Source organism: Balaenoptera borealis (genome assembly GCF_965194805.1).
Source record: "Balaenoptera borealis genome assembly, chromosome: 11".
NCBI lineage: Eukaryota > Metazoa > Chordata > Mammalia > Artiodactyla > Balaenopteridae > Balaenoptera > Balaenoptera borealis.
In genome coordinates, this window is record NC_138868.1 from 54,901,161 (window position 1) to 55,189,518 (window position 288,358).

Sequence of the window (288,358 nt, forward strand, 5' to 3'; positions counted from 1 at the left end):
GAAGAAAAGGAGACTGGGGAGAGGGTTTCCCCTGCCAGGCACTCTGGGGGAGCCCCAAGAATAGAGTAGGCCCAGCTGGGAGGGGAGAGCAGAGGGGGCTGGGCAGGGCCAGTTGTGCAGGGTGTTCACTGCACAAGGGCAGCCCACTGAGGGCATGAATGGGTGGTGAAATCCTGGCATGGGGCTGTATCTGCTCAAACAGGAGCCTTTTTTCTAACTTTCATAAAGGTACCATAGAGCCTTACTGGGGCCCTTGGGCCATAGGAGAGCAAAGGGGGCCTTGGAGCAAATTCAGGAGTTGAGAATCCAGGAGCCTAGTAGGGCCTATCACTATCTATCTCTTGCTCTTTCAAAACACCACCTAGTTTTCCCCTGGGCAACGAGGGAAATGAGGCTTCACTGGCTTGCTGAGGACCCAGCCTGAGGAAATGGGGCAGGCTGATTCTGGAATCTCCAGCTGATTCAGGCACAGTGTGTCCTCATGGCAGACCTGTGTGGCTTGGCCAGGAGAGGGGAGGTATGGCAGGGTGACCCCGAGTTCTGCTGCTGCTATACCGGGCACTGTCGGGCAGTTTCCAGAAGACCCATCTGAAAAGTGAGGCATCAAATGAGATGGTGGCCACACTTGAGCTGGCCTCCAGGAGGCTGTGAGGCCCGGCAGGGGAAGGCCTGCTGGGGGCTGAGCTCAGCATCCATCACGGCCGGGCCATGTGGGGTCACTCTGTGGCAGTGGCACATCACTGTCCCCTCTGCAGCTCAGTGTCCTCGTCTACACAGAGATAGTGTCTGAGGCCTGCCCTGAGGTATCTTCTAACTCTCAGACCTGAATCCCTTACCTGTGCACATGCCTTTCTCCCCCATCACCTCACCTGATTTCATTTCCGTCTGAATTAGGCAGTTGGCATTAGACCTATTTGACTAGGGGAAAAACAGGCTCCATCATGGAGGCCCAAGATCCCACAGTGGGCAAGTGATGAAGCCAGAATTGGCTCCTGGAGCCTGAGGTCATCGTCTCCCTGCCCTGGGGTGCCTGGTGGCTGCTGTGAGCTGGGACGGACACCCTCCTGCCCACAGGAGGGGGTGTGGTCGGGAAGCTCAGTCAGGCCAGGGGGCAAGAGATCCCTCAACACGAACGGGGGTGCTTTCTCCCGTGACTTCCGGAGAGCCCCTACCTCTCCAGCCCTCCCTCTCTCCCAGCCACCCATCTTCTCCACACCCCAGACTCCAGAGGCCCGGTCTGGGTGCCGGAGTGATGGCTACCATTTGGGAGCACAGACCTCGCCAAACCCACCGCTCAGCACCATACACACATCAACTCATTTGAGTCTCTCAACAGCTCTGCAAGGTACAGGAGTTTTATTCCCAGTTTACAGATGAGGAAACAGAAACCCAAAGAGGATAAATCACTGCCTCAAGTCACAGCTAGCAAATGCCGGCCCTAGGAGCAGAGTCTGTTCCTAACAGCTCTATCGTCCTGCGTTCTGGCCAACATGGCCTATCGTTCGGGCTCGGAGTCTGACTCTCGGAGCGGATGGGCCAGCCCTGGCCCTGCAGGGCTCGCCCAGCACAGAGCCAGCACCCGCTGCCTTCTGGAGCCACGGGGTCGTGGCCGTCAGGAGGCCCGACCCGCCGGCTTTACGTCTGGGGTGTTTTCTGGAGCTCTAAAAACAGAAAGAGAAGCTCCTGCCAGACCTGGCACGAGGCCTTAGCCTGGAGGGGCCACAGCGCCCAGGCTGTCCCTGGGGACCCTGGGGTTTCGGGCCTCCTGTCCTGTCCCAGGGGACTCCATCTGCACACTCGGAGCTATATCCCTCTGGTTCCTGGGGAGCAGCTTTGCACGAATGGACACGAATAGCTCCAATGAGGGAGAGTTTCTAGTTTGGTCCTCCCCCAGTCCTCCCTGCTCCAGCCCTGTTTCACACCCCACATCAGGGCATCCCCGAGTGCAACCCCACTGCCAGAAGGGGAAACTGAAGCTCTGCAGGGGGCCCTGACTGGCGCAAAGCTGTACAGCCTGGGGACCCTGCTCTATTCCCCTTCTCTGCCAAGCCCTCCTGCCCCAGCTCAGCACGATGGGGCCCAGCCTGGTTTTAGCGCCTGGATTATTACGGGCCTTCCACTTCTCCCGGACAAAGTTCCAGCTCCTCGGCCTGGCAGGTCAGGTCCAGACAGAAGAAACAGTGTCTGCAAAAGCCTAGAGGTGTGAGCAGGGGGAGCTGGGTGTTGTATGTTAATCAGACCCCATGGGTCAGACCCGGAGAACTGTGTGAACTTCGGCTCTGAAGCCAAAATCAACAGAGGTGCAGTGGACACCCCTGGGCAACCTCCCTGCCACCTTTCCTGCCCTGACGCCCACCATCACCTGGGGCCTTCTCAGCCTATCAATCAAGAGCCTAACCGGGTAACCAAGACTGAGCCCTGAACTTTCTCTCACTTCTCACCCACCAAGGAAAGATGCACGGCCTCTGAGGGGGCATCTACTTCAGCCTCTGAGGACCCCCAGGACACACGACACACTGCTCTGAAGGTGCTGCTCTGTGGCGAGTTGGGGTACCAGGGGCTTTGCATCTCGGAGGCCTCAGTGCTACAGAGTCAGTGGGAGGCAGGTGGGGAAAAAAGGTGGAAAGAAGTGAGAAAATTTATTCGTTCAAGAAGTTTTTTACTGATTGCTTACTACACACCTCGTACAGAGTGAACGAGTACAGAATGAATGAGTGAGAAAATCAGTGGGTGGGCGTGCATGCTGGCAGCTGGCCCTTGGTGAACCTGGGGGCGGGGGGACGGGGCTGCCAGGTGGGGCTGAGGACCTGGCAGGAGACCCTGGGTGGGCATATCAGTGAGTGGTCCTGGCTCGATCACAAGGGCGTCCACTGGCATTCTCTCTCAGAGGCCAGGCAGGGGGTCTGGGCCCTGACAGGCCACTCGCCCCATAAAAGCCCTGATTTACGCTGCAGCCGCCTGCTGGCCGTGATGTCGCCTGCGCCTTGTTTATTTGTGAGAGCCAGGTTAGGGTCTGGCTCCTCTGTCCTTCCCGGCTCCATGTGTTCTAACCCCACATGGTGAGGAAGACGGATGCCTTGGAATTATTTTGCATGAAATGGCTGTGGAAAACTATTTGGCCGGCATTTGATTTCACCTCTTGTTACAGCATAATTTGTTATCCTGAAACATGAGCAGCTGGAGGCCTGGAAGAGCAGATGTTCCTGGGGAAGGTGAGGGCTCCCCAGGCAGGGGTGGTAGTGACACGGGGCAGCGGCAGAGCACAGCTTCTGCCACGCAGGCCTGTGCCCCTTATGACTGTGGGAAGCTCACAGAGGCCTTTCTGGGGCTTGCTTTCCCCCATCTGTAAAATGGGGATGAGGACACCTCTCTCTCAGAGGTGTTGTGAGGACTCGATGAAACAATTCACAGAAAGCACTTAGCATAGTGCGTGACCCACAGTAAGATTCAATAAATGTTTGCTATTATTCCTGGAAGAGATGAATGTCTAAGACAGGCTTTTTTTTTTTTTTTTTCCAAGAGAGGCTTTTAAAGCGTGAGTAGAAGTGAACCTGGTGAAAAGATGTGTTTTCTGGCACAGCATGAGAAAAGACATGGAAGGGAAAACGGGAACAATTATTTGATGTGGCTGAAACAGAAAGAAGGAGGCAGGCAGCAGTGGGAGAGGGCGCCTCGGGCTGGGAGGAAAGCTGGGTAAAGTCCACAGAGTTAGCTGAAAGGCCCCCCATATGTGTTTCTTAGGACCACCATAAGCAAGCACCACAACTGGGGGGCTTAAAACAAGAGCAATTTATTCTCTCACGGTTCTGGAGGATAGAAGTCCAAATCCAAGTTTGGGCAGGCCCATGCTCTCTCTGCAGGTTCTAGAGAAGAAGACTTCCTCGCCTCTTTCTAGCATCTGGTGGTGGCCAGCAAGCCTTGGCATGTCCTGGTTTGCAGCTGCATTACTCCAATCTCTGCCCCTGTTGTCACATGGCATTCTACCCCACGCCTGTGTTTGTGTCTCCTCTTCTTCTTATAAGGACAACAGTCATACTGGATTTAGGGCCCACTCTTTGGAAGACCCTAGGCCTCCACTCTGCAGCCTTAAAAGCAGAGTCATCCAGACTTGACTTCTATCTGTGCCAGGGCAGAGTCCCAGAGAGGACAAAGACCTCCCCCAAGGTCGCACATGGGCCCACAGCAGATGGGGGGCTGGACCTCAAGCCTCCTGCCTCCCAACCCATGCTCTCCCATCACCCCAGCTGCACAGGTGCTCCCTGCTCTGGACCAAGAATTTCAAGGGTTATAGGAGATAAGGATGGGAGTGGGAGGTGGTATTGAGTTTGGAGCCCTCTGGAAGGGTGGGGAGCATCAGGTGAAGAGGGTACATCTGGGTGGAAAGGCAAAGTGAGGGGCTTAGGGCAGTGGGGACAGGTGTGTGTGTGTGTGTGTGTGTGTGTGTGTGTGTGTGTGTGTGTGTAGAATACATGGCCCTGAAGGGACAGTGGCACCAAGAGAAAAAGGAGGGCTTTATTTGTGGGGAAGACTGATAATGCCCCTCTGGAGAGAGGAGGTCTCAGAACTGTGGACAAAGCTGAGGGTGGGTGCTGCTGCCCTGAACTCAGAGACAAGGTCTAGTTGGATTAAGAGGTTCTCCCAGTTTTACGTTGCAATAAATCAGCTGTTCTGTGAAGACTTTCAGGTGCCCTTAGGCCAAAAGGGTTATTCACTCTAAGGACACGCTGTCCCGTGCAACCCCTGTCAGGAGTGAGGGCCAGCCTTGGTCCCGTGAGGACTAGGAAAGCAGCCAGGGGCTGAGGAGGCAGAGCCAGGGTGCTTCTTATCACTGCCTCTCTCTGCAGATGCTTTCCTGGACTCATGGGGGAGGACACACCCCCCGCAGTCCTCCCTTCATCTGTCCCTCAATATGGGCCACACCAGGAGACTGACTGAGGGCCAGAGCTGACTCTGAACACCAAACCCCCAGTTCAGCAAGGGAACATGTGATTGGGCCAGCCTGGGTCACGTGCTCACGCTCACCCAGTCAGGAGCCAGGATCCCAGGTGAGTAAACACGGCTGCCAGGGCCCCACCCTTGGTGTGACCCTCAGAGGAGTTCTCAGTGGGCTCAGCTCACCCCAGACGGTGCCTGCCTGCCAGCAAAAACCAAAGATTATTCAAATTCAAAGGAGAAAAGTTCACAATGATACAAAAGGCGTATACATGCCACATTAAAAACAACCTAGGCACAGAGGAAATACAAAGTAGGATAAAGAAAAAGCGACAGACACACTCCAAAGCTCTACCATGAGGACGCGGGAGCCACAGCTGAGGCCTCGCCAGGCTAGCATTCCGTCTGAAAAGAGCAGAGAGCAGAAGCCCTGGCTGCCTGGCATAGGGAAGACCACCCACCCACCAGCCCGCCCCATCCACCACTGTACCCCCTGGCAATCTGATCACCTCTCTGAGCCTCCACTTTCTCATCTGCCAAATGGGGGTGCTAATCAGCCTTACCTCTCGGGGCAGTGGTTGGGACTAACCTGAGGATGCATTTTAAGAAGGGGCTGGCCCAGGGTCTAACAAATGATAGGCACTCAGCATTTGCCAGTTCTCTCCATTTCTTTCCTCCTACACCAGGGTCCCACAGACTTTAAATAAAGGACCTGCCCCCCACCGCTGAAGATTAGCCTGAGGTGCTTCTTGTCTCCCTCATGAGTGTTAGGGCCTGGTTTACCTTCAGCTACTATTTATTTCCCTTGGAAGCCAGAAGCACGTCCAAATGTGAGCACAGACTGCTGGCCAAGAGTCCCCAGCTGAGCATTACCAGTGCTCTAGGAGGTGCTAAGGGCCTTAATAAGGCCAGCTACCATCCCTTTAATGTGCCCATGGCCTTCATGTTGCTACTCTGGAAAGGTTGGGGCTGGCCTGGTCCCTCGCCCACCTCATTCTCTGGCGGCTGCTGGGAGACAGCAAGCCCTCTGTGGAGGTTTGTCAGGCAGACAAAAATCCAGGCCTGGAGCTGCTCTCCTGCACTGGCTGGCTGCTGGCTCACGGGATAGAAATTCCATCTGCCTGGGTCTCCAGGGGAGGGCTGTTCAGCACAGGCCTGGGAATCGGAAGCCCCTTGGGGAGCCTGGAGCCCTGAGTTCACCGTCTGACCCCTCCCTCCCTGTCCTAGCCTAGCCTGGGGCAGCTTGGGACCCCCAGTTCCTCCTGGAATCTCTATTTGGGTTTGGTTTGGGGTTGGAGTTTGTTTCCAACTTGTTTCCAAGTTGTTTCAGGGCAACTTGATCCCAACCCAGCCCCCAACCCCTACCCCCATCCCTGCCCCTCTGGAGGGAGCTTGACTTCGAGACATGCTGACAGGGCTGGCTCCTCCAGACCTCCCACCAAGGGCACGGGTTCAGTTGACTTTGATGTCCTGAAAGGAGGCCTCCCAGCCTCAACCCCCTCTCCCCCAATAGTAAATAAGTCAGAGGCTGTGAAACCAAATGCCACCTGGTGGAGTAAAACAGAAAAAGAAAAACAGCCGTAGGGAGACAGAATAGGTGGGGTAGAGACACCTCTGGACCAATTCCTTACTGTGTGACCTAGAGGAATACAGTCAACCTCTCTGAGAGGCGGCTGAAATGACCACATGAATACCTGTGAGAAGGCACATGTGACAGATGACCAGGTGACCAGCACAGTCCCTTCCAAGGCCCAGTCAATTACTATTCTTTGTCTTTAATGTGTATGGATGCCTTTGGCCCACACTATGCTTTGGTTAAAAAGTGAACGCATTTTAGTACTGCTCTCAAGGAAACTGCAGGCCTGGGGTCTAAGTCCTAGATGAGTAAACTGAGCCTCAGAGAGGAAAGGCACACTCAGAAGGGGAGTTGGCAGGGGGACGGGCTGGGCACTCCACCAAGTGTGTTACTGCCTGTCCTCTACCAATGAGGAAACAGAGGCTCAGGCAATTACACGAATGTCCCAGATTTATTGTCAGGGAGGGTGTGCAGGGTGGGGATGGAGACGCAAGAAAGGCTTAACCAGAAGTCTTATCTGTCCTCTTCCCTGGCGGGCCTGAGATCAACGTCCTCAGAGTGGCTCGTGGCCTCAGCCCAGCTTTGTCCCCGGGCACCTGGTTTTCCTGCCCTTACCTCTGAATCATGTCAGGTCACCAGAGCTTCTCAGAGAGCCCTGCACTGTTCAAGCCCCTGAATGCCTCACATTCGGAGAAGGCTAGAACATGATAAGCCACAAGCTACCCACCAGTTGACTGTTCACCTAAGATTATTATGCCCTTGCTGCCATGAAACTGGAGGTCAGAAAGGCTGAGTGCCTTGTCCAGAATCACATGTTAGGGCATCATCAGAGTTGGGGTCAGACTCAGGTCTGCCTGTCACCAGAGCCTTCCTCCCAACACTGAGACGTCAGGGTCTTGTGTAGGGCAGGAGCCCCAGCTGCGAGGGCCACAGCCTTCCCTGCTTCTACTGCTGTGTGACCCTGTACAGAGAGTTTTCATGGTGTCTAAAACCACAAACATTTATTTCTCACAGTTCTGGAGGCTGGGAAGTTCAAGATCAAGACACTGGCGGACTTGGTGTCTGGTGAGGGTGCTCTTCCTGGTTTGCAGATGGACAGCTACTTCCTGTGTCCTCACACAGTAGACAGAAATCATCTCTCTCGTGTCTCTTCTTGTAAGGGCACTAATCCCATCGAGGAGGCTCCACCCTCATCACCTCATCACCTCCCAAAGGCCCCACCTCCAAAAACCATCACCCTGGGGATTAGGGCTTCAATACATGAACTTTGAGGGGACGCAAACATTCAGTCCGTGGCACATGGATACCACAGGCAGTGGACTCTTGCGTCCAACCTGATGTTTTTGGCAGCACCTTGATGGGGATTCTAGGATTCCATATGCAAAGATTTCATGTGGTAAAAGGAATCTCTGGCTTTAATGTAATATAACACTAAGATATCATTAGTGTGGCTTTCTGATTCAACAGTTCTTGAATTCTAGCATTACATTAGTCTAAGCTTCCATTATCCTGTGATTCTAAGATTCTACAATTCTATGTTCCCCTGAAAGCTTAGGCTCTGAGGAATAGGAAAATCCAGCTGGTGGTACCAGGGTGGGTAAAGAGGCAGCTTTTCCATCCTATGGACTTTTCTAACAACGATGAGCAATGTGCTGTTTGGTTTTCATTGCATTCAAAGGAAAGCTTGGCCAAGCCACATCAGACTGTGAGTTCACCCACCCTGGGCAGGACAGCCCATGGAGCCAGAGGGGAAGGAGGAGGAAGGGAGGAAAGAGAGGGGGAGAAGGGGAGGACAGGGGGAGAAGGGGAGGACAGGGGGAGAGGGAAGAGGCAGCATCAACCTACCAGGCTGGAGGTGGCCAGTGCTCTATCCCCTTCAGTGAGGGTCTGAGTTGTGTGTGGCGCTGTGCTGGACACCAGAACCCTGTGTCACTCTTCTCTGGTCCTCACGCACCAAGCTGGGAGTGGCCTGCCAAGAGCAGGGACAGATAAGCAGACAAGAACAGATGAGAACAGGAGCAGGGGGTGAGAAGGCAGTCAGGGAGGGCTTCCAAGAGGAGGTAATATCTGCATCAGGAGTCGAAGGCAGTAGATCAGTAAGGGAAGGGTGCCCAAGAGTCTGGGGAGTGACAGCTGGTTCCATGTGGCTGGAGCCTAAAAGGAGAAGGCAGGAAGTAGTGAGAGCTGGGGTTGTAGAGTCACCAGGGGTCAGTCCATGCAGGGCCTTGACTGCCATAATAACCTTGGACTCCACTCTGAGGGCAGTAGGGAATCAGGACATTTTTTGTGGGTGGAATGCGGTCACTGGGCACCCTGAGAATGTCACAGCTGAGGGGCCTAAGATCATGGGGTCCAAACTTAACTGTACCTTCAGTTAGGAGGTGAGGACCAGAGAGCAGAATGGCTCACAGTCACCCAGCGCATCAGCCCCTTATGGTCTCACCCATGTTGCCAGGTTCTTTCCCCCATCCAGCTCTCCTGGCATCAGAGGATCTCACAGACTTTGAGCCTGTGGCTCTCCACACCCAGCTGCCCATTACGCTTTGGGTCGTGGAAACCACCCTGCAAGCTCAGCACAGCTACCAAAGCCTCCTTAGGACAGGATGGAGCCAAACCTGGGTTTTCTGGCATATTCCACCTGCCGGAAGGGGTGGCTTTACCTGTCCTCAGTCCCTTGCCAGATGTCATGCTGCTGGAGGAGGTCACCCCAGACCCCTTGGCTACCTAGGAAGACCCTTGGGATGAATCGAGTGACCAGCAATGGGAGAATGGCACTTCAGCCAGCATATGTGACCGAGCCCAGTGGAGTCCCGCTGTTTTCCACCCCTTAGCCTGAATGTCCTTAATAAGGGATAGAACCCAAGAGACAATACACTTGGCCAAACTTCAGGCAGCCAGTGGTCTTAGCACTGGATACTCTGGCCAACAAATGGTCCCATCTTCACATTTATTATAAACTCTTGGGCCATTATCTAAAAATTGTCCACTTCAAGATAGAGAACTCTGGGAATCTCTTGCCTCACAGAAACTCACAATATAAATCAAAATCACACAGATCTCAATACAAGACCTTGTCAGGCCTCTCCTTATTCCCTTCCAAGTTACAGACTTACTGGTAATAACCAAGATACATGTTTCCACTTCTCAAAATACACAATTCTGGGCCCTTGGAAGAGACGTGTAAGAGAACTTTCACATCCCTGAAAGGTCCCAGATAGCTAGTTTAACTGAGAGGCATAATGGCCTCCTCAGACAGATTCTTTTAAAATTCCAATTCAGCAAATAAACTCCTAAATGAGTCTTTGTCTTGCCCCAGGCCTTAACATATCTTTATAAATTTTCAATCTTGTCCCCATCCCAGCTGGAAGCCAAACCAAGGGTGCATACTCCCCTGGGACCCTCTAACCATAGATTGTCCCACAGGCCTGGCAGCTACTCATCTGATATGGGACTCCTGTAAACCTAAACTTCCACCAAAAACAAAAACCTGTCAGGTGCAGCTGTACATCATTCTGGTGACTGTGGTCTTCTTGCTATCAGTCTGGGAGTGTTCATTGATTTATAATCTAGAGGCCCAAACCCTCCAAATAAGTCATGGTTTCAACCAAACATGGCAATGTTGAGGCCCACATCAGCTAGCAGGTCCCCACTTGGAAAGGATACCCCAGTCCCACATCCCAGATGACATTGCCCTGGCCCAGAAGCTCACTGCTGGAGATGACATTGCCTCAGAAACTCAATCACCTCTAAAAATTAAAATCCTGCAGGTAATGACTGTGACATCCTGCCACCCATATACTGCTTCTAACCTGACTCTGTCTGTCCATTCTGGGTTGGTCCGCATTGGCTTCTGATCTCTGTACTGGCCATACCCTCTCTAGGCAGCTTCTGGCCACCCAATGGGGCTCTCAGTCTTCTGCAAATGCTTTGTGTCTGTCTAGATGCCACACAGCTGGGCCTCCCAGAGCCCACCTCTCTGACTCCCAGACCTGGGTCACCAGACCTGCTGGGGCCCAAAGCAGTTGTGGCCACAGAATCGTTTGGCCAGGTCTGTTCTCCATGGGAAGTGGTGCTCTTGCCTGCAAGAAGATGGGGCTGAGCTTATAAGACAGGACTTCACCCAGGTCTGAAGGAACTGCTCATCTGTCCCAGACCATCTGCCTTCCTGGAAACCACTGAACTTGACCCAACCATATAGCAATGTTGTAAAGGCCCTAGTGTCTGATAGTGGGTAATCCTGTCCCAGCCAACCTGCTCTTCCAGAGGACTTACTGGGGACAAAGTCAGACCCTGGGGAAGCAGCTCTCAGGTAGAATTTTAGGCCTGGATAGGCCAGAGGAGGTGATACTTTTAGGTTACAGAGTCACCAATGCCCCTGAAATCACATAATAGCAAAATGTCAGTCATGGGCAGAACTTCAAAGCACATCTCCACCCATGATCTCATTGAAATCTTCCAACACTTTTTAACAAGGGCAAGAATGAATTTTCTCATCTCATGGAACCCTTGATGCAGGGAATTGTAGTGACTTGTGCAGCATCTTGCAACAAATATAGACTGGAGCTGGACAGTGAAAAACCATGGGCTGTGGGCAGACAGATCCTGGTCAAAATCATAGGCCAGGGTGACTTTGAACTGGTCACTTCACCTCTCTGGATCTCAGTCTCTTCATTCATGATATGAGGCTAATAATCCCTATTTCACAGGACTGTTGGGGGATCAAATCAGCATATGTCTGTAAAATACCTGGTTCATTTGCTGGTGGCTCACCTTGTAACTGGTGTCATTCTTAGAACTCAGCTCCCTCACGGCACCCATACTTGCTACTCTGGGAGCCAGCCAGAGGGGATGGGCACTGAAAGAGCCCTGTGTCTCTCCAGCTCCACTGATGGGCCCCTAGCAGCCTACCAGTGATGTCGTGATGTCAGATGCCCTCCTCTCAAACGCAGAGTGGCTGGGCCCCAGGACTGGGTTCTGTGCCCAGTGTGAAGCAGTATCCTCTAAGGACTGACTTGATATCTCCACGGTTGGATATAAGATTCCCGTGCCAGGTGACACCATACTCCAGCTTAAAGTACCTTCAGAATGTGGCACAGGTTCCTCCCAGGGGTCCCTGGGTATGGGTCCTGGATCTGCTGTGGGATCCAGGACAAGCTGTTAAAACTCTCTGAGCCCCAGTTACCTTGTCATTAACATAGGAAATATAAAACCTAGCTTGAAGGTGGTTGTGAGACTGAAATGCAAGAAGACATGGACAGCAATTAGCTCAGCACCTGGAACGTGGTAAGTGCGAACTTTGATGATGGGCGCTCAGTAAAGTTTCATTGACTGGATGAGCATCCTTCCCTCTTCCCATTTTACAGAAGAGGAAAACAGAGGTCTGGATGAGGGAAATGACTGGCTCACTCTGGTGGCTAGTATCTAGAGTGCTCAGAAGTCAAAGGTCTGGCCACTTCCTTCCCAGTCTTTATTACTTCTAAGAAGGCCCTTTCTGATTGGATTTGGGGAAAACCTTTGGTGTCTCTGCCCATCTGGCAAATCCCAGAGTGGCTGGATCCACCCACATAGCTGCAAGTGGACAGGCCTGGGGAAGGGGAAAGGAAACACGAATCCTGGTCTCTCTCCAGCTCGTCCCCAAGTCTGGACTTTCCGGAAGCCACACCCTGTCCCCAAGTCCCTCTGGAAGCCTTGGCAGCCTTATCTGCAAAGGGGAGGAGAAGGGGTTCTGAAGTCAGCCAGGGCATGTCAGAGGGAAGAGAAAAGCAGGTCAGAGAGGGACAGAGAACACCCCACGTGACCCCAGCCATGCTCACAAGCACTTGCTGTCCTCCCAGACTGCGGACAGCCAGCGAGAACTGGCTCCCAGCCCTGACTCTGTCTTGAATTTGACGGTGACCTTGGGTGAAAAACCATTTCTCCTTCCTAGGCCTTGGTTTCCCCATCTATGAAATGGAAAGTTGAAATTGAGCAGGGGGTCCTCAGCCCACTAGTAGGAAGCAGAGTTTCCAGAACGAGGCCGGTGACCTCCCTGCTCACAGGCCCCACACCCACCCTCAAGGGTCCAAGGATTTGGCTGTGGTATTTCATTTATCATCCTTGCGGTTTGCAGGTACCATGGCTGGCAGGCTGATTGCTCAACAGGCTTATTACACTCCTCTGTGACTAATAGATTCTTTTTCTGTTTGTGTTTTAAAGCCATAGCAATAATATTGGCTCTCAGGGACACCGCTGAAATCACCATTATTCAGCCCGACCCTACCTACACGATAAACAGACCAGCAGAAACATCCCTTCTAGAAAAAGAGAGCCTCTGTTTCTCTCACGGTGGGAGCAGTTTCTTTGAGAAGCTGGTATATGTCAGGGTGGAGGGTGAATTTATGAAGTGTTGAGAATCATAGGATTAGGTCAGTTCTCTGGTCCCTTCCAGCTCTGACCTACACATTGGACCTCATCAAAGGGAGGAGCTGAACAGATACCATCTTCCCTTTGAAAGTTTGAGTGTGGGGTTAAGAGCCTGGCTGGGAGTCAGCACGGCTTGTGGTCCTGGGTCCACCAACTGCTGGCTGGGTGACCTTGGGCAAGTCCTGTCCCCTCTCTGAGCTGGTCTTCTTATCTGAAAAATGGGGGAAAAACGATGACCTCTCATGGGAGGTGGAGAGGGCAGAATACCAGGAAGTCATGAGTGAGAAGCACTTAGCACAGGGCTTGGCGTACAGTAGGAGCTCACAAGCTGGGCATTGTTACCATTAAATGTGGAGCCCTGAGTAGCGGGCTGGAGCGCAACAGGATGGGGGAAGGTTAGGGCCAACCCCAGGGGGGACTTCATGAAGGGTCCAAACCCCCAGGAAGGCAAGTCAAGGGCTGGTCACTGTCAAGGTCACCTGGCCTCTCCTTTTCCGACCAGTTCTATCTGTCAAAACTGCAATGAACAAAATAGCCCAGCACAACACAGCGGCCCCAGCGTCTGTCATGCCAAATTGCTGAATTTGTCAGAGGGAGGAAGCACGGGCTGCCTATGGTCTGGCTCCTGCCTCCCTGGAGCGGGTGGGGAGAGAAGAACCTTCTATGGTTGTCTGACACCCCCTCAAGTCCTCCTCACAAGTATTCAAAGCTCCCCGGCTTTTTCAGGAGCCTGCTTCTCACTTGCCGGGGCAGGAGGTCCTTACTGACAACCATCCACAGGCCCGTTTCCCTCCGTCTGTGGGTCTCCATCCCATGGGGCCCAATGTCCCCTTTATTATGTTGAAACAGTATCATGAAATGGTCTTCACTGATAACATAGCCTGCCTCCACACACAATGAAAAAGCCAGCGTAACCAGTGGTGGGCTGATGAATGTTTAACAAGCAAATCTCTGAAGGAAAAGAATAAAATGATTTATACGGGCATACCTTGTTTTATTGCGCTTCACAAATATTGCGTTTTTTGCAAATTGAAGGTTTGTGGCAGCCCGGCGTGGAGCAAATCTCTTGGCGCCATTTTTCCAACAGCGTTTGCTCACTTCACGTCTCTGCGTCACATTTTGGTAATTCTCGCGATATTTCAAATCCTCCACCAGCAAAAAGATTACGACTCCCTGAAGGTTCAGATGTTGGTTAGCATTTTTTAGCAATAAAAGTATTTTTAATTAAGGTACGTACATTGTTTTTGTAGACATAGTGCTATTGCACACTTAGACTACAGTATAGTGTAAACATAACTTTTATATGCACAGGGAAACCAAAAAATTCGTGTGACTTGCTTTATTGCGATATTTGCTTTATTGTGGTGGTCTGGAACCGAACCCACAACGTCTCCAAGGTAGGCCTGTATCTTTTGCCAATTTCCATGGTGTGAATACTTCCACAATGGCTGATTTCAGACTACCAGCATGATGACACTGAATGCAGAGTTAGAAAGAAACACACACCCCATCTGCTCTTGTGTGACTTGGCTCCAGCACACCACTGAATAAAAGTGAAATGAAATAAATGGAAAGTAATTTATAATAAAAATACATATTTCACTAATTTTCTTGGCCAGGGCTGGCTACTCTAAGAAGACATAACAGAAGGATCTAACTGTGGGCTCACTGTGATTGAAACTGCTGTGCCTACAGACGTGCCAGGTCACTCAAACATCATGAGAAGTAATGCCATCAGTGATGTAATTTTTCCGAAATGGTGAATGGTGAACCAGTCTTAACAATGTTTTGAACAAAGGACAGTCTTCCCTCTATTTACAAGGTAATTGTATTTCTGGAAAATTCAGGGTGTATTAGAATCATGCAAAAAATACTTTGTGCTTATACATAGAATAGAGGTAGGTTTGAGGCACAGGTGATTACAAACAGGATTTTCATTCACACAAATGTCCCACAAGACTTTCCAATGTCCTCATTTGCAAAATGTCAGTGGAGATCCCCAATCACTGTGACATCGAAAAATCACTCCACAGATTTCCAGTACAGTCCCTTGGTTTCGTACTTGGCATCTGTTGAGATCCAGTGTCCCAAACACATACCCCTTCACCCCAGCAGGCCACTCTCCAAGAGCCCTACCACACTAGTTTTGTTAATTTGATCACGTACTATCTTCCAAATTGTTACTAGAGTTTATCCATCCATCCACCCATCCATCCATCCATCCATCCATCTCCTCAGTGCCAGGCCCAGTACTGAGACATAAGGATCCAGGATGAGGCCAACCTGACCCCTAACCTCAGGGATCTTCCAGGTAAGCGGGGAGACAGACACACAGAGAGACATCACAGAAAATGACAGCATGGTGTGCCAAACGAGATGACAGAGGTGAGTGTCTTTGGTGAGTGTAGTTTACAGGCAAGAGCACTAGCTTTGGTCTTAACACCTGAGTATGAACCCTACCTGGGCAGGTACTCACTGTGTGACCTCAGCAGAGTGATCACAGTCTCTGGGCTTCAGTTTTTTTATTTTTTATTTTTTACTTTTTATTTTTTAATTAATTTATTAATTTATTTATTTTTGGCTGTGTTGGGTCTTCGTTTCTGTGCGAGGGCTTTCTCTAGTTGTGGCAAGCGGGGGCCACTCTTCATCGCGGTGCGCGGGCCTCTCACTGTCGCGGTCTCTCTTGCTGCGGAGCACAGGCTCCAGACGCACAGGCTCAGTAGTTGTGGCTCACGGGCCCAGTTGCTCCGCGGCATGTGGGATCTTCCCAGACCAGGGCTCGAACCCGTGTCCCCTGCAACGGCAGGCAGATTCTCAACCACTGCGCCACCAGGGAAGCTCAGTTTTTTGTTTTTTTAAAAATAAATTTATTTATTTATTTTTGGCTGTGTTGGGTCTTCATTTCTGTGTGCAGGCTTTCTCTAGTTGCGGCGAGCAGGGGCTACTCTTCATCGCGGTGTGCGGGCTTCTCATTGTCGTGGCGTCTCTTGTTGTGGAGCACAGGCTTCAGTTTTTTTCCGCTATAAATTGGGGAGGTAAAAAGTCTGATTTCCCCTTCTCCCACCTCAGGGCTGCTGTGCAGATCAACTGGGATAAAGCTCATGATGGGCCCACATGCCCTGGCAGGGGCCTCACAGAATCAGAAATGACCAGTCACTGGTCTTTCCTAGTGGACCTGTGTAGCTGGCTGCCAGCCCCTGAGGTAAGGAGGCTGTTCTGTGGAGACCAGATTGTGTGGATTTCTGCTGATGGGATAGTTAGGAGGTAGTCCTGGGCTTCCCAGACCAAGAGTCACAGTGACATTAACTTCCAGGGTTGGCCCAGTGCCCTCACTGTGCCCTTGTCTGACAGGGCTGGGTAGCTGGGTGAGGGCCCACCACTCTGGGCCAGCCCTGATGTCCACTGACCACGTGGAAATCAAGAGAAGCCAGACAGTCCTAATGCCAGGGACACCTCACGCCCCGCCCCCAGTCAGTGGGGAAGGCAAACACCTCACTGGGTCATTGGCCCCTCCCCATCTTTTTGGCTTGTCTATGTCCCTCCCCAGCGACCTCCATGTTGTCGGTGGCTAACGGCCACTTCTCAGTCCCTGTCATCCACAACATCCCGGCTGCCTCTGGGCCTGTGACCTTCCTCCTCCTTGGTCCCTGTGACAGACCCCACACTTTCCTGAGGCCGGGGTGCCTCCCTTAGGAGCCGGGCTCCCGGCTCTGGCCCAGCTCTCCTCTGCTGCATGACACCACCTGGGGGAGAAGGAAATTGCCCCGCTTCTCTGTCTTCCCCCAGCTCCGTGGCCCGCAAAATAGCAAACAGCTGCTGTGACCATGGGCTGCCCAGACCCCAGGGGCCCGGGGGGAAGCTGGCCAAGGGGAACTTGGAGAGAAAGCTCTTAATAACATACCTTCCCCAAGCTGCTTCCAAAGAAACTTCTCCTCACAAATCATTCCATAAACACTTAGCAGGCTCTCAGGAAAGCGTGCACGGCTCTCACCCGGCTATTAGGAGGCTCCTCACAAGTAAATTGAGACCAGGCAGCAGCGGCCTGTGCCAAATCCCCCTTCCTGCCCTCTTCCCACACGGCCCCCCTCCACCACCAGGGGCCCTTCAGCTCCAAGGGCCGGGGTCTCCTCCGTTGCTGCTCTGGCCTCTCTTCAGGCTCCGGCCCCCTCTCCCTGCTGGGCAGAGGGTGCCCTGTTTCCCTGGAAACCAGCCCCCTACCAACCCCAGCTGCTGGGTTTCCAAGGGGCTGGTGTGTAAGCCTAAACCCCACTAAGACTTCTGAGGGCCACACCAGCAGGCCAGGCCTGGACAGACTGGGCCGGCCCGCTCCCCACTATGTCCCAGCCATCCTCAGCCGAGGCTGCTGGTGCCTCTCAGGCTGGGGCTCCTCAGTAGGGAAATAGCTCTGGGTTCATCCAAGTCACGAGCTGGAAAATCCCTCCCATCCAGCAACTCCCCTCCAGGGAGAGTGTTGTGCAACTCAGCTGGCCAATATCCAGCGCTCGGCTAATATCCCACACGGATCGGGAATCACTTGATTGTTTGTTAAGTTGATGCATTTGCTCACAGGTTAGCAGCTTGCTTGTGTAATGACTGCCATTAGGGTCTCTGAGAACAATAGCAGGGGCTGGCACCTCGTATCGTCCTCCATTTTCCAGCATTGGCTCTGAAAAACGCTTCAGGACTGACTGCCCCTTTTTCTAGGTTTGCCCAATATCATTTTGGAGAACAAAAAGTTCTATTGCAAACAAAAATCATCAGTGAAATAAATAAAACGTTCGGATGAAAATAAACATGTAGATTTGTGGGCACTGAAATTAGCATTAGATGGGCTTTGAGAGACAGGCCCCAGTCACAGATCTTGGGTCAAGCTCAGCCCCCCACTTAAAGGAAGGCTGATCTTGAGCAAGCCTCTGTAAACCTCAGTTTATTCAACTCTAAAATGGGGATAAATCCTACCTACTTCAGAGAGCTGCCAGGAGAAGCTCACCTCACTCCACCATCCCTTTACGAGTGGTCGGTGGTTCCTCCCGGGGAGCTCAGAGTCTGGGGGCCTTGCCCATGACCCTGGGTACTGCTGTCTGTTCACTCTGAGAGTTCAATCACCGGTCATTCATTCAGTCTCTCTTTCAGCAAATATTTAGGGAGCTCTTTTATACAAAAGGCACTAAGCAAGACGCTGACCAAGGCAGACACAGGCCCACCCTGTGAGGAACAAGCAGAACAGGAGAGACAAACACAAAAGGATAAGTAATGAATCACAATTGTGGTAAGAGTTACAATGTCCCTGAGTCAAAGGACTGAATATTTCCTTACGCAGGGTAAGAATCAGACAAACCCAAAGCTGTAGGGAAACAGAAATCCAGGCCCTAAAGGCACCAGGGAGAGGAATCAGTCTGCGGGTCTGTTGTCTGCACGGGGAGAAAGAATGGAAGGAGGAATGGGTTCAGACATGTAATAACAATATTAATGATGATGTTGAGGATAATAATAATAATAGCTACCATCCTTAGGGTACCTACTCTGGCAAGCTTCGTGCTTTACTCTCATTATTGCGAATCCTCATTGCACTCTGTAACTTGCAGATGGGACACCAAAGTTCAGGAAGGTGAAGTGAGTTGCCCAATGTCACATATTTTAGAAGCAGAAGGGCCAAAATGCAAGTCCAGGGCTGTCAACTTTGAGGTAGGATGATAACAGAGCCCTTCCCAGATCTGAAACAGCGGGGTCACCTCTGGAACCTGAGCAAAGTGGCATCACTCCACAGTGTGTGATCTAGGGGAGTCAAGACAGACCCTCCTGCCTCTTCCAAACCCCATCTTCTCAGACATCAGGGGCCTAATTTCCACCCGTGGTGCCCTGCCTCAACCTCTGCGCCTGTCCTTAGTGGGCCCTAGGTCGCCCGTCACTCTCCACCACACCTGCCCCTCCCACCTCCAGGCTTTTTCTCATGTGTTACTTTCCCCCCTAAAATATCCTTCCCAACTTCTTCTATTGGAATCGTACCCATTCTTCAAGGGCCAGTTCAAATTCCACTTTTTCTGACTCTTCACCTTCTGGGAAGGGGAGAAAAAGCATAAGTTTTCATCTTAGGAAATCTGTCTTTGGCATGTAAATAATGTGCAACCATGAACAAATCAAATCAAATCAGGCTCAGTTTTCTTACCTATAAAATAGGGTGCATAATCTTTATGTTATGAGCTTAGCGTGATTATTACATAGACTCATGGATATAAAAGTTCTTTGTAAATGGGAGAGTACTGTAAGGATATTATTTATAATCACAATCCCATTGCCATATAACAGTCCCATTGCCCAAAAATTGGCTTAAGCAAAAATTAAAGAAAAAAAAACGTCTTGACCCATGTCACCAAAAAATCCAAGGGTATCAGAATTTCAGGCATGGCTTTTTCCAAGGGATCAAATTCTGTCCCCAAGACCTGCTTGCCCCATCTCTAGATTCTCCTGGTTTCCATGCTGGCTTCATTCTTAGGCTCTATGTGGAGAAAAGATAACTGTGGAGTTATCTTCCAGGTTCAGATCCAGCTGTAAAAAAAGAGTACTCCTTTCTCAGTAGTCCCAGCAAGTATTCCAATATTTCACCTTTTTGGTTCTGAGGTCACGTGTCCACCCCTGAACAAGACCTTGTGGTCAGGAACGTGTGGTGCTCTGATCGGTCAGGCCTGAGTCTCTAGAGTTGAAGGGTGGAGGAGAGTGGATGAGAGGAATGATTACCCTAAAGCAAAATCAGAGTGTTGTTACCAGAATAAAAGGGGAAAGGATGTTGCTGGCAAAAAGAATAACTGCCCCTCACAGTTCACCGCTTTGCTGGACTAACATCCACACACGCCCTTATTCATGTACAAAATACCTTCCCATCTCCTCCTCTCCCCCAAATGGAAGACAAATCAAAGACTCACATACTTACTGAGTTCCAAATCTCCAGGTGACTTACATTCTTTTACTTCAGAATTACATGTGTTCTCAAGGTCCTGTAAACTGGGGCCTGAATGATAATCTCCCCAACATGCCATTACTCCACAATGGCCAAGAGAGAATAGAGTAACTGCAATCACAACTCCTATTTGAAAGAGGAAAGAAAGGAAACAGCACACAGGGCCACTAGTCCACAGCATCAATCAGTTCCTGATGAGCAGGAATAGCATAGTCTCCCTGTCCTGATGGAGCAAACAGTTACTTGGACGGAGCAATAGGCAGAATAATGGTCCCCAAAGGGGTCCACATCCTAACCCTCTGAACCTGTGAATATGTTATATTACATGACAAAGGGAACTAAGATTGTAGATGGAATTAGGGTTGTGAATCAGCTGATCTTAAATAGGGAGGTTATCCTGGATTACCCAGATGAGCCCACTGTAATTGCAAAAGTCCCTGAAAGTGGAAGAGGGAGGCAGAAGAAGAGTCAATGTCAGGGCAATGGGACGTGAGGAAACGCAATCAGCCACTGCTGGCTTTGAAGAGAGAAGGTACCATGAGCCAAGGAATGCAGGCAGTTTCTAGAAGCTGGAGAGTGGATTCTCCCCAGAGCCCCCAGAAAGGAATGCAGCCTTGAAGACAACTTGCTTTTAGCTCAGTGAGACCTGTTTTGGATGTCTGGCCTACACCATTGTAAGATCAATTTGTGTTGTTCTAAGCCACTAAATTTGTGCTATTTTGTTACGGGAACCATAGAAAATGAATACAGATAGCAAAACAACAAAGCCCACTCCCCCAGTACTTCTCTGGATCCTATTTTTATGCCTCTGGCTGGGCATTTAACAGATACCGCCACTTTCGCTCCCCTAGCCATCTTGGGAGATGGGTGTGACCATCCTTACATCACAGTTGAGGAAGCTGAGACTCTGGTAACAGCCCACTTGTCCAGAATCAACCAACTAATAGAAGAGGGAGCCAAAATTCAAACTCTCGTCTGTCTGGCCTTGAGCCTGGCCGGGTCTCCATAAAACTTCTTTGTCCAGTGGGCCTCTCATCTCCGCCTGAACCCTCCAGTGATGGGGGCTCACGCCCTGCACAGCCGCCTTCCTGCCCCAGGCCTCCCGGCTCCTTCTTGGCTTCACTCCCTGCCTGGTCCTGATGTACGAGACAGCCCAGTGGATGGCGGCTAGAATGTCAGACTCCGGGCCAGCCAGTGGGCAATAAATCCAGGACGGAGTTGCCTGGATAGCGGGACTGAGGCTGAGCTTTCCCATCGCCGGGGGAGCAAGTTCTTTTTATCAAAATCTAGATTTCTGCTCTCCTCTCTCATCTCCAGCCTTGAGCTCCCCTCAGCTGCAGGGAGAAGGGCCTGGAATGCACCGCTTTGTATCAAATGGAGGAAAAGTGGAGCTCTGTCTTGCAGGATTTATTCTTCTCTCTGTTGTCACCGTCACTCTGTTCTGACCCAAGAATGTCCCAGGAGTGGCTGAGGTGAGGAAGGGCAGATCTGGTTCCTCCAGTTTCTCCCTGACAAATGTGAAATGGGTCGGGGGCCGCAGGGGAGGTAAACAGATTCCTAAAAGCGCCTTGTGTGTAATTTGGGACTGAAAGTTCATGCAGAGATAGAACTCCATGTGTGCATCCCCAGGGCCTGGCCCAGCTGACTGCCAGCCAAACCCAGCCTCTCATACCCCAACACACACAACCCATGCAGAGGCCAGGCGCAGACCCCCACTGACTGAGTGGAAACACTCAAGGGCTCCCTGCTTCAGACCACAGAACCTAAACACAGACTCCAAAAGATCAGATGAGACCCAGGGAGCTTCTAATTTAATTCCTTCATTGGCCCAGAGAAGGGAGGTGATCTTCCTAAAGTCACATAGCAAAGCCAGGGCTCGTGCCTCATCAAGCTCAGTTTCTCCAGGGGTAAAGTGCAGGCCTGTGGTGAACTCAGATGAGGCAGAAATTGCTAAGTGTCTGAATGGGAGAGGAAAATAATAACAGCCCACCATGGACTGAGCACACTCTGTGTACCAGGCACCATGCTAAATGCCTGGCAAGCTTCATCTCATTTTGTCTTTGTAACATTCTATGGAGCTATTGTTTCCCCATTTTGCAGATGAAGAAACTGAGACTCAACAAGGAAACCTTCTAGGGGGATAAAAATCTGTATCTTAATTCAGGTGGTGGTTACACAGGTATATACATCTGGAGATGTACACTTAAAATCGGTGTACTTTATTCTCTGTCAATGACACTTCCATTTAAAAGTGCTGTGATGAAAAAAGAATAAACTGAGGCTCAGAGAGGTTAAGCGACTTTCTCAAGATCATTCAGCTGGCAGGTAGCAAAGCTGGGTGGGCCTTGAACTGGATCTGTCTGACCACAGAGGCCACGGTCACTACCCTTGCCATATTGTTGTGTCACATATCTGCCTCACAGTGGCTCTTCCCATCCCTCAAGTCTGCAGCCCTGTTCCAATTTGCTGAACCCAGACTCAAGAGAGTGACTGGGAGGCCTGGGAGGCTCTGAAGAGAGGTCTGAGTCTGGACAAAGGGCAAGGGCAGGGCTGCTGCTGCCCCATGTAGTGGTGCCTCAGTGCAAATTAGGACAATCTTCTCTTTCCCCCCGACAGTGCAGCCTCACACCAGGGTGCAGGAGCATGGTATGGACTGTAGCCCCCAGCCCCTCAGTTCTCTGTGCAGTGCACAACCTGAACAATTGTACATGGCCCTGGCGGCGTGCCTCGCGCTCTGGGCTTTGGCCTGGGGAGACTGACCTTCCTGACCCACTGCACTCTCTCACCTAGCCATTTCTGATGTCCCCCCATCAGTCTGGGGCTTGAGGGCCCTCTTTTTTGAGTTCAGGCCCTAACAAAGGTCCTCAGCTGCAAGGCACGTGGGGGGAGGGGTGGTGGCAGCACAGGGGTGTCACTCAGTCACTTGGCAAATGCTTGGCAAGGGTCCTTTCTGTACTAGGCTCTGGACAGAGATGATCAGACCCAGTCCCTACCTCAGAGCAGTCCCGCGCAAGTGCAGGAGATGCAGGAAGAGATAGTGACGAAAGGAGAGCTGGCACCTTCACACATGTATGAAAGGTGTCTTTTCCTCAAAGCAGAAAAGCATATTAATAAATATACAAATCCCTGGGGCTTCCCTGGTGGCGCAGTGGTTAAGAATCCTCCTGTCAATGCAGGAGACAAAGGCTTGATCCCTGGTCTGGGAAGATCCCACATGCCGCGGAGCAACTAAGCCCATGCGCCACAACTACTGAGCCTGCGTTCTAGAGCCCATGAGCCACAACTACTGAAGCCTGCATGCCTAGAGCCCGTGCTCCACAACAAGAGAAGCCACCACAATGAGAAGCCCGAGCACCACAACAAAGAGTAGCCCCCGCTCGCCACAACCAGAGAAAGCCCGTGCACAGCAACGAAGACCCAACGCAGCCAGAAAAGAAATGAATAAATAAATAAATATTTTTAAAAAATTTTTTAATTAAAAAAAAAGAGAAATATACAAATCCCAGACTACAGTAATGCAAAGGATGGCCCGCAGAGTGGTACAGAGCCAGCCTGCCTAGCTGTATAGCCCCCCTGCACCCCATACCTCCAAGCCAAAATCTGACCTGAGGTCTGTCTGACTCCAAAGCTGTGCTTGCCCAACAGCATGTCCCCAGCTTCTCTCCCTGCAGCACACACGCTTTCCTGCACTTGCTTCTCCCTGACCTAGGCTGGTAGCTTCCTGACCAGGCCCCTGTACCTCCACTGCGCGGGCAGGGGCTGGATGAGGGATCCCCAAGGCCCCCGCCTGCCTGGGATGGTCTGGGTTCTCTGCGTGGGAGAGTGTGCAGACCTGGCCCTCAAGCCAGGGTAATGGTCCTTGAAGCACCCGAGAGCATTCCTCTTCAATGTGACGTGACCACAGGGGTCACTAGGAAAGGGCAGGAGAAATGGGTCATGAGAGAGCGAGCGAACATAACGGGAGCCCCTCCCATCCACACAGGCTGTGCAAAGCCTATTTCCACACCTTGGTTCACTGAACCTGCAAAAGAGTGGGTGAGGCAACAGAGGCTCAGAGAGCTCAAGTAACATGCTCAAGGTCACACAGCCATGCTGCAGCCCAGCTGAGCCAGGAACGCCAGCCTGCCTCTCTGTTCCAGGCCTCCTTCACCACCCATGGCCCCTCTCTGGCTCGCACGGGTGGGCTCAGGGATGCAGGGGACTGAGCCTGGGGCCTGGGCCTCACCAAGCGCACTGAGGCATTGGAGCTGCCGATGATGACAGAGCTACAGTCTGCTGCGAGGAGGTCACGGTCTGTAGATGTCACGGTCTGTTGGCTTTGCGAGCAGGATGAACTGGTGAGGCCCACCTGGGGCTAGGCAGGCCTGGGCCAGGGGCCCTTACCCCAGGTCAGCTGGGGAGCTCTGGGCAGAGCCAGGGGAGACAGCAGCACCGCCTAGGCCCTCCTGCTTCCCCGCTCCTGTTGGGGGAGGGGGTGGCCGCAAATAACCCATCAAAGCCTCCTTTGCTGGGGCAGCTGGATGGGTGGTAGGCTGGGCAGGGGATGGGTGGAGGTGGACTGGAGAGGACCAGGGGGACCTCAGGCCCAGGGCAGCTTTCCCCAGCACGCTTGGAGGGCCAGCAGGCAAGCTCCGAGTGGGTTCCAACTAGTGAGAACAGAATAGCTAAGCCTGGGGGCTCTCTAGCCACATTTCTGGGTTCAAATCCCAGCCACCTCTGTGGGACCTTGGGCAAGCCACTTCACCTGTCTGTGTCTCAGCTGATATACAATATCTTGAGAGCTGATATCAATGTTTACCTCACAAAGTTGTTAAGACGATTAACTCCTAACCCTCACAACCTGCAAGTCAGGGCCAGGGCTGCTACTTCCCTTTCAGAAACAAAAGTATGGCAAAGTCTTCCTCTCTGGGTATGGACTGACAAGGATTACAGTGTGTTGGGGCCAGATAAATGTAGGTTCCCAGCCCACTTCCACTTAATGCTGTGTGACTTTGGGTAAGACACTCAACCTCTCTGTGTGTCCATTTCCTTGTCTGTAAAATGAGAATAATATCCCCTTGCTCACGGAGAAATGACACATGGGAGAGCTCTCAAACCAGAGTTGGTGCTCAGAAGACAATGGTTGCTTTCCCTCCTCTTGGTGATTCAGTCCAACCACCTTGATGTCCCCTAAAATGAGCTAGGCCCAGGTGTAGGCTGCGTACCCATATAGACCAGCCTCAGTCCCTGCTTTCCCGGAGCTCGAAGGACCCTGGGGAGGCCAAGGCTGTGGCCAAAATGTGGGGATGAATGAAGGCTTCCTGCTGGAGGTGGAGGTGACTGGATGTTTATTCATAATTGTTGAAGCTGGGTGATCAGTACATAGAAGTTCATTATCCTATTCTATCTAATTGTGTGTATGTTTTAAATTTTTCCATAATTAAAGTTTGTAAAGCTTTTTCATTAATCACCTAAAATTATCTCAAGTACCACCAGCTATACGTAACAGTCTTTAAGAAAAACTAGACAATCTCTCTTCCCCAGTTCACTGCTGTTATCCTTGAATCCAGGGGTTATCAATCCATGATCCGTGAGCCAAATCCTAGCTTGCTGCCTGTTTTTGTAAATAAAGTTTTATTGGAACACAGCCAGCCCATTCATTTGCGTTTTGCCTGTGGCTGCTTTTGCCCTAAAGGCAGAGTTGAGTAGTTGCAACAGAGGCCCTAAAGGACCCGGGCTGTAAAACCTAAAATGTTTACCATCTTCCCTTTAGAGAAAAGTTTGCCAACCCCTGTTCTAATCTCCCACCCATCCTCCATTATTCACAGACAACTCTGCTATCAGGAATGTAATCGTGCTCTCCAGCCCTGGGGTGATCCTGGGTGATTTCCAGGACCATGGAGATGACGATCCACCCCTGGCCCCTCGGTCCTTCCCACTGTTGTCTCCACTCCCTTTCTCCACCCCCTCCAGCCTTCATTCCCACAGTCTTACCTCAGACCTTGCCACCGCCCACTATGGCTCCACCTTCAAAGCACAGATTTAAACCCCAACTCTCCAACACCTTCCTCCCCTTTTGTCTGTGCGGTCAGTCCCCTAGTCAATGGTTCTCTGACCTCACAGGGACTTTCCATCAGTTGATCTCTCTACTTCCTCCCAGTCCATAAGCTTTCTTCTTTCTTTGCTTTCCTCCTGATCCACAGTCCATCATTTCAATAACACCCTTGCTAATACCCCAACCCTGTTCCCTTTTCTCTTTGCACCAAATCTAAAATGAATCCAATGGTGGATGAACCCAACTATCCCCTTTTTAATGCCTAGACCCAAGCAACTGTTGAAGAAAGAAACCACACAGGGGCCGAAATTGTTTTCACTAGTTTCATACCACACTCCGAACAGTCAACAATGACTCAAACTCCAAACGCATTGACCTAGTTAACTCATTTCCCCTCTATCCACAGTGCCTATTTCAAGCCTTCTCCAGTCTCTGGTGATGGGATTTTTAACAGGCTGAGATGGGGTGCAAAGGGCATTGCAAGTGAAGGGAGCAGCAAGAGCAAGGACCAGGAGGGGCCCGGAAGACATGGAGCTGGGTGTGGCCAGAGTGAGGATGCAGAGGGAGGCCAGGCCCAGGAGACAGCTGCGTCCTATAGATTTAGAAAAATGCTGTGGGCACTGGGGAGCCACAGAAGGCTCTGGAGCAGGCAGTGGTCAGGTGGGAGACGGGCTTCAGCAGGGGCAGGGGTGGGGAATCAGGGAAGAGGTGTGGGGGGAAGGGGTGCTCATCCACCTCCCGCTCTGCATTCATCTGACAGGTTGCAACTTCCTTCTGAGGAGAGAGTAAGCTTCCAGGCACCCCCAGTGCAGAACTGCTGCCCATCCCCAGGGAGGCCCCTCCCATCTGCAGCACACAGCTTCCATGTCCCTCAGTCAGGGAGCACCAGTGGCAGTGTCCTCTGGAGGGAGAGCCTGGCCCAGCGGCTGGGCGTCCTAAAACAGATCATCAAACCTAAGAGTTTTATAAAGCAGGAATGATGACATTTTCACGTACCAGCTTTTCTGTGGGGTAGAGTAGGCATTCCAGAGCACCTACTGTGTGCTGCGCCCCATCTCATAGACTGACCCACGGCCATTAGAGGTAAACATGAGCACGCCCACGTTACAGATCAGGAAACTGAAGCTCAGCAGGACGGGGGACCTATGTCCAATCCCACAGTCCATGATGGTGCCAGACCTGGAGGCCACGTGTTAGGCTCCCTTGCAGGGCTTTCCCTACAACCAGCTGCCCCGTGGGACTCACCAACTGTGAGGATTCAATACCCTGAGGCAGGAATTCACATCCATCGCCTTGCATGCCTTCCATGGAGGGAGGTCAGCCTCCCAGGGCCCCTTCCCACTGTGAGCTGGCTCCATCCAGGAGAATGTCATTTATCACGTGGAGCTGTGATATGACATGCTAGGGAGTCCCAGTTCATCCAGAGAGAGAGAGAGCTGGCAAGGGCGGCCTCCCACCCTCACCTCCAAGCCTGCCCTTCTCCAGGTGGGCACCCCTGCCGTCTCAGCCACATTTCGCAGGATACACTTGAGGACCTATCCAACATTTTGCCTCCTCTGAACAAGCTCCAGTCTGTCCGCGGAGCCCAGAGGGGGCAGTTTTCCAGAGCAGGACATCCCCTCCTGTGGTCCTGGTCCCTACGCCTCTCGGTGATGGAGCCAGAGGATACTGGCATCCTTTGCAGCCTCACACTGTTGGCTCGTGGCCACCCTCCCCTCTGCCCCCATCCTGGGTGGCCCGCAGATGTGCTGAGCCACAGGCGGCAAATATTTGCTGACCAAGGGAATGCATTGTCACTGAAGCCACTCAGCAGGTGTCTGCGTGCGTAGGAGGTGAAACAGGGAGCAGTGGCTGGGGAAGGAATTGCCCAAAAACTCACACCTGTGGGGAGGCCCAGACAGTATGTGACCCACCTCCAACCCCAGTCAAGTTCAAAGACTGAGGGAGAAGACCGGGCCAGATGAGACCCTTAAACAACAGGGTACGAGTGAAGGTGTCATCGAAGGCCAGGATGACAGCTCCACAGCTGCGTCTGAGCAGGGAAGAGCTAGGCATGAGAAGACAGCTCCAGATCAGAGGGAAGGGCACCAGCAGCCCCTGGGAAAGCCTGGATATCCAGAGACCCCAAGGGTGCTGAGCACAAGGGGCCGGAGGGAACAGGACACATCAGTGTCCACCTGGGGAAGGGCTGTGGCTGTGCTGTGTGCTGGAGAAAGGGTCCCATAGAATCCCCATTCCACCCCGCAAATCTGTTCAGCCTCAGCCAGGACACTACCCCTCTCCAACATTCTCCTCCCCTACAAGGTCATCGGACCAGAGGTGATGATGGATATGCAGGGGTGTTCAGTAGAGAGGAACTCACCCCTGTCTCTAAATCAGGCCCAGCCTTCATCTCTGGGGCTGCACCTGAGTGAAGCTGGCCTGTTTACTACTTGTTTAAAAATATTCATAACATAAGTAGCTACATCTAGTAAGCATCTAGTAAGTGCCAGCCACTTGTTAAGTGCTTGACAAGCCCTCACACTGGATGCTCAAGGCAAGGTCACGAAGTAGGTGCTGCTATTACCATCCCTTTAGAGACAAGGATCCCGAGACTGGGAGCTGGTGGGACTTGCCGCGGTGCAAAGCCAGCCTGTGACAAGGGACTCTGGGGCCTGCGGGCCATGCTGCAGGACCCTGTCCATCCTGTAGCAGTTGGCCCCTTGCAGCTTGCCACCCGGGTCACTCGTCTGGCCCAGAACTACCTACTACCTTAGAACAATTCAGAAGTGGTGTCCTGGGTTTCCCACTGGTCCTGTGGGCAGAGACTCTGTCCACTCCCCCCGCTCTCCCACTCTCAACAGGGAGAGACTGGGCAGCCTCGCGTCCCTGTAGAGAGATGAGGGCCCGGGTGTGGGAGGCCATGGCTGGGGAGGCGTCCGCAGAGCAGCCAAGAGTCCAAGACTCAGAGAGGAACTCCCACAGCTTGCTGCACGTCCAGGGATGGGTGAGGACCTGGCCTCCTGCCCGCAGCTAGCTTCCAGCCGCGCCCAGGGAAGGAGAGGCAGGAAGGAGGGCCAGCCAGGTCTTCAGCAGTGGGACCGAGGCCCCGGCATGGAGCCTCCCCTGCTCAGCGTCTGGGCTGGGTGCAGAGGAAAGGGTGCCAGGCGCGGGTCTCGGGCCCTGGGACCTGTGAGGTGGCCTTGGCAAGCCCCGTACCCTCTCAGAGCCTCAGTTTCTGCCCGCTGACGCTTTGAGCGGCAGAAGTGTCCAGAGAGACAATGTGTGTGAATGCCCTTGGTGGGATGGGGGGGTGCCCTCTCTGTTTTCTTACTGTCATTGTTGTTGATACGTAACCTCAGGGCACTCTTGAGTCTGTCCCGGCAGGGCTCAGATGGGGGCAGAGGTATGCTCTGCTCAGATAAGAGGTCCCCTGGCTCCCTGACCGGATGGCAGGGGCACCACCGTGTGATTATAGGGGCCATCAGAACAGTCAGGTGAGCCAGGAAAATAATAACATGGCCTGCTCCGTCCTGCCGCCAGAGATCGCAGCTGGGAAAGAGCACGGTGGGACTGCGTGGCATGGCGGGAGTGGGGTGTGCCAGTGGGGGCCACTTGCCCTTGTGCCTGCCTGTTCCACATGTGGATATCCATGGGGAAAGCCCCAGCCCAGGGCTGGTCTCAGCTAATTGTGCCTCCAGCCTTCCCCCAGGGTGGGCACCAATGCATCAGAGGGGGCTGGGCTGAGCTGGGCTGGACTAGGAAGACCCCTGTCTCTAGAGGGACCTTGGAGGTCCCCGGCCCTCTCTGGACATTAGGGTTCCCACCTGTAGATGAAGGATTTCTTTCTGACTACTTCTCCAAGATGGGTGATCCTGACAGAGGCTGAGGGTTGAGGTTTGCAGGGCCCTGTGCTGGGAACAGGCTGAGGTGGAGAGTTAGGGCCGCCCGTTCAGGCCTCTGCAGATCACTCCAGCCCCACGTCTGTGGCCTGTTCCTTTACGTCCCTCCTCTGGACTTTGCCACGTCGTCCCCCCAGAGTCCCTGTCTCCCTGCACCTGCCTCACCCCCTCCAGAGTGTGCAGACCTCACCCCCACGCAACAGAAAGGGCTCCTCAAGGGCAGGTCTCTGGCAGGTGCCTGGCACAGGGGAGGTACTGGGAGCTGTTTGCTGAAGGACCAACTCCAGGCAGAGAGAACAGCACGGGAAGTGCTCAGAGCTGGAGGAGACCTGGCCCACTTGGGCCCCAGCACGTCCCTGGTACGGCTCAGGGACCGAGATGGGCTGGGCACAGAAGTGGGAGAAGAAGGGGCTAGAGTGGGCATTTGGAGTAGACTGAGAGGGCCTTGAATGCTGGGCTGAGACCTGGTGTCGGGGAGGCCGCTGCACAGGACACATTTGTTCTAGGAAGCAGCCCTGTGTCCACAGCGCAGAGGGCACAGCACAGAGCCAGGAAACGAGGCAGAGACCAGGGGCAGTGGGCCTGGAGAGTGTGGCGGGCGTGGGAGAGATTCTAGAGCCTTGACAGAATGGTAGGATGGTCACAGAAGAGGTGCCCACCCCGCTGGATGGGGGCCTTGCTGGGCCCTGGGGTCTCCCAGCACAGGGCAGAGGCAGGAGTGGTGCTGGGGTTCAGTAGCTGCAGTGCCTGGAGCCCGATGCAGCCCTGGGGTGGGGGGCGGGGCTTAGTCTAGGGCAGTCCACCTGGGGCGGCCTGGGGCAGGGGCAGTCACCAGCTACCCCAAGACAACTTGGCCGGTTTGGGGTTGGGGTGCCCTGGGCTGAGGGCTTCTGCCTCAGCTGGAGGCTGACACAGCCCCTGTCCCATCCCTCTCTGACACCCAGAGCCTCCTGCCCACCAGCGCCTCCTCCCCTGATCTCCCCGGAACTCATCTCCGTGCTTCAAGGCTGGGATCAATGATATTTCTTCCAGGCAGCCTCCCTTGAGCCTTCCCTACTCTGGGTTCCCAGGATTCCTGGGCTTCCAGCTCTGTCATGCTGTGTTGGCAACATCTGAGTGTTTTTTGAAATTAATTAATTAATCATTTTAATCATTCATTATTAAATTAATTACTAATTTTAATAAATAATTAATTATTTATTTTTGGCTGTGTTGGGTCTTCGTTGCTGTGCAGGGGCTTTCTCTAATTGTGGCGAGCGGGGGCTACTCTTTGCTGTGGTGCGCGGGCTTCTCATTGAGGTGGCTTCTCTTGTGGCGGAGCACGAGCCCTGGAGCACGTGGGCTCAGTAGCTGTGGCGCACGGGCTTAGTTGGTCCGCGGCATGTGGGATCTTCCCGGACCAGGGCTTAAATCCATGTCCCCTGCATTGGCAGGTGGATTCTTAACCACTGCGCCACCAGGGAAGTCCAACATCTGAGTCTTTGTCCTTTGCCCTGTGCTCCCAGGATCACCCTGAAGTCTGGGACTCCTGGGTGTGACTGAATCAGGGGTGTGTGTCCCCAGGATACTGAGTGACTGTGGGTAATTCGTGCGTCTCTGAGCCTTAGTTTCTCAGTCTGTAAAGTAGTGTGATGATCATCATCAGGCCCATCCCACAGGCTGCCAAGGGCCTGGGGAGACTATGTAGCTGAGAGCATCTCTGGGTGTTCTAAGTATCCTGCCCAAGGAGCCATGTCATCACCAAGCCTCCCCTGGGGTGCAGGTGCTACATGTGCCTGGCACCCATTGGGACCGGAAGAAGGGAGGCTGCTCCCTGTCTGGTCTGTGGTTTCATCTGAGCCACCCGCACCCTGAGGGCTCTGCCCAGCTCATGCCCAGCCCTGCCCCTCCCTGCCCTGCCCTGTCTGTCCCAGAAGCTGCCCCCCACCCAGGCCCCCATTGTTCTCGGAGCCCTTCCATCTGGGATCCTGCTCCCAGTCTGGAGCTCTGGAGAAAACGCTCATTCCAAGGATTCCATAGCCCCTACCTCTGCCCTCAGCCTCCTTCAAAGAGGCCACTGGAACTGGGGTCCTCTTGACAGAGGTGCCAGGCCGCATGCCCCCCCCACGCCCCTCAGGCTTTACCAGCTCAGCTGCTTCTGAAGTTCTTCCAGGGGTGCTGAGGGGCCCGTGCCGTGGAGGGTGCAGCTAGGGAAGCCTGGCTGGGATGGTTGAGCTCAACCCAGGCCCAGAGCTCGGGCAGCCGCAGTGAAGCCACTGCCCTCTTGGGAACTCAGTTTCCCTGAGATTTACAGAAAGAAAGCCTGTCAGAGACAGCAGGGTGCGGTGGTCCCAAGCTTGGGCTTCGCAGTCAGATGCCTCCGGGCCCTGATCCTGGCTCTGACCTGTGCAGGTGGTAAGGCCTCTGTAGGCCTCAGTTTTCTCCTTCATCAAATGGGGATGGTACCAGCACCTACCTCACGGGTGGCTGTGTGGTTTAGATGAGCTATGTAGACACCCCACCCAGCTCAGGGCCTGGTCCGGTGAGCGAAAAGGGGAACAGTCATCCCTAAGGGGCCTTCCAAAAGTACCCCTCACCCGTGTCACCTCCTGCCACTCTTTGCTCCCCATCACAGACCGTCCATGCGGTCCTGCCCTGTGCCTTTCCCCACGCTGTCCCCATGCCTAGCATCCTTTTCCCCTCCACAGCATTTGTCTCCCCAGAGACTTGCTGGCCCTGCCCATCCCACCCTGACCTCTCCCACGTCGACCTCCCCATCTCTTCAGTGAGTCCCCACCATGGACCTAGCACAGTACACACCACCCCACCCACTGCCCCCCAGGACACATACCCCCTCCAGCACACCTCCTTGACCGGAATCCTGGCTGACAGAGACATTCTCTGCTTTACGATTCAGCCCTCCTGCTGAGCTCCTCTCCTGGAGCTGCCCTCAGGTTCCTCCCTGCTGGGAAGGAAGGGGTGTTGGGAGGTCTGTTGGGAAGACAGGCACGTGACACCCTCTGAAACACAATGATCTGAGCATGTGGGAGGCCAGGAGCTGCCCGGAGGAGGGACCTTAACTCTGTCGGGGAAGGGGATGATCAAAGAAGGCTTCTCAGAGGAGGTGGTGCTGAGCTGGATTTTGAGTGGTGAGTACGACTCTTCAGGCAGACAAGGGGTGAGGGGTCCTGCCTCACGGTGGGCAAACACAAGCAACGCCCCAAAGCCTGAAGCCACAGGAAGGGCTGAGGTGCACACGGTGGAAGGGCTGGGAGAAGGGGGAGGTCTGGGGAGGCAGTGGAGGCTGGATCGAAACGGGGGGCATGGGACAGGCTCAGGCACTGGGGAGCGGCTGGACAGATGTGATTGGCTGCTGGCAGCAGATGGGTTGGAAGGGGTGAGACTGGAGGCCCGAGGAGGGGCAGGCGCCCAGCCCAAGTCCCACTATGGAGGGAATAATGGAGCTTAAATAAGGGAGGAAATAAGAAGAATTCATGGGAGCTTCTCAGGCTCATGGCTGAGCTTCTCCTATACTCTCCTGGCACTTCTCCTCCTGGGCAATCTCATCCCCACCCCTCACCTGGACCTGCAAAATCCTCCTCACTTGTCCCTCTGCCCCTGCAGGATGCTCTACCCAGGAGTCCAGGTGAATTTTTTTAAGTCTCTTTTCCAAGCCTCAGTGTCCCATCCAGGCTGGCGAAGCCTTGGGGCAGGGCTGGGGCCTGCTCACTGACCGGTCACCCTCGTGCCCAGCTGGGCACTGGCTGCGAAGATGCACAGTCACGGAGACCCTCCAGTGATTCCGACGCTGCCTAGGATGGCGCCTCGCCTCTGGTCCCTCTCCCCAGGCTCTGCTCTCCAGCTGCGCTGGCCTTGAACTTGCTCTGCTTGCTCCTTCTCGTTCAGCCTCCACAGGCTTTCCCTCCACCTGGGCCGCCCTCGCCTCACCCCGCTGACTAGTCACTGCTCATCAGGTCTTAGCTTTAAAGACCATCCTTTCCCCAGAACAGCCCTTCCTGACCCTCAGGGTGCCTTCCATCCTTCCTCCCGTCTCTCCCTGCAGAGTCATCTCCGTAGTGGCCATTTGTGAGGTTAGATGATGGCTCCCCGCCAGGGCGTAAGTCCCACCGGGGCAGAGGGCAGTACAGCTTGGGCCACAGAGCGAGTTAGGCAGAGCGGGGAGCTGAGCCTCACACTCCTAGGCCCTTGCTCAGGGATGTTTCCAGAGCCCCTCTCAGCCTCCACGGGCTGGACGGGGCAGGGCCCTCCTGGTGGGCCTCACAAAGAGACTCGGGCAGAGGCGGGACTGAACCCAGGCCAGCCCAGGGCCATACCGCCACCCTCCTGCCCCTCACCTGCCCCTAGTTCTCCCTGAGGCCTGAGGGTTTCCACCCACACTGCCTGGAGGGCCACATCCCCACCTTCTGCTGTGACATCCTCCTATTCCCACCAAGACCCAACTCAGATGGTACCCTCTCCCTGAAGCTGAAGCTGTTGCTGACCTCCAGGCAGGGTTGGCCACCCCTGCCTCAGGACACCCCTGTGTCGTTCATTAGCTGTCTACCAGTCAGTCTCTCCTCCCCGAATGAGGTCTGGAGCCTCTTGAAGGCAGGGCCTGAGGCTGCCTCTGTCTCCGAGTTCCCCACTCCCAGCTAGGGGGTCTCAGTTGGGTTTGGTGTTGACTGTGGTTGGATGGGGGAAGCAGGACGGATGAGTGGGGTGACAGAAGGAACACACCCATCTCCAAATGGCCTCCAGCCGGTGAGTGGGCCTCACCCTGCCCTTGCTGGCCTGATTTGTGGGGGTCCCTGAGGTGGTGAAAGGAGCCTGGGCCCCCTTCCCCTTCCTGCTTGGCCCACATGCACCTCTTGGAGGCTCTGAGACAGAGAACCCCCTCGGAGGAGGCATCTCTCAACAGCGTCAGGAAAGGGACACGGTCAGCTCAGTCAGCCCATTTGTCACCCCACTGGTCGACACCTGCCTGGCTCTGGCCTCCCCCCGTGGCCTGTTTCCCTTGGAGCCATTTCCCAGAGCTGTCTGCTCCCCATGAACAAAACCCACTCGTTTCCTTCTGAAAATACAAACCACTTCCTGGCTTCGCAGAGAACTGCCCGGGTGAAATGGGCCATGGTCTCAGAATAGTGTGTGTGCCTCTCTCCACCGGCCAGCTGGTCAGGGATGTGTCCCCCTTCTCTCCCCTCCCCATCCCCCCCTCCCATCCCCCATCCCGGCTCATATACACCCCCACAGGCATACACACTCAGCCCATCACCAGCCTCGACCCCAGGCCTCCCAAGTGTCCAGCCCTGCACAGAGGACTGGGACCGGTGCAGAGTGTTCTTTTATTCAGTAGACTCTCACCAAGCATCTTTTCCATGCCAGGGCCTGGGCTGGGCACCGGGGTGTCAGGTGGGCATGCCCTGGCCCTGCCCTAAGACTTTGTCAGTCTGGATGGGAACACTGAGGTATGGAGAAAAGCCAGATCCTGTAACCCCACATCGGGGTTTGCATCCTGACTTGGCCACTCACACGGCTGTGTGGCCAGGACAAATCCTGGGACCTTGTCGCTGAGTGCCGATGGCACAGGGCTGGGCTGTGTGGAGGAGCAGAGGCGGTGAGCAGATGCCGCCAGGTGTCCTCAGGCGGGCTTGTCCCCTGTACAACCTACGCAGTCCTTAGTTAATGAGCAGGCTACAAGGCGACAAATACTCGGGGCTGAGGGAACAATTCGCTCCAGGAAGTACTGAAGAGTTTCCCAAGTGGGTGAGGTTGCCCAGAACCCCCGGAGGTGGGAGCCTGGAGTCCGCGTCTCACTCCCTCCAGGAGGCCCGCAGCCCAGGCCTCCCATTGGACAGAAGGGAGCTCTGAGGTCCAGAGAGGAGCGGGAACTTGTCTCAGTAGATTGTGGTTCAGGGCGGCTGGGGCAGGAGGGGCACTGAACCCAGGTTCACCGTAGGTGTCCCCACAATGCCAGGTGAGGCGGAAGAGGAGAAAGGAGGGGGAGATCTGCAGAGGAATCGGTGGCAGGGTGGCCGCACCGGCATGGAGTCCAGGGGGCTGATGAAAAGTCTAACAACCCCTGGACATCCCGCAGGCCCTGCAGACCCAACCCCTCCAACACCTCACCACCCACCCTCAGCCCCGCTCTCCCCGGGTTCTCTCTCTCTCGGCAGGGTGATCCTACCCTCCCGAAGCCCAGCCAGAGTTCGGCCATTCCCCAAATATCCTCCCTCTCCCTCCCTCCCCACAGTGAGTCTGTCCACGAGGCCTGGTGGCTCCACCTCTTGAAAACCTCTCCATGGTGAAGGTGGGAGCACCCGTAACTCTCACTCGCTGCTGGAGGAGCAGGAACTGGCACAAGCACTTTGGAAAAGTGTTGCCATTCAGGATGAATATTGTGAGTTACGGCTCCTGTGAGCCAGCACTGGGGATGGACCCAGTGATGTGCTGGTAAATGTTGACCAGCCAGCTCTTTTTAAAAAGCCCCAATTTGTAGCATTTGCTAATTCCTATGGTGTAAATATTTCCCCACGGTCCGTTTGGAACTATGTACCAAGGTGATGTCACCGAATGCAGAGTTGGGAAGAGAAGCACATAATGGGCCCTAGTGCTGGCTCCACTAGATACATCCCACACAGAGGACTAGAATATTCACACAGCACTACTCCTAATAGCCCCAAACTGACGCTACCACATGCCCACCTGCAGTAGAAACAGTAAATAAACTGTGGTCTGTTCACACAATGGAATATCATGCAGCCACACAAGGGGACAAGCCACTGGGGCTACGTGCAGCCTCGTGGGTGACCGCCACTTGTTTGGTGTTGAACAAGAGCAGCTGGACACAAATGGGTACACACTGCGCTAAGAAGTTCCAACACAGACAAAATAAACCTGCAGTGACAGAGGGCAGGATATCGGTCACCCTGGAAGGAGGTCCTGCCGGGACAGGGCACAGGGCGCTGTCCTGTTTCTGGACCTGCTTGGTGGTTACTCAGGTGTGTTCACTTTTGATAATTTGCTGAGCCCTGTATTTATGATTTGTGCACTTTCCTGTATCATGTTATACTTCAGTAACGAGTTTTCGTGAAAACAACACCACCACCCAGCCCCCTCAGCTTCCCCAGACCACCCACGCTCTAGCTCCACCAAACTTTTTTTTCCTCATAGCATATCAATGGACACAGCTTTTATCCATTTTTTTCCTTTTTTTATATTGAGATATAATTGGCATACGACAGTATATTAGTTTCAGGTGTACATAATGATTCACTGTTTGTATATATTGTGAAATGATCACCACAATAAGTCTAGTTAACATCTGTCACCATATACTGTTAGAAAATTTTTTTTCTTGTGATCAGAACTTTTAAGATCTACTCTCTTAGCCACTTTCAAATATACAATAAAGAATTTTTAACTATAGTAGCACCAAACTTCTTAACATTCATTCAAGAGATAGTCACTGAGTGCTTACCATGTGCCAGGCCCTCTTCCCCAACCGTGCTGTGCCCTCTTCCCCAACCGTGCTGTACCCTCTAAAAGGACTGTCATTTTGCACATGCTGTTCCCTCTGCCATAAGGGCCTTCTCATAGCTCAGCTGCCTGAGAACTCATCTTCAAAATTTTGGCCAGGCTTCATCTCCCCATCCTCCCACGGAACTCCCTGACCCCAGGTTGTGTTAAGGGCCCCTCCTCGGGGCTTCCACAGCCCCTGAGCTTCCTGTTGTCCCAGCACTGAGCACCCCGGTTTGTCATTGTCATTGCCTGTGTCCACACCTGTCTCCCCACCAGACTGTGACCTCATCCTGGACAAAGGCCAGGTCTGACTCATCTCGGGGTCCCCAGCCCCACCTCAGGGCCTGGAGTGGAGCTGGCATCAGGAAAGGTGTGTGGAGGGACTTCCCTGGCAGTTCAGTGGTTAAGACTCTGAGCTTCCACTGCAGGGGGCCTGGGTTTGATCCCTAGTCGGGGAACTAAGGTCCCACATGCTGCATGGTGTGACCAAAAAAAAAAAAAAAAAAACTGTGTGGAGTGAGTGGAGGAATCGGGTGATAAATGAGCCAAGGGAGCAGAGTCCTGGAGTTTTCTAGGCGGTTCTGATTTCACAGTTTCTTTCCAGTTGTCACCATAAGAACTCAGCTATTGGCAGATCATGTGTCTCTACTGATGTTTTGGAAAGCACCGTCCCCATCTCCGGTTGGGCGCAGGGCCTGGGGTCGTGGGGTACACAGTGGGCTGTGTGGTTTGAGTTAAGGTTTGAGCTCTGGCTCTGCCTCAGTGGGTCCCTGTTCCCTCCACTCCCCAAAACTTCAGTCCCCGATCTGTGATTGGAGACCGGAAAGTGTCTGAGGGTCCTTGTCAGGCAGCCATTTCTGCCCTTGCCATGTCTTCTCCAAGCTGCCCTTGGGCCTCACGCTCCAGCGCCTGTGGCTGTGGGAGGTGAGACCGACAGCAGCAGAGGTGGAACCCCCGGCGCATTAATGGGGCTTGTGTTTACCCAGGCTGGGCCCATAAAATGTCTCAAGCGGAACTGAGCTTGGCTTGGAGCAATCTGGCATTGTCCGTTCCAGCTCTTGAACCTTGGAATGGACCACCTGGGTGGACATCTCATTCCCTAGACACCTTGAAAAACTCCAGAGGGAAGGCTGGCAAGGCCTTGGAGCAGAGGAGTGGACAAGGTTGGGTTTGCAGGACCTGGGGACCTGAGAGGTCAACTTGTCCAGCCCCCAGTCCCATGCAAGGATCGCCTGCAGGCTGCATTATGGCCTAAGGGGAGAAGGACCTGTCCTGAGTGCTGTCTCTCAGCAGAACCCTGCACTAGTGCCCAGGAGGCACGGCTCTCTGACACGCCACCTCTGCCCAGTCTGTGGCTTCTTTCCGTACTGAGTTGCTGAGTTCCTGAGGGTAGGAACTTGAGTCTCCTCATCCCTCTGTCTCCAGCCTGGCCCTTTTCTAAGTTCCTCCTCTGTGCCCTGCCCTGTGCTGAGCTCTTTGGACCAAGGAAGCATCAGACTCAGTCTTTCCTTTGGGTCATTTATGTCTAGGAGGAAAAGCACCTGGGTACCCAATGCATCAGAGGATAAGTCAGGAGTTCATCCCTCCAACCATCCACCCACACACCATCCATCCATCAACCCACCCACCATCCATCCCTCCATCTACCCATCCATCCATCCATCCAACCATCTCTTGACAATAGTCCCATCAGCTTCTGGGGAGCAAAGCTATAAGCACAGGCTTTGGGGTCACGTGGTTCTGAGTTCAGATCTGTCCCCCATTGTATGATCTCTCTGGGCCTCAGTTTCCTCATCATTAAAAAACCTGCCTCACAGGGTAGTTATGAGATTCCCTGAGACAAGACAGGCAAAGTGATGAGAACAGTGCCTGCACTGAGGCAGACTTACCTGGAAGGTAATGAAATCTGCGTTTAGGGGCCCTTTGCTTACACTTGTCTCTTCTCTGGAAGATACTCTCGAAATGTGTTCTCATGGTCATATATTTTTATAAAATTGTGAGAAGTATTTTAGCCACAAACGGTTGATAGCACTTTTTCTCCCTGAATCCCCCTCCGTCTTCCTTTCCTGTTGAGTGGTGTTGAGTGGCTGAGGCATTTAGGGATCTGGCTAATGGGAGGTTGAGTTGAGGATATACTTACTGTACTTGGGGATTAGTGGTGTATTTGTATATGCTTTGCAGTCACTTACGGGTGTAGTTATTGTTAGCCGTCCTAGTATAGGAACAGCTTCCAGCATGAAGAACCCTGCTGTGCACTGTGCAGACTCATTCAGCGTTGGAACTGCAACCGGCCCTGGAAGCATGTGGATGGTGGGAGAGAAACAAGGTGTGACATGAATGCACCTGGAGGTTAGTCTGTGGAATATTCTTTCAAGCATCAGTTGTGCCAAACTGTAGGCAAAGAATTTGGGCCTTATCAAAATAGAAACTCTCTCCTGTCAGTAATGGCACTGTGGCCTGAATAATTAGAAATTATAAATGCATCTTTTTTTTCTTGCTGGGAATCATGTGGAATAGAACTGACTAGAAGTTCTGTGTTTGTAGGGCACCATCTGTAGCAGTATACAACCAGCAAGTACCTTTGTGTCTAAAGTTGCTTATTTTATGTATCCCAACTGTTATTATGAGGAGGCAAAGAAAGAGTACGTAGTCCAAAATTACAAGAAAAATGTGTTATGAAGGTATTTCTGACACTTAATTTTTAAAAAAGATTGTATTACTTTTCTGAATTTGTTGGTGTTTGTGGTATTCAGCCACTTTAAAAAATTTGTAATTAATTGTGACTTCTTTTCTCATTCTGATTATTTACTTTTGTACTTGGTTTTGTATTTCTTTTGGTATTTTCTTCTTAAAGAGGGCTCCCCAAATCGTATACGTTTTAGGTTCCTGAAAACTGGATCAGGCCCTGCCTAGCACATAGTAAGTGCTCACTAGTGCTGGAAATTTCTGACTTGGTCCTCTTGCTCTAGCCAGGAGGCCAGTCAAGGTCTTCCCCCTCCTCCCACCATTGAACCCAACGCCCCCTACCCATGTTGCAATTATAAACAGATACATGGCAGCAGATATCAGGGCAGATGCAATGTCAATGCTGGCACAGCCAGCCAATGTCCCTATCACACATCTGTCTCTCCCACCAGAAGGGAGGCTCCCAGGCAAAGACGTGTGTGACTCCTTTGGGTCCCCAGTGCCCAGCACAAGCCTGGCAAGGATGAGGTCCTCGAGCCCACAGGAGGGATCTGTCTCGGGCTCAGTGTCCGCCACAGCTGGGTGCCCCTAGCTTCCTTCACTTTTCACCTGATGGATAGAGAAGAATGTAGCTTGGTGGTGTTAAACTGAGCCCTCGGGACCCTCAGAGGGGCCCCAGGAGCAGCCAAGAGGATGGAGGGAAGGCTGAGGGGTTAGGGTTCTAAGACCCCCTCACCTTCCTTCAACCAGAGCACCTTCCCTTTTGTTGGATGTATTGGCTGGGCTTCTACACAAGCGTTCATCTGGAAAATGTGTTGCAATGTGAGAAACAGGATGGAAAAGCACTGGTGTGCCCCGCCCCTCCTGTGCACCGTAGGAAGCACAGAGCTGTGCTCCAGGCTCATGCTTGGTAAGTAGAGAGACGCTCCCAGCAGGCATTTTGTGAGTTGACCTCACCCCTTGCATCCTTGTATTTTTTTCTTCCCTTTTGGTCCCTTGTTCCTTTAAAAACTGGTTAAATTCTGTATGTCTGCAGTCCACCTCCTTTTGAAATGAGGTGGGCTAGAAATAAATTCACCTAAAGGTTTAACAAAAGTGTGTTGAATGAAGGATCCTCCAAACACATGTCCTCTTGCCCAGCCCAGCCCTCTTCACAATTCTCGTTCCCTCCCTTCCTCCCTCATGGGATAATTATCAGCTCCCTGTCTGCTTTCCCCACTGGATGATGAGCAGGGGCCGTGTGTACCCATCTAGCACTCTCCCCAGACAGGGCAAGTTCTCACTACATGATTATGGAAAGAAGGAGGGGAGGGAGGAAAGGATGGCCTATGTCACAACCCGTCGCGCAGGGTGTGTGTCAGAGCACGCTCGGGCTCTGGATTGACACACACCCAGGTTCGAATCTTGCCTCCACAGCCTGCCAACTATGAAACTATGGGCAGGGACTTCCCTGGTGGTCCAGCGGTTAAGACTCCACGCTCCCAATGCAGGGGGTCTGGGTTCAATCCCTGGTCAGAGAACTAGATCCCACATACTGTAAAAAAATCCCGCAGGTGGCAACAAAGATCCCGTGTACGGCAACTAAGACCCAGTGCAACCAAATAAGTAAATATTAAAAAAAAAAAAAAAAAGAAAAGAAACTATGGGCAAATAACTTTCCCTCTCTGAGCCTCGTCTCTAAAACAGGAATAATACGTGCTCAGGAAAGGGCTGGAGAATGAACTGAACTGACTTGGAAAGGGAGGGGGCCTCTGCACGCAGAGCCTGTCCTAAGCTGGGCCTCCCCTCTCCCACGAGTTCCTCAGCCCCGGGGGCTCCAAGTCCAGTGGGGCAGAACCTTTTAATTGGGACAGGCCGGGAGGGTGAGCGGAGGCAATCAAGCCTGCCCAGGCTTGGCAGACAGCCTGGTCCCCCGAAGCTTGCCCATGCGGCTGCCAGCATCCAACAACAGGGCATTCCAAGGCCTGTCTGCCACTGGCCACGCAGCCTGCGTGGAGTCCTTGAGGCTTGGTGTACATGGTTAGGAGCCCAATGTGACAGGATGGACACAGAGTGGGTACCAAGCCAATGCCAGGTGAGTTGAATAGTTACATTCTATGGGCACATAGATACATCTGGCCCTAAATGGGAAAAGTGAAATAATACAATACCAGCCATTTATTGAGTGCCTACAATAATGAGACATATTTATATTACTTAACACTCTCTCTGAGTACTATTCCCATTTTACAGATGGAGAAACTGAGGCCCAGGGAGGTTAAAATTTGCTCAAGGTCACAGAGAAGGCATGTACTGTGGTCAGGGTTCGAGCCTCACCATGTACTCCTAAAGTGTGCGCTGTTGCCCTGCCAGGGCCACCCAGCTCTCAGTGCACATCCATGTGAACCAAACCCTCCTCTGCCCAACCTGGTGTTGGGGCTGGAGGTTCAAGATAAACCTGCAGGGCTCTGCCAGGGTAGGTTAGCCTCAACACAGACAATGCTAAGAGGAGGTAGCCACTCCCAGAGAAGGAGCTGGAAGAATCTGAACTGGGGGCATTAGAGGGCTAGAGGTGGCCTTTGTGCCGAGCTTCGAGGGCCGGGGAGAGAGGATGACCCCTCAAGACCATCTGCTTTGGATCACCCGTTATACAGAAGAGACACATACATGCCCCACAGAGGGATGCAGGGAGCAGGAGCAGAGCAGCACCTGTAACCCAGGCCCTCACATCCCGCCTAGCGCCCTGGCCTGTGCTTCGCCTGCAGCTTCCTCTGGGCCTTTGATAACTGTTCAGAGGTGCAGCCAGGGGGCAAGAAGGTGGGGCAGAGAGAGAACTGACCGTTGACACTGGGGGCAGCCTCAAGAGGGCCCAGTCGGGGTGCTCATATCCCAGAGGGGCCGACTGGGCAGAGGGGATGGCAGACACAGGCGCTACCCACACTAGGCTCATAAGTATTTGCTGAAGGACTTACCTGGTGGTCCAGTGGCTAAGATTCCATGTTCCCAAAGCAGGGGGCCCAGGTTCGATCCCTGGCCAGGGAACTAGATCCCACGTGCCACAACTAAAGATCCCGCAACGAAGATCGAAGATCCCGCGTGTGGCACCTAAGACCAGGCACAGCCAAATAAATACATAAATATTGGGAAAAAAAGTATTTGCTGAATAAATGAACGAATGAATGAGTGAGTGGGGTCCCAGTGGGCAAAGTGAGGGCCAACAGATAGGCGGCACAGAGAGGTAAACGTCTGAACCAGTGTCTGCAAGGACCTATCTCCCAGAAGAGCGGTCCCACATGAGGGCGCAGCCCCGGGAGGAGTGAGCTCCCCATCAGGGGAGGGCGGGAAAGTTACTCTGTGAAGGGCCCGTGGTCAGGACTGCTAGAGCCAGGGTTCTGGCTCCTGAGGAATTGGTGTCTCTGTTTCTGAGATTCTTTCCACCTTGCTGCTGGGGACAAGAGCCAGTTCCCATGAGGAGGAGGAAAGTGCTGGCAGGCTGGAGACCCAGCCGGCTGAAAGGTGACCCCTCTGAAGGTCCGGAAGAGGCGGGGGCCTGCTGAGAGCTTGAGGCCTCCACGCCAGACAGCCTCCTTGTCTGAACGGCCCAGCCAGCCTGCCACCAGCTCACTGTGTGGCTTCCTGTAAGTCTCGACCCCTCAGGGCCCTCACCTGCCGTGTAGGCTCTCAGGGCTGTTCTGAGGCCAAAACAATTCCTATTTCCCTCCACACACTTTGCAACGTAAAAACATGTTTACATTATTCCATTTATATACAGTGGGGAAAAAAACCCACAACTCAGCTTTGGGTACAGTTTCTTAGGTACAAGAATCTCCCACTATAGCTGGGGGTGGGGTGGGAAGTGGCCCCCAGAATAGGCCCGTTCTCATCCTCATCTTCCCAGAGCCACCTCATTATTCAAGTCCCTTCACCTCTCTGAACCTCAGTTTCATCTTCTGTGAAATGAGACTATAAACTATTTTACAAAATCAAAACAAACCACAAAAAGTTCTTAAGAAAGGGATGGGGACTTCCTTGGTAGCGCAGTGGTTAAGAATCCGCCTGCCAGTGCAGGGGACACGGGTTCGATCCCTGTTCCAGCAAGATTCCCACATGCTGCGGAGCAACTAAGCCCGTGCGCCACAACTACTGAGCTTGCGCTCTAGAGCCCGCGAGCCACAGCTACTGAGCCCGGTGCCACAGCTACTGAAGCCCGTGCACCTAGAGCCCGTGCTGTACAAGAGAAGCCACCACAATGAGAAGCCCGCAGACCGCAACGAAGACTAGCCCCCGCTCGCCGCAACTAGAGAAAGCCCGTGTGCAGCAACAAAGACCCAACTCAGCCAAAGATAAAATAAATAAATTTATTTTTTTTAAAAAAGGAAAGGGATGCTCTGGGGACTTTGAGGGCTGACAAGTTGCCTGGAAGATGCCCACCCTGGGCCTGGCTGCCGTGGACACGCCCTGTGCCCCCGGGTTAGGCACCAGCATGGGGAGCAGCTCCACCAAGTGCCGCTTCTGAAGCTGTTCGCTTCTCTCACTTTGGCCCTGGGCCGGGAAGACAGGGAAACTCTGAGAGCCTCAGACTCCATGTGTTTTATGGGCCCTGAGAACACAGCAGCCCCATAAAGTCACTTCAGATGGCTTACAAGACCCAAGACCATCCAGGATCGCCTGACCCAGGGAAACCTGAGCTCACCAGGGAGCGACTGGGCCCCAAAACCAAAGGATGAGCCTCCGGGGCCAATGGGACTGGACCACCAAGATAAATCTTCTGCCTGCCTCGCTGCCCCTGTGGCCTGACGGACTTGGGGAATGGCTCTCAAACCAGGCAGACCCGACTGAGAAGGTGCTGCAAGACTGCTCACCTGTGTGCTGGGTGAGCTGGCCTTTGTCCCCAAAGGATGGCCTTTGTGCCCAAACCCAGGCTGAGCCTGTGTGGCTCTCGGAGATCTATAATAGAGAGGGAGCCGGAGAGGCTCAGGCTCTACAGTCAGCCCCGGGTTTGATCCTGCTTCTGCCATTAGCCCTGTGACCTTAAGGCACCAGCAAGCCAGCTCCCAATTTTCTCACCCCTTCAGTGAGAATAACAAGAGAGGCTATTTCTACCTCACGTGGTGTTGTGGGAGTCAAACAAGGTGCCCAACTGGGGCTATTATTTGGTCCCGGCTTTGCCCTCCAGGTAAGATGGTGCCAACCACTGACTCAACGGATGGGCACGTCCTGTCCTCACCATGGTTGCTTCTCTCTGCAACTAACCCCACTCCCGCTGACGGTCTTCTTTTTCCTGGATTGCCAAGATCTTCCAACAGAAACCTTGGCCCCAGTGTCCTCTACCCACACCCAGTAGCCCCCCTCAAACTCTCTAGCCTGATTTTCAGGGTCGTCCTCCACCCAGCCCATGTAGACCTATCATTGCCCTTCGGTTCCCCCAACCAGAAGGACCCAACGTGCTTCACTCACACAGGTAATGTTACTACTACTACTAATATTAATAATAATAATAACTAGCATTTATGGAGTGCTCACTCCCTGTATATTACATGTGACATATCATTGAGTTACCTGAACCAACGCAATTAATCCTCACAACCACCTTATGTGGTAAGTACCCAAATCATCCCATATTACAGATGAGGACACTGAGGCACAGAGAGAAGTAACTTGCCCAAAGGTCACACAACTAAGAGGGAGCAGAGCTGGGTTTTGAGCTTGTGAAATCTGGCCCCAGGGCCCCAGAATGACCATTCTTGGCTCATGCTATTGTGTTCCTTCACGAGACTGGAGGGCACAGAGAACATGGGGATGAGGGGTGATGTCTGGCCTGGGCATTCTGGAGCTGCCCCATCGCCTGCAAAGTTATTCTCACCACAAAGGCATCAAGGTGAGGGTGGTGTTTCCCAGGACGTGCTCTCTGGACCACCTACCTGCATCGAGCCTCCCAGGTGCTTATGAAAATGCAGAATCCTTTGCCCCACTCCTGATCTGAATCAGAGTTTTGGAGGGTTGAGCTTGAAGGCCAAAAAAAACCCCACTAGACTAGAAAGTTCTGCCCAGGGAATTCCCTGGCAGTCCAGTGGTTAGGACTCGGCGCTTTCACTGCCGTGGTCCCGGTTCAATCCCTGGTGAGGGAACTAAGATCCCACAAGCCGTGTGGCACTGCCCCCCCAAAAAAAAAGTTCTGCCCAGACACTGGAATCCATTCAAATCCTGAATCAAGGGCCCCTGGGCAAGTCATTGATTTTCTCTGAAACTCCATTTTCTCATCTGTATTAGGGAATGAGAAAATTGACCCCAGGGATGGCTGTGAGATTCAATGAAATAATGGATGTATAACTGGCATGTGGAACAGGCTAAACTCTGCGGTGTGCAAGTGAAAAAAACTTAACTTTTCACCACTGTCTCTCAAACCTGCCCTGTGGGCTCTCCCTCTCCAGCCCTAACTGGGATCTAGGGTGGACCCCAGCCTTCCTGCTCTAGGTTAGGTATAAAGTGACAGTCTCATTCCCAGGTGGTAACGGATGCACCCAGTCTGACCTCAGTATGTCACTCTCACAGCTGATTCAAAATTCCTCCTCCCCCTACTCAGGCCCATTTCCAGATTTAGCTGCTGGGAGAGGGAAGGGGCTTGGGGGCTTCTTCTATTTCCTCACCTCCCTCCACTCCTCTGTGTCGTCCACTGCTCTCAGAATTAGGTCTGGATGTGGGGGACAGTGTGGAGGGGGGAGTGGGAGGGTAGACACAAAATGATGACAGTAGGGCTGGCCTAAGGCTGCCAGGACCTGGCTTGGGGGCTCCTCTTGCAGTGGCAATGCCCCAAACCCAGCTTTATCTCTTTGGGGTGTATTGTGGACTTTTCAATGACCACCCCCCCCCTTGCTAAGAAAAATTTACTGACATGGGTAATGACCCCTCTTCCAGCTGATGTCTCCCACTCTCCCCTCAATCCCAGGCAGATACCTTCGGTTTGGGTCACATGACCCTGGCAGGCAGCAGACCCTCAACTGGACCTTGCGTCATGATTTGTGTCCCGCTCCATTCCAGAGCGCCCACTTGGGCCCACAGGAATCTTGTGTCTTTGTCTGCAAACCCTAGCAGGGCGTGCTTGACCCTGCAGCCCCCTGTCCTCTCTCTCCAGCCTCAAGGCTTCAGACGGTGTTTCAGGTGAGAATCAGACACACAGCCCTCTACCCCCAAACTCCATGACCTACACGAGGAGGGGACAGTCCTTGCACACCAAGTTTGTCCTTCCAACCCCTACTTGGGCTGGAAGTGAGTGCCAGACACAGAACTGGTTTGGGGCCATTCCTTTTTCTTGTCCTGCACAGATGCTTTCAAATGTGGGGTGCTGAGGATCTGTAGTATGCAATTTGGGGCCTCAGCACCTAATTCAAAGAAGGTGTCCATAAAGAATTCCAGGCCCTTCTCCTCCTGAAACAAGGGGAGCTGGGGTTTCAAGGAAGGAAGCAGAAGAGCAAAAAGCAGGGCTACACAAAGCATCAGGCAGAGCAGAGGCTCCATAGGCTCCCAGAGATGCACGTAAAACCAAGGATTGGGAGGGATTCGTTTTTAATTAAAAAGGAATCGAGGCCCAGATATAAAGTATCATGACACTAACGGTCCAGGAAATCTGGAACCTTAAATCACAGCAATTTCTCCCCAGAGGGCAGGCCTGGGATCCCAGGATTAGATAGGGGGCTTGGCGTGTGCCAAGGCAGGAAATGCTGAAGGTGAGTGCAGATTCCTCCCTGCTAAAGCATTCAGATAGACAGCGGGTGAGAGCTCAGAGGCCTCTGGGTCCAGTTTGGCACCATCACTTCGAAGATGGGGAAACTGAGGCCCAGAGAGTGGTAGGTCCTGCCGAGGGTCACACAGAGAATGGGAGCAAAGCCAGAACCAGAACCCGAGCTGGAGGCCCTGTCCCTGTACAAGCATTGTGATCACACCCCAGGACGGATGCTTTCCCTGCCAGGGTCTTCCAGTGGGGCCTGGGGTTTGGGAATCTGCCGGGGTCACTGAGCCCAGAGATTTTTAGAATTTCTGCATGGCTCTTGGGTGGTGGTGGTGAATGGGGTTAACCTGGAAGCCTCACAAATAGGGTGAGCAAGCTGTCACCCCCAGGTCAGGGGCCACCTGCACTTACATCATCCAATGTGGTCCTCACCACCTGCCTGAATCGCCTTGCATCAGGGACTCACTGAGTGACTCTAGGAAACCTTGCCAGCCTCCCTCTATCCGGCCTTGGTTTCACCATCTGTATGATGAGGAGGTTGAACTGGACCCTCTGTAGAGGCCCCTCAGTGCTGACAAGCTGTGAGTCCATAAGTCTTTTAAGCCTGCTGTTCCATCCCCCAAAGAGGGGTATTGTGAAGACAGCAACCAGCAGGGTGGGGTGATCATGAATGGGGAGACAGGAAGCATTTTGAGCTCCCAAGGAAAGCCTGCAACACAGCCCCCAGCTGCAGGGATCCTTCTGCACCCCCTAATTCTCTGGATTTCCCTCCTGAGGGCTGGCCTGAGCCAAAAGTCAGACACTTCATTCATTCATCCCGCAAGGATTTATCACTTCCCTGGAATGCTCTGTGCTTCTACAAATCTTGAGATGTCTGAGAGCATCTAGCCAAAGTGGGTGGGTCTTCCTGCTGCACCTGAGTAAAAGGCAGGCTGCCAAATAACCACTGACTTCTTTGGCCATATCAATAGAGATGGTGCCAAATCCAAGGAGGTGATTTTCTCAGTCTACTCCGTACTGACAAGATTCCTAGAGAGTGATGACCAGTGTGGGAGTAGAACTTTGTGACCAGAGGAGGTGACCAGGGAGGTGAGAGTTCTGGAACCTGGAGAAAAGCAAACTCAGGGGACAAAGGTACTAGTCCCACACCTCTACGAGGATGTTGGGGAGAGATGGCCGTATGTGTTTGGTGGCATTACAGACCTGAGAACTAGATGACTTCAGAGATTTCTGGTTCAAGCTCTCTTCCCATAGCCTCCCTGACTGATGATAAACTGATAAACCCTAATGCAGGGCACACACCTCCTGTGACACGGAGTTTAATCCCCACCTGGCAGCTGCTTCCATGGTAAGAAGACTCTGGAGGATAGAAAGCTCTGCTTATTGGTGGTGTCCCCTCTGGTTACCTCTGCGCTGACCTCTGCCAGACCCCGGGTGGGGTGCTTTACCTACCTTCTTTTATTTAATTCCCACAGCCCCGAGAAGTTAGAATTATATCCCTTTCTCTACAAACTCCTAGGCTCAGACAAATCAAACAACCCTGTAAGTCTCACAGCTAGTAAGAGCAGAGCTGGGATCTGATCTTGGGTCTCTCTGGTTCCAGAGCCATTTACACCAGAAAGCAGTCACCTCTTTCCTGATTCAGCCGCACAGAACTTTGCGTCCCTGTCCAAACCCATGATGTTCTTTCATGAGTCACTGTCTTTGCCTTGTGTTCCTTCTGCCAGGAATGCCCTCCCTCCACATCCATTTGAAAACTTCTGTTCTCAGGGTTATGTCTTTCTTCATCTCTGTTTTACACACACATCATCATCATCATCATCATCATCATCTAGTATGTTTTAAGACATATAGTAGGCACTCCATGTGTATCTAATCAATACACAAACGCACCAATAATTCCAGCCCTCGGGACTTCTCTGGTGGCGCAGTGGTTAAGAATCCACCCGCCAATGCAGGGGACACGGGTTTGAGCCCTGGTCCGGGAAGATCCCACATGCCGCGGAGCAACTAAGCCGGTGAGCCACAATTACTGAGCCTGCGCTCTAGAGCCGGTGAGCCGCAGCTACTGAGCCTGCGTGCCACAACTACTGAGCCCGCGTGCCACAACTACTGAAGCCCGCGCGCCTAGAGCCCGTGTTCCACAACAAGAGAAGCCACTGCAATGAGAAGCCTGCGCACCGCAACGAAGAGTAGTCCCCGCTCGCCGCAACTAGAGAAAGCCCACACGCAGCAATGAAGACCCAACGCAGCCAAAAATAAATAAATACATAAATAAATTTATTAAAAAAATAATAACAATAATAGTGAAAAAATAATAATAATTCCAGTCCTCAACAAAACTCTCATCCGCTGTAAAAAGTCCTCCTTGCCTCCTGCCTCCAGCTGAGCCAGCTAGTTCTGGGCTCCCTCAGCCCCAGTCCCTGTCCCCCCGCCTCCCCTCGACACACTAACAGGCCCCTGGCATTTCTCTAGACCCCAGCATTGGCAGAGGAGGGACTCAGAAAGGAATGCGCAATACAATGGAACGCGAGATCCCTAATAATAATACAGATGACCTTATCTAACCTCCTACTGGTACAGAAAAGGAACCTGAGGCCCGGAGAAGGCAGAGTGGGGAAGGTGGGATTCCAGGCTCTGAGTCCCCGTCCATTGGCTGTCCTGATCGGAGAAACGTGGAGAGGAGGCCTGTAGAGGCAGAGGGCCGGAGGTGGCCCCAGGCATCCCCACACATCAGCCCAGCCCGCAGCTCAGCTAGCCAGGCCTGCCCCTGAGGCCATAGAGGGGTGAGCCGAGGGTCAGGGGAGTTACTCAGGCTCTGGCCTCCCCCCAGATGCCTTTCATTTTCCGGGCCAAGGGCCTGCTCCCGCTGGCTGGAGGAAAGACCCCCGCCATGGGGGCTGAGCGTGGGGCTGAGGTTCAAAGGCTGCCTGCGGCAGGCGCCGGCCCTCAGCTTCCCCTGCAAATTCACAACCCCCAAAAGGCGCAGCATTTTTGGACGGGAGTTGGGTGGGGAGGGTGAGTTTTTCTGTGGTTGGCCCCATGGCCCTACAGAGTCAAGAACTTGTTGGAAAGCCTGAGGGAGATAAAGAGCTTTGTCCATGCTGGGCCTGGGGGGTGGGGTTGGCCCCAGGGACCCCATGTGGAGGAGTTGCAAAGCAGGCTTATCGCCTGAGCCCCCATCTGACCAGGCCATTTCCTGCCTGGCATGGACTCCCACATTTCTTAGGTGACGTTCAAGCTCCTTTATCTGGATTCAAAAAACAGTGGGTCGGGCTGAAGGAGAGAGGAAGTTGACTCCTTACCCCCGGACTCTTTGGTGGGCTCTCTGGGGCTCAGAGCCCTGCAGGCCTGGCCAAAGCTCCCAGTCCTGCAGATGGCAGCCAGGACCCCAAAGTGGAGTGTCCCTGGCAGAAGCGGTGCCAGGGCTCGAGCACACCGAGTGATTTGAGAAACATCTGTGGAAAGAGCCCTGCCTCCCCAGGAGAAGACAGGAAGTAGGGCCAGTTCCTGGGAAATCCCTCATGCTGCCTGTGGGCTGGGACTCAGCCCCGAGGACCCACCTCTGCCACGCTCAGCTGCAAGGCAACAGCACTGGCCTCTACTTGGTGCAGTAAGACCTACACCGGAAACTGCTGCAATCCCCGATCACCAGATACAGGACACTGAGTCCCACTTTTTGCAGAATGGGAAACCGAAAGGGGAAGGAAGTCACTTGTCTCAGGCCAGTGGCTGAGCTGAGTCATGAATGAGGCACTTGGTTCTTCACCCCATGTGGCCCGTGCAGCTGAGTGATCTCCTGGTGCTTGGACTAGAACCGTGACACGAGTCACAGCATTAGCGCTGCAGGAGGGAGTCAAGACTATCTAACCTTCCTCCACGCTACCTCTGTGCCAGGCCTTTCCTGGCCCTGGGGCCACGGGGGTGATCAGATCTGCCCCTGCCTTCCATTTCCTGGAGAGACAGATCACCACATCCAGGGTGTTGGGAAAGGATCAGGCGCTCTCTAGGGAAAGTGGGGGGAAAAGACATCCTGGACCAGGAAACCACAAGTACAAAGGCCCATGGAGGTGGAAGCGGGGGTTTTGGGAAAGCTCGCCAGCCAGAGAACCACAGGTGGATTCAGGGCATCTACAGTGTCTGGTGGGGTGGAAGGAAGAGGGTCAGGGGCTGGATCGGGAGGGCTCTGTGAGCCTGTAGAGGAGGTGGGCTTCATCCTGAGCCCAAAGGGGTTCAAATACGACCTTCACACAGCAAGTTGCTGACAGAGCCCAGACTGAGGCCCAGGTGCCCAGCCCTCTCTTGCACCCACCCACTTACCACAGAGAGCCACATGCCCCCTTGCCTGGGCTAGTGAGGACAGAGGCCTGGCCATGGGTGAGGACCTCCCCAAGTGACCCCTTCAAGGTTTCCCCCTTAGACCTTGGGAACTGGGCCTTAGCCAGACCTGCCAGTCCTTACCTTCTCTAACCAGGAATTCGCTTCCTGAAGCCTTTGTTTAATAAGGGTCATTCTCTCCCGACCTGCACATCAGACTGAGAACAAAAACAAAACCACAATCCTGGCCTCTCCCTCTGCAGCTCCAGCACTGCTTTCCCACCAAGGAGGGAGCAGCCCTCATACCCATCTGCCCGTTGCCTTCCAGATCTCCCAGCGTGGGCTGGGCCCAGGGACGGAGGTGCGGTGGCTCAGGCCTGCCCCTCCACCGAGGGAGGGGCCCAGAGCATAGAGTCCATATAAATTAATTTAATTGGGCCCTATTATCACTTTGTTCCAAGCCTGAAAGTCTAATCTAGCGTTGAAGTTATTCATTGAGTGTGAATGTTCTGGAGCCAAGACTTCCCTCTGTTCTCGGAACAAAACTCTCCATGCTTGGCCCAGGCTCTGGGCCACTGCAGCCTGGCTCAGCAGAGGGGCTGTGTGGGGAGCAGGGCGGGCAGGGGAGGCCTTAAAATAGCTCTTTGCTTTGGCTGCATCCCCTGACTTTCCCAGAACGAGGCCCCCGTCCACACCTCCAACACACACACATTCAGCCACACAGGCACACATTGGGGTGACACTTGGGCCCTTGCAGATCCCAAAGATGGCTGAAGAGGTCCCAGGGGACCTGGGTGAACCCCCCCCCCCCCCAATGACTACAAGAGCTTGGACAAGTCTTTCTCTCCCCTCTGTGCCTTAGTTTCCCATCCTACCAAATTTCCTGACTTCTCACTTTAGCAGCTGTGTGACCTTAGGCAAGTTATTAAACCCCTCTGAGACTCAGCTTCCTCATCTGTGAAATCCAATAATGCTTATCTCGTTGGGTTATTAGGGGGATTAAATGAGTTAACATATGTAAAATGATTAGAACTCTGCCTGACATACTGTAAGCGCTCCATCAATGTTCTCCCATTATAGTTGTGAGACTCCGATGGGATGGGGCCAGGGAGCCCTTTGTGCTATTGTAATTGCTGAGGCCAAGGTACGCATCATAGTTATAATTTCAGAAAAGTAGGAGGGAGCTGGATGGTGCAGTTCCCACGAAAGTTTTATCCCAGGAGCAGGGCACCCCGAGAGCTGAGAGAATGCGAGTTGCCCAGCTCAGTGTTGTTATGATTAGATTTACATAATTTATGGTGCAATTATTCATACCCTGATGCCAAGCTCATTAAGCAATCAGGCACCATGAACAGGGTGAGCCCCAATCTAAAGGAGAGACATGGCCTTGGGGGCCCCTGGGGGCCCTGGTCTGAGGGCAGAAGCAGCATACTCATGCATGAATGCAAGTGCGCACACCACACACTCACAGGGGGCCCAAGCCCTGCAAAGGAACCTCCCAGGAAGAGGCAAGGGACACAGGCCCTAAAGGGGGTGGGGTGGCTGAGGATTTACGGGTCTGCCTGCTCCTTCCCTTAAGCACCCTGAAATACCAACCAACCTTTGTAGGGTCCCCCTGTGCTCCAGGCCCTGGGCCAGCGCTAACCCCTGAGCCACACGGCATCCAGAAAGCAGAGTTTATTAGCACTGCTCCTAGTATTAATACTGATTTAACAGATGGGGAAAGTAATGGTTGGCAGGTCCAACCAAAATCTCTCCCCAGCAAAAATAAAGTCAAACCAAAGGTTCCTGCCCACTGATATTTGTTCCCTAATTCAGGGATATACAAGATGGGAGTTGTGTTTTGGGGCAGTAACTAGTAAAAGAGAGACCCTTGGGCTGGGAGTTAGGTAATCTGAGTAAGTCCCTTCACGTCTCTGTACCTCAATCTCCCCATCAGAGCAATGGGAGTGATAATCTCTCTCCCACTGGGCCCTTGTGTGGATTGGATGAGACCACTGATTACAAACCTCCACGTGGGGCTCAGCACACATTAAGTACATGCAAGATAAAGCAGCATGTGAGCACAGCCCCAGAGCTGCCAAGTTAGGACAACACTCAAGTCGTCCTGACAAGTTCCAGCCTCTGGTAAGAAGAGGTTTCTTGATAATAAATCCCTGCTCCCTACATCTAGCCCTAGAAGGAGAATCTCCACCCAGGGCTGGGACGTGGGAAATCAGGCCCCTAGCCTCCTTACCCAGGATGGAACTTTCCTTGTTCTGTAGCTAATGGCCCTGCTGGTGGGGGGAGGGGGTCTACTCCCCCTTAGTCTCTTCCCCCAACACCCAGGGCTCAGCAGAAGCAGAAGAAAGTTCAGACAAGATTCATCTAGGGCTCTGTGGCTGAGGCAGCTTTAACCTGTCTCACCTCAACACACCTCCAGGCATGGACTCAAGATGGCCTGGCCAGGCCTGGCCTTTTGGGGCTTCCTCTCCACCCTCCCAGAGGGCTGCCAGGGCTCCAGGAAAGTGGCGGTGGTTCAAGTCAGGGACTCCCTCCTGGCTCCCACTCCTACTCTCCATTCTGAATTCTCTTCCTCCTGTCCGGGTTCCTACTGTCCACCATTTATTCACTGGATACCGCTGTGCAAGTCACTGCGGCTCTCCAAGCCTCGGTTTCTTCATCTTTAAAATGGGCTAATAAATCTCACAGAGTTGTGAGAACTACCTGCAGTGTATACAGAGCTCAGGTAAAGCACTTGACAAATACTTCTAGATGGCTGGTGAGTTGGGTGTTTTGTTTGTTTTGCTTTGTTGTTTATCCTGTCTAACCCATGATCCTGGGAATGTCAGGGCCCAGCTCTGGCTCACCTGTCTTTCCGCTAAAACATATACTTACCTCACCTGCTGGCTCTCAGCCAGTACCCAGGCTGTGCCTCTGAAGGTATGGGGGACCAGGGATGGCACCAAGGGCTGAGTGAGGACAGTTCTGAGGCTGTGAAACACCAGCAGGAGGCGCGAGATCTCTCCCGCCCTCTTGTGTCCCCCAGAGGTGGCTTCTGCCATGTCCCTCTAACCACAAAGTGAGGCCACCTGGCAGAGGGATCAACCACTCACTGCCCCTGCACTGGATCATTTAATTATGTGAAGTACCCCTCAGACCCGCCAGTGCTCCGCTGCCTCCACGGCTCCCCAAGGGTAAAGCAGGTGCCAAGGGCAGAAAGGAAGGCTGGGCACAGCTGGTCGTGGACCCATAGAACATGGCTTTAGCCTACGAGCAATGGGATCCTGGAAGAGTTTTCAGCAGAGAGAGACATGGTCAGGTGTGCACTTTGGAGAGATATCCCACTGCCACATGGAGGATGGGTGAGAGAGACCAGTCGGGTAAATAAGACTTGAGTGATGAGGGTTCAATGAGGGTGGTGATGATGGAGATGGAGAAAACTGGAAAGAGCAGAAATGTATTTGGAAGTAGTATCCTCAGAGTTTACAGCTTGCTTGTTTGCGTGTCAGAGGCGAGTGAGAGGGAGAGAGGAGCCTGGAAAGATGCTGAGATTTGAGGGGTCATTAACTCACCTGGGGAAACTGGCAGAGAAAGAGGTGGAGGTCATGATGCTCAAGTGTTCCGATGTGAGGAGCCTGGAGGCATCCAAGGGGTAAAGTTCAGGCATCTGTGAAATATAAAAATCTGGATCTGGGAATAAAGTCCAGGCTGCGGAGACAGACGTGGGGGCAGCTGGGAGATGGACTGTGAGTCTCTGAGGGCAGAGACCCTGTGGGGATCTGCTCTGCAGTCACAGTGTAGCCGAGGCCCGGGACAGCGACCCTGCTGGGTAAATATTTGCTGGATGGATGGATGGATGGATGGATGGACAGAAGGATGGATGGATGCATGGTAGGATGGATGGCAGGACAGACTAAAGGATAGATGTGTTCCCCCTGGAGAACTTTGGGATCTCTCAGGCTGCGATGCCCACAGCCCAGCCCAGGCCTGAAAAGTGGCCAGTACGCAGGATACTACTGTAGCCACCACTTTCTCTATGAGGCTGACGGAGAGAGAGGGGAGAAGGGAGAGGAACAGGGCATAGTCAGAGCCCCATTTGTACAGGCAAGTTGCTGAGGCCCAGAGATAGGAAGAGCCAGGCCTGGCTCCCGGTCTAGAGTTTTTTTCCACAAGCAGCCTCTCCATTTCTACAGTCACCTTCAGGAATACTGGGCAACAGTAATCTTCCTGAAACAGATAAAGAAATGAGGCCCAGAGGAAATCACTCACTTGCCCAAATTCACACCTTCAGGCAGAACTGGGTATTGAAGTAAAGCAGTTTGGAGTTTAAGACTTGATTTCAGGGCTTCCCTGGTGGTGCAGTGGTTGAGAGTCTGCCTGCCAGTGCAGGGGACACGGGTTCGAGCCCTGGTCTGGGAAGATCCCACATGCCGTGGAGCAACTAGGCCCGTGAGCCACAGCTACTGAGCCTGCGCGTCTGGAGCCTGTGCTCCGCAACAAGAGAGGCCGCGATAGTGAGAGGCCCGCGCACCGCGATGAAGAGTGGCCCCCGCTTGCCGCAACTGGACAAAGCCCTCGCACAGAAACGAAGACCCAACACAGCCAAAAATAAATAAATAAATAAATATTAAAAAAAAAAAAAAAGACTTGATTTCAGATTCCCAGCTGGGCCGCTGGTCACTCAGTGCTAAGGGCCAGTCTGGCCCCTCCCTCTGCAGGTCCCACCTTCCTCACAGAGAGGCTGGCCCCCAGGTTGCTGGGAGGGGCACAGGCCTGGTGACCTGCAGAGCACTGCAGACACCGTCTGATTTCAGGACCTGTCCCCAGCAAGCCCTGGCTGCTGTCAATGGGTCCGCTGGCCAAGCAGGCTTGCTCAGGGCAGAGAGATCAGAGCTGATGTGGAGCATTTCTGAGATGAGGCGAGGTGAAGCAGCTAAAGCAACTTGATGGGTCCTTCCCGCACCCTGCCTCATGGAGCTCAGGGCTGAGGGGACAAGGAGGGGGCAGGGAGTAGGGGGCAGCTTCACGCTGAGCATGCACCTGTGCACGCAGCCCTGCCCTCACTCCCAGTTTCTGAGGGGTGGCTGGAGGGTCCCATCATCCCAGTGGGCAGATGGGAGATTTGAAACCGGAGTGGAACAGGGCTCTGCCCAACGTCACCCGGCAGCTGGTGGTAGAACTGAGGCCCAAGGCTTGCCAACTGGGGAGACTTTCGCTGCCTGTTTCTTTTATCCATTCATTCTTTCGTTCATTCATTCATTTATTCACTCATTCAACAACCTTCCTTCCTGGCTGTATCATGGGAGCTGCAGACTCAGAGAGGAATCAGTCAAGGCCTGCCCTCAGGGAACTCCCAGTCTGATGGGCAAACAACCACATAACTAGTCAATGACAACATGGAACTTTTGTGACAACAATTCACAAGGCTGGGGAGCAGAGAGCAAAGCCCAGTCCAGGCTTGGGTACAAAGAGGTTTTCTGGAGTAGGTCGAGACTATGGGAGAGGAGGGGCCCCCAGGGGTATATTCCCAGCTGCGTGAGGAGCACAGAGGTAGAAGAGCCACACGAAAGGGCAAGATACAGGAGCCTGCAGAGGGGAAATCCCACTGTTAATTCAGTCCCCACCCAAATCCTGGTTCTCAGACTTGCTTTGCTTACCCCTCAATGGTGGAGGGCACGAGAGAAGAAATGACACCCCAGCCAGATGTGAGGGACAAAGGTGGTTCTGCTCTCAGGGTCCCAAGGGGCAGCCCCCTCCCTGGGTGGGGACTGAACACCATTAAGGGCAGGTCCTCTCATCCAGCCCCCCATCCCTGAGAGCTAGTTCATTCACTCACTCCTTCCCTCAACAAATACTTCTTGAGCCCCTACTACGTGCTAGCTGAAATATATGTTTATTCTCACTAGTTACAATCATTTTAAGAAACAGCAATAATGGTCTTTCCCTACACAGGAATGGGGACAGCTTCTGATTCTGTAAGGATTTGGAGAGATTTAATTCAAGTCCTGGTTCCCCTGCTTAGTGGCTTGGAAATTTGGGGTCTCAGCTGGTCATTGGGAGTGGTGACACCCATACCACATAGAGTGGCTGCAAGGACTGCCAGAGAAGGCATTCACACCAAGCACGAGCAGGAGCTCGGTAAATGCTTGTCCCCTCTCCCCTGACCATCAGGGCGAGCACCTTCAGTGTGCCCTTCCCTGGGAAGGGAGAGGATGTTTCAGGGATGAGGCAGGGCCTGAGGAAGAGCCAGGAGGCCAGGAGCAGAGGCTCTGGGGTGTGCTGAGACTCGCCTGATTTCCTCACTTGGGGTGGGATGATGCTTTTCCCCTCAAGTCCCCCAAGGGGAGCTGGTGGCATCATCCCAGTGGCTGATCAGACTTTCCCCCCCAGGAAACCAGCAGGGATTCTCTCTGCAGCCCACAGCTGGGGAGCAGTGACCAGAAACCCTGTCATTCAGAACTGGATAGCTGGAAGAGGTGTCCCACCCTGAGATTGATGACCCAGGGGAAGAGTTGCCTTCTAGAAGTGGCGGGGCCCCTTGGCTGAGCCTGGGAGAAGACCTGAGTGGGACCCCATGGGAGGCCCCGGGAGCAAACCTCCCAGAGAGCGGATGACCTCACCAAGCTGAGCGATGCCATCAGGTGGGCATGTGTCAGCCTGAGCTAGGCAGACACCCCTCTCCTCACCAGCAACTGCTCACAATGCCCTGCCCCAAACACATCCGCAAGCAGCCTGGCTGCAGCTAGAGGGGGTAGGGGTAGCCTCAAGAAGTTCTCCAGCACCATCTGGAGTGGATTTAGGCCAGGAAGGCATTCTGAACTCTATCTCCTAGAGAGTAAGGATTAAGTCCGGCCACAGGGGCTGCACCAAATGACGCCCAGAAGGTTCCCCCAAAGGATCTGAGCACAAGTCTTAGAAGAACAGGAGGGAATGTGCTTAGAGCCATCACCAAATCAGACTGGGAATCAGGAGACCTGGGTTCTGGGCCTGCCTTGTGGGACTGGGCAGGCGCAGTCCCTCTCTACACCTCAGTTTCTCCTTCAGACAGCACAGGGTCCAGGCTTAGACACCGAGGGCCCTTCTATCTCTGACTTCTGCGTGGCTTCAAGACTGGGCACCAGACACAGGGGCCCCTTGGTGGACTCCAGGCTAGAATTTTCCTTACTGGTACCTAGACCAAGCCAAGGTCGCACAGCAAGCTGAGGACACTCCCATCATTGATACCGCGACCCAGAAGCCTGAGACACTCTGTGGGCCCCTCCTTTTTCCCATCCCCAGCCCTGGGATTCTCTGCAGCAAATATTTGCAGCTCGTTACTACGTCCTGCCCGCCCTGCCTGCCTGTCTTCTGTGGGCAGCCTTACCTCCGGCTTCCTGGCATCTGGCCTGCTCACCACAGGGCTCCTTGGAAAGTCTTGGTATTTTGGCCTGGCCTGATCTCAGACCATGAGCTGCCTGCCCAGCGGGGCCTGCCCCTCCCTGGATCACCAGGTCAGCCTCTTCCCCGGCCTTGGCCGCTGCTCTCTGCCTCACAGCCGCCACGTGAACACGTCTGGTACTCAGGCCCCAGGTCCTTGCCTGATTCAGAACGGCAGGGGGCTCCCCAAGCGCCAAGACAGGAAGGGAGCTCACTTTTGAGGACCGTCCACCCCAGGCACCCTGAGTGGCCGCCTGATAGCCCCACACTAGCCTTACTCAGACCGTTGGGTACTTGTGGCTCCCGCTACCCTTCAGCTGTGGCCCGAGGCCTTGCCCTGCCCGCAGCCTGCTGAGCCCTGTTCCACTCCCTCACTTACTCACTGCCTGACCTTCTGCACTTCTGTTTCCTGTTCTGCAAAATCGGGATAATAACTGCAGCCTCTGACCCATCCGGCTTGTAGTGTGGACAGAGAGGCTGTGAATGTGCAAAAGCGCCTAGCATGGCGCCTGGCTCGCGGCGCGCACTGACCTGGTAATGCTCCTCCCAGAGCGTTCCTATCGGTCAGTTGGTCACCCAGAGAGGCTGCACTGAACTCCAGCTGGGGGTCCCCGCACGGAGGCCCTCTGGGTCACCCAGCAGAGGAGCCGGGCACAGGGGCGCCCAGTCACACGGTGCAGTCACAGCCACGGGAGCCCAGGAGGGGTACCTAAACCTCCACGTCTCAGAAGCCCCACGAGTCATGGGTGATGAGTAGGAGTTTGACAGTAGGACAGGGAAAGGAGGATCAGCATGAGGGGCCCAGAGCAGATGAGGCCTATGAGAGGGGCGTGGGCCTTGTTCCCAGGGCCTGACTGCTGGGCTCAGGAGCCCCCGGGGTTGCTGGGGCAGGGAAGGGTTTCAGCAGGGCGGGCGAAGGCTGGATCTGTGTGTGAGAAAAATCCTTGGATGGGTGCGGGCTGTGTGGGGTGGGGAGGGGCTCAGGCAGGCATGGAAGAGACCACCGTGCAGGGACCTGTGAGGAGAATGGGACAGTGGTCCAGGCAAGGCAGATGGTCAAGGACTGAGTGGAAAGGAGGCAGTGGGGATGGCAAGGCGGAGGCAAACTGGCGAGAGACGCATGAAGAGGAAGGGACAGGAATACTTCCCGCGGCTGGCACACAGGAACAACCCCGGAGCTACTAACCCACTCAGGGGCTCAAGCAAGCCCCTCCCTCTCTGGACCTTAGTTACCCTACCTGTGAAATGGACCAGAGGAGCCCTGGAGGCCCTCCCTGCTCACAGGTCCTGTGGTTCTGTAAAGCAAAGCAAGTGGCCCTCTTTACTCTTGGAGGAGGGGGAGCAAAGCCCAGCTCCACCCCACCCTTTCTTGGGGCCTCATCAGCAGAGATAGGGTCCAAGCAGGGCTAGGGGTCTCACCACCTAGGTGTGGAGCAGGTAGCACCGCCCATGAGGCTGGATGCACAGGGATGCAGCGCCACCTACTGTTCATGTGGGAAGAGGCCACCAGTCCCAGGAGCCTGGCTCTGCCCTAAACAAGTCCCAGGGGATTGAAGCATAGGCAGGGGTTCCTAATGGGCCCTCTGCCCAGTTCCCCTTCCCCCAGGCCTCTCCAGGTGGCTTACCAAACACAGAATGTTCCCTTCTCTAATGGATTTTGACCACATCATTCTCTTGCTCAGAAACATTTCATGGCTCCCCATTGCCCTGGGGTTCCGTGCACACTCAGCCTAACATTCAAGGCCCTTCCCATTCCCGCCCCTCCTGACTACTACAGCCTCATTTCCTAAACAGCAAAACACTCACCAGCCCCCTAAACACTTCATATTTTCCCCTTCCCCATGGCTTTGCATATGCTCTTGCCTTTGCTTAAAATATACTTCTCTGACTTCTTGGCTTAGAAAACTCGTGCATAGCTATCAAAGACCACTGCAGATGTCACCTCCTCGGTGAAGCCTTCCTTAACACGCCTTTTCATGCCAAGTTTACCACTGAGCCCCAAGCCTGCCCCACAGCCGAGATTCAAGCCTGTCTTCCTCTGGGTAACCCCTGCCAGTCCCTGGGCTGCCCTTTATCTCTGCATAAGCCAAGGATGTTTCTGTGTACATCTTTTGGTCTTCCCAGGCTCTGAGCTCCTTGAGGAAAGAGAGTGTGGGTGTGACCCATTGCTTCCCAGCATAGGGTCTGGTGTTCAATTAAGTAGCATTTATTAATCATCTACTCAGTGCCATTGGACTAGATGCTTTCCCATGCCTTATCCCATTACAGTGACTCAGTTCACCTGTGTTGAACACAGAAGCCCTTTACCACCTTGTTCCTGCCAGTAGCCTGCTGCATGACCATCGTGGCTCACTTAATTTTCATTTGGGCAAAGAAAAGGGTGTGATAACACCACTGCTATGTCTCCTTCAGCTGGGACCTACCCAAATCCCATGGCTTTGCTCACATATGTCTCATCCTGCTGTTCCCAAGATGCCTACCTCCCATGCCCTGATACCTGCTGCAGCTGCTCCAAGCCAGGCCCTTGCCAGTTTGTCCTCTTGGAACTGCAGCTCTGGGCTTGTGTTCCAGGTGCCTTGGCCTCCCAAGGAAACCCAGGCACAATCCCACTAGACCCCAAGCCCTGCTGGAGGACCAGCCCCCGCTCTGGTCTCTAGAGGTCTGTAAGAGGGGGATACTTTTGCTTCCCCATTAGGATGGCTGTAGGGGGAAGCCAGATTCACAGGCTGGAGGCAGGAGGTCATGGCAGCCTGGGAATGAGCACCACTAATCCCTCAGTGCTCAGGGCTTTCTGGGAGCTATGGAACTCCACTGGAAACTGGATGACCGAGGGGCAGCAGTGGGGACTCCAGGGGCCATCTTATCCACTCCCTGTTGTCCAAGATGGGTAAGGGGGCCCTGACTTGCCTGAAGTCACATGGGAAGTCCAAAGCAGGGCCTCGTGCCTTCCAATCCCAGCCTTAAAATCTTTCTATTACCCCACTCTGTCACTTCTATCCAAAGGCTCCAGAAAAGAAGTTTCAGGAGATACTCTAGAGACCTTTGTTTGGTTTTCCAGGCTGACCAACTTTAGTGGAAAGAAAAGCTCGCTCACTGAGCACACACCATATGCCTGGCACATAGAATCCTTCAAGGGAGGGATTATTACCCCACTGTATGGATGAGGAAAGCAAGGCTCAGAGAGAATAAATGACTTTCCCAGGTTACAGAGCAGGACTGCTAGGATTCTAATGTGATCTTAACCACTACGCTGAGCTCCCTTGAAGGCTGATGCACACAAATTAATTCTAGAACAATGCAAGACGGCATTTAACCAAACACAAGTTTTGACGTTCTGAAATCCATAAAGGAGCAGGGAAGGCTTCCTGGAGGTGGAGGGGTCAGTCAATGAGGCCTTGGATCCAAGCTGGATGGATAGAGAAGGAGGGACACATTGTGGGAGGAGGAACCCTCCTCCCCCTTGCTTCCTACTTGGGAAAGGCTGGGCCACCCACCCATCATCTCATCCAGTCTATCACTGAGTCCTAACCATAACACTCAGAATTCTCCATCCCCTTTTTTCCATTCCCACTGTAGCTACTTTGGCCAGGCACCATGACCTCTGTCTACAGATTCCTCACTCATGCCCTGCAACCCCTCTATTCCACCTCCCACACCAAGCCAGAGTGGTCTTTCTTAAAAGCAAGTTATCTGGTCGAAGCACAGGTCCTGCTTAGAATCCTACAGTGCTTGCCCCACACTGTTTACAAGGCCCTGCTTGGATTGGTCCCTGCCACTCTCTCCAGCCCTGCCTTGTGACGTTTCACCTTGAACTCAATACTTCATTAACACAAAATACCTGTAATTTCCGCAATTGCCACCTTCTTGGTCTTTGCATATTCTGTTCCCTCTGTCCATCGCATGCATTCATCTTTCAGAGCTTTTCTTAAATATCCCCAGGAGGCCTGTCGAGTGCAGAGCCCTCCTGCAGATTTCCATGGTGCGTCTATTTGCCTCCGCTGCCCAGGTCCCGCACGTGGGCAGCACCTGCGAGCGGGGGCGCGGGAGCTAATCCGCTGCCCAGTCCCGGGTCGCCCATGCGCCCCTCAGGCTTCGCGGGCCGGAGAGGCGCTGACTCGAGTCCGGGCTTCTCCTCTCATGGTTCGCGCGGGGGAAGGCGGGCCAGGGCCAGAAGGGGAGCTGGAAAGTCCGTTTCCGCCCCCTCCGGACCCAGGGAATATTTATGGGCTGCTGGAGGGGTGGACGGAGGGAGGCGGGGGCCTCGGCTGCCGGGGAGCGCCGTGCCCTCGGGTCCCGGCGGGGGGCCGGCGCGTGCGGAATGGGGACCCCGAGCGCCCAACGTCAGGGCGCGTCAGTAGCCGATTAGAGGCGACCGCAGCCTGGAGGCAAAGAGCCCCCAGCTGCTTCCTTCCACTTGGGGCGGGGCGAGGTGGATGAAGGCGGGAAGGAGCCTGGGGAGGGAGGCAGGTGTGGAGCGTGCCTGTGCTACTGGGGCGGGCAGCCCGCGGCACGTCGGCCCTCGGAGCCTCGCGTGACTCACCCACTTCGAAGGCGGGAAACTGAGGTGGTCCCTAGACAGAGCCAAGAAGGGCAGTGCTGACTCCAGGGTCCCCGCTCTGCCCACTGCGCTGTTCAGCATCACTGTGGGCCCAGGGCGGTTCACTCTTAGGTGAGAACAAGAATCACAGGGACAGTTGTTAAAATGCGGATTCCAGGGCCCCATCTCCTACTGATTAGGTAGGTCTAGGGTGGGACCCAATAACCGGCTTTTAAAAACAGGCGGGCCATACACACACATTGTGAAACAATGGTGAAGAGATATTTCGGAGTAGGAAGGCTCCCCTCAACTGATGGCCAGGATGAAGCAAGAGTGAACAGGGTGGCAGAAGCAGGGAACCTGGAATTGGAAGGGATGGATTTGAATCCCGAAACCAACATTTTCTGCTGGGTTACCAGGAGCTGGTGATTAACCTCTCTGTGCCTTCATTTTCCTCTTGCCGAAAATAGAAATAACATTCAGCCCACAGAGTTCTGTAATATCAAAGAGATCTGTGTAAAAATGCTTTGCACACTGAACCACCACCATCATGATTATTCGCTGTCACTGCCAGTCCTCTAGGCAAGGAGAAAAGCCAGCCTGAGGTGGTGGTGGTGATGAGCTCAGATGCCACCTCCTGTGTAAAGCCCACCCTGATTCAGTCACTTGGGATGAAGCCCTCCTTCCTCTGGACTGCACACCACTCAACTTCTTTATCCCTGTTCGGTACTCCTTTTCTGTGCCTGGGGCTGACTTTGCAGTACATGTGCCATTTTTTTTTTCCACCAGAATGTGAGCCCCTCCTTTGGGGAGCCCCTGAGTTAGGGATAATGTCAGAGGGCCTGGGTAGTGGAGACAGGAGTTCAGTCCTGTCACTCATTAGTCATGGGATCTTGATCTATGGATCCACCTCTCTGAGCCTCTATAGCTATAAAGTATAAAGGTTTAAGTGGAATAATGTCTGTAAGGTTCTGTAATGTCTATCACTCAGTAAGTCCAACTTGGGTAAAACAAGATACAAGCTTGCGAGACTGAGAAAGGCATCACAAAGAGTGGCTTTTGACCTGGGCTTTTAAAGCCAGGAAAGATCTTTTTTTTTTAAGCCGGGAAAGATCTTAACAGGTAAAGAACTGGTGGGGAAGCCCCTGCAGGCCCTCTTCCATATTCTGGTTACACTCTATTTACTTCTGTAAATTGGAAGCAGAGAATTCCTGCTTTGAAATATGTTGCTGTTCATTTAGAAATTGAAATGGGATAAAGATAACAAGTTGAACACACACTGTGGTCTTTCCTGAAACCAACTAAAACAACAGTAAAGGGATTTATCAAAATATTGGAAACCAGACAGAGCCAACAAAGAATGGTAACTGACTGAATCCTAAACAGGCAATAAAGAAAGTTGAAGAGCAGCCCAGTTTACACTGCGAAACCCCCATATGGTTTAGGAATTGGCTGTCCCAGGTACTTCTGGAAATTGGGTGGGTAGGGAGGCTTAAAAACAGGAAAATTGTTTGAAAATATATTTAAGAAGCAATCAGACTCCAGATACCCTCCCCACCTGGTCGAATACTGAAGGTCTATTCTCAGGAGAGGTTAACAGAGGATCTCTATTCTGGGGGCACTCTGACAACAGGAATAAAGTGAACACTTTGTACTCAATATTGAGGCCTCTAGCCTTCTTTCTCCATTCGGCTACCCAGACTCTGGCTGCCAGGAGAGTACCCTCCAGGCAGGAGATTGGAAGAGGTTTTCTCTTGACCAGCTCAACAAAAAAAGACATGGAATGGCCCAACAGATCCCGGTACACAGCCCCAGTCATGATCATCATGTATCAAGTCTTTTAGTGTCCCATTTTTAAATATAAGAAGACAGCAAAGGATGAATAAACATTTGAGGGAAGCCTCTAATAAGAAAGAGGTTAAGGGACTTCCCAGGTGGTGCAGGGGTTAAGAATCCGCCTGCCAATGTAGTGGACACAGGTTCGAGCCCTGGTCCGGGAGGATCCCACATGCCACGGAGCAACTAAGCCCATGTGCCACAACGACTGAGACTGTGCTCTAGAGCCCACGAGCCACAACTGCTGAAGCCCTCATGCCTAGAGCCTGTACTCTGCAACAAGAGAAGCCACCGCAGTGAGAGGCCCACGCACCGCAGCAAAGAGGGGCCCCCGCTCACCGCAACTAGAGAAAGCCCGCGTGCAGCAATGAAGACCCAATGCAGCCAAAAATAAATAAATAAATAAATAAATTTATAAAAAAAGAATGAGGTTAAAACAAACATCGGGGTGGGGGGGAAAGGAACGTGAAAGATAGGGACTATGCAAAAAGCAGAAGACTTAAAAGAGAAGACTGTCATTAATGTCCTAAGAGATAAGATATTGCATCCATGAACAAGAATGGGATGCTACAGGAAAGAAAAAAAAAAGGAGAAGAACTCTTGGGAAACTTCAATAGCAGAAAATGAAAAACTAAAAAAAAACAAAGTGGTTGGAATATAAATTTGAGAAAATAGAGCAAAAAGGCTAAGAGATGGAAAACAGAAAAGACACGATAGTTTGCGGGCTAGTCAAGGGAACTCAACATCTGAATAACAGGAATTTTAGAAAGATGGATTAGAGAAAATGTCCTAGAATTGAAATACATCAGTTTCAGATTGAAATGCCCCGTTGAGGATTTAGCACAATTGATGAAAGTAGATTGACACCAAGACATCAAAATTACAGAACCCTGAGAACAAAAACATCACAAAAGCTTCCAGATAGAAGAAGAAATAAGCAGGCTTCAAACAAAGGCTTAAGAATCACACTGACATTGGATTTCTCAATAGTAAGGTGGGAACTAGGAGACAATGTGCCTTCAAAATTCTGAGGGAAATTATTTCCATCCCAGCCAAATAATCATCAAGGGTGCAGATAAAGGCATATTTAGTCATGTAAGGTCTCTTTGCACATTTTCTCAGGAAGCTACTGGAGAATGTGCTTCAACAGAAGTGAGTGAGTAAACCAAGAAAGAGGAGGACATGGCATCGAAGGAAGAGAAGATGCCACAAAGCAGGAGGCAGAGGAATCCCCAGGCCAATGGTAGTGAGGTAGAAAGTAACTAATCCTGACTGGAGCAGGTTGAAAGACTCCAGAAGATGAAATTGGTAGACTATCCAAAGAATTCAAGCATATTGAGAGGAGATTACATAACTGTAATTGTTATGCAGGAAAGGAAAAGTAATCAGCGCATATTACACGGTTCACTTGTCAACAGCATTTATATTGCCTAATAATGCAAACAGTGAATACTGTTCCAACCACACTTGTGATGTAATTATACTGGGAGGATGACAGGGAACACAAAATGGACATGTGGGTGTGGAGAGAGCAAGGAGAAAGGTGGTGGGTGGGTGGGAGAAAGGTACTTAAAACTAAAAAGAAATCAAGAAGTAGCATTATGAGGAAATAATTCAGAACTGAAAGCAATTGCCTCTGCAGAGTGAGAAGTGGTCTGTCTGTGTGTGTGTATGTGTTGAATGGGGGACTACTATTTTCCATTACAAGCCTTATAGACTTTCTAAACTATGTGCATGTACAACTAAAGTTTTTAAAAATTGAGTGAGTTACAAAAAGCCCCTAAGCCAAGGTCACTAGTGGCAGGAGGGCAGTCATTTTCAGCAGAAGACTTAGCCTAACACTGACCAACTCTGAAATGCTAGCAGGAGAGGAACATTCTGGGGGACTCTGGGGAGCTAAGCTGAGGAGGTGGAATGCAATTCAACTGTCGAGGGCAAATTCAAATACCACGCCTTCCTGAAGCCTCCTGTGGCCCCTGCAACCTCATGGATTCTTCCTTCTCCCTCATCCCTTATCCCATTGTCATTACCGTGATCACTGCCTGGCTTCAACGGTAGATATTTTGTCTGTCCCACCAGGCTATGAACTCCCTAAGGACAGTGACTTCAGCCAAGTGACACAGAGAAGCTGCTCAATACATACTTGCTGTGTGCATGAATGGTCAGCACCTAGTGAGGCCTGGGGACATACTTATTGAACAGAATAATAATTAATTGAACAGAAAGGATCTTCTTCCTTAGAATCACTTTCACCTGTGTTTTTAGTACAAAGCAAGTCCTTGATAAATGTGCTCAGTGGAGCGAATATGGCCTCCTGGACTCCCAGCCTGCTGTATGATTTTAACAAATTTCTTAACCTTTCAGAAAGATGCCAGGATTTCCCCATATATCAATCAAGAGAAAAAAAGAGGTAGAGAATGATTTTCTGGGTCTGGGGAGAGAGGAGGGGGCGATGATGGTGCACAAAAGAGCCCCTGCGGATTCTTAGGTGTCCAGGAGGGCGGGTGGGTGGAAGGGAAGAGTTATAGCTAATGAAAAGCAGCTAGAGAGAGGCCCGGATGGGAGGAATGATTCATCCCCGGCATCTCCTGCCCAAAGCCACTCCTCCTCACTGTCCCCTGGCCCTGGCTTCCAGCAGCCAGCGGTGCTGAGTCCCGCATCTGGAGGGACATTTGTCCAGATCCTCCCTATCCCCCAGGACTGGGCGGTGGAATCCCAGGCCAGGCCTGCTGCCCTCTGGTTGGTGCATCTCCGAAGATGCCAGTTCTAGGGACTCAGGTAGAACCACAGAGTGCTCACACTGCACGGGACATGAGATCATCTAGCCAAATTTTAAGTCTTACAGATGAGTAAATTTTACATAAAGAGGGGGGAGACCAGCGTAAAGTTGCCAAGATTTTATTTTGCTCAGTAAAGAAAATTAAAAAGAAGAATTACCACAACGTTCTGTTTCTTCATCTGGGTGGTGGTTACAGAGTTTGTTCACTTAGTGGAAATGCATCAGGCTGGACACTTGTGCGCATGACTACTCTATATGTTAGAATTTGTAAAAAGTTTACTCAAAGGGCTATCATGGGGACTTCCCTGGTGGTCCAGTGTCTAACAATCCACCTTCCAATGCAGGGGACGCGGGTTCGATCCACGGTTGGGGAAGTAAGATCCCACATGCCACAGGGCAACTAAGCCCACGTGCCACAACTACAGAGCCTGCGTGCCACGACTAGAAAGAAGCCTGTGCACCGCAATGAAGACCTGACGCAGCCATAAATAAATAAATAAATATTAACCAAAACAATAAATAAAAATAAAAAGAATATCATGTACTATCACACCATTATTCATCTTAAAAGACATTTTAATGCTATAAAATGGGAAAGGCATAATCTCAATAAAGGACAGTCAGTCCTTCTAAAAAGGGGCAGTGGTAAATTTACAATAGCATAGTTTGCATGTATGACAGTAAAACAAATTCCAGGGGAGAAACAAAGCTTTATATTACAGTATTACTCATACATCAGTTTTGTCAATTTAGGAGTCTATATCTAGCTTGTTCTTAAGCTTTATCACAGTTCTTGAGAAAAACCCTGTTTCATTTTGGTTATCTTGCGGGAAATGGAAGCCACACCCAATGTAGTTCCACTCAATTTGGAATGTTCCACCAGAGCAGAGAGAGGCTGAGGACCAAGACGGCAACCAGCCCCTCCTCCCCCTACTGCTTGAGGGGGCAGGTGGCCAGGTTGTGGGACTCAGAGCCAGCGGGCACCCTGATCACCCGGCACAGAGTAGTAAGACGTTTACCTGAAAGGGATGCTGCAGACCGAGGAGACTTTTGTTAGAGACCCTGGCCCATCAGTGCATCTGCAGGCTTTTGGAAACCAGCCTTCTATCAGACTCCTTTAGGTGAACACTGAGGCCCAGAGAGAGGAGGTGGTTTACCCAAAGTCACACGGAAAATTAGTGACGAGTTGAGGCTAGAACCTGGGTCTCTGGCCTGTCAGCTCCATATTCTCCCCACCCCTCTCGGCTCTGGGGCTCCCAGTAGTCTCCTTTCCTGACCCTGAAAGAGGCTCACAGGTCCTGCCATGTTGCCATAAACTCTTCAGGGTTCCAGCTCTGGTGGCCAGAGATAGGCTGGTGCTGGGCTGCAGAGGATCGAGTTACCTGCTTGGAGTGGGTCCCCCCCAGGAGCCAGCCGCTCTCCAGCTTGGCAGGAGGACAATTTGGCGAGGCTGGGCTCATGGAAGATGCCAGAGCTTCTACAATGGAGGGCTTCAGCGATCCAACACCTCCTTTGGGGCTACTGTCACCAAATCCAAGCTGACACCCTGGCTCTGGGCAGAGGATGGTGGGGGTGGGTAGGGGGGTGGGGGGCTGGTTGTTCAGAAGGCTCTGCCAGGCAGGGGAGGGAAGGGGGTGGGAGGGCTTGGCCTCTGCAAGACGGCTTCTTTCCCTCCTCCTCAAGGGCTTTGCTTAGGCCATGCCTTTTTCCTGCTTCTGTTTCGTCTTAGACACGCCTGCCTCCACAAAGCCTCTTTGACTGGGGACCTGAGATCTGGTCTACATTTTGGGCCTTCATCGCCTAATCTGTGAAATGGACAGTTGTGAGCGTGGGAATATCTCTAAAGGTCCTATCAGCACAGACATTGAGCCTCTCAGGTCAGCTCTGTGGTGGGTGCGCTCCCAGATGAGGACATGGACCCTTGGCAGCCCAGATGGCTGATTCCTACCCTGAGCGGAGGAGTAGCTACCCTTAATTTTTCTACCTTATGTCAGAGTGCCTCAAAGCAGGAAGAAAATCCAGTTAACCATATGTTCCAGGCACCTGGAAGGTCTCAATAAATATTTGTTGAATGTATGAAAGAATATTAAGGTCTAGCTTAAGGTTATTTTTAAGAAAGTTTATTTTTAAGAAAGAAAGGTACTTAAAAAAAGAGAATCAAAGACCTAGTCCAGCTGTGCTCATCTGACGAAGAGGAAATAGTCCTGATGAAGGCCCTTTCTTGTTAAAGGTCACAGAGGGAATACATGGGGCCAGGCAGGTGTCCTGAGCCCAGCTCTTTGAGTGCCGCTCTTCTGATGGGTGAGAGCCCATCGAGGGTCAGGGCTGAATGAACAGCCCCACTACTCCACCCTCAAATCTGTAGCTTCCAGGGACACTCCCAGTCTTCAGTGGGCACCCTGAGCTTCTTGAAAATTCCCTGTCATTCCTTGGGCTAGCTTGCTCCACTCCACACCACCTTCTTTTGAATTTCCCCCAAGTTCCCCATCCTCTGCTGTAAGCTGTGTGACCTTGAGCAAGTTGCTCAGCTTCTCTGAGCTTGCATTATTAAACTGAGAGAAATATTACTGATCCTGAAGGGTTGCTGTGAGGTTCACAAGCTCTAGCAGAGAGAGTGCATGATGAAGTCAACATTTATGGGACACCCCCCCTTACTCTTTGCCAGACACATGTGAGACACAGGATCATTTCTTGCACAAAGCAGGGTAGGGGTTAAGCGGAAATTAGATTCATAGGCAGGGCCGACCTGAGTTAGAATTCTGGCCCTACCACTGACTCACTATGTGACCCTGGCAAGTCACGTAGCCTTTCTAGGACTCTCTTTTCTCATCTGTAAAATGGAGATAATAATACCTACCTTGCTGGGTAGTTGAGAGGATTAAATATGAACACTATAAACACCCAGTGTTTGGCATATGGTAGGTGCTCAGTGAAGGGCAGCCTTCATGCACTTCTTTCTCCATGAAGTGCTCACTGGGCCAGTGCTGTACCCCTACCCTTCCCCCACGCCCCGCACACACCTGCCTCCCAGGTCCTCAGGTAAGCACTGGCCCTTGTGTTTAGTAAGTCCTCAGTTCAAGGCTGTGGAATCCTACTTGGGTCTAATAAGGAGCACCAAAATAAAGGGAAATGAGGAGGCCCCAAGATGCGGAGCTTGGAGTGAGGGTGCTGTGCTTGGCTGGCAGCCAGCAGGCCTGGCCCTGAGCCCCCGGCAATCACCTTTCTAAATCATATCCTTCCCTCCAAGCAAGCAAGCAAGCAAGCCGGCCCTGGTGGAGGCCCTGGCCAAGCACAGCAGAACCTTTGTGAGCTCTTGGCTTTCCCCACAGCTCCCCGCCTCATCCTGTCATCACCTGCAAGGAGCCCTGGGGCGGGGCTCCTGGCAGGCGAGCAGAGCAGTTCCCAGGCTCCCTGGCCCCCATCACCTCCAGCAATCTCTAACTGCCTGAGCCTGGCATTCAAGGCTCGAGGGTCTGGTCTCAGCCCCCTCTCCAGTCACATCTCCCTTCAGGGCCCCTCCTCCCCTCCCAGGCTGCCACCTGGTCTTTGATTCTCTGGAGAGGTGTGCACAGGGCCAGGGCTGTGGAGAGGCAGGAAGAGGCCTTCACTCCAGGAGAGGTCAGCATTGTCTCCCCATCCTCTGCGGCTCTTAGAACAACACACTTCATCGCCACCCTGGCCAGTCCTAACCACTCAGACCTCAGTTTAAGTCTCCACTGGCTGGATGGCTTCAGGCCCGAGAGTCTCTTTCTTCCCTCGTACAGAGAGAGGAAATCCCTGCCTAGAGCAGGGCCTAGTGGAGCAGCTTTCTGTCCACTCAGGGGCTCGAGGAGACCCCTTAGACTCTATCCTTGCCCCCCCACCCACCCAGGAATGGCTGTGCCAGGTGCCTCATCACCACCCAAGGACAGCTTGGGCTCCAGGAACCTGACTCTGAAACCTCCATCTCTCTGAGGTTTAGCCTTGTATGAGTCACTGCTCAGAACTCTCCCCCTGCAGCCTGGACCCTGGGTAGTCCCTCCTCATTCATCAGGTCCAGCTGCGGAGGTGCCCCTGTGACATTCTCGCTGAACACTGCCCTACTGCCCATCACTGCCGCCATGGCAGAGCCTCTGCCTATCTCCTTCACCACTGGATTCCCAGGGCCTAGAAGAAGGTAGGGGCTCAAAAACAAGAACAGCCTGCCTGGCCCAGGACCTCCACCCCCTTTGCTGTCAGCACCCAAGCCCACCTTCACGTCACTGATAAGTAAGCATTTCAACATGAAAAAAAAATCATAAAGTCAGACAAATGACAAATGGAGAAAACACACACAAGACAGAATGCTAATTCCCTTAATATTTTATAAAGTGATAGGAAAAATACCTTTGTTCATATTTTGTATCCAATTGGAAAAAAGCAAAACCTACAAAAAAGAGAAAAGTAAACATTTATACCTGTGAAAAGATGCTTAACCTCACTCAAAACAAAAGAAAAATCAACTAAAAATAACAGTGAAATGTACTTTTTGAGCTATGGCCCTCAGATTGGCTTAGATCAAATAGGATGCTATTTATGAGATCTACTTGCATGTGTTTGCAATAATGGATAAGGATATTCGTTACAGTATTTTTTTAGAACAATAATGGACCAGACAGTAACCATTTTAGGCTTGAGGACCATACGGGCTCATTGCTACAAGAACAGGCAGTGGGCCAGATTTAGTCAGCAGGCCACAGTTTGCCAACCCCTGGTTCAGATTAATAAAAGGTTAGAAATGATCTCCATGTCCATCAGTAGAAGAATGGCTAAACACACATGACATATCCCTAGGATGGAACATGCCTGCAGAAGAAATGTGCTCATCAGTTGTCTCCAACTACATTTTGAAAGGAACACATCCTGTGTAACCTAGAATCCCCTAGGAAAATACAGAAGGGCCACAAATAACTTCCTCTGGAAGGAGGAAACTGGGAGTCCAAGGGAGCAAGTGTGGGAGGAAAGCTTTGCAAAGCATACCCCATTGCTCAGTTTGAAATGTATTCATACTGTAAACACACATTAACTTAAAAACAGAATTAGTCCCCTAGTCCCCCAAACAAAAATGTTCCCTGAAACAAACGGATCTGTGGTGAAATTAGTTTGGTCCATACAGGGTTAAGCAAAGTTAAAGTGTCTTTGTGCAGGACTTGGGGCAGGGGGGTGTGGGGTGTGTGGCCTTTAATATGCTGCTGTGCCTTGTGACTCCCAAGGAAGACACTATATGTGGCACTTCCCACGCTTATTGTGGTACCATGTTTCCACAGAGTATCTCTGGGGTCTACTATTCTGTGACTAGATGCTGGGAATCCCCATCTCTAAGAGCAAGCACAAATGCCTTCACCCTCACTATATTCTCTCCCTCCCTCCCTCCTTCCCTCCCCCTCTCTCCCTCTCCCTCTCTCTCTCTCTCTCACACACACACACACGCGTGCGCACACACACACAAGGTACCAGAGAACTTCCTTAAGGGCATTCCTCAGGTGACTGATCTCATGAGATGCTCTGTGGTCACATATTCTTGGGAAACGCTGTTCTGCCAATGCGGATGATAAATTATTGCTTACACTTCTCACAGATTTTACAGCTTCTCTGCCTTTGCTCACACCATCCCTTCCATCTGGACTGCTCTTTGTTTTAACCCACTTCTTCCTGCCAAAGTTCCAGCTCATCTGTCGAGGCTTGGGTCTCATGCTTTCTGCACCATGATGAAGACTTCTTGGATCCTGGCAAAATCGTTGAGATGCCTGACAAGTGTCCCAGACCCTTGTTGAAAGAAAGAAAGAAATTACTGAGTGCAATAGAGGAATGCCTGAGGGAGGGAGGAGAAAGGGACAGAGGGCTGGATGGGTGCAGGGTTAGGTTGTTGTGTGTGATTGTGATTGGGTTAATGAGTGGGGAGGCAGTAGCTTGTTATACCTGTGTCCACAAATCTGTTCATCATGGATGGCGCCGGCAGAACTTCAGCTCTGTAGATCTGACTGATTGCCCCAAAGCAGCTTGTTGGCCTGCTCTTGGGCAGTCCCAGGAAGAGGGGAGAGGTCCCTCTCTCCCAAGCCTCTCCCCTGGGCCCTCATCCCTATCCAAAGCCCCACCAAGAAAAATGCCCACCTTTGGATGTGGATCTGGGGATGTCTTGCCACATTATGTGTTCCTGCCCTTGTCTGCATGGGCACTCCCTAGGAGGTGGGCATCCCCTGAGTTGTTTTGACCAGAGAACCTATGGGGGTCTGTAGAAACTGAGCTTTCCTCACTCCCCACCCGACTCTGCAGCCCACTAGACACCCCAACACTGTGCCTCTAGGGGGCCCTATGAGAGTAGACCTGCACAGGGATCCAAAATGGAGAGGCCAATTCTACCTGTTTAAGCAAGCTTCCTCATAAGCAATTTCCTCTGGAACCTTCAGCAAACTGCCTAACCTCTTTGAACCCTATTTTCCCCTCACTCCACAATGGGCATGTCTACCTCATTGACTACTTATGAATACTAAGTTAAACAAAGTAGATGAAAGCATCTGGCACCTAGTAGGGTTTTTGCAGCAGTTTCTCTCTCCCTTTATCCCCAGTGTGGATTCTGAGCTGCTAGAGAGACTGCTTCTTAGTTTTCCATTGTGTGGTGTCAGGACACTGAATGAAGGATAAATTGGGATGGATGGGAGAAGGCAGCTGTGGCCCAGTCTGTGCCACGTACAGGTAGGCAAATTTCAAAAGCAGCCTCAGCCCCAGGGAAGGCTTCCCTGAGCCTTTCCCTTCAAGGGCTGCTTTGATCATTCGGCTTGTGACCAGCTGGTTTTCTCGTCAGTCTCCCCTCTCACCCCCACCCACCTTCCGCAGATGTAGATTCCCCTCAGATCAGGTGCTGGGGATGACTCACCTCTAGGTCCCCAAGCCCCCCTCAGAGCAGGCTCACCAGATGGAGTAGTGGAAAAGGCTAGTCTCTTCAGCTGTCACTGAAGGTCCCTTAAAGAACAGTTTTACTTGCTGCCGAGAGGGCGCCAAGAGAGAGCAGGCACTGGGAGCCCAGGCAAGGAGAAGGGATGAGGTGGTGAGAGGCAGGGATGGACAGAGCTGGATGAGGCACAAGCTACTTTGTGATTTGCCCTTGGGCATTCATTCATTCAACACAATGAACAAATATTAAGTGCCTAGTGTTCGCCAGGCTCTTTGCATATTCTGGCTTGTGATACTGCAGGGTGTTGGTCAAGAGTGATGTGGATCTGGCTCTATGCGTTCTTGGGCAAGTTGCTTAACGTCTCTGAGCCTCAGTGATAGCATCAGCAATAAGGTCAATGTTTCACAAGGTTGTTCTGAAAATTATATGTTTATTTATGTAAATTGCTTGACACAATTCCTGCTAGATTACTGTTCACAGATATAATTGTTAAAGATAATAATAATCCTGACTCAATCCTGTGTGGGTAGAGCCAGGGCTCCAACAAGCCTTGGAGTCCAGGCCAGCAATCCAGTTCCTTCATCTGAGAGCTGAAAAAACTGGGACCAGAGAAGACAGAGGAGGAACAGGAACAGATCCCTGGCCAGGGGCTTTCAGGGCACTCTTTCCATCTGAGCTGTTGTTTTTCCCTAAGTTTAGAGCCTGCAGAGCAGGCATGTATGCCGATTCGCCAAGTACTCCTCTGGGGAAAGTGGTATGTAAAGCTGGGGCGCAGTTTGCACATAACAGTGCAATAAAGGCGACTTCCGGGATTCACAGCTGAGGATGTACTTAAGATGCAATCCACTGCTGGGCCTGCAATATTCTGCTCTGAGCACCTCCTCTCTCTGGCTGTCCCTTCTGCTGAGTTACAGCCTGGCCCAGGAGAGTTTATTACTTCAGCCCCAGAACATTCTCTTACTGGAGTTTGAGGCAATAATAATGATACAAGTGTATTTGTAAGATTTTCCAGATTCCATCGTGCTGTCATATCCTTAATTTCATCTGACCTCCACAACATTTTTTAACAGATGGAGAAACTGAGGCACAAGGAGTTAAGTAAATTATCTGAGGTCCTGGTACCAGTCAAGGTATTTTCACAAACTCTAGCGTTTATTCGATTACTTAAAATAAAAGCGGAAACTCACTAGGTGCCTCATGGAAGCCAGTCTCCATTCAAAATGCTCTACCAACATTAAGTCCCAGTAACCCTCACAAGCACCCTCTGTGGCAGAAACTTACTATTCTTTCCCAGATGACAGAGGTCAAGTAACTGACCCAAGGATACACAGCTCTAGCAGGTGGCAGAGCTAGGGTTCAAATCCAGATAGTTGGGCTCCATCATCCCCATTCTTAATCTCTATGTCAGGGTTTCTTAGCCTTGTGCTATGGACATTTGGGGCCAGAAAAGCCTTTGTTCTGGGGGCCTATTCTGTGCGATGTAGGATGTTTAGCATTATGTCTAGGCTCTACACACTACATGCCAGTAGCTTCCGCACCACCACTGCCACCATAGTTGTGACAACCAAAAATGCCTCCAAACATTGCCAAATGTCACTTGGTGGGTAAAATCGCCTCTGGTTGAAAACTACTGCTCTGTTACGCTATTCTAAAATGATAATATGTATAGTTTTTGTTTTTTTAATATAGCAACCTCTGATTTCAGACAAAATATGTTCTGTAGACCTCTTTCCAAAACGAATCAACATTCAGATTCAAACAACCTTAACTGCTCACCTCCAATGCCCAGGCAATTTATAGACCATGTAAAAAATGAATTGATGCTTAGGAAAATCAAGCAACTTGCCCAGAATAAAAAAGCTCGTTATGTGGCAGAACAAGAACACGAACATCAGTCTCAAGGTCCACATGACAAACTTTTCTGGTAGTATTCATTCTAAAGTGACATATTCTGTATTTTCTCAATTCTAAGATACGCTTTCTCCCCACAATTTAATAGTTTTGAAATTGAGATGCAACTAAAACCAATATTTGTTTACATAGAAAATTTTTTATTCTCCCCAAAGCTGCTATTTAATTAAAATTGTGTCTCATAACTAATAGCCTCTTAGAATTGAGAATTGAGGGCAGGAGCTGTGAATGTGGGAGATGCTGATGGAGTCAGATGGGAAGGAAAGACAGAGTAGTAGCCCTTCCTGTACTGGGATGTTGCCTGGTCCTCTGCGCCAGCCGTTCCACCAAAACTCTGCCTCCTTCCCTGCTGACCCCTATCCAGCCTTTGTAACCTAGCTCATACCACACTCCTTCAAGAAGTTTTTCCAGGTCCTTTGGCATGAAGCTCACCCTTTCTAATTTCACCTAGAGGCTTTTTTTTCTTTCAGAGCATTTCAGGGACATGATAGAACATATAGCTGACTAAACACTTTCTCTTTAATCATGGGTGATATTAGCATCCTTGCTTTACAGATGAGAAGACTGCGGCCCAGAGAGGAGCAGCAACTTGCCTAGCCTCTCTCTCAAGGGCAGGGAAGAGAAGTGAGTCTCCAGGCTCTTCATATCAGTACCCAGGCTTGTTCTGGGATAGTTAACCATAACCAGCTGGTTAGCAGTCAGGTTAGCAGAGACTTTCCTTTGGAGAAAGTATTATTCCACGCTGTGGTGAGGTTTGACCATGACTGCACAATAAACGCTGTGGTATCTGTGCTCAGAGTGGAAGTGGTTTGCCTAAGGCCCCACAACTCCCAAGTAGCAGCCCTCAGACTGGGTCTCCTCACACCAAACCTCTGCTCTTTCCCCTGTTCCTTACTACTGGCTTGTCCAACCTTCTCTCACTCCGATGCTTCCAGCTCCTGGGCAGGCCTGCATCCACTCTCACGAGCAGGAAAAGGACAGCAGCTCTTCCAGGCCTCCCTCAGAGAACGAGCACCCACATCCCTGCTCTCATGATGTCACAGGGGTTGTGGTCTGGCCCCTCCAGCATTGCCCACCAATGATCTAACTCTTCTAGAGCTGGCTGGATTCGAATCCTGCATCCAGCACAGTGACGAGCACAGGACCCTGCCCAAGCCCCAGACTCCAAACCAGAGAGCAATAGGGCTGCAGGAAGTCCCCGTGATGGTGCATTTTCACAAGTCAGTTGGGGACGACCCTGCCAATCCTACAGGTTGTTATGAAGACTGAAATGACAATGTCTGTGAAGACCCTTTATGCACTTTCAAGTGCTGTGGCAGGGTTGGGGCTGGCTGTGCAGTGTATGCAAGGACACAGGCTCTGGCTTTAGACAGACATGGACTGTGCGACTGTGGGCAAATAATTTCTTTCAAATTCAGTTCTCTCATGGGGATAATACATCAACCTCATCAAAATATGAGTCTTAAATGAGAATATACGCATAAAGCATCTCACACAGTGCCTGGCATACAGGAGGCACTCAATAAATATTAAATTCCTCCCTAAGTATAAGCATCATTACATGAAGCACAGCAGAAATCAATACTTTAATTCTATTATTTAAGCACACTGACAAATCTCATGCTATGGGTAGGGACGCTAACCCCAAATGAGCACTGAGATCACCAATGACTTTAAAGCACCAGCAACCACCCTTGTGTTTAGTCATCTGTCTTCCAGGGGGACTACAAAGCTGGAAAAGGAACTGCAGTCCAGAGGAAAACGCCACTATGTAACGGAGGTAAATTAACAATGTACATCTCCCTCTCCACGCTGTTTCAGGTCTGCTCCCCTTCCCTATAAAAAGGCTGGAGCTGAGACACAAGAAGGTTCTGAAGAGGGCAATGAAAATTATATGGGTTGTGGTTTGAGAAGGGAAGGAAGAGAAGAAAAAAACAAGGCAGAAATTACTTGACATGGAAAGGAAGGGGTAAGACAGGTGATAAATAGGGTATTATATGGCAGGGGAGGGTGGTGAGTCACATGCCAAGGTTGCTATTGTGGCAGGGCCTGGGGGGACCAAAGGGATCATGTCTCAAGACCTGGAACACTTTGGAAGAAAGATTATACAAATCACAGACATTACTAATTATGATTAACAGTGACCAATGTGGGGTTTGCTTTTTTAGTTCAACCATGTTCTCTCATTTTCTAAACATGCTCAGAAACTGCAGGCCAGACTTCACCACACACCTCACCTTTGAAAGGCTCCATTCCTATGGCCAGTTCACACAGACAAGGGGTTGAGGTTCAGCATTTCTTGGAGGATTCCCCTGACCAGAGGGTGATGGCCAACTCCTGAGTGGGAATTTCAAGGGTTTTCATGGATTGGCCCCTAGCTGCCTTTACATCTTTATCTCCGGTTGCTTTCCCCTTCCCTCAATCTTCCAGCCACTCTGAATTTCCCATTGGTCATAGAACACATCATTTGTCCATTCATTCAACAAATATGGAGCACCAGCTACCTGCCAGGCACTATTAAAGGCAATGGGATACAACCACAGCAAACACTACAAGGTCCCAGCCCTTGTAGAACTTATATACTAGTGCAGGAAGTCAACTTATTTCTAGAAAAGGTAAGCTAGTTTCAAAAGCATCATCAGAGAAAGCTGCTCTGTGGAGATAATGTTTAAGCAAAGATCTGAATGACGTGAAAAATGAGCTAGGAACTAATTGGGCTAACAGCTGTCATGGCACAGCAAGTGTAAAGGTCATGAACAAGCTTCTCTGAATGTGCCTGGTGAGTGGGAGCAACAAAAAAGACCGTAGTAGCTGGGCAGAGTGAACAAGAATCAGACTAGGAGATGTGGCCAGGGGTAGGCATGGACTAGATTGCGTAGGGCCTTAGGGTCATGGTCGGAGTTTGGATTCTGGCCTAAGACCACTGGAAGGGTCTGAGAAAAGGAGGTTCATGATAACTCTGCCTGTTACATGGAAAACAGACTTGGAGAAAAAGACAAAGTGAGAGGTGATAGTGGTTTGAACTGAGGTGGTAACAGCAGAGGTGGTGAGAAGTAACTGGGCACAGGTGATGGGGATGCACTTGCAATAGACACTTGAGCTGGGCCTTGAAGAATCAGCAGCCTAACAACTTGCCACCAGGGCCAGTGACTTATCTTTGCAGCCAAAACACTTGGAATAATGCTTGGCATGATGTGTGTTAAATGGAACTGGAAAAGTAGCAACAAATCTTTTGGAAGAAAAATATTTTCATGTAACTGATCTTGAGTTTTCCATTTCAGAATGCTATACAATCCTTCTGAAAATGAGAAAAATAAATACATTGTAGAAAATAAGGAAAAATTTTAATCCCCACCACCTAGAGACAAACATTAGTATTGTGGTGTACTTCCTCCCACCCCAGTCTTTTCACACAGATTTTTTTCAAAAGGTGAGGATTTCCACTCTGAGGGGCAGCCTGCTCTACCAGCAACAGTTGGTCGGGTTGACTGCCACTCCACAGCTGAATGGCCTTTTACAAGTCACTTTCAGATCCATAAAATGAGGATAGTAACACCTACTGCCTCAGGTTACTGTGAGCCTAAATAAAATGATTCATACAATGTACCTAATATGATGCTTGGAACATAGTAAGTGCTCAGTATATAGTAGCTGCTATTAATAAAAGGAAGTCCAAATCCCACAAGGCACAATTATAAGGAAAGCTTTCAACATCTCATTTTTTAGGAAAAAGGCTTTGAAAACCCACACTCTAACCACATGTACCCTTCCAAAGAAAAATAATCATACCAAGAATAGGAATTTGCCAAATAAGATGTAGCAATACCAAATATTTTTAAAACCAAAATTTTACAGTATGCAAAACAGCAGTGTGCCAAGAACTAACCCCAGACCCTGGCCTGTTTAATAAACCTCTCTCCTATAAAGCTGACATACTTATGGGATTACTGTTTACATTAATAAGTTTGAAGGGTGGACACTGCTCACCTGCCAAGAAATGATTCTTTCAGGCTTTCCATCTTCAGTTTCGTCTGTGTGGTAGGACAGAGCACAGCACTGTTGGGACACTTCTGTTCTCCCCTGGCCTCTGCCACCACCGAGTGGTGTGATCCTGAGCAAGCTGTCCTGTCTAGTCCTCTGTAAAATGAAGCGTCATCTGTATAACTCTACTGCTCTAAACTCTACCATGCAGATTTTAATTTAATATGTATAATACTGGTTTAAGGAAGAAGTATCACATCTTAATTGGGTATATTGAAAGCCTTAAATAGCAGGTGATGACTGGAGACACGAGCAGGTCTCACACTTTTCTAAGATCTAGCTAGGGCATCACCTCCTCTAGTCACTCAGGGCCCTCCCTTCACACCGTGGGTTTTCCGCCAGCTAGGGTGACCATACGTCCTGGTTTGTTCCAGACAGTCCTGCTTTATCTGTTGTTCTGGCGTAACTAATAATCATACCCTTACACTATCAAAAGTGTCCCGGTTGGGATGATCAGTGATAGGATTCCCCTACCCTTAGCCCTGCTCCTGGCAGCTCCTGGCTTGCATGTCTGGCTCCGCCATGTGACTGAGCTCACTGAGGGTGTGGGCTCAGTCTTACCTTTGCATCCATGGCATGGGATTCATCTCATTCATCTTTGTATCCATGACCCTAGCCTCATGCCTGAGGCTAAATTTAGATTAAGCACCACAGGCATTCAATACAATATTTGAAATAAGAATGAAAAGCAAATATGAGACAAGGAATTAGATTTGCAATTCTTTACATCACGTTACAATCATGGTTCCACCTTTCACTAGCTGTGTGGCCTTCTGTTAGGTTTTCACCTGAAGAAAATACGGATAATATTACCTTTTTCATAGGGTGGAAAAGTTTAAATGAGATAATTCAGGTAAAGTGCTTGAGCACAGCGCTGGAATACAGCGAGCACTCTCCCTACCAGCAGCTGCTACCAGACAATGATGAACACTCCCCCTGCTGCTGCAACTCTGCTCTAAGAAACGTAAACCAACACCTAACAAGCATCCAGTAGGCACTCAGTAAGCGTGCACTGAACGAATACTTGGTCTTATGCTAGACCAAGCTGGCAGCAGACCAGATTCTTGGACTACAAAATGCATTAATCAAAATTACAATTTAGTGGGACTTCCCTGGCGGTCCAGTGGTTCAGACTCCGTGCTTTCACTGCAGGGGGCACGGGTTTATTCCCTGGTGGGGGAACTAAGATCCCACATGCCGCCGCCAAAAAAAAAAAAAAAAAAAAAAAAAAAATTACAACTTAGAAGTCAAAAGGTTTGACTCTTCTAAGTCCAGTTTAAATAATAAAAGAAAACCGCACCTCATATCCACAAGAACAGAACATACAACACAGCAGCACTATCTGGCCATATCCTAGACATGTTAATTAACAGCATTTAAACTTCATCCTTGTTATAACTATGACCTCTTTTAAAAGTTATTTTTCTACAAGCATGCCAACTTGGATATTTTGGTCCATCTCTTCTCTTTTTGAACTGTCAGCCTCTCAAGTTTTATGTGATTAATGTATATAGAGAAAATTAGAAAAGGCTTCAGATTGAGTCAACAGTAGTTTTCTTTATCCCTCAATTACAATATCCTCTTTGCAGTATATCCTTGTTGAACATTTGGAATGAATTAAGACTTTAAACTTCCAGATGTTTAAACTACTACTGTAAATTCAAACTCATTAAAAAGGGCAGATTTACTACCTCTACTTAATTTTGAAGTCTGTTGTTCACCCTGTCCGAATAATTTATGAAACCAAATACAGTGGCAGGTAGTGTATTCTATTTATATAGTATTCATGGTGAGAAATAAGGGGCATTTTAAAAGGTCTGGAAATTAACTGCCATTTTAGCCAACCTATAGATCACACTTGTTTCTAAGCTAGTAATTGTTTCCTGAAACTGATCTAGTAGAGATTTTTATGCTAATCTGTACTAAAAATTACTTTGCTTTTTCTGGCCACAAAAAGCTGGCTACAGAGGAGCATTTGATTACAGCAAGGAAGACAGCTGCATCCACTCTAGTGCAGTAAATGGACCTGGAGCTACAGCCCTTTGTGGTAGTGTCTTGGCAGCCAAACAAAGGTGGCAGCATTTCTACACCTAGTTTGCAAAGTCTCAGAAGTTTCAGGCTTCAGTTTTTTTGTTTTGCAAGGAACCCACATTGACTATAATGAGCACATTTTAGAGATGCTGTGCTGAAAGTTGGCAATGGATAAAGCAAGAACATAAAAGAAGCCTATTCCTAAAGCAAATATTTCTCTTACAAACCTTAAGAATGAAGTGGCTTTCATAATCAGTTTTAAGATTTAAGGATTGGATTGAAGTACCTGGCTCTGGCACTTAATAGCTATAATTCTGGGCAATTCATTTACTTCTGTGAGCTTGAACTTCTCAACTGAAAAATGGGGATAATTCTTGCCTGAATTTTTCTTAGAACTTGAATGATACAATCAAGGTAATTTGTAAGCTCTAGAGTATCATATAAATATTAATAAACACTGCAAGTACAATTTTCCTATGTTTTATGAATTATTCACTTTAAATAGCACTTAAAAAGTGGCTGTCCCTAATATGAAACAAAAACCAGATCCAACGAAGTTACTGCAGAGGAACTGGCCACAAGAGGAGGGGGCAGTGGGGGGGGGTCTCTTTCAACTACTATTTACTTCAAGGGGCCATTGTTAAGAATTAAATAAAAATTACATAAAATTATTAATAACGCATTTGTTCTCATCAATTTACAGGTAACAAATCCTATGTTAGGCTTCAGCTTTTTTTCCCCCAAAACGAGAGTGGATATGTCAAAAGCAAAAATTCCTCCAATTAGGGCTTCCCTGGTGGCGCAGTGGTTGAGAGTCTGCCTGCTAATGCAGGGGACACAGGTTCGAGCCCTGGTCTGGGAAGATCCCACATGCTGCGGAGCAGCTAGGCCTGTGAGCCACAACTACTGAGCCTGCGCGTCTGGAGCCTGTGCCCCGCAACAAGAGAGGCCGCAATAGTGAGAGGCCCGCGCACTGCGATGAAGAGTGGCCCCCGCTTGCCACAACTAGAGAGGGCCCTAGCACGGAAACGAAGACCCAACATATCAATCAATCAATCAATCAATCAATAAATCTTTAAAAAAAAAAAAATTCCTCCAATTATATATATTAAATCTTGAATGTATTTCCTAGTTATCTTTTGAAAACTGTTTAGATATGATACAGAAAAATTTTAATAGTTATTTATTTGGCTGTGCCGGGTCTTAGTTGCAGCCTGCGGGGTCTTCATTGCCATGTGTGGGATCTTTAGTTTCGGCAAGTGGAATCTAATTCCCCGACCAGGGATCAAACCTGGGCCCCCTGCATTGGGAGCGCAGACTCTTAACCACTGGACCACTAGGGAAGTCCCCACAATTTTTTTTTAAATCGCACAAGGATTTTATAGATACCCTAATGTGTTATTTTCTTTTCTTTTAATTTCAATAATCTGATCCACTTAACTATAAGGTATGTGTGTTTGTGTGTGTGTGGTTATAAATAAGTACAATTGTAGTCCTATGGGCCAACCCTAGGCTGTAAGCTCTGTAAGAAAGTGCATGTTATTGCCAGCACTTAACCCAGAAGCCTGGCACACAGTAAGCATTCAACTAATACTTGAGGAATAAACAGTCACTACATCAACCTCTTTCTAACTATCTAATCTTGCAAAAATGATAATCAGTTTCATCTATGGGGAGACTACCATTGACTCAATCTATCTTCAAAGACCAGAGTTTGTGAAGATGCTTCTTAACAAATTAGGGTTTTCAAGCTTTCAATAAATTCTCAAATTAACTTTGAGAACATACAGATTATAAAAACAAGTGGTGGGCACCTTTAAAGCTTAACCAATGCTTGCAGCATGAATGTTTTGGATAAATTAGTATAGTAGACTGAAAACAGGCCCTATTTTATAGCTCCGCCCATCAAGACAAGGAGTCTATTATCCTTACCCCTTCTGGGCCAGCCTCGTGACTTGCTTTGACCAAAAGATGTGGTGAAAGTGACGTTCTGTGAGTTCTTGAGCCCAGGCTTTGAAGCTATTGCCTTTGCCTTCTTGGTACTCTGAGACCACCATGCCATAAGCCCAAGATAAAAGACCACATGACAGGCCCAGCTGTCCCATCTAGGCCCCCAGCCAATCTACCAACTGAATGCAGAGTCCAGATGAGACCAGCAAAAGAACCACTCAACTAAACCACAAAACTGTAAACTTTTTTTTTAAGCCACTAAGTTTTGAGACACCAGTAAGTAGTAATAGATAACTGATAATAAATTATCTAACCCTCATAGCACAAGCTTAAGTGTGGTTTTATAGTTGAGGAAATATACCCAGATTATATAATCTGCCAAGGTCACACCACTATTAAGTGTCCTAAGAACTGTATGCAGCTATTAAAAGGCCAGCTCTGTGTCTCCTTTTCTGTCATCCTGCCATCATGAACCGGATCAGTTCTTTCTGTCAAGGACAGAGGCACCTCTTAGAGCTCTGGATATAAGATAAACTCTGTTATCTTTTTTATAGCCTGCATGGGAAATGTGTCCTGATTTGACACATCTGCCGGTTTTGTCCACACCAGGGAAATGCACTGTTATCAGTAAGACCCAGCACTCTGCAAATATACCCCCATCCTGTTTTCTGAAACTCAAATAACACTAACTTATCCCAACATAAAATAATGCAATGACATCTTTGCAATATTCATTCATTTACATTTTAGCCAGCAACAATTATGCAAACACTAACAATTTATATCAGGGGTCATACAGCATATAATACTTAAAAAGTTAGATAAATCTTACATTTAATAATTTCACAATTAAAATGGCTTTTTTTATTCCCCCAAGTAGTAAACCATATACCAAAAGAAAAAAAAAAAAAAAAAAGACCTTATCTTCAATTGTGAAGGTGATAAATACTTTTGAAAAGAGAATTTACCACAAGAATCTGTTTTGTCCCCATCAAAAACAATGTACCTGAACTTTAAACAAAATTCACATTTTATTTAGGTTGAAATAAACTATACAAAATTGATTTTCTTCACCAAAAATAACAGCAATATTTTCTGTATTATTCCTAGATAAACCACAAAACACTTATTTTTGTAGGTTTTCTAGGTTTTGCTTGTAAATCAAGATGAGGCAGTAGATATAGTCATGGAAAAAGACAGAAGAAAACAGACTAATCAGTTGTCAGTATCCATGGTCTCTGATCCTGTCTTGACCATGAAACAGAAGTGTTCAACATATACCTGTCAAAAAGCTTATGAAGATGTAGGCTCAATAGAGGAATGTAAACAGCAACAATCAGATGTGGAACAACAATGGCAGGCTCTTCCATTCAAACTTTAACTATAACTTGTTCCTTCAACTGCATTTGATAAAGGCAAAATCTACACTGAAATCCTTGTTTGGCGAGCTCACGTTTCTCTTACAGCCTGATCATTTTAACGGTCCCTTACAGATTTTTAACAGCATACTTAAAACTCCTACTATTCAAAGGTCAGTCATGAGCTTCATTGTAATGTTTTATAAAATGTATTCCTTCCTCCCATACCTCCTCAAAATTTATTTCTTCAAAGAACTGATAACTAAGTACCTGACAATTGGATCCACAGTGACAAATGTTATATCTAAAATGACTTAATACAATTCAAACTAATACAATTTCAAAGTGCCATTAGCAGAGATCACACAGAGTGTAACATGGTACTTTCAATGCTATCTTCTGGTCTCCAAAGCATGGGACAGTTAGGTCTCCAAAGCATGGGACTTCAAACGGGCCATATAAACAGGCAGATTATCAATGACTAATGTACTCAATGGGAGGCCTACAGGTCAAGATATTCAGTGATTAAGTGGCCTACGTACACCTTACAACTTTTCTGTAAGATATTTTCAAATTTCTTACAGATTTTTTCAAATATCAAATATAAGAGAAAGCCTATTTTAAAAGTCTCTTAGGTATTTTCAATGGTTTCTGAATTATCTGTAGGAAGCTCTGACTTACTTGTATAGAGTTTGATATATGTATCCACCATTAAATCCAAATCATGTTTTATATCAAAATTTATGTTAAGCAAAGCCAAGTTACTTGACCTTTGGTCTGTCAAAGTGTTCCTCAGGTATGCTTTGAGACGCTTTCGTCCATTTTCATAGCGTTCATTCTCAACCTTCATCACAGGAAGAATACACAGGACCTTCAGCAATGCATAAACATTAGGGAAAAACTTGATGTCTGGCAGATGAAGGGCTTCATAAATAGTGGATGGAAGTTCTATATCTTTCCCTCTGTGTTTCCACTTGATTCTCCAACAATGCAGCTCAGCAGAGAGTGTGTCAGGATTAGGTAAATCACTTCTGTACATGTCAGCATGATGTTCCTCTGATGTATTGAATTTAAGCTGTCCCATGACAGAGGGTACCAGAGATAAGCATTTAAGAGCTTTGAGGTGTTGTTCTGAGAATATATCTTTCAGTTCCTGAATAATGTGTTCCACTGCTGGAACACTTAGAGTTTCTTTATAGTAACTCTCAGAGGTTAGCTGAGATTCCAGGTTACTGTGCTGAGCTCTGCGAAATTTCCCTGGGAGTTTCATCTGAATATCAAGTTTGGCTGCCAAATTTGTGGCTTCCTCAAACCAAAATTCATGATAAACTTCAATATTTTCCATCACTTCATTTAGTGAATGCAGCACTGCAGTCAAACTACTGGCTGCAAAGAAGACATCAGAAGTTTGCCCCTGAAGATTTTTCCCAAAGGCTCTTGTAAAAGATAGAACATTTTTAAGAACAACAATGGTAACGATGAAGTCAAAATCTGTTACTGCACTACAGAGTACAAATGCTCGGCCAGCTATACAGTTATTCCATCTAACATTTGTGTCACTATTTATACCATCTAAACATAAAACAAGTGCTTGTAGGAGGTCCACTAAGATTTCAAAAGCATCATGCCTGCCTGTCCACTGAGAATGGCAAATTTCCTTCAGTTCTTTGCCCCTTTCGTCATTGTTCTGAAATAGGACAGAAATTACATTGTCAAGCTCTAAAAGCAGTTGTGGTGATCGATGGAAAAAAGAACAAACTTCCTCAATTGTTCCTAACGCAACAGATACTCCAATAACAGGCACTGATTTTGCCAACCACATATTTAAGGCACAGGAAGAGCAGAGTGTGTAGATCGCTTGGGGATATTTCTCTAAAAGTCTAGAAGCAACAACTTTCATTTTGGAAGAAAATCCACTGGACACAATGTAAGCCTGGCCACGACAGTACTCCATGTTTAATCCCCACTTCTCAGTTATCGTAGTGTGAAATTTCACAGCCAAAATTTCTGCATCAGCTTCATAAGGCAGGAAGCCCACAAATTCCTCTCTCAGGTTGTGAGCTTCGTCAACAAACCTCACCAACACAGGCAGGTGCTCTTCCCCTGCTATGTCCACCACATCGTCAGTGACGATGGAAAAGAAGTGAGAGTCTCTCACTTCCCTGAGGGTTTCTTCCCGAATGCAGCTCTCACAGATCTCTAGCATCTGTTTCTGCTGTGTTTTTGAACAGAACAATGTGTTAACTGCTGTTGTCTCAAAGCGCTTTCTCAGAACCTCTTCACCAGAATTGATCCGGCACTCCAGCAGTGCTTGAAAGTTATCAGGAGTAAACAGACCTTCTGGGATTTCATCAGCTTCATGTCCATCCAGAGGTATGTTCTGTTTTCCCATAAGAATCAAAATTTCAAATAAAGATTTTAAGTATTCTTTATTTTCCTTCTCTTCAAGGGTTAAAGGTAAAATGTCTCCATCCTGCTCTTCACCCCCTTCTTCTGCACTGGGGTTCTGAGCATTGCTGTTGTTTATTTCCTTATGTTTTGGTTCCTGTTCAGAAGTTTCATCAACTGGAAAACAAAGAATTAATTTTATAAACAGGCTCATAAGGAATCATACTAACAAAAAAATTACATTTTTGATTGGTTGCATATTTAAAATCCACAAATTCATTCATTCAACACTCATGGGGTACCTACTGGACCACAGACTAGGATACACAGGTTAAAATAAGATACACTCTAGTGGAGGAGACAAACACTGTGAATGGATATATTTTAATCCTGTATGTCAATGCTATCATGAGAGGAACAATTTCTTATAAACTTAATAAGGCACATCACATATACAGAGTAATAAAAGATAGTCCATGTCCTCACAAAACGGAAGGGGAAGAGAACTAATATTTACTGAGGCACTGCGTTGGCATTTTATACGTAGCTCACTGCTCCCTGTACAGGCACGTGATATCAACCCCATTTGACAAATGAGGACAGTAAATAATTGCCCAAGGTCACAGATGGAGGTGAAATTTAAATCCAAGCTTCTCTAGCTCCAAGGTACATGCTGACATTGTTTCTATCAAACCATTAATCTATACTTTTATATGGGAGATGAGACAATACAATATAAAGCATATTCGTGCAATTTTTAGGGCTATATTAGAATATTAGAAATCTTAGCCTAATCTCTTCATATTTGGATGGGAAAACTGCAGCCCTGAGGTTAATAAGGGTCCTGACCATAGTCATACACACAACCCTGAAAGTCCTGGCCCCTGTGGTCCCTTTAGGTTCATTTTTTAACCATCATGGGTTATTAGACGCTCCAACAACAAAATGAGTGTGTAGTTCCCCCAATCTGGCACCCTGTTTCAAGGCACTGCACAGACTATCTTTCCCTCCTTTCTTTGCCTGAGTCCATGTCTCATCATCTATAAAGGGGGAAAATAATAGTACTTTCCTCAGGGCTACTATGAGAATTACATGAATTAATATAAGTAAAGCACTTATAATAATGACTTGGCACACAGTAAGCACTCAATAAAAAAGTTATGTTAATAATAATAGCAGTAGTAGGAGGAGACAGGAAAGGAAGAGTAATAGTAATAACTGACAAGAACAGAAAAACCTTCCAGTCCTCATTCTTTAGTGACACAGCTCAGGCATCAGTACCTGGAGAACAGCTATTGTGACTCCTACTCTCTGTAAGCCCAAGTGTCTCAACAGCATTTATTCCTTAAATATTTACCAAGAACTTAGTATGCACCACACATTGGGTGGACAGAGATTCTGCTCCTTTCTTTCCCTACACTAGGACACTCTGCCTGTGTGCCTGCCATCCTGACCACACTGGGAGCACCTAGTGGAGAGAGAGAAGGCCAAGTGCATGCCATAGTGGCACTCAATAAAGACAAACTAAGACTTTATCTCACAGACAATTCCAGACCACAGGACAATGCCTACCACACTCTTACATCATTCTCACAGTAGGTTTTTGGACATAAAACATATTTATTTGTCCTTACCAGGTCTAGGCCTTTTAAAAAGGCATTCAGAAGTTGAGTCATTAACACTATCACTTACTTTTTTTCTGTTTCAGTGTCCTGATTTCATCTTCACTCTAAATGACAAGAAAAAAAGAAAAAAATATCTTTGAGAAAACTGAACTCTAGTATTATCATCACAGACTCACAAGTAAAAAGCATATTATGAGTCAAATTTAATTCTTTCTTTCTTTTTTTTTTTTGGCATGCAGGATCTTAGTTCCCTAACCAGGGATCAAACCCGTGCCCCCTGCAGTGGAAGCGCAGGGTCTTAACCACTGGACCACCAGGGAAGTCCCAAATTTAGTTCTTTCAAGAGCATGAATTCTTCATAAAGAAAACATTCTTCAAACAGACAGATGACAGGAAAACTGGAACAATAATTTGTTAATGACTCCAAGTTTATAATAAAATACTAGAGGGTAAAGAATACATCATTTAACTTACTTTTATACCTATATCATCATAATTTAGGGTTATAAGTGTGTATTGGCTAATATTGATAAAAGGCATGAAAGTATATGATGGCATTTGAGGTCAAATCCAAGGGGCCATAAACCATGCCCCCCGCCCAATCTAACCCCAGGGATTGCCATGTAAAAGGGAGTTGCTGGATCCCCGAACCTAACACAAAAGCTATGAGAAATCTCTGGGAAGCAGAAAGTGACAGGGCCAATATGGAAGAGAAATGGATACATACAGCATAGAGAGCCAAGTGGCATATACAAGGTTAGACTGAGGAAGAACTTTTCAATTATGTCCTTTTCTCTCCCTCTAACCCACTAGAATTCTTAGATCATAACCCATCCCATTACTATTGTGGGGCATGAAAGCAGCAGTACCAGTGACAGCTGGAGACGTCACGGTGCCTGCTGGGTAGCACGGGACATGATATTGATAACAAGAATGTCAGCAGGTTAGCCAATCTGGAACATTCCCTCCTTATCCTATGGGCTGTGGAGTTACAAGGATGGCATATCTGGAAGAGTGTGCCTGCTGTAAGATATCTGAGGTTCCTTGAGGAGCAGAGCAGGGAAATGGTAGCTACAGGATGGGAGGTGGTTGAGCTCTTCACCCCTGGTTCATATGACTAAGAAAAAAGCTGAGGTGGAAGACTGTTGTTGTGTAGTATCAGCATTCAACTATAGGAAGTCTCAGAAAAAAACAAATAAATAGAGGAGAAGAAATGCATGAAGAAATAAAAACTGAAGATTTCTCAGAACTTTAAGATGCACGTCTGGATAAGAAAAAAACCTCCCATCTAGATACAGTTTAGCGAAATTTGAAATATCAAATGTAAAGAAAAATGCTGAAGGCTGTGAAGGAGAAAAACGCAATCACCTAAAAAGGAACAAGAATCAGGCTGGCATCAGACTTCAAATACCAATAATGGATGCAAAAAAACTAGAAAGAATATCACATAGACTATACATACCCTCTATGCATCAGTTAACAACATTTGGGGGAAAAAGTTTTAAAAAATAAACCCATGTCTAGAAACTAAGAACAAAAATAATCTTATACTAAAGAAATAGGGGAAATTACAAAACACTCACAGATGAACAATAAAAGCGCTACATGTCTAAAATTGTAGGATACAGCTAAAATATACTTAGACATTTATAGCTTTGAATACACATAAATGAGTTTAAACATTCAAGAAGTTAAAAAAGAGCCAAAAAGTAAATCCTTCAAATCAAGAAGAAACCAATAAAACAGCTCACAAGTACGGCAATCAGTGATAAAACTCACTACTGTTTCTTCGAAAAGACTACTAAAGTAATTTTAGGAGCAGAGAAAGGCAAGCGTCCTAAAATCCTAGATGAATTTCATAAACTTTTGGAAACATATAGAACACAAGAAGAAAGAGAAACTAATAAACAGAAATGGTAATCAAAATATTCCCTCATTCACCCAAAGCTCTCTGATGGTTTTACCAAGTTCAACCTAACTTTCAAGAGCAGACAATAGCTACCTTATACAAGTTTTTCTGGAAAAATTAGGAGAGGGAAAAAAGAAAAGCTATCTAACTTATTTTATGAGGCTAAGAGAACCTTGATATCATAACTGGATAAAAGGAATACATGAAAAGAAATTATAGGCTAACACTTATAAATGCAAAACTGTAGATAAAATACTGACCAACTGAATCGAACAGTGTATGAAAATGAAGGGAGATATACTGCAATCAATTAGGGTTCATCACAGGAATGCAAAGATGGTTCAACAACAGAAAATCCAACAATGTTATTCACAGCATTAAAGAACGAAAAAAAATGAGAACTCAACAGATGCAATGAAAGTATTGATAAGTTCAACAAGTTATGATAAAAACTGTGAATGTGAGAACTAGAAGGAAATGAAGGGAATTTCTTTAACTTGATAAAAATTATCTAACAATACCAACAAAAATATCATACTTAATGGAACAAGGCAAGTGTACCAGCCGTGACATTACTGGGACTACTGAATACAGTACTAGAGATAATCTTGACTAAACAATAAGACAGGCTACAGAAAAAATTAAAATTGGAAGAACTGAAAGAAGAGGCAAATTTGTCCTTATTTGTAGATGATACAGTCAACTACATAGAAAACTCAGGAGACTATTAGAATTAATAAAAAGGGATCTTCAAAATTGGTGGAAACGATCTCTCAACCAGAAGTACATTATCTATATCAACAAAAACCATAAGGTATTTAGGAAGTAATTAATCTAAGGTAATTGGGAGATTGGGATTGACATATATACACTAATATGTATAAAACAGATAACTAATAAGAACCTGCTGTATAAAAAATAAATAAAATTAAATTAAAAAAAATTAATCTAAGGAAGGATGTACACGTTCTCTTCTAAAGAACTGCAACAAAAACCCTGAAATTTTTTCAAATTTTTTACTTTTTGCACTCCTGAAAGTGTTTTAATAGTCTTTTCAAAGAACCAGTAGTTTTGTCAATGATTGCTACTACTTGATAGCTATTCTATTGGGCTTTTTCTTCTGTTTATGGATAGGACTAATTAACATTGGAAAAATATTAATTCAAAGTACTTACAATGAAAATCTCAACAGAATTTCTAGAACATGACAAAGGATTCTCAAATTCACATGGACAAATAAAGGTCTACAAATAGCTAAGACAATTTTGAAAGAGAAGAATTAAGAAATCACCCTTTTTGAAAATAAGATATAATATAAAGCGATGGTAATTTTAAAAAGTGTGGTATAGCTGTAAACAAACAAATCTTCCAATGGAACATAACAGAGTTCCCAGAAACAGCCTTGCATATATGTAAACTTGGTATATGACAGAGGTGGCATCTTACACCAGACGGATTAACAGACCATGTTGGGAAAACTTGATCTCTATAAAGAGAAAAATAAAATTAGATCTCTACTGGACACCACACATACAAATTTAAATGGATCACAGATCTAAATATGAAAGGTAAACAGAGAAGAAAATGAGGAAAATTGGACAGTTGTTATCTTAAAAAAGCACATAGTCAGTGGACTGAAATGACATATTAAGTGCACTAGCATGGATACAAAAGGGAGGGGAGGAAAGGAAATGGTAAGAATGGAAGAAGGAAAGAAAATAAACAAACAACGGGCTTCCTGGTGGCAATGATGACAGAAAGCAATGGTCTGAGGAGTCTGAGTAATTTAATTCTGTTCATTTGAGGTCAACAAAAAACACGTAGGTTTCAAGGATATCAAAGGTTTATAAAAACATGCACAAAGATGCCACATACAGAGATTTAAAAGCTTTTTGTAAACCCTGTCAGTACTTAATAGTGATAGAATCCTTATTTCTAGTAAAACTACCCATGTCTTAACTTTCACTTATCCCTTTGTGCTGAATTCTGGAAATATACCTCAGCCCCACTTTCTTTACTACAAAAGAAAAGGTGGTTTTTTTTTTTTCTTCTTCCCTGGAAGAGAATGAGTTAGGAGCCTGTAATTAACAGCATACTTTGGCTCAAGTCAACGAGTATCAACTGGCTAAAGTTGAAGAAGATTTTCCAATGTAAATACTAAAACAAACTAATCATCTTATGTCCACACTACTTCAACAATAACCATAGCATTAATTTCCCATAATGCTACCTCTGAAGTAGAAAGTAACTTGGTTCAATTTTTACATGAATGCATCTGTATTTGATTTCATAATATTATAGAGGATAGGAAATCTGGAAGCACACTGACATACCAATTCTTTTATTCGTTTTCTGTGTCTACTGTGTGGATTATTCAAATGGCTGGTAAGATCAAATATTGTTGGTATTGCATTATCTCGAAGAACTGTCCTATAAGGGCTCTGAAAAAGAAAAATGTGTTAATTCAGAGACGGTCCTTAAGAATGTATCACACATAAATAAAATTCTAGTGTTAATGATTTCCCCAGTACTCCTTCAACTCCAATTCTAAAGTGTAGAGACTTGTAGAATGGATGATGTCAGTCCAGATCAGCTTATTATTTCTAACACTTTTTGCATTTGCCCTTCTGGCCATCTTACTACTATAAATGAAGGAACTGAATTGATGGTAGGCATAAAAAATAAAATGTATTTGCATTTAACATATATTTTTCTAATTCAATCTCCCAGCTACTTTTCTGTTCTTCCATGAGCCCACAAAACACAGCAGGCACAAAAGTTTCTCAAATAATCTATCCGCCTGTATGTTTTATAATAATTCTTCCTTCCTTTACCTGCTGTTCACTCCACTTTTGCTACTATTACTGAGAAGCATCAAGGCACCATGAAATAATATTGGACTAGGACCCAGGAGACCTAGGGGCTAGTCCAAATTCTACCAGTGACTCACTCTCAGACCCTGACTAAATCCTTTCCCTTTCTGGACTCAGTTTCCTCTTCTGAATAAAACTCAGGTACTGAATTAGATCAGTATTTCCCAAAATGAAGTTATTCACATACTAATGATCATAATGCTTGCCATTTCAGTTACACAACCATCTATACTTTTTCATAATCCACTCACTTTTTTAGTTAACATTATCTTAAGCAATAAAAACTATACAATAATGATTTGATGAGCTAGTTATATTTTTAACACATATTACAAAACTTCTAAAATAAAAATTGGTTCATGTGCCATCTGAAATCACTCATATACCACAAGTGATATACATAATCACACTTTTGCAAACACTGAACTAGGTATTTCTAAATTCCCTTCTAATTCTAACGTTCTTATCATTGAAGGATGACCATTCTCCATCTTAATTCCTCTTAGCCTAATCCAACCTGGCTAGAAGATGGATGCATACTTAGACGGTGACAGTCTTCCACAGCCAGACCAGAGGAGGTCAGGTAGGGACAAGAAGTTTATTGAGAGGTAGAGTAACAGATGAATAACTGCTACTACATTTCCCTAGCTAGTCCAAAGAAACAGTGCCTTTAATTTCTTCCCAAATTTGCACTGATAAAAACAAAATACACTTCAGTTTAAAAAGCTTTTGTGGGAGCAGTGATTGTTTCAAAGATGACTAATAAAGCGTATTCAAAGTATATGCCAAACAAAAATAACAATTCTTATGTTTTTGCACCCAAGGAAAGAAGGTTAGGAAAATATGATGGAAAAATATATAATTAAAGGGAACACACTATCTTAGGTTTCATCTGAAGAGTTGTTAAACACATTTGGGAAGAATTTCTATTTACAGTCAATATTTTCTAGTTCAATCCCCAAGCCTCATAGAAAACACAAAGAAGATAATCTATTTCTTAAGGATGTTCAGCTTCTAGTGTTGGGCCAAATATCCTGAGTCTACTACGGAGTTTGAATCAGGGATTGATTTTGGACACAATCAGTGAAGAGAACAAAAACTATACTATACCCTAAGTGTCTCATCTTTCCTACTTGGCAAACATCTCAAAAAGCAAAGATATCCACATACACAGTAAATTCTTGATATTTTACCAATTAAATAAAGAGAGGAGGGATAAAACATTGTAAAGACTTTAAAAATTCAAATAAAATTAATTTGCTACCAAGGAAAGATATTATAGACCAGAAAACAATATATGAATAAAAAACATGCAATTTTTTACATCTATTTATAAGTACACATGCCAATAAGGGTTATATTCAATTCATGTGCATGATAATTTTTATTCAGTATCAAGATTTAATCTTTAACTGCTGAATTAAGGTTTAAGCATAAAGTAATGATCTTACTCTAGCATCAAAGATAGTATCTGGCTTTCGTTGAACTAGCCACAAATGTTTACTGATGAGATCTTAAATGTCAAACTAATGAAGTCAAAACTCTTAAAACATCTGGGTATAAGTATTAGATAATCCAGATTTAACAGCAATATCTTCTACATGTGTAGAAAGAAAATGTCTCACATTTGCATTAATTGATCCAAGATTAAAGAATTATGTGGAAATTTAAAAAGCGAAAATAGTTCTGTTCTATGCTCTATGAACAAAAATATGAGTGAACTATATTTTATATTTCTCACATTAGTCTTATTGGAATTAACTAATTAAGAGACCATATTTATTAATAAAATAAAAATGTAAAAATGCATACGGCTTGCGTATTTAAAATAATTTGGGATATTTTTACTTAATGTCAAGAACATAAAGTTTGCCTTTTAAACATATGAAATCTCTTATTTTGATCATTATTACCCTCTTAACAAAGCAAGGCAAAAATATCCCTCAAATATTTGTGATTAAACTGTTGAACCGGAATTGGCTCACCTCCCAATGACTTCACAAGTATCTGCTTCAATTAATTTTGAGAAATAAAATAACCCAATCATTCTTTAGTTTTCTGATGCCTCTGCAAAATGTATCTGAAAAAAATATCAAAATAAATTGCTGCATAACAATATATAGTGTACCTTCAAATCAAGTTTATGTCTATCCCAATAACTGAGATGATACATGTTTTAATACCTAAACAAGAATATATTATTTGTTTAACAAAACTGTCTTCCTAACTAGTTTTTAAGTGTTTCAAGTCTGCTTCATTTCAATCAAATCTGTCCTATTTGTGCCTTTTATGAATCATAGCAATAACAGAATCACAGAGGGTTAAAAGTCTTAGACCTCAGGAATTATCTGATCTAATTTCTTCATTAGAAATTGGGGCTCAGAGAGGGGAAGTGACTTGGCCAAAATCACAGTTAACAGTAGCAAGGCTGAGAGAGTCAGGTTTTGATATGAAATTGCAAATTACTGACGGAAATGTTTTCTCACATTAATGGCATGATTTGCTTCCTGTTGTATCCAGCAAATAAAAATTAGGGTTGGTTCTAACAGTACGTACAAAACTTTGAAAACAAAGAGCTCTATTCCTTGATGAAGATTTCACTCATAAAAAAGCTCTAGAAAAGCTGATCCAAATAAAAATGCCAACTTTACTTTAAATATACACATTTATAATCATCTAAAATTTTCTGAAGGCTACAAAAGAAGTTTAAAAGTGGCTACCTCTGGTGAGTAGGAATGGGGCATCAGAAACAGAAGGGTTAAAAAAAAAACAGGTTTTTAAGAACAAAATTGATACTATTAAGCTCCAAATTTGTCTTCATCTTAAAAAATAAAAAAGTGGCAGGGTGTAAGGATACTCTCCAACATTAATATATAAAGATTTACATTCCAACCAAATAGTGAGTAAGTGAGAGAATACAAAACAAAAAAAAACAAGCCCTCTGGTTACTTACAGTTCTACAGATCATAGAAGTCTCAAAGTGTTTGGCACACAATCGATAATGTTTATTTAGTTGATCAGGTGTTTTATCTTCTAAGTCTGCTCTCCTACAATTCTCCACCCACTTCTGGCATCTATAAAAGTAAAACCAAAATACAATAATGGAATATGAGCTCAACACTTAAATTTCAGCATTCAGTTTTAAGGTAAATATCTATTATGGACAATGGATTCCTGCTCCCCTATAACCAAAGAACATAACATAATTTGGAGAAGCTGATTAATAACAAAATGAGAGCTGGAAGAAACCTTAGAAATCATTTAGTACATTCAATTAAAGACAAGGTTAAGAAGTAACTCACTCAGAGTCATGTACAAAATCAGCAGCAAAACTAGAACTTAAACCTGAATCTTTCAACTCCCAGGACATCCTAGCATCAGAGAAGACTCAATCATCAGCAGTACAAGCAAAAAACTGCACAACCGTGCTCGCTTCGGCAGCACATATACTAAAATTGGAACGATACAGAGAAGATTAGCATGGCCCCTGCGCAAGGATGACACGCAAATTCGTGAAGCGTTCCATAATTTTTAGATGTTTAAAAAAAAAACAAACAAAAAAAAAAAACTGCACAACCATGAGGCCAATGGCTTAACATTCCCCTCAGGATTTCAACTTAAACAAGCATATGAAAAGACACTGTCATTGTAGAAAATTATTAAGTATTTGTTCCATAAATAACTAGAGTTGATTATGGAAGCATGACGGCTGTATTCATTTGCTTTATTATAAACATGATTGTATACAATGATGTACAAACTAGATTGCAAGCTCCATGAATGCAGGGATTGTGTCTACACAATCTAGTACACAGACAATGTTAAAGATAGTGAATGAGACAAAAGTCCATGTCCTCTTGATGCTTAAATATCTGCAAAAAACCATCATCATCATCATCATCTTCTTCTTCTTCATCATCATGCTTATTCTTCATCATCATCATCAGCATCATCATCACAATGCTTATTAAGCACTTATTAAGAGCCAGACACTATTCTAAATTGTTTCCAAAGGGGAAAGAAATGTTTTATGTACCTAAAAGGGCAAAAATAAGCTCTACTGGTAGAAATTTCAGGAAAACAAAATTGAATATAAGTTGATTAAAGAAAACAAAGGGAGTACTATTATTATTATTCCCCTTGTGCAGATGAAGAAACAAAGGCACAGAAATGTTAAGTAATTTGTTAAAGGTTACAACTAGATCTTTCCTTCATTCTTCAAGCTTCTAAGAATAAAAGTCCGCCATCAATATACAGTGTCACAAACTTGAAAACATATTTATTTTATAATTACATCACAGTATATTTTCTTATGTCTTAACATTACAAATTCACCCCTAAACACACACAACACTCTGATACTTAATTCGCTCCACTCTCAATATGTAAAACCATGGTGAAATGTTGATTACCTAACCTAAACTAAAACCACACCTAAATTGTTCAGCATCTCATTTGACCAAGAAGTAATACTATACACAGTAATGATGCCTAAGATGTCCATATTTTAATCAAAGTTTTACACAGCTGTACAATATGATTATAAATATTTCATGTTTCAACATCTAAATTATTTGATATAAAAACTCTCACCATAAAATAATTTGTCATATTGCTAGAGTTAAGTTTGTTTTTTAATTCTTAAATCTCTGAAGACCTTCCACACAGAACACTACTGTCTGTATTATTTCTGAACTAAGTTGAAATAGCTTTCTGGTAAAAAGAACACTCAGATTCAATCAAGAAAGGTTGAGCATCACTTTGTTATAAAGCAGAAACTAACACACCATTGTAAAGCAATTATACTCCAATAAAGATACTTAAAAAAAAAGAGAAAGGTTGAGCAGAGAGGCCAATTAACTACACCTACGTGTCCATATCAAATACCTAGAAATAAACCTAGTGAAAGATGTGTAAGACCTCTAACAGAAAAAATTTTTTAAATAGCTTAAATAAATGGAGGGATATACAAGTTCATGGATTGGTACACTGAATCCTGAAGATCCTGGACTTCCCTGGTGGCGCAGTGGTTAAGAATCCACCTGCCAATGCAGGGGACACGGGCTCGATCCCTGGTCCAGGAAGATCCCACATGTCGTGGAGCAACTAAGCCTGTGCACCACAACTACTGAGCCCTCATGCTACAACTACTGAAGCCCACACACCTAGAGCCCGTGTTCCACAAGAGAAGTCACCAATGAGAAGCCGGCGCACCGCAACGAAGAGTAGCCCCCACTTGCCGCAACTACAGAAAGCCCGCATGCAGCAATGAAGACCCAAAGCAGCCAAAAAAAAAAAAAAAAAGTATCAATTCTCCTCAAAATGATTTACTGATTTAATACGATCACAACAAGTTCTTTTGTGCATGTCTCTCTGTGTGTGTGAGAGTCAAAGAGAGAGAGACAGAGAGAGATAGAGAGAAATGACAAAGATCATTCTAAAACTTTACACAGAAATTCAAAGGACCAAGCATAGTCAAGACAATCTTGGGGGGAAAAAAGTTGAAAGACTTATACTACCAGACAGTAAGACTTATTATAAAGGTTATTAAGACAGTGTGGTATTGGCACAAGGATAAAACAATGGGACAAAATCGAGAGCTGTGGATGCTTAAGACAAAGGTAACATTGCACAGCAGTGAAGTCAAATTTTTTCAACAGTGCTGAATGGGATATCCATATGAAAAAAAATGAATCTTGACCTGTATTTTTACACCATTTACAAAAAAATTAATTCCAAGTGAATTGTAGATCTAAATATGAAAGAAAGGTAAAACAAAGTTTCTAAAAGATAACACAGTAGACCACCTTCATCACCTTGGCACAAAGATCTCTTAAAAAGGCAACAGAAAACATAAACTCTAGAGGAAAAGATGAATACGTTAGGCTACTTTAGAGTTAACTTTTCTTCATTAAAAGAAGTCACTTAAGAGTGAAACGGCAACCCACAAAATGGAATAAGGTATCTGCAATACATAGATCCAACAACGAACTCATATCCAAAATATATATGAAAAACTCCTACAAATAAATCAAGCAACCCAATATAAAAATGGGCAAGAGACTTGAACAGGCAATTAACAATAAAAGCTGGCCAATACACATGAAAAAAATGCTCAGTAAAAAAAAAAAATAATAATAGGACTTCCCTGGTGGAGTGGTGGTTAAGAATCCGCCTGCCAATGCAGGAGACACAGGTTCAAGCCCTGGTCAGGGAAGATCCCACATGCTGCGGAGCAACTAAGTCCATGCGCCACAACTACTGAGCCTGCGCTCTAGAGCCTGCGAGCCACAACTACTGAACCCACGTGCCACAACTACTGAAGCCCGTGTGCCTAGAGCCCATGCTCCGCAACAAGAGAAGCCACCGCAATGAGAAGCCCCTGCTCGCCGCAACTAAAGAAAGCCCGCATGCAGCAATGAAGACCCAACACAGCCAAAAATAAAATATAAATAAATTTTTAAAAAATAATAAACAATTTTTTAAAAAGCTCAATCTCATTAGTCATGAGGAAAATACTAATTAAAACTGTAAATATTACTACATACTCATATGAATGACTATGATATAAAAGAAATAATACCAAATGTTGATGAGAAGGTGAAACAACTTGGCCGATCAAGGGTGGAAAGGATAAACTGTGGTATACTATTATATATAGACTACTATGGCAATGGGAATGAATGAACTAGCTAGATCTCACAAACATAATGTTGAGCACAATAAGCCAGGAGTACATACTATGTGATTCCTTTCATATTAAGTTCAAGAGTAGGCAAAACTCATCTATGGTGATTGTGTAGAAAAAGAGTTAACACAGCAGGCCTGAGACTGCTATCCTCAGAAAGGCTTGTTTTTAAGGCTGGTCTTTTGGCTGATGTCTGGGAACTTGGCTGGTAAACAGTTTCCTACACTGACATAAAACTTCTTCTAACTGATAAGGTGACTTATGGTGCCTAGACTGTGCAAACAGTATGACTTTTAATGAGCACCTGCCTTCCTTCTGGGAGTCTGGAATTTTAGCATATGCTAAGCAGAGTGTGTCTAAATGACCAGACCTCAATAAAAACTTTGGGCACTGGGTCTCTAATGGGCTTCTCTGGGCAGAAACATGGCACACATGTTGCATTTTCATTGGTGGGGAAAGTGGGATCTGAGTGACCCCTCGTGGGAGGGAGAGAGCATAAGGAAGTCTATACATGGATCCTTCCATACTCTACCTGTGTCTTTTTCCTCTCATGATCCAGATGTGTGTTCTTACTACATTGCTGTAATAAATCTTAGCTGTGAGTACAATTAAACACTGAGTTCCATGAGTCCTGGTAAATCTCTGGATATGGGGGTGGCTTGGAGACTCCCAAAACGGTAATGATAGTGAGAACAGTGGATACATTTGGGGAGAGGTAATGACTAGGAGTGGGCACAAAGGAGGCTTCTGAGGTGCTGGTTAATGTTCTATATCTCAAATGTGACCTGGGTATATTCATTTTGTAAAAATTCATCAAGTTTTAGACTACCATTTTTGCACTTTTTCCTATGTATGTCATATACCAATAAAACAGCTCCCCATCACTCTTCCCCTTCTCCTCAATAACCAACTAATCTAATGTGTGTGAAGTCAAACAGTGTCTACTACGGGGGAGAGTAGGATAATGACTGAAAGGGCCACAGGGGAGAGGAAGTTTGGGATGTTAGTAATATTCCATTTTTTTAAAATCTGGGTAAAAGTTTCATGGACATGTTACTCTGAAAATCTAACAAGCCATACACTTATGATTTGTGATCTTCTGTATATATATGTTTTACATCAATAAGTTATAAAAATTACATAAAACCACAAGCCTTTTTTACATGCATACATGTATTTGTTTTGTTTTGTTTTTTTAGTAGTAGTTATGAGACTTGTGGCTAGATCTTGGGTTTTTTTTTTTCATACATGTATTTGTGTATGTGTTAAGATGTATACACACACTTATACAGTTATCTCTCAATTATTTTTTTTAACCAATGTCTTCCCTGTCCTAGCTCTCCCTGTCGCTGTTCTGTGCCCTGTACTTCAGATTCTGCAGCCTTTTTTTTTTCCCTTGGCAGAGTGGAATGACTCCCCAAATCCATCTACTTCCAAACTAGTCTTACCTTTCTCTCACCCCTTCTCCAAGTGTAAAATGTTTTAAAAAGCCAATTTGAGAATATCTTTCCCTGCTTAAGATCCTTTAGTGACTTCCCGTTACCCTTAGGATAAAGAACCAACTCCTCACATGTCTTATAAGATTCTGCACAACCTAGATCTTGTCGACCTTTCCCTCTTCATATCGCACCCACCATTGCACTCTGCCCCCTCACATGCCTTACTTCAGTTTCATGAATGCATTGTGATCCCTTTTATCCTAGAGCTGTTCCCCATGCTGTTTATTCAACCTAGAATCCTCTTCATTGCCTTTTTTCATTTCCTTTGCACAGGAAAGCCTTTGCAAACATCAGCCGTCAGATCTAGCTCAAACGTCTCTTATTGAGGAAAACTTTTCAGATTTGAAGAGTATGTACCCACACACACACACCCAGATAGGTAAAACTCCTCTACCTCTCTGTACAGTAGTCTCCCCCTTATCCGTGGGGGATATATTCCAAGACCCTCAGGGGACGCCTGAAACCACGTATAGTACTGAACCCTATATATACTGTTTTTCCAATACTAAATGGTGGGTAGTGTATACAGTGTGGATGTGCTGGACGAAGGGATGATTCACATTCTGGGCAGGACAGAGTAGGATGGTGCAAGATTTCGTCATGGCTACCCGGGACAGCTAAAAGTTATGAATTTCATCCTGCCAAATCCAATGGTCACTTTCTCTCCTCAACTTAATCACTCTTTCAGTACTATTCAACCATCATTAACCACTCCTTTTTAAGTTTTGTTTGTAATTTTTTCCTTCAATGGTCTTCAACTTATACAGAATTTCCAAACCATATTCCAAGGAACACTAGTCAAAGAATTGTTCCAAAAAAAAAAAAAGAAGGTTTCACGGTCAAATAAGTTTGGATAATATTACATACTTTATCCTACATTTGGGGTTTTAGATATTCCTGTAGGACCTTGAATAAGTTAGCTAACCTCTCTGTGTCTGCTTTGCTCATCTGAAAGTGTTCCCAGTGAATTTAAGCTTCTTGCCTCCTCGCAAAAGAATGTGGAGATGATGTGATAGGTAAGTAGATTTACTGGACTTCCATGGTGGTGCAGTGGTTAAGAACCCGCCTGCCAATGCAGGGGACACGGGTTCGAGCCCTGGTCTGGGAAGATCCCACATGCCGCGAAGCAACTAAGTCCATGCGCCACAACTACTGAGCTTGTGCTTTACAGCCCTGCGAGCCACAACTACTGAAGCCCGCGTGCCTAGAGCCCATGCTCCACAACAAGAGAAGTCACTGCAATGAGAAGCCCACGCACCACAACAAAGAGTAGCCCCCGCTCGCCGCAACTAGAGAAAAGCCTGTTTGCAACAACAAAAGACCCAATGCAGCCAAAAATAAATAACTAAATAAATTTTTTAAAAGAAGTGGATTTATTTAGAGAGAAACACACTCTACAGTGTGGGCCATCTCAGGAAGCGAGAGGCCTTGGGAAACACACTCCACAGACAGAGTGTGGGCCATCTCAGAAGGCAAGAGAGCCTCAAAATATGGCATGGTTAGTTTTTATGGGCTGGGTAATTTCAGAGGCTAATAAGTGGGAGGATTATTCCAACTATTTGGGGGGGTGGGGAGGGGGCTGGGATTTCCAGAAATTGGGCCACCTCCCACTTTTTGGCCTTTTATGGTTGGCCTCAGAACTGTCATGGCGCTGGTGGGTGTGTCATTTAGCTAATGTATTACAATGAGCATATAATGAGGCTCAAGGTCTACTGGAAGTCGAATCCTCTGCCATCTTGGATCTAGTTGGTTCTAACCAGTTTTTGTCATGTCCTATGGCTAGCTGGTTCTAACCAGTTTTTGTCATGTCCTATGGTTATGTCATTCTTTTAAAGGTTGTGCTCTGCCCCTTTCCCTCCTGTTTCAAACTATCTCAAAATTTATTGCAAGGGTTAATTGAAATAGTGTACATAAAACACATAGAATAGTGCCTGGCACACAGAATAAAGTATTCTCTAAGTATTATTGTTATTATTACAACTCACAGCATTGTTTGGAGGATTAAATGAGAGCATATGAAAGTACTTTAAGACTGTACCTTACAGAAGTGATTCTCAAACTTTGTAGTCTCAGGATCCCTTTACCTCTTAAATTATTAACTATCTAAAAAACTTTTGTTTATGTGCATTTTATCTAACAATGTTCATGATTACAGAAACTAAAACTTAGAAATTTAAAAAATATTAATTCATTAAAAATAGCAATCCCATTACATGTTAACATAGATAACATTTTTAAAAAATAACTATTTTTCCAAAACAAAAAACATTTAGTGAAAAGAATGGCACTGTTCACCATCTTTGCAAATCTCTTTAATGTCTAACTTAACAGAAGATACCTAGGTTCTCACATCTGCTTTTGTATTTAATCTGCTGCCATATGTTGTTCTGGTTGACTTCAACCAAAGACAATGACTCCTCAATGACATGCAGTTTAAAAGGTTATTACAATATTCCTCTGTTTCCCATATAATTGTGGATGTTCTTTGATAGGGCACTGGAAGTCCACAAGCGGTGGTTTCTTAAAGATTAGCTGCAATGTGGAATCTGAAACCAGACGAATGAGCCTTTTCACACTGTTTCATTAAAATCCATTAGTCTAACTTGCACTTTGAATAGAACTTTTATCCATGCATGTCTTTGTAAAATCATGAATTTATCAGTTTGAGTTAGGCAGACCATCGGAATGGTAACACATTTCATTATACAATATATTAAAAGTCACATTTATCAATATCACCACAGATTGCATCAGAAAAGTCTAAATATTAGAGAGCTGTCAAGCTCAAAGTGATGAATATAAATTTTCCAAAATTCTAATTTTTCCTTGAATGCTTGGCTGTCAGTTGCTTTCCTTGAAGTGGCAGGCTTATTTTGTTCATTTCCAAGAAAATCTCTACCAAACACCTGCATCTGAATAATCATACTTAGAAAATTTTATAGAACACAAAATATAATTTATCTGAGCAGTGATTTCATGTTACGTAGCCCCTAAAAAACTCTACTGTACACTCCTGAGAGAATGAGCATGAAAAAAGCAAATAATATCAGTGTTATTATGAAGTAGTTTTTACCTGTAGACTCCTTGAAAGGGTCTTGGAGACCCTCACAAGTGCCTGGGAAACCACCGTTTTACATTTTACATCTTAGAGTACATCAACTCTCAATTAACTTTGATTAAATTACCAGAGAAACTTGGAAAAGACCTCACTACCTCAGGGATGAGTCAGTACTAACTGCCTGAGGAGGAAGAAGAGCCCTTCAGCTGCCCAACTCTCTCTAATAATAAGAGCAATTCATTAGCTCTACCTTTACCTGGTCTGGGGATGAGTTCCACTGTGACCCGCCCCCAGGTTCCTGCCAAGCTTGGGCATTAGTCAAGCCATCCTGGGGCAATCATGATTTAGGCATTTTTTTTTAAAACTTTAACTTTAGGTAATCTATCTCCCTGCCACTGCCCTAAGGTGAGTTGATTCTATTATTTTATATTTTTTAAAAAGTACATTAATGCCACTTTTTCTAAACCAATATGAGATATTAGGGTATGAAATTCCACATAGTGCCGTTTATTGATTACACTCTTGACTTTTAAGTTACCTCTAAATAGCTGTTTCTAAAAGTGTGCAAGGCATTTATAAATATGATGAAATGGGAAATGTACTATTTAATAGCATTAAATATACTTATCTTTATTGTTAGTTAACAATGTGAGTTAACTTTTGAATAATAGGTAGGGCGGCAATGTCACCTTTCATCAACCCTCCCTACAACCCATTTACAGAAAAAAAAAAAAAACTAGTTATAATCACTAACCCTAAGAATACTGTTATTAATTCAATAAACAACTCTGGAAACTACTGTACTCCTTTATTATAATTAACTCTGGGCACAGTGGAAAAAAACTGTCAAATTCAGTAGAATTTGAAATCCTATAGTATTGACCTTTGGTTCAGAAAAAAGTTAAGACCTTTAATACATTGTTAAGTAAAATAAGCCAGACACAAAAGGACTATTATTGTATGATGCCACTCATAGTATGAGTAAAAAGTACCTAAAACAGACAAATTCATGGAGACTGAAAAGTTGACTGGGATATGAGGAGTTATTGCTTAATGGTTAGTTTTTGCTCAGGGTAATGAAAAAGCTGTGGAAATAGATAGTGGTGATGATTGCAGAACATAGTGAATGTAACTAATGCCACTGAATTATACACTCAAAAATGGTTTTTAAAAAATGGTTAAAATGGCAAATTTTATGTTATACTACTGCCATTTTATATAAGGGACTTGAGCATCCATGGATTTTGGTATCCACGGGGGGGGGGGGGGGGACCTGGAATTAATCCCCTGCAGATACCAAGGGACGACAGTATATTTTTATCAAAAAATTTAAAAATTAATAATGGTAACATACCAAAAGCCACTGAATTGAACACTTTAAATGGGTGAATTGTATGGTATGTGAATATCTCAATAAAGATTTTTTTTAAATAAATTTACTTATTTTATTTATTTATTTTAGGCTGCATTGATTTATTTTAGGCTGCATTATTTATTTTAGGCTGCATTGCTGGGCACGGGCTTTCTCTAGTTGCAGAGTCGGGGCTACTCTTCGTTGCGGTGCACGGGCTTCTCATTGTGGTGGCTTCTCTTGTTGCGGAGCATGGGCTCTAGGTGTGGGCTTCAGTAGTTGTGGCTCGCGGGCTCAGTAGTTGTGGCTCACGGGATTAGTTGCTTCGCGGCATGTGGGATCTTCCCTGACCAGGGCTCGAACCCGTGTCCCCTGCATTGGCAGGCGGATTCTTAACCACTGTGCCACCAGGGAAGCCCAATAAAGATTTTTTTTAAAAAAATTAAGAGAAGTTCATAATTTGGTCTTGAAATACTCAAGGGGCTCTTACATAAAAAGGGCACCGGGGACCTCCTTGGCGGTCCAGTGGTTAAGACTCCACACTTCCACTCTAGGGGGCACGGGTTTGATCCCTAGTTGGGGAACTAAGATCCCGCATGCTGCACGGCGAGGCCAAAAATAAATAAAATAAAATAAAATAATAAAATTTAAAAATAAAATAAAACAGGGAACAGCTTTGTTCATTGTCACCCTAAGAACAAAACTAGGACCCCCCAAGCATAAATTATAGCGAGGCACATTTCCACTCAATAAAAGGAAGAAACAATAGCCAATGCTGTCCAGAATCCTCAAGTATCCCCTCACAAAGCAGAGAAACTGGCACTGGAGGTGTTTTAGCAAAGGCTCACCTGTCAGAAATGCACAGGATCCCTAGAGGGTCCATAAAAAATTTGATATGAAATTGTGTCGATCTCTTTTCTCAACGGTCCTTACATTAGATTCCCAAAGGGAACAGAGACCCAAAAAAGGTTTAAAAGCCACTATTCTTGAGGGAATTCTGACACTTCAAAGGATACTGCACTAGATCTAAAAACTCCTTCCAAATCTGAGACTGTAAGCCCCTAAAGGACATACTCCCTGACTAAGAAGTATAATGAAAAGAGTATTCACTATCTATGAACATGAACAACCTGTGGTCCAGAATTGACTAGTGGTGCCCTCATTATGCAAGTGAAATATACTCCCAATTTGGCTCAAAGGAAGATAATGCTGAATGGAGTGAGGCTCAGTCAGATTAAGATGCTCCTCTTCTCTGCTCCCACAGAACCCAACAGCTATTCCTCCTCACTCTCTTGAGCTAGTTCCTCATCTCCCTGAACTTTAAACACTAGGAACACCCCAGGGCTCAATCCTCATACCTACTCTGCTTTATTTACCTGGTTCCACGGTTTTAAATACCCTCTATAAATTGAGAACACCCATATTTACAATCTCCAGTCTGGAAGTCTCTAAATTCCTGACTTGTATATCTTTTTATGGTTTTAGCTCTTAAATATTTAGATCATTGATCTAAATATGGACCATTTTGAGTTCACTGATGTATATAGTATGAAGACATCTATTCTTGAATGTCTATCAGGCCTCTCAAACTTCACATGTCCTAAACCAAACTTTTAACATTCCTCCATCAAATCTGCTCCTCCCTGTCTTCCACAGCTCAATAAAGGCTCAGATTAAAAATCTTAGAGTCATTCTTGACTTCAGTTTTTCTCTTACAACCTACATCTACACCATTAACAAATCCTGTTGGTTTCACCTTCCAAAATATATCTCAAATGCAACTACTTACCACCTCCTCCTCTATTAACCTGGATTATCGCAATTGCCTTTAACTGGCCTTTCTGTTCTCACCTCTGCCTCCCTACTATGTATTTAACAAGTACCCAATGATCCTGTTTAAAGTATATGGTCTCTCCCCTCTAAACCCTTCCACGACTTCCTATTTCACTCAGTATAAATACCATAGTGCTTTCCACTGCTTACAATGGCCTACACAATTTGCCCCTACCACATACACACACACACATTTTTCTGGTCTCATCCTTTCTTCTCCCTCCTTCCTTAAACCAGCTTTAGCAGTCCAACCAGACTTCTGGTTGTACCTCTAACAAGCATGCCCTGCCTGTGCATTTACTGTTTCCAGAGACTGAAATGCTCTTCCCCTAGATACCTCCATGGCTGACCCCCTTACCTACTTCTGGTCTTTGCTCAAATACACCCTCTTAGTGAAACCTTCTCTGATAATCCTATTTAAAATAGCAATCGTGCCTCCCCTGCTACTCCTATTCCCCTACCCTACCCCCCGTCAAACACCTGCTTTTTCTCCATAGTATTTATCACCATCTGACACAAGGTATATTTATTTATTTCCCCCCACTAGAACGTAAACTCCATGAGAGCAAGGACTTCGATTTATTCATCTGTACCCTCCCAGTGCTCAGAATAATGCCTAGTACCTAGTAGGCCTTCCATAGATATTTGCAGAACTAATAAACAGCATACTATATTATAATCGCCTGCTTACACATCTGCCTCCTTAATGGACTGTAAGCTTTCTGCAGGCAGCAACGCTACCTCGTTCACTGTGAATTTCCGGTACCTCTAATGTTAGTGCCCTAGCACACAGTAGGTGTTGATCTGAAATGAATGAATCAACAAGGGATGCCAAGGAAAAAATCCTCAGCCTTTCAAACACAGCCCCTACTCTACCACTCTCTAAATACAAGTCAGAGCGTGTGGGTTACCTCAGAGAAGAGGTTTCAATACCAACTCCCATGCCCTCTCGCGTACCCCGCCCCCGCCCCCCCCCCGGTTATCCCCACATTAACCAAGTGAGATAATGAGTAACGGTCAGAGCCAAAATCCGAACCATGAACAAGTCCGAAGAAGGGAATAGTTGTGACCTGACTTGAGATCAAAGGTGGCCGGACTCCAAAAAGAAACACTGTCCCGGGGGTAGAAGGGCCCCGGGGACCACAACCATAGAATCCAAGTCCCTCTTTTGACAGCTGGGGAAACTAAAGCCCAGAGAGGACAGAGACTTGTCCGAGGTCACAGGAGCTAATCAGGGCGAGAACCCCCCTTACCCCGCCCGCGCCGCCCCAGTTGCCTCTAATTTCGGGTGGAGCCCTACGCGCCGAGCCCCCGCGGGCGCACGTGCTCCAAGGCCCTCGAGTGCCAGCCAGCCCACGGCTAGAGGCCCGCTCCCCACCTCGGGGCCGGGCTGGGGTCGACAATTGTGCTCCCCCCATGCCCCTCTTAGCCCCGGCGCCTGCCCGGGGCCAGCGGTTGGCAGCGTGCATCGCGGAGGAGGGCCCGGGCTGCCAGCTCCGCGCCCACCGCTCACCTGGCTGGATCCCGCGGGAACCTGAAAAAGGCCAGGTCCGACTGCGTGCTCTTCCGCGTGCAGTTGGGGGCCGCGCAGAAGTTCGGCATCGTCGTCTGCCCGCCGGCCGGCCCAGCCCTCCCCTCCCCGCCTCCTCAGGGCAGCCCGCCCGCCCGTCGGGGCCGGGGAGGGGAGCCAGGCCGGCCGGCCGGCTCGTTAGGGCCGGCGCGCCGGGGGGAGGGGCGGGCGGGAGAGAAGCCGCGAGGGGCAGGAGGGGCGCCGCGGTCCGAGGCCGGGCTGGGGATGCGGCTCCACAGTGCTGTGAGCGGCCGGGAGGATTTACCGCCGCCGCCGCCGCTGGTGCACCTCCCGCCCGCCCGGGACGCTGCCGCCTCCTTCCCACAATGCACCCTGGCGCCCGGGGGTGCCCTCTCTTCCCTCAGCCTTCCTCCCCCGCCCCCTCCTTTCCGCCGACTTCTCCGCGGGCGGGCACGCGCAAGGAAGCGCGCCTGCTCGGGCGTGGCGAGGCGGAGGCGGAGGCGGGGCCTGGCCCAGGCTGCCGCAGTGCGCCTGCGCACGGCCTACCCCGAGAGTGGAGGGAATGGCGCGTGCGGGCGTGTCTCCCCGGACTCTAGAACGTCGGATCCCGGGGCAGGTCCGGTAGGTTTGGCGTGCGCGGGTTTCTGCAGATCTGGGGCGAGCTTGCACGTTACATCACCGGTGCATCGCTTCTTGCTTGCTTAAATTAACACCACATAGGCTTTTATTGCGGAAATCGCCATAGACTCTTAAGGGCCGCGGAACGGGACGGCCTTCGTAACTGGTTTGCACACCCCCAGCAGATCTCCGTGCCGCGGAGTTGGACGCAGACGTGGGTTGTAGGAGCTTTCATTTTCCCCAGCTTTACAGCTACTCTTTGGCCCCGTTAGCTTCTAGATTGGAAGCCGAGGGGCTGAAACTCAGAAAAGCAATTACTCTCCCCTGATGAGGCAAGAATAGCGACATGATTCCACCTGCAGCCCTATAGAGATTGGTCCCTCTGTCTTCCCCTCACAGTCGTGGCCTTTTAACGTTCCTGTGTTATTTGAGTGCCAAAATGAGTGACCGATATCTAGAACAAAGGATTAGTATCAAATTCTGCGTGAAATTGAACAAGTCTGCAAGTGAAACCCACCATCTTTTAAAAGAAGCTTATGGGAATGAAGTCATGTCAAGGGCCAGAGTTTTCGACTGGCACAAAAGGTTTAAAGAAGGGCGGGAAGACATTCGAGATGATGCCCGAAGTGGTCGTCCAGTCACCCACCGGACGGATGAAAATATCCAGAAGGTCAAGGACTTGGTTTGTTCGAATAGGCAGTTAACTGTGAGGATGATGGCTGAAGAGTTAAATTTAGATAAAGAAACCGTTAGGCTCATTCTGAAAGAAAACTTGAATATGAGGAAGGTATCTGCAAAAGTTATATCGGGTATTTTGAAGGATGAGCCTCAACCTCGAAAACTTGACTTTCGGTCTGATCATTCAAAGGAAACTAGGAAAAATAGCTCATGTGTGAGGGAAAAAGTAACAAGTTCTGAACCATGGAGTCATCTCCAGGGCGAAGCTGGTGGGGAAATGCCTCTGCCTGTATCCCATCCCAAAATCCATCCTTCCAGCTAGCTGCTGCAGACTTCATCTTCAGCGAGCCTTCCCAGCAGGGCGGCTCAGGCACCGTGGTGAAAGGAATCTGGGGTAGCTGAACCCAAACTAGAAAGCTGCCTCACGGTGGTTAGGCACCTTCATTTGCTGCTCATCTATTTTCAGCTTCTTTAGGACTCCTCTCTACATGTCATGGCCCTGCTACTTACTCTTTGCTGGACTCTTGGGCCATCTTCCTTGCTGTTCTCCACAACTTTGAAGAACTGTTGGCTGTTGACTTCTGGTACTTGCTTGTGCTTGATTTTTCTTTTTTCTTTTTTTTTTTTCCTTAAGTTTTTTCTTCACTGTCCAGACCTTAGCTTGTTGTGGCTGTCCTCTTCCTTTGTTCTCAGTATTCTGCCTCAGGGGATCATACAAATGAAAAGTGGGAGCAGGACCTCTTGGAGTCTCTCTCTCTGTGCCCAGGGAGGCATACTCTGCTGGGAGGACCCCAAAAGAAGGCCTACAGTTCCAGCCTGCTTCACAGTCAGGGCCTGAGGTATGGTACAGAAGGCAGTGGCATACTGACATACTGAGCAATGCTAAGGGCCGATCCCTCCCAAATGACTCAGTGGGAGCCCCTCAGAACTCAGGGGTTGGCCACCCATCCTGACCTTCTCACAGACCTACCCCTCACAGAAGTCCTGGGTTTGTTTCATTCTAGTCTTGTGCTTTGGAACCCCGCCCCCCCTCATTTGGGTGTATCCCCTCTGATGGAGGAGGAGGATCTGGTCCTGGAAAATAGAAACCAGGGCACTCAGGTCCAGGCTGTGATATGTGAGGAGGAAGACAAGGTGACACTCTAGACCTTGAATTAAGGGAGTCTGCTGCCTACGTGCTGATTCCCACACAGCAGCCTGTTTTTAGTAACTAATATCAAACTTGTCAGGTGTTTTTTTTGAGCACCTGCAGTGTTTGGAACGCTGCTGAGCACTGACAGTGTGACATTATGAAATAAGATCACCAAGGGCTGGGTGGACTCCATGGATAAGGTGGTTCCTGGGCTGGATCCGTAAGGAAGGATGAGACAAGGAGGCTAGGAAATTAGAGCCTGCTTCCCAGGCAGGTGGAACAGCATGAGGCTCCGAACCTCCATCAGTAGGAAAATGAGGGCACTGTTGGCTGAAATAGCAAAGTCCAAAGAGGAAGATAATGGTGTTATACAGAAGATAAATAATTTGGGATGATTTGCTTCCTCCCTCCGCCCCCAACTCTATGCTAGTAGTTTATAAATTGCTTCCCCCGAGTCTGTGGATAGGTTTATAATAGCCTACTTATTTGATTATCTAATTTTCTCATCAAACCCTCAAAAAAGCAGTCCTTCCTAGTTTAGACTCCTTTATCTCTTTCTGGCTCTCTGCCAGGGTTTATGGAATGGAACTTTTCCCAATTGGGTTCCAAGTAATACCACATAGACTGGAAACATCTCAGAACGCCTGGTGGAGGAGTGTGTGTGTGTGTGTGTGTGTGTGTGTGTGTTGGGTGGGGGAAATGATTAGCAACAGCATTTCACAGGATTGGCCAATGTCTATGTTTTAACCCAAGGATTTTTACATTCCTATTATTTAACTGGTAAGTTAGTAAACAGTATTGGTTGATAGTAGAGGCCCAACATTTATTCAACACAGCTGTTTTTAGTTCTTTTCACTATCACCTTCAAAAAATAACATGTTTCCCACTAATACCTGTCAGCTTTGAGGCACTCTGAAACTTAGACCTTATCTCACAAATAAAAGATATTGTTCAGGAAAGTTCTCAAACCAAGCAACAGCTCACAAACGTCTGCCTACTTAGCAATTTCTAAACATTCCATCTCAGGATCATTACATCTTCCTGCATCGGATAAGGCCCTGGGCTCCCCATGAGGCCTTTGCAACAGGGACAATGCACTTCTGGAAGAAAGCCGCCACAGCTGGCAACTTGGTGACTGAACCAATATTAATCCTTGCTCAGCCCAGGGGGTAATTGTTGCAGAATTGTATGCCCCTATGCCCAGGCCAGGTTCCCACAACAGTACCTACAGGCATTATTTCCAATCTGTGATAACACAGAGGTCCTGAGAGAACTTATTTCTAGATTTATTCCCGTCCTGTAAACAGGGCTGGAGTGACCCTGCCAAAGATGCTGGACCAAGACCATGTTGGAGAGTAGGGTACTGGAAGCCATGTTGTCCCAGACAGGGTTTGGACACAAAGCAACCAGAAGCAGGTAATCAGGAGGGTGAATTCAAATTGTTACAAGTAGCTGTAATGAAAAGGACTTAACTTATTACCTTAGATCATGTCCTGGGCGGTAGTCAGGTTGAACTGCACTACCTGAACCCACTGCCCATTTGCAAGGCTTCTCAGAAAATATTCAATAAGATGATAATAAACCCTAGGAAGCCTCAAGTTTGGAGGGAAGTAAAAATATTCATGCAGAGCAAACCATTCACACATGGCTGCTCAGAATCTCTACACACCAGTTTAGAGCATAATCTCAAAAGAGTGTCCTCAGACAAGAGAGTTCTCATGTAACAGTACCCCTTATGTGTCTACCCGCCAAATCTGTTTTATTTCTGACATGAATTTTGCCCGGCCTGCACCTTGCTGCCTAGGCCTCTTGAGATTTTTGATCCTGTAATCTCAGGGTTCCACCCATCATGCCCTAGGCCCTTGTCCTTGACTTTTCTCAGATACCGCTCAGTTTATTCTCCAGTTTGCTCTTGCTCTTCTGTTTCCCTGGGCTTTGTTTTCTGGTTCTGGACCACACCCTCCAATAGCTGCTTTTGGCCACTTTGGTGTGCTGTCCTTGAATTCCCCTTTTGGTCATGGTTTTCCACTCAACTGCAACTTTTCTCTCTTCTGATTTTTATATCCCTCTTCCACGTCCCCACTTCAGCCCTATAGTCTTTTGTTTTTTTTGTTTTTTGGGGGTTTTTTTGGCAGTGCCACGCAGCTTGTGGGATCTTAGTTCCCCAACTAGGGACTGAACCCGGGCCTTCAGCAGTGAGAGCACAGAGCCCTAACCACTGGACCGCCAGGGAATTCCCAGCCCTATAGTCTTGAGTAAAGAAATTGCTCCATCCCTGGCCCCAGATTGCCTTCATATATAAGGGGCACACTGGGAAGGAACAAAAAAGCTCCCTCTCACCCTTAGCCACCAGGGGTTCCACTCCCCAGAGGCAACAGTATTACCAGTTTCTTGAGGCAATTTGGTTACCTCTAGTACTCAGGAGTTATGAAAGTTTTTCAGAGATATAATATGCAAATCGCACTCTCCCAGCAACTCTTATTTTCCCTGGCAGGAGAAGCTCCATCTAACCATAAGAGATGAAGCCTGGCTCTCTGTAGGATGTCAGGAAGAGAGCTGGCCATCTGCAAACCTTGACCATAATTCTCAAGCTAAACACACAGTCAAGGAATCTCTCTGGGTTTCAGGCTGACCTTCCCCTTCCCCACTCTGGTTCAAAATCCACATGGAATGGTATACACTACAGCTGGAAGTCTGGGAGGAATAAACACTTTCCAGGGCAGATCATTCCATCCTTGAGTTTATCCAGTCCGTTCTCCACCCATCATCCCACCTTCCACCTGTCCCACTGGTAATGATCAAAAACAGAAAGAATAAAATATTCACCAATCTTTGATTTCGAAAAACGTGGGTAGTTCTGCAGTCTTCTGAATTCTGCCCCTGGCTCTGAGTTCTCACTGAAATGTTATTGTTTGGGAAGAATGTGTACCTGGGGCCTGCTTTCCAGAGTCTTCCCTTCAGATCCATTTCTTAGAGTTCAGACTTTGGAGGTGCCCGGATAAATCTGGATGCTAAATGACTTGAGGATATCTAGTACAGGAAGGGGGTATTATTGGGAACTGTCACTGTATCACATGTACTGATCAGCCAGCCTGCCATTTACAGACCTCATTGCCAGCAAGTCTCACTAGGCTCCTTGGGATTGGTCACCAGGGTCCTATGTGGCTCAATAAGAGTCATCTTTGCTGCTGGGATTGTATATGTAACCCTGCATTCTCCAACTCCTTCTTAGTTGGATCAGACCCCTCAGATTCTGCCAGGCTTTTACATCCTATTTGAGGCAGCACGCATATTTATCTTCTCTAGTCTCTGTCTTATCAGATCCTTGCAAATACTGTCCCAGTTGCATCACCCTTCTCCCAGTATTAATATCCAGAAACAAAAAATCTGTAGTGGGAAACTTTAGTACTTCTTAGGTCCCACTTGGATTTAGTGAAGAGGTCAGCAAACTTCTTCTGTAAAGGAAATGTCTTAGGCTGTGTGGGCCATACAGTGGCTAGTGTAATTTCTCAACATTTTAATGCAAAACCAGACATAGCTAATATGGAAACAGATCAGCATGGCTATGTCCTAATAAGACTTCATTTATGGATACGGGGATTTAAATTTCATATAGTTTTCGCATGTCACAAAATATTTTTTTCAAACCACTGAGAATATTTTAAAAATTCTTAGCTTGCAGTTCATAGAAAAACAGATGGTGGGCCAGATTTGGTCCATGGACCATAGTTTTCTGACCCCTCGTCTGATGTATATAAAATGTGTATATAAAAATGACAGGTGATTGATCCATTGGTAACATTGTTAATGCCAAACTGATCTGGCAATGTCTGACAATTTACTACTATAGAAATTGTGGAATATTGAAGGTAGTCTTTATGGTGCCAGGAGCGTGAACTAGAGCTGAATGATTGACTGTATTACCTTGACCATATTTTGATTCACAAAATAAGTTTTGTGCTGTTCTCGGCTAAAAATTATAATACACAAACTACTACCTATATTTTGCCCTTGTAATATTTCCAGAAAAAATTGGCAATACTGAAAATGGTGCCAAGTTATAACCAGTGATAACAGAATGAACTGAAGGTAATTCCAAAATTGCCTTGACCATGAACAGCATTTGGATAAGTTTGTTATCACCTATGAAAGTGACTACTATGGAGGTGACAAAACTCATTGCATTATATTTTTTTGCATGCTTGTAAAAAAATTATATATATATATATTGGCAACTGGTACCAAGCTATGTTCTTTTAGATATGTTTACTTGTTTTTCTCCTAAAGAGTGCCATATTGTGTCACCTTCATTTAAACTGATTTTCCAAAGTTGAAATAGAATCTCAGGATTGAAAAGACCTTTGCAAGGGTGTTTAATCCAGCCAGTCATGTTTCCTTTGAATCCAGGAGTGGCTAAATCCTACAGCTGCTGAAAAACTGCATCTGAAAGGAGATTCTGTGTTAATTCAGCAAATTTTTATCGAGTGGCTCTATGTGCCAGGCAGTGTCCTATGTGCTGGGGTACAGCAACAGACAAAGCAGACACAAGCCTTAGATTTGACAGTCTGAAATCTAATTATATTGCTGTTCACTCTTGCAAAACTTCTGTTCCATGTGCTCACACTAACTCATTGTTAATTGCATACCTGGAAAAAGGTTTGACCTTTGCCACAGGCCTCTCTGCTGTGGTCATGATGCCTCTCCAGCTGCATTAATAATTTAAGGACTATATGTTCCACTTAAATTTTATTATCCTTTAGACCAATCTATATTGGTAGAAAAACACGCTGGCAATGTTGGAAGTGTAAATTGGCAACAGCTTTCTGAAAAGCAATTTGGCAGTATGTATCAGGAGCCTTAAAAATGTTTATAACTTCTGATCCTCTAATTTTACTTCTGGGAATCTGTCCTAAAGAAATAGTCTGAAATGTGGGCAAAGTTTATGTTTTAACAATCCAGAAGTCCAACAGTAGAAAATTGGTTAAGTAAATTACACTATGACGATACTATAGACTAGTATGCAGTCATTATAATTAATGTTTGTAAAGTGTTAAAACAGCATGGCAAAATACTTATAAGTGAAAAGAGTGACATACAAAATTATATACATAAATCCAAAAATATTTTTCTAAACTATTAATACTTTTATTATCAGAATAAAACAATAGCACCAAAAGTTGGCAATGGAGAGAATGGGGCCAAACCATTAGTTTGGTCCAGGAACAATTAACTGGCTGGGTCCACATGGAGACTGTATGATACTATTGTATTGGTAGCAGGAGTGGGACAGAAGGGAAACGGGCCTTCCCCAAAGGAGAAGGGGATCAGAATCCCTACAAAAATCCCAAGTGATATGAGAAGACACCACAAATGGCATGTTCCTGTTATGTGGTCCTAGGGAGGTAAAGGAGCACATATGGATCAAGTATATTCTGACAAATGGAAAGGATTTGAAGTACTCTCCTGGGTAAAATTAACCTTATTCTTGCATTCTCTCATACAAAATGAATATTCTTGAGATGGATTTTATTACAACTGATTCTCTGAAGAATCCTTGAGCTTCCCATATAATTTCTTTAGGATAGGAATGGCTTTCGATGTGCGGAGTCTACCTCCTCCCATGCTGGGACACTCAACACGGATGTACATGGGAGTATTTGATATTCCACACTGAGAATACCACATGAATATCAATAGTCATCTTAATGATGTAACTTAGGAAACTTGAAGGTTTGCAAATGTTTTTGTTGGTGTCCAGAATTACTGTGCTTTTATTTATATCTGAAGAGTAATCATTCACAGGATTTTCAGGTATGAAATGATGTAGATAATTCCTGTCCATCCATAGATGAAATTGTTGTTCTGTTGGGGAAATGCGTCTTTCATTGTTACTTTAGCAAAATGTTTATCATTAAAATGCCAAATATAGCTCCTTGGTGAAATTTCAGATTTTCAAATGAGTACCCAAAGTAAATACATGTTTTATAGGCATCTAGGTTACAGATTTGTCAAGCTGGAAAAGTTCTTCAAGGTCTAAGTCTCTTGGTCTATAGAAACAAAGGAGTGAGACTGGGGTTTTAGTCCTGCTCCTTAACAAGCCATGGGACTTTGGGCAGTTCATTTGCACCACTGGAGCACTTCAGGTTACTCATCCATAAAAGGAGAATAATAAAACCTGTCTCATGGAGATGTTCACTTTGTTCATTCAACAAATATTTATTGATTGTTTATATGTATCTGACCCTGTTCTAGACACTGAGGATACAGCAGTGAACAAGACCAAAAAAATGTTCCTTCTTATGAGCTTACATTTAAGTGGGGGAGACAGACAAGAAATAAGATAAATGAGTGAAAATATAGTATGTTAGATAGTGATTGTTAGATGTGAGGCTTACATTAAAATAATGTATATGGGGTGCCCAGCACAATATCTGGCATGTAGTAAGTACTCAATAGAGAGTAATTTCCTTTGCTTCTTCAGTCTTCCTAACAGTTCCTGATTAGTCTACAGCATGGTAGTAATCAGTGAAAGGCCTGACCCATTGCCTTCTACCTCTTGCGAGTTAATATGGCCTAAACCTATTTTGCTTAAGAAGACAAAAGAATGCTTACAGATGTGTTTTATACTTCCTGTATGGCAGATTAATCAAGGTGGTGCCTAAACACTGTTGATAAATGACCTTTTCTGAAGCCAGTTGGCAGGGGTCATTGCTTGGAGCTAGATGGCATTTGTCCACAAAGACAAATGCATTGTTTCTTCGCTGTTTAAGCAAAATGGACTAGGAAACTGTACTGGCTGTTTCTCTTAAAGAAAAGATGTGTGACCTTTGTTCTGTTCCAAACATCGGAGAACTGGAAAAAATTTACATTATTTATGGGAAACCAGGGCATTGACTAAAAGCCTGGAAAAAGAGGGTTTAATACTTGTGGTTTCTATATATTTTTGCCCATTGTAGAAAATTTGGGAAGTTCAGAAATGTTTAAAGAAGCAGCCAAAAGTTCACCCCTAGGATTCAGTTATTTCACCAGACCCATCTCTCTGCCTCAGCTTTCTCCTTCAGAAGCATCCAGTGAATAGTCATTTACTGAATTCCTTCTTTAGGCCTGGGCCTGTACTAGGCACAGAGGGTGCAGCCCTTGCCCTTAGGCAGTACCGGCCTTGTGGGGGTAGGGAAAGGGCCAGAGGCGGAGAGACCACTGAGAATGGGCTCCTATCTTAGACTGTCAGTCTCTCCCAGAGGACAGCTCTAAGGAACAAGCTTTTGTAAAGAATTTGGAACAAAAGTTGTTATCATCACAGTTAGGGTGATTGTGGGAATGAGAAAGTGGAGTATAAAGAGGCAAAACACACAAAGCATTGGTAACTGGCCTGCTGGCCTTGCCATCCCCAGCTCCTCTTATGTAAAAGGTCCCTCAGTTCTGTCCTGCAGTATCACCTTTCAGAAGAAACTAGACATTAGGCTGTGGGCCAGTACCCCTGTATCTTGCTTTAAGAATCTAATAAGTGAAAATTCAGAATTACAACCCAGATTAGATGAGGAAATTGGCCCAGGAAGATTGAGTGAATTTTCTTGAATCACACATCTAGTTGGTGGCAGAGCCAGGATAATAACGAAGGACCTTGAATTTCTCTCAGTCCAGTGAGGTTTTTTCCACTACTCCATTGGTAATAATTTCCTTTACTAAAGTATACATTCTTAAGATAACTTTAAAATAATGGTCACCCTTGCATTTGATAAATATGATTTACCAACAGCTGATTTACATGCAGTTTGGGGGGAACATATTTATGACAGAGAAGGTGGTGCAAAGGTTTTTCCAAGTTTTCCTGGGGTGTCCAGGCCCCCTGGTCCTTCTCCTGGACTGTGTATTCACAAGTAAATGTTGGCATTCTGTCATTCATTTTTTCCAGATGTTCTTCCCAAGTAGTGTGTTATGTTTTGTGTTTTTAATATTTCTCATAGGGACTTCCGTGGTGGCACAGTGGTTAAGAATCCGCCTGCCAATGCAGGGGACACGGGTTCGAGCCCTGGTCCAGGAAGATCCCACATGCCATGGAGCAACTAAGCCCGTGCGGCACAACTACTGAGCCTGCGTGCTGCAACTACTGAAGCCAGTGCGCCTAGAGGCCGTGCTCTGTAACAAGAGAAGCCACCGCAATGAGAAGCCCACGCACCAAAACAAAGAGTAGCCCCCCCGCTCGCCACAACTAGAGAAAGCCCGTGCACAGCAACAAAGACCCAATGCAGCCAAAATAAATAAATAAATAAATTTATTAAAAAAAAAATTCTCATATACATTTTTAAAAATCTGGGCACATAAATCCTAATAAAGTTCTCAACTATCTCTTCTATCCTGTCTCAAATTTCCAGGTGTGTTTATATTTATGACACAGTGTCTGAAGGCATGAACGATATCACATCGTTAGGGCTTATATTCCTAAACCCTAGACTTGCGTTTCTAGGTGTTCTGAAAATTCTTTACACTTCACTTGTAAATGCCACTATACTATGCCATGACATTTCCAGAGTAACATATATTTCAAACAGGAAAACAGAGGAAGCCCAAAGAAAAGGGAAGTAGGTTTCAAATATAAATACAAAAAAAAAAATCATTAAAAAATAGTAGAACACATAAGATGGGGAGGAGTATAAATTCTAGTTTCACGTCCCCTGAGAACAGAATGTCCTGCAGACCCACTTTAGGGACTGGCAGTTTCCACTAGCAACAAAGTGGCCCAATCTTGGAATCACACTTCCTTTGACTCTCACATCCAGTCAAGTCCAGTCATTCCCCTAACATGTCTTAGCGTCACCTACTGCAGCCAGACAGGGTGGTCACCCACCTCTCACGTCACTGTCCTGAAGTCCATCCTCTGTGCTGCTGCACACGTGCTATTTAGTTTGGAGTTTGCTGAAAACCAGAGGCTTTTTGATGCCAGCTTTTTGAGCCTGCTCAAGTCACACCCGCTGTCTCGAATCCATCCTTGCTGCCATCCACCTGGAAAACTACTCAGCACTCAAGCCTCAGCCTTACCATTGCTGTTCTCTACCCCTCCCTCACTTCTGTAGGGCAAACCGGTCCCCACAGTGTACAATGCTCATTCTTAAGTGAAGGAAACCCTAACACTTAATTGAACTTAATTGTCTGCAGAATGTTTTTCCTCCCCTACCAACCTAGGAACTCAAAAGCCAAGACCACATCTGATTTCTCTGTATTACCTGCATCCAGAATAAAGCTTGCCTGGAGCTGTTCAATAAATGTTTGATAGATAAATGAAAGAATAGACTTATGGAAATTGCTTCTTTAAATTTCTGTTTAAACTCACCATTTTATCCATTTTAAAGTGTACATTTCAGTGGCATTTAGCACATTCACAGTGTTGTGCAATCATCACTGGCTATCTAGTTCCAGAACACTCCAAAAGGAAACGTTGTATCCATTGAACAGTCACTCCCCATTCACACCCTTTCCCCTAGCCCCTGGCAACCACTAATCAACTTCCTGTCTCTGTGGATTGGCCTATTCTGGACATTTCAAATAAATGGAATCATGCAGTATGTGACCTCTGTGTCTGGCTTCTTTCACTTAGCATAATGTTTTCAAGATTCATCCATGTTGTAGCATGCATCAGAACTTCATTACGTTTTAGGGCTGAGTAATAGGCTGTTGTATTGATATACCACTTCTTGTTTATCTGTTGATGTTTAAATGTCTGATGGATACTTAGGTTGTTTCCACCTTTTGACTCTTATGAGTGGTGCTGCTATGAACACGTGTGTACAAGTTTTTGTTTAAACACCTGTTTTTTTGGTTTTTTCCTAATAAATTGATTTATTTATTTTTAACTGCCTTGGGTCTTCATTGCTACATGCGGGCTTTCTCTAGTTGCAACAAGTGGGGGCTACTCTTCATTGCGGTGCACGGGCTTCTCATTGCCGTGGCTTCTTTTGTTGTGGAGCACGGGCTCTAGGCGCGGGCTCAGTAGTTGTGGCGCATGGGCTTAGTTGCTCTGCAACATGTGGGATCTTCCTGGACCAGGGCTTGAACCCGTGTCCCCTGCATTGGCAGGTGGACTCATAACCACTGCGCCACCAGAGAAGTCCCTAAACATCTGTTTTTAATTTTCCTGAGTACATATCTAGGAATGGAATTGCTGGGTAATGTGGTATTATATGTTTAACTTATTGAGGAACCACCAGACTATTTTCCACAACTACACCATTTTACATTCCCACCAACAGTGTACGAGGTGAGGGATTCAATTTTTCCACATTCTCTCCAACACTTTTCATTTCTTACTATATCCATCCTAATGAGTGTGAAGTGGTATCTCGTGGTTTTGATTCACATGTCCCTAATAACTAATGATGCTGAGCATCTTTTCATGTATTTTTTGGACCTTGTGTGTATCTTCTTTGGAGAAATGTCAATTCAAGTCTTTTGCCCATTCTATTTGGGTCACTTGTCTTTTTTAATTTATTATTTTATTTATTTTTGTCTGTGTCGGTTCTTTGTTGCTGTGCGTGGGCTTTCTCTAGTTGCGGCGAGCTGGGCTACTCTTGAATGCAGTGCCTAGTCTTCTCATTGCGGTGGCTTCTCTTGTTGTGGAGCACAGGCTCTAGGTGCGCCAGCTTCAGTAGTTGTGGCATGTGGGCTCACTAGTTGTGGCTCATGGGCTCTAGAGCACAGGCTCAGTAGTTGTGGCACACGGGCTTAGTTGCTCCATGGCATGTGGGATCTTCCCGGACCAGGGCTCAAACCTGTGTCCCCTGCGTTGGCAGGCAGATTCTTAACCACTGCGCCACCAGGGAAGTCCTGGGTCATTTGTCTTTTTGTTGTTGAGTTGTAAGAGTTCTTTATATATTCTGGATACTAAACCCTGATCAGATACATCCTTTGCAAATATTTTCTGCCATTTTGTGGATTGTATTTTTACTTTTTCTTTAAAAAAAAAATACTTTTTAGTTTTATTTTTTGGCTAACCTGCACGGCTTGTGGGATCTTAGTTCCCCAACCAGGGATCAAACCAGTGCTCCCTGCAGTGGAAGTGCAGAGTCATAACAACTGGACTGCCAGGGAATTCCCATGGATTGTTTTTTTACTTTCTTGATAGTGTCCTTTGATGCACAAAAGTTTTTTATTTTGATGAAGTCTGATTTTTCTATTTTTTCCCTTGGTTGCTTGTGCTAAGAAACCATTGCAAAAAACAAAGTCATGGAGATTTCCCCCTATGTTCTCTCCCAAGAGTTTTATAGTTTTAGCTCTTATATTTAGGTCTTCGATCCATTTTGAGTTTGTTGTTGTATATAGTGTGAGGTAAGTGCCCACCTTCATTCTTTTGCATGTGGATAGCCAGCTGTCCTTGCACCATTTGTTGAAGACTATTCTTTCCCCATTTTCACATTTGTTTTTGAAAGATATTTTCAAATTATAAGTTAACAATTCTTTTTTTTTTTTTTCTTTCTGTATCTTAAAGATTTTGCTTCACTATCTTCTGGATTACATTGTTTTTGATGAAAAGTCTGCTGTAATTCTTATCTTTGTTCCCCTGTATGTACTGTTTCCTCTCATGCTGCTCTTAAGACTTTTTCTTTGTCACTGACGTTAGCAATTTTATTAAGATATGACCTGGTATAGTTTTCTTCTTGTTTCTTTTGCTTGGGGTTCACTGGGATTCTTGAATTTGTGGTCCTAAAGTTTTCATCATTTTTGGAAAATTTATGGCTGTTATTTCTTCAAAAGAATTTTTTTGCCTCTACTTCCTTTAAGGTCTTCAATTACATGTATGTTAGGCCACTTGAAGTTGTTCCTTAACTCAATGATGCTCTATTCAATGTTTTTGGTCTTTTTTTCCTCTTATTGTGTCTTTTTTTTAAATTAATTAATTAATTAATTAATTATCTTTGGCTGTGTTGGGTCTTCATTGCTGCTCCCGGGCTTTCTCTAGTTGCAGTGAGTGGAGGCTACTCTTCATTGCGGTGCGCGGGCTTCTCATTGCAGTGGCTTCTCGTTGCAGAGCACGGGCTCTAGGCAAGTGGGCTTCAGTAGTTGTGGCACGCGGGCTCTAGAGCGCAGACTCAGTAGTTGTGGCCTACAGGCTCAGTTGCTCCGCGGTATGTGGGATCTTCCTGGACCAGGGATGGAACCCGTGTCACCTGCATTGGCAGGCAGATTCTTAACCACTGCTCCACCAGGGAAGTCCATCTTGTTGTGTCTTTTTGTGTAGTTTTTATTGCTGTGTCTCCAAATTACTAATCCTTTCTTCTGAAATATCTAATCTATTTTTATCCCATTTTATGTATTTTTTATCTCAAACATTGTAGTTTCTATCCCTAGAACTTTGATTTGGGTTTTTTAAAGTAGCTTTTGAATTTTGGAATAATTTTAGATTCATAGAAAATTTTCAAAGTATTCCATATGCTTCTCATCCAGTTTCAGTTTCTTCTAATGTTATTTTCTTACATTACCATAGTACACTTATCAAAACTGATATCAACATTGGTACATTAATAGTAACTAAACTTCACATTTTATTCAGATTTCAACAGTTTTCCATTAATGTCTTTTTTTCTGTTCCAGGAACCAGTTAAAGATATCACATTTCACTTAGTTGTTATGTCTCCTGTTCTCTTCTGACCCATTACAGTTTCTAACTCTTTTCTTGTTTTTAATGACTTTGAAAGTTTTGAAGAGTACTGGTCATGTATTTTATAGAATATCCTTAATTTGGGTTTGTCTGATGTTTTCCTCATGATTAGACTGGGGTTATGGGTTTGGGGAAAGAATAACATAGAGGTGAAGGGTCCTTATTACATCAAATTAGAGGGCACATGATATCCACACAACATCATTGGTGATGTTATCTTTAAACACTTGGTTAAGGTAGTTTTGCTAGATTTTCCTACTGTAAAGTGACTATTCTTCCCTTTCCATACTCTGTTCTTTAGAAGCAAATCACTAAGTTCAGGCCACACTCAAGGAGAGGGGAGTGATTAAGTTCTACCTCCTATGGAGGGGAGTATCTGCATATATTATTCAGAATTCTCCTATATGGAATAGTTGTCTTTTCTCCCCAATTTATTTGTTAATATCAGTTTGGACTCATGTATATTTATTTAATATTTTGGATTATAATCCAATACTATGTTATTTATTTTATTGGTCAAATTGTTCCAGCTTTGGCCATTGGATGCCCTTTCAGGTTGATTTCTGTGTCTCTTTGACATGCTCCATCCTTTCGTTTTCTGAACACTTCCTTACTTTCTACTATTACATTATGCTCTAGGATCATCTTGTGTTTTCCCTGTTCCAGATCTGCAATCAACCATTTCTCTAAAGAACGCTGGTTCCTTTTATTGGAGAATGGTATTTAGAAACCAGGACATGGACACTGGCTGTGTTTGTTACTACTGGCATTTGGGTCTTTTTTTTTCAAATTTTTGGCTGTGCCATGTGGTATGCAGGATCTTAGTTCCCCAACCAGGGATAGAACCCATGCCCCCTACAGTGGAAGCACGGAGTCTTAACCACTGGACTGCCAGGGAAGTCCCTGGGTCTTTTTTATATTGCCCATGTCTGTATTTAACAAGCTCACTCTTTTCTCTAGCTTCTTGATCATGTGGAATATAGTTACAACTATTTTAATGTCCTTATCTTTCCATTCTACCTATCTTGGTCAGTTTAAATTGACTGATTTTTTCCCCCTCATCATGGTTCCTTCTATGTGGGCCCTCTGGCTTTTTGGAAAGAGCTTTTAAGCTTTGTTAGTTGGGACTAGAGTACTAAATTAGCCTAGGGCTAATTTTGCCCCACTATTGTTGCAAAGCCGATCTGATGCCTTGTGAAATATGCCTTGCCACTCTGAATGCTGGGAACAGGAACTGGACCTGTGTGATCTCCAAGAATTGTTCCTTCTAATTCTTTTGGATGGTTCTTTTTCTGGCTTCAGGTAGTTTCCTCACATGCATGCTGAAGACTCAAGGGGGACCCTCAGCAGATAGCCACAGCTTCCTTTTTGTGCACCTTTCTTCTTTTTGGCATTCTTCCCTGTGAACTCACCACCTTGACCAGCCCGGATTACTCACTCCATCTCCTGAACTCAGGGAAACTACTGGGCTCTGCCTCGGTTTACTGTCTTGGTACCATGGCCTGGAAATCCTCTCCAGGAGGTAAGCAGGGACAATCATAGGGCTTACTTCACTTATTTCCTGTCTCTTAGGAATCACTATCTTTAGTTGTCTGTTATCCAATGTCTTAAAAACTGTTGTTTCATACATTTTGTCCAGAGGTAAGTCCAAACCCTATTACTACATCTGGGCCAGAAGCAACAGTATAAGCATAGAAAATTAATAGAGCTAGGGGTTATGATTAGAACACAGGCATGCATATCATAAAACTTAAAGAGGTAATATCATATAGTGGTTAAGAGTATGGACTCTGGAAAAAAGACTGCCTGGATTCAAATTCTAGCTTTCCATCTTGCTAGCTATAAACCCTTGGCCAGTTATGTAATCTTTCTGGGCCTCAATTTCCTCATCTTTAAATTTTTATTTATTTATTTATTTATTTATTTTTATTTATGGCTGTGTTGGGTCTTTGTTTCTGTGCGAGGGCTTTCTCTAGTTGTGGCAAGCCGGGGCCACTCTTCATCGCAGTGCGCGGGCCTCTCACTATCGCGGCCTCTCTTGTTGCGGAGCACAGGCTCCAGACACGCAGGCTCAGTAAATGTGGCTCACGGGCCCAGCCGCTCCACGGCATGTGGGATCTTCCCAGACCAGGGCTCGAACCCGTGTCCCCTGCATTTCCTCATCTTTAAATGGGGATCATAATGGTCCTATCTCATTGGAATGAGATGAGGATTAAATAGATTAACATGTAAAGCATTTGGAACAGTGCTTGGTTCAGAGCAAGCATTCAATAAATATTGGCTATTACTATTCTGAATACAGTAGTCTCCCCCTCTTATTCACAGGGGATACATTCCAAGACCCCCACTGGATGCTTGAAACCATGGATAATACTAAACCCTGTATGTACTGTTTACCTATACATACACACTTATGATAAAGTTTAATAAATTAGGCACAGTAAGAGATTAACAACAATAACCAATAACAAAACAACAATTATAATGATATACTATAATAAAAATTATGTGCATGTGTTCTCTCTCAAAATATCCTGTTGTACTATACTCACCCCACTTCTTGTGATGATGTGAGATGATAAAATCTCTATGTGATGAGATGAAGTGAGGTGAATAAAGTTGACATTGTGATGTATTGTTAGGCTACTGTTGACTTTCTGATGTATTGATGAGGATCATCTGCTCCAGTGATACTGGATTACTGAGATGATCATTGAGATCATGACAATGTTGATGGTTGGATGTCAGGAGTGGACGACATTAATGGTTGGGGATCCTGGGTGGAATAGAGCAGGCGGCACAAGATTTCATCAAGCTACTCAGAATAGTGTGCAATTTAAAACTTATGAGTTGTTGGACTTCCCTGGTGGCAGAGTGGTTAAGAATCCGCCTGCCAATGCAGGGGACACGGGTTCGAGCCCAGGTCTGGGAAGATCCCACTTGCTGCAGAGCAACTAAATCCGTGCGCCACAACTACTGAGCCCGCGTGCTGCAACTACTGAAGCCCGAGTGCCTGGAGCCTGAGCTCCGCAACAAGAGAAGCCACTGCAGTGAGAAGCCTGCGCACCGCAACGAAAAGTAGCCCCTGCTCGCCGCAACTAGAGAAAGCCTGCACGCAGCAACAAAGACCCAACCCAGCCAAAAATAAATAAATAAATAAAATATTAAATTACTTTAAAAAAAACCTTATGAATTGTTTATTTCTAGAATTTTCCATTGAATATTTTCTGACCATAGTTGACCACAGGTATCTAAAACTGTAGAAAGCAAAACAGCAGATAAGGGGGGACTATGTACTTGTTAAAAGTAGCCAGCAAATTTGGTTGTGAGTTCTCTAGTGACCCTAGCAAAGTGGAAATATTGGTTACATGATTTAGTGTCCATAAAATATATACGAACTCTTGTATAAGCGAAGTACAGATTTCAGAATGTTTCCTCGCAATATTTCCTCATAAAGAGGATAATTTGTGTGCCTGGAATAATATACCAGCCAGAGGGAGTTTCCCAGGATTTTGTCTTTACCATCCCTCCAAATAGCTGATAGCTTCACACCAGAGCTCAGTTCAGTAAAAGTGACTCCACTGGGACTGAAATATTGTAGTACCTTTGGTCTGGCTTAATCCAACAATAAAATGTATAGTGTTAACATAAAACTACTGAACCACATGTCATTTGGGCAGTTCTCCATAAATATAGGGGGTCAATTAGGAACCAATTACAATGGTTCAGGCAAGACAACTAAAGCCTGAGCCAAAGAACTAACTCCAGGATGGAAGTGTACTGGCAGGGAACAAGCCCACTGCACAGTGAGAATCCACAAGGCTTGGCAATTTACTCAGTGTATAGCTACAGGGAGGAGGAACTTTCAAGGCCCAGGAATGGATGTATGGAAAGATGGAAAGAAAAAATGATCTTTGCGTTGTTCAAATTTTCTATAGCCTTACAAATAGTTTGTCTTCTTCCTCTATCAGCTACTGAGGAAGATGTGTCAAAATCTCCTACTATGTGGATTTGTCCATTTCTCCTTTTAATTCTGTCTTATATATTTGGAGGCAATGTTTCCAGTTGGTACAAATATGTGCTGGTCATTATATCTTCCTGATGAACTGTCTGTTTTATCATTAAGGCATTTGACTCTATCCCTAATAATGCTTTTTGGCCTAAAATCTATTACTGTTGCATTATTTCATTTTGTATTTGCCTAATATATTTCCCCCATCCTTTTAACATTTCTGTGTCATTATCTTTTGAATGCATTCTTGTAACCAACATACAGCTGGATTTTTAAAAATCCAATCTGAGAATCTTTGTCTTTTCTTAAGCATGTTTACATTTCTTCTTCTTATGACATATTGTGGATATTTTCCCCCTTTGTTTTGTCCTTTGCCATGTGTTTTATTTGCTTTATTCTCTTACCCTGCCCTCTTTTACTTTGGTTGTTTTCTTTACTCCCTTTTTTGTCTCACTAGTGGTTTGGAAGTTATACATTCTAATTATATTCCTTCAGTGGATGTTCTTATGTTATCAATGTGCATACTCAACCTAACATTGTTAAGTTAATCACTATCTTTAGCACACTGTGAAAATTTCAGGAACTTTAGAGTTCTTTAATTCTGTTCTCCACCCCCTCTATCTTCCACTTAATTTGGATTTTAGTATTTTAGTTCCAACTGACTTTTAACCACTCACCCCCCCCATTAGATGTTTTAACAGCCATAATTTATTTAGATTTACAAACATGCATACCAATTTCTCTGCCTACCTTTCTTAAGTCCTTTCTTTTTATTGAAATATTTGTGTACAATAAAATTCATCATTTTAAAGATACAATTCAATAGTTTTTAGCATATTCACAAAATTGTGCAACCATCACCACTATCTAATTTTAGAACATTTTCATCATCCCCAAAAGAAATCTCCCCATTCCTCCTATCCCTAGCCCCTGGCAACCATTAATCTACTTTCTGTCTCTATGGATTTACCTATTCTGGGTATTTCATATAAATGGAATCATGTAATATATGGCTTTTTGTGTCTGGCTTCTTTCACTTAGCACAATGTTTTCAATGTTCATCCATGTTGGAACATGTATCAGTCCTTCATCCCTTCTTATGCCTGAATAATATTCCATTTTATGGATAAACCATATTTTATTTATCTATTCATTAGTTGGTGGACATTTGAGTTAGTTCCACTTTTTGGTATTATACATAATGCTGCTACGTACATTTGTGTACAAGTATTTTTGTGGACATATGTTTTCAGTTCTCTTGGATATATACCTAGCAGTGTAAACCATTATTTCTTATGTTCAGTGGTGTGCTGATAGATGTTTAACAACCAGTTCTCATGTAGTAGGAGTAAGGGAGCCCTGACTTGTAGCATTTGTTGAGCTCTGAGGTGCAAATACTCAAGTTACCAATGTGACATCACTGAAATATAGAGAAGGAAAAAGATGCACAGCAGCACACCGTTCTATAGTATTTCTACCATATAGATGTAGGAGATAATAACCTCAAGTGCATAGATAATAGAAAAATTATAGTAAAATAATTAAGAAGTGATGCATTGTGAGGATTTTTTACCTTTATTTTAAAAGTAATTCATTTAATTGCAAGTTTGTATAATTTAATTTTTGTGACTCTAGCACCTCACTTGCATCCCCCTCCTTACATCTAACTTATTTTTCTAGACTGAATTTTCTTCTTCTTTTTTTAAAATTAATTAATTAATTAATTAAAAAAAATTTTTTTGGCTGAGTTGGGTCTTCACTGCTGTGCACGGACTTTCTCTCGTTGCGGTGAGCAGGGGCTACTCTTCGTTGCGGTGCGATTGTGGTGGCTTCTCTTGTTGCGGAGCATGGGCTCTAGGCGCGTGGGCTTCAGTAGTTGTGGCACACAGGCTCAGTAGTTGTGGCTCACGGGCTCTAGAGCGCAGCCTCAGTAGTTGTGGCGCACGGGCTTAGTTGCTCCGTGGCATGTGGGATCTTCCTGGACCAGGGCTCAAACCTGTGTCCCCTGCATTGGCAGGTGGATTCTTAACCACTGCGCCACCAGGGAAGTCCCCACAGTCTCTTTTTTTTTTTTTTTAATTTATAGTTGAATAGAAAAGAGGTTTAATTTTTTTATATCTTTACTGGAGTATAATTGCTTTATGATGTTGTGTTAGTTTCTGCTGTATAACAAAGTGAATCAGCTATATGTATACATATATCCACATATCCCCTCCCTCTTGACACTCCCTCCCACCCATAGTCTCTTTTAAATGGTTCTATTTTAACCCTTCTTCTCTCCAGTTTGTTGTGTTGGTTGACTCTCCATTTTGCTCACTTCTTTCCTCGTGGTTTGATACTTTTCAGGAGCAGCTTCATCAGGGATTGTTTTTTCTAGTGGATTCTGCAAGCCCTGGATTGGTAAACATCCCTGCAGAGCTATTTTGAATTCACTTCAGCCTAAACCTAAGAATTTTAATAGGTCTTACTTCAGCCCTAACCTAAGAATTTTAAGGTCTGGACCAATTTTTCTGTTAATTTATCTCACTAGCTGTCTGCACATACAGGTAGAGTAAATTTAAACCTCCATATGCATTTGGCACTGATTGGGATTTCTGTTTCTCTTGAGTGCCATTTCTTCCCTTCCCAAGGCCTCTTCAGACATCAAGGTTCCTTGAACTTCTCTAACCTTGGGTAGAGTTTTTCCAGTCTCCTTTTCATGGAAGGGGACAGAGCTTCCAATGTCAGAGCTGTATGCAAGGGGCTCAGTTCCAGCTTTCTCACCTGCCCAGGACCGGAGCCCCATCTCCTACTCCTTAGTGTTCGGTGGAACCCTGGCCTGCAGATCTCAGGATCTATAGCTAAGTGTGAAATCCTTGTGGCAGCTAAGGCACATCACCTATGACCAGTTCTGGCTTTGAGTTTTTCATTTCTTTTTCATTTTTGATATCTGGGGATTTCTCTTTATATTTTTCAAGTTTTGCAATAAAAATATGACGTCTGTTATAGTTCATCCAGCATCTCTACGTGTCTGTAGCGGGGGGTGGGATGGGAAACCCATCTATATTAGGATAGTTGATCATGTTTCTGGAAATTCCCAGATCAGAAGGAATCATTCTGTGAGAAAGACATTTATTGTCTTCATTTTTTAGATAAGAAAATGGAAACTCAGAATGGTTGTCCAAATTGCCAAAGCCATAAAACTTTAAATAGGGAAATGGGTTTTGTGTCCAGTCTGTTTGCAAAATCCCATGCAAGATATCTAGGCATCTTAAAGTTGACTTGGTACCTCTGGCTTCTCTCCATTATTAGCCTTTATGGATAATTCACCCCTGGCATTTTGCTGAAGCAAATACTCTGGAAAAGATTCTTCCTGCTTCTTAGCTAAGGCTGTTTTGAAGAGAAGGGGAGGGAGTAAAACGTAGGTCATGGAAGCTGGGCTGTCCTGAGCCTGAGAGCCCCTGGCTCTCAGAAGCATTTGCCTGGGAGGAAGTGAAAGCCAACAGGCATTTCTGCCCCATCCAGAAGCACCCCCAAGCTCACTCGTGCAGTGGGCAGTGAAGGGGACATAGCAAGGGTCCTGCACATTGTCTTTGGTTTGCCTCTGGAAGAAGGAAGAAGCCCAAGTGATGGCAGAGACTGGCACATTCTGAGGCTTTTCACTTTGCTCCTTAGACTAGAGCGCCTCTTGCCCTGTGCATTCTGCACGGAGCCTGGCCCTGAGTGGGCGCCCTACAAAGGTGATGTGGATCAATGACTCTAACTGAGGAAAAAGAAGCCACATCAAGTATTTACAGTAGAGGGACCTTAATGAGGAGGACTGGTTACACAGGTGATAGGATAGGGGACAGAGAGGCATCCCAGAGCTTATCAAGGAAACCACTGCTACCCATAAGGCAAAGGGGCAGAGGGAGGAGGCAGTGTCACCAGGGACCAAGAACCAGGAGATGGAAGCCAGGAGCCACATGATCAGAAGCTGGAGCCCTAGCAGTGGAAGCAGGAGCCATGGAAAATGTGTAGCTGGAAATACCACCTCAGGCAGATGTTATGGGGGGGTGAGGGGGGTGGGACATCCCTCTGCCTCCCCTCCCCCACCACAACCTACCCCCAGTCTCCTGCTAGTACTTCCCTTGGGCCAAAGTCAGATGTCTTAGAGCTTGGATTCACAGCCTGAATGGATCAACCTCCCTATGCTACAGAGCACGGCAGAGCAGAAGAAGGCTGAGGGGTGAGTCTGAGAAAAACAGGCCCAGGACTGGCATGGAAGGAAAGAAGGAAAGAAAAAAGGAAGAAAAGAAGACAAGCCTATGTGTAACATATAAGCATTCTAAAATACTTCTTAAATATCCTTTTGCAATTAAAAAGGATCTATAGGATAAAAAGTTCCCTTCCTTAGAGTTGTGAGGATCAAATGACAAAATGGATGTGAAAACCTTTTGAACATTGCCAACTACTGCATAAATATGAGACGATCATCATTTATATCATTAGTTGTGGGCTTCCCTGGTGGCGCAGTGGTTGAGAGTCTGCCTGCCAATGCAGGGGACACGGGTTCGAGCCCTGGTCTGGAAGGATCCCACATGCCACGGAGCAACTAAGCCCGTGAGCCACAGTTACTGAGCCTGGGCATCTGGAGCCTGTGCTCCGCAACAAGAGAGGCTGCCATAGTGAGAGGTCTGCGCACCGCGATGAAGAGTGGCCCCCGCTTGCCGCAACTAGAGAAAGCCCTCGCACAGAAACGAAGACCCAACACAACCATAAACAAACAAAAAAAATAAAATAAAATAAATATATCATTAGTTGTTTGGATGGAGGAAGTATATTTGAATATGAGTATAAATGGAAACACTTTATAGAGCATCTATTATGTGTGGACACTATTTATGCACGTGTATTAGAATATTATTAGCTGCAATAATATACAATAATATACAAGCAATAACTAACCGTGACTTAAACAAATAGGTAATTACTTTCTGACATAACAGAGGTGCTCCTTTGGTCTTTCCATCGATTACAAAATGTCTGCGATGCCCAACCTTCACCTCCAAGTTCAAAGCAGGAAGGGGTGGGGATGGGAACAGTTCCGACTTCGCAGTCCTGTTTCATCAGGAAAGCAAAAGCTCTCTCAGTAACTCCCAGGAGAGTTCTATCTAAATCTCATTGGCCAGAACTGGGCCATATGCGATCACCCCTAACTACGAGAGAGCTGTGGTGGGAGGGAGCAAGGGAGAAATGGCTTCTGGGTGACCAAACAGCAGGCTGTGCCACATGCATATAGAGCACAGTACTTGGGCACAAAGTAAGTGCTCAATACATGTTAGCTATTTTCTGTGCGTGAGTGTGTGTGTGTGTATGTGTGTATCTATGTCTGTATGGTTCTATGCAGTCCCCATTTCTCCTAACAATCCTGTGTAGTAAAATCATCTACAAATGAGGCCTAACACATGGCTGGTGAAAGGCAGAGCCAGGCTTCAGACCCAGCTCTTTCTGACTGCAGTCCGAACGCTCTTTCCATTGCCTCGCCATGGCCCACCCTCCCCCTAAACTGGCCCCTAAGATCTTGGTGTTGGAGTCACATCAGGCTCAAGTGGGCTTGATGAAGAGAGAAAGTGGGATAGGACCAGCTCTGAAATGAATTGACACCTGTATCTGGAGCTATACACGGAGTAACGATGAAGTCATGAGAAGAGGTCCCATAATTACACGTGCTAGACTTGTGCCTTCACTTGCATGTAGCCACTTAGGCATGATCATGCTGGGAGGCCTGGCACTTGTTCTGATGATGCCACTACTGCCCAAAAACTCCTGTGGGACTACCCTTCACAAGTCACAAAAAACCTCAATGTCATGACTGTAAAATTACACAACGTTTCTGACCCAAACCCAGCTGCAGCTCCTCATCTCATTTACCATGAGTTCCAAATGGCTTTTGACTATTGCCAAAAATAAAAAATCATTCCCCAAAGACAGAATTGTATTGCAACTGAGATGCAAAAGAACGGGTTGTCTGCTCTTCAGGCAATTTTCAAATCAAAATTATAGGGAAAAGCAGCAGAAGAACTGTTCAAATAAATATACCCTCCTAGGTTGATATCTTGGAAGAAGACAACTCTAAGTGTGGTTGAATAATTTTTGGTGTGTTTAAGAAAAAATTACTCACCTTGAGTGGCATTGTGAAAAGAACACGGTGCTTGGTAAAGATTCCCAATGGGATAATACTAAATGTAGGTCAGGGCGTTGTGAGATAGGCACGCTCATGCATTGGTGGAATTGTAGATTGGTTCTCAGAGCAATTTGGCAGTGAGCATCAAGAACCTTTGAAGAGTTTTAACCAGCTGACCTAGACATTCCATTTCTAGGAATCTTTCTTAGGGAAATAGCCAAAGATGCAGACAAAGATTTATGTATACAGCTATTTATTTTATTTGTAAAACAGTAAAAAGAAGTAACTGGTCCAAATGTCCCACAATGAGGAAATTGTCAGGTATATTGTGGTATACTCATTAAATGAAAATAATGCAGCCATTTAAAATGATGTTTTTGAAGAACTGTCAATGACGTGTTTATGTTCACAATGGAATAGATGCTAAAGCCAGACTATAAAACCACATGCATTATATAGTCCATTTTTACTTTCTATATGCTAAAAAAAGGCTCAAGATATACTCAAAATGGTACCAGTGGTTTTATCTGGGTGATGAAATTGTAAATGATTTAAAATTTTCTTCATTATACTTTTATATATACAATTTTTTATCATTATATCTATAAATATTACTTTCATAAGTAGAAAATATGTATGATGAAAATTACTTTTTAAGAAAAAAAGAAATGTGTTTTACTAGGAGAGAAGAGATCTGTCCCCAAGGAGCCAATGGTTTGATGAAGGAAATGAGACACATACGCAAATAAATTCGTTACAAGGTAATAAGGGCTATAATGGAGGGAAGGATTAGCTCTACCTGGAGTTGAAGTTGGGTGAAAAGAGGTAACATTTGTGCAGGGTCTTGAAGGATGAACAGGAGTTCTCTAGGGCTTTGTAAATTGTTAAGCACTCTATAAGTGTAAGTTGGTTTTTGGCCTTTATTAGGACTGGCAAAGCTTACCTCATATAAAGCTCTCTTTCTTGTCTCTTTCCCATGCTCCCTGAGGCCCAGGAGCCCTGGGACAGGAAGCAGCGGCAGTTAAACAGTCACACATCAGTGCTCCAGCAAGTGAACTGAGGTGCATCCAACTAAGGAGCATATCCAGGACCAGAGGACATAAAATTACCTGGGAGCAGGGCCAGGAAGGTGCTGGTGGGTCAACAAGTTCCCCCTTGTTTGCCATCCTGTGGAAAGGCTGCCTTTGCTTGGGGCCTCCACCCTGAGTTATAGGGCCATCTCCACCTGGGGGATGGTAAAAACTGAGAACAAGCATCACATATCAGTCCATGATTTACATTGGCAGGAAATGGTGTGTCAGATGTCCTTATAGCCTCCAGACAGAGTGGAGTAGAAAGGAGGAGTGTGAGCGAGGAGACCCGGAAGGTTGGCAAGAGATGATTTGTTTGGGAGAAAGTCTTAGAAGCTCAAGGTTGGAAGAGATTTAAAAGTTATCTTACTTAGTCCTCCTGATCCCCTCCCAACATCCCCATCGCATTGTCATCCTTCTTGGCCTTCAGCGAGCAGCTCAGAGGCCACCTCTTCTGTTATCTCCCACCTCAATTCCTCCAGCCTATGCTTTAGGTATTCCTTGTTGTTCAATTTTATGAGAAAAAAAATCAGTGCCCACTGTGCACCAGGCAGTGTGCTTATGGTTCTTTGATTGCAGTAGGCCCTCCTGTGCCTCCTGTTGTTTATTTATTTATTCAGGCAACAAACATGTATTGAACACCTACACTATGCTAGGCAATGTTCTAGACATTGTGATAGAGTGGAGAGAAAGACAGCCAAGATCTTGTGTTCTCTTGGACCTGTCATTCTAGTCGGGGAGACATAAAATAAACAAAGGAATAAATAAGAAAATACCAGGTTATAAATGTCAAGAAGTCCCCTTTGGGGAAATTTAGGGGAAGAACTTTCCATACAAAGAATGCAGCTAGTTCCAAAATCTCAGGGGATAACCGTTGCTTGTTCTAGAAACAAAAAGAACACTGTGGTATTGCGCATGGAATACCCTTTTGTGCTTTATCTGCAAACAAAAATCTTCTCATTTTTTAGAACTTAGCTCAAGCATCGCCTCTTCAGGCAAATCTATCCTATTTATTTTCCCTGGTTAAAAGTGACCACTGTCTCCTTTCCTCCCCACTGGCTCAGAGCAGACTTCTGTCAGCACACATGTAACGACTTGCCATTCTTACCATACTATAGCATTGCTACTCCCTAGTGGATCTCAGTCTTGTCAGTGGCAGAGCTTCCTGTCTAAATCCCTTATGCCCATCACAGAGCCTGGCACAGAGTCTGTAATTGGTAAATATTTGTTCCTTGAATACATGAACTCTCACATAGCACTTTCTCAGAACCTCCCTGGTGCCGCTTATTCAGGATTAGCAACCCTTTATTGATCGGTGCCAGGTCCTGCACTGTGTTCTTTCAACTCTGCTACCTCTTATAAGCCTCATGGCAGCCAGGTGCAGTGTTATTATCCTATCCTGTAGTTAAAACTCAGAGGATCAGAGTGACTTCCATGGTGACTCAGAAATAAGAATCAGGGCTGAGATTTGAACCCAAGTCCTCTTGATGGCAAATCTCAATGCTTCATTTTCTGTGATGTACCCATCATGCATTAGTTCATTTGCGTACCCGTCCTCTCCTTTCTCCTAGATAACCTTTTCCCTTTGGGAAGGATCTGTACTCGACACCATTCCATTCTGTATTCTCCATGACACCAGAACAGTGCTATGTATTTAGGACACACTCAACACAAATCTCTAAGGATGGAAAAGAAAGAATGAATGTGTAAATGAATACTTCATCCAAAGCGGATCAGCGTCTGATATCAGGTCATAGGATGGTGATGCGCTGGAGGAAGAGATGTTTCTGAGGGGAGGGACCTTCCCAGATACCTCTGCGCCCATCTGGGAAAGCTGAGGGTGCCGTCTCCATGCTACAGCACTCATTCCTTAGAAATCACACCTTTCACTCAGTTGTACATCTCAGCAGGAAGCCAGGGGCACCAAGGGGAACATGCATGGCTTCCAATGAGTTGGGAAAATGAGGTTAGGTTTCGATTCAGATAGTTAATTTTTGTTTTCTGGGTCTGCACGGTCAATAAATTTTCAACGAGCAGTGATTCTGTTCCTCATCTTTCATTGCTTTATGGGACTTCAGGGAATGAAAGCATAACATCCTGCTTTCCCATAAGTTCTCTGGCCGCTACCCTGGCACCAATTAAAGACATGTCCATGCAATTAATCAAAACCAATTTGGAAGCTCTCTGGCACTGCTCCTCTGATGTGCTGCCTGCTCCACATACAGTAGTTCCTCAGCTGCAGCGATGGAGCCAGGAACATAGGAGCTTTTGATGAACTGGTTGTGCCAGCCCCAAGTGTTAACTATGTCATCTGACATGACTAATGAGGCTCCCAAATTGATCTGCGTGAGCGGAGCAGTCCTGCTCTCTGGAGGAGGCTCGGTTTCCAAAGCCAGCCTGGGAAGAGGCTGCGACGTGCAGGGTACACACTCCATCATGTCAGCTGGAGTCCTGGAGGCCTCTAGTGTTGGAGCTGAGAGTCACCCACGGGGAGGGTGATGGAAACTGTGGGCCAGGCTCTGTGCTGGGCGCTGGTGGGGATGTGACCCGACTTAAACTTCTATCTCAGCCTCCTCATTTTATAGACATGGAAGCCAAGAGCCAGCAAAAGTGAGGTGCCTGCCAGAGGCCTGAGCTGTGGGGAGAGAAATAAAGGAGAAGGCATGGATCCTACCTTTGAGGAGCTAAACCCCTAGATGAGCAAATAAACATGTGTAAGGATAACAACTGGGGTCTGATGCAGGTACACCTCCTCAAGGGTTAAACTGTGGGTTTCCTTCCTTCATTCTGCAAACATTTATCAAGAGGAAGAGAGTCTGCGTCTTTGTCGCCTCTGCAATCCCAAGAGTGTGTGATTTGAAGTCAACAGGTCTGGGTCTGAGTCCCAGCTCTCCTTTGAGTTGATGTAATCTTGAGCAAATCACTTCATTTTTCTGAGCCTTGGGTTCCTCAGCTGTAACATTGGGACAAGCCAGATATTGCCTACCCAGCCTACATCCTACAGTCCTTGTGAGACCCAGCAGAGTTAATGGGTGTAAAAGTATAAGAGTCCCTGCACACGTTAGTTATTATTCATATTACTACCCTCTCCAAGGACCCCTGGCTGAAATCTCTGCAATATGGATCCACAGATAGCTTTAACTCTCTTCCTCTTCTAGCCCCTTTCAAAATGCACTGGAAAGAAAGGGATATGAAACCAATTGGTCATCTGCCTACAATCTCAACAGCTTTCCCAGAGAATTCATGACACAGGAAGACAAAGAACTCAGTCGTTGTAATTTAATGTCATTCCACACTTTGATTGAGCACCTACCATATACCAGGCGTTGGCCACGCTGTGTGGGGAATCAGAGTTGGATAAGACATGCTCCTTGGCCACACTGAGAAGCTCGCCATTCAGTGGGAGAAACAGACATGGACACAAATAACTATAACATACTGCAGAAAAATACAATTGCCATAGGAAAGATACAAATCAAGTTCTGTGTGAGTCAGAGGAGGGAATGATTCATTCCCCAAAAGGAGACTGGGAAAAGTTTCATCAAGGACGTGGTATTAAAGGATGAGCAGGGTTTAGCTCTGTCAGGAAGCACCAGAAAGGGTGCTCTAGACTGAAGGAACAGCGTGGGCAAGTGCATGGAATCCTGAAAGGAATGGTGATCTAGAGGACAGAGTAAAACTGAGCGAGATAGGAAGTGTGAGCATGAACAAAAGAAGACTCGCTGGGCCCCAGCTCTGAAACCCAGGCATGGATGTTGCTATTTCACTGTTCTCTTTGCTGGCTGAGGTTACCTTGGCCTCTGTCCCTCAATCAGAGAGAATCCTGTACTGGCTCTTCCTCCAGCAAGGCCAAACCCAAGCCCCAGGTGGGAGAGCCAACAACAAAAATGAATGGGGAACAGCAACGACCATCAGATACAAAGTGGCCTGGACTGGGAAGCTCTGGTCACAACCATACATCCCCGGCCCATGTGAGAGGGCCACATAGATGCAGCCATGACACCAACATCTGAAGCATGATGGCAAGGACCTGAGGCCTCTTGGCATGGGTCACACACTACATTTCTCTCCTTTCCTCCTTTGTTCAGAAGAAGCCAACTTCTTCTTTATGTGTGCTGCTGTCAGAATGGTTTTGGAAGGCCAGGAGCTGCAGCTGGGCTCAAGGCATGGCCATGGGCCACCCCAGGGACTCATATTTTCTCCATGTTTCCATTTTTCATTGTAAATTGGTTTTTTTAAAAAATTTATTTATTTTTGGCTGTGTTGGGTCTTCGTTTCTGTGCGAGGGCTTTCTCTAGTTGCGGCAAGCGGGGGCCACTCTTCATCGTGGTGCGCGGGCCTCTCACTATCGCGGCCTCTCTTGTTGCGGAGCACAGGCTCCAGACGCGCAGGCTCAGTAGTTGTGGCTCACGGGCCTAGTTGCTCCGCGGCATGTGGGATCTTCCCAGACCAGGGCTCGAACCCGTGTCTCCTGCATTGGCAGGCAGATTCTCAACCACTGCACCACCAGGGAAGCCCCGTAAATTGGTTTTATATTGTGCAAATAATACAGTGATAAGAAAGAAACCTCAAAAATAGGAGAAAGAGATAACCCACTCACACATTATCTGTTTCCATTTCTTTTTGCCCCTTCCTGCTGTTGACTGTGAGCACAATTTTGGGGGGCAGCTTTGATCACTGATACAATTACATACTCTTATTGCTCAGCTTTGTGAGCAATAAGAATATGTCATCATACAGCTTTTTCCATTTTGCTACTTACTGCCCATCTCTGGTGTCCACACAGTCTTGGCCCTGTTACCCCAAGACTGAAGAAAGATGCCAGGGCCATGTAAAAAGGGATGCCCCGTAGATAACGTGGTGGTTGTTGACACTTGCCATCATGGTGCAGAGGAAAGCACTGACTGCTCTGCCATCACATAGACTTGGGTTGGAATCTACTTCGAAGCTAGATAGCCCTGGGCAGATCGCTCCATTCCTTTGAGCCTCAGGTCCTTGTCTGTAAAATCGGGTTGGTATTAGTACCACCCTCATAAGATTGCTATTGCTGTGAGGATTAAATGAGATACCAAAAGGCAAATGCCCCATAACGGTGGCTGCCCTGCCTGTGCCCTTGCTGGGACTGGCCTTGGGTCCACTCTGCTTCCACCCTTCTTCTCCTGCCCACATTGGACCTTCTCCTCTCCCCTGAGCCCAGCAGGCCTCCTGGGTGAGTTCACCTAAATTCTGACAAGCACTCCAGTCTGTGTATTTATTATTCATTGGATGAATGTGCCATCTTGTACTTAGGTATTCACCTCTGATGAAAATGTTGGTTGTTTTCCAATTTTTTACTGTTTTCAATACTGATGTAATAAATATCTTAATGTATATTGCTTACTCCATCCTTTAAAAAAAGTATTCCTTAAGAACAATCCCCAGGAATAGGATCACTAGAACAGAGGTTAGAAACATTTGAACAGCTTCTGATGTATATTTCCAAGTTGATTTTCCAGAAGGTTTGTACCTGTTATTCCGCCACCAGCTCGAGAGAGAGGACCACTTGGACTACATTACAGGCTCTTGGATTCTGGCCACAGACTCTCATTCCTGCTTATTTTTCACCATTTTCTTCCCCAACATCTTTCTTTCTTTCTCGCCTCCCACACTGCAGCCACACAGGACAACTCAATATCTTCCCTCCAAAATAATGCTTCCATGTTTTTGTGCCTTTGTACTTCCTATTGTTTCCCATCACCCTTGCCTGAGAATATCCTTCCCTTAACATACCCTCTCACCACAGAGCTCATCTTTTGTGGAACTGGGAACTTCTATACTATCTTTAAGACCCAGTTCAAATATCCCTTCTTTGTGAACTACTGCCAATCCTCCTAAGCAGAGTTAGTCACTCTTGCCTCATGTGGTGATTGGAGGGACCCTTGGCATCCAAGTGCTCACCAAGAAACCGTCATCCTCTAATCTCAGCTTACACGCCCAAATCTGTGTGAGTCTCCTCCCTCTCCCCCTCTCTCACTCTTTGCACCAGGCAATTACCAAGTTGTGCTAATTCATATCCTAATTATAATTTTGCATCCACTTATCTCTCTCATTGCCATAACCATTGACCATCACCTCTCATCAGGATTCCTGGAATAGTCTCCTAAAAGAAAAAAAAAGTAATATGTACATGGTTCAAAGTCAAATTTTCTTTAAAGCTTATAATAGAAAACACTAGATTCTTGTCTCATCTCTCCCCACACCAAGCCCTTCTCCTCAGAGACAACTAGACACTTTCAACTCTTCCGGCTGTTTCTTTTGGTATTTACTTCTGTTTTCCAAATAATATAGCTCTACTGTTATTTCTTGATTTTTAAGTTCAGACATTATATATTGACGTTGAACAATGGAAGATTTCTCTAACACCACTTCCCTGCCTATCTTCCAATATAATTATATCATAATTTTGGGTTACATCATTCTGTGGTATTTACATATTATGACCAGGAGTACCATTAAAAATATTTGCCATCTGAGATGCCAGCATTCCCTCCAGGACTGCTGTCTCTCAGGGGTGAGGTCTGAGCCTGCTGGGGGAAGGCGGAACATTCAGGAATGGGGGTTGATATGTGGGAGGTGGGGCAGGCTGGCCACTGGCTGGTAGCTGGGTGTCTCTGGATGGTTCCTACGCAGGGCTCCCTGGGCCCCGGTACGTGTAACAAGCAGTGCTGAGTTAAGCTGTCTGGGGAAACCAAAGGCAGTGCCCAGGAGGGGCTGTAGGCTGCTGACTGACACAGACACTTGACGGATCCAAAGAGATGCTGGCCTTTCCAGCAGGGTCTGGAGCCCCAGGCTGTGCCAGGTATTGTCTCTGTAGTTGTGGATCCTGAGAAGGTTCAAGGAGTTTTAAGATGGGGGGCAAGGGCAGCTGGAGCAGTGGCAGTGGGGTACTCAGGGAGCTTGGGGTAGCTACTATTGATATTTACTAACCAGTATAGAAAAATGTCAAAACGTTTACAACTTACAAAGTCTAATATAACTTATACAGTTCTGTTGACCCTGATTACGACTATGTAAATATTATTCATAGTCAAGCTGTGCAGGGCTGTGTGATAGCATTTCCAGTTTTGCTAAGATTTTTCCTGGAGTTTTTCCAAAAGTTAATAACTGCCTTGTTTTCTTTTGCTTAGTTTCAATATACCCATCACTAATAAATCTTCTCCCAAACTCTTTGGTAGAACAATATGATTACCAAATCCATCAAGTAATTTCTCACTTTCAGCTATATCCCAGGCACTGTGCTAGGCACTGGGAACTCAACTGTGAACGAGAAAGACATGGTCCCTGCTTTCACTGAGTTTAAGTCCAGCAAGGGATCAGATATAAGTAATTACAGTAATTTTAAGTGTCACAATGGGAGAAGTATGGGTTCCTCTTAGAACACATAGCAGAAATACCTCACCCGGCTAGAGAGACAGGAAAGATTTCAGACCTTAAGAATGGATGGAAACTATTCATTTAGACAGTATATATTTACTGAGGGCCTCTTACATGGCAGCCACTGTTCTAAATGCTGAGAACACAGTACCAAACAAGACAGACAAAGCCCCTGCCTTCCTGTAGCTTACATTCTAGTGAGAGGAGACACAATAAACACAGAAGATAATATTCAATTGAAACAAGGACTATAAAATAAACAGGATGACTTGATGGCTGGGGCAGGAGGTAGGGGAGCTGAGGCTGGTTTAGACAGATTGGCAAGGTCATGGAAAGTCTCTCTGAGGAGGTGACACCTGACCTAATATCTGAAGGATGAGAATAGCCAGCTATGTGAAGAGCAAGGGAGAGCGTGTTCCAGGCAGAAGGAACAGTATATGCAAGATCTGAGGAGGTGCAATATCATAAGGTTTCAGGGCAGAACTGAAAGTAGTGCCATGTAGTTGGAACATAAAGGGCAGGGGGCAGTTGCTAGAGATAAGGGAATGGATGTGAGCTACAGGGTGGGATTCCTGGCGGCTCCTAATAATATTATTATTATTGATAAAACCCCTACTCTGCAGTTATTTGTCTGTTTGCTGTAAGATACATTTCCCCCCATCCTTTGCTCTCTTTAGTATTACAAGAAGTATAGGAACTCACAAATTACATTTTTTAAGCCTCCCTTGCCAGATGGAAGGTATTGGCAGGAGACTGAAAGGCATGAGGAAGGAAGAAGGCATCGTTTTGTCCCGCTTTTTGGTGGTGCCCCCAGCAGTGACACCCCTAATAGATCAGTTACCTACTGTGGGCTGGCTTCTCCCAGGGTGGCGGCACCTTCTTCATGTCCCTTTTTCTCTTCTAACCCTCCTAAGCCCTTTCTTCCTTGGTCTACTCCCATATGCTCAACAATTTCCTGTTTTAAATCTCTTTCTGCTTGAAATGATCTGGAGCAGTGCTGTCCCATAGAATGTTCTGTGATGATAGAAATGTCCTAATTGCGCTGACCAATACAGTATCGACTAGGCATATGTAGCTACTTGAAATGTGGCTAGTGTGACTGAGGAACTGACTTTTTAATTACTTTTAATTTTAATAATTTAAATGTAAATAGCCACATGAGGTTAATGCCTACAGTACTGGACAGCACAGACCTAGAAGGATTTGCTTTTCTGACTGGAAAAACACTGGCTGATACAGTAGTTGATATGGAAAGTGGTTGGGAAACTGACCCTCAAAGATGGGACTCTGGGATTGTTATATGACCTGATTGGGCTTGAATTCAGCTATGAGGTCTTTGCCAGTGGAAAATGGGATACTGGTCAGGGAAGAACCCCAACCTCATGGAAGATGGCAGGCAGTAACAAGACTCCAAGTTGGCTTGCTACACTTCAGAGGTCCCCAAAGTAGACAAGTTCAGTGGATCAGAGAAAGACAGTGTATTTCACAGCACTGCAAAGAGCAGGAACAACAGCATGGTACAGCTGGTTTCCTTGCCCCCAAGTCCCATGGGGCAATGCAGTGGGCCCAGATGGCAGCTACACATGCAATGGGGTTGCACTGTCACTGAGGAGCCCCGGACAAGGACTCAGAACCTTTTACAACAAGCAACCAACAAGCCAGTCTCCTTCCCCAAGGGAGTGAGTGAATAGTTGTACAACAGTCATGCTGTGGTCACCTTGGTCTACTTAATTGCCTTTGAGACTAGTTACAGAAATGACCCAGGGTCCAAGCATGGTTAGGCCTTGCAGTTTGGCACACTCAACAAGGGTGTACAGCGGGCTTCCCTGGTGGTGCAGTGGTTAAGAATCTGCCTGCCAATGCAGGGCTCACAGGTTTGAGCCCTGGTCTGGGAAGATCCCACATGCCGCGGAGCAACTAAGCCCGTGCGCCACAACTACTGAGGCTGCACTCTAGAGCCCGTGAGCCACAGCTACTGAGCCAGCAGGCCTAGAGCCCGTGCTCCACAACAAGAGAAGCCAGTGCAATGAGAAGCCCGCGCACCAGAACGAAGAGTAGCCCTCACTCGCTATAACTAGAGAAAGCCCGCATGCAGCAACGAAGACCCATCGAAGACCCAATGCAGCCAAAAATAAATAAATAAAAAACAAGGATGTACAGGGACCCTTGGGGCCCCTGGTTGGACTGCCTCTTCCAGTAATTAGTAATCCATGACATGTAACAGCAAGAGTTACTTAAACTATCGCCTGTGAAATTTTAAAAAAAAATGAAAAAAAGCTATCACCTGTGAATACCTGGGATGAAATGCCTATTCAAGGCCAGTCTTTGGGAGACCAAATTTCTGCTGAAATGACTATTATGGTGGGAATTGTGACTACAAGGATTTTGAGACAGGTTGGCTGCTTCTGACGGCACCAGAAGGCTTATTGGAAGAAAATCACAAGCTCAGAGTTCTAAACTCTCAGTTCTAGGCACATTAAGAGAAATGGAGAGCTTCTACTATGGCTCTAAAATAATTTTTTTTTAATTAATTTATTTATTTATGGCTGTGTTGGGTCTTTCGTTTCTGTGCGAGGGCTTTCTCTAGTTGCTGCAAGTGGGGGCCACTCTTCATCGCGGTGCGCGGGCCTCTCACTGTCGCGGCCTCTCGTTGCGGAGCACAGGCTCCAGACGCGCAGGCTCAGTAGTTGTGGCTCACGGGCCCAGTTGCTCCGCGGCATGTGGGATCCTCCCAGACCAGGGCTCGAACCCGTGTCCCCTGCATTAGCAGGCGGATTCTCAACCACTGCACCACCAGGGAAGCCCTAAAATAATTTTTTTACCTATTACAGCTTCAGGACTAATGTAATTGAAAATCAGACTCAAACTTTGATCCTGTGGCTGCCCAATTATAATGTTAGTGGAAGTCACAGGTTCCCCGGGTTTCTTTGATGAAAGTTAGGGCATGAATGAGAAGGAATGGAATCCTGAGACATGGGATGGAGACATTTGGTTTGATTCAGACAAATAGGAGAATCTAAAATGCCTAAATCCTTCTGAGATCCAGAAAAATAAAAAAGCTTATGGGTCTCTTTTCTATCTATCTAATTTCTTGGGTAAGTATGAGAATGTGACCAATTTTTTTATAAAATCAATCCTTACATATAGATATGTGTGTGTGTGGGGGTGTGTCATGAGAGAGAAAGAGAGGGAGAGCAGAGAGAGAGCACACGTGTGTATAAAGGCATCTGTATCCCCCTAAGACCATTTAGGATCCCTGTGTTTGAAGATGGAATGTACAAACTCAAAGCTCTTTCCAAGTCAGAAGAATCTAGGTCTCCTCTCCTCAAACCACTTTCACTCCAGCCCTGCCTGTTAGCATAATAGAGGCAGGCAAGGTCCATGTGGAAACACAAAATTCCCAATCATAAATCTATCAGACTTAGAAGCATTCACAGCCTCTTGCCAAGTCTGATTTCAATCCTTCTCTTGAGGGCCTACATTTTCCCTCTCCCATTTGTTCTACGCTTTTATTTTTTGTTTATTGAAATGCTCCACTTGCTGGAAGGCTCCCAAGGAAGTAAGTCATCATGCTATTTTTTTGCGGTTGGGATTCTGGGGGAGAAGAGGGAGGGAAGGTGAACGTGGTGCTATGTCGGGCTCCACACAACACCCATGGCAACTTCATTGGAAACTGCAGAGCTCCCCTTCACTGATAAGACTTCAGTGCAGTGATAACACTTCAACGCGCTACTTATCAGAGGGTAGAGCAATGAATAAGTTGGGGAACCCTGCCCTCAACTAATGGTCTTACAATCTCGTGGTAAAGATTGAGAAGAAAAAGACAGTTACAAGTTATCAATCCAGGGAGATCAGTGCAATGATAGAAGTAAGTGCAAGGTGCTTCAGGATCATTTGAGTTGTGGGTAGAAGGTGGAGAAAGAGGGGGTGCTTTCCTGAACCTCAGCCTGAAGGCTGAGGAGGGGTTTTCCAGGCAAGCCTGAGAGTGGGGTTGGCATTGATCGTGGCAGAGGAAGTAGCATGTGCAAAGGCTTGGAGAGGAGAGACAGTGTGTCTGTTCAGGGATGGCAGGTCATCACAGGAGACCAGCGACCAGAATTTGAAGGGAAAGTGATGAAAGATGAGGCTGCGCAGGTGAGCAGGGACACCTGTTCTGAAGGAGTTTTAGGTGTATGAGTGACACGGTCAGCTTTCTCTGTCAGAAATGTCATTCTGGAGAATGGCATGGGGGCAGAGAGACCAGTTAAGAGGCTGCTGCATTACTCCAGGCCGCATTACTCAGAGAGATGTTGGAGGCTTGAAACTGGGTGGTGGTAGTGGGAAGAGAGAAGCATGTAACGACTTCAGGGTTATTTAAAAGGTAGAATTGACAGACATTAGTAACCTATTAGACATGAAGAGTGAAAGAGAGGGAAGGGTGGAGGGTAAGCCCAGGTTTATGGCCTGGCTAACTGGAGGTACTCATAAGTGTGAACCAATGGAAGGTTCAAGCAAGTGCTCTCAGAACTCAGAGGCTAAAGAGACTGCTATGGGGAAGGATGTGGAATGTGTGGTTAGTGAGGGTCACTGCCTTCAAATGAGCAGGGTAAGATGGAAAGATGAGTCAGTGGAAGAGTATGGGGCTTTGGCATCAGAGATACATGGGTTCAAATCCCTGCTCTGCCATTAACTTGCTTTGAGATCCAGACTAAGTCTTATTCTCTGAGGCGCAGTATCATCATGTGTAAAAATTAGGCCAAGGCTAATTTCTACCTCTACTGGGAAAATTTAGTTTGTAAAATTATAAGCATTGGACTTGGGTTAGTTATCACTGTCTTCAAGTGCATATGTACACGAATTCACCTTCTGTAATCAATCAGCAAATAGTTATTGAGTACTTACAAGAACACAAGAACACAGGCACCATTTATTAAGCTTCACCCAATTTGACAAGCATTATGTATAGCTACCATCTAATTTAATCTTTACCATAACTCTAATGGATATTACATTATCATCCCCATTCTACAGATGAGGAAAATGATACTCACAGAGAAATAGAGTTCTGCCTAAGGTCACACTGCTAGTAAGTGATAGAGCTGGGATGGGAATCTGGATCTGACAAAGCTGTAGTCCTAGGTGCCGTGGAGAAGATGATTCTTGCCCATCAAGCTCCCCTCCTAAGCTGAGGACTCAAGGCCAAGAACTGAGATCTACTCTTGGTGGTAGATGGGCTGTTAGTCTTAGGCCATCAAACCCTTGAGTAGGGGAGGCCTCCAGTGCCCTCTAGGGGCAAGGGTGCCAGCACAGTGGGTCACTTAGCAGAATCATTGTCTTACGGGGTCTCCTGACACAAAGGCATAGATAACTGTTCCCGAAGGATTAGGGCTGGCAAATTAACATACACAATTACAACTAGAGAACATTAAATTTGAACTGCTTCTAGTGCTCTAGTGAGATCAATCCCAGGAGCCTTTGTTGGAGATGTCAGCCTGCTGCCCAAGTCTTCTGGCAATAATTATGTACCACTACAATAAATAGCTACATTTACTAAGAACCTAAGACTTTACATATGCCATCTCATTTAATTTTATAACCATCCAACAAACTAGAAACTTGGCACTTTAGGAGATATGTGACTTGAATAAGTTTGCACAGCTAATAAGAGTAAATAACAACAATAGCTAACGTATATTTAATGCTTACCATGTGTCAGATTCCATGTGGTAACAGACACGTTGGTTGTCTACATAACAACCATCCCACTCCTTCTCTGCTCACAGAATCCTAGTTTTGTCCAGATATCCATCCCTAAGGAAAGGGGACTCTATCTCCAGTATGACTGGCCAAGCCAATCACGGTGATTCTATCCCTGTTGTCAGTGATTGGATTAAAGGCAGGCTTGTGACCCAGCTCCAGCCAAAGATGTGAGAGGGGGCATCGGTGAGGAAGTAGCATATATAGACTTCGAGGAGAGAGACAGTGTATTCTGTGATAACACCAGAGAAAGGTTTTCTTACTCTTAAAAAAAAAACACAAAAGAGATGATCCTCTTCTACTTTTGCATATTGTAGTGTCAGGATGTGATGTCTGGAACTGTGGCAGTCATCTTATGTTCATGAGGAAGGCCAGCCTAGGAAAGCCTACAAGCTGAGGTTGGAAGAGCATAAAGACGGAACAAATCTGAGTCCTTGAAGAATAAACCAATCCTGGAACTTCCCTACTTCTAGACTTCTTGTTTTGTGAGATAATAAATTTTCCTAATTGTTTCAGCAATTTTGAGTTTTTATTTGTTACTTGCAGCTGAAGACGTTCTAGCTGATACACATGGACTTTATCATTTGTCACCAAAACTCAATGAGGCTGTTGTTATTGTCCCTATTTTACGTATTAGAAAATGAAGGCTCAGAGAAGTTGGGTAATTTGTCCTTAGTCACAGAGATAGAAAATGGTAGAATAGTATCTGAACCTAGCTCTGCCTAACTCCAGAGCCAGAGTTCTTAACCACATCATACTACGCAAGACAATGAAAACCCAACCTGGTCTGGCTGGCTCCAAAGACCAGGATTGTTCCTCCACATTTCATTGCTTCCCAGTTTCTGGGATGAAATTCTCAGAAACTTGAATCCATGATGTGTGGTGCTTAAGATATGATGGTGCCCATTAGGAAGAGGAGGGACAGCCACAGGATGCAAGGCAGGATGGTTGCAATTGAAAGGGACCCAGACACATGGATTGGTTTGGTCTGAGTCCCCCGTTACCAGCAGACTGGGCCTTTCCTGCCACTGTGGCTTGAGAACATCTGTTGTAAGGGATAGCCTGGCCTCCAATAAGACACAACTGGACTAACTCTAATGCTTTTGTATATAAAATTTCTCTCTTGCCCCAGGTTTAGTTCTACCTGGATGGACCTAACCACTTTCCAAGTCCCCCGACAGGAAATTACCTTGCATCATCCCCTGGCAGTGAAGCCGGGATGTCACAAAGAGATTCTTATCATCAAATGCAGGATTAGACAAAATAACAGCTAAGGTCCATTCCTTTGCTGAAGAGTCTAGGATTACCTGAGAGGTGCCAAGAAGCCTAGAAAAACATTTGGGGTCATCCTGAGAAAGTTCCAGCATGCCAGGGCAGATGACTTGGTTTGAATTTGGTAGGAAATGAGGAGCCAATGAAGGCTTTTGATCAGAAACATAACATCCTCATGGGAATACCCTAGTGGTCCAGTGGTTAGGACTCCGTGCCCTCATTGCCGAGGGCGAGGGTTCGATCCCTGGTCGGGGAACTAAGATTCCGCAAGCCGCGTTGCATGGCCAAACAAACAAACAAACAAAACCACACACAAGCATGCTCAGCATTAGGCTTTAGTGTATGTTAATTCAGCAGGTACAAGCAGAATTGATGTGGGAAAAGATGGGGAATCGGGGAGATCAATTTGAAGATTTAAGGGATCCCTTCTCCCTTACCACCTAATGAAGGCATTCCTTTCCTACTAGCAGAGCCCAAGTGTCTTGCATACCACAGAAAGGCAGCTTCAATGGCCTGGGAAGAAACTCACACTTCGCTCTGAGGGTTCCCGCCCAGCTCAAGGCTCACACACGTCACGGTGCACTCAGCAGAGGCGCTGACAGAGCCGGAGGACCAGGATCAGTTACACAGGGAGAGGAGGTAAGACTGCCAGAGCCAAGCTGCAGAGAATTATCACTGAAGACAGGAGGCCTCAAAGGAGCTCAAGGCAGCCTCTCAGCCAGCTGTGAGGCGCTCAGAGGAGGAGTTCCAGGCTCTGGGAAAGCTGGAGGCCTTAGGTAGTACTTGGAAGTGCACGGCTGTCAGTCCCAGGATGTGAGGACTAGGGGGGTTTCTGAAGGATCCAGTAACCCTCTTACTGAGAAGCTGGGCCAGTTCTGCATGATTACTGAGAGCAGTTTGGTCTTCTGGCCCTGGATCTGGAAGCAGGGGTTTCACAGCATTTTCTCCACGCTGTCACCAGCTGCAGAGAACCCCTGCCATTAGCTGCCTCTGGGCCATGGACAAGCCCTTTTCTGAGCCCTCTCAATTTCTTCCTACTTGATTCATCACCTACTTGAGGCTCTGAAAGTCAGTGCTGGCTTCTCTTCGACAGGCTCTGGCCAGACATACACATGTCTCCTACACCCTCTTTAAGACTAGCACTCCTGGCACATTCCTTCTTGATGGCCTGTGAACATTGCAAAGTTTTATGAAAAGTAAGGCAGCCCCATGAAGTCATCACTCCTTATGTAGCAAACCCTGCAGGTAACATAAATGAGTGAGGGACCTGGGTTTAAGAGAAAGTTGCAGTTCCCCAACAGATACACATTTCTTCATGTCCACAAAGAAACATGCTATTCCTCATTTTTTTTTTTTTTTTTGATTGCCTGGCCCTTGTAATCTAACCTCCATTTCCCCACTTTTCACAGAGACATGGGTACTAAGAAATATTTCTTCCCTTAAAGAAAAACAAGAGTGCAAGTGTGATGATAAAGGGTGTGGTGGAGACTTGCAAGTTATATAACACCCCTGGCATCTAAGAAGGACAAACAATACTCAGCTAACGTGAGAATGAGAGCCTGGTGTGGACAGATCTTCTGATTTTTCAACAGAAGCTGGAAATCCAGGATTTTATGTGAAATCTCCGCATTTTAAAACATTGGCTCATTTGCCTCCACTTTCCAACTGTGCTTCCAAGCCCTTCCCACCACACCAACCCGCCTGCAGCCCCCCCCAGAACTTGATCTCTCCTGTCTTCACACCTCTGCAATGCTGGTCTCAGTCTGCAATGCATGTCCTCCCTTTTCTCTGCCTGGGAATTTCTTAAGCAATTTCTTAAGACCCAGATCAAACTATACTTCCTTCTGACAGCTACCCTTCTCCTTGTAAGATTAGGTGCTTTAGGTGCTCTTCATTCTCTCTCTGCTCCCACAGTACCCTGCACATACTTCAACCAGACCTCTTACTACACTGTCCTGGAATTGCTGGTTTCCTTGTCTTTTGTTCGCCAGCCTGAGAACTCCTTGAAGGCAGGAACTTTTATAGTCTTTGACCTGAGAATTTAGGGTTAGGAGGGTGAGAAATATGCCAAGAAAGTAGAAATAGTTTAATCAGAGGAGAAAACAAGATAGAGAGCCAAAGCCCTGAACATTTCAAGTAAAAGTCCAAGAGGTGATTGTAGGTAGTAAAGAGAAGACAAGCCCAGGAGCCAGGAATCGGGATGATTAAAACAGGCTGGGAAGTGGAATGGTTTAAGATAGAAGCTATGGATGAAGTAAGGGTATCTGGAGCCTGTTTTTAGTGTGCTGAGAGCATGATAGGGACAGAGAAGGGTACACTTCCTTAATGTCTTTGTGCTGGACTCCATTATTAGCTTGATAGTCTGATGAGTTTCTCTTCTCCATTTCAAGGATTCATTCTCAGCAAGCATCTGTTGAACATCTATTCTGTACCAGGTTCTGTTAGGTACCATAACTATAGAGCAGAATCAGATATGATCCCCGTGCTTGAGCTTGTGGTCTGGTGGAGGAAGTGGATGCATAAATAGATAATGACAAGAAAATGAAGTAAATGCTACAGCAGAGAGAAGCAGAGAGCTATGGTAGCACAGAGCAAGGGCTCCTGATCCATTAAGGTCCAGAAATGTAATTTACCTGAGAACATACAGCTAGGGAGGATTAGAATTCAGGTCCTGTTAGACTTAAAAGGACACTCTTTTTCCATTGTAGAAAATTGGGAAAAGACAGAAATGACTTTGTGATGGTGGAGGCAGTTTATGTGTGTCAGCTTGCTTAAGCTGCAACTGTATGATTCTAGGTTAAACTTGGTTTAAAAAGAATAGTTGCTTGAGATTTGGGAAGCAGAAGTGAATCAGCAGCCATTGCTCTCTGAAGTCATGGGTCTGACAGCAGACATGGAGGTGCCAGCAGGTTCCAGCTTGTCTTCACTCTCCTCCACTCCACATCCAGCTCTTCCCACTGCTGACTCTGCTGGCCCATCATAGCTCCAAGCCCACCACCAGACACTTGGCTGTGCACCCACAGACTTCCCCCTTAGACTTCTCTATCAGCTCCCCCATCACAGCCCCATTCTGCAGCTGGGTGTGCTTGGTTTCTTCTGGTTGGTGACTTCACTGATCTCCGCCCCCCTCCACTTTCAGAACTACACTGCCCCAGCTCCTCCCACAACTGTACAAGTTCCAATTCCTGTAATAAACCCCTTATCCCATAATTCATAAGAGTTCTGCTTCCTTAGGTGAACACTGACTGAAATACTGTGTTTTTCCCAAGGATGAAAATAATTGAGTGAATAGAAGAACAGACTAAGGTTAAAAGTCTATCTTCACCATTATCTCCATAAATCCAATGCCCCTGCACTTAGCAGTTCAGTAAATATTTGTTGAATTGGACTGAATTTTTAGGTTGCTTCCAGTTCATTGGTACAGATATCACTGCAAAGAATAGCTTCTGGGGAAGAGATTTTTAAATTTGTTTTTTGCTTTTGCTTCTGTTTAATTCTTTTCCTAGGATCAGTGCAAAGGTATGGAGTCCTTTATGGCTCAGGCTCTGAAGTTTTGACCCAGGACAGTATCTGATGTGTTGACTGTATGTGTTCATCTCCTGTGTTACAACAGATTTTCCTCTGGCTTCAATTTTCCTCTTTCTCCCTCACCTTCTACTCCTTGCGAAAAAGAAGAAAACCTCACTCTTGTGCATTTTCTCCAAAGAAAATATTTCACACTCTAATCAGATCAGCAAAAAAAAAAACCCATATATTGAGTTACCCTTATGGGAATGCTCCTCTGGCCGGGCTGAGTTGGAAGTGAGAGAAACAAAGACATCTGGAAGTGGAGGCTCTGCTCACTCAGGCTGGATGGACAGCAATCAACTCTGAACCACTTAATTGCAGGGGAATTTCCTCCTTGCTACTTAGACCATTCAACGCTGGTTGAGAGAAGACATGTTACATGCTCACTTTGCCTCCTGGAAAGCTGGGTTATATGTTTCAATTAGATAACCATTTATGAAATGTCTGTCCTAAGCTAGTCCCTAATGTAGTTGCTGGAGATACTGCCCTTGAGGCATTTTCAGCCAAAGTGGGAGGGAAACACAATGAGTTACAGCACAAGTCAGTTTATACTAAGTGCTAGAAAACAGGCATAAACAAAGCACTACAGAACAGAGGAGGGAGCAGTTATTCTTGATGAGGGAGTCGGGGTTGGGGAGGGGGAAGAAGTCTAATGGAAACCTAAAGAATGTATAGGCAGAGGGACCTAACATTTTTAAAGAACTGAGCTGGGTTTCAGAGAGCTAACAGTTACTGATAATCTATCCTGTGCTGGTCACTGACCCAGGCGCTGTACATACGTTATCACATTAAATCTTCCCCAAAGCTCATCTGGAGGAAACAGAGGCACAAGGACGTGAGGTAACTTGTTCAAGAACTTGAATGAGGTAGAACTGGATTCAAACCCAAATCTTTCTGACTTCCAAGAACATGCCCTGCTCCTATCTGTGCTTGGAGAATTATTTTCAAAAGACATTTTGAGACGGACTATAAAGAATAAGAAGGATTTTGATAGGCTTCAAAAGGCAAGGGGGTGGATGAAGGGACAGGGTAAAAGCATTCCAGGCAGAGGAAGAATGGAAGGAGAACAGCCCCAGGGCAGAGCATGAAGGTGTAAGGCCTGCCTGGGGAAACTAAGGCAGTCTGGGTGACTGTGGGAAGACACTGCCACATGCCCACACCACTGTCCTTTTGGGTTCAACACACCATTCAGTAATTCAGTCAACAGTGCTGGGGATTCAGAAGTCAAAAACCTCAGTCCTTGCTCTCAAGGAGTCTCCTATCTAATGAGAGTCTGGTGAGATAACTGCTATCAGCACTGATTGCCTTGTACACTTCAGCTCAGGGTGCGTATGTGTGTGTGTGTGTGTGTGTATGTGTGTGTGTGCACGCGTGCGCACATGAGCACACTCACACAAGCGTTATTTGGACCATTTCCTTCCCACAATCGTTTCTCAACACATATATTTCCCAGGCTCTCCATAAACAAGTGTTGCTTTATTATCTCTGCCTTTAGCAAGGCTGGGATTTGAACTGCTGGCCTTGATGCGGTAAGTTTTTTTTTTTTTTTTTCATGTGCTAAGTTTAAAGCCCATAGCATCTCAGTAAGTGCCCTTTCACCCATGAGAGACCTGACCTGGTCTTCCACTAGCTTACCTAGAAAATAATGATCAGTCCTAGGGTTACAGGAAAAAAACCTTCACTGGAACTGACAAGAAAGCAGACACTTTCTACCATTTCTCTGAAGACTTCACAAGTGCTCAACACTTTTTGAAAGAGACTATGGCTCCAAGGCTTTCATTCTGCTGGCTGCAGCAGAGTTTTAAAAAATGCATTTCATCTCTGGCAAATCACAGCAAATGTCATAAACAGCTGGAAACTCTCTGAGGTGAAGACAAGTTGAATATTATGTTTGGATTTATAGCCCCCTCCCCCATGATAGCTGATTTCCATTTCCGACAGGGTTATTATTTCCATCTTCATGAAATATCTTGGATCTCACCTTGGATAATCACTGATTATAATCAGCTCCTCACCTGAGGCACCTTAGCACTTGGGTGAACCTGAATTTTTTTTTCAAAAATGAACTAGGGAAAACTTAATGTGTGAGATTATGTCTTTATTTCCATTTTCATTTGCAATTCCCTTTAGCTTTCTAATGATCAAGTCATTAATCAGTGTCAAATCACCATCCAGAGCACAGACAGTATTTCTGCCACTTGGGTTCCAACGAGGATTAAATGGCAATAACTTGTGTTATTAGGTCTGGTGCTCTCTTGTGAGGTACTGTGGTAATTATTTAGGGTACGGACAAGATCTCAGTGGCCACCTAAGGCTTTTAGCCAAGAGTGTACATCACAATCTTCTGAAATTTGATAGAGCACCCCAAGTTGTTCTGACAGGTACTCCCAGTTGAGGACCACTAAGAATCCAACATCCCTCATTTCACTTCTATGTGTCCTTTTATGCTTCCATGCCTTTGCTTCTATTTTCTCTGCCGTGACACCCTTGATACCCTCTCCTTACTTCTCTGCCTGGTAAAATCCTGTTACTTTGTGAGGCCCAGCTCAAATGCTACCTCTGCTAAGAAGCCTTCTGTGATGGAAACAATCCTTTTCTCCCTGATCCCATAGCACTCCTTAAATGCCTCTGTGAACGTTCTGTGTTACCACGTTCTCCTATGGTATATAGAGCTAACTGCATGTGTCTAACTTCCCCACTCAACTGTGAGCTCCAGGAGGATAATTGTTGTATCTTATTCATCTTCATAATTTCATGGCCTGACATTCATTGAATGAATAAGTTGATACCCAAAAGAAGTAAACATTGGCCCATTAAATTTAGCCAGATCTAGGCTTCCTTTGCATTTATTCACTAAGTTGTTTACAAAGAAAGATGTGCAAGGATGTGAAAGGGAAGGACCTAAGGGGCCATGATGTTAGTTTTTAATATTCTTTTAAGAACATCACTTTCCCAACGAACACGGTAACTGCTTTAATTTGAATTAGTAATGGAAGGCTAGATATCAACTTGAACTTGAGGATGGGTTTTCAGAAAAGCAGACAATCTCACCAAAATCCAAATCTTAATTGATTGGTTCAATCTACCTCTCTGGGTCTCAGACACCTCTCCTGTAAAATGGGGGGGTTAAACTGAATATCTCTGAGGTTTCTTCTAACTCTGAGGATCTATGACCTTAACCACAATCACTAGCCAACTGATGTAGCAGTTTGTTTATTCTGGCTCTACTCCATACTTAAGAGAAAGAAATATTCTTGGTAAGACACTAAGGAGTTTTACAAAATACATTAAATCATAACAATAATATAAATACTAAAAGAAGACTTGGAAATACAGTGAAGGGAAAAGGATCATCCATGGTTCTACCACTCTAGTATGCTATTGCTTTGGCATGTTTTTCTTCCATTATTACTATTATTTTTTTGATGTTTACATATACATGCTTTTACCATGTACACAAGCATATTCCTTGATGTTAATTATTTGTAATTTTCATCTTAAATGACTACATACTGAAACAGATGTGGGGTATGTAAATACTCTCCTATTGTAAGATAATTGTCAATTTTTTTAGATAGCATTGAAATTAAAATCTTTGTATATGTAAGTGTTCCCATATTTTGGATTATTCCCACAAATGGGAATCCCATATCTAAGGGTAGGAACATTTTTATGACTCTTATCACATTGCCATCGTTTACTTTAGTAAGCATCTCTGATTTTGCTGTGTGGCATTCTTTTATTTTCCTCTGATTATAGTACCCTAACTTTCCTAAGGGAAACCAAGCCCACACTCACACCCACTCCCTGTGCTTTGGGAATAACTGACTTTACCCACACCCTTCCTCCTTTCCCAGAGAGTAACATGTGGTTCAGGCCTGGCAAATCAGGGCATTACATTCCCCTGGCCACAGTTCAGGGATTGGCATGTGACTCAGATGGAGTCAACAGCAACAGAGCAAGACGAGTTTTGTTAAGACTGCTGGAAGAAATGACATGTGCTCTTTTCTTCTGAGCCTATAAGCAGGGGGATCATATAAGCTGGAACTGCTGGGAGCCAACACATGTAGCCTGAGAATGAAGCTAACACAGTAGAAGACAGAGCTGAGGGATGGAGAGATACTAAGACTGGCCCTGTTAGAATCCTGGATTCAGTAATGCCTGAAGCCAGAACTACCCCAGCACTTACTTTTAAGTGAACCAAAAATTTCCATTGTTCCTTAAATCATTTTACTCACTCACTCATTCACCCATCCATATATTTTCATCTATCATTTGTCTCTCACATACACACACACACACGCGGCCCCTAACTGGCACAGATAGGTTTTTTTCAATCCTTTTAACTTAACGGCTTTTTAAAATTATTAATTAATTATTTTTTAGAGGAGTTTTATGTTCACAGCAAAATTGAGTGGAAAATTCTCATTTGCCTCCTATCCTCCCTCACTATCAACATCCCACACCAGAGTGGTACATTTGTTACAATCGATGAACCTACACATCGATTATGATATGATAATGACACATAATTATCACCCAAAGTCCACAGTTTACATTAGGGTTCACTCGTTGTGTAGTACATTCCACAGGTTTTGACAAATGTGTAATGGCTTGTATCTACCACTGTAGTGCCCTTTTACTTTTTATTGAGGTATAATCTACAGAAAGGACACAATTTACATGTGCACTTGGTAAACATGTACAGCTTACATGTACAGCTTGGTAAACTTTTACATGTGCATATCTATTTATATAATCCCTACCCAGATCAAGATATAGAACATTTATAGCACCCTGGTACATTCCTACAAGTTCCATTCAAGTAGTTGCTCCGCTAAAGGTATTTATTCTTCAGACTTCTATAACTACAGATTATATTTTACTGCTTTTGAACTTTATATAAATGGAATTTCACAGTATGACTGCAACCTCCTAGTCTCTGAACAACCCAGGTCTGCGGTCATAATGGGAAGACACTTTGGGTTTTGCGGGGAAGGAATGAGTGTGTTTTGCATGTGAGAGGGATATGAATTGTTGTGGACAGAGGACATTTTCCAAATATGGCCACAGCAACATTTCTGGTCCCACAGAAATGGTACAGAGTTCTTTCAGAACTCTACCACTCTTCTATCTAGCAATGGAATCTATTTCCCTTCCCCTTGAACCCGGGTGGGCTTGACTGTTCCAATCAAGAGTATGGCAGAAATAATGCTATGACTTCCATAGCTTGATTATAAAAATGATATAGTTTCCTCTTGTTTCCTTCTCTCCAGTCACTCACCCTTGGAATCTGGCCACATGCTGTAAGGAAGCCTAGGCCACATGGAGATGCCACATACAGATGTTCCCGCTGATAATCCCAGCAAAGATTCCAGGCAACAGCCAACATCAATTGCTAATCATATGCATGAATGAGCACTCAGATGATTCCAGCTCTTAGTCTTCAAGTTGCCCAGAGGAGCAGAGATGAGCTGTCTCCACTAAACCCTACCCAAACTGGAGATTCGAGAGCAAAATAAATCGTTTAAGCCACAGCAATGGTTTGTTATGCAACCATAGGTAACTAGGACTCTGTAGTATCTGTGTGTTCTTGGGAAGTCTTCTGGTGATATCAGACTTTGGATAATTTCTCCTCTCTAGGCCTTGGTTTCCTCAGCTGTAAAATGGAACAATAATTACTACATCATGGGAATGTTGTGAGGTTTAAATGAGATAATACACACAAGGTGCTCTTTTTATAATGGGACTTAAACAAATGCTACCTAATATTATTTCAACTTACTTCTGTCAAGTTGTTCTAGATTTACTGCTTTGTACAAATTCCCTTTCATGGTATGTGTCATATACACACAAACATAAAACCTGCTTTTGTATATACACACCCAGGCACATCACAATACCGCAGTTTCTACATTGCTCTCTTGGAACACTTGTTCTGGGGGACGCCAGCTACCATTTCATAAGGATGCTCAAGCAGCCTTATAAGGAGATCCATATAGTGAGAAACAGACCTCTTGCCTCACTAACTTGCCAACCATGTGAGTGACCTACCTGGAAGTTGATCCTCTAGCCCTAGTCAGCCTTCAGATGACTGCAACCTTTTAGAGATCCCAAGCCAGAAACACCCTCCTAAGCCACTCTTGATTCCCATAGAAACTGCAAAAACTGTATGAAATTAAAAAAAAAAAATTATTGTTTTAAGTCACTAAGCTTTGGGATAACGTATTATGCACTAATAGTTAACTAATAGACCAATCATCATGAGGAGGGATGCAGGGAAGAAACTGATTCAAGGTTGAGGGCTGTTTCAGGGTCAATGTGGAAGGACAGAGATGGCTGAATGGACTTGAAAGTGTTGATGAGACTGAGTTTGAAATAAATCATCATGGAGTCCAGGGTAGAAAGGGAAGAAAGCAAAACCAGATGAGGGAACAGATTTGGAACTGGGAGACTGTAAACTGCAGATTTCACTGAAGCTGAAGAGCAGGTTTGGTGAGGGTAAAGGAGTAAGAATCTGCAAAAAAAGAAGTTTTGTTTTGAATGTGGAATACCTTGCTTACTGATTCAGAGGTGGAATGGGACTTCCCTGGTGGCACAGTGGTTAAGAATCCACCTGCCAATGCAGGGGACATGGGTTCGAGCCCTGGTCCGGGAAGATCCCACATGCTGTGGAGCAACTAAGCCCCTGTGCCACAACTACTGAGCCTGCCCTCTAGGGCCTGCAAGCCACAACTACTGAAGCCCATGCGCCTAGAGCCCGTGCTCTGCAACAAGAGGAGCTACTGCAATGAGAAGCCCAAGCACCACAACCAAGTGTAGCCCCTGCTCACCACAACTAGAGAAAGCCCACACACAGCAGTGAAGACGCAACGCAGCAAAAATAAATAAATTTATTAAAAAAAAAAAATCTTCTCCTTAAGATCCTTTCATCCCTAGAGTGATGGAATGAGGGTGAAATGGAGTTTGAATGGCTTAATGGTGAAAGCCTTAAAACAGGGGTAGTTGACCTTAATACAGATGTAGTGACAAGTTAGGAGAATGCCAGCCTTTATTTCTGGTTCAGGATATTGAAGATGGGGGGAGAAGGAAGAACTCCATTTGAAAGGGCTTCAAGGGAAGCAGTAAACTTAAGGAAAACATTAGATTTCAGACTAGATTAAAAGGTGACAGCAGTGCTCTAGGAAAAGCTTAGATGTGTAAGGATGTTTCTTTGAATTAGCATGGGTTTGCTTACAAAAAAGCTAAAACTTTATTCTGTTAGCATCTGGGAGCCTCCCAAGTTTTATGCAGGGGACTGACAAGTGCTTTGAAGTTCAGAAAATGCACCCTGACAGTAGTGGCAGTATGGTAGATGTACTGGCAAGGAGTATAGAGAGGTTCCTCTGGAGAAAAAGTGTTGGTATAAAGGTCCATCTCACACAGGTGAGGAGGCCTCATCATCAGCCTACTAAAACAACGGGGTCAGCTACCTAGGAAGTAGAGACTATAGAATTGAATGGACAGTGGGGGAGAGTAAGGGATGCAGTGGACAAGGCAGTGGCCAGATCTTTTACCTTTTTGAACCTGTTCTAGATTGTTCCAAGCACTTCTAATCCTCTATTGAGCCTGGATATGTAATTGCCAGTTATCTCCAGTTTACTTTCCTTCTTTCTTTTCTGTCCCCCAAATCCACTTATTTTGATCTATTTGATATTCTACTTGTATATTTTTAAAAAATTTTGGTCTTGCTATTCTCTTTTAGTACACCTCTGGCTATACCAGTATGGTAATAAAACTTTCTGATGGTAAGAATCTACGGGCAGTGTGATACAGTGGAAAGAGCAGCAGCCTGTAAGTCAAAAGGGCTGCTTTCCAGTCCCAGTCCTGCCATGAAATTCTTGTATGACTTTGGTTAACTCATTTCTTCTTTGGACCTCAGTTTTTTTTAATTCAGAAAATGAATCTCTAAGGTCTTATCCATTTCAATTTGCCTACCTGTACAATACCATAGGAGCTATTTTCAGATATTTTCATGATAATGGTGAAATCCACCTTCTCCAACAGAGTACTACAAAATTAGAATGGTGGATGGTAGGCATCTTGAAGTTTGTTCCAAGAAACCTGCTTAATCTGCTTTGTGAATAGAGGAATAAAGTTTGAGATAGGTATTGTATTCCAATGCATTTTCTCAGACCAGAGGTAGAGGAGAGTGGTTCTTATTTACCATACATTTCCTGGAGTCAAAGTGCCTTCATTCGAATTCATGGCTCTGCTACTTACTAGCTTGTTTCACTGGGCAAACTACTTGAAATCTCTGTGCCTTAGTTTCTTCATCCATAAAATGGGGGTAATAATATATCTCATAAAGCTATTGTGGAGATTAAACACGTTTATTAGGTATGTAACAGCATCTGGAACAGAGAAAGCCGTCGATAAGTATTAGCTATTATTCTTATGTGCTAGGCACAAGAGTGTACAGACTCTTGTGCCTCCTTAAAGAGCTCACTGCCTGGTCAGAAATATTTTCAAACAAATGACCATAACTCAGTGTTCTGAGTTCTGTAGCAAGATGTATAATAAGTGGCGTAGGAGCAGAGGCAAGAATGCCTGTCTCATCCTAGAGAGAAAGGCAGGGGCAGGACAATATTCTTGAGGGTAAAGTTTGAGTCTGATTCTTAAAGAAGAGAATTCAATGTTGGGAACATTTGGGAATATGGAGCAGTAACCGACAGCATGGGGAAGGCAGTTTCTTGCTGCAAAAGACAAATACGGTTCCAAGGAAAGGGAGGATGTGTGGTAGATCAGAGGTAGTAGTTGATGCCAGAGCATCAGCAGTTGAGAGCTTGTTAGAAATATAGGCTCTTAGGTGCTACCCAGACCTACTCAACTAAAATTTGTATTTTAACAAGATACTCAGGTGATTCTTTGAACATTGAAATTTAAGAACCACTAGTCCAGAGCAGACACTGGAGCCAAGCTGCTTACATTTAAATCCTGGCTTTACCATTTACTTATTATCATTATTATTATTATTATTATTATTATTATTATTTGGTCGTGCCACTGCAGCATGGGGGATCTTGGTTTCTCGACCAGGGATGGAACCCATGCCCCCTGCAGCGGAAGCGAGGAGTCTTAACCACTGGACCACCAGGGAAGTCCCACCATTTACTTATTATTATTATTATTTTTTAAAAATCTTCATCCTTCCTGTTTTTAAATTTATTTATTTATTTATTTACTTATGGCTGTGTTGGGTCTTCGTTTCTGTGCGAGGGCTTTCTCTAGTTGCGACAAGCGGGGGCCACTCTTCATCGCGGTGCGCGGGCCTCTCACTATCGCGGCCTCTCTTGTTGCGGAGCACAGGCTTCAGACGCGCAGGCTCAGTAATTGTGGCTCACGGGCCCAGTTGCTCCGCGGCATGTGGGATCTTCCCAGACCAGGGCTCGAACCCGGATCCCCTGCATTGGCAGGCAGATTCTCAACCACTGTGCCACCAGGGAAGCCCCTACTTATTTTTTTAAACATCTTTACTGGAGTATAACCGCCATTTACTTATAATGTGTAACTTTAGGGAAGCTATTTCACCTCCTTCCTATGCCTCAGTTTCCTCATTTGTAATTAGATAATCGTTTCTACCTCATAAAGTTGTTTTAAGGATGGAATAAGTATTTTAAATGCTTAGAACAGTACTTGGCACCTACCAAGCCCAAGGATAAGAGGAAGGACTATAAGATATTCGGGGGACTGCAAGAAGAGAATTCACCCAAATCTATAGGATTTGGGTGAATTCCAGTCAAAGATCTGGAGTTATAAAGCCCAACTCCCTTCAATTGGGTGAGTTCTTGAATATCTGTGTTTTTCTCACTCCTAGTAGGGGGTAATCTTAATTATACCTGCCTCACTAAGATGCTCAAATCAAAAAATATACGTTCAACTACAAAATCTTCTATTAGATTTCATTTATCATCTTTCCAAGAGTTCTTAAGCATCTGGCCAGAAAGCAGGTGGTACCTCAACTCAGTAGGAAACAGATGGAAAAGAATGCATTGGAAGATCAGGGAGGGAGTGGTGGGAAAGCCTAGAGACTATTTGTCCCATTTCCTGCCTTTCTGAAGGGGCAGACTTGGGTTTCAACAATAACAATTTTCCTGGGCCTCAGAGAGGAGTTTTAGCTAATGGGCAAATAGTACACAAATGCCGTTATTTATTTTCTCTTCCTAACCTAACCTACAATGGAGATTCAAGGACATGAACAGTCTCACACGTTTGTATAGTGGTCCAAAATTTACAAATAACTTTTCTCTACTTTGTGTATCACAACATTCCCATAGGGTAATATTAACCTAACATTTTATAAGAAAACTTTGTTAATATCATAAAGCACATTAAAAACTCCTTTCCATTTGAGTATTTTTACCAGATCCGATGTCTCCCAAAGTACAAAATTTAAAAGGGAGATCAATCACAAAACTTGATTGGATCTTCAACAGTAGCAGGTACTGGCTTCGATCTTATGGCCGCGATTATTTGTATATTGGGCCCCTTTTCTCATCCGTAAAACAGGGGCAACAATACCCTCTTCACACAACTGTTCTGTGATTAAACACGAACAAAGGCTGAAGGGTGAACCTACCACGTCGCAGGGCCTCAAATAAACCCCTTCTCCTTCTTGCCTTTGATAGATACAGCACTATCATTCCCACTTCACACGCGGAGAAACCCAAAGTCGAGAACGCTCGGGTTCCTCTTCTCTACTTGCAACTCCGCAACCCCCAGATCGGGTACGCGCAACTGCGATGTCCACTGTGTCAGGTGTCGTAGCGTGTATTCTCTCTCCTCGAGCTGCGTCTGGCGGGGCTGGAGGCCGCTGATAATTGCTCCCAAGACTCTTAAGGAATCCGATCCTAATCCTCAACGGCGCTTCAGGGACGAACCTGCTTTCCCACCGTCCCTAACCCCCCCTAGAATAAAGGTCGCGGGGAACCCTCAGCTCCAGGTACCAACGCCATCTTGACCACTACGTGTGACGCCGCACGTAGCGGAGAGCGCAGCCCATTGGCTGGGAGACGGCATGCGGAGGCGAGGCGCGCGAAGCCGGAGAGGAGGGTGTGGAGGACAAGCCAAGGAAACTACAATCCCAGCCTTCCTTGCGCGTGCACACCAAGAGCGAAAGAGGAGGGAGTTTGGGTTCGGACCACAACTCCCAGCACTCCTCGCGATGTCGCTCCTTTCCTTTCAAAACGTGCAGAAAAAGAGGGACAGAAGAATGGAGGCCTTCTGGTGTCCGTTCTCCGAAAGGCGGGAAAGGCGAACTACACCTCCCGACTGGCAGCGCGCGGCTGCGCCTGCGCCCTGATACCTGTCGCCATCTTGCCCCTTCTGAGGCACAGCAAACAAACCCAATTCCTGGTGTCCCCTAGTCTTGGCGGAGGAGCCTTTTAGATGAGCCCAGAAAGGCCGGGCAGGTGGGTGACTCTTAGACAGGGTTCTGGGAAGAACTGGCAGGATAGCCAGTCTGGAAGAGCGCCGGGCCAAGCATTCGGAGCCCGGCTTGGGGCGCCCAACCCCATCCTCCGTTGTCTCCTAACGGGATCGTGGGGCTCCCGAGGTGGGCTGAGGGGGACTCTGGCAGGCCTGGTGCTGGGATTGCTGGAGTCCAGCTCTGGGGGCCTCCCGGTGAGTCTTGGTCGTCTGCCTGGCTGTCCGAGCGTCTACTCTTTCTCTCCGTTGTCCTCTCCGCTGAGGAGGGAGTGAGGCGCTGATGCCTGCCGGGGCCCCTGACTCCGGCTACCGGTCCTGAGAGGGCTTGGGTCGCGAGCTTGACATTGGGGTGAGCGCTGAGCGGCACCGGTGAGGAGGGTGGGCGGGTTGCTCTTGTTGTGGTGCTGCGAGAGAGTGCGTGTTTGGGGAGGGGGCGGGGCGGGCTTGCCTCCTTGACACTTGAGTGGGGGAAGGATTAGACAGGATTCCGGTTCTCGGAGCGGGCTCCGGCAACCTCTACCCAGGTTTCCAGTGCGATGCGGCCCCGCAATGGGGTCCGCTGGCGGGGACGCGTCGGGATGCTGTGACGTGGTGGTTGATTCCGGCGGTCGCCGGCCGCCTCCAAGATCCTGTCGGGAGGCGGGGACTGGCTTATGGAGGGAGCTGATTCCTTTGGCTCTGCCCCTTCTTCTTCCTCCCCACCCCTTTTCTTTATGTCATTCTGCCGGCTGGGGCGCGCACTCCAGTTCTCCTTGCTCTGGGTTGGTTCTTAGATGAGAGGACTATGGGAAGTAGGGGGAGGGGGTTCAACTTAAGGCGTGGAGTTGCAGTTAGCAGCCCCAGCTCTTGGAACGGGAGATAGCAGTTATTACGGGTCGATGCCTGACTCCTAGACGAGACACTGAGCTCGCTCATTCATACATTCACTCACTCGCTCATTCATTCATATTACTTGCTCATCTCAGTCATTCATCTGTTTATTTAACAGATATTTACAGCAGATCTGCTGTGTGCTAAGCAGGTATAGTGCAAGGGCCCAGCGCTGTTATCTTTTTCTCTAGACCAGGGAATTCCCAGTACCAAGTTCCTGACATCTAAACTTTTGGTTAATGTTTTTTTGAGGACTGCTGGGTGTAAATTCATGTTTCATTGTTAAGACTCGAGGAGAACGTACTATATTAAGTTCCATTAACCCACTTAACATCCTAGGAACTTTACGTATTTTATTTCATGTAGCTCATAGTGAGAAAGCCGGCAGAAGTCAAGTGACTTGCCCAAGGTTACACAGGTAGTGGCACCTATTTATGAAATAATGTGTCGGCCACTAGGATAAGAACGTCACATACACTGTTATTTAATCCTCATAACAAACTGAGTGATAAAATCTCTGTTTCACAGATGTGTAAAATTTATGTTCCTATAGGCCAATTTACCCAGGATCACACAGCCAGTAAGTTGAAAGATTGAATTAGAACCTATATGTGTCCAACGCCTATGCTCTTTCCACTATGATAGGCTGGAATAGTAAGCTCGCACATGGTTAAATTCTTCATTTGTCAGAAGTTGGAAAGCATGGAGGTGAAATAGGGTTGTGAGATACTCTTACTGGTTTTGCTTCTTAGCGTGTGGATCTCCACGTGAGTGGGCTTTTGAATGTACTTTCGTAATTTGAGTTTTTGGTTTTTGTTTTGGTAGGGAAGACAAGCTCTTTGGGGCTACCAAAAAGAAGCAGCAATGCCTGTTGTGTGGCCAACACTTTTGGATCTCAGCAGGGATGAATGCAAAAGGATTCTTCGAAAATTGGGTATGATTTTCATTTTTGATGTTTCATGCCTCCCTATGATCCTTTTCCCTTTCTGTTTGGGTCATGGCTGTTTGCATGGATATCATATTTCATGATGGTTAGAAATTCTTTAGAGGTATAGTTCTTGTCTTACTCTGTTATTTCCCTCGTGCTTTATATAGTGCTTTGTACACAGTAGATGCATGAATCATATTAATAATAATAGCAGCTAAAAGTTCTTCAGGGCTACTGGGCTATTCTGAGTCCTTTACATTCAGCATCTCATTTAATCCTCATTCAAACCAAAAAGATAGGTATGTTTCTTCTTTTGTCCCCATTTTACAGATGACAGACCTGAAGCTTAGAACCCGAAGTAATGCTGATAGTAAGTCATGGGGTCAGAATTTCAACCCAGGGAATAGGATTCCAGTCTCATGTTAACATACTTTTAACCTTCATGAATGTATGTGTGAATTACATACTGTTTCTGAATTCTAAGTTAATGTAAGCTATGCTGACTTTTCCAAATTACATTTTACTTTCAGTAATAAAACACCATTTATGCCTGTAATGAATTATTTAGTGCTTCTTTTCCTTTAGAGCAGCCTTTCTCAACTAGCATTTAGGGAGAGAATTAAGCCCTAATACTAAGTTATCCATTGTATGTAATGATGTATGTATTATCCTTGGGAAAATTGAGAAAAAAAGAGTTGCTCAAATCATTTTCTGTATTCTGTGGTTCACATGAGAATCCTTGGTTGAGAAATGCAGCCTTAGACTGTAAGGTCCAAGAAGGAACCTTTTTGTCTTATTTACCACTATAGTCTCAGGCCAGCACATAGTAGGGACTCAGTAAATGAAAAAGTAATTTGAAAAAGAACATTAGATGTTTTGGCAGTGGATAGGAATTATTTAGATATCTGTGACTTTGAAGGGGAAAGTGTGGACCTTGAATTCAGATAGACCTGGGGTCTTGGTCCTGTTACTAATGACCGACATGATCCAAGGACAAGTTGTTTAATCTCCCTAAATCTATTGACACTTTTGTAAATGAAGGACAATAATATCTGCCTCATAAGTTTATGTGGATTAAGTGTATATAAAAAGGGCCTATCACAGTGCCTGACATCTGAGTATATAGCGTTTTAAAGCAGCTGCTTTCAGACATTATTTATTTGCAGGTGAATCTTTTCTTCAAAGGAAATCTTTGTTGGGAATTCCTATGCATAAATCTGAATCATAGCTAATCTGGCCCTGCCTGCTAATAACCTTTGCCCTTTTTGTTTCCCCTTAGGCCACTATGAGGATTTCTATATTTTAAACTACTTCTTAGCATTGTATTTTAGCACCTCTAGAGAGGTTTTTTGTTTTGTTTTGGGGTGGGTTGGGTTTTTTGGGGTCAATTATTCCTTTTTTTTTTAACCTTATATCCAAACTTTTAGTACTAACTCAAGGGTGATTTTCTAGACACTTATATGCAATTGCTCTAACTTGCTAGCTACCAGTTATAAAGTTGGATTTTTATTTATTTCATAGCTGAAATAATTGCAGATCACAACTGAAGTTGATTGCATTAGAGTTTCTGGGCTTTGGGGACCTTGAATCAAGAGATTATGTTTGAATATAAAAATTGTAACCTTTAAGTCTAAATTTATCCTTAATTTTAGTCAGAGTTGTGTGGGTAATATTGCTGAAGAGCTGCTTCTATACAAAAGAAAACAGCCTTCCTAGAGGGTAACGTCATCTTCAATGGCCCTCCTTTTGGGAGGTGAGCCTTGAGAGTGATTTGCGGAAAGACTTCCTCCCCACCCTGTTGGCTCATTATCATAACAGTGAAACCTTTGAATTGCTTTCAAACACTAGCTCTAGGTCCAAAGTTTAGAGAAGGTACTGTATTTAAAAATTAGCTTAAAATATTTTAAGAATTAGCTTTAAAAAAATTCTTTTTAAAAATGTTATAAATTATTTTAACACCAGATGCTAAACATTACATTTTACTTAAATGTAGAGAAATTGGGATAGAGAATTTCTTTGACACACTGAACATACCAGTGATAGATAAATGCTTCCTTCCTTCTATCCTGCTGCTCCCCTGCCCTATTTTTTTATGACCATTCCTGAACTATAACTCTTACATGAGGCTTTATGAACTACAGTATAACTGAATGGCTGGTTTGTTTAAATGGAACGGGTTGAGGGCTTTATAAAAATAGTTTGGCAAATCTTTTGTTTTCTGTGTTTTTTCCTGTGTTATTTCGTTATACTTATGCGTCATTAGAGTTAACACTGTAATAGAATGGTACCAAATATAATACCAGAAATTCAACTGAGTTTGATATTTGTCAGAATCTTAGGATTCTCATCAAATGAAATCCACAAATGTGAATGAGGCTGGGAAGCTAGTAAAAGTTCTTTGCAATGAGTGAGTTTCTCATTGAATGAAGGGGGGAGGTATGCCTTGGATTGTGTAGCTATGAGAACTGTGTTCTGAGTTACAGTTTTGTGTGAGGTTGCCACCTCTTACTTTTGTGCATGACTTTTTAGTTGGACTTGGAATGAGACTTGAGATGTCAAGAATCTTTGTCTTTCTTTAGTTAATTTCACTTTTTTTGAAATATCGTAAAATAGTGAAATTTTGATCACCATAAATTCCACAGGCCAAAAGTAAAGTTTTTCCTCAAACCACTTCCTCTCTCTGACCTCTCCATTTCTTTTTATGGTATTGCCATTCTACTAACTATCTTGGAAACTGGAAAACCTGATTCTTTTCCTTCTGCCATTCCTTCCACACTTAATCAGTCACTGAGTTCTATCAAAAACTTTTTAGACTGGAAATGGTGGCTTTTCTTAGTCTGGCCCCAAACAGTTTTTGCATTTTTATCCTTGTTGGATTTTAATCACCTTGAGGATAAGGACTTTGTTTTGTTCATATAAAGATTCTCCATGGTACCTTGTAGTAGTAGTGTTCAATTAGTAGTTTGGTTTAAATTAGCGACTAACCAAGTACGGACATATTTTTACTTTCCCTAGTGTAAAACTCTCAAAATAGTCACTGACTATTACTGGAAGTTTAATATCTCTGTGAAACATTATATGCTCTTTTACTCTCTCTGTTCCTTTTGCACATTTGCATTTCCCCCACTGCCTGCCTAGAGCACAGTTCTCTTTCTGATTAAAGCTTATGCTTCCAGACTAGATGATGTGTTTTTCTTCTGTGCCTTCACCACTGTATTGTAAACTGTATCAGAATTGTCTGATGACTTGTTTCACTGTAGCTTTATTCTAGAGTTAACTTCTTAAGGGCAGGATTTAGCATACTATCTGGTATATATAATGGGACTCAATACTGATTTGTTGAATAAAATATTCCATAAATGGGGCATAAACATTTAGATATAGTGGTTTCTTAGTTATCCCCAGTGTCTTTCTGAACTCTACTTTAGGTCCTGATAAAAGCTGAAATATATGTTTCCTGGAACAAAGTATTTCCTTCGCTACTCCAGAGAAGCAGAGTTTGTCCTTCCAGAGAGACCACATGAAACATCTACATAATATCCAGCCTAGATTGAACATGCAAGATGTTTACACATGGGATAATTCAGTTGGACCAGACATTTCTATTTAATATGGTCAGCTCACTCTTCTATATAAAGTCTTTTCTTTTGATAGAACTGTGAATAATATGAACTGAATGAGGCTACTGTTTTATTGTTGGTGTAGTACCTTGGATGCAGGTATGCATGCCTTAATTATTTGGCTAATATTCAGTATCTGTTGTATGTAAGGCATTGGCAAATACTGGTAGCAACTTGAATTGAGTAAGAAGATAACTGTAGTCTGGACACTTATTTCCCATCATTTTGTTTTGCTCAGGTATACTTGTCTCATAGTGTTAATGGTTTGAAACAACTATTTTATTATTTCTCATGATTCTGTGGGTTACTTGTCTTGCCTGAGCTCTCTCATGTGGCTCTATTCAGCTGGTAGCTTAGCTGGTTAATTGGGCTCAGCTGAGGTGGCTGGGCCTCTCTCTCCATGTGACCTTTCATCCTGGGCTTCTTCATAGCTTGGTGATCTCAAACTTCCAAGAGAGCAAGGTCCTGTGTCCAAGGCTGTTATTTGCATCATGTATACTGATGTTCCATTGGCCAAAGCAAGTCACATGCCAAGCCCAGAGTCAGTGTGGGAGGGACTATTGGAAGGTAGTATACGAGGAAGTACACTGAGAGGCAGGCATGGTTCATTGGGAGCCATTGAGGGCTTTTGGGTTTTATATTTTAACCACTACTAGGGACTGACAGTTTCATTAAATAACAGTTGTTGCTGTGGAAAGTTAGTGAAATGAAACTGTCTGGCATTAGGGTTCAGTGTATTATGTCCTGATTGCTATAAGAGCAATTCATGTGTGCTAATCTGCCTTAGTCATTTTGCTGGTGGTTTTTATAGATGCAGAGGATCATAGAAATGGAAGGTACCTTCAAAGTGTCTTCTAGATAAAGAAACTGAGGATCAGAGATGAGAAAGGACTTGTCCAAGGTCACACAACTAGTGTCAGTGCTGGAGCCAGAATCTGGTCATTTGACTCTTGATCCAGTAGTTTTTCACTTGCACACCCTTCACAGATAGAATATAGGTCAAATTCTTAGGCAAGCCTAAGGAATTATTTCAAAGTTTGGCCAGTAAAGGTACCTATCAATAATGCTAAAAACTTCTCTTATCAGCCTTATTATATCACTTGGAACCTGTTCCCAGGTGTTGGTAGCATCTGAGTTGAATGTTCTTCAGGATGATGCGTAAGACGAAATATTTACCATTAGATTTTTCTACCTAAACTTTTTATATACATGACTTCTGTGAGGCAATAAAAAAGAAAATAAGATTACAAAAGCCACATTTTAACCTATGGTTTTAGATAAAATTTTTGAGAGGACATTAATGAAATATTCGCATATTGATTTTTAGGTTTCCTGCCCTGAAGTTTCACTCTATGTAGCCATAGTACTTAAATATTGATGGCCTATCTTGATAAAATAATTTTCTTCTTCTAGAATTGGAGGCATATGCTGGAGTTATCAGTGCACTTCGGGCACAGGGAGATCTCACCAAGGAAAAGAAAGATCTTCTTGGAGAACTCTCAAAAGTTCTTAGGTAAATTATCATAAAAGTTTGTGAGAGATGAGTCTAGAAATTTCATTTTGAGGTGTTTCAATACTTTTCACTCTTAAGCTGAAGACAGAGGTGTTCAAATTGTTGGTGTTTAGAGATCCCATCCCAGTTGTGTGCTTTGTTATGGAAAATTATGTAATTTACCATTTATTCTGTAATCTAATCAGAAAAGGTTTAAGGCAGGTTATCTTAGGTTTGGACCTCTTGGAAAAGGGAGGTATTTTTGACCTGGGTGAAGGAAAGAAGAGCTGGCAGCGACTGGATAGGAAGATCTGGAGTGGCCCAGTGGCATTTGTTAGGGGGTAGAAGGAGACACTAGGAAGTTGTTGTCTTAATTTATAGAAATGGGTGGTGATTATATAGTCATAGCCTTAGGGATAGTTTATCCCTTCAGCTTCCCATTAGAGTTAAAAAAATTCATTAAAAAATTCTGGTGAAAGGGATTCTTTGATACTTTGCCTTGACCCATTCTTAACATCTTGAGCTTTCTCAGAAAATTCAGTTCTGTTTTAACTGAAGTTTCCTTTCTATATTTAAGACCATTTTGTCCTATTCTTTTTTTAAGTGAAAATAGGGAAGAGATTTTTTTTCCTGCATTTAATTAACATTAAAATAGGGATGTTATTAAGCCAAATCGTCAGTCTTATTGCCTCCATACTTAACAATTTGTATTTTTTGTTTGTTTGTTGTATATATTGCCTCATAAATTCTGCTTTCCAGCCCCTTAAATATTTTAGTCTGTGTTATAGATTTAACTTAGCAATAAAGATTACACTTTTAAGAGTTCTATTCATTTTATTAAGTATTTATGAATGGAATGGGTATAGCCTTTTTTCAGTTGTTTAGATTTAACTTTACATGTATTTAATCAGGATCAACATAAGTACATTTTTACTATAGTGGTAACATGATACAATGTAGAAGACACACAGCTCAAGTGTTGAGTAATGAAGGAGTAATATCCTGGTGTCAAGTTTCATAGCATATAGCTACAGGAAACATTATCTTGCCACTTTCATTTCTTTATTATATTCACTAAACATAAAATTATAGACTCTTAAGCTTTAGAAAGAACTTTAGAAGACTTTCTTCCAAGTGCCAAAATCCTCTTCTCAGTAACCATGATTAGGGGTCATTCAGTGGCTGTTTACATTTAGATAACACGAACCTCTGCTAATCTTGAACATGGTCTGATATTTCTGTGTTTTGGACGTAATGACTTGATATCAAGCTGAATTTGTCTTCCTGTGATTTCTAATTTGTAACTAATTCTCTCTGCAGTTACACAGAATCAGTCTGAATCCTTTTCTATGACTTTAATTAAAGCATTTGAAAATATATATTAGGCCCCTGTCTATATCTTTTTACAAATCAATTTTGCCCCCCCCCCAAGCAAAATGTTGACTTAAACATTAATAAAAGTATAGAAAAGAGCTGCCTGCTTGGCAGAGTTCTATAATGGCTATTTTTTTTCATAGCATCTCAACAGAGCGCCACCGTGCTGAAGTTCGGAGAGCAGTAAACGATGAACGGTTAACAACAATTGCACATAAGTAAGCCATTAGTCATACCACCCCTGATTTTTCATGACATAGTATACCGTAGTTTTGAAAGTCTTCCTATTGTGTAGCATTCCTGAGTCTTTTATCTTGATAGTAATATCTCTGTACTCAGGGATCCTGACCATAGCTGTGTTAACTATTTATTCAGTTGGTTATGTTTTTGCATTTGGTTAGGCAAGCTTTAAGTACTCAGGTCAAATCCTGTTGCAATGTAATCTCTGTATAACTAAAGGCCTCCACAGTTTAGCAGATGATTCCTTTACTTGAAGCAAAGTTCAATAAGAAAGTAGTGTGCTCCCCAATTTTGACAGCCCCTTAGAGTTACTTTGTAATAGTATTTGATATGTATATTGCTTTATAAATAGGCATTATAAATTTTTTGATGACTAATATTTCATGTATTTTGAGATTCAGCAAAAAGATTGTAAAATATATGTTCTGCTTTTAAGAAATATGACTACAGTATACCTTAAATTACTTTGAAAAGCCAACAAAATAAAATTGTAAAGGATTCTTATCAAACTGTTTTCAGATCATTGTAACTATTTGATAGGTGGGGTGGAGGGTGGTGTAAGACACAGATTGAGCATTAACAGAGTATGTATGGAGACAGTGCCTCTTGAAAAATAGAAAAGAACAGAAATTATCCTTTAAATGTTAATGCAAGATGGTAGGAACATTTTATAAAATAAGGTATGTTATAGAATATTCATCTGTTTTTTATTTTTATGTTTTAATGTGAAATAAAACTAAAGGAAAAAATTCAGTACATTTCCATAATGTAATAAATAGTGCTTTTAACCCAATTGGCAGTATTGTATTGACCCCGAAGATCCATTAGCTTCATGTTGTGCTTTAATGTTACTGATTTTACTTGACTGATAAAATGGGGTGCTACCTTTTTAACTGTGTAGTTTGAAAGTTAAGCTGTTTGAATTTGGAGATTTTTCAGTGGTTGGTATGTATGCACTGTAGAAATTTGAAAATTTTCCTCTAGCATCATTAAGTATTTACTTGTTAGGCCAACATGGCTAAAACATTCACATATTGTGTTCCTTCTTTAAATTGCTCTAAACTTTTAAATTTGGATACTCTAAAAATAGTAACTGAGCCTAGATTCTAATTTGAGAACTTATAATAGGAAACTTATGTGCTAGGTAATAAAGTAGTAAATAATAGTTTGCATTCAGAGGCACTTAAAGACAAAATTACTACCTTAAAAGCATTGGAACAATATTGTGGGGCAATTAGTTGTAAGTTGATGCATCAGTTTCATACTTAAAGATAACATTTATTTAGTCTCCTTTTCCTTTTTTCCCCTTTAAAGAATGAATTTATCCTTATATTTGGGTGAAAGACCAAGTTACAGGTATGCAAATAGGTTATTATTATTTCAGGCTTTTTCTTGTATTTATTTCAAAATTGAAGCTCTCAATTATTCAGGGGCACATATTCCATTTATGAATTAACCATGCCCCTTGCTTTTACTTCTCTTCCCCTCCTCCCCTTCCTAATACTGCCCACCCTTTAGCTATTTTGCTGCTTGAAAGTACCTCTAGTCAGAGGGTGGGAAGGGAGAGGAGGTGAAAATTTTAATTACTCATTTTACCACTTGTTAGTTGTCCTGGGAGAGGTTTGATGGAAGAATTTACAAGTATTTGCCAAAGTATTTTTGGATAATAGGTCAGTTTCTTTGATCTGTTTGACCTCTCCCTTTCCCTCCTCTCTTTCTTAGCATGGATAATTGAGAGTTGGCTTCTATCTACCTGTTTCCTCTTTTTTTCTCTCCTTTCTGATTTCTTTAACACATGAATTTAATTTTTTGAAAACCGTTTACTTCAGTGTATAATTTTAAGCTACTTAGGTCTTTCCATACTCCTGTTTTAATATTTTATATTGTGGCTTTAGTTTGACCAGACGTCGTATTTACTTGTTGAGCCCAAGGGTCAATGAGTGGGGAATGGTGAGGAAGACATAGATCCCTCATTCTGTCCGTCTCCTCTGCCCTCCTTCCCTCAGAAGTAGTAACAGAACCTAGTTCTAAAGATTATCTATAGGAGGGCTTCAAACTCTGAGCTTGAAAAAAAGTAACTTGAGCCAAGGAGGAATGCATCTGAACTGACTGCATTCCCTTTCTCCTCTTCCTTCCCTCCCCCACTCAAAACAGCAGCTTAGGCCAGAAGGAATGTGGTTGAAAGGTAAAGAGAAAGCCAAGAAGACTGAGCACAAAGGAGATGGAAACAAAAGGAGTGGAGTGTCTGGGATCAAAGAAAAGCCTTGCTTGAACCATAACACGTGTTTATTATTTGGCACGAGACCATTTATTAAGTTTGGTACTCTAATTCAGTTTTGAAACATGTCAGAATATTATAGTATTAAAGCCTGGAATGTCAAGGGGCTTCACAGTTTTTAATTGAGGCCACTCTTGCCAGCATTGTATCTAAATAAAGTGGCTATCCAGAATTACTGTTCTCTTAACTCCTTCTCCATCAGCCAGACATTCATGGGATACTGTTTGAGTTTCTATGTGAGGATGAGGATTTCATGCTGGTGCGCTGCATACCAAAGGATGAGAGGGCCAAGGTAGTTCCACTAGTATCTTGTTAGACTTCTCAGAAAAGGGGCTGGAGCCAGGTTTCTACCCTCCCTTGCTATATTTAGTATAAATAGAGAGGAGTTGTTTGAAACTTAGGAATCTCAGGAAAGCCCTGGAATAAGATGTTTACAGAAACCTGTAAAATTCTATCTAGATGATTTGTGCAGCTAATGCATATTTACACCCCCATTACTAAGCAAAATAGGAATTTTGATCTAATTCTAACATGATGTTTAATTTTTCATTCACTTAAAAAAAGTTTGAGCATGTTTGCGTGAGTAGAAATTTGGAAGATTTATAGATCTTTCTAAAAGTTGCAGTTGTATGTTTTGCACTGCAAATTCTGTCTTTTCAATAGCATATATATTCATGTATTTTAAATTATTAATCTTCCATAATTTCTGCCACCATTTAAACAATGTACCAGGTAAGTGTAGACATCACTTTATTTGTATGGTAAACTCTCACCAAGCAAATTTATTAGTGATATTCTAATAAAATGATAGCAAAATAGGAGTAAGCCAAGAAAATGCTGAATAGCTTTTAGAATTTTTTCCTTTGACAATTAGCAATAGGTCTATTTCTGTCTCTCTTTCTTGTTTGTACCATTTTCTGTTTCAGAACTAGCATCAATTTGAAGATTATGTGATAACAAATTTGTGAGGGTTATTGGGGTCTTAAGAATCCCTCTTTCCCATGTCTTAGGTAGGACTATGTTATACCATGAAGGAATTTGCAGATTTTCCCACTGTAACTCAATTGAATTCATCAACTCCTAGAAATTCCTTTCTTGACTTGAGTATAAATTCTTCTCAAGTTGTAAAGTAATTTATTTGTTCCATTCAGTGAAAGTTGCTAGTGATTAGACAGCAGTGCCCACTTAGTATAAATCAAAGGCAAAAGTTAGACAAAACACATTTGAAAATTTTTATACCTTCCACTTGTGATGTGGCAGTTAATTTCAGTAGCATGATGTATGCTTGCTTGTTGAAGGAGACATTTAGTAGCTCTGTGACCATAAGCAAGTTATTTAACCTTTTGTTAATTCAGTTTTCCCATCTTAAAAATGGAGATAATAGTATTACCAATTTCATAAGATTGAAAGAATTGTATGAGTTAATGCATGTAAAATGTTTAGAACAATGCCTCACATATATTAAGTGCTAATTGATGTTAATTATCATCATTACCATCATCATCATTATTCCACTATCCACTAACAAGGGCTTTTGTGTACTCTATCTAAATTTGAAGAATCAGTGGACCTACAGAATCTTAAACTCTAGGTTGGGTTGTAGAATCTTTAGTTTTGACAAAGATGCAGAAATATTTCTGACTTAGTGAAGAGGTTGGTTGGTTGATTGGTTGATTCTGGGTGAATTTTAAACCTCGACACTAATCATTAGTCAGGAAAAATGATACCACTACCTTTTGTGGAGCCAAGCCAAGGGAAGTGAACAACTGTCTTTTCATATTTCAACCTCTGTTTGGATTCCTAGGATAAAATTTGCTCAAGAAATTGAGTAAAACTGATAATAATGTCTGCTTAGGGGTAGAGTTCAATTGCCTCAAACATTCCTTAGAGTGAAGAATGGTATAAATAAGTAAAATTAAAGTAGTGGCAGGTTTCTTGCAGTGTCCTCAGATCTAGTATACTTTTTTTAACAGGAAGGATAATAATATAACACATTGTCAGTGACACATGCAGTGATATATACAGCTCCCTTCTATCCCCCAGTACCTAGTCTCCCTCGTTTACTGCCTCAGTTTCCCTTGTTTGAAAGCCTTAGAACCTCTGGCCATGCAGGCAGTTAGGATAATTTTGCAAAAGTTCAATGAATTCCATCCTTAATTATTCAGGAAAATCTGATTTTTGAAATTATGAGTACTTTTTACCTTTTTAGCTTAATTATAACATTAAGTTCTAAAAGTTAGTAGAAATACTAGTTTTCATTAGCAATACCAGATTTAAACTAATGAAAATAATGTTGATATTTATTTAAAAGGCATGGGACAGTTTTTCATAGTTTCAATTTTGTTCATTATAAGATTCAGATTATGGAATAAAATGTGTAAAAATCTAAGTGTGTGTGAAATTCCTTGAATTCTGATTATTATTCATAATTTTGATCTTGCTTGCTTAAAATAAAGCCTCTCCTGTTCACTCAGGGCACTTTTTATAATTTAAAAAGTTATATTTGAGTGTATATATTTGCTTCATTTTTAGCAATTGAGAACTCTTGTAGCAGTGTTTTCTTTTTTGTTTAGTATGTCTGGACCTAATAGCTCTTCAGAATGGTCCATTGAAGGTCGTCGATTGGTACCCCTGATGCCTCGGCTGGTTCCCCAAACTGCCTTCACTGTAACAGCTAATGCTGTTGCCAATGCAGCTATCCAGCACAATGCATCTCTTCCAGTGCCTGCAGAAACAGGAAGCAAGGAAGGTGAGTAGAGAAATAGTTCTGTGTGTAGAAATGACTTTTCTCAGATTCTTCAAGAAAAGTTGTCTTATTTTTCATCTGTTTTTGTCCAGTGTTTAAAAGTTGTGAAACATAGTGAGCAACTCTTGTTCTGAAACGAGAAACTGCCAAGTTTTTAGTCTCAACCAAAATTAAATATCCCTTTTGTTCAAAGTGTGAATTATATTAATCACAAAATTGCAAAAAGCCTTCTTGGAATGAATTTTTGATATGAGCGTGTCTTGTTAGAAGTGGATAAAAGGCCTTAACAGGTGACATGGAAAATTAATAAGATGATAGAAGTCATTTATCTGCTGAAGAAAGATGCTCAACTGATACTTTAGAAAATAAAGCTCTGTTTTTGTCTTCTGGAATCAGTGGTATACGCTGCTTCTCTGTTCCAGTCAATGTGCTGAATCTGTTAGGGGTTACGTGGCCGATGGGGATGGCTTTCTTATTGTTATTTAATCTAATAATTGATACATGCTTTAAAAATCCTTGGAGTTTCCTGAGGTCACCAAGAGTAATATTAAATTTGAGAGCGCATGTTTGGGTTGACTTCGGTAGCTTAGTTTGGTGTTACATGAAAATGACCCTGAAAATAATGCAGTTGTCAGATTGCTTTGCAGAATTGTCTTTTCTTGACTAGCAATGGGTTGTGGAGCAGAATGAGACATTCCTTTCATACATGCCAGACTCTGTTTTACATGGAAGGAAGCTATATTTAGGGAGAGACAGTTATCAGTGTGCAAACTTGGCCTCCATTGAGTTCCTGTTTTCTTTGTTGCAGGAGAGCTATCTTTCTTCTCTTCCCACTTTTATCTTTTCTATTTACCACCTCTCTGGTTCACTGGAAAGAATATAGAATTTTCAATAGTCTAATCTATGTTTGAATCCTAGTTTGCCATTTCTTTGCTTTGTGACCTCCAGCAAGTCTTTTTAGCTTCTGTGAGCCTTGGGTTCCTCATCTTTAAAATGAGGATATGGTGTTGTGAGAATTAGTGATAATATATGGAAAGGATTTAGCATAATGTATGGTACTCAGTAAACAGTGCCTATGAGCTATTCCTGCTTGTTGTTGTTGTTATTCAAGAAACTGAAATATGATGTTGTCATTACCTTAGTTATTATTGCACTGCTTAGATGGCAAGTGACTAGTGAGTTGTTTATGATAAAAGAAACTTACCTTGTTTCTCTCCGGGAGCCAAGTTGGAAATTGCTATGGTTAGGGAAAAATTATCCATCACTCCATCACTGATACTGCTATTAGTATTAAAAAAAAATACAAGTATATGCTTTTTGTCCAACTCCTGCCATGAAGGAAAAATGATTTTCATTTTTCTCAGTTTTAAACTTGGTTTCTTTGTAACTGTGCTCTTCTCCATTGTCAGTGTCACCTGTAGACAGCTGCTAAATACTTGGGGAAAACCTAGTTAAGTGATGATTTTCAGGAAAGCTTATTAATACATTTTAACCTAGTACTGCCATTTATCTTCTGATTATATAAAAATGTTAAAATTGACCTGCAGAAAAAAAAATAATTTTACTGTATGCATGGACAGTTTTGGTGAAAGTTAACAGCAGACTTTTTTATCGTTCCTTCAGTAGTGGTTTGCTATTCCTACACAAGTACCACGTCAACCCCAACCTCTACCCCTGTTCCAAGTGGCAGCATAGCAACGGTTAAGTCTCCAAGACCTGCCAGCCCTGCCTCCAATGTAGTTGTCTTGCCAAGTGGAAGTACTGTTTATGTCAAAAGTAAGTGATACTCTCAGTGTTATCAGGGCCATCTTGACTAAAAGCTGCAGCATAGGCTCTGATTAGATCTGCCTTCCTGATTTAATTCATTGGTCCACTGGCTATTAGCAGTGGTTAGTTTTTGAAGGTTGTAAAGAATTCCTTTCTTTACATGTGACTAGGTATATATTGCTTTTTAATCAGTTCTGGGGGTTGAGAAATTACTTTTTTTTTGTTTTCTGTGGGGAATCTGCCTTGAACAGTGCTATACTCTAAGATTCACTTGTTTTGATTTTCATGGAATAGAAATGTGAATAGAAACGAAAGGAATGTGCTTATGTCATTTATTTAGTGTTTACTCCTATAATGTAATCTTTGTAGTGTTTTAAAATATTATTTATGTACCATATCATTCAACTGTTAAATTCAGTGAAGCATTCTAGAGAGTCCTTTCATATTTCTAGTTGACTGTAATTTTTTGAAGTTTATTTGCAGTTTTTAACCCCTTTGATTCTACGCTGTGAAGCAGTTTAATGTCCAGTTCATTTTTTGTTTTTAATGTCTGTTATGTCGGTATTGATTTGCTTTTGGTATTGACTGGAGATCATTAATATTTGACTTTCATTTTTCTCAGTATAGTTATAAACTTGATTTCTTTGTAGCTTTTAGAGGTGGACTTAGCTGTTTTAGACAAATAATTTTAGGTCATTGTCAGTCTTGTTTAGGGTTTAAAAATTGAGGGTATAAGGAGTTATGTTTTATTACCAATTCCATGAGTCATGCTGTATGCTTTTTTAAATGTCTGCTTTAAATTTTCTATGTATACTGCAAGGTTTTATGTTTCTCACTTGATTTTTTTAAAAAGTACAGAAACAGTTGAGGCTTTAGTGCATTAAGAAAAAACTAAGAATCTGGGAGTATTAAGTTTATATCAGATTTCTGTGGATTTAGCCAAGATGATCTTTTAAAATAACCGTAGAGGTCTATTTTTTAATTGTTTTTTTAAACGTTGAAAGTGAATCCCAAACATGAAGAAACCATTTCACACAATATATAGTTTGAAGTAACAGGAAGTTTATTGTTTCATTCTCAGAAGTCACACAGGCAACATTAGTTTGAGATATAATCATTCATTCACCTAACTTCATATGTGCAAGACACTATACCAGGGAAAGAAACCGATAAGACTTAGTCGTTGTCCTTTGGGAGCCCCTTAATAACAGGAGATGTGCAGACTGACAGCCACATTACCATGGGGTAAGTGATACAGAAGAGAATGTACAAAGTGCTTTCTAAGCTCAGACGAGACATGAATTCACTTTGCTTAGAGGAGTAAGGGAAAGCTTCACCAAGGAGATGGCTTGCAGGATGATGATTGCTGGATGATGAAGAGGTCATTGAATGTATGTGGTGTTCCCCAAAGAACAATAGTATATAGAGACTCCAGATGGACAGAATATGTGATAAGGTGGCTTTGGGGAATGGTGAGCAGTTCACTGTGCCAGGATTAAAAGGTGGGTGGAATAGGGTATTGTGTTCTTAGAAAGATATGAGACCTTGAATGATAAAGTAATGATTTTTGTGCCTCATCTTGTAGAGAGATAAAAACTACTAAAGGATTTGAGGCAGGGCATTGGCTTTATTAGATGTGTGAGATTTTTATAGCTGGTAGTAGCATGAAGGGTAGAATGGAAGTGGAGAGATTAGAAGCATGTACACCTTTTAGGAGGTTGTCGCTAAAATACAGGCAGGCGATAAGAAGGCCTGACATGGCCATAGGGTTAAAGAAAAAAGGGAAGCCATTCAGAGACAGCTTCCCTGAGGGAGGATTGATAGAACTTACTGTCTGATTGGGCATGAGGCAAAGGGAGAGGTCAAGGATGACTGATAACGCAATGATTTAAAAATAAAGTATAAAATACAAGGTTATATTGCTATAAATGTAGCAATATTGTCACTGCCTTACAGGTGTTAGCTGTTCAGATGAAGATGAAAAACCCAGAAAACGAAGGCGAACAAACTCTTCTAGCTCCTCCCCCGTTGTCCTAAAGGAAGTTCCAAAGGCTGTTGTTCCGGTCTCAAAGACGATCACTGTACCTGTGAGTGGCAGTCCTAAGATGAGCAACATCATGCAGAGCATTGCCAACTCCTTACCACCCCACATGTCTCCTGTGAAAATAACCTTCACCAAACCATCAACACAGACAACAAACACAACAACACAGAAGGTACGTGGTGGAGGGAGTCTGTCTGCCAATTGCTGTTTTTATCTCTTTCAGTCAATATTATTCAGATTTAACAAACATGCACTGAGTGCTTACTATGTGCTTGGCATTATGGTGGGAATGTTCACATCTCTTTCTTTAATTCTGCACATAAAGCTTTGGGTTAGGTATTATTATTTCACTTTTTGTATATATTTTTGTATATGAGGCTCAGAGATGCCAAATGACTTGCCTAATATGACACAGCTAGCAGATCTTCTAAGACTTTCATTATATTTTACTATTGTGATTCCATTTGGGAAAAAAATTAAAATATAAAGGATTCTTTCAGCCTGTATTTGGATAACTTTACCTTTAGGAACTTAGTTCTTATATTGCCAGAGTAATGAAGTTGTCAGAGTTAGGTGTTTCATAGACAAAAGGAAGGATATGATTAAGTGAATAATTGTTATCATCTTTTTTAATTCTTAAATGCTATCATTAATTCACTTCTAAACTCTTCTCTCAGTATGTTCAAATCATCAGTATTCTGTCAATTTTGTTATTAGAACCCTCTACTTGCCACACTGATCTGGATGCTGATGGTACCCTAGGCTTGTTACATACCTCTGTGTCTGAGATCTACCTTCACTATCATTCTGATCTTCTTCTTTCTTCGTTTATTTACTGATTTGCTGGAGCATATCCTCCAGTAGCTTCTTGGTATATAGGTGGGATGGAAAGTAAAGTTTTTGAGACCTTGCATGGTAGACTGAAAATTTCTTAATTCTACCCTCCTACTGTCTTGATGTAAGTTTAACTAGTTAAGTATTCTAGGTGGGAGGTCATTTTCCTTGAGAATTTTGAGGATATTGCTTCATGGGCTGTTGGCTTCCAGTATTGCCTTTGAGAAGCCCAGTAATGCCATTCTAATTCCAGATCCTCTTTTTCTCTTGGAAAAAGTCAGAGTTCTGAAACTTCCAGGTAATTTTCCTTGGTGTGGGTCTTTATTTTATCCATTGGGTTACACACTCTGTGGCCCCTGTTATTCTAGACACTCATATCCTTCCATTCTGGGAAATTTCTTGAATTATTTCTTTGATTTTTCTCTGTCCTCGCTTTTTGGATCACCTGTTATTCTGGATGTTGAATGCCTAGATTGATCCTTTAATTTTTCAGTCTTTCTCACCACCAGTTTCCATTTGTTTGCTTTTTCTACTGTAGTATAGTAGTTAAAAGCCTGGATTTTAGAACTAGACTTCCTGAATTTGAATCCCATTTTATGCTACTTACTAGCTATGTGACTTTGGGAAAACTAAACTCTAGACCTAAGTTTTTCTCTTGTAAAATAGGGAAAATAATATATCTATTTTATAGGGTTTTGGGGTGTAAATAAATCAGATAATAAATACAAACCAGTAGAACAGAGCCTAGCACATAGTAAATGCTCTGTAAGTATTATTTTCTTTATCTTTTAACTTTATCCTTCATTACTTCTCTGGAATTTTTCATTTTTGCTATCCTATTTTAAATTTCTAGTAACTCTGTCTGGTTTTCTGAAAGTTTCTTTCTTTATTTTTCTTTTAAATAGCATCCTGCTCTTTCATAGTCACTATGTTCTCTTTTCTGATGATATTCATGATAATTTTTTTTGATGTTTTCTCTCTTACCTGTAAATTTCTTTTATCTATTCATTTTGATCTCTTCCATTTCAGTTTCCTTAAATGCTGGCTGTGGAAACGGACACTAAAAGCTGACAGAAGTCTCTGTGTGTAGGGTGGGACATGCTGGCTGGTGACTTTCATTGTAGGTTGACCTAGCTGGGCTGTTTTGTTGATGAACACCCACTACCCCTTTACCTCACCAGTTGTCATTCATTAGGGCTTTTATATGGACTGGACAGTTTCCTCAGAGAAGAATCTTCCAGTCTTTTGCCTGCAGTAGTAAGCCTGTCTGCTAATATTTTGGGAGTAAAGGGAGGGAGTGGGCTGGATAGTCTCATCATTCAGTATATAGACTTTACCTAACCTCTCTGTTTTCAGCATAGCACCTACCTGCCTCAGCCTGGTATCATCAAATTCCCTTGGATTCAATCTCTCCCTCACGAGAATAAGTTTCAAGTCTTCCTTGAGGATAAGGGAGGATAGCTGGGGATCTTAATGCTGCTTAAACAGATTTTCAACTAATTTACATCTCTTTAGTCCCACTTTTATCCCCACTTCAGAAGTATCTGGTGTTCTCAAATTACTGAGTCTTTCTGCGGTTCTCTGAAAGCTGTCTTGTTTTTTCTTCTGTTTGCTGTCTTAGGTTTCCACTTTCTTGAGTAGGGTTGATCAGTTACTACTTGTCTGTTTGTTTTCCACTTTCCAGAAGTTGATAACTATTGTCTCCTTTCCATTTTGACCTTATGGGTTTATGTGCCTCTTCTAAAAAATCCCTTCATACTGTTTTAGAGGGATTTTGGGGAAGGAGTAGAGGTGAATTCTTGTTTTCAATAGACGGTCTTTCTTACTTTTAAGTCTTCAGGTCCATGATAATTTTCATTTAAAGAACCTCCTTGAGTTTCTTGGAAATATGTCATTATATAATATATAAAAAATTATAATTTTCTAAACAAACTAGAAATGACAGTGAGTTGATCTGTGTAATGTAATTCTAGCTTCAGTCTTAGGATGAGGCATTATAGTTTAGTGTTAAATAAGAATTTTTGTAGTCAAAGAGGCCTGGGTTAGAACCCCAGGTCTTCCACTTCCAGTATGACCTGAGATAAATTAGTCTTTCTAAACCTGTTTTCTAAACCTTTACCCATCTGTGAGATGAGAATAATGCCAATTTTATAAGGCTACCGTGAGGATTAAATGGGATTGGGTATTTTAAAGTACAGCATAATGTATGTACTCAGAAAATGTTAGGTCCCTTCCCTTGCAGGTATTTTATGGAAAGCAGTGTTACCTAACATTATTAACTTTCCAGTCTTCTTTGGTAGACCTATATAAAAATATTTTAATAGGAGGGGTAAACCTATAAGTGAAGTCAGTGAACTTTAAAAAAAAAAATTAATTGCAGTGTTGAGAATGCGCTGTTCCAAATAATGAATTTATCAGTTCACTGAAGCTTACCCCTTAATATATAGAAATTGACTATTTTTGGTGATTTCTTAAATGTTACACTGAACATAATTTTTGTATTTAATGACTCCAGGGTAATCTTTCTGAATATCAATTTTTATATATTATTATAATATTGCTTTCTGGGCAAGCTGTATATTAGGTGTCTTCAGCCTGCTCTACTCTAAGAATTTTTAAATCTACTTTTGTAATTTTTTACTACCTTCTTTGCTGGATCTATTTTATCAGTAATTCTTCTCTCTTCTCCCCCTTCTCATCTGCTCTTTTAATTTGATATTTGAGAAATATTGTAGCAAAGTTATAGCTAAAAGAGCACCCATCTCAAATCCATGTCCTTTTATTTCCTTATTCTGTTTTGCTTATAACTAGTTGACATTATATTTATTTATTTCCTATTTCTCCCATAGAGTATAAGTTACTGAAGGTAGAGACTTTGTCTTATTCATCCCTATTCCATAGTGTTTAGAACAGTGCCTGACATGCAATAGGTGTTGACTAATATTTGTTGAATGAATGAATGAATAAATGAATAAGTATATCTGGTTCCAGTACTGGCTCTCCACCTCTCTTGAGCTTCAGCTTCCTTATAAGACAAAGATAATAATAGTGCTTACTAGATAATTAAATGAGATGATTCATGGAAAGTGCTTAACATAGTGCATATGATGAGTGTTCAGTAAATGTCACCTAACAGTATTAACTTTCCAATCTTCTTAGTAGACCTATATAAAAATACTTGTAGTAGATGGGGGCTCACCTGTAAGTGAAATTGGTGAACTTTTTTTTTTTGATTCACTGACGCTACCATATTTTAATTTTTTCTTTTCTTCTGAATTGTCAATTGAGAGTGGATAGTTGAGATTGTCAGACTTGTAATGCTCATAAGAGGACATATTTATCTCCAAAGTCATACATCAGTCATACTATGAGATTCCAGGCTCAGAACCTTAGATTTGTCCTACTATGTTTAAAAAATAAACATTTAAAACAAATTAAGTTAAAAATAAGACTCATTCATTCCACAAATATTTGCTAAGTATCTATTATGTTCTAGATGTAAAACTGTACTCTTACTTCATGTGTACTCAGTGCCATTACTTTTGTTATTTCTTGGACAAGCTGAGTGTGGGTAGGACTAATAGATATTCTTTGGGATTTTTCGTATGTTTTTTGTTTTCCTTTTTCTGGATAATTGGATTTTTTTTTGAAATCTCTGTAAGGCTGTTGCCATTATTGCATTCACCTTGGATTTCTCACAAATCATATGGAAGTCAACTTAGGACATTACTTTAGTTAAAGTTACTTTTACATTAAGTATAATTATTTATGAATTTGTGGACTTGATTCAAATTCAAATAGGTCATATATTTTCAGGGTAGACAAATTTCCACCTGTGTTAATGTGGTGCCTTCATTTTGAGTATAACGTTGGTACAACACTTATATAAACAAAGCAACAGAATATAGCTTTATGCTTTCACATGCTTGATTGATATTTTTCATTTTATCCTTAGGGTGCAAGTCCCAGCACTCTTAAGGAGTTTTTGTGAGTGCTAGAAGGTCAGTAATTTGAATTATGGCCTGAATAAACACTGTTTGGTTCACTTGGTTTCAAAATCCCTTTGTTTCCCTTGTTGTAACATGTAACTAAAGTGCAAGTAAATTTTCTTCAAGGTGGATCTCTAATTTTGGATAACCCCTTTTCAGATCAGAAATTAGCTTGTAGACTGAAATCTCAAAATATGTTTTATCATTTGTACCTGTAACCTAAAACATGCTCTAAAAGACTCTAGATTTATTTTGCTGAAGTTATTGTCTTAATGTTAGAAGTCTACATGCATACTCTAGTTCTAAAATTGCAAATGTTTGACCCAAGTGTGAATGCTTCCCCTTCCCTACCCATGACAGAGATTGTTTATTAACTGTGGCATACTTTCCTGCCAAGCCTTGGTGAATCCTCATCTGTGTCACAGAGTCCTTATAAAAACTGTACTCTAGGAAGGCACTACTATTAGTTCAGAATTGGCAAATATGAAACCTAATTGCTATTACTACTCTTAATTGGCTTGGCTGTGCTAGTAACTGTGAGCTCTTTGGATTCTCAAGGGTATCAGTATTTGGGAAAAAGATATAAAATTTTTTAATGAAACAAAAATAGAGTACATTAAAATAAATTTCCAGTTTGATTTGATCTATAACACCTTTACTGATATCCTTCTAACATTTATTAAGTAGTAATAACAAGATACTAATAAGTACCATTTGTGAACTGCCAAATATTGACCACCTGCTATGTGCCTAGCACTATGTTAGATGCTTCACATCATTATCTCATTTAATCCTTATAATGATTTGCAAGGTAGGTATTATTATCCCTATTTTATAGATGAAAATTGGAACCCAGAGATTTTAACATGTCCAGGGCCCTGCCATTTGTTAGTGGCAGAGGCAGGATTCAGCTCAGGTTCATTTAACTCTTAACTTCTGGTCTTTTTGCCATATTAGTCTACTTCTCGGTTTATATGATGGCTGATGGTTGTGTTTGTAATAGCGCTATATATGTGTTTACTGATTGAGTCTATGTAGAAGTATGCTTGTCAACTCTATAGAGGTGTTTGCTGGTCAAGACTTGTATGTCTCTCTTGACTCCTCAGATAATCAACAAACTCCTTAAAGTTATGGACACATACTTAGAATTCTCTAACACTGAAATATATAATAATAATGATATAATCAAAGCTTCTTTGAGATGTCAGTACTGAGTACAGACATACTCAGTAAGTTTGACTGACTGATTTAATTTCAGAACTTCTTTAGGACTGATACAAAAATGAAAAAGAATTTCTCCCTTAAATTCTTTGGATTCTTCAAAACAATTTTCTCTCCTAGGTAGGTAAAAGTAATTTTGGTGAAAGAGGAAAAAGACACTCTGTGTTTGGGGTATCATTAAACTACCATTATACTTGCCCAGAATAAAACTGATATTACAGATTTATAAGTAATTTTTGTGTTCTCAGCTGTAAAATGGGGATAATAATAGTATCTCTGTCATAGGATTGTTGGGAGATTTAAATAGGCCAATGTGTATTAGCTCTAGGAGCTAATCTTCTTTCCGTTCTTTTCCTCAACCCTGCCATTTCCATACATCAAGTCCTGTTGACTCTACCTCTTAAAATAATCTGAATCTGATCACTTCTCTTTATTTTGACTACTAACACCCCAGTCCAAGCAGCCTCTACCGTTTCTTGCCTAGTGAACTGCAGTGGCTTCTTTACTAGTTTCACTGCTTCTACTCTTACCTCTTACCACATAGCAGCTAGAATGATCTTTTAAAATATAAATCAAGTTTTGTTGTTTCTTTACTTAAAATCCTCTCATGGCTTCCCATTATACTTAGTGTAAAACTTAGATTCTTTACTCTGGTTTACAAATTTGATCTGGACTCTGCTGACTTTTGCAACCCCTCCTTACCCTATATGCTTTTGCTACACTGGTTCTCTTTTCTGTTTTTAAATACAGCAAGCTAATTCCTACCTTAGGTCCTTTGCTCCATCCTGTTCTCTCTGTCTGAAATGCTTTGTCCCGTATCATCTACATTTTTCTAGTCATACTGGCTAACCTTGAAGTCTCTTTCCTGCCGCTTTTTTCCTCCATTCTGTGTATCTATGAGCAAATCCTGTTGGTTTTACCTTTAAATATATTCAGAATCTGTTCACTTTTCATCAGTTCTACCACAAACATTTTGGTCATTGCAAGAGCCTCCTAATTTGTCTGCCTGTTTCTACTGTCTCTGCCCTGCTGTACTTTTCACCTAGCAGTTCGAGTAATGCTTTTTAAAAAGTACTTTATTTTTTAGAACAGTTTTGGATTTATAGGAAGATTGAAAAGATAGTACAGAGAGTTCTCATATACCCTGTATTCAGTGTCCCCTATTCTTAACAATTTATATTAGTATGGTACATTTGTTACAATTAATGAGCCAATACTGATGCATTAATATTAACTAAAGTCCATGGTTTATTCAGATTTGTTTAGTTTCTACCTATTGTCTTTCTCTGTTCCAGGATACCACATTATATTTTCTCGTCATGTCTCCTTAGGCTCCTCTTGGCTGTGAAAGTTTCTCAAACTTCCTTGTGTTTGATGACCTTGACAGTTTTGAGGATTACTAGTCAAGTATTTTGTAGGATGCCCCACTACTGCAATTTATCTCATGTTTTTCTCATGATTAGACTAAGGTTATGGGTTTTTGGAAGGAAGACCACAGAGATAAAGTGCCATTTTCGTCATAACATATCAAGGGTATATGCTATCAACAAGATCTTACATCATCTAGTCCCCCATTACTTTCCTAAATCTGTCTCCTACTGCTCTCTACCTTATAAATTTCAATCCCATTCATTAGGGTCCTTGAGATTTCTTGAACATACCAAGCTTGCTTCTGCCTCAGGGGCTTTGTATTTGCTACTCCCTCTTCCATTGGATGCTCTTCCTCTAGGTAGCAACATGGATCAACCCCTACTTCTAGTTTCTGCTTAGTTGTCACCTTATCAGAGAGATCTTCATTGAACGTTTTATAAAAAATCATACACCACTTCCATTTTCTTTTATTTCCTACCCTGCTTTATTGTCTCTTCCATTTATCTCTACATGACATATATTTACTTTTTTATTTGTTTATTGTTTTTCTCCCCTTACTGGAATGTAGCTCCATGAAAATAAAAACTTTGTCTGTTTTGTTCATTCCACTATCCTCAGCCTCTGGAACCATGCCTGGCACATAGTAGATGCTCAACAAATATTTATAAACGAATGACTATCCAAATTATTTTCTAGAAAAATTGTGCCAATTTATACTCCCTAAGCAGTATATTGAAATGCTTACTTTGCTGGATCTTATACAGCATTGAATATTGTCTTTTAAAATGTTTGGTTGGTAAAAATTGTTTCTTTTAAATACATTTTGATGATTACTAGTAAAGGAGAGCTTTTGTATATTTTTAGTTGTAAATTTCTTTTTCTTGAATTGCTTCATCATGTTTCATAAGCTATTTTTAAATTGTATATAACTGTGAGTCTAGATACATTAGTAGTATGGTAGGTACATGAAAATAACTTATTTTATCTTCCTTAGGTTATTATAGTGACCACATCACCAAGTTCAACCTTCGTGCCCAACATTCTCTCCAAATCCCATAACTATGCAGCAGTCACTAAGCTTGTACCAACATCAGTCATTGCTTCCACAACCCAGAAGCCACCAGTGGTTATAACTGCTTCACAGTCCTCTCTGGTCAGTAGTAGCAGCAGTGGCAGCAGCAGTTCTACACCATCACCTATTCCTAATACAGTTGCAGTAACAGCTGTGGTTTCTTCCACACCATCTGTGGTCATGTCAACAGTAGCACAAGGTAAGTGGTAATTCATCAGGTAATTCTGTCCCTGTGTTTATGGGAATTTCTTTCTTTTTAAATATTTTAATTTTATTGGAGTATAGTTGATTTACAGTGTTGTGTTAGTTTCAGATATAGAGCAAAGTGATTCAGTTATACATATGCATATATTTATTCATTTTTAGATTCTTTTCTCATATAGGTTATCACAGAATATCACAGAGTTCCCTGTGCTATACAGTAGGTCCGTGTTGGTTATCTATCTTACATGTAGTAGTGTGTGTATGTTCATCCCAAACTCCTGATTTATCCCTCCCCGCAACGTTTCCCTTTTGGTAACCATAAGTTTGTTTTCGATATCTGTAAGTCTCTTTCTGTTTTGTAAATAAGTTCATTTGTATTTTTTTTTAAAAATCACATTCCACATATGAGTGATATCATATATTTGTCTTTCTCTGCCTGACTTACTTCACTCAGTATAAAAATCTCTAGATCCATCCATGTTGCTGCAAATGGCATTATTTCATTCTTCTTTATGGCTGAGTAATATTCCATTGTATATGTGTGCCACATCTTCCTTATCCATTCCTCTGTTGACGAATTTAGGTAGCATTTAGGTTGCTTCCATGTCTTGGCTATTGTAAACAGTGCTGCAATGAACATTGGGGCGTGGAAAGTTTGAAGAAGACTTTGTGGGTGTGTTTGTATGCTTTGGGTGTGAAGGTACCATCTGTTATATCAGAGATTACCACTTTCCCTCCCCTAGTTTGAGAATGTCAAGATAGTGGGTTACTCAGTTTCCTTATATTAATATCCTTACTCTGAGATTTTTTTTTTCAAATGCACAGTACCTAGTCACCTAGGCAATTATGTAGGTTAAATCTTGTCACCACAAATTTCAAAGGCATATACAAATATCTGTAATATAATGAAATTTTTAAGTGAGAAACTTGAAATTATTTTACTATAGGTTTTTTCAGAAGAAACATTAAGTATACAACCTACAACCTCTTCAAAGTAAGTTACCCAATGATAAGAAGTAAGGGGAAGAGGATGATTTCAAGGACATGCCATTCACCTTTTCTTCAGGCTTCTAAATTTTTCTGTATGGGAGGATGATAGAAAGTATTGAGAGGAACTGAGGCTGAACTGAAGGACAATTGCTGCTTAATAGCAGAGGAAAGGAAATGTGGAAACCTCAGTTCTACGTTAGCTTAAATCACTTGAGCTCTCTTCCATATCTTTGTGTTCCTCTCATATAAAGAGCAGATAGCACACTGTCAGAATTTTCTTTTTATAGTGTTGGTAAGTCTTAAGATGGGAATCAGAGGGAGCCATTTATTATACAGAATTCATAGCCATGGTTGTAGTCTTTCAAAGGGAGCACAGAAGCAATATAGAACAGTATTTAGTATTCGTTTTCATTGAATTTTACTTGCACAATATATAGCTTAAGATAGGCTGAGACTTGGAAATATCCTAGTTTATGAACTAGTGGTGATGCAGGCATTCAAATAGGAAAACAGTGTTTTTCATAATTGCTTTAGTAATTTTAGTGTGTTCCATATAACTGTTAGCAAGGAAGAGGTTACATAGATGCAGGCGCAGTCAGTATTCATTCATTCTGCAGGTCTAACTGGTAGGATGTGAGAGCATCTGTCATTTTCTGCCTCCAATACCCATTTAATGTCTCAGTCAATGATAGGAAATAGTAGGCTTGAAATTTTCTTTTATTTGTTACCTTAAGTAATTTAAATAAACCATTCCAACCTTTCTGTTTGTGCAGCAGTAAACTACAACATAGTATTATTAAAAATAGAAATAATTTTTGTATAGAAAAGCTATATAAATGTTGGTTGCAAACATGATCCAAATTCACCATTTCAAAATTTCAAGGTGATGAGAGAAGGAAAGACCACCTGTTTCCTCACCTGACTGACCCCTGTATCAAAGTTATCATCCACTGATAGTTGTTGTTCCCTTCTAGTGCTCATCACACAGTTTGCCAAAGTCTTGCTGTACTAGAAGGATTACTGTTCTTCCAAGGAAATTGTTATTATTTGAGACAAGAGGGGTATTTCTCTTAGTTACTATCGATATATTTTTAAGCAAAATGAATATTCCATGCTTCTGTTTTTCATTCTTAATTTCTCCAACTATCTTCTGAATCTCTTGGGAACTTATGACTTCCCTATTTTCTCCTTTGTTTCTTAGCATCCTATATCTCTTTGAGTCCTAAGTCATTTTAGGGGAGCTAGACAAGACATCTCAAAGATTTCTCATAAATTCAATACAGCATGAAAGATGTAAAAGTAAACTATCTGAATGTAGATACTCAAGGAAACTATATGATTATTTTGGGTTTTTGTTTGAGATATTTAATTTAGATATAAGTGCTAAGGAAATTAAGGCATTTTCTTTTAAAAAGGTAAATGTTAGTGGAAGTGGTAACATATAAACTGCAGTTGTGATTCTGACTGCAGGGCTTCTTTAGCAGCTCTTGTGTGGGTACCTAGGGGACAAGGGCATTCAGTGTCTGCTTCTGTTGGGGACTAGAGACGGACTGTTTTAGAGCTGATGTATCTGTTTCTGGTTAGTCTTATAGGGGCAGCTGGTCGTAGAGGGGGAAGAGTCTTAGTAGCAATAACTTCGTGGCTGACTCCATGTTTATAAGTGTAGAGATGGTTCCAGAGGTACGGAGTAGGGGGATTGTGTATGGTTGGCTCATACAGGAAGTCTTAAATTCTACCAATTAGAATGCTTATTCTGAATTGGTCATCCATGAAACAGGATAACTGAAATTTTCTTTTTTATTAATTAATTAAATTAATTAAATTAATTTATTAATTAATTTAATTAATTAATTTAATTAATTAAAATTCCAAACATATAAGTGGATAGAATAGTAAAATGAACCCTCATTGTACCCATTACCCAGCTTCAAGGATGAGCAACACATCATCAGTTTTGTTTCATCTGTACCTGCTATTTTCCTCTACACATCAGTGACCCGGAATGTTTTGAAGCAAATCCCAAATATCATATAATTTCAGTTATAAATACTTCAGTATGTATCACAACTCACAATACAACTATCACATCTAGAATTTTTAACAATTTCTTCATATAATAAAATAGTTAGTTAGTATCCAAATTTCCTTGATCATGTCATAAAAAATTTTTTTTAAAGTGAGATCTAAATAAGGTCCACACATTGATTGATATGGTTATATCTTTTTAACTCATGGGTCCCTCTTCTGTTTTTTTCTTTTCTTTTCAAATTATTTGTTGAAGAAATCAGTCATTTTCCTGAGTTTCCCATAGTCTGGGTTTTGCTGATTTTAATTCCCATGGTTTAACAAGTTCTCCTGTTTATTTATTTTTTTATTAAATTTATTTATTTTATTTTTGGCTGCATTGGGTCTTTGTTGCTGCGCACAGGCTTTTCTCTGGTTGTGGCGAGCGGGGGCTACTCTTCGTTGAGGTGCGCAGGCTTCTCTTGTTGTGGAGCACGGGCCCTAGGCGTGTGGGCTTCAGTAGTTGTGGCTCACAGGCTCTAGAGCGCAGGCTCAGTAGTTGTGGTTCACGGGCTTAGTTGCTCCACGGCATGTGGGATCTTCCCAGGCCAGGGCTCGAACCCATGTCGCCTGCATTGGCAGGCGGATTCTTAACCGCTGTGCCACCAGGGAAGCCCCTCTCCTGTTTATATTTCCATAAAGCTGGTAGTTAAATCAAGAAACTTGATTAGATTCAAGTCTGATTGTTTTTGGAGATATGGGGAATGAACGTTCGATAAGTGGTATTCCTGATGTGTACCTATAAGTGTATTTAAGTGTACTTCCTGTTGCATCATTTTAGGAGGCACATGTCTGGTCTCTAATGATATTAACATTAATCGGTAGATATAAGTATTACCAAATGTTTTTATAGCTATTGGTAATCTTTCCCTAGATCATTATTTTATTGGTAGTTGCAAAATGAATTTTATCTTCATTTTCTTCATTTATTAGCTGGAATTCTTAAAGAACTTTTACTTGCTACCATGGGTTATCCTGAGGTACAGTTCATACAGGAATTATTTCCGTTTATTTATATGTTTTCAGATAATGAGATGGTTCAGTGACCAATAAGATTTTTGTTCCCCATATCATTAAGATTTCTGATGTCTGTCAATCCATCACAAATATTCTTTTGGTGCTCAAATTGTCCAATCTGTTGCAGTGGGAGCCTCTTCAAGTTGGCTCCTAAATTCTTTTGACACAGCCACAAAAGACAAATTGATCAAATTTTCCTTTTTTGGGTGGCGTCTATTTGTAGTATCAGTTATTGAGAGGAGTGTAAAAACCTCTAGCTGTAATTGTGGGTTTATACATTTTTCCCTTTGTCAGTTGTTGTCGCACGTATTTTGAGCTCTGTTATTAGGTGCATGCACGTTTAGGATTGTATATTCTTGATGAATTGACTTCCTTTTTATTATGAAACATTGCTCTTTTTCTCTGGCGGTACTCCTTATTTTGGTGTTTACCTTTTCTGATATTAATGTAGCTACTCCAACTTTCTTATAATTAGGGTTTGCATCATATTTTTCATCTGTTTACTTTTTTTTTTTTTCCATCTGTTTACTTTTAACCCGTCTGTGCCTTTGTATTTAAAATGCATCTCTTATGAACATTGTATAGTCAGGGCTTACATTTTTATCCATTCTGACCATCTTTGCCTTTTAATTGAAGTGTTTAGTCCATTTATATTTGATATAATTATCAATACGATTGAGTTTAGGTCTACTATCTTAATAATTGTTTTTATTTGTTTTCTGTATTCTTTGCTTTTCTCCCATTTTACTGTCTTCTTTTGGATTTATTAAGCTTTTTAAGAAAAAGGATTCCATTTTATCTCTTACATTGGCTTATTAGCTCTACTTTTTTTTTCTTTTTTAATAATTGCTTAGGGTAGGGTTCTTAACCTCCACATATGGACGTTTTGGACCAGATAATTCTTTGTTATGAGGGGCTGACTTGTGCATTATAGGATGTTCAGCAGCATTCCTGGCTTTTACCTACTAGATACCAGTAGCACACCCTCCTGTCATGACAATAAAAAATGTCTCTAGTGATTGCCAAATATCCATGGGCAAAAGGGAGAGCACAATTGCCCTGCTTAAGAACTCAGCTCTAGAGCTTACATTATACATTGTAAATTATAACAGTCTGTCTTCAACTTCCCATATTGTGTTAGAATCTTAGAATAATACACTTCTATTTCTATTTCTGCTCTCTCATCCTTGCACTCCGGTTATCATACATTTTAATTATATATATCATAAACCCCACATTGCATTGTTACTACTTTTGCTTTAAATGGCCAATTTTCTTTTAAAGAAATTACAGAAAGGTGGGGGGGAATCTTTTATATTTACCAACCTCATGTACTTTTCCTACTCTAGTCCTTGGTTTAGCCATTTCTCTAAGGAGCCCTGATTCATTTTAGTGGAAAGTGATAATTAGAAGAAAATCTGGGTGCTAGATATGCTCATTGCTAGGGTGTGTGTGTGTGTGTGTGTCTGCATGTAGATTTATACACACACTCACATATATACATCTATATTTATTTCTATATGTTGAAAACTTTGGGTCCATACTGATATGTCCAATTTCAAACTCTGCTTGTTAATTCTAGTTTTCTCCCTTCTTCTTCAAAAACCTAGCTTCCATTATCTTTCATATACTTACTTATTTTATCAGTTCCCCACTCTATAACCAATCTGTCATTGTTGCTGCTGTTGCCTCTACCTTCATGCAGATACCTTCCTCATTCCAGTCAGGTTCTGACATCTTGCAGACTTCTACTTCACCTGAGTTCTGACACTTTCCCCATGTCACCCTTTTGCATGATGTCTTTCTCACCCTGCTCAATTCTGACACCTGTGCCAGGCCACCCTCCTACCCAGAAGTCTTCTTCACCCAGTTTGGACTCTGATCCCACCCCTTCCTGTGGGCATCCTGCTCAAGCTTTGAGACCCTGTGCTAGGTGGCTGACATTCATGGAACCCCTCTTTATCCTACCTGAGTTCTAATTCTATATGTGGCACTGTACCCTGAGCTCCCACAGCATGTACTCCTTCCTCAACCTACTTGGACTCTGACTCCCATGCTCAGTCAGTCTCTGCAGTGGGTTCTAACACCCCATGCTTAGCCATTATTCTGCTTAGCCATCTAGTTGTCCATTGTGCTTTGCAGCATCTGATGGCTTTAGCGCTAAATTTTTGTGAATCGAAGAGCAAAAGGAAGAGGAAGGGGGCTTTTTATTTGTTAAAACAAAAATAACATTTATTACAATTTGTAATGATAGATTTGTGTGATCATTTGATTGTCTTCTCTAACCTTCCTGAAGGTAGGGACTGTTTCATGGATACAAAAGAGTTTCCCAAGGATATAGCATAAAGTATATGCTCAGTAAGTTTTTATTGAATGAATAAATATCTAAAGGAATTAAGTACTTTAATAAGATCACACAGCTATTATGAGTTTATGTGTTGAAGACATAATTTGAACACAGTTCTCTGATTCTGAAGTCACCCTGACTGCCTTTACATTAGCTACTTTTCCTATATAAGAGGATACAGAGAACGTAGATTAGTTAGGGAGTTACTCATGTGCACAGTTTACCTCAATTAATACAAGAGTTCATTATGAATGCAATATAAAGGTTAAAGTTTTCAAATAGTTTAAAAATAGTGTCTTTTACTTGAATAGCACTTTATATTCATTAAGTTATAAAATGTTGGTACTGAAAAGGGCTCCAGAGATAATCTAGTTCGGTACAACTAAGCAGTATAACATACACATGTCACCAAGATCCTAGCATTCAGGGAGGGATGGGGGTGGGCAAGGCAGGAGAATGTGTAAGTAATGTGAGTAAGCCCTCCAGGTGATTCTGACTACATCTTTCTTTTGTCTTCTCTCAAACTATTCCTCAATCTATGATTTTACCTGATCCATATAGCAACCCTTAGAGAATTATAGGGCAAGGAAAATTCAACATATGGGGAACCTGAGAGAGTCAGAGTGACTACTCAAGGCTTCTTCTTCATTTTTATTATTCTCCAGAAACATTTTACATAAAAATGTTATATTATCTAAAATTTTTTCTGTAATACAATGTAAATGTCATAGTGGGGCTGTGGTGGAGGAAGGAGTGAAATAGCCTATTTGATAATTGGAACTTGGTCATTAGGCCATCAATTTATCAGTTTCTTTTCATTGTTTTATCAGTGCTCAAAAAATTGATACGGAGATTTATAGTCTAGGTTCTTCCTGTGAGGAGTATTAATTTACTTACAGATAATAGTCCTATTGTGTTGTTGATGAATTATAAGATTACTGATGAAAAATCTTGGAGAGGGAAGAATTTCTGTCAGGCTTACCCATCTTTAGTGAAAATTGTTGGTATTTGCTACCTACGCATGCTTGCTAATATTAGTATTGCATTGAAAAGAAGTGTCTTAAAACCTTGTATCAGGAGAATTTTTTTGCTGTGGATATGTTGAATAGTATGCGCACTTGTAACTTTTCACATGATTATTTAATGACCCAGTTCTCAAGAAATGATTTTATTTGTAGATTATTGGAAATGAGATATAGAAAAGCTGTTGTACTTTGCCATGCTGAATAATTAAAAAGGTGAATGTTTCAGTGTGAATTATTTTGTCTAATGCTATGTTTAAGTTGACTCATTAGAACCTGAAAAGTAATATTCGAAAAACTGTATTACAAATAAGATTCAAAACCTAGTTTGCTTTGTTCTTGTTTTTTTTTAAAACATCTTTATTGGAGTATAATTGCTTTACATTGTTGCTAGTTGCTGCTGTATAACAAAGTGAATCAGCTATACGTATACATATATCCCCATATCCCCTCCCTCTTGCGTCTCCCTCCCACCCTCCCTATCCCACCCCTGTTCTTTTATTCACATTGAGAACCTATGTTTTTTAAGAGAAAAACCTATTGAGAGACATGTGTGAGAACATCCTGCCTGATACTTTGTTTCTTTTGTTTTGACTCTTCACCAAGGGAAAGTCAGTTAGTTTTTTGAGTGTTAGAGCAATGATGCCGCCCTTGCAAAGTTTGAGGACTAGATATAAAATATGTAAAATACCATACACATTATATCTGACACTTAGGTGCTTAATAATCATTATTTTTGTTGATTTACCTAGTTTTAAACTATTACTACAATAACCAGAAGTAGCTTTAATTATGTTTTACTATTAAATGTTCTAATCCTTACTCTTCTATAGGTGTATCTACATCAGCAATCAAAATGGCATCAACCAGACTTCCTTCTCCCAAAAGCTTAGTGGGTGCCCCAACTCAGATTCTTGCACAGTTTCCTAAACAGCATCAACAGTCTCCTAAGCAGCAGTTACATCAAGTACAGCAACAGACACAGCAACAGGTGGCCCAGCCTTCTCCAGTATCTCATCAGCAACAGCCTCAGCAGTCTCCTTTGCCACCTGGTATCAAGCCTACCATTCAAATCAAACAGGAGTCAGGTAAATGGAAAATGTTTCAGGAGATGGTAATTCTTCCCCAGTCACCAGTTCTCTGAAGATTGCGATATATATGGATTCACTTCCACATACAGTTTCCTCAAGCATGAGAGTTTTAATTCCAAAATATATTTTGAGACCCTCCTGTTGGAAATACTTATATAGAGAGAACTGGTGCTTGGGAATAGAGAAGGGAGAAAAAAGCTGTTTGCGCAGCAGGAAGAGGTTTTTTTCAGTGAACTCTCAGAAGAGATAAAGGAAGCCGAGGAAACAAACCCAGACTTTGAGCCCACTGGGGTTATGGGAAGTGAGCAGTGGAAAAATTAGTCTGGGGAGTCTTGTGTTAGAGGCCATATTGTGAATCTGGCATAAATTTGTCATGGGCAGAGGTGCTAAGATTAAAAGACATCGTGTACGGTGAAGAAGTTTGTGGTATAACAATTTAGCAGTTTATTGAAAGCATCTCTAGCACAGTGGGAACACAGGGGTAGGAGGCAATTACTGTTAAGTTATCGAATCATAAAAGTATTGAATAGAAAGACAGGTAGGATGGAGGCTTAGATACAGGGAGACGAAAAAGCCTCTTAACGTACTTAATATCTTTAAGAAAAGAAAATGGATTTTTTTCCTCCACTGAAGCTGGATTTTATTTGGTGGTAGAAAAGGACTTTGGGAGATGCTGACATTTTCAGTTTTTTGTTTGTTTTATTTTATTTTATTTTATTTTATTTATTTATTTATGGCTGCGTTGGGTCTTTGTTGCTGTGCGCAGGCTTTCTCTAGTTGTGTCGAGCGGGGGCTACTCTTTGTTGTGGTGTGTGGGCTTCTTATTGCAGTGGCTACTTTTTGTTGTGGAGCATGGGCTCTAGGTGCACTGGCTTCAGTAGTTGTGGCACGTGGGCTCAGTAGTTGTGGTGCACAGGCTTAGTTGCTCCACGGAATGTGGGAGCTTCCCGGACCAGGGATCGAACCCGTGTCCCCTGTGTTGGTAGGTGGATTCTTAACCACTGCACCACCAGGGAAGTCCCTTGTTTTATTTTTTTTTTAATTTATTATTATATTTTGTAATTATTAGCACCTTTAATTATTATGTATTTATTTATATTTTGGGCTGTGTTGGGTCTTCGTTTCTGTGCGAGGGCTTCCTCTAGCTGTGGCAAGCGGGGGCCACTCTTCATCATGGTGCGCGGGCCTCTCACTATCGTGGCCTCTCTTGTTGCGGAGCACAGGCTCCAGACGCGCAGGCTCAGCAGTTGTGGCTCACGGGCCTAGTTGCTCCACGGCATGTGGGATCTTCCCAGACCAGGGCTCGAACCCGTGCCCCCTGCGTTGGCAGGCAGATTCTCAACCGCTGCGCCACCAGGGAAGCCCCCTTGTTTTATTTTTTGATAGGAACATTTTATTATTTTTTTTGAGATGTAATTGACACATAACTTTGTATTAGTTATAGGTGTAACATAATGATTTGATATATGTATCTATTGCAAAATGATTACCACAATAAGTTAGCATCTATTACCACTCATAGTTACAATTTTTTTTCTTGTGATGAGAACTTTTAAGATTTACTCTCTTAGCAACTTTCAAATATACAATGCAGTATTGTTAACTGTAGTCATCATGCTGCACATTATCACGTCCCCAGCACTTACTTATCTTATAACTGGAAGTTTGTACCTTTTGACTGGAAGTTTGTACCATTTCACCACTGCCTCATACCTAGTATGAGGTATGGATAGTAATGCATCGATAGACATAGGGAAATTGGTCTGTAGTTTTCTCTTTGCCTGTAGTCTCTGTCAGGCTTTAGTTTCAATGGTATGTGTGCTTACAAGAAAGAATTGTAAAGTTTTCCTTTTTAAAATGCTCTGGAATTTTTTCTATTAAAGGACAGCTTTATTGAGATATAATTCACATACCATTCAATGAACCGATGTAAAGTGTACAGTTCAGTGGTAGGTAGTATATTCACAGATATGTGCAACCATCACTACAGTTGATTTTAGAACATTTTCATCACTTCCAAAAGAAACCCTGTACCATTTAGCTATCACTCCCTACTCACCATGACAACCTCTCCAGCCCTAAACAACCACTAATCTACTTTCTGTCTCTAGATTTCTATATTCTGGATTTTTATGTGAATGGAATCATATAATATGTGATCTTTTGTGACTGGCTTCTTTTACTTAACAATGTTCAAGGTTCATCCATGAAGTAGCATGTATTAGTACTTCATTCCTCCTTATGGCCAAATAATAATTCACATTTTGTTTATCCACTTGTACATTGATAACACTTGCTAGTCTCTGACTTTTTGATTCTAGCCATCCCAGTTTGTGTGAAGTGGTATTTCATTGTGGTTTTGATTTGCATTTCTCTGATGACTAATGGTGTTGACCATCTTTTCATATGCTTATTGGCCCTTTATATATCTTCCTTGGAGAAATATCTATTTATATGCTTTGCCACTTTTTAGTTGAGTTATTTGTCTTTTTATCATTGAATTGTATGAGTTTTTTTTTTTTTTTTTTACTATACATATTTTAGATATTAAACCTTTATCAGGTACATGAATTACAAATATTTCCTCCCATTCTGTGGGTTGTCTTTTCACTTTCTTGATGATGTCCTTTGAAACACAAACATGTTTAATTTTGGTAATGTACAATTTATTTTTTCTTTTGTTGCTTGTGCTTTTGGTATTGTATTTAAGAATCTTTTGCCAAATCCCAGGTTATAAAGATTTATCTTATTTTTTCCCTAAGAGATTGATAATTTTGCCTCTTAAATTTAGGCCTTTGATCTATTTTGATTAATTTTGTTATGGTGTGAAATAAGGATCCCACTTCATTCTTTCACGCATGGCTCTTCGATTGTCCCAATACCATTTGTTAAAAACACTGTTTTCCCCCCCATTGAATGGTCTCGGCACCCTTGTTGAAAATCCACTGAGCACATGTATGACTTTATTTCTGGATTCTCAATTCTGTTCCATTATATGTCTATTTGTATGTTGATTTGATTACCATTGACTTACATTGTTTTGAAATCAGGAAGTGTGAGTGTTCCTGTTTTGTTCTTTTTTAAAAGATAGTTTTGGCTATTCTGGGTCCCTTGCAATTCTGTATGAATTTTGGAATCAGCTTGTCAGTTTCTACAAAGAAATCAGCCGAGAATCTCATGGGGTTTGCATTGAATCTGTAGATCAATTGAGGAGTATTACCATCTTTATAATGTTAAATCTTCTGATCCATGAACATGGGATGTTTTTGTGTTTATTTAGATCTTTAATTTCTTTCAACAGTGTTGAAATGTGTGGTTCTTAGTGTATAAATTTTACACTTCTTTTGTTAATTTATTTCTAAGTATTTTATTTTTGTAGCTGTTGTAAGTGGAACTGTTAATTTCATCTTTTGGATTACTCATTGCTAATGTGTAGAGATGCCACTGATTTTTTGTTGATTTTGTACCTGCAACTTAGCTGAACTCACTTTTTAGTTCTAATAGTTTATAGTGAATTCCTTAGGATTTTTATATAAAAGATCAAATCATCTGCAAAGAGAGATAATTTCTGTTACAGTCTGGATGCCCTGTATTTCTTTGTCTTGCCTAATTTCCCTGACTAGAACCTCTGGTAAAATGTTGAATATAACTGGCAAGAGTGGATATCATTGTTTTGTTTCTTGTTCCTTCTATTCATAGAACTTCCTTGAGTGTCTGTTGTAAGATGGTCTGCTAGCAACAGACTCTCTCCGTTTTTGTTTATCTGGTAAAGACTATTTCATCTGCATTTTTTGAAAGATAGCTTTGCTGGATATCGAATTCTTGGTTGACAGGTTTTCTTTGAGCACTTTGAATACGTTATTCTACTGCCTGCTGGCCTCCATTGTTTCCACTGAAAAGTCAGTTGCTAACCTTAATGAAATCCCCTTGTAAATAGAAATTGTTGTGCTCTTGATGGTCTCAGGATTTTCTCCTTGTCTTTGACTTTCAGCATTTTTAGTATGATGTTCCTGTTTGTGGTTCTCTTTGTATTTATCTTCTTCAGTGTTTGTCTAGCTTCCTGGATGTGTAAGTTATTGCTTTTCAATAAATATGGAACATTTTCAGCCATTACTTCTTTGAATACTTCTTTTTCTCTTTTCTCTCTGTTCCTTCCTTTTTGTAGTTACATTACATATGTTGTGCACTTAATGGTGTTCCACATTTCTGTTCATTTTCTTCATTCTTTTTTCTTTGCATTCTTCAGCTTGCATAATCTCTAATTGATCTGTCTTTAAATTTGCTAATTCTTTCTTCTGCCAGTTCAAATCTATTCTTGAGCCCTTCTAGTGAATTTTTTATTTCAGTTATTGTACTTTTCAACTCTGCATTTTCCGTTTGGTTCTTTTTTGTAATTTCTATTGCTTAATTAATATTCTCTACTTGATGCGAATTTGTCATCATACCCTCTTTTACTTCTGAAATCATGCTTTCCTCTAGTTCTGTGAACATATGTGTAATGGCTATTTTGAAGTGTTTTTGTTGTTGTTAAGTCTGACATCTGGTTGCTCTCACAGTTTCCGTTGCCTGCTTTTTTCCCACTGTGTGGATCATATTTTCATGTTTCTTTGCAAGTTTTTGTTGGAAACTGGACATTTTAGATATTTACATTGATATTTTAGATGTTAGATATATAGATATTAGACATTATATATTGTAGCTGGGTACTGATCTTCCCCTACCCCCACCCCTGATTTGTTATTGTTATTGGCATGGTTCTTTGTTGTTTAGTGACTAGATCAATTATTTTGCTGAAGTTAAGCCTCTGCTGTTGTTCCTCAGGGAGGTACAGCTCTGGGTATACCCAGCCATTCTGAGGTGACAGTGATATTGGTATGGCTTTTTCCTCTTTCCTGACCACACCCAGCTGTTAAACTACACTAACTGATTGTTCTATTTTTTTCAACAATTCCTGGAGCATAAGTTGCTCTACAAACTCATCCAAATTGTGGCTTCTTTGAAGGAATAATCTCAAAGGTACATTTTTGATATTTGTTCTGACCATAGGAGCGTTCCTCTCAGCTTCCTTACTATTCAGTTCTCTCCTGCAAACTATCTGGCCTATAGTCTAGAAGGTATCTTAATTAAATCCATGATTCTCCTTCTCGTTGCCTTTCATCACATCCTCCACTGTTTTTGAGAGCACCCTTAGGCTTGAACTTCTCCATGCTCTGTTACAGATGAAGTCAGTTCCTCTGGGAAGAGGCTAGGAGCTATCTGTTTTAGGACGTGTTTCTATCCTCAGGCAACCCTGGAGCTCTAGGGGTAGGGTCAATGGCAGACTTCTCTCTGAATGATACCCCTGCTGTAGGAGCTGAGCACTCAGTGAAGGCAAGTGTGGGAGATTGGGCAAGCAGCCTGAGATCCTCTCAGCTTGCTTCCCCTGGTTGGTGGAGCCACTCCCTCACAAGCCAGGGCAGTGGTGGTCAGGACCCCAGTATTCTCAGAGGCTCTGTGCCCAAGGTAGAGCCTTCGTTCCATGAACTGGGGGCTGGGCAGAAGAAGGGAGTACCCACCTATTGACTGCAGTTGCCTGGGACTTAAAACAGGTGCCTGGGAGCAGAAAGAGATAAGCTGAAGTCCTTCTGCTCCTCAGAAGAAAGCCCTCCAACTGGGAGCTGGAGTAGGAGGAAACCCTGTGTTCTTGACTGCAGCAGTCTGGAGAGCAGTCCTTGCTTCACCTGTAGGGAGGGAGGAGGAACAGGTGTTAGTTTAAATGTCATAGATTTCACTGTTCTTACCAAATATTTCTGTGTATTCTTGAATAGATGTTTCTTCATTTGGTCTTAGGACCATTTCCAGAGCTTTTCATTGGTTGTTTTTTTAAATCATTTTTGCCGGTTTCATTGGGTTAGCAGGTTAGCAGAGCTCCTCATGCTCTCTTGTCAGAAATCAATCTCTGGAATGGTTTTTGTTGTTGGTTTATTTTAAGTGTAGATATAATTCACATATAACATTGTATTAGTTTGAGGTGTACAACATAATGATTTGATATATGCATATATTATGAAATGATTACCGCAATAAGTTTAATTAATATCCATCACCACATAGTTACATATTTTTTTTCTTGTGATGAGAGGAATGGTTTTAAATACATTGGAGTTATTTTCTTTTTAAAGGACCATAGAATTGTCCTCTGAAACTATCTGGGCCTGCTATGTGGGGGGGAAGGGGGAGGAGCTCTTAAAATTTTGTTTCAAGGAAATTTGTCTATTTATACATCTTTTTTGAGGTCAATTTTTGATAAATACTGTTTTTCTAGAAAATTACCCATTTGATCCAAATTTTCAACTTGTTTGTGTAGGACTAAGCAAAGTAGTGTCTTATGATTTCCTTAATTTTTTTCTCTGTGGTTATTTCTTTGGGGGTTTCTTTTTATGTACCTTAAGCATTATTGTAATTCATTAATAAGGTAATATTAGAAATCATTTTCTCCCTACAACTTCACAGTTTATGATTTATTGTAATCAGAATTTATTTATACAATAAAAATACTTTATTTATTGAACTCTTGCTGTGTATTATGCACTTCACAACTGTGATGTAGTTAATCTTCACATAGCTCTAGAAGGTATATACTAATAGTATCTTGATTTTATAGATGAGAAAACTGAGTCATAGAGATTATTAAGTAATTTGCCTAATTATGCCTGGATGTCATAATTTTAATTTCTTTGTTGGCTACAAGTATTTTAAAATTATTTAAGGCTATTAAATAAATAAATTTGTTTGCTTCCTAACGTCTTAACCTAAATCACCATCCAAAAAAGTAATAAAAATTTTAGTTGTCTGTTGAAATGTATTCTGTCCCATGAATTATTTCAGTGAAGTTTAGTGGGGAAAAAGTGTTACCAAAAATTTCCTTCCTTAGTTAACGATTATTAGTACTTAAATTTGTAGTTAACATGAGAGATTTCTTTTAAATGGACATCTTACATTTGAAAAGGCAGTGTAACACTTATAACATTTAAATTAAAAATTTGAAAAATGTAAAAAATATCATACCATCACCACCCTAACATTTTAATTTTATTTTTATATACTGCCTTCAAGTTCTTGTCCACATGCATATTTTATGTAGGTGCAATAATAGTGCATTCTTTACTTTTGACAAAGTGAGCTATTTAAATACTTTTAAAAGAAGTCAATTTAAAAATAAATGTTCAAACAGAAAATGTTCTTGCTCTTTATAGTCTTAAGAGGTTAGAGAAATCTTTGGTAGAGTTGAGAATATATAAAAGCTACATTAATTTTTTTTTTTATTGGAGTATAATTGCTTCATAATGTTGTGTTAGTTTCTGCTGTACAACCAAGTGAATCAGCTATATGTATACATATATCCCCTCCCTTTTGGACCTCCTTCCCACCCCTCACCCCCACCCCCCAATCCCACCCATCTAGGTCATCACAGAGCACCGAGCTGAGCTCCCTGTGCTATACAGCAGGTTCCCACCGGCTATCTGTTTTACACATGGTAGTGTATATATGTCAATCCTAATCTCCCAGTTCATCCCACCCTCCCCTTCCCACCCTGTGTCCACACGTCTGTTCTCTACGTCTGCATCCCTATTCCTGCCCTGCTTTTATTTTTGACTTATCCTGATCCTTTCATCCCAAGTATTTGCATGGAACACAGATTATTTGTCTGTAAAAGTTCAGATCAATGGCTAATTTGGTTTGAAAGCTCTTATATGATGTGATCATAGACAAAAGAAAAATTGTTTTTCATTAAAACTTGTTAATAGCTTCTGTGGTATTTTAATTATATTTCTGAATGAGAGAAATTTGGGAAGATAGGAATTTGAGGAATAAAAGTTAAAAGAATATCTTTCATCAGTATGAACAAAAGCCTCTTTTTAGGCAAGACTCAGTAAATGTGTGTAACTGCTGCCCTCTTGGGTTGATACAAAGCACATGTTATTAAAAATAATTTGTACTGAGATTTATCTTTCTTCTTTCAAAGGTGTTAAAATCATCACACAACAAGTTCAACCAAGTAAAATCTTACCCAAACCAGTGACAGCAACTCTGCCCACCAGTAGCAATTCCCCTATTATGGTGGTTAGCAGTAATGGTGCAATTATGACAACTAAACTGGTAACCACTCCTACTGGTAAGTTTTCTTGAGCGTCAGTCCATTCATTCATCATACTTATTGAGTAATTTCTCTGTACTAGCAATGTACTTGACATTGGGAATATAGAGATTAATGAGACAGTTCTTCAAAGAGGTCTTTCTTGACTCTTCCCTCCTCCCAACTGAAATTAGCTCTCTGCTATTGTCATGGTCCTCTTCTTTTCCTTTATAACACATACTATAATTTCTAATTACTTAGCTACTTTTTGTCGATTTGTTTAATGTTATTCACCTTGTTAGACCATGAGCTCCATGAGGATAAGGGACCTTGTCTGTTTTATTCACCATATATATGTAGAGCTAGTCTGTAAGTAGGTGTTTAGTCAGGATTTGTTGAGTGAATGAAAACACAGTCCCAGCCCACAAGGATCTCACTCTGATGAGGTTGAGAATCTATATTACTTTACAGTGTAGTTAGCATTACTCAGACTGAGAAAAGCATAGGATGCCATTTTACCCAGTTATGAGAGTATCCAGGCTATGCCCAAGGAAGTGACAGTATAGAACATTTTAAATAGTACCACCCTTTGTGACCTTGAGCAGTTTACTTTAATTCCTCTCAGTCTTTTCCATTGTCTATTTCAATGTGATCATAAAACCTGTACCATAAAGTTATTGTAAGTGTTAAATCAGCTATGTAAAGTCCCCAACAGAGTGCTCAATAGCCATTACTATTAATTAATGTCAGAATTAGCCAGTACCATTATTTTAAATTTGTATAACTCTTACCGAACTTTTTGAAGAGGGCCAGATTTAGATAATAGAATCTAGAGTGTAAAATGATTCCTTTCTCAAGTTTATAAGCTATCATCTATTGGCCATTATATAAAAGTATGTATAAGCATTACCCTTTATCTCCCTTAGGCTTTAATATCTCCATTTTCAGAGACAAAACAGAGGCTTATGTTAAGCAATATGCACAAGGCCACACAGCCAATAAAAGACAGGACTGGGATTTGAATCCAGATCTGTTTGACTCCCAAAACTGCTTTAAAAAAAAAAACTTTGGTAAAATATAGATAACATGAAATTTACCATTTTCACCATTTTTAAGTGTATAGTTCATTGGTATTAAGTACATTCACGTTGTTTTACAACCATTACAACCATCTAGCTCCAGAACTTTTTACATCTTCCCAAACTGAAACTCTGTGCCCATTAAACAATAACTCTGTATTCCCACCTTCCCCCAGTCCATTCTATTTTCTGTCTCTTTGCAAAGTCTATGCTTTAAAAACACTGTTATTCTTGCATTAAATCTATCATTCTTCACCCAAAACTTTTCTCCATTTAGTACAAAGATAGTAGTGTTATGTAGATATGATTCCTCATGTTAGGGAAAGGTAGTGAAAAATAATATTGTGTCTGTGCTTATGTATATATATTAGAATAAGTGTTTCTAATTTTAAAACAAAAGCTTAAGTTGAAATGTTTTCCAGCTATAATTAACTGATTCAAACTGTGTATCTTCATAGCATATTTATTTTACACTAGATTTTTTTTCTGATTTAGATGTATGTTTGTAATCAATTTAAAGTAATTCTACTTAATGTTCTTCCACTTCTCCCTTTTTTGGGTAGTGATTATATTTTAAAACGGTAAATACTAACTGGGTAAAACCATTCTTGGGAGGGGGTTGTTGAAATGGTTATCACAGTGACCCCTGAATCTAATTATCATGAAAAAATTTTTTTCAGTTGAAGAAGGCGTTATCTGAGTTATCTTCATTCTCCCCAAAACTAACGGCTCTTAGGAACAGTGTTAGGAACTTAGAAACAGTGCTTAGGAATAGTGTTTCTGAGTTACCAGATTTGTGACAAACTACAACAGGCTTATCTGGTTAATTTTTAATTCCTGTTTGGGGAAAGAAAAAAGTCCTAGAAATAGTGGGGAAGAATGTAAAGTCCTTTGAGAGATATGAAGAAAAATATTCTAATGGGTCAGTTAAGAGGAAATATGTAAATAGTGGACTTTTTAGGCTAAAAAGAAATATTCCTGGTAACTCTTGGCAGCTTCAACTTTAATCTCTAGTAAAATGATGGAATAACTCTTTAAAAGATGGAAATATATTTAGAGGGTAACAGAGTACAAAACTGTAAAAATTTATAAAATTTTAGGCAAACAATATACTGCCTTATTTGCTGAGTGCTGCCGTTGGGTTTGGCATTGAGACAGCATAAAACAGATGCAGAGACCTTGAAATCTATAACAGAAATACCTAAAATGCTCTGGCAGGAAAGATGATTAAATTTAAGTTTCTTTTGGCATCAAACTAGTGGAAGAAGGGTAGTGGAAGAAGGGAACAGACTTGGTTATACTTTTTCTTGGGGTTAGTAATTTGATGCAACACATCACAAAATTTTACGTGTAAAATTAATTCAAATTGAGTTGGCTATAGTTCTTGCTATGTGCATTGAAAACTGGCTATAAATTGTTACTTAATGACTTGACACCTTGAAATTCCATTTTCAAGTTAAAGCAATGTAGATTATGTTGAATTATAGTTAAACTGTATAAATCGTCATTCTTCTAAAAGTTATGACAAGTTTTTCTCTTGACTTTTCCCTTTTATAGGCACACAGGCAACCTATACTCGGCCAACAGTGAGCCCATCTATAGGTCGGATGGCTGCAACCCCTGGAGCTGCAACCTACGTGAAAACTACCAGTGGTAGCATTATTACAGTAGTACCCAAATCATTAGCTACCTTGGGGGGCAAGATAATTAGCAGTAATATAGTTTCTGGTAGGTATATCTGAAATACGTTAAAGGTACAGGTGACCAATAAGAGGAAAACCATTTCACTGTTGAAGGATTCTGTTTGATCGCAGTTTTCTGCTTAGAAATCTATAGCTTTGTTTTTAGTCCTGATGTTTTAGTGATTAGGTATAGTTTTTTTAGTTCTAGTATTAAATCTTCATATCTTAAGCTTTTGAGAGTTTTAGAACATTTAGTTGCATTTAATCAGAATGGAAGGATTATGGTTTACATTTGCATAGAGATTTTTCATTTACAAAGTATTGCCCCATTTATCAATTCATTCATACCTCATAACTCTGAAATAGTTGGTATCAGCCCCAGTCTACAGGTACAGACGTATTTAAGTTTAGAGGATGAACTTGACCTGTCCAAAGCCATACAAGCTAGATAGTGGAAGAACTAGTATTTATTAGTCTAAATATGTTTGAGGGATCGTATCTCATAATTTCAATTACTAATGTCACTTTAGCATATTAAAAATAAAAATACTTGAATATTTTTATTTGCTTTTCACCATTTATATTGGCTATTTACTTTTTAAAAATGTTTTACTCAGATAGTAAAGGCTAATATTTATTGGTATTTTGGAACCTTACCTGGTTTTTATTGGCTCATTTATTCCTGCAATATTTGCGTTGTGTACCCTGAAGTGGAATGTTAACACGGTATCCATTTTCATTGATTATTATTTTTTAATTAAAATGATGTGAATAATCTCTGACCAAGCAAACCCTGTGGACTTTAACTGTCTACCATTTTTGTAGACGAGCCGTATTTTGTACGCCCCAGGTGAATTGTTCTAACATTTTAAAGTGAAGGGATTGAAGTTCCTGGCAGTAATATGATGTTGCTGATAACTCAAGGAGTGAAAAAAAAAACAAAGCAGGGCATGGTATTGGCATAAAGCACTATATTTAAAGCTGCTAATTTTGGCTCTACTTTTTAAGTGTAAGCTTCAATGTTTGCCAAACTGAGGAGGGTGAAACCAGTAGGGAAAGAATCATCATACTCCAGCTTTTAAGAGGATATTTTAAATAACACAGTTAAAACTCAAATTATAATTTATTACCTGACAATATCTTTAAATAGTATAGAGCACATACTTAAACATTTTTCAAAAAGTAATCATGTTTTTTATTAGTGTATAGCTTTTTATGACCATAAGGGTTTTTCTTTACTTAGATATGAATTCTTAATATCATATAGCTTGAAGGAATGTCTACATGTCATGAAGCCTCTGTTTTCAAACCTTATTTATGATTTATCTGCTTTGTATGAGGTGAGAGCAATACAGGCAAGCACATGGCCCTAGAAGCAAAGAGGCAGTGAGATATATACCCTACACGTGTATACATTTCATCCACCTTTGTTTTTAAATATGAAGTAACTCATGGTTAGTCGCTATTTCAAGTGTATGGGTATACAGAGGAAGAGTTCTTAAACTTTTTCAGCACTATAGGATATACTGGGCTCATAGCTGAAATAGCTTTATTCATTGCATGGAGCTCATTTTGCCTCAACCTTTGCTTCACTATTTGACACTTTAATTCTAAAGAACTTCTCTCATTTCTGACTGCTTTAAACTGATCCTTATGTTACATATCAATATTCTTTATAAAGATAGTTTTCTTATTTTTTTTTTAAATTTATTTATTATTTATTTATTACTTATTTATAGCTGTGCTGGGTCTTCGTTTCTGTGCGAGGACTTTCTCTCGTTGCGACAAGCGGGGGCCACTCTTCATCGCGATGCGCGGGCCTCTCACTATCGCGGCCTCTCTTGTTGTGGAGCACAGGCTCCAGACGCGCAGGCTCAGTAGTTGTGGCTCACGGGCCTAGTTGCTCCGCGGCATGTGGGATCTTCCCAGACCAGGGCTCGAACTCGTGTCCCCTGCATTGGCAGGCAGATTCTCAACCACTGCGCCACCAGGGAAGCCCCAGTTTTCTTATTTTATAATACTCTTGTTGTTCCATGATACTGGGATTATCGGTTAGTTTATTAGTAGTTTTCAATCCCTGTCTTATCACAGTAAACCGATAAGCCTGGTTGGATGAATTTAGATAGTTTTCTGCCTTCATCCATGATCAGATGCTGGGTACTAGAGTCCGTGCCCCCACCAGCCCACAACCAAAAAGAAATGCTTTTCTTAAAATATATTCAAACACCTGGCTGTAAGAATAGAAGGCTTTAAAAAAATGATATTTTCCCCTTTATTGTGGGGAATTTGGAAAATACAGAAAGGTATACAAAGAAAATTAAAAACCTGTAATTTTCGCCATCTAGAGAAATATGTTAAAATTTAAGTGTATATATTTCTGTTTATTCCTTTTTCTATTTAGATTTTTATATAAATGTTTTTGTGTATATATGTATAATTTTAAAATTAAATTTAGATCTAATATAATTGGTTTTAATCTTTTTTCATATAATAATATCATTTTCCCATTCCATTAAATGTATTTTGATACCCCACCCCCGCCCCAGATTAATGACTATGCAGTGTTCTCTCATATGATGCACCATGATTTAACTGTTTATTCATTGTTGAGTGTTTTAGGTTACTTAACAATTTTTTTTGTCATAAATAATCCTGTGATGAACATCATTATACATAAATTATTATGTGAAGTTCTTATTTTCTTTGTATAATATACTGGAAGGCAAGTTCATGCTTTCAAAGTGCTTTCTAGAAAGGTCAAGTTTTTGTTAGAATAAGCAATTAAGTGGAAGGCATGACTATTTTTGCAGTTATTTAATTCATATCTTATGGAATCAAATATTTACTTATATGTGTATATAGAGAGAGAACTATCAGATATGTAAGTCTTTTGGAGAGCTTTGTTGAAGGTTGGTTGAAAAATCGTGCCTATTTTATGCAGAAGATGGGCTCCTTCAGAGATAAACTCATTATCTTGACTCTAAGGACATTATGAGAACCTTTGACAATGGCAGGACTTGATTTTGATTCCCTTGATCTTTAGTACAATGTCCAGGCAAGGCTTGCAGTCTATATACTTGTCCATTTGTTCATTCGTTTGCTCATTCTTTGAGCAAAGTAACACATAAAACATTATTCAAAAAACCAAGATTGTCAGAGTGATTTAAGAATCTGTGAATAGTAAAATCTGGGCCAATAAATTTGTGTTCTTTAAGCCTACCTACCATAATGCTCAAACTTTTACAAGCATCTTATTTTTGAATAGGAATCTCTGGAATGCGTCAGTATCATGGCCCATGATCCAAATGTGATTCACATTTACTTGCACCCATTGTATCTTGACTCTTTATAAGTAAAGACTGTATGTATAGGTGAGTTCTCTAATACGCTATGAACTAGATATGGGGTCGGATGCTGTGATGCACCGTGATGTACATGAGGTGCATTCTCTGCCCTAAAGAATGCTAAACAGGTGAACTTGTATAGTCTCTTGTAACATGAGAACTATACACTGAATACTATGAAAACATAGAGGAAGACTTTATTTATTTATTTGTTTATTTATTTTTGGCTGTGTTGGGTCCTTGTTGCTGCGTGTGGGCTTTCTCTAGTTGGGGTGAGCAGGGGCTACTCTTCATTGCAGTGCGTGGGCTTCCCATTGCGGTGGCTCCTCTTGTTGTGGAGCACGGGCTCTAGGCATGTGGGCTTCAATAGTTGTGGCACGTGGGCTCTGTAGTTGTGGCTTGCGGGGTCTAGAGTGCAGGCTCAGCAGTTGTGGTGCACGGGCTCAGGTGCTCCGCGGCATGTAGGATCCTCCTGGACCAGGGATTGAAGCCATGTCCCCTGCATTGGTAGGCTGATTCTTAACCACTGCGCCACCAGGGAAGTCCGAGGAAGACTTTTTTTTAAATGAGTAATACTTCTTTCTTCAATATAATGTAGATGTCACCTGAGATATAGAAACATGCTATTGGAATTTTAAACTTTTATAATTTGATAATTCTAGTCATAAATTGTATTCTTAATTTATTCATAATTGTAATATAATGCTGTACTTGCTTTTCCTTATGCTATGCCTTTTTCTTCTATTTTCTAACATTGCCCCCACCTCCCATTTTGTTAAGCTGGTGAACTTGGTTTGCAACTGTCTCATAAATTGACATACCTGTAATGGAAAGGATTTGACATTTTCATAGTTATAAATATAATTCATTTGTTAAGCAAGTTTTGTCAAAAAAGTGATCCTTGTACTTTGGTATGGAGTTAAATCTTGATTTACATTTCCTTGAGATAGTTTTTAATGCTTACTTTCTAAGAACACTTTTTTTTTTTTTTTAATTTATTTTTTATTTTATGGCTGTGTTGGGTCTTCGTTTCTGTGCGAGGGCTTTCTCTAGTTGTGGCAAGCGGGGGCCACTCTTCATCGCGGTGCGCGGGCCTCTCACTATCACGGCCTCTCTTGTTGCGGAGCACAGGCTGCAGACGCGCAGGCTCAGTAATTGTGGCTCACGGGCCCAGCTGCTCTGCGGCATGTGGGATCTTCCCAGACCAGGGCTCGAACCCATGTCCCCTGCATTAGCAGGCAGATTCTCAACCACTGCGCCACCGGGGAAGCCCAGAACACTTTTTTATTAACCAGATATTAGGTGAGGGAGCATTGTCAGAGGAGGCATCATAATCACATATGAGGGACTGGAGTTAATTAAGAGTTAAAGTTGATGTAAGTGAATAAGAGGCAGCTTGGTTTTTGTGGCTCTTAACAGTTCACTATTCAGAGACTGCAGGTAAAGGGAAAAACATTTGTGAAACTGGCCCACAGATAAAAGTGCTTTTTTATGTTACCTGAGCATGTTACCTTGGACTGATGAAGCATTAGATGATGGCAAGTGTATTATAAGATATTGTAACAAGATGGCCAAAAACTGGCATATAACTAGAATATTCTTATTCTTGTGCAATCTTATTTCTAAAACTAGTAAGGAATGCTAAGGTTTCCCAGTAGAAAAGATTAAATTTTAACTTTTATTCTTGAGGGTATATTAATCAGTTGTGTTTTTAATGTGTACCCATTCTGTGCTTAGTCATTTGATAAATGATACGCAAGCCTATAGCAGAAAAATATGACTTGCCTGTTTTCATAGGCAGAGAAAATTATAGGTGCAGAAGTAGAACTGGGATTGGTGTGCTCGAGGACCAGTGTGGAAACCAGCACATTGAAGGAGAGGTATATATTGGATAATCCTGAAAATTAAGGTCTGATGGAACCTGGAGGGCTAAGCAGAGGAGTTTGGTCTTTGTGTGGTAGGTAATAGGAAGCCATAGTAAAAGGAGTTACTTGTTAAACTAGAGTTTATGGTGTGTATTTTGGAGTAGGAACAAATAAGATCTAATTGGTGGATCTAAGGCCAGATTATAAAGGATTCTGAAACCCAAGACAGGAAGTTGGAACTAAATACAATGGGGATTTGGAAGGTTTTTGACCAATTTCACATGTTGTTGGTTCTTGATATGGTGAAATGAGTTTTTTTTGTTTTTTTGTTTTTTTAGGATGTTTGCTATGGCAGGATGCATCAGAGCTATTTGAATGATAGAGAAACTTGAAATAGGGAGAAAATATGGGAAGCCAAAAGAGATGTGGGCCTGTCTGTTGAGCTGGCATTGATAACATTTTGAAAGAAGACATATGTTGGTGACAAATTTAGTTCATTCACATACTCGTTGAACGATTACTTGAGTAATTGCCGTATGGTGTGTGCTAAGCACTGAGGAGTCAGTGGCGTGAAAAGATACAGTGTGGAGCTAAGGGGCTTTCATTTTGTTAGAGGGTACAGGGAGTGAAGACAAGGCAAGAATCAAAGATTGACACCAGGATTTCCAACTTGAACAATTAGAAGAATATAGGGTATAAATTTGATAGGTAGATAGATTTGATAGGTGGAAGAGAAGCAGTTTGTGGAAGGATGTGGGGGAGAGGGTAAGATAATATGTTTGGATCAGTAGATACAGATCTACTACACAGATGTTAATGATGGAAAATATAAGTTTATATATATAAGTATATAAATTAGGGTTTCATCCTCAGACTTTTCAGAATGCTGCAGGTGATGAGTATACGTTTCATCTGACTTGGTCTGTGACTGTGTTTATTTTATCTTTTTCTTGTCACATAAAAATAAATGACATTTCTTTTCATCAATTTTCTCTGTAGTCTAGTGTTATATGAGAATTTTGATACATATTTACCTCTTTTTTATGTTATTTTTTGAAGAGTTTTCCTATCACACTAGTCACATAGGTAATACCATTGAGTTTGGGAGAAATGTTTGTCATGGAATAGAGCTTCTAATTTGTTTCAGTTAACTAGTCAGGAGAGGAATATTGATGGGGAAGCAGATAGTGATATTTTTAGATTCTGAGTTTGGTGTGTAGGCCCTCAGATTCCAAAAAGATGAATGCTGTAAGAGTCAATTCTTAATATTCTCTCATTCTAGGAGAACTTGTAATTTATTATTCCAGGCCTTCATTTTCATCCTCATGACAGCCTTCACGTCATCTAGGGATGACATCAACTACATGTATTAATTGTATACAACATAAACAGAAGTAACCAAATATCACTAGTCCTTAACTCGGGCCTCCTTTTCTCCCCCCTTCTTTAAGGAACGACTACCAAAATCACTACAATCCCAATGACTTCCAAGCCCAATGTGATTGTTGTGCAAAAGACTACAGGAAAAGGAACCACCATTCAAGGCCTCCCGGGCAAAAACGTTGTCACAACATTGCTAAATGCTGGAGTAAGTAAGAGCTTGAACTGCAGACTCAGCAATCCACTAAGAATTTTAAAGACCAGCTATACAAATATTTGTCTAAGGACTTCAGAACCCACAATGGCCGGAATGGCTTGATTTACCCCTACTGTGATGTAATAACTGTTAAAAAACACCACCTACTGATGCCATTTTTTACAGTAATTTCTAAAACATGTTGTTCATAGCTAGGTTGCTTATGACCATGATTTAGATGCTTAGCTTGGTCCAGATGGAAGATTCCACTGGGTTAACTACAGAGGGACCTCTGTCAGAGGACAGTTTATTCCTGCTTTTGGCCAATAGATACCAGTCTAGTATTTCACCTAGGCTAGGCAAAGAGAAATATTTGGGACTAAGACTAAATTAATGACAACGATTTGTTACTTTCATTTTTACTTCTTTGAGCTAGTGAAAAAAAATCAAATAAATAACAGATTCATTTATAGTTCTGAAGGCAGTTGTTAAGAGGTTAAGAGATTTGGAGTTAGCCAAACCTAGGCTTTGTCTCTGAGTATCATAATTGTTTGACTTTGGCTAACTTATTCGACTTCTCTCATCCTTAATTTCCTCATTTGTACGTTGGGGATGATGATCTCTACCAGTGAATTTGTTGAGTAACTAACTGGTAGCTGTTGAAAGTGCTTAGAGCAGTGCCTGGCACATAGGAAGTCCTCAATAATTTTTTTTTTCTTACTGTTATTACTCTTCGTACTTAACTGTCTAGGTTTGGTAGTGTCCCTACTTCGCTAGAAAAAAAAATGCTGTACTTCATTGTAGTTGATCTCTAGTAGCTTCCTAGGCATCACAGTCTTTACAATGTTGGTAGGGGTCTAGTATTAGATTTTTTCATCACGTGGGAAAACATAGATTGTTCCTAGCCTTAGTTCACACAGTAAGCCAAAAGTAAAGCCAGGATTAGAATTCAGATTTTCAGAACGCTTTATCTTTTGGTTTGTAATTTCATGGAACTTGATATTAAAAGAGGGGAGTGCCATGTACTCTAGGTCCTATGGTCACATAGATCTAAGAATAGTGTGTGTGAGTACTAGCTGCTATATACATCTAATAGCAACAGTTTGACACAGGAAATGATAGTCAAACAAGCAGATCAGAGTATAAGACCATCCGCTTAACCACATATGTACATGTACCTGTACTCATAACTTGCTTACCTGTGCATGCGTAAACACACACACACACCAGAAGAGCTTTTTCAAAAAATAGCCTGCTAGTTGGTTTTGATTGGTTTTGAATGGTCTTTATAATTATACTTGGACAGGGCCCATTGAGCTACTTAATATAAGGGCATGGCCACTTGCAAACTAGCAGCTCTTGGCAAATGAGCTAGAGCTCTTTCCAGAGATGCTGCTGTGAAGGGTGTACGTGTATTAAAATAAGTAATCACATGATTGGCAGACACTCCATGTTTCCCTTAGATAACTGCAGCAGATATTTAAACATGTGAATTTTGTAATCATTTATCTCTAAATTCACAGAGTGATTACCTTTTTGCCAGCTCACCTGGGTGCTTTGTTTTTACTGGCTGCAAAGTTTAGATGGCCACACATTTAGGTGATGATGACTAAAAGAAAAACTGATAAGGTGAAAAAATTTCAGATCCTTTCCTTTTTAATTTTATGGATTTAAATTTTTTAAATTTTAATAGTTTAGTAAAATGACTGTATTTGAATTTAATTTAGTTAAGCTCAAGTATTGACTCCATAAATGACCAGAAAATGGTTCTTAAGAATAAAGCAGATGAAAATGGTGAAAAGTTAATGGGCTTAAACTATCTAGTTAATAGACTAAAGTGATATTAGTAACATGCTGATGTGGGAAATGTCCTAAGTTTTTTCTTTGTATTTTCCCATGTAACCTCAGAAAGAATGTTAATACCTCTGCTGATTTCATCTCTTGCCCATACTGTTTCACATAGGCATTCTGCTATATATCCTTATAATTTCATGTTTGGGGAACTGAGGCAGTTTATTTTGTATGTGAACATTTGGCTATTGGTAAAATGCACAGTAATTTTTTTATTACACATATGTTCATTTCAGATAAACTGTCAATAAAGTTGAATGTTGAGGGGACAAGACCTATAGTCCCAACAGTTAGAGATAACCATTGTTAGCATTTTAGTATATATTCTTCTATAATTTTTGACTCTATTTTATATACATATTCTGTGAATGAGACAGTATAAGTATTCTTACATAAGGTGATTTTTTAAATTCACTCACCAAGAAATATGTAATGCCTTCTTAGGACAGAAGGTTGGTCAGAGGACTTCTAAGATCATTTCAACTAGGTCTAAGATTTTTGATCACCTGGAAACATTGTACTTTGTTGCAGAGTTTACAGCCCTTTGCCCATCATCCTGGTAAAACCTTTCTGTGATTTTCAGTGAAAAAATGCATATAAATCTCATATATTTACTGACTTCAATTTAGGGAGAAAAGACTATTCAGACGGTGCCAACAGGAGCAAAGCCAGCTATTATCACTGCTACAAGACCCATCACCAAAATGATTGTAACTCAGCCAAAAGGAATAGGTTCCACAGTTCAACCAGCAGCTAAAATCATCCCAACAAAAATTGTTTATGGGCAGCAAGGGAAAACACAGGTATGCTAAGATATGGTGATTTTTCTTGACTCTGGTATATTTTAAATTCCTAGAAAAGATCAGTAATATTTAAAGAATCAGATTATTAGAAGTTATGATTGAATGTATATAATCATCTGTTTTCAAAACAGTACTTTTCAGTACTTAAAAAAATATATATCTTAAATATTTGTGTCATGTCATGAGCAAAGGTTAGAGAACAGAATCCCCTTGGAGGCACAGTGGATAAGAATCTGTCTGCCAATGCAGGGGACACGGGTTTGATCCCTGGTCTGGGAAAATCCCACATGCCGCGGAGCAACTAAGCCCGTGCGCCACAACTGCTGAGCCTGTGCTCTAGACCCCGTGAGCCACAACTACTGAAGCCGTGCCCCACAACAAGAGAAGCCATTGCAAGGAGAAGCCCACGCACCGTAACGAAGAGTGGCCTCCGCTCGCCACAACTAGAGAAAGCCTGCGTGCAGCAACGAAGACGCAACGCAGCCAAAAAAATAAATAAAATTAAATCTTTGAAAAAAAAAAAAAAGAATCCCCTTGGAATAAAATTTGCTGAAGGTATATATTGTTTTTTGAGAAGAAGATGGTTGAGGGATGATGGTAGTTATTCATAATCTCTCAAAGAAAAGTATTTATTTTTTTATAAGCTTATATGGGCTTTGAAAGCACTTTGGATATTATAAAATTTGATTTACTTGAAACCTAAATAATGGAGAAGCTGGAGATCTGTTCATTTTTCAACAAGTAAACGATAAGGGAGCTTTTCTGGAGATTTGTCTGGGAAATTGAGGCTCGGGATTTAATCCTGTGTTGCTGGGCTACTGTTTATTTTGCAGGTACTTTACTTTTCTGAGAATATCAAAGGAATCGATGTCAGCTTTGGTTGAGAAATGCTATCCTAGGATTTTTGTAAAAGATACTAATTTACCTATAAACTAATAATTTGCCTTTAGAATCAGTTCCCTCAGTGTTATAGCCAAATAGTTTACATATCTAAACAATAAGTTTTGTGATTTTCTAATAAGTTCAAATTGCCTTTAAATTTCAACTGTAACAGTTTCATTTGCTCCATCATCTAAGTCATAACCCATGTTTTCATTCTTGAATTTTTGGAAATGGTGACTTAAAGAGTCTGAAAAGGTTTAGAAACTTATATATGGGAGAAATAAAAAATAATTGTGAAGTAACATTTTTATTCCATGCACCCAATTGAAGTTAACTCCCAGAGTCCAAATTTTGAAGTGAAATGGTTCACTGTGAAACTTTTCTACCATTTCACTTGTTGTAGTGTCTGTGGTTTTGACCTTTGCCAAGAGTTGATCTATCGCATGTTCCTTATCGATTCTAATAGTTGTCTAAATTAGTGTTCCTCTGGGGATTTCTTCAAAGATGACTTAGGTCCTTAGCAATTTTACTTTTTGCAGTTGTGTTAATTAGGAATTTCATTTGGTTGCTAAAGAAAAGAAACCTGAAGAACAGTGGCTTAAACAAATTAGGGTTTCATTTTTATTATGTTGATAAATATTCAGAGGAAGGAAATCCTGGACTGTTATTGTGACTCAAAAATTCCCCTGGGAATCTAGGCTCCTTGTGTCTTTCTGTTATGCCATCCTTAGTTTGTGACTATCATTCTACTGTATAACCTACAGACTGTAAAATGACTCCTGAAGTCATTACAGGCAAGAAAAAACAGGGGCAAAGGCTCTTGTTAGAATCATAGCTGTTGTAATGTAGCATGTACCGCTTGAAATTTTGTATGTGGCCTGCTATAATTTGTTCATAGATTGAATTAGTCTTTGATGAACAGTGCTGTGCGCAAAGTATAATAAATGTACAGAGTACTGTTTTCTGTGTCAGGAAAGTATTTGTTTCATCATGACCTAGAAGTTAAGCATTTTTATAAATGCTCTAAATTTATACTGGTTGTATTTTTGCTTGTGTTCTAGGTTCTTATTAAACCTAAACCAGTGACGTTTCAAGCTACAGTTGTTAGTGAACAAACAAGGCAGCTGGTCACGGAAACATTACAGCAAGCATCCAGGGTGGCAGAGGCTGGTAATTCATCTATTCAGGAGGGAAAAGAAGAACCACAGAGTTATACAGATAGTAGTTCCTCTTCTACGGAGTCCTCCCAAAGTTCCCAAGGTAAGATCCATTTTACTTCTGATTTATGTAATTACTGCTGACATAGTGCCCTAGTTCCAAAATAGTTGAATCTAGGGATCTCAAACAAACATGTATGCTTTGACTTGTTAGTTCTTTTGATTTTATTGTCTTTTGTTTGATATGTAATCAGTGAGCAGAAGTTCTGTTTTTGGTAAGGCTTATTACCATCCTTTCCTGCCTGGCATATGTTCATCAAGTAATTGGTAAATTTTAGATGATGATTTTGGCAGGTAGGTATTATCAAACTGGATAGAGCTGTGATTCCTTCTGTTTGCTTTGAGTAAGTAGGAGAAGTATGCAAGAAAGTGAATATACCTTTTGAAATGGTTGTTGCTGAATCTTGAGAAAGGATCAAGGTGGTCAGAGGTGGGGCCATAAGTGGGCTGTAAGTGGGTGATCATACATTGCAGTTTGCATGGGACAAGTCTTAGTTTATTTCTGTTCTAGAATAATTAGTAATAGCGTTCGCTTTCACTCTCAAAAGTGTTCCAGTTTAGATGATAATTATATGGTTGTCCTAATTATAAGGAAGGTGCTATGAAGCCAGACTCCATAATAGGGAAAATCATTATCCTTAGTGCTATTTTAATTATGTTGTTCTAGGAAGTCACTTGAAATAGACTCATGATCATAAGCTTTGAGACTCTCTACAAATATAGTACCCGTGTCTGTCAGTTACCTTAACCACCCATATTGTCAGATAGTGTATTTATGCCTGTACTTATAAGCTCTGATATATCCAAACAAAACTGTTTATCTTCTCTTGATCATTCCTCACTCATTCCATTTCCTCTCCTCACCTCTCCATTATTGTCTCTGGAATGCTTTCTTAGCACCTTCACTTTTCTAATACAGTTTCTTCATATTGTGCAGGAATTATTATTTTAACTCTTCAATGGAATCTTCCCAGATTAGTCTTACTAATGGTTCAAATTGCTGATTATTCCATTAATTCAATTTGACATTTATTTATTAGTTTATACTGTGTATTAAGCTTCATGAGAAAGCTTCATGAAGGAGGTAGCATTTGAAATGGTCTTTGAAAACTCATCAATTAAAAATTAAAATGCTGATTTTAACAAACAAACAATATGGCACTCATTTTAGAAATTGGATAATTTCTTCTGCATATTATCAATAATAGTAATATTTTCTGAATCAATTTGCTAAGATTTAATTTATCATTCTGTATTGATTATGAATCAGTTTATGTCTAGTTATAGTAAGATGATGCTTATTCTCTATTTCTTTTAGACTTACTGATTTGATATGTATAGAGTCCATTCTTAGTTTAACTCATCAGATGCTTTTTTTTTTCTCTTTTATTTTTAAGTCTGTAGTTATTTGAATAATACCAGCCTTTTTTGCCCTTGAGAAATATTCTCATAGTGGGCAGGTAAAATGTTTAGGTTACGAATTGGTACTGAAATGGGGACTTGAACAGTAGATGTCTGTGTATACATGATCTCAGGTTATCTTTTGAAATTGCTAGTTTTTTCCCAAGAGAGCTATAAGCCAATCATTACTTCCCTAACATGCCATTTCATTAGTGAGCCTTCAATTTTCATTCTAAGAAAGGGACAAAAATTTGGCTGTTTTTGGAACTGATTGAGTGTAAAGTTTTCTGCTCTTTGATCTGTTACTATACATGGCATCATTTATTTTTATTTTTGTTGTTTATCTTTCATTGCATATTACTTCTTTTTAGAATATTCTGTCCCCAGGGTCTAAAAAAAAAAAAAAAAAATAGAATATTCTGTAATACAGAAAAAATTCACCATTCAAAGTAGGTATATGTAATATAGTTGACTATAAAGCCAGTTTTTATAATCCGCATTTACTCCTCTCACCGTATCCCTGTATAGTTCCTTAGTATATTCTCACAAAGACAAGGGGCTGGGAATATATATGCTATGATTTAACAGAAAGGGATAAAGGGCTTTTTTGGGTTTTTGGGGTTTTTTTTTGGCCACACCTCAGGGCATGTGGGATCTTAGCTCGTCGACCAGGGATCAAACCCACGCCCAGTGCAGTGGAAATGCAGAATCTTAACCACTGGACCACCAGGGAAAGGGATAAAGGTTTTGATCAGTCTAAGACTCATGTTTGGTTTTCAAGGTATAAGAGGGTCATACCTACGGGGAATAGAAGCACTATATAAGAGTCCATTCTTTCTTTATATTGCTTTTGTAGTTTTTAGCGCACCTCTTTTTAGTAACTTTTAATGTAATTTCAAACTTAAAAAAGTTGCAAGAAGATTGAAAAGAACTCCTGTGTATATTCTTTACCTAGATTCACCACTTATTTGTATTTTGCCCTATTTGCTTTGTTGTTGATTCTCTTTCTGTCCCCCTATGTGTTTATAATTTTTAAATTTTTTAACCATCTGAGAGCAAGTTGTAGATATTATGTCCTTTACCTCTAAATACTTACATTTGTAGGTTTATATTTCTTAAAGGTTAGTCTGTTCATAACTAAAATACAGTTATCAAAATCAAGACATATGAAGTTACAGTTCTGTAATCTACAATCCACTCAAATGTCATCAGCTGTCCAATCATGTTCTTTGTAGTTTTACCACCACCTGCCCCCCACCACCAGTCCACAGTCCAAATTAGGATCATGCATTACATTTAGTTGCATTTAATGGTCATGGCTCTTTATTTTCCTTAAATTTGGATAATCCTCTAGCCTTTCTTTGTGTTTCTTGATCTTGACATTTTTGAAGGAAATAATTAGTTACTTTGTAGAATAGTCTTCAATTTGGTATTGTCTGATGTTTCTTTATCATTTGATTCAGCAGGAATTCCACAGATGTGATATATCCTTAGCTTTGTCTTATCAGGAGGCCCTGATGTCAGTTTGTCCCAATATTGATGATGTTAATGTTGATCTCTTGGTTAATTAAGATGATGTCTTCCCGTTTTTTTTTTGCATTATGAAGTTACCATATTTCCCTCTGAGATTAATGGTAATTTATGGGAGATGCTTTGAGACTATATAAATATCACATTCCTCATAAAACATTTATCTACTAGTTTAAGCATCCATTGATAATTTTCTAAAGCCCATTATTTGTTATATAGTTGATAGTTGGCATTCTACTGTAAGAATGAATCAACTTTGCTTGACTTCATATCCTTTTTCTGGTGACTTCCTTTACACAAGTCTTAGAATAAGGATGTCTTTTATGCCAAGGAATTTCTTGATTCTTCTCGTGGTTTCTAAACTTTCCCCACCATTCCCCACCCGCAAGGAGGAGCAATTTAGGCCTTATACCTTATTTCTGAACTATCTCCTCACAGGCTAGAATAGAGACCTTCATCTTCACCTTGTTTTGGCACTTTCCTTGATCATCCTAGGAGGGTTCATCACTCCTTCTATATACTACGCTTCCGAAGTTGCTTTGTATTTTATCATTGATCATTTTATTGTGTACTTTTTTTTGTTTGTTTAATATAATTATTTTCTTTTCCACTAGGCTACTAGCTTCTCAAAGGCAAGGATCATATTCATCTCTATATATTCAATATTTAGCGAAGAGGTTAGCTAGCTCTAAGTAGACACCCAGTAAAAGTCCCTGAATGAACAAACAGCAGAACAGCAACCATAATAACTGTGGTACGGAGTTAAACTTCAGCCTTATAAACTAATTTTTGTCTCCTGAGTCCAAAACATTTTTTCCTTTTTGACGTTTCCCCTAACCTAGTGGGTGGGCCTTTTAAGCTGTATACCCCTGAAGTATTTTTACATACTGATAGATAGATGACCAACCCTAATAGTTCAAGGTCATACTTGCCTAGATCACTTACTGAAGATTGGGCCGTATGCCTTCCACAGCTCCTGAGCTTTCCTTCCTATTTGGATCTTCTTATTTTCCCTTTCTCACTTGGGAATAGGGTTATTGGGCTTATTGGGTTCTAGATTTTTTTAAAAAAAGAAAGAAAAAATGTTAAAAGTTTTCTTTATTTATATTCTCTTTATTTCCAAAAGGTTTTAAGGTAGATTAGCTAGAATATAAGACTATATGAAGTAAAATGGAAGAGAAAAAGGAGACAAAATCAAGGGTAAGGATTTAAGATGGAACATGGCATGAGGCAAATATAAAAATGCATCCTGTAAAGACATTGCTTTAAGTAGGCCACAACTTGGTTTCTAGGATGATTCTTCCAGAAGCTTCATGATCTTGGTAGGTCATGGTGAGGGTGAGGAATAAATCGAGGTTAAGCAAAACATACTTATTGCAGAACTTTTCAGAGCCTTTATATGCTAATATATGTTATGAAAGATGAAGGATATAATGTAAAATGCCCCCAACTTTTTTGACCATGGAAGCCTTCTTTTGCAGAACATCTTTTTAAAAAAAATTTATTTATTTACTTTTGGCTGTGTTGGGTCTTTGTTGCTGCGCACGGGCTTTCTCTAGTTGCGGCGAGTGGGAGCTACTCTTCATTGTGGTGCGCACGCTTCTCATCGTAGTGGCTTTTCTTGTTGCGGAGTGTGGGCTGTAGGCGTGCGGGCTCAGTAGTTGTGGCTCATGGGCTCAAGAGCACAGGCTCAGTAGTTGCGGTGCACGGGCTTAGTTGCTCCACGGCATGTGGGATCTTCCCGGACCAGGGCTCGAACCTGTGTCCCCTGCATTGGCAGGTGGATTCTTAACCACTGCGCCACCAGGGAAGTCCCTTTTGCAGAACATCTTGAGAAATTAATGTTCTCTGGAACATGTGGGGCAAAGCTGTATAAGCAGTTAAATACTGTGAAGGCCTTGGGCTTTATGACAGTACTTCAGAGGGAAGGTACCTATTACATCATGGAAGGGATATAGACAACTTGGGTTTAGTTTAGAAGAGATGGTTTAGATGCATAAGGCATCTGAGAATCATTTTATGTGAAGAATGGTAGGTGGAGACAGGACATTTATCATGGAGAAGAGAAGATGAAAATTGGGTGGGGTTGTGGGGGACACGGAACTGTTGTCAGTTATCTTGAGGACTGTGACATGGAAGAGGGAAAAGAATTGGTCTTTGGTAGGTACATGGACAGAGCTAGAACCATTGAGTAGCAATCAGAAGACCTGTTTCCACTCTATATAAGAAAATTTTCTAATTGTCATAACAGTGCAAAGATGGAAAGAAACTGTCTTAGAAAGTGAGTTCTGTGGTGCTGGATTCCTGGACTGTTAGGGATATTTTGAAGATGTTAGCATAGGATTGATGATAGTATTAAAAATACTTTTAGATTGTCTTTTCTAGCTGAGAGATCTTATGATTCTATGCAAATGTGATATAGGCTTTTTATAGTAAAGATATAGGAGACATTCTTCCATAGAGATGCCTGAATCTGCCTTTGGATATAGCAATACAGTGTTTATCTCTAGTATCTAACATGTAGTAGATGCCCAATAAATATTTGTTAAATGACCTGTGGGGAAAGATATCTGAGGGTCAGTAGGCCATCATCCTCAAGAGACATAGGAAAGTCTAGATGGATGCACACTGCATAATCAAATGGATCAGGCTCCTGGTGTCTCAGTCATTGCACTCTGATCCCAGCATCAGACTTGGTAGGCAGTAGATTTATCTAGTCTAAGCATAAGCCAAAAGTAGAGAGGAAAATCACTCAAGGAGTGTTTTTCACATTTAGGTTCGTACCCTCATTCTGTGTCACAGCAGTTGGGGGTGCTGCATTGGTGCTTTGTATGGTCAGCTATACTTTCTGAGTATGGGCAGAAAGAGAAAGACCAATCTCCCCAGTCCCTATGGGATGATGTTATGTGGGGTGATGTCTCTGACAGGTAGTCCCATGTGGAAATTTGTTCTCCTTTTCCAGTCTTATTCTACCTTATCTCTCTACCAGTGCAGTTTTTGCTTTCTTCTGTATATTCAGTGTGTGTATTTTACAGAGTTGGGTTGCAAAGTCATTCTTTGCCTATAGGTCCTCTCACCTAGCCAGGGGTACTTATAGCATCATGAGAAATTCTTAAAATTGAGAACTTAGTTTATATAAAACTAATGATTCCCTAATATAATCAGTTCTCTTAAGTTTAAATTCTATATATCAACTTAGAATGAGTAAAGAAAAACTGTTATATGCCTCATGTGGCATTTGATATTACTACAGGATATTGTCCTTCAATCATCTAGATTTTTTTTGAAGGTTTAATGGAAATTATACATCCCTGGTGTGGCATATATTCTACCTAGTGTTTAGGGGCTAGGGTGGGGAGCGGAAATACAATTTGTTAATGGTAAATAAAAATTCCAGATATTTTGTATACTGATTTTGTTTTCTTTGGGAAGACAGTTTTTTTGTTTTTTGTTTTTTTAAGAGTCATTCCCCCCCTGCTTCACCTTTTTGGACAACTTTGTGGTTTTCAAAAATATAAAGTTCATAGAAGGTTGAATTTAAGTTGTATTTATTCTTGGTTTTAGGGCTGCATGAATTCTTTTCTGTGATGCTTTCACTGACCATTCCAATTCACAGTAGTCTTTTGCTTTCTATATAGTTGCCCTATTTGCCCTTATCATTTGACTTTATCCCAAAATACAAAGCTATATGTATATCTTTATTTTATGTCTCCTCCATTATAATCTAAACTTGGGAGTAAGAGTCATGCTTTTATAGCCTATATAATTTCCTGTGTGGTATCTTGGACCAAGGAGTTTAGGAACTTAACAATAGTCTGATAAAACCTACTTATTCTGTAGATGGAAAACTCAATAAATAATTTGTTGTTTGATTTGATGTGTATTTAGTATTTACATGCATACTTATATAGCATGAATATAATAAGCCTTGAGTTAGGGCTATAATTTATTTGGAAACTAACAAAAAGGCTTAGAACTTTTCAGCCCACAACCAGAACAACAACAACAAAATAAAACACTTCTATTGTCCTTCATAATTTATAAAGCTCTTTTACGTATGTCATTTCATTATATCCTCAGAAATCCTGTGAGGTAGAGAGGTAATTTTAGTGTTGCCATTTTAGAAAGAATGATACTAAGACCCAGAGAATTAACTTGCTGATAATTGGTAGAGCTAGGACTGTAACATAAGCCTTTGAACTCCAAATGTTATACGTGTCATATCATGCTGCTTCTAGATCATTTATCCATTCTTGTTGTTAATGGACAGGATTTCCTTTCAGTAACTCAGCCATCCAATAAGTGTTCACTGAATGCTCAGGTTATAATACAGAACACATTTTTAGGTGCATTGGGGAAAACAAGACTCTTACAGCGTTTTGTTCTTACTGTACACAAACATGCACCCACCCACACAAACGCACACCTATTTATTATAGCAATTATAACATTGAATTGTAATTTGTCTCTTTACATGTCTGTCTCTCCAACCAGATTGTGTGCTTCTTGAGCATCCTTTGATTATTCTATGAACTCCTTTATATCCTCAGTGCCAAATGTCGACTCTGGCACATAGGTGCCTAGTCTGTTGAATCAGTGAATGAATGAATAAGTGAATACAGACATGAAAGACATTATGCCCTCTGGGGGCTTACAGTCTTCTTGGGGAGATAAAGCATGAAGTTTATAGTAAAACAAAGATTAAAAAAAAAACAAATTGTTTTTTTTTAAGAGAAACTTTGTTTATAGGGTTTTTTTTTTTTAACTAATATAAAACAGATTCCCAGCCTGTAGTTCATGTAATTGCTTCCCGGCGTCAGGATTGGTCAGAACATGAGATTGCAATGGAGACTAGCCCCACCATAATTTATCAGGATGTATCCAGTGAATCACAATCAGCTACTTCAACAATCAAAGCTCTGTTAGAACTCCAACAGACAACAGGTATGAATTCACATGCTCAATTGAATGAAGCATGTTTTCTCTAGAGATGGGTTGTGCTAAAATACTACTACTGTTATATTTTCTTTGTTATTATTTGAGCACATTTCCCCCCTCTGGACTTGTCTATAATCATTGGTGCAGTCTGTTTACTTGTCAGTTCATTAAGATGTTCACAGGAGTACTGAAGGATAGACTATAGTCAGTAGAAAGAAGACAAAAATGGCAGAGCTCTTTCTTCTCTGTCTCCTGCTTAAAATGGACAATCCTGTTGCCTTTTGTCACCAGAAAGGAGTAGGTCTGTCAATTCTAAGCACGAAGATAAATGCAGTACAGTTGCCAATTCTATTCAAGAATAGTAGGAGGCAGATTGGAGGGCCCCTGCCATCCTCCTTGATATTGGTGGGGCAGTTTTGTGGTCCTAAAACACCATTAATGGCCTTGCTAGCATTCTAATTTGTTTTTTTATCTTCATACTTCTTTGTGTAATTTAACAACTTGAGCTTCCATGCAAAGCTATTCTTATTTAACAAGATCCAGTCAGTATTTCTAGTTACTAAATATTTTTGATAAGCTCTAGGCAAAACTGTGTTAGTTATACTGACTTTTCTATTATAATAGGTCAAATATTGTCAGAGTATTTAAGGGACCTTACCGATGATCTCATCCAACCCTTTCATTATGGATAAACAAACCGAGACCTAGAGAAGTTACCCAGTTGGTTAGTGGCAGAGTGAGAGTCCATGTCTTTTGATTCCTAGTTCAATGTCCTCTCTATTTGTGGGGTGACTTTTGTATTCCTTTGGTTTTGTTTTGCTTTCTTTGTTTAAATGATTATCTTGATTTTGTTACATTATATGCTTGGTGAGAATAATCTGAATGATCATTCAGTGTACTTAATTACTGGTTACTATTTGTTTGTAACATCCACTCTACACTACCCAAAGAATACTAGCTTTTATTGTAAGTCTTTGGTTAATCTTTCTGTTGGTGTTATTTTTGGCTTTAGGCATTTCCTCAGCTCCTTATCTTTTACATACTCAGCTATTTCCATTAAAGCCTTATAGAGGGTGGAAACCAAATGATTTTGTAGAAAAAGTGATAATATAGAAAGTTATTCTATCCATGTAAACCATTCTTGACTCCAGACCATTCCATTGACATTTTTGCAGGAACAGAGAGGCCATATTTTCCTGACACTGAAAATTTTTATTCTTTAAGAGTCACTAAAAATATTGTAACATTTCTTTGGAGATTATCTTGAATTTTTAATAGATCAAATTAAACTGGTCACTATTCACTGTGTTGTGCTCTTCTGGGCAGGTGTGCCCTAGAGCAAATCATGCTGTGTACTGCTTATTCACCCTTTGTTTTCAGGTTGGTGAACTCCACAATACCAGGTACTGCCTTGAAGAAGGGTAAAGGAAATGTTCTAAGGGGAGTATGTACAGGGGAAACAGATGTAATTGTTTGGCCTAGTGATAATAGGGGGGGATTTTAGTCTGATTGCATATGAGTTCTTGCTAGGCTGCTGGGTATGGTTGCACAAGTTGTGCACTCTACAGCCATACATAGCAGTCTGCTCTTTTGTTTTCAATTCATTGACTCCTTAGTCACTGCCCATGTGGCACCCCAGAGGTCTTGTTCATTATTCCCGAGGACAACTCTGGTTTTAGTACTTGTTTGTAATAAAAGTTAATTTTTCCTCTGACTTTTTTATACAGTAAAGGAAAAATTGGAATCTAAACCAAGACAACCCACTATTGACTTGAGTCAAATGGCAGTGCCTATTCAGATGACCCAGGAAAAGAGACATTCTCCTGAGAGTCCGTCAATTGCTGTGGTAGAGTCCGAACTAGTTGCTGAATACATCACTACTGGTAGGTGTCCTCTTAAAAAGCAGTATTAAGGTAGGAGAGCTACATTTCTGGATTTCATGAGATGGTTGTTTTGGGGAGAATATATTTTTTATATTTCTAGATCTCTTCCAGTTTTCTCTGAGAGCAAATTCACATTGTCCTTGGGATTTACCCTGTCTTTAATGACTAGGGGGAAAAAATCAGTAGGTTGTTAGAAAGTTTGCTAGTAATATAAAACTGCAAGTTGGCCATAAATAACATCTGTGAACATAGGGCAATAGTTGTAGTGAGAGGATAGAATATCTTTTATATAAGAATAAATATTCATATGCATCTGGATTTTTTAGTTTTGGGGAAAGGGAGGTGGGTCAAGGGAGAAAGAAGGTATAAAAGCCAACCCTTTTTTTAAAATGTAAGGAAAAAAATGTGGAAAATTTTAAATCCCTGTAAATACTTAGGAGTTCTGGTGGAAAGCACATTAGGTATTTGTTTAAAATGTGGTCTGGCAGCAAAACACTAACGAAGTTTTTGGATGGCATATGTAGAGAAGTGGAGCAGGAAGGATAATAGATTCTTTCATGTTCTGCTGAGACCACACTTGGAATACTGCTTTCTGTTTTGGACACTTCATTACCTTGAGATTTGAAATAGTTCAGAGAGTAGTAATGTGAATAATTAGGGGTTAGGAGAGATAATTTATGAGGCAGTATGTAAAGAACACCTGTCTTACCTTTTCTTTAGCAGTGATTAAAAAAGAACATAAAGTTACAAATATTTGAAGGATGTAAATAACAAAGTGGAAAAGGAATTCTTTGGCATTTTAGGAGATATTGTTAAGACTAATGGGTTAAAATTGCCTAAAGGGAAAATCCAATTAAAGATTATGGAAAGCCATCTAGTATCTTTCTTTAGAGCTATTTAGCAAAAAGCAGAGTGTAGTATGTTGGGGAAATCAATGATAACCTCTGGGGATAGACTAGATTATCAAACAGTAAATAGATGAAAAGACCTATGATTTCTTCCCTTACTTATCCTTTTCAGAATGCACTGATGAGGGGACAGAGGTTGCTTTTCCCCTTCTAGGTAAGTGGTGTGCATCCATTTGTAGTATAACCTAAGGTAAAATATGATTGTTTGAGGGGGAAACCACTTAAATGGATGCGCTCTACTCTGATCTGGTAGAGGAAAGGTAAGCTCTACTCAGTGAAAGGGAGAGAGACTTTCCTTTTGCAGAATACTAGGATTCTTTCTCAGAAATGAGCAGTTTGACATTGGAAAAATGAGTTGTTTAAAGAAATAAGTGACTGTCTTATGGTGTTTACATGGCCCAGTTAAGGTCACTTCAGCTGTTTTCCAAATATGCACTCTGTGACCTCCCTTCCATAATCTCCTCCCATCATATCCTCAGCCTCACTGAGTTTTTTCTTTGACTTCAAAGCCAGCTTTCTGGCCCTGGCCTCTTGTATCATCCTGCAATGGATATTATTTTTCTCTAACTTTTCTGCACTCTGGGGAATTACTATGAAGAGATTTATAGTATCTTGAATGAGGATTATTTTTAAATGGTTTTAGTTGATCATCTATTAAATCCATTTCATTTCTTAATAAATTTAGTGTAATAATTATGAAGATTAGTGTGGGCAACAGAAATCTGCCATATAATCTGATAATTTCATCAGAAATTATATTTATGTACTATTTATTTTTCAAATGTCATTCATTTCTGATGATGCTTACATCAGTAAAAAACTTCATTAATTTGCTTGCTTAATTTTAATATTAGTATGATTTGTTTTTTCTCTTTTTCAGTTATATTATAAATGATTCAATACTTATTTTAATATAAACCTTTTTTTCAGTTTGGTTGAGCACATATGAAAGATTTTATTAACACATATAATTTAAAATGTACATATAAAGCATATTGTGAAATACAGTAAGATACTGTAGCACATTTATAAAAGAGTACTGCTGGTGCTACCTATAACCTCATATCACATGTAGGCATATGTATAGCAACAATAGAAAAACTGCATTTGTGAATTTAGATAGAATGTGTTATAAAAATAAAGCTTGTTTATATTTCACTGGCTAGTTTTAAAGTTCTATACTATAACACATAAATGGCACTTTTACACTGATTTCTGTTGTGTTCATCTTACCCTTGGGCACCCCACTATGACTTTTCTAAGTATGGAACCACTACTACTTGAAATTGTAGATCAAGATATATGAGAATTAGAACCACGGATTATTGAGAGAGTTTTGATATTCTCAAAATCCTTAGCTAATTTTATAGATTTATTTTAATCTGTTCCTGATTCAAAAAGTTGGTTTCCTAGTGACCATAAGCATTTTTAAAGGTCTGTAGAATAAGAAGTGATGATTGTTTATACTGTTTAAAAAGTTGAAATTGAGGAGACTTCCCTGGTGGCACAGTGGTTGAGAATCCGCCTGCCAATGCAGGGGACATGGGTTCGAGCCCTGGATCAGGAAGATCCCACATGTCGTGGAGCAACTAAGACCGTGCGCCACAACTACTGAGCCCACATGTCACAACTACTGAAGCCTGCATGCCTAGAGCCCGTGCTCCGTAACAAGAGAAGCCACTGCAATGAGAAGCCCACGCACTTCAACAGAGTAGCCCCCGCTCGCCACAACTAGAGAAAGCCTGCGCACAGCAACCAAGACCCAACGTAGCCAAAAATAAATAAATACACTTAAAAAAGAAAAAAAAGTTGAAATTGAGACTGATTAAAAGTGGTAGTTTGGCATCAACGTAGATGTATAGTTTTACATCTATATATAAATGTAAATATAAATGTATAGTTTACTCCATGGGACCTTGTAGCAAGAGAGTAAGAGGTGGGGTTGTTTCCTAAACTATACTCTCACTCACTTGTGTCAGATGAGCCAAATTTGAATAGATGAAAGAAAGAACACTGACTTTTCTGTTATTTTGTTAACTTTATATTTTAGTACTTAACAATTTAAGGACCATTTTCAATTCATTACTTCATTTGGTCCTCTTCTAAGAAATAAGTTTTTATCCCAATAAAAAACCAAAAATAAAACAAAATAAAACCTCCAAATTTTAGAGTTTAATAACATAGAGTTTAAGTGACCTCTTCAAATTCACATAGCCGGTTGGTGGCAGAGCGGGACAGAATCCAGTTGTGACTCTTGGTCCAGTTCTCCTTCTGCAGTATCACCTTGACCTCTTACATCTTTAGGGTATGAGACAGTGTCACTTTATATATAAAGGAGTGAATGCTTCTGGTTTTTCTGTTGCGTCTGGAACCGGGACCAAGAGATTAAAGAACTTGTACTGTCTCACTGTCCTTAAAGATATTAGTCTGGCATTTGATTGCAGAAACTGATTGTTGTTTTGTTACCTTAATGGGGTAGAGGTCACTGGAGAAAGAGTACAACTCACAGGAGGATATAACTTTAAGGGATTTGTTCCTCCTTTGTGATGATAGTTTTCACAGTGCTTCCATATACATTTCTCATCTCATCCTTCTAATAGCTCTGTTATTCCCGTCTTACAGATGAGGACACAGAGTCTCAGAGAAGATAAGTGACTTTTTCAGAGTCACACAGCTCATAAGTGGGCAGACTCTGGTCTTCTGCCTCCTAGTACCACACTTTCTCCCTGTGATGCAATCTCACAGACATTTGTTTCAAATGACTACTGGTTACAGATGCTGTGGTGATTTCTGGAGAAATATCATCACCTCCTCTATTTTCAGTCAGCCATCGCTCCCAGCCCCAACAGCCCTCCCAGCCTCAGCGGACCCTCCTCCAGCACGTGGCTCAGTCACAGACCGCAACACAGACTTCGGTGGTGGTGAAGTCCATCCCAGCATCTTCCCCTGGAGCAATCACCCACATCATGCAGCAGGTTGTATCTCTTCTTTTTCCTCCTACCTTCTGTAACTGCCTCCTTCCTGAAATAAGGTTTAGTTTCATCTCCTTTTGTAAGAGGGGAAATAACTGAGTTGAGGCGTGTTTGTATAGTTCTTTCATCTGTGAGGAGTGAGTAAGGGAAATGAACTGAGAGTCTTAACACCAGAAAGTAATTAAGAAATAGTATTCTTGGATCTTCTGTGAACTCTTAACATTTCAAAAGGGTGAGGCTATCTAGATGAATCTATGACATCAGGATTTGTCACTGTTTCTATGTATTTTATTGTTATGGAAGGATTTATCACTGAGGTAAGATTTTCTGATGAAACAGAAGTTGGCTTGTTTAGCTGTTTGTTGCTGTTGCTGGGTTTTTCATTTGTTTTACTCTTTGCTTTTATAATGAATCCTTATGGAAACATTAAGAATAAGTAGGTAAATAAATATTTGACTTCTTTCTTTTTTTAACATATTTATTGAATATTTGACTTCTTTTACTATATGTGATCAATTGAGGAAGGGACTCACAGGAAGGAGAATGAATTAATATGAAACAGAAAATCTGGTACCAAGGGTAATGGGGAAAAGGAAAAAATATATTGATGACATTGATTTTGTGCCAGATACTGTGCTTTGAGCTTTAAATACTTTAACTTGTTTAATTCTTGCTATGATCCTGCAAGGTGGGTGAATTATCTCTCTTACAAATGAGGAAACTCATGCTCATAGAAATTAAATAACCTATTCTGGGTGGCAGAGCCAGGATTTAAACCCAAAGCATCCTGCCTCTATTATAAAGTTATATCATAAATATCAGATTTAAGCATGACTTATTATTAGTAGCCACATAAATTATCATCACTCAACTGGTAGAGGTTGACCCTAATTACAGGCAAACTACTGGAAAGGCAGTGAAGAAATTGTTGAATTAAAAACCTATATGCATAAGATCATTATGAGATAGGGGAGGGTTTCAGTTGAATCTCAAAGTTTTAAAGTTTAGAGTAGATGTGTAGCATTTGACAAGGCAGTGGGAAGGATGGGGTTGGGGTGGGTCTTCTGTCACTGAGGGAAGCCAGATGGCCAGAGGTTTTGCTGGGTGTCAGCTCTCAGCCTGGAGTTTGGCCCTTATCTGGCTGTCCTGACATTGACCTTTCTCAAGACACCCAGAGAGGTCGGACAGCTGGCCCTAACCATGTCACTCGAGATCGCTGCCTCCTCCCAACACTATTATAACTGACACCAGGCCATCTCCCTTTCTACTGACAGGAGCACTCTTGTCCCCTCCCCGGTCTCCTTCCCTCCTGGGAGCCAGGTCTCTGGGTAGCCATTGCCTGGTGGGCCTGGAACCCAAGCAGAGGGCGAGGAGGGCTGGGGCAGAGGGCAGTTCACGCAGACCTTGGTGTGAAGCCTGACGAACCGTCTCCACTCGGAGCCGAGGGGCCCTCTGTGGGGATGGGATGGGCACGGCCTTCAGATAACGCCTACCTTCTGGACTGTGCTGGATGGGCGCACAGCCAAAGTGAGCTTCTCTGAACCTTGGCTTTTCTCTGGATGCCTCACTCCTGGGTTGCTGCGTTCTTCCTTTGGGCAGGTGAAGAGCTCTGATGACCAGGCCGGAGAGCTGTGTCCTGAGCCGGGGAGCCTTTTCTTCTTCTGTGTCGTGCTGTGCTTGCAGGGCATCCTTGTTTCTCTTACCTATAAGCTCTGGGCCCTCTAGGACTTTTCTTATTGCAGTGAGTTGGCCAGTTTTTGCAGTACTTAATGTTGAAGTACTAAGAGTTGAAATTATAAAAGTCTCAATCTAAGGCCCCCTTTAGGTTTAGAAACCTTGAGGTTTTTTGGTCTTTTTAGGTTCTCCCTTCTGAAATTTTTTTGAATGATTCTTGTAATCAAGTCTTTTCCAATTTGAGGAAAATGTAGCAATATAGGTGTTTTTCTTATTTCATTCTTACTTTGTGCCTTTTTTACTTAGGCATTAAGCAGTCACACTGCTTTTACCAAACACAGCGAGGAACTTGGAACTGAGGAGGGCGAGGTTGAAGAGATGGACACTTTAGACCCTCAGACAGGTCTGTTTTATCGATCTGCCCTGACTCAGTCACAGTCAGCTAAACAGCAGAAACTTAGCCAGCCACAGCTGGAACAGACTCAGCTGCAAGTGAAAACCCTGCAGTGCTTCCAGACTAAACAGAAGCAGACCATCCACCTGCAGGCAGACCAGCTCCAGCACAAACTCCCGCAAATGCCCCAGCTTTCCATCAGGCATCAAAAACTCACCCCTCTCCAGCAAGAACAAGCACAGCCCAAGCCAGATGTACAGCACACACAGCATCCCATGGTGGCCAAAGACAGGCAGCTTCCTACCTTAATGGCACAGCCCCCACAAACTGTAGTACAGGTGCTTGCAGTGAAAACCACGCAGCAGCTCCCCAAACTGCAGCAGGCTCCGAACCAACCAAAAATCTACGTGCAGCCCCAAACCCCCCAGAGCCAAATGCCGCTCCCAGCCTCGTCAGAGAAACAGCCGGCAAGCCAGGTAACGGAATATTGATAGCATGCAAAGTTAAACTTCTCTGTTCACGGAAAAAATGAGAACATCACGACCCTATCGTGATTAGCAGTGCATTCTCCTGGCAAGAGGAAACTCAAAAGCCTCATTACACTGGTGTTACTTTACCCCATCAGAAGGTTGACATTAGGGAAGAAATGCACGTGTTAATATAGGAAGAAAAAAAGCATAGCGCTCAGAACTTGATTTTCCAGGCAGTTTTTAATGAAATAACTTCAGCATTGATCAACAGTGCCTAGAAGCGATATCCCTAAATTATTTTTATTTTTTAGGTATAAAATATTTATTTCCATGCCTGTAAACTCTATTTCTGTGGCAATAATGCTAAGTAAAATATAGTCTTTTAAGGAGCTTCATTGACCGTCTTCCTTTGTAGTTTTACATCATCACCATTTGGTTAATAAATTTATCTTCTAGATTTATCTTCTAGATTTTGGAGGAATTATCTGTGAATATTGAAAAAAAATTATATTACGGAAAATCATTGGCTTTGAAGTGATGTATGTGTGTATTATAAATACATATATATAGAATATGTTTGTATAAATGTATTTTGAAGCAGAAGATTGAAAAAAAACCCTACTTTTTATTTTAAAAAGCTGAAGATTATATGAAATAATTTGAGATCGGTTGAAGGTATACTGTGTGGGGATGTAAATCCCAAAGGAAAACAAGGCTGCTGTGACTTTTTTTTCCTTTACTGTTATGAACCTTGGCTGGCTGAACAAAGGTTCTTTTGACCCCTCCTCTTTTGCTAGGTTTCTGACAAGTAATCAGATACTTTCCCATCAGCCCTCTTTTTAAAACACCGAGCTTCAAAATATCTTCCTAGTATACCGCACGAATGTTTCTTTTGCCATATTGTCTGGGGTGTTTGATAGGTTTTCTCAAAGATATGTAGCTGTAACACACACAACCCCAATTTGTTTTCAGGTGGAGCAGCCAGTTATAACCCAAGGATCCTCTGTTACAAAGATAACTTTTGAGGGGCGCCAGCCTCCCACAGTTACAAAGATAACTGGTGGCAGTTCTGTGCCTAAGTTGACATCACCAGTTACAAGCATATCTCCCATTCAGGCCTCTGAGAAGACAGCAGTGTCAGACATTTTGAAAATGTCTTTGATGGAAGCTCAGATTGATACAAATGTAGAGCATATGGTAGTGGATCCCCCAAAGAAGGCTCTTGCCACTAGTATGCTCACTGGTGAAGCAGGATCATTACCCTCCACCCATGTGGTGGTGGCAGGGATGGCGAATTCCACTCCCCAGCAACAGAAATGTAGAGAGTCCTGTTCAAGTCCATCTGCTGTTGGCCCTCCCCTAACGACAAGGAAAATCGATGCACCAGGAGTGCCTACGACAGGCCAGTTCATGCGTATTCAGAATGTAGGCCAAAAGAAAGCTGAAGAGAGCCCAGCAGAAATTATCATCCAGGTAAGAATTGGAAGGAACACCAGAAACCTTGAGCATATTGGGGGTTGTGGGTTTGGTGTGTTTTGGGATGTCACAGGAAAAGTCAAGCCAAAATGGGAAAGAGATTTATCTTTGAGATGGCATGTGACAAACTTGGTTTACTACCTGTTACAAATTTACAAATTTGTACTTATTTTCTGAAACAAAGTCCTAGAAAATTGATAGATATTGTCACAACAGCACACCTTAGAGGCAGTCAAGGGCCCTAAGCCCATGTGTCTGCTTGATTCATAGATGCAAGCCACACTTGCCAGTGTTGACTCAGCAAGTCAACCTACAAGATCAGCAACTTCCCAGGTCAAACTTTGGACTCCCCAGTCTTTGCCCAAAGAATATAAGTAGTTTGTACTTCTGGGATATAACTGCATTGTACTCCTATTTCAAGTTAGTTTCAGGGACCCTTTCCTTGCAGAAACACAGTTCTTGATCCAAATTTATGGTTTTCAGGACAATAAAACCTTAATTAACTGAAATGTCTAGAGAAACATGTTATAAGAGAATGTTTCGTAGTAATTTAATTTTATGTCTAACTTGGGATTAACCGTAAAGCTTTGCTTTTTATTTCAATCATTGTATTATTGAAAAATCTTATTATGGTTACTGTCCTGCCCTGGTAAGTACAGGCTAGTGAACATGATGGATTATTCATTGACAGTAGATCTAACTATGCCTCACATTCCCTTCATTTTAAAACTCATCTGTCATCTTGTATAACACATCTAGACTGAAAAGTTACACTGGGCCCAGAGTAGCTTTTAGAAGTTGTGTTTTATTTCCCTCTCTCCTTGCAAGGTATCAGGTTGTTCTCTTGACATTTATCGTTTTTGCTTGGAAGGTGTCAGAGCAGCACATTTTAGTTAATTGAGAATTTGGATTTATTGAAACATGGATAGTCTAGTATTTACCGTAGACTCACTATTGTGTGACTTAGGTGTTCCTATAGTAAATTTTGCCTTTCCTGCGATGCCAAGCCACGAGAGAATGCAAATTGACCGATGTTAATCCAAATATGATTTAACTTAATATGGGGGAAATGCTTAAATGCAAATAGACCTGGCCATTGAATTATTCAAATAATTTGTTCCTTCCTGTCAAAACAAATGTTAGTGAACTAAATAATCCTTGACCGAAGGATTTGTTACGTTTTTTTTCCACCTGAAGAGGTAGGGTTTGGTGGAAAAGGAAGTTTCCTGGCTTTGCCATTCACTGTGTGACTTTGGGCAAGACTACTTAACCTCACTGTGCCTTCGTTTCCTCATCAGTAAAATGGGAGTAAGGAATGCCTACTTTACACGATTGACATAAGGATTACACAAAATTGAGATGAAGCACCTAGCACAGTACCTGGCTTGTAGTGATTGCCCAATAAATGGTAGCTATTACTATTTTTACTAAAATTTACTGTGGCTCCTGGGGAGTTTAAATTGGTATACTCACTAAATTGAAAATAATTTTGAATAGCTTATTTAGAAACTATTTTCTGTACTTTGTGAAAAGGGGTGAAAATGTAATTTGCTTCAGGTATCAAGGATGATAGCTAATGAGTGGGTTCTCTACAAGAATACTCAACTAACTTTTAGCATGTACCATATGCTGGGTTGCTGTGCCAGAGGGAAGAGCAGCATAGTGATTAAGAACCAAGCTTTTGGAGTCAGAAATGCCTAGATTTGAATCTCACCTGTACTCCTTAACCACATTGTGGCATTGAGCAACAGAGTTAACCTCTGTCCCTGTGATGAAATGGAAACAGTAACACTTACCTCACAGGGTTGTTTTGAGGATTGAGAAGATGTATATAAAGCAGCTGGTTAAGTGTCTGATATAGAGTAATACTCAATAAGGATAGCTCCTGTTATTATAATCATCACTAATATACTATTAGAACATTTTCAGGTCTCACTAGTTATGCTTAGCTTTGACCCAAAGTATTGATTTTTACTGATTTAGTAAAGTACCTATTGACATGAGTGAAGGAAGTCTGCAGAAGTTCTTTGATTCCTTCAAAACTATTCTGTAAAAATTCAACATGTTTAATATTAAACGCTTTGTAGACAGATAATCTGTATTTCATTCATTCATTCATTCATTCATTCCACATGTATTATTTAACCTCTGTCTTCCGGGCACTGTGCTAGGTGTGAGGATAGAGGAGTAAACAAAATGAATGTATCTTCTGTTCTGAAGGAGTCTGTATATGTGCAATTGATAGAATTTTAGAACTGCAATGATCTTTAGAGCATATCTTCTCTAATTATCTTATTTTACACAAGATTAAACTAAAGCTCAAGGAAGTGAAGTGACTTTTTCAGAGGTCCACAGCAAGTCAGAGCCAGAGCTGAACTAAAATTCTGACCCTACCTGAGACTTTTTCACAATGATTAGCTATATGGAACAGGGGCAGGAGGGTGAGGGAAGACAAACAAAAATACTTCAGCACCCTAGAATCAATGCCTAGGCATCTTACACTATTTTCTTGATAGTATTAAAATTAAATTTGCATCTTTAAACAACCCTCAGTAGAAGGTTGTTTTGGTTAGGTATATTTTCAAAGTGCTGATATTCAGCTTTGCTCTGGGGTTTTTTATGTTAAAGATACATTATTCATTTGGAAAGTATTTATTGATCATCTAATGTGTGCCAGGCCCTGTTTAAAGTTATGGGCATCTAACACTGAAAAAGATAGTCGAGTTCTGTGCTCTGGTCCATACTGTCTTGGATCTTACATTCTAAGGGTGAGAAGAAAACAAAGAGATGATAAATGCAATGAAGAAAATGTAACAGAACATAATAGGGGTGGGGGGTGGGATCGAGCCACTACTCTGGTTTCCTTTCATAGAAGGAAGGCTTTTCAAAGCCTTTTACTTTAAGCATTTGAGCTAAGATGCAGATGACAAGGTGGAACCAGCCCTGTAAAGATTTGGAGGAGGAGTATTCCAGGAAGAAGGGAAGAACTAGTGCAAACACCCTATGGTACAAGTGAGTTTGGCATAAGGCTGGAGCCATCCATGGTAAGGCTTTTGATTTCATAGCAAGTACAATGGGAAACAATTGTAGAGTTTTAAGCAGGGGTATGATATGAACTGATATACCTTTTAAGAAGGTATATAATAAAGTTGAGAAAAAAGAATCTGACAAGGCAGTATGGCCTAATATGTGTTTATCTATTGGTATTTTTATTGTTCAAAAGACAGTTTTGTCCTCCCTAGTCTTATTTTCAATAAAGATTGTTATTATGTGACCCAAACAAATAACTTCCCCTTTGAACTACCAAAGGGCTTAAAATATATTGTGGTATCAGCAGATTAATCATTCATCTTACAGATAATAATAAGCAAAATCTGATTACATTTACATTTCAAATATGCTTAATGACCAAATAAAAATGTCCTTCAAAGTCTGTCTCTTGAATTAGGCCCAGACTTCAGCCTCCTTTGTTAGAAGAGGCACCATCAAGGAGTGGAAAGATCACTTTGAGTTGTAGAGGACTTGGATTTGAATCCTGGCATCCTGGCATTAACGCTGACCAACTGTGTGACCTTGATTAAGTCGCTTACTATCTTAGTTTCCTCATTTGTAAAATGGGAATAATATTAAGCATCTAGCACAGTGCCTGGCATCTAGTAGTTGTCCAATTAATGTCAGTTTCCTTTTTTCCTTCCTTATTGTTGTTGAGAAATCCTCCTGTCACCTTTTTTTTTTTTAAACCGTAAAGCTCTCCTGTGTCTTCTCTTTCAGGCCATTCCCCAGTATGCTATTCCTTGCCACTCCAGCTCCAATGTGGTAGTAGAGCCCAGCGGGCTCCTTGAGCTAAACAACTTCACCAGTCAGCAGTTGGATGACGATGAGACAGCAATGGAGCAGGACATAGACAGTAGCACAGAGGATGGAATCGAACCCAGCCCCTCTCAGAGTTCTGCTGAACGGTCCTAGTGTTTTGGACACAAGAGTGCACTTTAAAACCTACTTGGTTACCAAGTGTCCAGGGAAGCCCTTGTATTTTGATGTCTAAAGAGAGCACTTTGCCCATGCTTAGGCTGTGGACCCTGAAACAGCAGTGTTTGAACAAGAATTGCTGCAGGAGTAGCATTTTAAAACAAGATAAAACTCACAGGGGAATGTACTTTTTTTTGAAAAAAGAAAAAGATGCACATCTACAGTGACGTGAGACATGATATTCTTTCTCTGTTGGACCATGGCTAATGGAAAAGTTTGTCTTGCAGTGGAAAGAGACTTTTCCTGTGAATGTTTCTCAGCTGGTTTCTACTGAGCAAAACACCATCAAAAAAGGAGAATGTGAATAGTTTGTATTTTGAAACAGTGTGTCAGGAACAGTTTTTTAAAAAAATCTTGTATGTTTTTGCAAATCCCTGCAAGTGCTGAATTGGTTAACATTTTACATCTGCTCAGTTCATATTTTATAAAATAACTAGTTCTTTAATACTGGCATTAAAGAATCCTTGTTAGACGGTAGAAATCAGGTCCCTAACCCGTGGGAAATGCTTTTTGGGTGGCTTGTACATTCTCACCAATTGTATGCTAATTTATTGTCTTCTTGTTCCTTTGTGCTCTAGGCAGCACACTTGCCTTCTATTTATTTAAATGTAAACATTTCAGAGCAGGCCATATTCCTTCTGACAAATTTCCTGTAAGCCGGGATTGCCTACCTTTTCCATCTCCGAACCTCCCCCTTCTCCTTTAAGAAAGCTTAATGAGAAAATGTTTCATTGTGAAACAGAGGAAAAGAAACATTTTCTGATCCAAAGGAAATGTTCAGTTATGTTCAGGAAAACAAATTATTCATATGATGCTATCTTAACATTGAAATTGCACATTCATGTTGGACTGAGACTTTGAAAATAACTTTTACATACTTTTGTTTAACCCCCTTTGAAATGTATAAAAAGTTCATTTACAGTTCTAAATGTAATGGTTTTAAACATTCTACCTTTTTAGGACACGATTTGTTTAAGCAATATGTTTGGGTCTTGTGATCACTGTCTGTCACAAGTAGAGTGAGGGGTAAGAGGGTGGGAGGGTAAGAGTCAGTTTTGACAAGTTGTGGCAAAGGAAACTATACTTTTCATTTTTTAAAAATGTAAATAGAAAAATTTTTAACGGTTTTATATAGATTTCACTATAAATAAGCATTTTAAGACTGACAAATGTTGAACTGTACATACATATATCAGCATAACTGCCCAATTTTTTGGTGCTGAAGTACTGTAAGTAGAATTCATCAATGGTCTCCTAATTTTTACATCTATATCTGGAAAAAAAAACTGTGATCCTGTAGTTAATAAATTCCCACTGGAGTGACACTGAAGATTTAAACACAAGCATTCACAAGATGCACTGATGTCTGGTAGTTGTCATTATTTCTACTACGTGATAATGACTTATACCCATAGATGGAGCTGTTGGTTATTATTTTGTTGTACAAATTCACGTTGAAAAGACTTTGTGACTGCTTCTAGTTAAGTAATTTTTTTTAACCTCTTGGGTCATAGACTTCTTTGAAAATCTAATTATACTATGAACTCTCTCACCAAAAAGATACACATGCCAATATACATGTTAGGTTTTGCATACATTTTTAGGGGTTCATGGCCCCCCAAAGCCTATCCATGTATTCCAGGTTAAGCCCTCTGTTATGGTCAGTCCATTACTTACAGATGAAAGTTTTTATAAAATAAAATATCTTTTAAATATTCATGCATCAGGTAACAAGAGCAAACTTGAATAAAGTCATTATGTTCTACTTCTACATATTCTGGCACCATAACATACCTGTGTCCCTTTGAGAATTTAGCCTTAATATGTTTCAGCAACTGAAATGGCAAATGAAATTTCCATAGTCTTCATTTTTAAAAATTAGTATATATTTTAACAAACTATCAAGTGAGGGATATAATCTTTTTTCTTTTAAAGTTGTTAATTTCAAGGAGAGCATGAATTTCAGTTTATTCGACAAATATTTAAGCATCTTCTGTGTGCCAGGTGCTATTCTAAGCACCAGGAATATACCGTAGTGAATAAACAGAAAATCCTACCCTAATGGAGTTGATAAACAAGGTTACCTGCTGATGAAATGGATACGAAGGCTAAAGGAAAGAGGTAACAAGAGTGGCTCTTAGATTTCTTGATTAAGTAGGTGGATGGTGATGCCATACATGGATCTCCAGGCATACTTTTATTGAAAGTCTTAGCATTAGATCTATTAGTATTTCATAGGTTTAAGTCCATAAGTTAAATGTAAATTTAAGTCATCCACGTGAAGGATATGCAGAGATTACAATGCAAATGCTACAAAATTAATAAAACCCTAATTGTTAAAGACAGTGATCAGAAAAATCCATTTGGCTTCAAGTAAACGTTGATAAATGCTTCGTACTGCAGATGCAGTTTATGGTGAACTTAGAGAACTTAAAAAAAAGCAGCAGCTTTATTGAGGTTAATTCACATGTCATACAATTCACCCATTTAAAGTATACAGTTCAGTGGTTTTTTAGTATATTCACAGAGTTCAGCAGTCATCACAACAGTCAATTTTAGAGCATTTGCATAACCCCAAAAGAAACCCTGTACCCCTGAAACCACCACCACCCTAGCCCTAGGCATCCACTAAACTAATTTCTGTCTCTATGGATTTGCCTATTCTGGACATTTCATATAAATGGAATCATACAATATGTGGTCTTTTGTGACTGGCTTCTTTCACTTAGTATAGTGTTTTCAAGGTTCATGTTGTAGCGTGTATCAGTGCTCCCTTACTTTTTATGGCTCAGTAATAGTCCATTGTGTGGATATACCACATTTTATCCATTCATCAGTTGATGGGCATTTGGGTTGTTTCCACTTTTGCGCTCTTATGAATAATGGTGTTACGAACATTTGTGTACAAGTTTTACATAAATTTTCAATTCTCTTGGGTAAATATCTAGGAGTGCAATTGCTGGGTCATATGGTAAATATTTTTAACAATGTGAGGAACTGCCAAACTCTTTCCTACAGTGACTACACATTTTACATCCTTGCAAGCAGTGTAGGGGAGTTCCAATTTCTCTGCATCTTCACCAACACTTGCTATAATTTGCCTTTTTAATTATAGCCATGCTAGTGTATGAAGTGGTACCTCATTGTGGTTCTGATTTACATTTCCTTGATGGCTAATGATGAGCATTTTTTTCATGTGCTTATTGGCTGTTCATCTATGGAGAAATGTCCTTTGCCAATTTCTCAATTGAATTATTTTCTATTTTATTATTTAAATTGAGAACTTTTGAAGTACAGAAATATTACTATTCTTAAGAGAAAAGTAAGCTGTTTTCTGGAAATTAATTCATCACCCTTAAAATCTTAATCAGGTTCTCTTTCTTCCTCTCTAATGTAACAAATTGCTTAACATCCTTAAAACTGTACAGAGCTTTATAGTTGAAAATGCTTATAAATACATTTCTTTGTGAGGTTCTGTCAATAGCCTGCTGGGCTAGGATACCTCAGTAGCACCTGGGATAGTGCAAAGGAAATAGTGGTCAGGTGGTCTGGATTTGAGTCCCAGGCTACTCTGTTTATTGGTCATATGAACTTGAGGAAGTCACATTCCCCATAATACAAAGTGAATATTTCTGACCCCATAGGATTATTGTGAAGATGAAATGAAATAGTTTATGTAAAAATGTCAGGAATTTTTTAAAAAGCAGATTCATCTCAAAAAAAATGCCAGGCACAGAGTTACGTGCTGTATTTTTTTAAGTCTAGTATTTTACCACTCCTACTCTATAAATAGAAAACTGAGGGCTCGGAGAAAAATGATGTACCAAAACTCACAAATTAAGCACTAATAGGTATCACGCCAAGTCACACAAGTTGCTGCTTTCTATAGAGGGGTGTGTGTGCCACCAGACACAGGACTGGCCTTTGGAAGAACAGAGGAACTTGGTGCTGGTCTATACCACGATCTTTTTGCCAGCCTTACTTGCCTTCACACAGAAGGACAGAGGGAGGACAGAAGCCTTTGGAAGGACAGAGGAACTTGGCGTTTGTCTATAACACGATCTTTTCACCAGCCTTACATGCCTTCACACACAGGTGCTCAGTTCAGTTTGAGTTTAATTATGTGTCATAAGCTCCTGCTAAGAGGAAGTGGAGTAAAAAAGCACCATATAAGCAAGGCCTTTCCAAGAAAGGATAGTGAAAAAACAGTCTTCTGCCTCTGCTTGCAGGTTTGTAAGCCTTTAAGTAAGCGAGGTTTGACGACCTATATATGTATTGAAAAAAGAAACACTGTGGATTTTGTACTTGTGAGAAGGCTCACTCTGCCTTTTTCTCTCTTCCTTGCTTATGTATACACTGTAACTGAAAACATGTGCTTGCTTTGAAAACAAAACAAACCAACAAGCCTTGGTTTGAATCCTGACAAGCCATGTGAGTTTGGACAAGCTCTCAGAGGCTTAGAACAGCAGAAGATGGAATGAATTATAATACCTACTTTTAAAAAAGACATAGATGAGCAATATTCCTCCCAAGTGGTTCTTTCTGACTTTTCTTTCTCTTCCTTCAAATAAATAGTTACTGGGTACTTTCTTTGGGCTGACATCGGGGATACAATTGTCAGCCAGGGGGAGAAGCCCCTGTCCTCATGGAGCTTCAGCCTAGCAAAGGAGATATGTTCATCAAAGATCACACCTAAATGTATTCAGTTCTAAATGCCATGACAGAGAAATAGTGCCATGATAGCATATAAATGGGAAGGTTGGGGAGTTTCCCTCAGGAAGGATTGTTTAAACTGTAATCTGAAGGAAGAGGATTGAACTAGGCATAGAGGAGGGGGACAGCTGTCCAGTAGATGGACAGCAGATAAAAAACCTTATGGTGGAAGGGGAACTTAGGCCACTGTGACAGCAGCGTGGAGAGCAAGGGCAGTGAGCATGGTGGGAGCGGAAAGTGGAGACCAAACTATATGGATCTTGCAGCTTATTATAAAGGTTTGGGTCTTTTTTCTAAGAAGTCATTAAAAAGCTTTAAGCCATTAGAGCTGGTAAAATGAATTAATACATTTACAAAATATTTGGAGTTATGTTGGTCCATTGGAACAGAAAAATAACATTTATTTTTTGATGCTAGTCTCATCTCCTTATGTCCTTTTTCTCTAACATCTTCAGTGGTTCCCCAGTACTGTAGTATAAATCTGGCATTCAAGGGTCTTAGCCAAAGCTTCAACCTACATTTCTAGATTCATAACTCATTTCACTACCCTGGCCTACTGCCTATCTCCCCCACCGCACACACAGTTTATGCTCTGCATTAGAAAGTCTCACTCATTTCTCAAAGCCCAGCTTGAATTTCACCTCCTTCACTAGGACTGTCCAGATCTTTTCAAGGAGGATTCATTCCCCCCACCACCCCCCCTCCCCCACTGCTAGGTTCCTCTAGCATTTTGGGAGAAACACGTGTTTACTAAGCACTTAGTTAACCTACTGTGAACTATTTGTATTGCATAAGGATCTCCTTTATAGGCTTTTTTTTTTTTTTTTTGTCAGTACTTAACGCGTTGCCAGTTTTCTCTTCCAATAACTGACTTTTGGCTTCATTGATTCTATTGTTTTTCTATTCTCTGTTTAATTTATCTCCATTCTATTCTTTATTATTTCCTTTCTTTTGCTAGCTTTGGTCTTAGCTTTTCTTCTTTTTCTAGTTCCTCAAGATGTAAAGTTAGGTTATTGATTTGAGATCTTTCTTTTTAATGTAGGCATTTACAGCTATAAATTTCCCTGTGCATTGCTTTTGCTATATTCCATACACTTTGGTATGTTGGGGTTTTTTTTTTTTTCATTCATCTCAGATATTTTCTAGTTTCTCTTGTGATTTCTTCAACCATTGGTTATATAAGACTGTGTTGTTTAATTTCTACATATTTGTGAATTTTTCAGTTTTACTTCTTTTATTGATTTCTATCTTCATTCCCATAAATGTTCTATCCATGTTTGAAAGTGGTGTACTGAAGTCTCCACAGGTCTCTATTGTGAAACTATTTCTCCCTTCAGTTTTATTAATATTTGCCTCAGGTATTCTGGAACTCTGTTTGGTGCATATATCCTTATAATTGTTTTGTGTTTTTGATGAATCAACCCTTTTATCAGTGTACCTTGTGGTTCTTTGTCTCTTAACAGTTTTTACTTAAAGTCTATTTTGTCTGATATTTAGTTTAGTCACCTCAGCTCTCTTTCGGTTACCATTTGCATGGAGTATATTTTTCTATCCTTTCACTTACTATCTATTTGTGTCTTTGGATCTAAAATGAGTCTCTTGTGTATAGCAGATTTGATCTTTTTTTAATTCAATCTGCCAATATTTTTGAATGGAGAGTTTAATCCATTTACATTTAATTAATTATTAATAAGGAAGGATTTACTTCTGCCATATGGTGTTTGTTTTCCATATGTCTTATACCTTTTTTATCCTCCATTTCCTCCATTACAGCCTTCTTTTGTGTTTAGTTCATTATTTGTAGTGAAATGTTTTGATTCCCTTCTCAATTCCTTTGAGTATTTTTTTAGATATTTAGATATTTCCTTTGTGGTTACCATGGGGATTACATTGAATATCCTAAAATTATAGCAATCTAGTTTGAATTGATACTGACTTAACTTTGATAGCATACAAAACTCTGCCCCTATAAAGCTTCATCCCTTCTTTATGTTGTAATCACAAATTACATCTTTATACATTGTGTGATCAATAACATATTTATAATTTTTTAATGCATTTGTCTTTTATGTAAGAAGTAAAAAATAGAGTTGCAAACCAAAATTATAATAATAATAGCTTTTGTATTTGCCTATGTAGTTACTAGATATCTTTATTTCTTCATATGGCTTCAAGTTACTGTTGAGAGGCCTTTTGTTTTAACCCGAAGGACTCCCTTTAGCATTTCTTTTAGGGGAGAACTAGTGGTAATTAAGTCCCTCAGCTTTTGTTTGTCTGGAAATGTCTTAATTTCTCCCTTATTTTTGACAGTTTTGCCAGATATTGAATTCTTGATTGACAGTTTGGTTTTTTTTTTCTTTCAGCACTTTAAATATGTCATCCCACTGCCTTCTGGGCTCCATGGTTTCTGGTGAGAAATTGGCTGTTAATCTTATTGAAGAGTCTTTGTACATGACAAGTTGCTGCCCTCTCGCTTCTTTCAAGATTGTCTCTTTGTCTTTTGACAGTTTGATTATGATGTGTCTTAGTGTGGATCTGTAACTTTATCTACTTGGAGTTCATTGAACTTCTTGAATGTGTAGATTCATGTGTTTGTCATTAGACTTGGGGAGTTTTCAGTTATTATTTATTTAAATATTCTTTCTGCTCTTTCCTCTCTTTCTTCTCCTTCTGGGACTCCCATAATGCATATATTGGTCTATTAGCTAGTGTTCCACCGGCCTTTTAGGCTCTGTTCATTTTTCTTCATTCTTTTCTCTTTCTGCTCCTCAGACTGGATAATTTCAGTTCTCTCATCTTCAAGTTCACTGATTCCGCCTTCTGCATTCTCAAATTCGCTGTTGAGCCCCTCTAGTGAAGTTTTAAAAAAACGTATTTACCAACATCTCCCCCATTTTCCTAGCCCCTGGCAACCACCATTCTACTCTCTGCTTTTACGAGTTCTACTTTTTTAGATTCCACATATAAGTGAGATCATGCAATGTTTGTCTTTCTGTGTCTTGCTTATTTCACTTAGCATAACGTCCTCCAGATTCAACCATGTTGTTGAAAATGACAGAATTTCCTTATTTTTAAAAGCTGAATAATATTCCATTGTGTGTATATATATATATATATATATATATATATATATATATATATATATATATTACACAACACACATACACACACACACATTTTCTTTATCCATTCATTTGTTGATGGACAAATGTCTTAGCTATTGGGAATAATGCTGCAATGAACATGGAGTGCAAATATCTCTTAGAGATACTGATTTTATTCCCTTTGGATATATACCCAGAAGTGGGATTGCTGGACCATATGGTAGCTTTATTTTTAATTTTTTAGGAACCTTTATACTTTTTCCATGATGTTTTCATTTTAATAATTGTATATTTCATCTCCAGAATTTCTGTTTGGTTCTTTTTTATAATTTATCTTTATTGATATTCTCATTTTGTTTAGACATCGCTTTCCTTATTTCTTTGTCCACGTTATCCTTAGTTCTTTGTCCATGTTATCCTTTAGCTCTTTGAGCATATTTAAGACTGTTATTTTAAAGGCTTTGTGTAGTAAGTCCAATGTCTGAGTTTTCTGGGTGGCTTTCGGTTAATTAATTTTGTTCCTCTGAATGGGTCGTACTTTATTTTTTATTTGTATACTTTGTGATTTTTTTTTTGTTGAAAAGTGAAGATCTGAATATTATGATGTGGTAACTCTGGACATCAGATTTTCCCTTTCCCCCTGGGGTTTGCAGGGTTTTTTGTTTGTTTGTTTGTTTTGGTGTTTCTTTGTTTTTGTTTTTGATTTTGATTGTTAAAAGCTATCGTTCACTTGTCTAGTGACTTCTCCTATTTTTTTTTCAGAAACTGTTTTCCTTTTCATGTGTGGTCACTGAAGTTTCTATTCCTCAGCATGTATTCAACTAGTGTTTGACAGATATTTCCTTGAACCCCAGGAGCTAAGCAAACACACACACACACACACACCTCCTTGTATTTGCAGATTGGCTTTGTGCTGTGGCCCTTCAACACTTACCCAGACTTCCACTGAGCTTAGAGACCATCCTGAGGTGAAAGCTTGAGGTCTTCTCAGTTTTTTTTTCCTAAGTATATGCATGGCTTTCTAAATTTCTCCTTATATACAGGTGCTTTTGAATGCCCTAATTTCAAAAAAACAAAACAAGACAACAACAACAAAAAACCACACCCAAAAAAAAACACTTCCTCAGCTTTTCTTCCCAGTCCTTAGGTGGTTTATTGATGTCTCAACCATAATCTTTTGCTTCAGGTATCTGCAGGTTGTTTGTCAGCCTTACCATGTTTTCAACCAATGTATGCTGCTTTTTCAGCCTGAGTTCTGATTTAAGTGAAACAGCAATGAGTGCCTTGCATCAGTCCTTCAAGTAGCCCTGAGGCAGGTTAGAACAGATGTACACAATAATTTGCAAATAAGGTTTGCTGTGCTCCTTGCAGAACCAGGAACCAGGGTCCTACACTGATAACATGGACATCTTTAAGACTACTGCCAAGCCCGAGAGAGGATAGGGTGAAGGCTAGTAAAATGCCATAAAGCTTTCCTATGTTTTTTTTCTGTCTCATTTTTTTTATTGTGGTAAAATATACATAACATAAAATTTACCATTTTAACCATTTTAAGTACATAGTTCATTGGCATTATGTACACTCAGATTGTTGTGAAACCATTACCACTATCTGTCTCCAGAACTTTTTCCTCATCCCCAACTGAAACTCAGTACCCATTATATAATAACTCCTATTCCTGCCCCGCCCCCCCCCAGCCCCTAGTGACCATCCTACACTTTTCAAGTTGCCTTTTGCTTGATTCAGCATTTAGTTATTGCTGTAAACCTTTGACTATATTCCAGAGTCTGACAAAGTTGGTTCTGACAGTTTCTGCTTGTTTTTCACTGTTTCTGTGGGATGATGGGAGCTTGGAGCTGACTACGCCACCATTTTGCTGGCATCATCATCAACACAAGATTTTGTCATGAGCTATTTGGAAGAGTAGACTAGCCATTAACTGAAGTAGGAAAGACTGTGGGAAGATCTAATTTTTAAAAAATTAAGTTTTATTGGAGTATAGTTGCTTTACAATGTTGTGAAGATCTAATTTTGAAGGAGAATATCAAAGGCTCAGTTTAGGATAAATTAAATTCAAGATACCTGCTAGACGTCAAGTGGAAAAGTCAAGTAGATAGGTAGGGAAGAAAAGAGGTCCAAGGGCTGATCCCTGGGCAGTCCAGCACACAGGAGTCAGGAAGATGAGGCAGAACCAGAAAAGAGACTGAGAAGGAGTGGCCAGAAAGATGGGAAGTAAAGCTGGAGATTGAGGTGGTAGTATCTTGGAAACACCTAAAGAAAGCTGCTGAGTCAAATAAAATGAGAACTCACAGAGTTAGCCATGTGAAGTCATTGGTGACTTTGGGAAGAGCAGTTATGGTGGAGATAGGGACAAAAGCTGGAGGAGAATGTGAAGAGGAAACTGGTGACTGAGAATATAGATAATTCAATGAGTTGCTGTAAAGAGGAGCAATTTCTAGAAAGGCAAGTGGGGTCAAGAAGTCTGTTTTTTATTTTAGTTTTGTAACTTAAGGAAATGGGATTCCTGATGGGATCGATCCGATGGAGAGGAGAAAGTTTATAATGCAGGAGAGAGGAGAATTGCTCGTGCACTGTTCTTTATTGTTTTTTTATAATATAAATTTATTTGTTTTATTTATTTATTTTTGGCTGCGTTAGGTCTAAGTTGCTGCGCAGGCTTTCTTATTTGCCGAGAGCAGGGCTACTCTTCATTGCGGTGCGCGGGCTTCTCATTGTGGTGAGCGGGCTTCGAATTGTGGTGGCTTCTCTTGTTGCAGAGCATGGGCTCTAGGCGCGTGGGTTTCAGTAGTTGTGACTCGCAGGCTCTAGAGCGCAGGCTCAGTAGTTGTGGTGCACAGGCTTAGTTGCTCCGTGGCATGTGGGATCTTCCCAGATCAGGGCTCGAACCCATGTCCGCAGCATTGGCAGGCAGATTCTTAACCACTGCACCACGATGGAAGCCCTCGTGCACTGATCTTGAATAGTGGGAAGGGAAGGGATTTGCGGACATGCTGGGTTCATCCATTACAACAGAAAAGAAAGAAGATATTCAGGAACAGAAGCAGGTAGGTGGGTAGATAATATTTGCTTCAATTTTCTGTTGAGTCTCAAATCCATATCTACAATATTATCTCTTCCCTGAGCCAAAACCAACTGCCTTGAGACATCCCCAACTGGATTTCCTATAAGTACTTCAGCATCAAGTTGTCCCAAACCAAGAAAGATCAACTCCTTTTCTTCTAATTCATGGTTTCATTAGCGACACCAGAGCTGATGCTGGAAGGAGGGTAGACATCTTCCATGGGCAAGAGGGTAGGAGAATGGAATAGGCAGGTAACCCAAAGATGGGGTGGGAAATTGGGCTTGAGTGTGGAGTGACTAGGGAGCAGTGAGCTCAGAGCAGTCCCCTGGGGGCTGTTACACACCCAGAGGCCAGCAAAGCATTCTATCAGGGTCTCATGGAGTTATCCATGGTTTGTTACATGATCGAAAGGGCTATTTATCTTCAGTTTTTCTCCATAGCATTAGATTGTTATCCTGCTGGAAAAAGAACCCTGACAAGCTCTTTCACCTCCTGGGCCTTGTGTTCCTACTACACTGCACTTAGCCCTGATTACTGACCAAATCCCTTCTCACCCTGCATCTCCAAGGTCACTTCCAGAGATATTTTCCCGAACCTTTTCCCCCTGAGCCTCTCATCTATATCTCCATTATAGCTCTTCTATATTTTCATTATGGCTCCCAATTTTTGCTCCATGAAAGTTTTGCTCTGAGAGTTGGATTCCTCTTCGTGTCCCTAGAATAGGACCTGGCGTGGATGAGGCATCAACAAATTTGTTGATTGGCTGTATAAAAAAAACTCAGACCGTTCTGGTCCTGGGGCTCTGCCCACAGTTGCACAAATGCTTATTAACATTAAAATGCACAAGCAAATCCCAGAAATAACATCCTTATTGCAGGCTGTTTTGGGATGAGGATGTTATTGTTGTGAGATATTTGTGTATCAGCCACTCTGGACTCAGAGCACAGTGCCCATCTCTGCTGTCATTTGTTCTGTCACTTCAAAGTGCAGGAAAACCATGGGTGGTGATTTTAGAATCTTGTTCAGAACCCTCAGGGAATGAGTCATTTCATAGTGACGACTTTTCCGGATTGCCACAGTTCAAATAAATTAAGCAACAGGACATTGTTGTTGTTGTTGTTAATTTTAACCTCTTTAGAAGGTAAATTTCAGAAATACATTATCCTACCATCCTGAACATGATTCTGCCATCTCTTGTTTCTTCAGAATCATTATTATGAACATAGTTATAATTTTTCAGCTCCGCAATGAGAATACACAGCCTTGCTAAAGGAGTAAGAGGGGGCATAATTCAGGCTCAGTCTCTCCCTGGAGCAGATCCAGACCAGAGCCCAAAATCTAAGGTGGAGGCAGCTGAGCTGCCCCAGAAGTCAGAGGGGTAAGTGAGGGAACAGAGGCAGGCCCTGACCCGAGCACAGGACCAGTGAGTCTCCTGCTTCTTTGTGCATTTGAACCACGTGGGGATTTGTTAAAATGCAGATTCTGATTCAGTAGATTTGGGTTCAGTTCTGGGCTGGTATCTGAATTCTGCATTTTTAACAAGATCTCAGATGATGCCAGTGCTGCTGAACCGCAGACCACACTTTCAATATCAAGTCTTTTGTTGACCTACCAGAGGTTTGCTTGTGATTTTGTGTGGGTTTTCTTTAGCGAGTCTTTCTGTGGGACGTCTTACAAGTACCAGGTGGCCTCTGGCAGTATGCACACAGTGCTCTAAGTTTATGGAGTGCTCTCACGTGCCCTGTTTCCCTTCTTTCTCACATTAGTCCTGGGAGGTAAGTTAGCACCATTTTACTGACTGGGAAACCAGTTCCTGACATCTGACAGATCACTAAAGGGAAGAACCAGGGCTCATGGCTCCACGTTTAGCGCTCTTCCCACTGCTTCTTGCTCGCTCCGCCACACCTGTGCGGTGTGCCTTACACAGCCCTATGGACTCAGCGCCCTGGGGATGCTGTGAGGGAGACAGTTGCATGTGCACACACACGTGTGTGCCTGTATTAAAATCAAGGGCTGATCAACAGCTGTAGCACCCGGGCCTGTGCAGTCTCACTTAGGACACCCCAACTGAGAGTGACATTTCCTCACCCCTCAAATCTCCCCCTCAGACAATGACCTTGCCTCATATTGTATAGACTAAACCCTGGACTCACAAGCGGCAGTGACCGTCTGCAGCGTACGCTGAGATGCTTTTGGCGCCCCACTCATCGCCCCTTTAAGCGTTCCCATTTCAGGGCCGGCTGGCTGGACTCCATCTCCCAGCTTTGGTCTCTCCGTCCGCCCAAGGGCTTTCTCTGGCACAGGGACCTGTTGTGCCCCATGCAGGTGCTGAAATGCTGGGAAATTTATGGCCCTCCAGTCAACCAGGGACCAATGGGAGCTGATAACAAAATAACCCAGCTCTCTCGCCTCTTAATTTGGGATAACTCGGAGGCATTTCCCCCACACTAAGCTCCAGTTACCCACAGTGGTAACTTGCTTGGTTATGTTGCCTTTATTTGCTGCTTTCCCCTCCCTGCCTCACTTCCCCACTCCTGTAATAGTGTTTCCAGGGATCCCCTCCTAAAGAATGACTTACACGCAACTCTTTGTCTCATGGTCTGCTGGGGGAACCCAAATTAAGACCCTTCTCCCAACCACTATTCCTACTGGCCTACTTACAGCTGGACCCACATGCCTGCCTTCCCTCTAGTCATAATGGAGAAAGTATTCCAGTTCCTTAGTAAGATCACACCCTCTCCCAGGGATCTGGATGACATCCTCCTGCTTCTTAAGGATTTCCCTCCTTCAATTATCTCCTTTCTCTGCAGCACCATCTCTCTCTCTCCCTGTCTCCCTCTCTCCCTTTCCTAGATCATTCCAGCGTACAAACATGCCTCAATAGGACCCCTCAGGCCGCAGTCTTCTGATTCTGGCCAAAATGGAATAACAGGGACTAGATTTCTCTTCTGCCTGAAAAAACAACAACCAAACAAAATATATGAAACAATGGTTTTCAAGACGCTAGACATCAAACACCAAAGGACAGTGATTTTTGAGAGGTGGGAACCAAACACAGGAGAGAGTTTCCAGACCCTAGAACAGGAGAACCCAGGAAGAGCTGGTGCTTGAGGAGAGAGAACTAAGAGTCCAGAGAGACTAAGGGAGATCTACCGTGCAGGACAAAGTACAGGGAAGGAGCGCGTCACAGAGAAACTCCTGGGGTCTGCAGAGAGACACCTCATGTGTTCAGCAGAATGCTGATTGGCACATGTGTGTGAAGACACTATCAAAGGACTGGGGAAAGAACCACCTGGAAGGATTAGAGGAAATAGTAACTGGCACTCACACAAGGCCAGGAATAGTGTTGGTTCCCACCAGCCAGACTGAAAAGCTACGTATTTCACAAGGCTCTAGGTAGAGTGCTCAAAAGAGTTTTGCCTTAGTCGTGGGGAATAATAAGCCCTGGATGAATTGCCATTCTCGTCCTGCCTAACAAACCTTAAAAGAAATACCCCAAGAGGATCAAACTGTTTCAAACTAATTTAAGTGCACCTGAGAACAAAGTTCAAGAATATTTATAGAACTATAAAAATATCCAACACTCAACAAGGTAATATTCACAATTACTTGCATCGAATAAAAATGATCAGAAATGCAAATAAGCAGGAAAATACAACCTACAATAAGAAAAATCAAATAATCAAAACAGGCCCAGGATTACCTCAGATGTAAAAACTAACAGAGGAGAATGTTTTAAAACGTTTTTATAACTACATATGTGTATTGAAATTTTAAATGGAGACATAGAAGATATAAAGACCCAAGTGAAACTTTTAGAGATGAAAACTGTAATATCTGAGATATATGGTGAATGAGATTAGCAGCAGATTAGGCATTTCAGAAGAAAAATTAGGGTACTTAATGACAATAATAGAAATTATTCAAAGTGAAACACAGGGAGTAAGAAGAAAACTTTTAAAAATGAGCAAGAGCATCAGTTAACTGTGAGACAACTTCAAGCAGTCTAATATGTGTGTAATTTGGTACCCTGGGGAAACAAAACGGAGTGGGGGACAGAAAAATACCTGAAAATAATGGCCAACGTTTCCCCAAATTTGATGAAAGCTATAAACCCACATATCAAGGAAGCTCAATGAACTGCAAGTACAAGAAACATGAAAGACTGTACCTAGACACGTCACAGTCAACTGCTCAAAATGATGAAGAGAAAACCTTAGCACCAGCATGAGGAAAAAGACATACCGCAACATGAAGGAACAAAAATAAGGATAATAACAGATTTCTGTTCAGAAACAAGCAAGAAGAGAGTGGGACAATATTTTAAAGTACTGAAGGAACTATCAACCTAAAATTCTGTACCCACTGAAAATAAGTCTCAAAAATGAAGGTGATGATTTTTGACAACACACTATGGTTATGTGGGATGTTGTCCTTAAGGGAAGCTGGGTGAGCATACTTGGGAACAAAGAGATAGATCTAATGGCAAGATTTCACCCTAACCATATAAATAATCACATTAAATGTAAATTATATACCCTCAACTAAAAGGTATAAAGCATTAGATTAAATATAAAACCAAGACTCAACGACGTGCTGCCTCCAAGAAACTCACTTGAAAAATAAAGTCATAAATAGGTTAAAAGTAAATGGACTGAGGTGCAAATTGCTATGTATAAAATAATACAAGATTATAGGATGGATTCTACAGAACAGGGAATATAGCCAATATTTTATAATAACTTTAAATGGAGTATAATCTATAAAAAATATCAAATCACTATGTTGTACACCTGAAATTAATATAATATTGTAAATCAACTATACTTTAATTTTAAGGATTGAAAAATATATACCATACTATCAATAGTACAAAGAGAATTGGAGTGACTATATTAATGTCAGATAAAGTAGATTTCAGAGCAAAGAATATAATCAGGGATAAAGAATATCATTTCCTAATGAGAAAGGAGTGAATTCATCAAAAGGACATAATTCTAAAAGCATATGCACCTAATAATTTCAAAGTATATTATAGAAAAACTGCTAGTATTGCAAGGAAAAATAGACAAAATTGCTATTATGTTCAGAGACTTCAACATCTCTTTCTTATTAATTAATAGACAGAAAAGAAGTAAAGGGGAAAAAAAAAGTTTTTACACTAAGAAAGCCAAAAAGAAAAAAGGGCCCAAAACAAAAATATTATGCCAAGTGAAAGAAGCCAGTCACAAAACTCCACATATTGTATAATTCCATGTATATTAAATGTACAGAATAGGCAAATCCATACAGAAAGTAGATCATCGGTTGCCTAGAGCTTGGGGTTCGGGGTGAGAAGAAGTGACTGCTAATAGGTAAGTGGTTTTTGTCTTTTTTTTTCATATTGATATGATGCAAATGTTCTAAAGTTGTTTGGGGAGATGATTGTCCAACTCTGTGAATACAGTAAAAACAATTGCATTTTCACTTTAAAAAGGTGAATTCTGTGGCTTGTGAATTATACCTCAATTAAGCTGTTGTTTTAAATTTTGTAACTATCTCGGGTTAAATATCAAACAAACAAACACCCGATGGCTTCTCACTGCACTTAGGATGACATCCCTCCCCCTAACCCTGGTGTGACTGACCCTTGCCTACCTCTCCAGCCTCATCTCGTCCTTCTCCTCATTCATGTGCTCTAGCCACAGCAGCCTTCTCTCTGTTCCTAGACGTGGCAAACTGATTCCTGTCTCAGGACCTTTGCACTTGCTGTTACTTTTGTCTTGAAGTCTTTTCTACAGAACTGCTTCCTTCTTGTCAGTAATGTTTCCTCTCAAGTATTATCTTCTCCGAAAGGCCTTCCCACATTGTCCTGGCAAAAGCCTACTTCTGACTCCATGTTACCCTATTTTATCTATTCCATGGAACTTAGTACCTGAAACCACCTTCTTTGTTTATTGACATATGTGTCTGCCTGCACGAGAATATAATGTAAATTCGTTGAGGAAAAGTTTTCTTGTCTTGTTCCCTGCTATATCCACAGTTCATAGAACAGTGCCTGGCACATAGTTGTTAACTGCATAAGAGCTACCCAGGCCAAAGAGAATTGCCAGAAATGTGCACTGGTGGTAGAAATAGTAGCACTAGGGAGCAAGTCATGAAGTATAGCAGGAGTGGGTGAAGGTCACGCCTAAGTGATACCAACCTTGCCTCTACCAGTGGCAGGGCCTGAGGGGGTAGGTTGACTGCTCTCTGCAGGTTAGCAGGCTAAAGTGCTAGCACTAGAAAGAGGCTAATGCAGTAGGAATAGATGGTTCTATACTCTTCGTTAATAATTTTTAAAATTAGAAATATATAATCTATACAGAAGAGTATATAACGTTTTCATACAATTTAAAGGATAATTATAAATCAAACATTAGTGTAGAAGCCAACCAAGTTAAGAAATAGGACACTGCCAGCCACCCTCCAAGTCTGTAATTCTTCTTGTCACATTCCTCTTTTCTTCTCAAGACAAAACCACTCTCCTGATTTTTATTATAGTCATGATGTCCTTGTTTTTGTTTTTTTTTTAATAGTTTATCATCTACTTGTGCATGACTAAATAATACATTTTTTCAGTTTTTGAACTTTATATAAGTGAAGTTATACTGAATTTATCCTTCTACGATTTGCTTCTTTCACTCGACATTATGTTTATAAGTTATTTCTATGTTGATGGATGTGGCTGTTCATTGTTACTGTTGTATGGTATTCCATTGAATGGACATACCACTATTTATTTTCCGGTCTAACAAAGGTGGATGGTTTTTAGTTTTTTGCTATGCTAGAAATATTTTTGTATATGTACAAGTTTTTCCAAGCCTAGTATGTGTGTGTGTATATATATACATTTTTTTTTTCACTCCCACCAGCAGTGAATGAGAGTTCTCTTACTTCACATCCTCATCAGCATTTGGTATTGTCCAGTTTTGGGATTTTAGCCATTTTAATAATTGTGTAGTAGAATGGCATTGTTGTTTTAATTTGTGTTTCTCTAATGACAAATTATTTTGAGTGTAATCATATTTTTAATTTTCATTTTTCTGATTATTATTAAAGTTGAGTTTATTTTCATATATTTATTGACCATTTGAATTTTCTCTTTATGAAGTGCTTGTTCAAGTTTTTTTGCTCATTTTTCAATTTGATTCTTATCTTTTTCTCATTATTTCCTAGAACTTCTTTATATATTCTGGGTGTAATTTCTTTTCTGGTGTAATGCATTGCACATGTTTTTCCTTACTTTATGGCTTGCTTTTCACTCTTTGTCATGCCTTTTGATGAACAGAAAACCTCTGTATTTGAACTAAAGCATTTACTCTATTTATATTTAATTTAAATACAGATATATTGGATTTGTATCTATCATTTACTTGTGCTTCTGTTTATTCTATTTACTTTATTTCTTTTTCCCTCCTTTCTCACCTTCATTTGGATTGATTATTTGGTGCCATTCCATTTCCCCCTCTACTAGTCTGAAAGATATATGCTCTGAGCAACAGCCAGCTCTACCCACCACCAGTCCCTCCCATCAGGAAACTTGCACAAGCCTCTTAGATAGTCTCAACCACCAGAGGGCAGACAGCAGAAACAAGAAGAACTACAATTCTGCAGCCTGTGGAACAAAAACCACATTCACAGAAAGATAGACAAGATGAAAAGGCAGAGGGCTATGTACCAGATGAAGGAACAAGATAAAACCCCAGAAAAACAACTAAATGAAGTGGAGATAGGCAACCTTGCAGAAAAAGAATTCAGAATAATGATAGTGAAGATGATCCAGGACTGTGGAAAAAGAATGGAGGCAAAGATCAAGAAGATGCAAGAAATGTTTAACAAGGATCTAGAAGAATTAAAGAACAAACACAGAGATGAACAATACAATAACTGAAATGAAAACTACACTAGAAAGAATCAATAGCAGAATAACTGAGGCAGAAGAATGGATAAGTGACCTGGAAGACAGAATGGTGGAATTCACTGCTGCAGAACAGAATAAAGAAAAAAGAATGAAAAGAAATGAAGACAGCCTAAGAGACCTCTGGGACAACATTAAACACAACAACATTCACATTATAGGGGTCCCAGAAGGAGAAGAGAGAGAGAAAGTACCCAAGACAATATTTGAAGATGTTATAGTCGAAAACTTCCCTAACATGGGAAAGGAAATAGCCACCCAAGTCCAGGAAGTGCAGAGAGTCCCATACAGGATAAACCCAAGGAGAAACAAGCCGAGACACATAGTAATCAAAGTGGCAAAAATTAAAGACAAAGAAAAAGTATTGAAAGCAGCAAGGGAAAAACAACAAATAACATACAATGGAACTTCCATAAGGTTAACAGCTGATTTCTCAGCAGAAACTCTACAAGCCAGAAGGGAGTGGTATGATATACTTAAAGTGATGAAAGGGAAGAACCTACAACAAAGATTACTCTACCCAGCAAGGATCTCATTCAGATTCGATGGAGAAATCAAAAGCTTTACAGACAAGCAAAAGCTAAGAGAATTCAGCACCACCAAACCAGCTCTCCAACAAATGCTAAAGGAACTTCTCTAAGTGGGAAACACAAGAGAAGAAAAGGACCTACAAAAACCAATCCAAAACAATTAAGAAAATGGTCATAGGAACATACATATCGATAATTACCTTAAACGTGAATGGATTAAATGCTCCAACCAAAAGACACAGGCTCGTTGAATGGATGCAAAAACAAGACCCATATATATGCTGTCTACAAGAGACCCACTTCAGACCTAGGGACACATTCAGACTGAAAGTGAGGGGATGGAAAAAGATATTCCATGCAAATGGAAATCAAAAGAAAGCTGGAGTAGCTATACTCATATCAGATAAAATAGACTTTAAAATAAAGAATGTTACAAGAGACAAGGAAGGACACTACATAATGATCAAGGGATCAAACCAAGAAGAAGATATAACAATTATAAATATATATGCACCCAACATAGGAGCACCTCAATACATAAGGCAACTGCTAACAGCTATAAAAGAGGAAATCTACAGTAACACAATAATAGTGGGGGACTTTAACACCTCACTTACACCAATGGACAGATCATCCAAACAGAAAATTAATAAGGAAACACAAGCTTTAAATGACACAATTGACCAGATAGATTTAATTGATATTTATAGGACTTTCCATCCAAAAACAGCAGATTACACTTTCTTCTCACGTGCGCACAGAACATTCTCCAGGATAGATCACACCTTGGGTCACAAATCAAGCCTCAGTAAATTTAAGAAAATTGAAATCATATCAAGATATACGCTCTGTTTTTATCTTCTTAGTGGTTTCTTTAGACATTAAAAGAGCATCATGAATTTACCAAAATCTAATGTAGTTAACATCTTTACCCTCCTCTTGAACAATAAAAGGACCCTCTCTCTTGCTCTCACTCTCTCTCCCCTTTCTGGGGCTCCAATTACACTTACGTTAACTGTTTGATATTATCTCACAGCTCTTGAGTTCTCTGTTTTGCTTGTTTGTTTTTTGTCACTCTTGTTTTCTTTGTGTTTTAGTTTAGGTAATTTCTATTGGTCTATCTTCACTGAATCACCCCTCAGCCATTTTCAGCCTACTGATGAGCCACTGAAGGAATTCGTCATCTCTGATACTGTGATTTTTATTTCTAGGGTTTCCAGTAGACTCAATCTGAGTTTCCATCTCTTTGCTGAAATTCTTCCATCTGTTCTTGTGTGTTGTCCACCTTTTCCACTAGATTCTATAATATATTACTTTTAGGTATTTTAAAGTCCTCCTCTGATAGTCCCAACGTCTGGATCAGTGAGTGGGGAGATGTTCTCTTTGTCATGTTCCTGGCTGAGTCTTAGGCTGGACCTGTGTGCCTGGGTCTCAGAGGTGGGGCTGTCTCAGCATTCCTGCCCCTCCTCCCCATGGAAGCCAATCTCTGCCTTATATTTGTGGTGAGTCTTGCACTGGATAGGATTTCCTGCCCTTCTCCAGCAGGAGGGGACCTCTAGCAGTGGTATTAGTTCAGACTTCTGGGCCTGGGACAGTTTTCCGCCCTCTATCAGGGTAGAGGGAGTTTTCTTTTATCCTTCTCTCATCAGCAGTGGGATCTCGCCTGTGCCCCTGGGGACAAAAATGTTGGCTACCTTTGCACAAGTAGCTTAAGGGTTTTGTTCCAGATGAGAGAAGGGTCTTGGCAGGGGGACAGTACTGTGTACCTTTCCTCTAGTACCTCTCCTGCACATCCTCACTCCCAAAGCTGCGTCTTTATAATCTTATCTGTAGTTTATCTGGCTTTTTCTTGTGAGGATGGGGGCACCACTCCTTCCAGCTTTCTACATCTTGGGCAGTAGTGAAACCTCCCTCCTGTATTCTTAAGAAAGTAAATAGGTTTAACTTCTTTTGCCAAGTCCCTCCCCCTCCCTGCTGCCCTCTGATCTGGTTCCTCTCTGCTTTCCCTCCAGCTCTGTTCCCCATTCCCAAAGTAAAAGAGTCTACCTGGCATTGCAAGACCCTCCTTACAGGCAAGGATGGGCAGAAACTGAAGGGAAAATGTAGTCTTTTTAGTGGGCAGGGGTTAGGACAAGCTCTTGAATACTCATATGTTAATCATTTTTGTCCTGTCACAGCTTTAAATAATAGTAGTAATTGGAATGGGACAGGGGTCACTACACAGGATCCCATCCTGACAAAGGGAATCCTATGAGGGATCCTGCAGTTTTCCCCTTTATTTTCCCTATTGCTGGACAAGAGGCCAAGTTAATCCACATAATAAAGTACTGGGGGTGAGGTGAGGGAAATGAGAAAGAGCTGAATAGTTTGGGGTTGGAGAAGTTTTCAGGGCCTTTGAGGTGAGAGCAGCCAAACTAAGCAGAGGCTAGAAGTGGACAGGAGAAGAAAATGGATTCTGAGAGCATTGCATGGAGTGTTTTTAGATTTATTTTTCTTTTCAACAGAATCAAGTAAAGAATGGATTATTCTACCAAGATGGCGGCCATATGAAGAAGGTGGCTGCAGAAGATGTCAATGTTACTTCTGAAGACAAACAAAAGACACATTTGCACAGAATACAAGTAGAATCCCAGAACTGAAGGAAGAAATAGAAGTAAAAAAGAAACAACTTTGAAATCTGGAAGGTGCTTGTGGGGACATCATGCTTGCAGGTGATGACTGCTTAATGATATCAAAATGATTTAAAATTGGCGATGTTTTCATTAGCCATTCTCAACAATGAGCACAAGAAGTGTTAGAAGAAGCAAAGAAAAATTTACAAGAAGAAATTGATGCCTTAGAATCCAGACTGCAATCAGTTCAGTGAGTGTTGGATTCGAAAGTTCAGTTATATGCAAAATTTGGGAGCAACATAAACCTTGAAGCTGATGAAAGTTGAACGTCTTATAAGACCTTAAAAATTTGTTTAATAAACCTGAATAATTCTTTTGTTATCATAAAATGTTGACTATATTCCCTGAGTTGTACAATATATCCTTGTGGCTTATTTTACACATAATAGTTTAAATCTCTTAATCCCCTCCCCTCTTCCCTCTCCCCACTGGTAACCACTAGTTTGTTCTCTATATTAAACTTGAATAATGTTTAAAGTGACTTTTTTAAAAAAAGAAGGATAAATTATTCTATTGGCTTTATCTGTTTAGGTGCACTTCTTAAATGCAATTCCAGTCTGAGACTGAACCCTGAGTGTCTCTGGCTTCAGAAGGGCTCCACTGCAGGCTTCCTATGGATGTACCAGGCTGTGTTAAGGACTTTAAGGATGAAGAAACTGAGGGTCAGAGGTGGTGGGAGCCTCACCCCTAGTCACACAGCTAAGAAATGTCAGAGCTTGGACACAAATCCAGCTAGGTCTGGCTTTCTAGCCTGAGGTCTTTCAGTCTTGCGGCTCAGATGGCTCTCCTTTGATCAGCCACTGACCCCTAGCCTCATTCCTGCCCCCTCACACTTCCTGCCTCCGCACTCCCCCACCCCTGCCGCTCCGTCTGTCCTCCGTAGGGCCGGGTGTTGCCTCAGGGCCCGGCTGAGCCTGCACCCTATCCAGCTCCTGCCATATCAGCCTCTAGAGACATCTCCCCCTGCCCCCATCAGTGAGAAGGAGAGAAAGTTCTTTGCTTCCTGACACTCCCCAGACAGCAGGGCCCCAGGGCTTGCAGCCAAGTGGAACCCCTCCGGGTGCCCCCAGCCTGGGCTCCGGGTGCGCTCCCCGTCACAGCCCAGGAATGTGGGCATCCAAGCATCAGCAGCAGACACGCTGGCTGTCAGCCGAGCCAGGGCTCCTGATAACTGACAGGAGCTGAAAGAACCATTAGAGAGGAAGGCTGGCTCGAGGGGCACGTTTCAGGGTCGCCTGGGCTCGGCAGAACGGTGCAAGGCAGCCAGACTGGCAGCCTCGGAGAAGCCACTGCCTAATGGGCCTCGGTTTCCCCATCTGTAGAATAGGGATGGTATTTCTTGACCTGCCTGCCTCACCAGGCAGCTGTGAGAAAATGAATATGGTTGTTTGTACTACCCGGTTGAATTGCCTACTCCAGCCCATCTCAGAGGACCGACCACAGGGGAAACTGAGGCCCCAAGAGCACAGATTACACCTTGAGCTCTTAACAGAGCCAGGATCAGACTCCAGGCCCCTGTCTTCCCAACCAGGGCTCTTCTACCCCAGTTTCAGTCCTTTCTGTCCTGAACACACTCAGGTAGGAAGGACAGCTTCCTGCATGGGAGGCCAGGATGAGGCAGAACTAGTCCAAGGACCTGGGATGAAGCCAGGAGTGCTGGGCTCTAGGCTTAGGCTGTCACTGACTTGCTGTGGGAAACTGGGAGAGGATTTCTACTCTCAAGGCCATTCTTTTTTTTTTTTAAATAAATTTATTTATTTATTTATTTATTTAGTTTTTGACTGCATTGGGTCTTCGTTGCTGTGTGGGCTTTCTCTAGTTTTGGTGAGCAGGGTCTACTCTTTATTGCGGTCCGCAGGCTTCTCATTGCGGTGGCTTCTCTTGTTGTGGAGCACGGGCTCTAGGCGCGCGGGCTTCAGTAGTTGTGGCACGTGGGTTCAGTAGTTGTGGCTCGCGGGCTCTAGAGCACAGGCTCAGTAGTTGTGGCACGTGGGCTCAGTAGTTGTGGCACGCGGGCTCTAGAGTGCAGGCTCAGTAGTTGTGGCGCACGGGCTTAGTTGCTCCGCAGCATGTGGGATCTTACCGGAACAGGGCTCGAACCCGTGTCCCCTGCACTGGCAGGTGGATTATTAACCACTGCGCCACCAGGGAAGTCCCAAGGCCATTCTTTAGTGTAAAATGGCGTCATCACCAAGAACAGTGCTTCTTAGACTTTCATGTGCTTGTGAATCACTGGGCTCTTGCTCACAGGCAGATTCTGATTCAGCAGATCGGGGGCGGGGCCTGAGAGACTGCGTTTCTAACAAGCTTCCAGAATCTGCTGATGCTGCTGGCCCTTGGACCACCTTTTAAGAACAAGAGGCTGGAGGAGCCCTAAGGGCTTCCGGCTCTGGCCTTCGGTAAGTGGCTGGAGCTTCAAGATGCCTCCTTCCCTTCACCCCAGCACCCCGACCCCGGGCTGTCCAGAGGTTCCTGAAACTCCTCCTGGGGAGCGCTTCCTCCCTTCTCTGGGACTCTCCTCTCCACCCCCTCCTGCTTCACCTTCAGGATCAAGAAGTCTTAATTTGCTCCTCCCTCCCGCTGGGACTTGCCTCAGGAAGACCCTCCTCCAGCCTTTTGTAGGAGACAGAGCCCCGTCTCTGCTGAGGATGTGAGAGCTCGTTGCACAGCTTCCCAGCTCTACGGCGAAGGCCGGGAAGCATGAGCGAGCAGGGCTCCTGGGAGCCTCGTGTCCCGGGGCCTGGCTCCTGCCTCTCGTGTGGGCCCACCTGGGCCCACGCCCGCCCCCACGCCCGCCCCCACGCCCGCCCCCATGCCCGCCCAACAGCAGCAGCTGCTGGAGTGAGATTTATGTGATGCCATTGGGGTTTTGTTAAAAAAAAAAAAAAAAAAAAGAGGGTGTGTGTTCAGAAGGAAGGAAGAAACCCAACATTTATTAAGGTCCTATTGTGTGGCAGGCATATTTGCAAACATCTCTTCCTCCCAACCCTTGGCCCTGAAAGGCACACTTGCCTGCAGGTCATGGTGAGGATGAAATAAGGTGAAGCCTGTGAAACTCCTGGGTGACTTGTCAGCAGTTTGAAGAGTGGATAGAGGCCAGCCTGGCTTCAGAGCACAAAGAAAGAGGAGGCTGGGGCAGGCGGAGGAGGGGTGTCCAGCCTCGGTGGGGCCTGCAGACCTCAGATGCAGGGGGACTTTTTTCTATGAACAGTGGGAGCTGGTAAGAATTAGGCAAATTTGGGACCAGATCAGATTGGCTCTCCAGAAGTACAGTGTGGTCACTGAGTGGAGATGCGTGGAAGGGGCACGGCTAAGTGTGTGGAGGTCAGAGGAGGTCTGAGGAGCCTCTGGTGAGGTCCCTTCTACCTCTGGGATCTTGAGCTGGACAGGCTATGTGGCAGTCCTTTTGGTCTACTCCTTAAATATTTCTATGGCACGTTTATACCCACAGTCTGAGTTCCCCTGTCAAAATCCCCAGGAGGGGGCAGTACAGGTCTCAGTCTCCCCTTTGGGAGATTAGGTGAAAGGAGTACCAAAGGCTTCCCCAAGACCACCATGGGATGAGTCACTGGGCAGGAATTGGAACCCAGGCTCCCATAAGCTGTGTTGCTGCCAGGAGTCTGGGGCTTGGGAGGGAGAGAGGCCGGAAGGCCGGGGCCCAGCCCGGGTCAGCCAGCGTCCATCACCAGGAGCATCACCAGGCTGGCCCGGCTCAAAATAGCTCTCCAGACGCAAGGAAATATTTTATCCTACTCTGTTTTCCCACCAAACAAAATAAACATTCCCAGATCTCAATGGGGCCAGACTCCAAAGAGGGGGAAAGGGAACAAGAACAGGCCTGGCCGCCCACTGAGAAGTCGGGTTTCTCTCCTTTTAGCTCCTTTCTTAAGGGTCAAGACTTCGCTTCGTGACATGAGTGTAGAGACTCCCACAGCTTTCCCAGCGGTGACTGGCTTTCTCTTGGTGTCAGACTGCCCTTTCCCAGGGGTCACTCACCCCAGACATGGTGACACTACTGGATGACTGCAGAGACCATGCTAGGGGGGTTTAAGTATATGACATGACTCTGCCTTTGAAGGCTTACAAGCCACTGGGTGGCATGGCGGGGCTTCCTCTCTCCTTGAGGAGTTCTTGGAACCTGAGGGAGAGAGCACTGATATTTACTGAGAGTCAACCATGGGCCTGGTACACAGCAGGAAGTCCCACAAACGTCATCCCATTTGACCCTCACGACAAGCCTTTGAGGGGTATGTTGTCACTTCCCATTTTACAGATGAAGAAACTGAGGCTCAGAATGGGCATGACCGTTCAATGTTTCACGACCAGCAAATGGTAGACCTAGGACTGGATTGTACATTACGTGGCTCTAAGACCGTGCTTTGCATCATGCTGGCTCTGGTAGGGCCCACGGGGAGGCTGGTGGGTGGATTGCATGAGCCCCGGACTCACTCGTGCACAGAGCTCTCCCCTTCTTCCTCTGGCTGTGGGACCGCCAGGCCCTGGGACACCAAGACCTGATCAGGAAGACAGAAATGAGGCTGGTATGGTTATGGGTTGAATTGTGTCCCCACAAAAGATCTGTTGAAGTCGTAACCCTCATACCTGCCAGTGTGACCTTATTTGGTAATAAGGTCTTAACAAATGTAAACAAGTTAAGATGAGGTGGTTAGGGTAGGCCCTAGTCCAATATGACTAGTGTCCCTTTAAGAAGAGGGAAGACTGCCACATGAAGACAAAGGCAGAGATTGGAGTTATGCTGCCATAAGCCAAGGAATGCCTGGGGCTACCAGAAGCTGTGAGGGGCAAGGAAGGCTCCTCCTCTGGAGGCTTTGGAGGGACCATGACTGCCAGCACCTAGATTTTCGAGTTCTAGTCTCTGTAACTGTGAGACAATACATTTCTGTTGTTTTAAGCCATCCGGTTTGAGGTCCTTTGTTATGGCGGCCCTGGTAGACTCCCATTGCTGAGGTCTGCCTGGTGTCCCCCTTGGCCTCCTCAGGAAGCAGGCAGACTGGAACCTGTGGGAGAGCAGAGCTCAAGTCTCAGCTCCACGAGGGGAAGAACTCCCAGCCAGAGTGAGTCTTCAGGAGGGGCTGCTTCCAAGGAGTGAGGGCCACATCATAGGGTGTATATGTGAAGGAGTGGATGGACATTCTGTGCAGATATTTGTCTCTTTCTTATTGCTTTTTGGGAAGTCATAAATGTTTATATAGATATAAAAATAGAAAGATAGGTTGGGCTACTGATAAATTTGTTATGTATTTTGCAAATATGTTTCCTAGTTAGAGGCTTAGTCTTTTCATATTCTTTTTTTTTTTTTTTTTTAATAAATTTATTTATTTATTTATTTATTTTTGGCTGTGTTGGGTCTTCGTTTCTGTTCGAGGGCTTTCTCCATTTGCGGCGAGTGGGGGCCACTCTTCATCCCGGCGCGCGGGCCTCTCACTGTCGCGGCCTCTCCGTTGCCGAGCACAGGCTCCAGACGCGCAAGCTCAGCAGTTGTGGCTCACGGGTTTAGTTGCCCCGCGGCATGTGGGATCTTCCCAGACCAGGGCTCGAACCCGTGTCCCCTGCATTGGCAGGCAGATTCTCAACCACTGCGCCACCAGGGAAGCCCTTTTCATATTCTTTATGGTATCTTTTAAAAAACAGAAGGTCTTAGTTTTAATGTTGTCAAATTTATCCACATGCATCTTTAACTCATCTAAAATTGATTTCTGTGTAGGGTGTGAGGTAGGGCACAAAACAAAACAGTTTTGTTTTTAAAATATAGATAAGCAACCGCTCAGCATCCTTTATTGCTCTGCAGTACTGTCTCTGTCTCTTATCTGCCTCTGCAGCAATACCTTACAGTCTTAATTGCTGGAGATTTAGGGTAAGTCTTAATATCTGGTAGAGCAAAACTTCCCCATCCACATCTTCTTCTTCTTTTGAAATGTCTTTGTTATATTTTGGGGTACTTTTTAAAGGTCATTTAAAAAATTCTTAGCCCCACGCATTTGTAATAAAGCTCTCTTAAAATAATACTAGTATCACTATTAATCTGAATGATTCACTTTAAAATTTGTGTAACAGAGAAATTTATATAGCTGTTTGTATAGTGAGAGTTTGAGAGTTTGGGAGGCTCAGTAGTTGTGGCTCACGGGCCTAGTTGCTCCACGGCATGTGGGATCTTCCCAGACCAGGGCTCGAACCCGTGTCCCCTGCATTGGCAGGCAGATTCTCAACCACTGCGCCACCAGAGAAGCCCCCCATTTACATTCTTACTAGCCCTGGGGCACATCAACTGTGGGATCACAGTCACCAGCACACGGTGTTTTCAAGAAGAGAACTAGACAGATACAGTAAAAATAGAGCAAAGAACATAACAGACACTGTGGATCCACCACCCATCTTTGTCCCGTATTTACTACATGAGTTTTTTATTACCTTTTCTTTGGAAATTAAAAAGAAATTAAGGACATTTCACACATACGTAAAAGTGGAATGAATGGTATAATGAACCCTGACCACCTTCAACAATTATCAATTCATGGTTCACTGTGCTCCGTCTAGATTCCCAACCCCAAGTTAATCTGAAGCAGACGCCAAACCTCATATAATTTCACCTGTGGATACTTCAGCAAGTCTTTCCAAAACATAAACAGTTTCACACCTTAAAAATTAATGATTTTCTAATATAATCAAATATCTCATGTATCAAACTTTACTGGTTGTCTTTTTACATATGTATTATACTTATGTACATATATATAAAATATAGTATATAATACGTATATTCAATATGTATATTCATGTATATGTATATTCTCTCTAAATATATATATTTGCTTGAATAAGGATCCAAAATAAGATCCAGACATTGCCTTTGATTCTGTCTCTTATACTTTTCTTTTTAATTTTGAAACAATCAGGAACAGAAAAGTGACAAGTGCGTTACAAAGAACTTTCCTTCCCGTGAACGTTTGGAGAGTGAGTTGTGGACCTGGTTTCCCATCACCCCCCGAGTCTGTAATGTTTTCTACAAACAAGGACCATCACCTCTGTAGCTACAGTACAACCGTCAACACCAGGGGGCTAATGGAGTCATTGCTACCATTTACTCCTCAGACCTCATTCAAGTGACCAGTTGCCCGAATAGTGTCTTTTATAGCCGGAGGACCCAGCTTAGGCACACGCGTTGTAGTTAGCTGTCATGTCTCTTTACTCTCCTTCAGTCTGGAAAAGTTCCTCAACTTTTGACTTTTAAGACCTTGACATTTTGGGAGTGATTTTCTAGATCTCCCTCAGTAGGAATTTGTCTGACGTTTCCTTACGATTATTCATCGTTTGCAGGAATAGCACGGAAGTGACACTGTGGTTTTCTCATGGCGTCTTCAGATGGCGTGTGATTTTGACTGGCCCCTTTATTGATGAGGATTAAGGTGATGTCTGCCAGTCTTCTCCACGGTGAAGTTATTCCTTTCTCCTTTGTGATTTTATAGAGAGATACTTTGAAACTGTGCAAATGTCTCATTCCTCATCAAACTTTCAATTTATTCGTTTGTTTATATCAGTATGGACTTATGGTTTTCTGTTTTATTCAGTGGGCTATAATTTCTTACTATCAGTATTCAGTTTCGTGCTCAAATTATCCCTAACTTGACCAGTCCCTTCAAGCTGGGTTGTGTATCCTTTTGAAAAGTCCCCGTCATTCTTGAATACTTCCGTACTTTCTGGCACAACAAGATCTTCCAGGCACATCTTGTACTTTTCCTGTCCCTATCCTGTAATCAGGCATTTTCTAAGGAAATGCAAAACGGTGACATTCTAATTCTATTATTCTTTCTTTGTTTATTAGCTAGAATTCTTTTATTCTAAACAAAACTAAAAACTTCCTTTTCATCAGATAAAGGAGTTCATTTCTTTGAGGTACAGTTTAAATAGCAAGTCAGCATAAATGAGTCTTTCCCTTTACTTGTCAGCTTTCATAATAATGAGTTCGTTTTTCTAGCATCCTCCAAACGTGATCAGTAAGACTTTTTTTCTTCCAGTTTTATTGACATACAGTTCTTCTAAGGTTTAAGGTATATAGCATAATGTTTTGATTTACATATAGCATGAAGTGATTATCACCATAAGTTTAGTGAATAGTCGTCATCTCATATAGAAACCTAATTAAAGAAATAGAAAAAAAATTTTTTTCTTGTGATGAAAACTCTTAAGATTTACTCTAGGGAATTCCCTGGTGGTCCAATGGTTAGAACTCGGCACTTTCACTGCCAGGGCCTAGGTTTGATCCCTGGTTTGGAAACTAAGATACCACAAGCCTCGGGGTGAGGCCAGAAAAAAAAGATTTACTGTAACAACTTTCATATATAACATACAGCAGTGTTAATTTTATTTATTGTGTTGTACATTACATCCCTAGTATTATTTATCCTGTAACTGGAAGTTTGTATGTTTTGACTGCCTTCATCCAACTCCTTCTCCCCCTATCCCCCACTTCTGGTTACCACAAATCTGATCTCTTTTTCTATGCATTTGTTTGTTTGGTTTTGAAGTATAACTGACCTACAACACTACGTTAGTTCCTGTTACACCACCTAGTGATTCAATATTTCTATACATTTCAAACTGATCACCATGATAAGTCTAGTTATGATAAGTACAAGTATTATTATGAACTTATTGATCTTTATGTATTTCAATAGATGTGTCATTATTATGAGGTTCAGATGACCCCATATTTGGTCAGTGGGAGCCTGTCTTGGACCTTTATTTTTCTTTATGCATCTAATCATGAGGAAACAGGAGAAAATACAAGCAAGATGAGTTCTTTCCCAATGAAAAAGTTTACTGGGAATTTTGATTGGGATTGCATTGAATCTACAGGTCAATTTGGAGAGAACTGACATCTTCAAGATAGCGAGGCTTTTTATTTATGAATGTGGTGTACATCTCTGTTTATTTAAGTCTCCTCTAATGTCTTTCAATGAAGTTTTATTAAGTCTTGCACAAGTTTTGTTAGATTTATTCCAAGATATTGCATATTTTCATTGTGAGTACAAGTCATATCCTTTTTAAAGTGTATTTTCTAACTAAGAAAATGAAAAAATGGTAGTATATAAAAATGCAATTTAGAGCTTCCCTGGTGGCGCAGTGGTTGAGAATCTGCCTGCTAATGCAGGGGACACGGGTTCGAGCCCTGGTCTGGGAAGATCCCACATGCCGCGGAGCAACTAAACCCGTGCGCCACAACTGCTGAGCTTGCGCGTCTGGAGCCTGTGCTCGGCAACGGAGAGGCCGCGACAGTGAGAGGCCCACGCACCGCGATGAAGAGTGGCCCCCGCTCGCCACAACTAGAGGAAGCCCACGCACAGAGGCGAAGACCCAACACAGCCAAAAATAAATAAATAAATTAAAAAAAAATGCAATTTACTTTTGTATATTGATTTTACATCAGACAAATTGCTAAACTCTCTTACTAAGTCTAATAATTTGACTAGATTATTTTGCTTTTCTAGGTAGAAAATCATATTAAATCATAACACAGTTTTGTTTCTTCCTTTTTGATCCTTATAATTTTATTTCTCTTTTGTCTTATTGTGTTTTCTGGAACTTTTAGTGTAATGTTGAATAGAAACGGCAATAAGTACTCTTTTTTATCTTATTCCTGTTTTTAAAAGAAATACTTCTAATGTTTCAGAATTTAGTAAAATGTTTTCTGTAGGTTTTTTGGGTAGATATCAGGTTTAGAAAGTTTATGTTACTAATTGCTAAGAGTTTTATTTTAACTGTGAACGAATGTTGACTTTTATAAATGTTTTCTATATATTTAATTTATTGATATAATTCTAATTTTTCCTTTAATCTGTTAATAAAAGCAATTCACTTATAGATTTTTCTAATGTTGAACACTGTGGTCAGAGAACACGGCTTATGTGATTCTTTGGAATTTATTGATACTTGTTTTATAGCCCAGTCTATTATCAGTAGGCAAAGGTGGTCTATATGTGCTTTAAAATTGGGTTTATTGTCCAGTCATTGGATGCAGGATTCTAAGTGCAAGCATTAGGTCACTAAAGTCTTACTGATGATTTTTTTTTACATGATCTAACAAATCCTGATAGATCTCCCACTATATATGTCTTTTTTGAAGCCATGTTTTTATGTGTGTATGAATTAAAGAGTTTTATATCTTCCTGGTTAATTGAAACTTCAGTCATTTTGTGATGGCCCACTTTATCTCTCGTAATGTTTCTGTCTTGAAGTCTGTTTACTCAGATATTAATGTGGCTACACCAGATAGCTTTTAGTTAATATTTGTCTCTTCCATCCTTTGAATTTTCTGTGTTCTTACAGCTATTTTTTTTTAACTTACTTTAACAGTCTTCATCTTGCTATTGTGATGACTGATGTATTCAACTTATTTCTACCGTATAGCACATAGTAGGTGCTCAGGAAACCAGCCATTGTCAACCTCAGGTCTCTCGAGGCCTGCTGGGGGTAGGGGACTGGGAAGGGAAATGAGGTCTCTTCTCGCTATTACCCCTCAGTCTGGGGGGCCTACAGGACATGGTTTTTCCTGAGAAAAGCATGGCGTTTCCAGAAAGACTTGGCTGAGAAAACCCCACTAGTCTGAGGCCACATAACTGTTTCCTAGAAACTAGATGTGAGTGAAACTCGGCTGGTGCCCGAGTCACAGCATACGTTTCCTGTTTTTCATCCACGAGCTAATAAAGTTATTTCCTTCGCATGCTGCTGAGCAGGAAGGCCCCACTGCCTCAAGGCTGGAGGCCGGCCCTTATCCACCACGCTCCAGGCGGAGGGAGGAAGTGGCCTGGGCTCCCCTGGGGGAGGGGCTTCCTCCCAGGCAGGGTTGTCAACTCTTCTCCCTACGCTCCCTCGACCCCTCATCTGCAAGGGGGCATCGGAGCCCGCTCTACCCCAACAGTTCCCAAGGCTCTGCCTCTGGCCTGGAGTCCTCCGTGGGTCTCCTGACCACCTCTCTCATCCTCTTTGAAGGCCCCCTGATGCCTGAGCAGCACCTCAAATTCCATGTGCCCCACGCAGATCTCTTGCCTTGCCCACGCTCTTCCTCATGTTCCCCAGCTCTATGGTGCTGTCACCATCCACTGGCTGCTTAATCTTAATTAAGGGCATCCCTGGGCCCCCTGCCCAATCCCTGTAGCCTGTCAGCCAGACGATTTGGTCTAGGCTCCCCGGCCCCAGCCCAGGCTCCACGCACAGCAGTGTTGGGGGAGGGCTCCGGGAGTTCCCCGGGGCGGGGATGGGCTGGCTTCCTCTCTGTGCCCCAGAGTCCGGCACGGCGTGGCTGGGGAGACTGCTCAGGAAAGTTTGTGGAACAAACTAGTGAATGAATGAATGGATGAATGGGCCCTCGGGAGTCTTCTCCAGGATCACACCCTGCCACCCCACCTCTCCTAATTGTCCTCCCTAGTTGTGGTTTCACCTCAGCCTCCTGCCCTTCCTCCGAACCTGCTCCAGGCCTCCACTTTCTCCCCGACATGAGAACCCAGCTGCAGACACTGTCCTGGTCACTCCTCTAGGGCAGGGCCCTGGCTCTGGCTCTGGGGGTGGCGTGGTCCCGCACAGACAGTGTTGGCTGTAGGCGCCAGGGATATTGCACTGGGTCATTCATCCTTCATTCCCTCAAACGTTTATGGAGCCCAGAGTACATGCCATACACTCAGGAAATGGCATGGCAAGGACGGACCAAGTCCCTCCCCTTGAGATTCACTCACCAGAGCGGGCAGTTAAGGACCCAGCAGCACCCAGTCACCAGTGGTGTCCGTCCAGGTGAGCTGGGGCCTCTGTAGGTGCGCTCGGTTAGTGCAGCCGCACAGGAGGGCTGTGGGAAATTTGTGCAGGTAAAAGCCTGGACAGCAGGCCGAGCTGCACGGCTGAGTCCATCTCCCAGAATGAAGTGTGGCAGAAGGATGGAGGGCAGTGGCCCTCGGGGGCCAGGGTCCACTGCAGGTGACCCAAACAGATGGGGAGTGAGAAGGTCAGGGTTTGGGAGTCAGGCAGCCCTGACACACTGAGGAAGTTGCTCTCTGAGCCCCAGTTTCCTTTTCTGTAGAATAGATGTTAATAATCCCCACCTCACTAGAGGATGAAATAAATGCACATCAGGGAAGGCCCCCTGGCACATATGAGGAGCCAAGCTGGGGCCGGGTGGGGGGAGCCCATAACCAGTCCTGGAACAGGGGACCGGAGCCAGAGCTGCTCAAAGCCCCCTGCTGTCTTCTGCTCAGGGGGTCTCAAAGCTAAGACAGAGGATGCGGGTTAGGGTGAGGGGCAGAGGAGGGCGGAAAGATTCAGTTTAGAGTTGGGCAATGTACGTGCACAAGTACAATGCTCACAAGCCTCAGACGAAGCAGGCCTCACCCTGAGGAAATTGAGGCTCGGAGTGGAAATGACCTGCCACAGGTGAGGGGCAGAGCCGGGCTCAAATCTAGGTTTGCAGGCCTCTGTGCTCAGGCTCCTTGTCTTGCACTGAGGTTGGGGACCTCACCCCAGGCCTCATCTCCTTTCTCGGAATCCTGGCCCTGGAGCCAACTGAGTGGTCCTCCCTGGCCTGGCTGTGTACTGCTGCATTTTTGAACATCTTATTTACCCTGATGGGTTCATCTTTTGTTTCCAGCCCAGCCTGGAGGCCTGCAGATGCATGGTAGTCCCCATCCTGCCCCTGTCTGGGCTGCTCCATGTCTTGGATTGGCCTCTGTGCTGCGCTCTTGGAGGGCTGGGCCTCATCCCTGTGTCACCAGCACCCAACCAGGGCCCCGGCACAGAGCGGGAACCAGGACAAGATTTGCTGAAGAGGGAAGGGGTAGAGCGCAGCCTGGGTTACCAAAGTGTCCTGAGTGGGTGAAATTTCCCCACCCTGCAGAAGGGAAAGGACCCCAAGAGCGGTGCCCCATGGACCCAGGTACAAACCCCACCTTGGCCATTTTTTTTCAAATTGCAGTAAAATATACATAATATAGAATTTACCATTTTAACCCTTTTTAGCCACAACTCAGAGGCATTAAGTACATCCACACTGCTGTGCAACCATCACCACCCTCCCTCTCCAGGACTTTTCAGTCATCCCAAACTCTTGGCTGTTTTTTTCTTTTTCTTGGCCATGTGCCCCCAGGAGCATAAGTGCTCTGCCTCTGAGCTTCAGCTGCTCCTTCACACACCAGGAAGCACGCTGTGTCTCACTGCTTGCTGTGAGAGTAAAGGAGGTGGGTGTGGGCCACGCTTCCTGGGTCAGGTGGGGTGCACCCAGTAGTGGCTGGTATTGTTCCCACATTGGCACAGGCCAGCCCATCAAGGACACTTCCTAAAGGGCTACATTGCGTGTAATGATTACGATAATTATGGTACGACCATGGCAATGAGGCATGAAGGAGAGGACGCCAGCCAACAGGGAGCTGGGAAACTGGACCCTGAAAATTCTCTGCCGTTGACTAGCTGTGGCCTTGGCCACGTCCCTGCCCCTCCTGGACTCCGCTTCCTGCTTGTACAAAAGGAGTGCACAGCGGGGCACTTTCTCTCGTGGTACCGAAAGCCCCTTCTTGTCTGTTATCAACCTCTGGCCTCCCCTCACCTCACCTGGACCAAGAGGCTGGGTGAGCAGTTCCCTATGTGTGCGGAGGGGGAAGCCAGTGCTTCCCAAGGTCCTCTGCTCCCTGAGCATCTCGTGTGCTTGTCCACCAGGCCACAGGCCCCTCGAGGACAGAGGTCCTAGCTTTCTCTCATCCGTTCATCCATTCACTCCTGTGCTTAATGAACCTTTGTCTGTGCTGGGCCCTATGCTGGGCTGGCTGTGTGGGACCGGTCCTCCTTCTGCAGGCTCCCAGTCTGGTGGGAGGTCAGAGCCAGGCCCAGACAGGGTGGTACAGTGCTGGGCCTGCAGGGACAGGATGGTATTCCCGGGGCCCTGTGCCCGGCAGAGGGTAGGGCGGGAGTGGCCTGCGGTATAGACATGCTGGGACAAGTGCCCGCCTCCTACAAGCTCTGTCTCCTCATCTGCAAAGCAGCCGCCCCAGAAGGTTTTTGTGGCGAGCCAAGGAGGGGAGTGCACGTGGAAAGAAGAGCACAGCTGCTCAGCGAACAGGGTCTTGTGTAAACAGAGACCATGGTGGGGCGGCCCTGCCAGGAAATGCTGCTCCTACGTCCGTCTGTCCGTCCCTCAGCCAAACCCTCCCAGCACCTGTTGGAACAGTGTGTGGTAGACATCACACAAAATGGGCTGTCGCTTCTGTGTGGTACTTCTTGAGAACCTATAGAGATGCTTATCTCCACGGAGCTGGGGTTCTCAGAAGGGACCTGCTGTTGGTGAGCATAAGCCTTCGGTCCAGGACACAGAAGCACAAGCCCCAGGCCCCTCCCTCTAGGTCCTCGGTCTTGTGGGGAGAAGCCAGGTGTGAAACCACAAGCGACCTGCTCCGCGCAGGGTGGACGGTGGGACCCCGGGCCCATGTCCCCAGTGGGGGTGGGGAGGTGCTGAGCAGAGAGATGGACTCAACTCGTGGGCAGAAGATAGGATTGAAACTAAGGTAAAGGACTGTTTTGGCCAGTTCTGATGTTTCTTCTCACAATAGCACCACCACCACACACACACACACATACACACACACGATTTAGTTATTATAATAACTAAATAACTAATATAATATAATATAATATAATAACGATTTAGTTATTATATCTACAATCTCCATTTTACAGATGTGAAAGCTGAGGCTTAGAAAAGTTATCCACTCGTGAAAGATCACACTGCTGGTAGGTGGTGAGGCTGGGATTTGAATGCCACACCACGCCCTGTTGCCTCACACAGTCTTTCTCTCTCCCCTTCTGGGGGTCTGCCCTCCCCTCCTCCCCTTTCACCATCCCATGCTCTGACCTCCCCCAGGTTTCACCTTAAAATCACAAGGCCCGGAAGTCCTCATCTCCTTTCCTGTCACAGGTCTCCCGATAGGGACTTCCTGGGGGCAGTCGGCGGGAAAGCGGTAACTTTGTAATTCCCACTTCTCCCACAGCCAAGGCCTGGCTCACAGGCCCAGGTACACAGGCTTCACCCTGGGGTGTGGGCCGGAACAAAGCCTCTTTTTTCCATTGTCTGCCGCCACCGGCCCTGCCCGAGCAACCCTGGGTTTGGGGAGGGCTCTGGCAGCTATGCCAACCAAGCGTGGGTTTGTTGATGAGGCAGCGGGGCCCACCGATCCACAGATTTAGTACACATCCCACCTGCCTGTCAGCATCACCTGGGAGCTTATAAAAAAATCCCCAAGCCAGGACCCCACCCCAGACCAGTTACACCAGAATCTCCGGGTGTGGCCTAGGCATCGGCATTTTATGAAAACTCCTCATGGGAGTCCACGTGCAGCCAGGTCTGTCTCGGTAGGCTGTAACGTGGTCCTCATGGTCAGGCAGGGGTGCTTAGCCTGAACAGTAATTTGCACTGAGCTTCAAACCTCTCCTCCAACAAGTTTATATTATTATTATTATCTCATGTTACGGGTTGAATTTTGTCCCCCTCCACCGCCCCCCACCCGCAAATTCATATGAAGTCTTAACCTCCAGGCTCTCAGAATATAACCTTATTTGGAGATACAGCCTTTACAGAGGTAGACAAGGTAAAATGAGGTCATTAGGGTGGGCCCTAATCCAGTATGACTGGTGTCCTTATATAAAGGGGGAATTTGGACATAGACCTGCACAGGGAAAACGCCACGTGAGGATGAAGGCAGAGATCAGGGTGATGCTTCTCCAAGCCAAGGGATGCCAAGGATACCAGCAAACCACCAGAAGCTGGGGGAGAGGCAAGGAGCAGATTCTCCCTCACAGCCCTCAGAAGGATCCAATCCTGCCGACACCTTGATCTTGGACTTCTAGCCTCCAGAACTGTGAGAGAATACACATATGCTGTTAAAACCAATCAGTTTCTGGCACTTTGTTACAGCAGCCCCAGCAAACTAACCCATCCCTTTTTTACAGATGAGCAAAACCAAGATTACGAAGTGACTTTCCGGAGGTTACCTGGGTGCGGTGGACCTTGTTGACTGGTACTTATTTCTCTGCCACCTCTTAAATGCTGATCCCCAGCACACCCCAGTCCTGAGCCCTCAGCCCTTCAGGAGTTCATCCATTCATGCATCTTTGAGGCATGCAATGTTCTAAGTACAGGGTCCCAGCAGAGAAACAAACAAATATACAAACAAACACACAAACAAACAGACACAAACCCCTCTCTACCTCCACCCACCATGGGGAACAGACAGTAAACAAGGTAAGGGAAATGTAAGTTGATAGTAAGTTGCATGGTCTAAGGGCCATGGGGAAAAATGAGGCAGGGAAGGGGCGTAGGAGGTGTGGAGGGGGGTGGTTTGAACAGGTCCTTGGGGAAAGCTCACCGGGAAGGTGACACTCCTGGCACCGTTGCACCCACCCAGGCTGCAGCCCCCTCCAGAGAGATGCCTCCCAGATCCTGCCCAGTTCATGCTCCCTACTGGGCCTCTCCCCTGCGACTCATGCTGCCCGATCCAAACTCAGCTTCCCTACCTTGCGCACTGCCGCAAGCACATCCCAGCAAAGGGCACCACCATCCATGCTCAGCCGCTCAAATCAGAAACCTCGAAGCCAACTACGTCTCCCCACCCTCTTGCCCCCTCACCCCATCTGACCCTGGGAGCTGGAGGTGCTCCCTCCACAAGTGCTGAAGTCACTGGCTCAGCTCCCCTTCAGCCTGGGGAGGAGGGAAGTTGCTGCTAATGGTGGACCCAGCGCCAGTCTAATCACCCGTGCAGACACTGTCCACCACCATTGGTGGCTTCAACCTCAGAGCCCACGGTTGGGCCCTGAGCTCTGTAAATCTGCCTCCTCTTCTGTGCCTACCAAAATGCTGCATCCCTCTTGGCGGGGGGCGGGGGGCGGGGAGGGGGCTTCCATGACTTGTCCAGTGAGAGCTAGCGGGAGGCTGAGGACAGACTCCCAAGACCAACATCCTGTAGCGATCAGGGAACCAAGTCCCTTCCCTTTCTGGGCCTCGGTCTCCCCATTAGTATAACGGGCACAAATCCCTGCAGAGTTAACCTCTCCGGTAATCTTGGCTGAACCAATGGATGTGAATGGCATTGCTCTGAACAGTGTGTACCCATGGATAGGTCAGGGTGAGAAGAGGATGAGGTGGGAAGCTGTATGTACCAATGTGGACAAGCCAGAAGGTAGCATCTGGGGCCCTGGCAGGAGCAGAGTGATCTGGGCTAACCCAATCCTCACACGATGCTCTCCCACCCTCAGTTTCCTCTCCAGGCCTCTCTCCTCCTACTGCCATCTGCAGGAAAGTTGTGCCAAAGACATCCCCTGCCTCTGGGGGACACACTGTGCAGTGGGCAGGTCTCTTCCCACACGTGAATAATAAGGTGGGGTAGGATCAACTGATATCTTGGATCCTAGAATTTCCATGGACTTTGCAGGGATGCTGGAGGCTTGGTGGGACGTAAAAGGGACATGTTCCTCAAACTGCAACACTGGACCAAGCCTCCCTTTCTGAGGTCCAGGCCAGAGCAGCAGAGGTCCTGGGGGATGGGAGGGAAGGGCAGACTGGCCAGATTCCACGTTTGGGACCCATACAGGGCTTGAAGCGGGCTGGATGCCCAGGAGACAGAAGCTGTGTATCTGAGGTTGGGAGATGGTCAGTGCACTTTGGATCTTATGTGAGTCTCTCACCATGTGCCTCTGCTGAGTGGAGCTGCCCACCTAGTCCCCTATTCAGGTTGAATGGCACCCTTTGCTCTGCCGTGTTCGTGCCTATGTGTGTGCATGTGTGTAGGAGAGTGGGAGAAGAAGGAGAAAAGCCGCATCCTCGGTCGGTCCACCTGGCACCACCCATAGCAGCCTTTGACAGGGCAAGATGAAGGAGAAAAAGCTGTTGCTGCCCAGCTGTCTCTTGGTTCTCCCACTTCCATATGAAGGAAGGGTGACTGAAGGGCTCTCCCTGGGTGTGCCTGTCCCTCACTTGGTGAGCCAGCGAGAAGATCAGTGAGTTCATCAGTTCTGGCGTGGGGAGTCTTCCTTTGCTCTTCTGTGCCTCTGGGGTGGGGTGGGCTCCACCGCCTCTCAGTTCTGAGGGGTGACTAAATCCCTATCCTGCCGTGTGACCTTGTGCAAGTCACTTGACTTCTCTGAGCTGGCTTCCTCATCCAGCTCACGAGGCTGATAGTACAAACTCACAAGGTTGTTGAGAGGATCGAATGATATATAACCAGTACTTAGATTCTTATTGTTAGCTCTGGGTTTCCAGCCTGGCCGGCACCTGGCACCATCGTTGGCCCTCTTCACTCCTACGTGGAAAGCCAGCAACCTCAGATCATCCCTGGGCTCTATAACCATGCTCTCTACCTTCGTAGCCACTAGCCACCTGCAGCTATTCAACATTTGAAATGATATTTTGTCTGAATCAAGATGTGCTGTATTTTATTATTATTATTTTACACTAAATTTCAAAGAAAGACAATACGAAAATGTAAATATATCATTAATGATTTTTACTTTCAATTAATTAATATTAACTACATGCTGAAATGACTAATAGTTTGGATATATTAGGTTAAATAAAATATATTATTATTAAAATTAAGTTCACTTGTTTCTTTTTACTTTCTCAATGCGGCTACTAGAGAAATTTAATTACATATGTAGCTCGCATTACATTTTATCGGGTGACGCTGCTCTACAACTTGGAAAGGCCATTTCCAGGGCATCTTCTTGGAGGCTCCCAGGAAAAACAGCTTTTAGAATTCCCACTGAATTCCACTCAACCTCAGCCACTGAAGAATGTCTGCTTCCCAGGCAGCTCCTGAGTTCCAGAACCCACTCAGGGTGGCCTCACTCACTTCTCCCCAGTTCCCCACGCGTCATGCAGCCTCCCAGGCAGCTTCGACCCTGCCAACGATCCAAATGTGGCAACGAAGCCTGCAGCCCCTTCCTCCAAACCCCAGCTATCTAGCTGCTTAGAACCTCCACGCTGTGTGGGAATTTGCCCGGCATCACTTTCTCCCTCCCAGCAGCCCCCAGGGATGTGGCTTCCTTGCCCCAGGCCCTGAGTCAGCTCCAAGGAATCCCCTCTCCTTTCCAAAGGATGAGGGTGAGAGGCAGGCTGTGTGATGCTCAAGAATACGGACTCAGGAGTCAGAGAGGTCCGGATGTGAATCAGGGCTCTGCCTCATACCAACCACATGGCTGGGCAAGTCCCCTCTTCTCTACACCTCAGTTTTCTCATTGACGAAATGGGTACAATCATTGTACCTGCTTTATGGGGTTGTTGGGGATTAAATGACATTGTCAGTGTGTGGCCCTGGCACAGCGCCTGGGTTATCGTAAGTGGTAGTTGTTCAAGGACAGGAAAGGGTTAAGGATGTGGCTTTTGGCCACAGCTTCACTCAGCCAGCCACGAAGAGGAAGCAGGGCCGGGGGTAGGAGGGAGGCAGTGGGACTATAGTTCCTTTTAGACCTGGAGCTACAGGTAGCCTGACGTACAGCCCTGCTGCCCCATTTTCAGATGAGGAAATCGAGGCTCACGGAGGTGAAGTGACCTGCCCAGGGATGGCACTTGGGGTTGTCACTGGGGCTGCCTGGCTCCAAAGCCCATGCTCTCTCTCCTACGCTGCGTCCCAAAGTCGGAGAATGGTGTGCGGTGCAAGTGGATTCAAGGTAGTTTGAGAAGAAGCTTGAGCTGATATGGCCCCTTTCCCACTGGGTCTTTTAAAAGTGTCCAAGGGGCTTCCCTGGTGGCGCAGTGGTTGAGAATCTGCCTGCCAATGCAGGGGACACGGGTTCGAGCCCTGGTCTGGGAAGATCCCACATGCCGCGGAGCAACTGGGCCCGTGAGCCACAACTACTGAGCCTGCGCGTCTGGAGCCTGTGCTCCGCAACAAGAGAGGCCGCAACAGTGAGAGGCCCGCGCACCGCGATGAAGAGTGGCCCCCACTTGCCGCAACTAGAGAAAGCCCTCGCACAGAAACGAAGACCCAACACAGTCAAAAATAAATAAATAAATAAATAAAATTAAAAAAAAAAAAAAAAAAGTGTCCAAAACTCCCATCCTAAACCGGGTTCCCCTAAAGTAGACTAGGAGCCAAGAACTCGGGTACAGGTAGTTCCTTCAGGAGGTGACGCCAGGAAACACAGTGAGGGACAGAGAAACAAGACCGGGGAGGGAGAGAGCCCAGGAAAGTGCCTCTGATGAGCAGGACACCGCTGTGGGCACCTGAGCTCAATCCCACCCGGTGCCTTTTGAGCGGGTGTAGAGAACACACACCAGAATTTTCAAACGGGGAGCTGAAGACTGGGTGTTGATCCAGCTTCCACCCCTCACGATTGAGGGTGGGGGGGTATGAAGTCTC

The 288,358-nt window shown here is 43.4% G+C and overlaps 3 protein-coding genes and 1 long non-coding RNA gene across 33 annotated transcripts; 3 read left to right on the forward strand and 1 right to left on the reverse strand.

Annotated features, from left to right (window-relative positions):
• Nucleotides 1-11,262: 11,262 nt before the first annotated feature.
• THAP12 (THAP domain containing 12) lies at nt 11,263-111,832 on the reverse strand. 16 transcript variants are annotated; one of them, XR_014231580.1, is made up of 13 exons: nt 111,473-111,831; nt 98,484-98,604; nt 94,991-95,098; nt 90,816-90,852; nt 87,506-89,300; nt 81,343-81,492; nt 74,120-74,318; nt 72,900-72,939; nt 63,923-64,046; nt 63,221-63,408; nt 55,539-55,633; nt 52,129-52,202; nt 11,263-14,083 (listed from the first exon to the last, which is right to left on the reverse strand). XR_014231580.1 is itself a non-coding variant. In XM_082342291.1 (10 exons), exons 1-10 carry the CDS (start codon nt 111,559-111,561, stop codon nt 14,074-14,076), a joined length of 2,682 nt encoding a protein of 893 aa, XP_082198417.1. In that variant the 5' UTR covers nt 111,562-111,831; the 3' UTR covers nt 11,263-14,073. The 16 variants fall into 16 exon arrangements, 12 of the variants coding, with proteins under 12 accessions (XP_082198417.1, XP_082198408.1, XP_082198413.1 ...); XR_014231579.1 differs by lacking the exons at nt 63,221-63,408; nt 63,923-64,046; XM_082342291.1 differs by lacking the exons at nt 52,129-52,202; nt 55,539-55,633; nt 63,221-63,408; nt 63,923-64,046 and adding an exon at nt 42,914-43,046.
• LOC309605935 lies at nt 64,061-69,071 on the forward strand. Its single transcript, XR_014231584.1, has 2 exons — nt 64,061-68,165; nt 68,879-69,071. It is a non-coding gene; the product is annotated as an uncharacterized lncRNA (long non-coding RNA).
• Nucleotides 111,833-112,117: 285 nt separating the features above from the next.
• GVQW3 (GVQW motif containing 3) lies at nt 112,118-142,050 on the forward strand. Of its 2 annotated transcripts, XM_082342303.1 has the most exons (2): nt 112,118-113,012; nt 139,800-142,050. In XM_082342303.1, exons 1-2 carry the CDS (start codon nt 112,548-112,550, stop codon nt 140,064-140,066), a joined length of 732 nt encoding a protein of 243 aa, XP_082198429.1. In that variant the 5' UTR covers nt 112,118-112,547; the 3' UTR covers nt 140,067-142,050. The 2 variants fall into 2 exon arrangements, with proteins under 2 accessions (XP_082198429.1, XP_082198428.1); XM_082342302.1 differs by lacking the exon at nt 139,800-142,050 and having other exon boundaries at nt 112,118-113,414.
• Nucleotides 142,051-167,125: 25,075 nt separating this feature from the next.
• On the forward strand, nt 167,126-248,615 carry EMSY (EMSY transcriptional repressor, BRCA2 interacting). 14 transcript variants are annotated; one of them, XM_082342267.1, is made up of 22 exons: nt 167,126-167,232; nt 168,944-169,052; nt 174,080-174,179; nt 175,676-175,750; nt 177,087-177,128; nt 180,624-180,799; nt 182,420-182,572; nt 184,520-184,779; nt 193,017-193,293; nt 201,572-201,826; nt 209,835-209,984; nt 212,582-212,752; nt 219,367-219,503; nt 221,972-222,145; nt 224,089-224,287; nt 231,955-232,119; nt 233,841-233,996; nt 235,017-235,058; nt 237,728-237,879; nt 239,857-240,420; nt 241,387-241,887; nt 245,662-248,615. In XM_082342267.1, the coding sequence occupies exons 2-22, from the start codon at nt 168,983-168,985 to the stop codon at nt 245,854-245,856; spliced, it is 4,014 nt and encodes a 1,337-aa protein (XP_082198393.1). In that variant the 5' UTR covers nt 167,126-167,232; nt 168,944-168,982; the 3' UTR covers nt 245,857-248,615. The 14 variants fall into 14 exon arrangements, with proteins under 14 accessions (XP_082198393.1, XP_082198400.1, XP_082198396.1 ...); XM_082342274.1 differs by having other exon boundaries at nt 182,423-182,572; XM_082342273.1 differs by lacking the exon at nt 167,126-167,232 and adding an exon at nt 167,510-167,597.
• Nucleotides 248,616-288,358: the final 39,743 nt, after the last annotated feature.

Bases quoted from the DNA above. Each gene is read 5' to 3' on its own strand.
- THAP12 (XM_082342281.1), bottom strand. From the start codon at position 111,561: ATGCCGAACTTCTGCGCGGCCCCCAACTGCACGCGGAAGAGCACGCAG. The intron at 72,940-74,119 runs GTAAGCAATAAT...TCTTTTTTGTAG, and splicing joins CTGTAAAATCTGTGAGAAGT to GTTTTGCTTTTTTCCAATTG. The intron at 43,047-72,899 runs GTATTTTTCCTA...GCCTGGTCTTAG, and splicing joins GATACAAAATATGAACAAAG to GTGCCACACGCGGGATCTTC.
- GVQW3 (XM_082342303.1), top strand. From the start codon at position 112,548: ATGAGTGACCGATATCTAGAACAAAGGATTAGTATCAAATTCTGCGTG. The intron at 113,013-139,799 runs GTAACAAGTTCT...TTTGTTTTCTGG, and splicing joins GCTCATGTGTGAGGGAAAAA to GTCTGCACGGTCAATAAATT.
- EMSY (XM_082342267.1), top strand. From the start codon at position 168,983: ATGCCTGTTGTGTGGCCAACACTTTTGGATCTCAGCAGGGATGAATGC. The intron at 232,120-233,840 runs GTATGAATTCAC...TTTTTTATACAG, and splicing joins AGAACTCCAACAGACAACAG to TAAAGGAAAAATTGGAATCT. The intron at 237,880-239,856 runs GTTGTATCTCTT...TTTTTTACTTAG, and splicing joins TCACCCACATCATGCAGCAG to GCATTAAGCAGTCACACTGC.